Source organism: Pyrgilauda ruficollis, unplaced genomic scaffold (genome assembly GCF_017590135.1).
Source record: "Pyrgilauda ruficollis isolate IOZ18807 unplaced genomic scaffold, ASM1759013v1 scaffold40, whole genome shotgun sequence".
NCBI lineage: Eukaryota > Metazoa > Chordata > Aves > Passeriformes > Passeridae > Pyrgilauda > Pyrgilauda ruficollis.
In genome coordinates this window covers 4,680,893-4,917,806 of record NW_024525490.1, presented here as the reverse complement: position 1 = coordinate 4,917,806, position 236,914 = coordinate 4,680,893, and the positions used below count along the sequence as shown (strand labels likewise).

The 236,914-nt window shown below is 37.5% G+C and overlaps 3 protein-coding genes across 3 annotated transcripts; 1 reads left to right on the top strand and 2 right to left on the bottom strand.

The window, feature by feature from the left end:
- The first annotated feature begins 60,266 nt into the window (after positions 1-60,266).
- HMGCLL1 (3-hydroxymethyl-3-methylglutaryl-CoA lyase like 1) lies at positions 60,267-132,240 on the top strand. The gene is made up of 9 exons (XM_041477449.1): positions 60,267-60,432; positions 80,690-80,767; positions 81,739-81,846; positions 85,214-85,309; positions 87,003-87,151; positions 102,080-102,143; positions 106,545-106,733; positions 129,733-129,858; positions 131,941-132,240. Exons 1-9 carry the CDS (start codon positions 60,328-60,330, stop codon positions 132,052-132,054), a joined length of 1,029 nt encoding a protein of 342 aa, XP_041333383.1. The 5' UTR covers positions 60,267-60,327; the 3' UTR covers positions 132,055-132,240.
- A 7,973-nt stretch (positions 132,241-140,213) lies between these two features.
- Positions 140,214-164,163, bottom strand: GFRAL (GDNF family receptor alpha like). The gene is made up of 10 exons (XM_041477520.1): positions 164,142-164,163; positions 160,872-161,006; positions 155,371-155,523; positions 153,448-153,882; positions 152,691-152,747; positions 151,302-151,629; positions 149,089-149,348; positions 146,360-146,458; positions 141,336-141,417; positions 140,214-140,301 (listed from the first exon to the last, which is right to left on the bottom strand). The coding sequence occupies exons 1-10, from the start codon at positions 164,161-164,163 to the stop codon at positions 140,214-140,216; spliced, it is 1,659 nt and encodes a 552-aa protein (XP_041333454.1).
- A 4,926-nt stretch (positions 164,164-169,089) lies between these two features.
- HCRTR2 (hypocretin receptor 2) lies at positions 169,090-200,901 on the bottom strand. The gene is made up of 8 exons (XM_041477503.1): positions 200,673-200,901; positions 186,993-187,171; positions 185,293-185,536; positions 177,904-178,019; positions 173,316-173,536; positions 171,781-171,902; positions 170,490-170,690; positions 169,090-169,283 (listed from the first exon to the last, which is right to left on the bottom strand). Exons 1-8 carry the CDS (start codon positions 200,899-200,901, stop codon positions 169,090-169,092), a joined length of 1,506 nt encoding a protein of 501 aa, XP_041333437.1.
- Positions 200,902-236,914: the final 36,013 nt, after the last annotated feature.

Below are 236,914 nucleotides of genomic sequence, written 5' to 3'. Positions count from 1 at the left end.
ATTTTGAATTAATTACACTTATTGTCTTGGGGCACCCCTTTGTTTTAGTGCTACAAAAATGGGAAAATTGAAATGTTTTTCTCTCTACTACATGGCTAATTATCACATACACTTTTATCATTAACAGCCTTCATTAAAAATGCTTCCTTTAAACCATTCTCAAAGACTTATTTAAAAAATGGATAGGATTGATAAGTTTCTTCTTAGACAGTCTAATCATGTAAACTCTGACTTCTCTGGTTATTTAAAACATATCTCAGAAAACTCAGATGATTAGAGACTGATAAAATCAGCATGTGTGTGACTGTATGCATGTGAATAGGCAGCTGTTGTTTTTGCAGAAACTAATTTATTTTATCTTGCTATTGGAGTAATACATAAATCCTTTCTATGCATACACTCAATTAAAAAAAAATTAGCAGTTCTGATTTCAGCCTTGGGAACTCTTTCCCCTTAATAGAACAGTTCCATTTTACACTCCTGTCTGTATTTTATACTGTCATTACCTACATATCTAGATTTAGTTGCAGTTCATGCACAAGAATATATAGGAAAAAAGGTCTGCATCTGAATTACCATTTTAGAAAAAATTAAACTCCTCTGTTGTATTCAAAAAATTACTGTTTTTTTTGTATAAATTGGGTAGGTGGATATGCTTTTTTGAACTCATTTTATTCTAAATGGAATTTGATGGACACTAAATTTTGGGTACATTAAGTAATATATTTTTAAATAATGGTGTACCATTTTGAGACTAAGAAGCTGAAGATTATTGTTATATTATTCTTTAAAATATGCCGTTGGAATATATTTCTATATTTTGAGACATAATAAACTTGTAATAATGTTTTCCTCTGCTGTGGCTTTGCTTCTTAGACACAGGACAAAATTATACTGACTTGATGTATCCTTTTAAAAGGAAGAGCAGGAGGTCATCAATGGTTATGGACAGATTTTCTTACAGTCATCTTTAGTACAGACATTTTGAAAAATTACTTTTATTTTGCTGGTTCTTAGACAGCCGACGGTGAACCATCTACACTTCTAAAAAAAATCAGACCTTCAAATCATACCTCCAAGTGCTAGTACTCTACTCAAAACACACTAGAAAGGAAAAAAAAAATATGGTTTATAAAATTCCAAATAAATCCACAACTGGTCATTCCTTTGTTTGCAATGAAGGATAGTGGCACCAAACTTTCTATGTGCTCTGGAGAAGTAAATGTAGGCATGTTTTCATGTAAACCTGCTCAGATAATCTCTTCTTCAGTAGTACCGGCTCATGCAAGACCTTTTGTTCTTTTCCTTCATCTTATCAAATACCTGTTATTTTATATATATTTATGCATAATATATACACACATATTTAATGCAATGTGTACATAATTATATGAAAATTTACCCTTATCTGTAGCTATATCCACTTCTCTAGTTATGAAGACTCTTCCATTATCATTTAGGACACAAGAATTTTGCTCTTTTTCAAGTTGTTTAAGGTTTCAGCATCCTTTACAACTGGAACCTCAAGGGCTGAAGACCCCAAAAAACCCAGAATTAATGTTGCAAAGCTGTCTGGTAGCTGACAACATAGCAATACATTGGACCAGTGCAAAACCCAGCTGGAGAGGTCTCGGGGAGTTGTTGGCGTGGATGTCTTCAAGCAAAACAATGATCATGCTTCTTTCCACTGTGCATCGCTATGAAATGTTGACGTGTCCTCAACGGTGCCATGACTCTTCCTTCTGCAGTGGGTTGTTCAGGTAAATATGCAGTTGTGTGAGTGACTAGATAGGGAGTGCAAATGAAGCCACTCGAGGAGCTTGGCTATCTTCAGGAATAAGCAACCAGTCCTTGCTTGCTGAGCAAGAGAGAGCAGCTGATTGTTTTGCATACTTGGATGTATAAAACTGTGAAAAAATACTTAGTCTTTACATTATGATGTGAGTCAATTGTCAGACCACTTGGGGCCTCATTTTGGTAAATGGTAGATGCATGAGTGGTGTGAGTTACACCTATGCTGTAGACTCTCTTAGGAACAAAGAAAAGTTACTTTTTTGATTGCAATTCAGCTATTTCTCTCCAAAGACTACAGCGTAGGTTTAGGACAGTGACTCTGCTTAGACCTTGTTTGAGCAACTGTAGCCAGTGACAATCCCTGACCTTAAAAATAACATTACATTGTTGAAAAAGTTTTACTCAGATATTTATTTTGTATTTGAAGATTTGAGAAACCTCCTGTTATTATGATGGGATGCTACTTTTGTTTTGTCTACCATTTATTGGGGAAAGGTTTTCATTGTGTACTACTTCTGTTTCGGTTGGTTGTTGTTTTCTGAGCTTTTTTTAAATTCCCCTTTTGGAAAAGATTCTTGATAAATTGAATTTACTCAAAGATTGTTAAAAAAATGGCTTAGGCTTGTACTCATAAGACTCTGAATTGTTTCAGCAATAACAAAAACATTCTAATTACAGGACCTTAAAATTACGTTATTTGCAGTCTCTACAGCTTTTTTGCTCACACATTCAACTGTGTAGAGGGAGAATCTGACATGTGGTGCCTGAATGACAAACCAGCCACATGTGAATTATACAGCATTATCTTTTACTATCTCATCTGAAGTCACAGAACTTGCAAAATGTGATTTACAATGTGTTACTGAATTCTTACTCACAGGGCTTGAGCAAGATCTTGATTAAAAACAAAAGAAAATGAAACTAAAAAATGCAACAAAAAACAGTGAGAGGAGGTTTCTTGCCATCTTAATTCAAATAAATCAGCACCAAACGTGGTATACGAGGGGTCGTGAATCTCATGTGAATTAAAAGGGCCTTTTGTACTCTGTTTTCCACATTTACAACACATGACACAGACACTTCTCCCAACTGCTCTATTTCCAGCTAAATGCTTTCTGTTCTCTTCCTGTACATTTTTGCTTCCAATAAGCACCACCAATTATTCTTATTAATATGAATGAATACTCTCATTGCTTTAGCAGATGTTAATGCTTTGCAATAGAAGTGTGTGTTATTAGTGTTGCTAAACTTTACATGTACAGGAAAGTGATGAGGCTTCACAAAGAGAAGAGGAGATGAGAGACAGGATAGGGAAGACAACCAGGTCTCCAGGATCCCAGTTCCCTAAACCCTGTTGCACACTCTTGGCAAGGGATGCATACACTTGGCATTTCTGTCCAGGCAACTCATAACTTTAAGGAAAGACAGGCAGTCTTAGAGGTTACCTGGACCTATACTTTGCCTTTACAAAATATTTTTCTATTTTCATGGTTATTTGTGTGCAGAATGCAGAATTCCACCACACCTTTTCAATGTGGGAGTGGTGGAATTTAAAAGCTACTTCTAGGGAATCAACAGCTATCTTGCAGCAGATCTTGGAGCACCTTTTCAGCAGGGTCGTAAATCTGTACTGGTGGAGTTGAAGGCAGTGTTACATCCCTCCCTTTTCTTACATTTTCCTCCTCCTCAGTGGGAAGTTCAGCAATGCTTTAAGACTGGGACTGTGTTCATATCTATATAGCAGGGGTTCTCAGGCCAGATGTTGGCTGGAGATGTGAGAGCAACATATTTTCTAGGGAACAGCTCTCAGAGAATAATATTGCAGCAGAGATATGGGAGCTGATCTTCTCTGTAAAACTTGTCCTGGTCTCTTTTGGGTTTCCAGCTGACTTATGAGCAGAAACACTTGTGAAAATGAGAAAGGTCTTTGACTAAATTGTAAGTAGAAAACTTTGTGGGGGATCTTTCTGGCATCTCTGGCCCCATAAATTCTTTGACAGAGAAGTCCAGGCTCGAACCTGGAGCTATTTGACTGCAGAGAGACCAGAATGCAGACAAGACATGGTAGAGAAACACAGTGCATATATCAAACTCCCTAAACTGATCTAATTGGAAAATAAAGCTTTTCATGCCTGGTTATTTTCTTGGTTGCTGAGCTGTTCTGCCACAAGAACATGTGTTCCCTTTTATTTGGGCAAATTTTACATCCACCACTGGGATTCCTTTCCAAAATTAGTGTTTCTCCCTTAACCTCTGCAATGGCTCTTTTCAGCCTTCTCTGCATGTTATCTGTTTTATTATTCAAGACTAACAGCTCCCACCGGGAGTGCTCTTTCCTAGACTGTGCTGCAGGGACAGAACAAAGACAAGACCTGCCAAGTCAGTTACTTGTTTAACCGGGATGTGAAACTTTGAGAAATCTTTTTGCTCATTTTTTCTTTCATTTTTGCATGCATTTGGATTTCTCTTGGTTTGCTATCTTGGTATGAATTCTTGTGGATAAAAATACATATGTAAGTGCATAGGGTTCCATGAAACCTGTCTGTGAAAAGGATCTGTACATTTAGCAAGAAACAAAATTCCCTAATTGGTTTCATCTTTGAAAATTGAATTAGTATAGCTAATTCTATTCCCCATAAAGAGTTTTTAGGAAACTATTGAGCCTGAAACCATTTCATGTTTTGAAATCTACTAATTTAGTGAACATTTAAGAGTTTCTAATTAGCAGGACCTATACTGTGTACCTCAGGACATATATCCAAGGACCAGATCAATATCCTTGGATGTATTGGTGTACATACAAAATCTATCAAAATTAATAGTGCCCTTGAAATACTTTTAAACATATTTCTGATTCTTTCTGTTTACCCATATTGGACAGTGAGGTAATGAGAGTGGTATTCATGCCAGAATACAATTAACTCCTTAATTCTCAGATGTCTTCTCCTTATGGCCTGATGCTTTTACTCTTTTCTCTCGCTCATCTACAACAAAATATGGCTGAAGATAACTTAAAATTATGGAAAATTAATTTCATGCTTCAAAATTGAACTGAATGTGGAAGCTCCCAAACTTAAATTAGTAGTTTTAAAAGCAATCATGAAAGGAGTTTTTAATAAGTTTTTTTAAAAGATCCTCGCAGATCTGCAGAGCTCACAGCAGCTCTGTGTAAGTGGCCCTTGGGGCAGAGAAGCCAGGACTGTGTTGACACCTGGCAGAAGCCCCATCAGCCTGGCAGGGCTGTGGCTGCAGGGCACTGATGAGCTCAGTGAGGAGCCAGCAGCCCACGTTTGTGGAAAGGAGCCTGGAAGCTGCAGGGCTCCCTTCTCCAACACAGTGCAGACACAGGGGCTGTCCGGCAGGGAAACAGAAGAAGTGTCTTGTAGAAAGGTGCACAGTAGAGCCCACTGAAAATGCTTGCATTTAATCAAAAAAGTGCTTAAAGACATGGCTCTATTTCAAAAAAACCAGAAACCTATTCATTGCGAAATTCCCACTCCAGCTAAAATTTCTCCTGACATTTCTGAGTGAAGCTTCACTGACATTTTCACAGAGGTTTGCTCATTTTTGGCAGGAAAGAATTTGACCCCTCTCCTCAATCATGTTACACCCCATTTCCACTGACTGTCTCCTTTCCTATTCTCTTGGTTTTTCCCATGATGTAAATACACACTGCAGCAGAAGCAGCAGAGTTCCTCTGGATTTACTCTAGAATAGCTAGGTAACTAATAATAAAACTAAGAATAGCTAATTGCAAAATATTTCCTTCAATGTTTTCCTCTCATTCCTCTGAATCTTTTCCCTTAGCTGACCTTTGCTGCTGATAAAAGCTGTAAGAAATGAGCCAAATAATAATTGTTAAGGCAGAAATCATGTGAAATGTACATATTTAAATTGTTTTAATTAGGTAACTAAATTAGGTAACTAACATGATATACAGGTGTTATATCGTTCTCCTTACAGTCATTAGTTACAGGGCACTGCCCTGACTCTAAGCACTAAGTAAGGACTATCAGCCTTCCAGGAGAGCAGTCTGCTTGAATTTTCAAGCAATGCCAGGCTGTCAGGCTGTTTCATTTCACAGATGTGATTTTTGAAATTTTTTTAACAGATTGCTCCTCTAGAAGTTTACTCAACACAGTAACCTTCTTCAGAAGGGCTCTGGAGTGCAGCCAGGAATGGTAACCTCTCCCATTAATGTATTTGGATCATGATGAGAACACTTGTACCCACTTTGGTTTTCTTCATGTACGTGTACTTTCATTATATTCTAGATATGAAGAACAGTACTATGGCTTTTCTAGCAAGGAAGAGATCTCTGTCAGACAGTAAAATACATCTGTGGTCATTTCTACTTAGTGGTTCTGCCTTTATAATCTAGTTTTCATGATTGCCCAAAGACTACAGAATCCATATCACTCATCATATCAATTATAACAATTAGCTTTCCTGTGGACTGCTCTAATTTCATGAATTTTTAATCACTTATTTGTTGTAGGTAGTTACTATGCTCATTTACTTGCAACCAAATGTTTTAGTAATTGTATATTTGTTTCCTCATTTTCCCAACGCCAGCTTTTTCTCCTTCACGGTCACAATGCAATCTTTTCACATTGCAGAAGGTTAAGTATTCTGTTTATGAAGAGTTGTGCAACCTCCAATTTTCCCCTTATAAAGACAAAAGGAAGTGCTTTCAAAGCCATTTCTATATGACACAAAACAGTAGTTCTATGTAGATATTTGAGTTAATAATGTTTTAGAGGCTATGAAATTATATTACTGCCTATTTCCAGGTTTTTGCAGTATCAGCACCAACTCAGTCAAAACCCATATATTGACATGGAAACACACTATGTGGGGTAGAAATTAATAAAAATGTAATTTTTTGTCATTTGAGGGTTGAAAAATCTATTTTTTTATCATGTGAGGTCTGACATTATTGAAATGAGTGTGCAAAAGTTTGTGAATGGCAATTTAAAATGTGTTTTCCTGTGTATTTCCCCCTCAACACAAGCAAGCCAAGGTGTAGAATTAAAGGGTGTTCTAGTGAGTACATTTCTGTGAGGAGTATTCAGTGAGATGCAGAACATCAGCTCACATTGAAATCAGCTTTTAATTTACACTTAGGGTTTGCTTTCTCTTGCATTTTCCCACAGAGACTCAGCTGCCTTAAAAGTTCTGTCATAATAGCACCATCTTCTGACTAACATCCTGTCAGGAGTACTTCTGAGCACTTTGTCTTTGGTTCATTGCAGCTGCGAGGGTCCTGCTTCTGTGAAAAAGTGGCTGCTCCCCTGCTTGGTGCAGTGCTCCAGGGATGCAGTGAAGTGGTTAACCATACAGTGCAATCATCTGTGCAGAGCTGGGAATTCCTTAAGTTTGGCAGCCCAGTGTTGAAATGTACACACATTTCCAATGAAAATGTTGAGAGAATGAAATTAAAACAGAAAGTGTTCTGCTGACATTTTTGATGCTGACCCAGTTTTGTATAAGTACGAACCACTGACAGCACTTGCATTCCCAGTCTCTTCCAAGGTCAAGACTGTATGCTAGATATTTTGAAGAGTCTACTACAGTATAAATAAAGCCCAGCTAGTAAAGTTTTAACCTTATTTAAACTTTGCTTATGAGCAAAGATGTAGATCTTCAAATTGCTAGAAATTGTTGGATAGATTTTGCAAGAGGAAATTGTACCATTTTCATATCAGACATGCTAACTCTTGGCTATGTTCTAATACATGTGGGTCTTTTATTCCATTTCTATCCAGACAGTAGAGAAACGACAGGACTGACTGTCAGCTGACTACCAAAGCAATTTAGTCAATTAATTTTGGAAAGTCTAGACACTAATATTTGAAGTCACTTATCCAGTTCATTCCATATAAATTATTAAAACTTCAGATACAGTTTAAAGGGCAAAAAACCAGAGTTAGAGTTTCCTTGGTGCAAGAGCTTGAGATGGGCTTAAAAATTCTGGGTTGGTTCCTTGCTTCTATCATTGATTCACAATGAAACTTTGGAAAACAAGTATCCCATATCTGCATGAATTGGTCATGCATTGGTAAAGGACACGGGAAAGTAATTAGGCTTTGTGAGATCTTTTGACATTCAGATCCATTAAGCAGAGCAAAAATAGTGCTGTTTGTGGCATTAGATGCTGTCGTTGGTTTGTTTCTGAGTTTTTATCTGCCATACCCTTCTTTTTGTGATAAACCAAAATTTTCACAGATTTGTTAGCCTCTTTCAGTTCTCATTTGTAATACAAAAATAACAAAAAGGAAAATTAAGAGGATAAAAACCTTAATATTAATGAGGGGATCAGATAACAGATAGTCCTGTTTGTGCATATTTGTTATTTGCATATACAAATGCAAGTGTGTAAACACATGCCATCTGATATATTTCTTAATTAAAAGAATATTCCTTCCTTAGAAAAATGTACCTTTTTTCTAATTTTCTCACTTCAAGGTACTAAATTTTTTTAATACTAAAGAACTCCTTCAAGCATAAACAAAGAAGATTATTTGCTCAAGCTTTTCTTTTTTTTTTTTTTTTGTTTAGTCCCTTGAAGTGACTTTCTCCAGTCTACAAAATGTTACTGTTCATGATCTCAGAATTTTCTAGATCTTGTGAAAAAGTCTGAAAAACATAATGTGCAGTGCTGATGACTCACTGAATCTGAGAGCAATTTTCTCTAGTTAGTGACTTAGTGGGATGATTCACTGCACTGTAGCAGTCTTTGCAGAATTTTACATGTTAATGCAAGGGCAGAGAGAACAGAAATAAATGCCTAAATAGACATCATAGTTGTGTTGATCTTTATTCCCCTCATGACATAAAAGTGAATAAACCAAACAGAAGTATCTGTCATTGGTTATAGTAATATTCTTTACTGTGTAGCTCCATAGGGATATTCAGTGTCACCAAAAACTGAGTAGTCTGGGGCTTATGCACACTCAGGGCATCTACAATTGTTCACTTCAGAAGCCTTTCTCCAAAGTCGCCGTGAACTCGCTGGATCAGAATACTCCTTGCTGCCATTTCTCCACTTATTTTCAGAACAAAAAGAAAGGTAGATGTAACTGTAGACCTCATCTAAAAGGTCAAGAGAAAGAGAACTATCTGAAAATAGCTTGGAGCAAGACGACAGACTCTGCATTCAATTAAAATATTCGTGAGATGATACCCCCAGATGGATTTAGTTCTTACGTTGGTTTCTAGCTATACATATTTTTTTCATCTTCTGCACAACAAAAAGTAGGGTCAGAGCCCCTCAAGGGAACAAAAACCCTTAGTCAAGAATATAGATGCCCCAAAATTCATAATTATCTTAATTTTCTTCTTTCCTGGCTCTAACCCTCTTTACACTGGTGAACTGTTCTGCATATTGAATCCGCATTCAGTACATTAGTGACTCTACCATACACATCTTTTATATCTAAGCACTTTTCCTCTTCACACACTATCACTGAAAAATGGTTTTAGATGTCTATTTGTTAACATATGTTCTCAACATTTGTATATCTCTGTGTCTTTCCATGTGATATTTGTTTTTCCTGTGCTTTATTTGCATGTATAAATAAAGAAAATGTCTGTTGTTGGGATACAGATTGGTCTTTGGAAAGGATGTTAGCCTTTTTCACTCCATCTGTTTCAAAAAAGCAAAGAATTGCTGAGCAAACAAATTGGTTTATGGACTCAGTATACTGCTGGAAAGACCAGAACACAATGTGATGGTACCAAGCTCTACATTTTGCCTTCATCTTTCTGAATTCCCTGGAAGATAGGTAAAAATCACATGGAAAAAGCCATGTCTCTCTGGGCGATGGGTCTGTGCTTGGCTGATTTGTGGCTTCTCCGGACAGCTGCAGTATGCAGCATAGTGTTCAAGAGTAGAACAAGACTTCTCCCTGAGGAACTGCACATGCAACACATGCTTTAGGGCTCCCCTGTCCTCCTGTGTTCAAGTTTTGCTGTTATTTTGGGATTGCTGAGCACTGGTGTTCGTCCACCTGTATCAGCTCAAATAGGCATTGTTAAAAGGCATCATTGTCTTTGCATGAAAACAGAATTGCTTGGGATTGTACTTTGATACTACTGTATATTGCTTTGCTTATTAATTTTTGGGATGCCATGCATAAGACTAGAAGCTTTGGTCCTCGAGCTAGATCTAAAATTTGTGCATTTTGGAGCAGTGTTACTATGTTTGGCTGGTATCACCTAGAGTTTTGACACTGTCATCTTATTGCAGCAGAGAAAAACGAAGCTTTCCCACATCATACAGCGCTGTGTGCACAGAAAGAAAACCTGGATTCAGCAGCAAGCATTTATCTCAATGATAATTTTTGTATCTTTCCAAACAATGGAAAGATGCAAAAAAACCCAGATTTTAATCCCATGGATTGTGCTGGCAATGGAAGAGTCTTATTTGATTATTGCTTATTATACTCTTGTTGTTTTATGAAAAGCTATGCATGTTGTAAGTTAACAATTTTAATAGGTTTTATAGGTTTTATATTTATAATATAGGATTATTAATATAGGTTTTATAATTATAAAATAGGTAATAGGAAATCTGATCAGAATACCAGTAAAAAATTTTCTTCCTCTTGGTTCCCATGAAATTTTCTGTTTTAATTCTGTTGAAGTAGAGTTTGAGAATTTAGTCTTCCTCTTATTTGTACCTGATATTTAGATTTTTTTTTCTCATTTCTCAGTGATCACAGGACATTCACAGGAAGATATTAATCACAAAATACAATGCATGAAAATGCATAAAGATGTGATCTTCTATTGTCCTTTTGGCTAACAGATTTTTTGCTACAGCTGCTAAAATTGCATTTTAAACTTCTTCACAAAGGTCTGAAGAATAATTAAAAGTATAAGAATAGCAGGCTGTTGGCTTTGCTGCATGCTCTTTAGGGCCTCACTCAGAAAGTGAGAGATATCTAATTAAGGTTTGGATAAAAGTGCCATATGGAGAGTAAGACATTATGGATTGGGGTTTTATGTCTTTCTTAAGAACTGGGTAACAAGATTGTCTGAGGCTAAGTTAACAGAGCAAGTACTGTAAGTTATGTAATTAAAACTTATTCATAGAAATGTATTTTTCAGCCACTTATTCTAGCACTATAGTAATAATAGTTATCAGAAAACAGAATTTACGACACCCAATTACAACATGTCTTTCAAAAAGGCTCTAGCTAAGTACTAGATAACATGGTGCTTAGTAATACATGGCACTTGGAATCAGGAGTTTGTTGTATAACATGGAAATTATTACAGCCTTTACAATTAGCCTTGAATGGTTTGGAAATAGAACCAATAGATTAAGGATTTCCATAACATTTTCAAAAGTACCTTTAAGATAATGAGTTAGAAACCTCAGATTGATATAGTAAACCAAATGTTATTTAAATGCTGCAAAAGCTATCATCCAAACATAAATTCAGATAAATATTAATATAGGCATCACTGAATCCTTAAGTTGCCTGAAGTCTAATTTCTTCTGGTAAAGTTCCATAAAATGCTTAAATACCTCCTCTTGAGAGTTTCTTCAGTACTGGCTACACTTGCTTAGTAGCTGATGCCCTAATTTTTGCAGCAGGCATTCCCTGCCTGTTTCCTTGCTGGCTCAGTGGACTGGTGTGCAATCATAACCTGCCTTAGCTTTTCCAAGACCCACCCTTTGCCAGGGTCCTGACCTCTCCCTTTCTCTGTTTGGCCTTCTCTGTGCTGAATCATTTCAGCATGCAAGTCCGACAGAAAACGCTGGATGTGAAAACAGGTGTTTTTACCCTCAATATGCTGACCAGGATCAACACACCACCAGCCAAATGCTCAGGTGAGTGTAGGAGAAAGGGTGGGAGCAAAGGGTGGGCAAACTATGTGGCTGAGCCTTTCTGCTGTAGAAACCCACCATCGGCAAATGCTGGATTACACCACATGGAAAAAGCAGGAATAAAGGTGTTTTCTTCACCCCAGTGGTTGTGAAGGTTGTTTCCAGTCACTTAAACCATGGAAGATTTGCGCATTCATTTTCCCATCTGCTCTATTTGCCATGAGCAGTTTAAATTGGGCTCTCATTTGGAGGCTAAATCCCCTGACCCTATCACATGGGCTACTGTGCATCCCACATTTTCTCTGTGCTAGCAGGTGACTCAACCCACCGAGCATCCAGCTCCCCACCGAGCATCCAGCCTCACTTACTCCACCTTCTGAAAATCTGGGCAGCCAGTGTCATCTTCCACCCATGGACTGTCCCTGCAGCTCCTCCATGCCTCTCTGCCTTCCCAGGTATGTGCCACACGACATGCCATTCTCAGCTATATGTGCCTTAACTACATATTACAAGTTTACTTTCTCTTCTGAAGGATATTTTGGGATGAAATTGTTTTTGTATTGTCTGACAGAATTGTTCTTTCAGTAGCATACTTAAATCTTCATGTAGGAGAGAAAATATGTTTATGATTGTGAGGATCATTACCTTCATGGCTGAAGAACTCACATGGGATATGTGGGCTGTAATCTCCTCAAGCTGCTCTGAACCCCACATTACCACATCTTGCTCACTAGCATTCAGCTTTTTGGGAAAAAGGGAGCACTGGCACTGGCATGACTACTTTTTACCACCAATAGCACACTTTTTTTTGCCCAAGACTGAAAAATATTAGTTCACAAAGGAGTTCAGTTACACAGGGCCTTCTTTTCTGGCAGATCTTCAAAAATTACTTTAGCAGTATCTGCTCCTTAGCTTAGTCAGTTCTCCTATCAGTAACTGTTCAGAGACAGCAGCTTCAGTCTTGCTGATTACTCTTGGGGATAGTGAGATATGCAAACCCTTGGGGTTATGGTGCTTAGCTTTTTCATGACTATACCCTACATACAGACCAGGGTCCCAGCTGGAAAGGGAGCTTACACCTTTAAGTCCCTCAGAAACTTTTGAAAGTATCATTGCCTGTCATATTAGCTGAAAAATGTTTTATGCAGAATGTGATACTCCCTGCTTGCTTCAGGGTATGTAATCTGGACTCTGAACCCTGTGGTCACTGTGAAGCCTCCCATTCACAGACAAGTTAAAGAGATGTAGACCAAGAAAGCTTATTGCATTTCTCTGGCAAATGTAATGTGAGACCCTTACATAGTAGCTGAACTAATTTTCATCAGACTCAGCTCACTATTTTAGGAGATTTCACTGCAGAAAGTAAAGGAATTGGTTCCATGACTGTATTTCAGCAACCAGCTTAAAAGTACGGGAGCTTTTTCTTCTTGTCCTGCATTGTTAGCTTTAGTTCTGTTCTATGATTCCCAGATAAAATTGTGTTTTCCTTGGGACTGTTTGAGAATTGTCTATAACTAAAAAATTTTAAGACCAAGACCAAGATCTGAAAATGCTCACAGTAATTTTGTCCATTTGCCTCATCTATACACGTGAAATATGTCTCATGAAGCAGAATGGCAATTTTAGTCACTGTAACCCTTTCTGCTCCAGCTTAACGGGGATGGGGCATGGGATCATCTTATTTCTGTGTTCTTCTGCTGTCCATCTCCAAACTGCTGGTTAATAACTGCAGGTTTTTCTCTGGACACAGTTTTGGATCATGCTCGCTGTCTCACAGGCTCAGTTCAGGGATGGTATGTGCTAGGGGACTGCTGCCAACAGGCAGGAAGGGTGAGGCTGTCCTGCATGGGAGACAAATACACAGTGGACAGCCCTGTGGACATCACCCTGCCAAACCATTTGTCCTTGGAGCCACAGGGTGAGACCTCAGTGATTTTACTCATTAATATGGATATACCGAGGGCAACAGACTCAGAATTAAAAAGAACATTCAGCAAGGATAAGACCTTTGTTTCAGGCAGAGAAGATGGATCTGTCCAGACTCCTCAAATAGCAGAGTATAGAAAAAGCAGTCAATTGAACATGATAATTTGCTAAGAGGCCATTTCATTTTTCTCCCTCCAGATTGTATTCCCACTTGATTTCACCCTGATATTTTAAGAGAGCTGGGAGAGGTGACACTGTCAGGTGGAAAAGGTTATGATGAACAAAGGAGCAGCAATCCAGGACTGTCCTGCAGAGACCAGGGAAGACTCAAGACAAAGTAAATAGTTATAAAGAACAGAAAAAAATATTCTGTAAAATTCTTCCCTCATTTAGACATAATTGATAGTTTCTGATTGAATACTACGGATTTCTGAACTAAAAGAAAAAAAAATTAATTATCCAGACCGCTTAGCTTCATGTTTCTTTTCATTTTGATTTGCACATGTTATATTCATATGACATTTGCACATGTTAAATTCATATGACATTTGATCTCAGAACATGGTTTAAAGTTTTGTTTAATATCAGTTGGCTCATTAAACTGGCTTAAAGGTTTTTATATTCCTTTTAGGACATACAGCTATGTTTGTTAATCTTTAATAAATTATATATCAGTAGCCATATAATTGATTGTAATATTCATATTTATTGCAATATTGAATTTCACAAGTTGCTGTTTAAAATATTTCATTTATATGTTGCATTTTTGTTCTCCTTTAAATTTTTCCTTTTTATTGTACCATCAAAAATTATTTGAAATAAATAATTTCCCTAAATGATATTGCTTATTTAATTTTCTTTTTCCTAATGTAGCAAAAATGATGCAATCTTTTACATTATTAAGGAACAAAAAACCCAGAGTACCTAAAAGAGAAATGAAGCGTTGTATTGCACTAAATAGAAGGGAAAACCAGAATCAAACATTAGCACATATGCTTCAAAGAAAAGTCTTCTTTAACTGAAGAAACAAAAGATTTAAGGAGTTCTTTGTCTTCATCAGAAAATACCAGTTTATTGTGGGGGTGGGGGGTGTGGAAAAAAAAGAGTTCCAAGACTTCTCTGAACAGAATAGTCTGGAGCATTTGTGCATGCTAAAGGAAGATTTGAAACATTCTTTCATTAGTTTGGCGCTGAATTTAAAATTTGATAATATATTCCTTGAATCAACTTTTGCTGAAGATGGCAAAAATGTAACTTTTGGAGTGCATTTTCTGCTAATCCAGCTACTTAAGTTTGCACAGCTGGGAGACTTCTATTTTTTCCTGCAGCCTTTTCTCCCCCTCCCCCATTCTGATTTGTTATTGTTTGAAATTCTGAGAATGTTTTACACACATTTTCAGTGTACAACATTTGGATCCTGATAAACGAATGACAAGTATGATATAAAGCCTTGTGGAAGACCCTGCAGGGTCTGCCTAGAGAGAAGAACACATCTGTCTCCAGCTGTGCACTTATTTGGGAGTGAAATTACTTGTCCTGGGTTGGGCAAAGATAGTAATTATTTTTTTTGTTGATGTGAAGATCAAAGGTTATTCTCAGGAAGTAGGGACAAGGACTGTGGTATTTAGCAGGAGAGATTTATCCAGGACATAATTTAGTGCATGTTTTGCACGTTAACCTGGTGTTAATGCATGTAGATGGCAGAGAAATTGTAAACAGGCTGATGTAAGATAAGTTATAATTGCTGAAAAATAAATTAATCTACTGGTCATGAATCTTCCAGTTAGCAGAACCTGGAGCAGCTGCTACATTCCACAGTGACACTTCGGAAAGAAGCTGCTTGATCTGAGGATTTCTTCCTACAATGCAAATAACTTCTTTCTCCTATCACTGTGTAGCTTTCTGTTTACTTATGTATTTATTTATTTATGTATTTTAATAATGTAAACCTGGTTTTAGGAGCAGTATCCAGTTTTAGACTGATATAACTCACAAATTTCTTCCAATAAGAGAGAATCCCTTGGTTTTGTGATTTGCAGTGTGCAAACTGAGAATACCCTCCCCCTCCTTCAAAACCACAGAGGTAGGAGCTTATAAATATGACTTTTCATAACTGGGTGTAGTATGACCTCATGGTCAGAGATGAGATATAATATTTATTTCTCCACAATTTCCTGATGCTGTTTCCATGAAATAGCTTTCTCATGTTTCTCATTTCTAAATTTGACTTATATATGCAAATACATTAACTCTTTTATAAGTTTCTCAGTATAAAAAAATTATACAAATTGTGTGAGAAAAGTGGGAAAAAAAAGCTACACAATGATGATTGAAATCCCTCACAGCAGACTAAGATTTAATTATTATTTATGCACTATTATGACACAAAACATTTTTCAATAGTACTGACATAGGCAGACAGCTTTTTTGTTTAAAAAAGCATGACTCTCACTATCCATAGAACCTCCATGGTTCTCTTTACTAAGTCAGATGCTGCTGAAAGTTGTACTGTTTTAAATAAGGAAAATGCCATGAGCTAAAATGAGATATACTGATATAAATCCAGAATAAATTATCTGAAATTTATGCTTAAGCATAAAATGTTTATGGCCAATTCCCATGACAAAAATAGTCTGCCTAGAAGAGGTTTGGCAAAAAATCAGAGACAGCAAACCAGTTTCATAATTGTAGTTCATTCACAAATATTAATGGAAACGTGTTTTGCCATGTATATTAAAATTCAGTCATTTATCTCCTGAATAATTGCTAGGCTATAGAGAAACAATGAAGAGAATGAAGTTCTAGATTTTCTGTTCTTTCTCTGGCTTTGTTTTCATTTTAATATACTCATGAAAGCTCATCCAAGGGACCAAAACAAATGACTTCTCAAATGCTTTGCTGTGATCCAGTCATCAGATGTCTGAGGGAAACAGGTAGTGGTGGATTGCACAGGGAACACCTAAGCAGGCTTTGACATGATAGAGAAGTTTTCACTGTAAACAGATTTGGTTTTCTAATTTTGTGCAGGTTCTGATAAATCTCTCAGTGTAGACTAATCTGCTGTTACAGCAAGTGCAGCCAAAATCCAGAAATTCTCTGGCTAATTCTGGCTGCAAGTCAAACCTCACTGTTTCCCCACTGTACTGCCCTCCCACAGAATAATATCTTACTGGGTTCCATTAAAATAGCAAATGAACTTTGAATTAACTGAGGAAAAATCAGCTCTAACCAATGAAAGACAGGCTACCAAGTCTTCCTAGGGGTTACTCTTAATTTAACATAAAAAGGCCAAATATAACATATCTTTTATCATCTCAAGAATGTGGATAAATGTTGCATTTCTGTGCATTTAAACCCTTAAGATGGGGTGGGTTGATGGGTCTGCAACAGAAAGTCAGCAACAGCATATCTTGGAAGAGGAGACTCTGTCACTGGGTTCTTTTCAAATACACCAAGCAGAAACCAGCAGGTGCAGTGGGGCTCAAGGTGAGGAGACTAGCAGTCACTACAGGGCTGAGATAATTTAAAGCTGTCATGCTACAGACTTCAGCTCCTGAAACTGTAGCTTCCTTACTGACCTTGGTGATGAAGAGCTTCCATGTTGAAAGATTTCAACGGTGCCAGTGCTCCACAGTGTCAAGTTGCTGGGAAAGGAGCACGGTGAAATCAATAGCAGAGTTTGTGGGCATGCAAAGACCATTGCTGTAGCAAGGCTAGGTCATATCAGGTGCAGTAGCTGCTATGGTATCTCTGGGAGAGAAACAGCCATGTGTGCTTTCTGCCTTTGCTGACAGCAGTTGTGGTATGAAGCCAAAAGTACCATAAATGTAATAAAATTTGGGAAAAGGTTATCCATACTCCCACTGATTAATAGGTAGAGAAAAAGTTTTGTCTACATAACTACCAACAATTAATTAAAAAAAAAAAAACATTAATGTCTTGTATTATCTGTAACTTCCTGGGTTTTTTTTAATATATTTCTTTTCCATTTTCAGAATGTTCTAATGCATGTCTTTTTAATGTTTTTGTTCGATTTTGCACTTATTACTCACTTAACATTGTTTTTAAAATTTCCCTGAGTAAGACTGAAGAAAAGTTGTTTTGTATCATTGTCTATTCCTTGGAAGAAAAACAAAAAAAGACTCCAGGCTTGTCTCCTTCAAATGTTCCATAATGACAAAAGGGCTTCAAAAATATTTTGGAAAAAATTTGCTCACATAATGGACACTTTATACACAAAAGCATGTGGAATAAAAGTATGCATAATTAACCTCTCAAGTATGGGGTGAACATTTGCCATGTATGTTGTGGTTTCCAGGATTAATTATTCTCTGTGATTTTACCTGTGTTTTATATCTTGTGGTAGAAACTCATAAAAGTTAATATAGCACTGTTAGTCACTTAATAATGACCAATAACATTAGTTGGCCTGAGATGGGGAGAGCAATTGAATCAGGTCATGCTACTGACTGAGCCAGATTTCACAACAACTTTCAACAAATATATAGCATGTGAATAAACTCCTTAGAGGACAATTTAATTGTAAAAAAAAAAAAAATAATAAAACAGTGTCATTATAAGTATCCAAATTTTGCCTTGCAAACCTCATAACTTCCTAGTATCACAAAAACATAGTTGTTTCATAATGTCACTGGGGAAAGTGTGGTAAACACATACTTTTATAAAATAAAAAAGCAACCAAAGCATCAGCACATTCAGTGGACCAGAAAAATTTTTGAAAAAATAAAAGCAAAAGAAAAAACACTATTTCCTTCAAGCCACGAAGACTACATTTTTTTTATTTCCAAGACAATTGCTGACAATCTGCCAATGAGGCCTCTTATTATGCAGGAATGTTTATAGTCATTAGTCTTCAGGCAAAGTTCATCAAAAGAATACAGGCAATTACTTTAAAAATACCTATGGCACTTAAAAAAATACCTCAGTGACACTTAAGTCATCCACTTCCAAACTGCAAACTAGTTTTACAGGTTATAAGAGAATTTGACTGCACACAAAGCCATGGTGCATGTTGTAGATCAGCCCTCCAAACCCACGGATCTTCTTCCAACCTGAAAAATCCCATCCATCACCACATTCCTCTCCGTGTGAATCACAGCAAGTCACAGCTGCTAGGTCTGGGTGGATCACCTTGTTCAGCAGAAAGATCAACTGACTGAAATAAAGAAGGAAAAACAGAGTGATTTCCTGCCAGCAACTGGAAAGAAAAGTGACATATGGAAATGTTTCTTCATACCATTCATGGTTAGCTGGTGCAACTCATTGCTGCAAGAGTTCATTTGGACTGGATCTGAGGGAGGCTGGACATCTACCAGTGTATTTCTAATCCTCAAGAATTAGACTAGTAAAGCCCAAATATCCAGATGAGAATGCTAGGAGACATAAAACATCACACATTTCAGGAAATAAGGTGGGATCCAGCTGTTGTCCAGTTGTTAGACAGCAAGCTGTCCATGAGCCAGAGTGTGCCCTTGTTGCTACAAGAGCCAACAAGCTCTGCTGGGAAGAGCATTGCCAGCAGGTCGAGGGAGCTGATCCTGCCCATCTGCTCAGCCCTGGTGAGGTCACATCTGGAGTGCTGTGTCCACTTCTGGGCTCCTCAGTACCAGAGAGACACGGAGCTCCTGGACTGCATCCTGTGGGTGCTACAAAGATGATTAAGAGACTGGACCATTTCTTATGAAGAAAGCCTGAAGGATCTGGGCCTGTTTGCCTCAAGAAGAGACATTTGAAGTGGAACCTCATAAATGTCTATGAGTATTTAAAGGGAGGGTATAAAGAGGATGTTTCCAGGCTCGTCTTAGTGAGGGAACAGGCAGAAACCGATGCACGCTAAATTCCACCTGAATCTGAGGACATCACCACAAATGATCACATCTGGGAATGGATTGACCAGAGATGTTGCGGAGCCTCCCTCGTTGGAGATACTAAAGAACCGTCTGGATGCAATTCCCTGTAATATGCTCTAGGATGGCCCTTCTTGAGCAGGAAAGTTGGACTCATTGTGGTCCCCTCTAACCTCACCCATTCTGGATTCTGTGACTTGCAAGAACATCTTCTGACTGTGCGTATTTATTTCACCAGTATTTGTAAGTGGATTAGAAACAGTGGTTGGACCAAGAATTCAGGTGACTGACAGTGTGATAATTTGACAGCTGCTTACAATACAATTTGGGCCTTACCAAACACTTCTGCAGCCATTTGTATCAAAAGTGAGTTGGTATTGTCACAGAATCTCTCAAGTTAGAAGGGACCTGTAAGGATCAACAAGTCCATCTCCTGACTCCTTGCAGAACTACCTAAAGCTAAACTATATGAGTATGAACCTCATCCAGATGCTCCTTGAACATGCTTGGCGCTGTGACCACTTCCCATCAAGTACATATGCTACCATTTTGAGTCCTAACACAAGTTTTAATGCTACGGTGTTTAACTAGCAAACCATCTTAGTTTTTAGCTTCTGTAAGCAATCTATATTCTTCTCCTTATTGTCACAATACATTTGATCCTGATGATAATCTGACTTGTCTGCTCTGCATGCCTGAAATAAGACCATCAAATGTTAAAAATGGTGGAAATCGTGTGGTGAACTTATATTCTGCTTAATATTGTAGTAAGTAGATCCAGAAAAGTTCGGGGGATAAAAATCTCTTTGTTTAAAATGCAATGCAATGACAATTCACACAGAGGTATTGATCTGTGTGAGAGCAGAGTCTGTCAAGAGAAATCTTTATAGTCACACTGTACTATTCTTGCTGCTTTCTGAAATCTACTGTTCCTTTTATTGTTACTACTTTATTGAATCTGTACCTGTTTGGTGTTTAAAGTAGATTAAACAAATTTCTATCACATTTTCCCTGTAAACACATGATATGTATTACTGAACTCTTATAATTAAGCAACAGCCAAACCATTTGTAGAAGTGAAATTTGACACCTGAAAAAAGCTTTAGTGTCAAGATACCGTTCAGTCTTTGTGGCTACAATATTCACTACACTCAAATATAGCATGGAGTCTTCTCCTGTCCTGGTTTTGTAGTATTGTTGTTGGGAACTCTTTATAATGTTGGGAATAGGCAAAAGAAGCAAGCTCTGCTCTAGATCAGAGCACTACTTGCACCCTTGGGCAGAACATGGTTTGTACAGAAGCACAGAAGTTAGAGGTCCTATATTGCATTTTTTTTTAACTTCTTCCTCCCCACATACAAGGGTCCTTAAACTTCGCATTTTTTAAATTATCCAAATGAGATGTGTCACAGAGGTTTAAGATAATTTTCCGAAGTTTTAAGAAAATAGAAGTATTTTCAATCTTCCTCCAGTATAGCATTTAAATCTTTGTTACAATACCTGAGCACATATAATGGGAGGAAACTTATACATTATTGAAAACCCAGGAATTAGCACTAGAAAAGTTTTTAGGCAGCATTATATCAGTAAACCTAAGCACAAGTTTATTGCTATAAATTCAGTCCCATTGCAGGGGGTTGTCTGGTGGTGCAGCATTCCCTGTTACAGGAGCATGGTAGCAGTAGGAAGTCATATTTAACCCAGCTCACAGTCTCTGACCATAAGACCCTCAGCTGTGCTAATAAATATCTTTGAGTAGCTCTCAATATTTATTTTAAATTTAATAATTTACTTTTTACACATCTTTATTTTCTGTCCATTTTGTACTTTTATATTTTCTTGTAGTTGAGAAAAGAGAAAGCAAGAGTTTTCATGATCTGTTTTTCACATGTGATCTCAGTGATTGTTTGGCAAATATTTCTTGGCTAGAAGGAGAGTAGGAGACAGGGTGTACCATAAAATTTTATGGAAAACTATTTATTGTGAAATCTGTGCATTTGGGTCAATCTTCAGCCTCTGCTGTGCAGTGTAGGGGCATTGTCTGCAAAGCAAGAAACTTTCTTTGGACTAGCACTTCCACTGAACATTAGAAATCCTCTATTTCCCACTACCAGGGAAATGGATTTCCTTGTCCCAGTCTGAGAGCAGAGTACAAACTACACCACACACTCTGGACTGGGCAGCACAGTTTGGCTAAAACCACAGAAGAAGAAAAGACTGACTGATGTGTTAAATTAGAAAGGGAAATTAGAAAGGAAAAAAATTCTTTGGAAATATTCCAAGAAATAATGAAGCACTGTAAAACCCCTAACATTTGTCTACATTATATGGTTTGTATTGCATTTTTATAGTGTGACTCTTGTGCTGCAAAAAAAATGCTTATACAAAATGTTTGAAAAATATTCCTGTATAGTTAATGAATTAACTATTTTTAACTCTAAAAAAATTATTTAGAGGATGAGTCATGTGTATAATTCAGAGTGTAAATACACATTTACTTTGGTGTAGCAGAAGAAATAAAACTTTTCAGGATTAAAATACAGTTTCTCAAGTTTCAATTTTAGAATGAGTTTCCATATATTATATGGATTCAGATTAATCTTAATTTTAAATTGGTTAGAGAGCCCTTCAATATTAATCAACAGATTTTTCCAAATAACATATTTTTTCTACCTTCCTTTCTTGAGTCCTTGAATTTAATAATGTTGGGATTTCCTGCTCCAAAGAGGGATCTGCTAAATAAATTTAAATGAAATAAAACATTTAAAAAAAGAATGAAATGTGTGAAAAATACAGTCTGATAAGATCAAGAGTCTGACTCTACAATCCCCAAAACATGACAATTTGAAATGAAATCTGAATTGATGTGTTCTTGAATTGCTATTCTGAAACATTTACTTCTTTCTTTAAAAAAATGTTTTCCTAAGTCCATAACCTGAACATGAAGTTCATGTAGGAAAATATTCTAGAATAAGGCTATTATTATACAAGCCCCATAACTCCCACGGAATTTCCCTTATGAAAGGGAACTCCAGGCTGGCCAGTTGGCTTTGCAGTCATCGTTGCTGGTAGACGCATTCAGTGGGGTTATTATTGTGGGTAATGCCCCATATGCTTCCTGCATTAAGAAGGTGAGTGGAGATGAACACCTGCCATGACATAAGTCATAATGAAATTCACTTCACAAAGTAGAAAAGTCCTAAAAAATGAGTGGAAAATCTCTATTTCTGAATTTGAAAGTGGAGTTGTAGAGGGGGCTTCCAGCCAAAACCCGATCAGGTTTTGAAATGGATGACGGGGATAGCCTGCATCTTGCATTTGGAAGATTGTGGAAGAGGTTAGAAAAGAAAAAGAGAGAAGCTGTCAGATTTTTAAAACAGAATTGTGAATTCTGGTTTTGGATGGCAGCACTGACAGGTCTCACCACTTCCTTGGTGTTAAGCACCAGGCAAACAGAAATGTTCGACAGTAAAATTACGTTCCCACACGCCCCACCACAGATGTTTTGTAGACATGGCAGAATGAACCAACAATAATATAACTGTACTTAGGAGCAGGTTTTATGGTGTCAAGTACAGCATACGTCTAAGACGCAACTGTAAAAGAAAAAAAAGAGAAAGCACATAACTCATTTCTATGATGAACATGTAAGACAATGCTATGGCAGTAGCTGAGAGGCACGGCAGGAAGGGCAGAGGAATCACTTTTCTCTAAGCAGGCAGATGTAGAGCTTGGACAAATATCTGGTCTGACCCATCTGTGGCTTTCCAGATTTTCAAAAACCAGCAAATAAAAAGGACATGCGAATTGAATCCTCTACTGTTTTAATTTTAGTTGGTTCATCCAGCATTTCAAACTATATGAATGATGCTTTTTTTGAAAACCAGACAATACTTTTACCTCTTAACCTTTTCCAGATTTGATTTCACAGAGTGAAATTAATCCAGTGTGAAAGCCTGAGGTGCCTAGAATGGAAATGCTGACAAACTTTCAGCTATAGAAGTGTTAGCAACCCACCTCAGATGTATTGTCATTAATTAAGCAGATGAAACAGAAAACAGAGAAAAATTAGTTGAAGTTCACTGGTTGCTTGTTGCAAATTTGTAAATGGGGTCTCTACCATAGAGATACGTAAAATAATGCTCCTGTTAAAAGTTATGTGGAAAATAAAGGTTCTCAGCAAGCTAATTTTACTCTGTTAACAAAGCATGGTTTCAAGCTATTCTTGTTAACCATCCACCCACTTTCTTTTCCTTCACCACCTCAGATTTGCAGATAGGAGGTACAATTACAGTCCTTTGTTTCATCCTGAGATCTCTTTACAAAATAAAGTCTGCTTTTATCCTGTTGAAACCTATGTGCTTTCCTTCATTGTGTAAAGCTAAAGGAGCTGATGTCTAACTTTAAAGTAATCCTTTGTGTTGCGTTTTTTTCTCCCTCCCTGCCTCTTTGTTGTATGTATAGCCTAACTGTGTGCCTCCAATTGAACTTTTCCCCTGCCAAATCACACACTTAAAGCAGGAAAAAGGAGGCTGGGGTGAAATCCTGGCCCCGCTGTACTTCATGGGCTTTACTGGGGTTAGGTTTCCACTCTAGTGGCCACTGCTCTTTGAATTGCTCCTTTTAGTCCCGCCTGAGATGTGTTTTACCCCTCCTGTAATGGAACTGTTCTGGTGGACATTTCTGGTGCAGATGGTCTGCTGGAGCGAATGGAAAGCCAGAAATTTGGGGATTTAACTGGCTTTGACATCATAGTGGGATCATGATCCAAGAATTTAAGGACCTCACTCTTAACAAATGTGCGATTTCCGTAATGACCCCAAAAGAATGATGGTAAAGAAACTATATATTTGTAATTATATTTGCATTTTTATTCTTCCAATCGCCTGGTTTTCATCTGTCAGGGCATGTCAGGAAGACTGACTTTTCCAGTGTACCTAAAGGGGTGTTCTGGGCATTTGTAACAGAAGAGGATGCTGAAAAAAAATAAGAAAGGGGTGTAGAAATAAAGTTAGCAAAAAACCACCGCCACCATTAATAATAATACTCATCATCATCATCATCATCATCATCACCATCATCATCATCAAAACAAGGTTGACAACAGTGGTAGGAATCTTGTCCACTTGCCTCTGCAGAAGGAAGGTGTTTGTCTGCAAGATCAGTATAGTGGGGCTACTGGGACACAAAATTTGGAATGCTAATGCTGGGCTGTTTCTCATGGTACACTTCGCTTTTTCTTTTAGGCCTGTGCCACAACTGCTCTCCAAAGGAGCCACAGGAGATGGGATTAATGGCAGGCTTGTCAAAAGAGTGTGTGCCTGAAGACTACTTCCTTCCCCCTTCCTCTGCAAGAAGCTTCAGACTGTGCTGATTTCCAGGCCATCTCCTTAATTTCCATTACATATTTATATTAATACCAGTAAACACACACTGAGCCCTCAAGGCAGCACATGCTTTGTGTTGAATGGAATCCACAGGGATGCAGAGTTTGAAGCAGATATGTTTGATCAAATAGAATGGGCAATTTCACATTTCTGTATCTTTACCTTCATTCCTCAGAGAGACCCGAGATGCACACCATCACAATCCTTGGAGAAACTTCTTCTTCCTTACACAGTACCAGTTTGCTTCTGAAAATGAGGCCCCACCTTTCTGAAATCAGTGCTGTATTAGTGATGTTTAAAAGATACAAGTCTTCATACTGCCTTCAAAGAGATATTCAGGATGCTCTGAACTCGTTCCCAGAAAACTTGCTTCACTGTCCACAGATACAGCCATAATCTTCCTACCATCTATGCTCATCCTCAGCTGAAAAGGATCACTAGTTCCACTATGTTCCACTATAGTATCTTTTGATACTTTGAATTTCCCCCAATATTATTTTTCCTATCCTGTTCTCCTGACATTCTAGGTAGCAGATTTTTAATTTTCAACTTCATCCATGAGATGGATACTAAAAAAACATCATAGACATCTCTGGTGTTTGCATTTTGCATAGGATGTTGAGAAACTGGAGAGTCTGCAACATGATTTGAGAGCTGGAGAAAATGTCTAAACCCCCTCAATCTGCTTAGGTTATCAAAAAGAAGACAAATTTGATTTACTCGTTGTGTTTAAGTACATCTGCTGAAACGTTTTGACCTTGTAAACTCATGCAGAACAGGAGTTTCATGAGGCCTGAAACCACAAGCAAATGTCAATGAATTCAGAGCATAGAGACAAAAGCAGAAAATCTTTTTGTTTTGGGACTTTTAAAGACAAAGCTTATTTCTGCATTTGAAAAGATTTTAATTTAAAGATTTAACTAAGTGAAAAGAGTTAAATAAAAGGCTCTAGCTAATAATTTTATATGGACCCAAACCTTTTGTTTGTTAAAGCAAACACTGGGCTGTCTCATTATGATGATAATAGCTGCTCTAGTGGTACAGCCACCACTGAGTTAATTATTCTAGTGCTGAAGAGAAATCCCCTGGAGTGGGTTTTGTACTTTGAAGCTGATGTAATTAAAAAAATGCAACAAGATTCTGGAACTATCTGAGGATTCTTGAGTACGCAAATAACCACCATCTTCTAGCACTGAGAAAATTAGAGCATGGCCTATCAACATTTTATTCCAATAGTTTTTCTCACATATACTGAAAAGGAGAGGGAAAACCTATTAATATTATTACTATTATTGTTTTTTGGTCTCAGTAATCATTTAAATCTTTCCCATGAGAACCTTCTGATGTAACCAGCAACCTTCAGATGGAGTTTTCTTACACCATCTAATATCTTTTATTTGAAGATGGTCAGCTTCATGAAAAGTATTTGCTAAAATAATCATTTTGAAGATTGCCGCATATTATCCAAAATATTTTAGATCATTTAAACTGTCACATGCAGGGCTGTAGGGAATTCAAGAAAAATAGACATCGGGGCTAGACTGGTGAAGCAATCAGGGAAATGGGCCCCTTAGGGAGACAACCCAAACTTTTTTTTTTTCTGAAAGAGGAATCTCAAGCTTGGGGTCTCGGTGAGAGAAAGAAAAATGTGAAGTGAAGGAATACATTTTCAGAATTCTTATGAAGGAAAGTCTCGATGTGTTTATGCAGCCCTTGTACCTGCACTCAATATTTTGGAGTAATACACTCTCACTCTACAGAATACGAAGTTTAGAGACAATAAGATTAACAGTCTCTAGCAACAGTACTTACATCTGCTCCATAGGCCAGCCAGCAACTCTGGACTCCTCCAAGCTGCTCTGAAAAAGAAAGCATTTGAATAATTGGACAAAGGTGCTTGGTGGAGCTCTAAAATAATCACTACCATCCCTCATCTTTCCCAGCCCTAAATATACACTTGAACTCTATCTTTTAATCCTGTTTTTTGGCAGAACATCTTTAATCTCTTGCCCTCCATTCTTAGAAAAATTCATCCGCATGTGAGTTTAAGTAGAAGTTACTATTTATAGCAGTTTAAAGTGGTTTATATTGTCTAAATTTTTATTGTACTGTCATGATAAATTTGCAGGCTTTTTTCCCAGTGTTTTGCTGTGAATAGAGGCTCAGATGTGTACTCTGCTTACATTGTCCAACTACTGAAGCTGAATCATTTTATTTCTTCCCAAAACAATTACCTTTACCCCTTCATTTGCTTTTCTAAAATACAATTTGAGGTGATTTATTAAAAAGTTGCAAATTTGACTTGCCTTTTTAAAATTGTTGCTGCCAAGTGAAAAAATAAAGACAAAATCTGGTAATGAGAAATTTCCAAATGCTTTCAATCCTATGGTTTTGGTCACAGCAAGTCTAAGGCGCCATTCTTAACTCTTTTGCCACTGTCAGTGCACCCATAGGTAAGCTGCAACATGTTAGCTTGGATGTTTGATTAAAAGATGTCCTACTCAAGCCCTCCATCTTCTTCTCTTTTGAAGTGTTTCAAGCCTCTTCCAGTTGAATGCAGTGTGATGGTTCTCACTGCCACTCTTTGTGAACTCCTGTTTAAACTCTTAAAACAGAAACAATTTGTTAATGTAACTTCGATTAGTGAGAGAGGAAATAAGAATTGCATTGTATGTTCTGGTTCTGTGGTCATATAGAAAAAGCAATTATTTGCACAGCCTGCTACTCACACCCTAAGTATTTGGGTGATGATTTCCTGGATAGACTATGTTGAGCTAATACAGAAATTTAATGCTGTGTTTTGGGTAGGGAAAGGTCTAAAAACTGGCTAGATTAGTCACTGGTCTAAGGACTACTTACTTCTTAGTGACCATTACCATAGGATAACCCAGGGTCTTAATGACTGTTTTATTTTGTTTAAATGTCATGGTTGTTGTGACAGGATGAATTATCAGATGTAGGAAAAAGCCAGCTGGGTTTAATCAATCATTAGCCCCCTCAGCATTTGCTGGGAGCTGTGGCAGGAGTGGGGAGAAGGTTCTGAAACCTCTATAAGATGGACTCAACTCATGTACACAGCAAGAATTTTTCAGGAGTCTCTGAAATATAAAGGAAGGTCTTTCCAATGTAAGATTAGCAGACTGAAGGGCTCATGAAATAATCCTATTCAGATCAAGTCTTGCTGTGCCCAGTTTTGTGCCTCACACTTCAGAAAAAGATGTATTTCAAATAAGGAAGGAAAGCAGAGCGAATTATCTAAGGTCTTGAAGATGTTATTTATCGTGCTAAACTTCAAGAAGTGTGCCTGGTGAGAGGATCTGAAACAGAGGGAGAAAAAAGTTTGATTTCTTGGTCAGTTAAGGACCGGTCAAGAAGTATTAGGCAAAAACCACAGTACGGAAGGTACAAGTTCCCAACAGGAGAACTTTCAGTGATTAAGAAGTAAGGAACATCACATTCCTGGGACAAGTGTACCTCCAAGCAAGCTAGGGTTGAGTCTCCAGCACCATCCTGTCTTCTACCGCCAGGGAAATTCAACTTTTGATCATCCTCTTCAAGATGAATGCTGTAAACCTTAGACCAGTGGTTTCCAATTTGGAAGATAAGGCATGATCACAATGAATACAAATGAGCAATCAAGTGTAAACTAATGAGCTTTGTTTCTGCAGGACAGTGTCAACATTGGTCTTGTGACTGGTCTGCAGGAGGCAGGAGGCTGAGGAGCCAGCCCCAGAAATGCACAGGACAGGGCTGATTGATGTTCCTGACTCAGTAATATGAATTCTGGTTCTAGTTAAGTTATTCACACAACTATTTGTTGCTTGGTTTTCAGTCCCTGACCTAGTGTATAAAACAGCAATGCTTCAACAGAAGACACCACTGGCATCCACAAGGTTTCTAATTTTCTAGCCCTTCTTTAAAGGTAAGGGTTAAAATCCTTCAACGCAGAAAATTCATTGGCTACTGCCCAGATCAGTGCTTTAACCCCTGAACTACGGGATAAAAAAAATAGAGAAAAGTTCTTCACACCAGATATTTTGTGAAAAATTTGGCTTGAAGAAAACCAAATGTAGCTATTGTATATATTCAGCAGGATTTATGGATAGTTTTAGGTGACTGAAATGGAATTTTTCAAGGAAAAAAACCCACACCCCTCTTACCACTAAGATGTTCTTCTAGCACTTTTAATTATTTTAAAGTGTTAACACATTTATTCATACAAAGTTATACTTCATGTTTGGACATTATCTCTTTGAATATACTGTCTTCACTATTTTCTGGAAAGGTATGACCTGACAACAGCTGTTACTCTTACGAGAACAATGTCCTGAGTATTGTTTAGATGTTTACTGCTGTTTTAAATGTCTTCAGGAGACCAGGGAACATTACTTGTCCATAGTTTATTTTAAAAAGGGACAAAAATGTTAACTGTGTCATGATCCTAGAAGATAAAAAAAAAGAAAAAAAAAGAAAAAAAAAGAAAAAAAAAAGAAAAAAATACATGCTGTTTTATAATTAGAGCACAATGTGTGCAAATAATTCTTTTTGACTCTGCCCTCTGATATTAAAATGCAGTACCAATAGCAACAGACTTAACTGTTTATAACACGACAATCTTTTCCATTTTTTGCCCATTTATCAAAGTAACAGAGTATTAGAACAGTCTCTCACACTATTTATAAGAAGAATTATAAAATTATATCTCAATACTATTTGTTTCTTAGCTATTTCAGAGCAACTGTGATACAGTAAAAGTTAAGTACTAGTAAATGGATTATTGGTTCCAACATTTAGAACCTACACATTTCTCAGACAGCCCAAACAAGTACTTAGCTACTTCTTAATCCCACACGGTCCAAAGCAGAGAGCAATTGTTTTCTGAGCCATGAATCTGACTATTGCTCAAAATTGATATTTTCTTTTTTCTTTCCCTTCTCATAGCTATCAGTGACAGCATTGAAAACCATCATGGAGAGAAAGGTGAGCCCACCACTGCAAAAAGAGAACTGAAATAAGCAATATAAGTGCAAGCCAGGAAAAAATAGTATGCAAAATAGAAAAAGAATATTTTTGGTATTTTCTCTTTCTATGTTAGTATGTTTTTACTATTACTTCTCATTTCAAGAAAGAAGTTTTCCCATTATAAGCTACTTTTTTAAATTAAAAGAAAACAAAACTGGCACTAGTAAAGAGCTCTATGTGCAGTTTTTAATGGGGGAAAAAAAGTTGTAAGAATCTCAAGAGTAGATGAAGGGCTGTCGAATCCTATAGCTGTGACAATGCTTGTGGGAAAGTCTGGAACAGCAGGGAGGAAAGTGTGAGCCAAGAAACCTGAAAAATAGTCCAAGCACTTTCATAAAGTCCTTCTTTTAATAATGTGGGTTTAATTGTCATAATATATTACCATTTGGTTTGTTTCTTAGGGACCTGTGTTTATTAGAGAGCATTCCCTGAAGCTGTCAGTCTATGGGAGTTCCCTTAAACTCCCTCAACATGCAGCTTTAGTGGTTTTCCTCTGTTTTGAGAGGGTACATTAATAACCACATACTAGTCTAGGCATTAAATAGGCCACCCACCCTTCAAGAAGTACAGTTCACATTTCTATCCACTCTTAATGGCAGCTAGCCTAATGGGAATGATGTCAAGGGGTGCAATGAAATACCCTGTGTGCCTCTTTACATCTGTCTTTGTGAGGACCTTGTCCTGTTTGACAGCTATTTGCTCAGTCAGGGAATGCTGCAGAAGGGTTGATTTAGTGCTGAGGAGAAAGGAATGGTGTCACACTCATTATTGGCAGAACGGATGTCCAGCTTGTCTTTGGTCATGTCTGCACACACATGACCTGGAAGGCATTCTACGTACTCATAGCTCTCAAGTTTGTCACTAACACACGCTGCACAACCACAGCCTACGAGCAACATCTGCAGAGGTGGGAGCCTCATTTTCTGCCTGACTCTGGATTGTTTATTCTTGCTCTTGTAACTCTCTTCCCATCTGCCTCTGGCCAGCTCTGCTGAGCCTACCTAGGAGCAGATGGAGCAGACACATGGGCACAAATGAGGTTTTTGAGGAAGTGCATGTGTGTGCACTTGTGTACGCAGAATTTTTTAGTACCAGCAGGGCTGGCAGCTCTGTTTATTTGAAGTTGCCTGACACTTTCCACTACAAAATCTAATTTCCAGTTGCCGAAATTGAACTATTTTATCCGACATATTTCAAGTCAACAGCCAACCTCGGATTCAGAAGTCTGTAAGGGGCATGTGTGTATTTATTTGAAGTTATCAGGTAAGCCCCTTCAGTAGTTTCCTGAAAGTTAAGGACACCAATACTTTGTTTTACAAGCAGTACTTTTGCCACATTAAAGAAGCCAGTTCTCCGGTGAGAGCCGATGCCTTCACAGTAGCAGGAGGGTCTGCCAGCTCAGTTGCTGGCATATTGGCAGCTGCTAATCTAGGTGAATACTCTTTCACTGATAATGTGTCCAAATCTGGCTGAGATTTAAGTGAACACATCAGAAATTGCAATCTGCCCTGCAACTGCATCTTTGTTTGCTGTCACTACAGCCACCTGAAGGAACATCAACTGGTTGTAAGCTGCACTCTAGTGTCCCTTAATTGACAGGGCTCCAGATTCTACTGCTGCCAGAGCTCAAGTGGCTGACACCCATCCTACGAGTCCTTAGAACACGCCTCACAAAGCATCATGCATTTGATAGCTCCACATTATGCTTGTGACCAATATTCAGTGATCTAAAAGGGCCAGGAACCACCCTCTAGCTCTGACACCTGATGACTTGGCTGCATCCATACTATATAACACTCAATTCAGTGTCCCCAAATATGTGCAATACATATATGCACCTAAAAATGGTTTTTTTTGTGACATGCTGAAATTACTGCACTGATCTGTTTCTCTCTGACATACTGAATTCACTACTCTTCCAAATCTGCCTGTGCATTGTAGCCATTCCTTTGATGTTTCTCAGCATTCAGTAGCCCAATTAGCTACTTCCCTGACCAGAAAAGCACACAATGGGGTATGGAAATCCCTCCAGGACAAAGATTCTTCGTGGAAGAAAAAAGTAAGAGTATTTATAGCAAAACTCATTCAGTAATCATATTTTCAGACTGATTGGTGAAGAGGCCAAAATCGAGGTGGCTCAGAAGGACCAGAAGGGGTCCATCACAGCAGGCAGTCCTTACTCACCAAAGGCAACCCTTCTCCATCCAGAGCCCAACACTTGTCCCCACTATCACGCTGCTATCAGCAAATGCTAACAATGTGACCTATCCCTTCCAGTGATAATCAACAAAGAGGAAGACCCATCCAAGTGTGATATCAAGTTACTTCATTTGTTCAAGTGGAAGAAACTTTGTCTGCTTTAGTGGGAGATCAAAGGGCTGTTATATCAGGTTTCTCTTTTATCTTATTTATTTATTTAGTTATTTATTAAATTTCCTTTAAAATGAAAAAGCCAGACATTCTTCATACATAATAGTAGTCGAATAGTTTATTCAGACACTCATAATTTAGGAATTTCCAGACCAAACAGCATTTCCACCCTTTTACTATATATTTTGAATACATCATTTTATTTATGGTTTAATAAAATGTAAATATAGAAAATACTGTTTAGTTTGCATTGGTATAAAACACAATCAGATTTTTTTTCACAAGTCTTAATCACATTGTGCATTTTTCTCTGTTTCCTAACATGTAACCTTTTATTACTGTCTGCTTTACAAAATTTTCTTGAACCATTGTTTTTTTAAATTAACTATTAGCTATCTAATATAAATTTCCAATCAACTGCTGGAAAAAAATCCTGCTTAATTGCTCCTTCCTATTAGAATTTCCTTCCATGGATAATGAACCTAATCACTCAGATATTGGAAATACCAGATTAAAAAGCCAATCAATCATTTCTAATAATTTTTAGTGTTGTGAAAGGAAGAAAAGGACTCCTAAAACAGCACACGATATGTTCAAGTAGAGCAGCTTTTAAAAAGCTTTTATCAACAGCAGCTGTCACAGATGGGTTATGTTAGTCAATAAGACTCCAAAACAGGAAAAAAAGCACCCATGCTTATATAAATGAGAAGAATATCAGCTTGATTATAGTACCCTTTCAGTAAGAGAATATGCAATGCTGGGCTCGTCTGTGTTTGCTTAAACATGAGTAAAAAAGTGTAGACCATAAAAATACACTTCAGAGCCTCTTTTCCCATCTAAAAAACTCCCATTAATTCATATGCTCCGTGATTAAACAGAACACCATATATCATTCTGCATATTTTGAGCACTTCATAGAAGCCTGGATGAGAGAAGTGTTAAGAAGATCTTGAAGCCAAACACTGAATTGTTCAGTCAAAGCATAACAATTTATTGCCAAACTTGTTTCTGAACACTATAGATATTTTTATCTTAATGTATTGCGAATTGATGTAGTTACTCATTTTCATTTGAATCTTTACAGAACCTTAATTAAAAAAACCTGTTATCCATAAAATTAGCATAGACCGTCACAAGCCAACAGATATTAATAATCTGAAAATTAATAGAACTTTGTTTGACACGAGCTCACATTTTCTGATTTTAGTCATGTCAATAGAATTAAATGGAGTGTACTCAATGATTCTTGCAATCTGTTAAAACACAGCTCTTCATGAAGTGAAAATGATGATGGTTATATTTATCAAGTTCATTGAAGAAATAATTAGCATCAGAACACTGATTTAAAAAAATATTTCTCTGGCCAAGTCTATCAGCATAATCTAATGACAAATTATATGTTTTAGTCTCTGCTACCAGTATTATTTTTTTATTCTTTCTATGCATGTAAAGCATATAGATAAAAAATGCAAACATGTTCTTGTTCTTATGCACACAGCACTAGTACAATCACAGAGTTGTTTGGGTTGGAGAGAAGCTTAAAATTAATCTAGTTCTAAACCCCCTGCCATGGGCAGGGATATCTTCTGGGTTGCTCAAATTCTCATCCAACCTGGTCTTGAACACTTCCAGGGATGGGACATCCACAACTTCTCTAGACAATATATTCCAGTGTCTCTCTACCCTTATTTGAGTAACATACTTTCTTCAGGTTCCCCAATTTGTGTTCTTGGCAGTCCAGTGGTGCACCTTCAGCAGAACAGTCACTAAAGGGTTTAATTTTCTGAAGAAGATAAGATTCCAAATCACTTCAGGTTAAGGTGGGACCTTGGCTGCATACTATAGGCATCAGAATACGGCTGAACGGTGGTAGTACTACTGTCATCTCTTGTCTGAAGAACAGGCCAACCATTTGCATAAAAAAAAAAAAAGTTAATGCTTTAGAATAACAGTTTCAACATCTGAATCCATATTAAAGAGCAGGTGAAGTATGGATGAGCACTCTCCTTTGGCTGTCCCTCATACTCATGTAGGCTAATGTTATCCACACCTTCCCAAGGAATCTGTCTTTCTCAATTTATTCTATAGGGAATGCAGAATCTTAACTCAGTGTCATGAATTTCATTTCCTAGAGCTGGCACCTGCAAATTGGATGTAGTTAAGCCACATCAACATGCTCTTCTCAGAATGTGCCCAAGCAAGAGAGTATCACTCACACCAAGTGCACATTACAACGGACTGCAGTTTGAATTGCAGAGGTTGTTGCATGCAGAGGATCAGCTGGAGAACAACTCATCTCTGTATTCACTTGTACTTCTTTCCAAACTTCTTTTTGCCCCCTTATACCTGATATTTTGGTATCCTGAATACATTAGAAAGGTTTCTTTATCTACCTGCCTGACATAACCATTGGCTTGCAAGGAGTTGTTGAAGGAAACTTAGGACAAAAGTTGTTCACTGTAATATATAGAACATTCTACATTTCAACTACATTAAAAAAAAAATCCCTAACTCTGAACTACAATCCTTCAGAGAACAGGTTTCCCTAATATGTGTCTTTTGGCTCTTTAAGGACTGCAAACTTTGTAACTTTTCCCGTTGAAGACATCCTCCTTTATTCAAATAGTCTGAACAATATAATTATTTCAGAAGAGTTAAAATCAGTCTGCAATTAATTTGAAGTTTGCTGCCTGCATTTCAGATCAGCCACGTTCTGTGTTTCTGAGTGTATCTGTTATTTCTAACTCCATTGATCTAGCAAATACCAACTCCCCCTAAAATCCTTGCCCTGTATTATTGAAAACCATAGACTAAGGAATCTGTAGGAGATCTATTCTGAGCTTGTCTGTAAGTTCATTTTGGATATCTGCTAAATATACAGACTTTTCTAAACTCTTTTAAAGATAAGACATGGGCAATTCTATGTGGGAACTATCATATAACACATTGTAAAACTTTTAAAAGTTTAAAATGTTTCACTGTATCAAGATGCCAGAAAGATAAGAGAGGAATGTGTTCATTTGCTCTTAATAAAGACAAAAGGACGGGTCAGAAAGTTATGAATAGTAAAGCTGCTAAAGATTAAGAGGTGCAAAATTATAAATAAAATGATAGTACTATTTAACAGGAATTAAATTCTCAGTCAGATTTTGTATATTTTGTTCTTTATGTGCACAGCAGCAATACATTTAATATTAACAGTAATGTTATTTTGATAAAAAAACTATTTTGCAGAATTATAATGTAAGAATAAAGATAATGAAAAAGGTAATTAAAAATAGAACTGTCCTAAATGGGTCATAAATCCAATGTCTAAATAAAACAAAAAAATGTAGTTCAAACTGATGGTAAAATTGAAATTGTTTGAATATGAAGTCTTCAAGTAGTCAATGAACCAGTAAAACTGAACTCACTGCAGCTAAAAGGGGGAGAGACTATCAATGAATTCTGCTTAGGAGTGAATGATGTAAATGGCAAAAAATGTTACTTTACTTACTACAAACAGAAATGTTACTTATTTTTCTTATTCCGTGCTAATCAAACACAGTAAAAATTTGAGATTGCTACTTCTCAAAACATATTCAGAATGAGATACTGAGGCAATCCATCCTTCTGTCTAGCAATTTCTTTCACCTTCTTTCTTGTTTGTACTGCAGAAGGATCTTAGCATAGCTCTTACAGAGTACTAGCCCTGACTATTGTATTCTTTTTCTAATTTAATTCCACTACATTTCCAATCATATAGCTGTAGTGGAAAAGCTTGCATAGAGATAGCAAAGATACCAACCTTTTTGTTCATATTCTATCATGTAATTGCCATTGTTTGGTAAACCAGAGGAAGAAATTCAGGCTGTATGTAATATTTTCACTCAATTTCCTCTTCAAAGTCATTAACTTAGCAGAGTTTTAGTCATTCTGACAAAACACTGTGTATCTTTGGCATTCCCAGATAATGAGACATAGAATATATTCCTGTAGGTATAACTGAATTCTGAATTCTTACTGTAGTATAAAATACACTTGGGCAGCATTTTCATTGCAGCACTTAATCCAGCTGAATTCTGTATGAATGCCTCAGAATTCCTCTGAAGAGTATCATATTTGCAAAATAGATTTGGCAGATGTACAACAGCTCACAAAGTATTTAACAGAGATAACACCTCCAAAACATAATTACTTCCAAAATACAATGAATAAAAAAAGAGGCCTCAGTATAATGAATCTGAAAGCCTACGTATTTTATTGAAGTACCTAAGAGAGACCAAACTTTCCAAGAAAAGTGCTGAACCTTCTTAAAAGGGAAGGTGGAATATCTGCACTCTAAAGAGGGCTTCCAAACTACCAATTTTTAAAGTGACTTTAGGATTTTTAAGACATACATTGGTAGGAGAAGTATTTTAGTTGGGTTTTAAAATTAACTCCTAAGGCTTGTGAAAATTATTCTAATGATTTGTTTTCAAAACCACTACAGTTCATTACAAGAGATAACAAACATTCTGAATAAGTTTAGCTGCCAAACTGGTTTATAAACTAAGGCAAATCTGGAGCCTTTTTTTCCCTGCTATCTTTCTGAGATTTCAAAATTTTGTAAAGCTATACTTAAAGCAATACTTAAAGAGACACTTACTTCCTTTTGATTACTTCAGATGGTATTTCTGTCTTTGCTGAAGAGATTGCAAAATATAGAAAGCATATTTAGGTAAAAAAAATTGTTAAAAAAGGCAGATATATGATAAGATCTTTCATTAAGTATATATTTAAATTACCTTATGTCCAAAAAATAAATATTTAATAGTATATGAAACAGATGTTTTCAAAATGGGAAAATGTAGTCATTTTATGAAATTATCAAAATGAATTATAATGTCCTTTTTCTGTTTATATTTTAATTCAATGCTATGTGTCTGAACTACATAACCACATATAAATGCTCCTTAACTATGTGGTTGGTAAATCTGTTTTCTCTTGTTGCCTAATATCAGGTGCCAGGTGATCAGAATGGAGTATTTGCATTATTGTTATATATTTCTTCTTCAAGAGCCATTAGCTGAAGAGGCTGACCTCTATTCAGTGTGATGTCTTCTGCCCTGAAGTTTTTCAGAAATGTCAAGGCAATTTCTCTGCTCCTCCCCTCTCTTCAGTGCAGGCAGCCACCCTCAACATAACCCAGCACAATGCAACCCAACCCTGCCCAACCCAACTCAGCTCCATAGTCCATAAAAGAAAGAAAATCTCCTTCCCCCCACACCGATCTCTGGGGCAGGTGGAGTCAATGGAAGTTTTGCCACTGACCTCAGTAAGAGCAGTAAGCACTCTCCAATGCTCTTTTATTCCAGCAGGCCAATAAACTTATTTACACAGTGACAGCGACATACTTGGACCACATATTTTTGCTTACAATTAAACTAACTTAATATTGGGAAATGTTATATAGTCATAAATTCTGAAAGCATTTAATGGGTCTTTTAGGTATATAATCTTCTGCAAAACAAGAGATTATGCAGCTGAAACCTGATGTTCACTATGAAAGTGCTATTGAGGTACCATTTTCTTGTATGTAGTATGGTTGTCAGTAGACATATAACATAGTAGACATTTTATATCAGAATAATTAATGAAAACTAGACATTGTTGATTTGTAATATATGCTATTGAGCATCTGAATTAATGAAATGGAATTTATGGATGGATAGCATGCCCAAGGAAGTAGAAAAAAATTACTGCTTATAATTCAACCTCTGACATAAAGAGTGGCTGAGACAGAATTTTGATCTGTTGCTGGTTTTGTTGTCTCTTCCTGAGAAAATGTTGTTTCAGTACTAACTTCAGCTTTAGAGAAGGGAGAGCAAATATCCATGTTATAAGTACAATTAGAAAGGAGAGCAATACAGGCAAAGCTTCTTTCCAGACATCAGTCTACCTCAGTGCAGATGGGAAAGGGTTAGGGTTAGGGTTAGGGTTAAAAAGGGCATCAAAGACTGAGATTCCAGTTGGATGCAGCCTTTTCTGACTGGAGAAAGAGAAAAAGGTAACTGTGATGTAGTTCTGGGGTGACCACATCTGCCCATTAGGGGCTGGACATCCATCTCTCTTTACACAGAGCTACCCAACAGCCATCATTCACATAAAAACTCCCAGTCCATTACCAACAGTTGACCTTGCGACCTTACATTAAATGCTTCACATCCCATTACTTTCCTCCCAAGTCATCTATTTTCCTAATTTTTTACAATAATGCACTTCAGCTTTGTCACACATTTCTGGCTCCAGTTCTGGAAAATGTTTCTGTTCAAGAAAACACTCCACTGTGTGCTTTATTATGCTTATCTCCTGAAATCAAAATGAAGCATGCTGTTACCATTTGCTCTCCATAGAGATAGAAGGAAAACACACTTACAAGGTTCTCTGTCCTGAGCTCTGAATGGTGGCAGTTATTTTTTCCAGTCTGTTTCAAACAGAAGAACTAATGTAATCATAAATGCATTGAAATGAAATCCTAATAAAGGGTCTTCAGAAGAATATTCATGTTTCCACTTAAAAAAAGAGGTTTATTATACTTGTAAAAGATATTTGAAGCATTCTAGCTTTTTAAAGCATTGCAGTACACTTATGCAATAGCTTGCTACCCATTACTGAATAGATTTAATTATACTTGCTCTGTAGTAGAATTACAGTTACAGATGGTTTTTTGCTACTGATTGGAACGTCAGTAATAATTTAATTAGATATTATGACAGTTTCCATGGCTTATATGTTAACACAGTTAAATTCTCTCTGTAAACTAATTTTGAGAACAAATGTTTCTGTTCAAAATCTTTTACAGTGGAAATGTTTCAAAGGTAGAAAAAGTTAATTAGAAGGCTTTTTTTTCCCCTCTTCTAAATCCTCTGAAGGAGCAGGAACATTTTCCACGGAAATATGGTCAGTCACTGAAATGTCAGAGACTCTAACTGAGCAGTATATGGTAAGTATATGAAATTTAAACGATCTCACAACCTAAGTTAAATGGTACTATTTATTTATATAGCTAGAGTGACCCTCAGTGTGCAGAAGATATGCTTTTTACTGTGTGGTTTTCATGGATGCGAGAACATTGAATGGCTGTATTATATTTAATTAAAAGCAATAGTGGGCCTACCCAGATGTTAAAAGGGCTTGATCTGAACAGTGTGTTGACATCAGATGAATAGGAGAGGCCACCTGCTAGCTCCACTTTTGGCTTTGTGGATGATTTGCATTCCTGTGGCCTGTTGCTCTGCGTGATTGCTCTCAGCACTTCACAGCCCCATGAACTGTTTAATATCATGGATACCTTCCAGCCATGCAGGCTATCTCCTTTTGTAACATCACTGCAAAAGAAAGAGTGACCACTTGCATGATTCTGATGGGTAGAGCATGATGTTTTCACTTAGCATATACCACATCAAAGAGGAGGAAATGCTTTTCTATAAACCAGATTAAGATAAAAATTAATCCATTCTTGCCTAAGAGACCATTTTTTTCTTCTTTCTGAAAGACACTCATCATTTGAACCTGAGTACAGTACAGTTCAGACTGTATTCTTGTTTTTTTTCCCATGAGCACAGTGTTTCTTGTCAAAATATGTAAAAGTTAAATAATTCACTAAATATGTGTATTGAACACTAAGAAACCCTTCAGTAGCATAAATGTATTCATGAACACAAAGGCAACTATTAGACTTCATGTGCTTTATCACTATTAGACTGCCAGTGCATTCCTAATTGCTGTTATCTATCAGAAAAACTACAAATATCCTAAAGGGAGAGGCAAGAAAAATGTAACTAAAAAGAGAAAGAAATCATTATACCATTTTCCAGCAGGTAACACTAAAAGACAAAAGAAAAATTTCAGATCCATATTTCTGTGAACTGTCCTTTCTTGAGATTACATGTGCTGCATGGATCTCAGTCCAAGTTTCTTGTAAGTTCCCAACTTGAAGGTTATTGTACCATCATTCAAGGAGTGGAAGGATGCCATTATCTAAAAATAGCCACAGTTATTTTCCAGGTTCCCTTGTATTTCCAATCTATATTTATTTCAGTAGTGATTAGCTGACTTCATTGCAGCAAGCTCTCAGTGACATTTTCTTACAGTTTTATACTTCAGTACTAAATAATAAAATAAGAATACGCTTGCTTTTGTTTTTGTGTTTGATGTTTCTTTTTCCTAGGCAGTATAATGATTCAAGGTACAAGACAGAATGATCAAATGTTAATTCACAACAGATTTATATACAAAATGTGATAATTCACTTCTAACTTGAAGTTAAAAGATTTTGAAGATTTTAAACATTTTAAATCAACTTATTTCTATAACCAGACAATTACCTTCCTGACAAATTATTCAGTTACTTAAGAATTGGGCTAAGGGAGATTAAAGAGGAATTTATATACCCAAATGCCTCTTTACCTCCTTAATGCTAAAGCACAGATTTTCTGACTCCTTACTGAATTAACTGCAGTATATAAAATTCCTATGGATTTAAACTAATGATTTCAAAGTTGTTCTAGTGTCACAAATTGTATTTCTCAGCATATCCACAGACAACTCAGTCCTAAGGTGGAGAGAGAGCAGATATTTAATTTTGAATTCCACAGTAAACAATGCACTTATCACTGTTGAGAAATGTGGTTTCAGTTCCATCCTTTGCCTGAAAGGGTCTGAATCTAACAGTGTTTCTAAACTGCCAGGCTTCAGAGGTTTCAGGGAATAGGAGCTGTCAGTTTCTCCTGCTTAATTAATGTTTTCCACTGCCTGATTAAATGTTTTCTAGTCAGTGGCTGTGATTAAGTAAGTCAGTAACTCCACAGCCTGCTGATTCATATTACCCCTGGAAAAATTACAATGATGGCTAGGGAACTTCTGCAGTTAAATGCAAGTGCTCAGCTCTGCTCAGGCAGGATGTGAATTGCTAACACTGGACTACGGACTAAATAGAAGGTATTTGATCTGGTTTCCTTAAAGGAAAAAAAGAAAACTGCTCTCAGTTTTCAAACTGAAACATCATGAGAGGGAAGTATCTCTCTGATCTGTAATTAAGCACCCCAAACTTTTAAAGGGATGAAGCCAAAGATAATCTCCTATTTATAACATTTTAATTTGAGGTGCTCGGGGATGTCGAAGACATCTGTGGCACGTTTGACAGATGCTACAGAGCCTGCAGGAGACAAGTCCTCTAGATGGGCATCCAGGGGACTACGGCATCTCAAATTTTGTAAGCATCCATGTTAAATTTAGGCAACTGAATCTCAGTAAGGGTATTTAAGCTTGTGTGATAGCAGTTATCTAATCAGCACAGTCTAGAGAGTGATCTCTTTGTCCCTGGAGCTGGGAATGGCTTTTCCATCTCTAAGGACTGCGTTTGCTAGGTTTTTCCTGGCTGCCACTGGAGCTCATGTGCTTAACACAAGGAGAGACATTTGCATGTAGATATATTTTTCTCATATATTATTTTGCATATAAATTCAGGTGTCTTAATCATGCACTGAATCTTATAATTAGTTGTCATATTTTCCACTACTTTCACTGTGATCAGTAAAACTATTAAGATTTAGAGAACATACTGCTACAAAAGAAAATGTTGAAAATCACCAACTCTACGCTGGCCATGGAAGCCAGGTATCGTACATGTGGATTTTCACAAAAATTGCAATTATTTATGCATGTCTTCTCCACAGCATCAGGAAAGTGCAAAGAGAAGAGAACACATTGATATTATTCTCCCAGTGAGCTGTCTAGCAGTGCTGGGTTTGACCAACAGCTAATATAGCTCATGTCCACCACTACTGGAAGGGCCCTCCAGCCTAAAAAAGCGGAAGGACTTGAGATTGGCAGCAAATTAAAGTTTAATATGTACTGCAATTTGTATCTTTTAGAATCCTACATCACTTCCCCATCATAACTGTGTGTTAACTGCCATTACATCCAAGTATATGAAGTAATAAATAGGTCCCAAATGCCAAGTAAATGCTAAAAAAAATCTGAGGCATTTCTTCTCCATGTGGGAACCATCTCAAGTGAACTGTACTTCTGTAAAAGGAAAGTTATTACTGCTGTTCTACAAGTGCTTTCCTTCATTAGAAAGCTGCCATAGAAAATGACAAAGAGTTTACTCTTTTGTTGAGTGCTCTGTAAATGCTGTATGCCTTCTCCAGATACTACTTTGCAGATGGAAATATTTGAGGTGAGGACGAATGCCTTACTGAATTGTGACCTGCTATAATACAAGTTTTCTTCTCAGCCTAATTCTCTCTGGTTTGCACAACTCAGGTGCTGCAAAACAGCTGCTGGATTAGCTGATCTATGCAGGTTTGAATTCCCTTGTGTGCCTAAATCCACATATCATGGGGATAGAAATAGAATGAAAAACTATGAACCAACTGACTTCCAGCCATAAAAAAAGAAGCAGGCTCGCCCTGAAGAGGTGATAGTCCACGGCATTTCTGCACTCCACTGATTCCTGTATCTTTGGCTCTATGCACAGACTTGTGTAATTTTGAAACAGAGCTAACTTCTGCAACAGTCAAAATAGTTTCTGCTGAACCTCAAGAATAGTGAAAGTGACATAAACCCATCTTTCCCACCCATACATGACAGAGGCTTGTGCTTAATCAGCACTTAGTAAGGAATTTAAGTAGAAAAGAATAAGATTATATAAATTTCACTTTTAAAACAAACTAGATTATCATCCCTTTGACCATATCACAGAGACAGCTTAATGATAATATCTCCAAATATATCCAAACATGATAAGGAATTGATAATGGATGTTTTTGTTGTTATAGCAAATGGAGTGGTAAGGCATGATGATAACTGCTGCTATGCATTGCTATTGTATATATAATGATGGGGTTGCTGGGCACCACACTCTTTAGGGCTTATCTTTGTCTATTTTTAAGCAAAGTGTTAATTGAGTGCAAATGTGTCTGATCCTCTGATGTAGAGAACTGTTCTTTGTTGACAGTCCTTAGTCTCTTGATTGTTCTTTTGGTATTGGCCAGCTGTGGTCTTGAGTGATGAAATACCTTAAAATATGAACTGTGCTTTCTTCAAAGTATGTATTTTGCCTTCAATAAGGTGAAGCAATCAAACTCTTACATGTAGCTTACAGGAAGAGAACAACTTTGCTATAATAAGTACTGGGGGCCTCAGTTCAAGGAAGGAGAGGATGCTGAGGAATGTTAAAAGCAGACACTGTTATCACTCCCTTTGAGTACTGACTTTACCTTCACCTATAGTTGCTTCAGCTCTTCCCCCTCTAACCTTGAAGAAAGCCTTTCACAAATATAGTGACATAATTTATGGAAGGTGTAGCACTGGGGAAGCACAGAAAAGAGAATATCTCCATCTTTTCTTCACAGTATTTTTTACAGAAAATGTGTAGGCATCCTTCTGGATTCCATGTAGGTTTTAAAAGCTCTGCCTTCTGATAAAAAGGACAAAAAAGATCTCCCGCTGCTAACTTAGTAGGGGATCAAACCCAGTTTCACTGATGTTCTGACATGAGATACATATCATGAATGGATTCTTTCTTCAGAAAGACACTATTAGTATCATTCTACAATTCAAAATCTTAAAATTTCAGGACCTTCCTGCTTACAAAATAAAGAACTGTCCCCAACCTTGACAACACCCTCTTACTCTCTAAATTCACACCTAGGTGAAAACTGAAAGCCCACTGGTAGAGAAGACATCTCTCCCTCTCTCCCAGTTACAACTTGTTACTTGTATTTTCTCTTTTGCGTATTCCCTGAAGGACCTCACAACATTTCTACTTTGTCCTTGAAAAATGAATGTAATGATCATATTTGTGGCTCATGTCCCTTCCAGTGGAATTTTTGCTTCCTAGCTCTTCTGAAATGCTAATCATCTATTTCCCACTCTCCGACATTCTCTCCTACCTTCATTTCATGTCAGAGGGAGCAATCGAACTCTTCTGTGATTCTCCTGAGAAGCATTTGGTTCCCTTGTTCTCGGACTTGTATTTCTTACCTGTTGAAGGTAAGAAAGTTTTTCTCTTTTGACTTAATCATTTTACCAGCCATCCTTTCTGCAGTCTTTCTTCAACAGAAAGAATTGAAGGCCTCCTGGTCCCATACCTTGCTTATAAGCGCTTTGCAGAGATTCACAAGTGTGGGCAGAGTGAATTTGAATTTGTGTTTCACATCTCAACAGCTGGAAACAGACAGTTATAGGAAGAATCTGGTGCAGTTCTTAACAATCTGAGCTGTGAGAAACAGTTGTTTTAAAAAATAAGTAAATTATGAATCAAAATTTTTGAATCAAAAAGCCACCAGATAATTGCCTTTTTATTTGCAGTGATCATAGGAATTGGTAAACTTTAAGTTGTAAAAATCTTTCACATGCACACAAAGTTTATATACATCTATGAGACTCCATCTTGCACCTGGTAAGATCAACAATAGAGCTAGGAGAGAGTAGTATTTGATACTTTTCCTGGATTTTCTGTAAATCTTTAGTTGTGTTGTAAGTTCAAGACATAACTTAGGTAGTTCCCTTGAGATCTTGGTAACTGATTTGCTTCTGCTGTTGCTGGTGAAACTCAGTAGGAAATACAATAATTCCACAGCCTGGGGAGGCTATACAGAAATTTCTTACAACTGGAGTCTGGAAAAGGGCAAAGAAGGAAGGAAGGAAAAAGAGAAGGGCTTAGAAATGGAGCGTGCTAGTCCTTTTCCTTCCAGTATGAGTTCTGGAAAAATGACTGCTTTCAACCTACAGAAAAGAACCTGGACTACAAAAATGAGGGTGGTTTTTCATCCTTCAACCTCCTGTAATGTTTCTGTGAAACCAACACAGGAGAACATCCACTGAAAAAAAGGAACTAGTATGGAGTTTGAAAGAAAATGAGTTTGAAATGGATTTAAAATTCTGTTATCAAAAAGAAGTGATATTCCTGAACCACTTTATTTTGCTTAATTAGCCAGTAGAAACGTGTAACCTTTGAGGATTTGCTTTTTTTCCCCTCTCTGGTACTTATATGCACATTAGCAGGTATCCTGAATCTGGAATATCTCTTCTTGAAGCATGACTGTAGTTATCTACAGCCCTGAAGCACTGCACTCTTCACAGTTAAGAAGGCAGAGCAAAGGTCAGTGGAAGCTCAGCTCATGACTTTTTACAGTCCAGCTTTCTCTTCAGCACACAGTTTGAGGAAGTCCAAGCAGTGGTGTTTCAGTCTCATGAATGTCTTTTGGCTTTCATGTCAGTTTGTATTTAAGGGTGGATAACTGTTTTAAAGGGCACTTGAATTCAGTGTCCTTTGTAGCACACTGATCAGCATCTGTTTAAGAGGTGTTCCATGTGCTTTTGGCAGATGATATTTCCAGCCATTCTAAAATGCTTAAAGAGGCCAGTTTTCTGAACTGCCTGCTGCTATGCTGTAATTAAAATTTGGGCTTTTGGAGTTATGGATAAATTCAGTATTTTAGATGTACTTTGTTGTGAAAATAGCAATAAAAATAAAATACCTCTTCAAAATATAAATAGAGGAAAAATGTTTAATAGTTTTATAGTTATCTTTTTTAATTTGGAAAATTAAGTTTTTTGGGTGTTTTGACACTGCTGGCACCCAACAAAATCAGTTATCACTGTGGCAATATGGAAGTTTTCAGGCCCAAAATATATAATTGCAAAAGAACAAATCATTAATTCTGGCTGAACAAAAGCACTGGGGATGATTCTCAGAATGAGAAGAACAAAACTTATTGAGATTATATAACAGATTTTGACACTCCCCATTGCCACATGGGAGACATTAAATCAAAAGGACTGATCAAACAGAAAAGCTGTTTGACCTTGCTTTATTATGCAAAACACACAGCAGAATAAGTAAGATGGGGCAATATATATGGATGCCCTTTCTTTCCTTTCTCTTTTGTTCATTAGAAAATAAAACTAGAAGTTGTTGTGACAGAGCATGAGACACAAATGTTTTGTAAACTGCAGTGCTTAAAGATATCAGGCATCCATGCTTATGAACCTGAGTCACTGCCAAACTAATTGTGAAGAAGCCATAAGGGAAGCTGGTCCTTGCAAGTGTTTATAAAGGATGGTTCACTGGTTATGTCTGGTGCTGCTTTCATGGGTAAACAAGTATCCTATATGTAATTTAGATATAGTAAATGTAGATACATCAATATGTGAAAGTTGGTAGAAATATATGTGAATGATGTGCAAGCTCATGTCTCAATATCAACATCATCTTCCAAGTGTGTGTGTGGTGTGTGTGTATGTGCATGCACTTACATGTGCAAATTTTCTCCCCAGAAAACGCGATTGGAAATCCTAATCTAGTACATCTTCACACATATTGAGAAGGAACTATTCCTTTAAACTTAACACACATTATTGATATGCATTATGTATCATCTTCTAACTGACATGCTTATAAAATCCAGTTGGGATCAATAGGTATCTTTCCTATGTACAAATTGCTACATTTATTTTGATTTCCAAATTTTACATTAAACACAGTAGCTAATGCTTTCTAGTGTAACAGCCTTGTTATATAGAACAAAATAATAATAATGAATCTGCTCAGACACTGGAGGTATTGAGGGACTTATGGACCTTAATAGCTTCCATATAGAGTTGGTATATAGGATATATGCACTGTCATTTTGGTTAATGAAACCTGATGGCATATTGAAATGTCTTTCTTTCTGCCTTGCAGAGCTCCTCATTATAAAATATTATGTCTTAAGAGTGCTCAGCACCTCCCAAAGAGAGTCCTTAAGCAGCACAGTCACAAAGTTGCATTTCATTATGTTGATATTAAACATAGACTTTTCAGATTAGGTATCAATTTTATACTGTTCACATGTTTTGGTGGCTTGCTGTTTTCAGGTTTGTTGCCTTTGCTTTACAGTAAGAGGCCGGTTTACAATGTGGCACAACCAGCTGCTCTTTGGTAAAAACAAATATATTGCAGAAATGCTAAACAACCATCCCCAGTACTGCTTTCCTGTTCCACTTTGCTTCTGATTGGCTACACCAGGATTATCACAGACCTGAGCCTGCCAATTTTGCTGAGCTGTCAAATTTGGATGGCAAGTCTCCAAAGCATTCATCTGACATGAGGGAGGTTTCATCCATTCAGAGGCTTTCCCCTAAACAAAATGGGTCAAATGGAAAGTTGTAATTTAGAGCATAACTCATATATTGAATAACACAACTGCAGTCTGCCTGTCATTTTTCATGAAAAAAATGCATAACTGGTATTTTGCTGAAAAATACTTACGTAGACTTTAAATATGAAAGAGAATTGTTGTTTTATTAGAAGACTGGTGCTTCATTTGAGCAAATATACTATATCCCTAAGATTAATGTCTACAGAATTCCAGAATGATTTGAAATAAATTCCATTTGGAGAGTAAGGCCCATCTCAGACTGGTTTACACACTCTGTGACTTGCAGATCAGGGTCTAAAAAGTTTACATCTCAGTGGGATATAGTCCTTTATCTACTTTCACAGCAGGTGAGTCTGTCAAAGGTGAAGAATGATACCAAGAAGATTTCCAGTCCACTTTATCTTTCAGTCTTGTTTTGCTTTACTAAAATTTTAAACAGTTCATCAGGTTAGTCACCAAGCTTTATTCTCTATTATTACACTAATTTTAAAATTATGCTCTTTTGACTGCAGGAATAATGAGAAAAAGTCACTGGGGATCAGCTGTGGATATATTGCCACTCCTTTGCTCATGCTCTCGTGGGGCAGATTAGTCATGTGTGGGTTTAAAACATCCCTACAGGCAATGTCTTATTGCTTAAGGTTCAGAAATACGAATAATAATAAAACTAGACCATAAGCTATTTAGCTTGCTAGAAATTAAATTTAACAGCTTCAGCTCATGAATCCAGCTGTAAAAGTACATACAAAGCATTAAATTAACAGCAACACATGGAAATCTACAGGATCATATTCCAGAGGAACCAAGTTATGTGTTTGTTTTACCCGTTAATCTGGTAAGACTAGACAAAACAGTTTTCCTTTTTTTTATAACATTAAACTTCTTATTCCATTAACAAAATCCTTCTGTGAAGCAACTTGCTGCTGCAAAACAATATTTTCCAACCTAATTGATTCTGTGATTCTATGAATACTTGTTGGGGCAGTGGAAGAGTAGAGCAAAAGTGAACATGTGGCAACTTGTCTTCCTCCAGACCCTAGATGCAACATCTGTAGAAAGGCCAACTACCTTGTCATTACACAGGATTTCAGGATTTACTATTTTGCAAGGGGGAGAAAAGTGCTTTTTCTCCTTTTTGCTCCTTTTCTCCTTTGCCTAGGGGCAAATCCTGCTTCTGAGGCCAAGATAAATCCTTCTACATTGCACTTGTATTTTGGCAGCACAGGGCAGGATGACAGACTTTGAGGGTATGTCTCTGTACAGTGCAGTGTACCAGTGTCTAAGAATGGGAACCAGCCCAATGACCAGCTGCTAGTGAGCTCTCTTCCTTCTGCAGAGTACTGAGTAACACCAAGAGGATGATCTGCTTGCTTATCCCCCAGTCCCCCCAAAAGATGAATCACTATCAAAGTCTTGATTCATATCTCATATAAAGTCAGGTGTCCCCTGTTGCCTGGATATTCTTTACTGCTAGGCAGCATTTTCAGGAGCAAGTTGACTTTATCACAGCCACAGATTCATCAACTTTATTGACTTCTGATGTCATCCCTCACTGTGTTGCTAGGTGAAATCACAACTGAGCAAGTGTTGTTCATGTTATCATGCTTATTGCCTATTCAGGTATTGTACATAATCTTATGCTTTGTAGTGCTACAGAGGAAGGGCTTACTTATGGCACCATAAAAGGGAGGAATCAAGTCTTTAAAATTATGACCTGATTGGTATACATATTAAAAACATGACATTGCATATTGGTGAACATGACGTGTTTTGTTTACATCAGCTGTATGAATTAAGATACCTTTTCTGTCCATATTAAGATACAATTAACACCAGCTGTAAGGCCTAGCTAGGAAGCAACCTGTCTGAGGATCTGGAATCCATTGGTTACTATAGGAAATCAGTAATTTAAATGTGCTTCTAAGGAGAAGTCTCTAATTCCACCTAGTGTCAACTGGGTAAATAATTATTATATTTATAAACTTTTTTTTGTAGCTATCTTTTCATGCAGGTAAACAGTAGTCCTTTTTAGAATTCTGCTGAGCACTTAGCCTCCAAGATATCTTAAGCAAAGAAAATAATCCCTACAAGTTAAGAATTGCCTAAATATGTACTGTAATAAGAACACTGTAATGAGCGTCAAGTGCTCTGCCTGACATGTGATAGATCTTGTTTTGAAGTTTTAAGGCAAAATGTGACACATTCAATTTTAACCTTGGTTAAAAAGTCATAATTTTCTCATTTTTCATGATGATGTATTAGGAATCAAAGAAATCTTTGTTTTCTTAATGGTATGGAAATAAAATGTGCAGCTTGTTTTTAAAAACTGAATCACTGTTTAAGATATTATTCCTAGGAAATACACTTTCAGTATTTTCTCCCCCTTTTCTCTCAGACTAGCAATACAAACTATTTAAGCAAGGCATATTATATTTTATTCACAAAGATTTTTTTCAAACACCTTTTTTTCCAAGTCTCCATGTTTTGTTGGAATATGTAGAATAATAGGCCACTTATGCCCAGTTAATCCTGAATGTGCATCTCATTGATTGTGGACTTCATTCACTTTCACTTTGATTCACAGTTTGGAAAGCCCAAATCACTGGTGTTGCTCATAAAGACCTTTAAGGCTTACTGACAATAAAAATTTATATTTCTTTAATTCTTTAATGATTTATTTCATCCCATGTCTGTATATAGTACCAGCTGCACAATAATTCATGGCTGTACATTTAAGGCTTACTGACAATAAAAAAAATTATATTTCTTTAATTCTTTAATGATTTATTTCATCCCATGTCTGTATATAGTACCAGCTGCACAATAATTCATGGCTGTAATTCAGATAAACCAAATTTTGATTATAATGCAACAATTACAGCCCTAAACAGGTGATTTATATTTCTACAGAATGATCCTAAATCTGTCTGGACAGACTACAGGACTAATGAAAATAATGGTGGTGAATTATTAATCAGGCAGTGCTCATTAATTTAGATGATTGCTGCACATTTTCCAGTAGAAAGGACACTTCAGCTATATTTGCTTTTTCCATACAATTGTTTTCTGGGTGAAGCCTTCATCAAATTTATCCCTTGAAGTAGAAATTTATGCCTGGTTAGAATTTTACCTCCACCTTCAGAGATCCCCACCTATTCCTCTGCTGCTAAAGCTGGCTTTGACCTCTCTTCCCTCTAAGAATGGCTGAATGAACTCCCTTTGTACCATATCACTATTCAAATGCCATAGCAATGATTTGTTCAGATATCTAACTATGGCAAACAAAAATTTTCCTTGGTTTTCTTAAAATGTTTTTAACAATGCAAGCACTTCTTCATAATTACAATGTTAACTCCTTGTCACAGATAAACAGAGAACAGCAAGAGATCCTGTACGCTGTCTACCATATTTTCCTAGCTTTTTCTGTCTAAAATTAACAGGGCTGGTTATATTTTATATTCTTTTGTCAATAATAGGCTTTTAAAAATTGATCTTTTTTCTGATTACCTTTCTCTAACCACATTTCTATTCTCTTTTGATAAATTGGGATAGGAAACATGTTTTATTTGATGTCTGGATACAGTCAATCTCAAGGCAAAGCATGCAAGTGTGGTTATATTTTCATATGTTCACCATTAGCACCTTATACACATTACCTGAATGATCTCTTGCTGGAAATCATTGTTTTAGTAGAAATAAAATAGTCTACAGGTACAACCAAATTCCTTTAGAACTCGCATTTTCTGAATTAGCATCCTATGAACTTTCTATCCATACTATAAAAAACATATGCATCAAAAGTGTAACCTCTGAAGCAGAGAATCCTGTCCGTGATGGTAGCCAGCACCAGATGTTTTACATAAAGGTGCAAAATCCCCCTACAGTAGGCAGATGTTGGATTATTTCTCTATTAAGGAGGTCTCATCCTAAACCCTGATACTTAAAATATTGTCTGAAGCCCAAAAGCATGAAGTTTTATTTTCATTCCAGAACTCCTCTTTAGTGTCTCACTAAGTTTTACTCTTTGAGAGTGTTTGTTGTGGAGCAGTGGCAGGAATTGAGTTATGTGGGTTCCAGATGTAGGTTCAGTATTGTTTCCCATGCTGGAGTAACATGCAAGAGAAAAATCTGCTCAGAGCAACTGGAATATTAAACTGCTTAGCTGTTAGTCTCTGGCAAACATAAAAGAGTAAAACACAGCTAGAAAATCACATTTCTCAACATTTTAGAAATTAAAGTGATATTCACTGAGACAACTGGGGACATGTTCCTGACTCCAGGCTATACCGCTGCTAAACTCCAAATTCTTGCTACAAGACATGGAGATCTCTGTCCTTTTAGAAACAGTTGTACATACTTTTGCAACAGAAGAGTTCTGGCAATTTAAATAGAGTGGTCACTACATCAGGGCCAGATGCATGGGTAAACACCACTGTGTTTACAATGGGAACACAAGGTCACTGTCTCATGAACATATGTGGTGACAACACTATGGGAAGGAGCAGGAAATGGATGCTAATGAGGCTGAAGAGCCAAAGTCTCTCTGGTGCCAATTGTGAAAGAAAGTTAAAGCTCCCCTTCCTGGCTGTCAAGCACTGGAGCAGTCCTACTGCCTCTGTCGCTGCAATGCTGTCTCTCCTGCCTGAGCTGGGTCTTCTGGCACCCCATCGTGACCTGTTTCCCTTTGTGCATGCTTCTCAAAAGACGCACTAAAAGAGAATTATAAAAAGTCATACTACCTCCAATCTCTGTTAGTGCTCTCCTTGAGCTCAGAATAACAAATCTGATTTATAAAAATTGAGGCATTGTGTCAAATGGCGTTCCTTGACAAAGTGCAAAACAACTCAAAAAATTTAACTGAAGTTCTGCATGAGCAGAAAAGAAACAAAAAGTTTTACCAGAAAAAAACCAAAAAACCCAAAAAAACCCACCAACCCAAAAACCCACAAACCAAAACCCAAACAAAAAAACCCCAAACCACAATAGTTTTAAGTCCAGAAGTCTATTTACCTGTTGACCTTCTGTAAAACTATAGATCTTAAAGAATCCCACTGCACTAGGATTTGCAATACATAAAGGTCAAAGAAAAGTCAGAACTAAAAAGAAACAAAAAATTTTACCAGAAAAAAACCAAAAAACTCAAAAAACCCACCAACCCAAAAACCCACAAACCAAAACCCAAACAAAAAAACCCCAAACCACAATAGTTTTAAGTCCAGAAGTCTATTTACCTGTTGACCTTCTGTAAAACTATAGATCTTAAAGAATCCCACTGCACTAGGATTTGCAATACATAAAGGTCAAAGAAAAGTCAGAACTGTAACACTAATATGTTACTATAGAACTAATGAAATACTTTATGCATTGTTTTTTATTTCTTATCACTCAAATTCCTGGTTATACAGTGTCAACCTTTGGTTTGGCATTTAGGATTCTCTCCTAGTAAACTCTCTCCTAGAAATGGGAAGTGTAGGTCCAATGCTCTGAAGGCTTCTCAAACTCGGCCAGGAACTTTGTAACTATTCCTCTGTGCTTGATGTTTCCTACTGGCCAAAATTCAGTGGCTACCTGTTCAATATGTGCACATGATGTGCTGCCTAGAAAACACCAAAGTTTCCTTCATCACACTGGAAAAACAAGTCTGCACCTAAACTGGAGCAAATGCTTCCCTGAGGGTGACGTGGACACCTAGATCCCTCCATTTACTCGAGAAAAGAATGCAGCTCAGCAGCTTAAATCTCTCTAAAAGATTATAAATGTGGCAATGCCTAATTTAAGTGCCTAAAGTAGGAGGTTTGACTAACACTGTCGGTGTCTATTGTTTTCCTCTGCAGTCTCATGCAGATTGGATCTGTTTGTTGTGAGTTAACCTTGGTACACAGTTCACCCCCACACTCACTGACTTCCCCACAGTGGGATGGGGGAGAGAAACAAAAGCACAGAGGTGAGAAAACTTGTGAGTTGAGATAAAGACAGTTTAATAGGTAAAACCAGGCTGTGCATGCAAGCAAGGCAAAATAAGGAATCAACTCAGCACTTCCCATTGGAAGGCAGGTGTTCTGCCATTTGCAGCAAAGCAAGGCTCCATCACATACAGCTGTTACTTGGGAAGACAAATGCTGTAAACCCGAATCTCACCCTGTTTCCTCCTTCCTCAGCTTTTAATAGTATGTTGATCATTTTGCAGTTGGCTGTCCCAGCTGGGTCCCAACTTCTTGCCCTCCCCCAGCCAACCACTGAGAGAAACAGAGAAGGATTTGACAATGATCAGGAATAAAATAATAAAACATGAGTGTCTTATCAACACTGTTTACATCACAATTCCAAAACACAGCACCATACAGGTTGTGATGAAAACAATTAACTCTATCCCAGACAAAGCAAGCACCCTGTTGCACTAGGACCACACTAACACTTCTAAAAGTCATTATTTGCAATGAGAAAGATGAGAAGATTACAAATTTTCCTAAAAAAATTCTAGTTCTTGTGCTGTCAAGTAATTGTGATGCTTAGAGACATGTTTTGGTGATAGACTTGGCAGTGTCGGGTTAATGGCTGAACTCAATGATTCTAAAATTCTTTCCAAACCTAAGCAATTTTATGATTCTCTGATAATTCTATGAACTGACACATAGACCTTAAAGCTCCCAGATGTAGTATGTGAAACAAATCTCTTCTCATCCTGTTATACAAACATCTGCTTTGGAGGTGAACTGTATTTTAAATTGGGGAAAGAAATAATTAAGGCTAGCATGGAATGGTTGATACTGCAAATGGCATTCTTATGAAAAAGAAAACTGTTCTGTTTCACAGAATATTTCTTAAGCAACACTGTGAGTCCTAAATGAAACAGAAGTAAGATGTATTCTGCAATACACAATATGACATTAGCATTTTAATTTAAAGGTATCATAGTTTTTTTCTGCCCAGATGAAGTTTACAGATACATTTTTGTTAGAAATGCTGTGGATTCAAGAATGCGTTTCTTGTTGCAAATGCAACATGAAGTAGTACACATCAATTTTTATGTGCATTAGTGATGAAGACAGCAAAACAAGATGCAAAAAACATGACTTTTTCCAAGTTTTTTCACTTTATAGTGCTGTTGCTACCATTCTGCTAAAAAGGAAATCTCTGAATGTCAATACCATTCCAGTAATTCCTATGTCAGCCCTTCCTCTAGAGTTGCAGCATTCATTTGCCCGGTTCAGTCTTTACTATTGAAGCCAAAAAATACAATTCTTTGTCCTACTTATGCATACTGCTAAAGAGGATTTTAGATCATAGGACTCAGCTGAAAACTTCAATCTGACTCTGAAGTTAAATACAAACAGAAATGGAGAAAAAAAATGATGCACACATCTACTTGATGATCTCAGATGACTTTGCATTATGTTTTTATCCTACACTACACACTATTCTAATTTATTTTTCATTATTCAGTGGTATTTTGTCCAAAAGTTTTTGTTGCGTTGATGATTTAAAAACTGCTTTCAGTTACTGTGGATATATTTTAATTGCACATTGTTTAGGCAAAATTATATGAAGTAAGTTGAAAAACACAAAACTGCCATATTAAACATGAGCAAAACTACCTTGGCAAGCATATCCTTTATGTGCAAACACAAACTTTTCTTTGTCTCTTAAGTAATAACTTGGCCTTTTTTACTGTTTAGTTGCCAAATTAAGCAAGTTTGTACTGCACCAGGAAACTTCTCCATTGGTTTTTTTTTTGTTTTGTTTTGTTTGGTTTTTTTGGTTTTTTTTTTGTTTGCCTTTTTTTAATAATTCTGAGCCAAAACTCTCTTCAAATTTGGCATTGCTGCTTCCATGTGTGATGTGTGTAGATGACTGAGTTGAGTAATGTTGGTGAAAGAAGAAATAGAAAAATTCTAGTGTCAGATTCGTCACTATACTATAATTTAAGCTGTTGCTATTGCTCTGGAATAATTTAATGATGAGACATAGCAATTTGGGACATACTGCAAGTAGTTTTAAAAATTCAGTTATATGGCAAATGCCTCAAAAGACCCTCAAACACTTATTCCTGGTATGCCCACAAAATATGTTTTGCACATTAACTTAGTAATTAGAAGAATAAAATCTAAAAAATAACATTTAAATTTAGTTTTTAGGGTTCGTAGCATCCACATTCATTTGTGCTTTATTGGATAATGCCTAATTAATTTTCAATTGCTGGACAAGTTTGAAATAGAGAAGTTGCATATGGTTTGTAGAAGATGGTTCATTTGAAACTAAAATATAAATCTAAAGCTAATCAGAAGAATTGCTTCCTAAGAGAACAGAAAAGGTTCAGGTCTTTAACTCTTTTTTAATGCTTGGAAAGCACCACTCCCAGAATGCACTGCAGGTACAATTTTCAGGTGGTTATTTTGTCCTGTTTTGACTGAAGTCTGATAAGCGCTCTCTATTTGAGAAGAATGGATATAACATAAAATTGTTCCCAGCATTTATTTATCCAAGAAACATTTTCTAAGAGTAACTTATAGTTTATCCTATATGATGTAAAAGGGTCACTTTTTCTGGAAAACAAGGAAACCGGATTCACTGACAATCAATACTATTTTGTTGTCTCTTAAAAACATAGAGAGGAAGGAAATCAGAGGTTACTGCACATTGCACCTTATAATCCCTATAAGAAATCACAGAGAAGACTAGGTGGAGATGGAGATACTAAGTTCATTGATGTGAAAAAAAGAGATGGAAACAAAGTCTGTATAACAGGAGGCAAAACACTTGCTCTGAAAAGGAAATATATTCTTAAATATTACAGTAGCACCTTGAAAATCCATTCAGAAATTGGCTCATAGTTTCTCCTGATACTGTCAAGTGGTAAGTCAGGTCACTGAGACAAAGAAATCACAGTCTAAATGATGGAGTCAGACAAGGAACACATTTGGTTCAGCAGCATTTCTGTCAGTTATGAAAATATCTCAAATGGAAAATGCTATCCATAAATAAGCACTTTCTGCTACAATTCTCTGCTGTCCTTGATATGTCTCATAACAATTTTAGGTAGCTATGCAGGGCTGGTACTTTGGAGACCACCCAAAGACCCAAGGGCTGCTGAGTACCATTCCTGCCAGTGTAAAAGTAAAATAACACAGCTTATGACACGTCCCCTTTTTAATGACTCTGTGTATGGATGTATAACTACAAAACCAGGTCTGAACTCACAGTATTTCCTTTTTTTTCCTTTTTGATGCTGCATAATAGCACGATAATAAAGTTAAAATGTGTCCCTTTTTGTGATTGCTTGTTTTACATTGTGATCTAGTTGTCATAAATCCTGCCATCTTACCAAATTAGTGAAAGAATAGAAAAGAACAGGCTCCAACATCTGGCAAGACATTAATTTGGACTTTCTTCTTGATTGTGTCTGTTTCAAATGCCAGGTGTCTTATCACCTGGGATATAGTTTTATTTTGGCAAAGTAAATCTATTACTAACTCTCTGAAGAATGCCGTCTCTGAATGATGCTGCAGCTAATGGAATACTGATTTACTGCCACAACTGTAAAGGATATTTTTTAACATTGTGTAACACTTCCCATCAATTTACATCAACCAGACCTACCATATGTGAGAAGTTATCTACATTTTTCTCCAATAAAACTGAAATGATGAAAGCTTTGTTTTCCCTGAGGTATGATCCAGTATTGGTAGCCCCATTGTTTTCTTTTTTAGCCCTCATCTTTGTCAGGGCTGGAGCATATTATTCCTGCAATGCTTGCCAGAATTCTATGGCTTACTTGTTGTTTGAGACTCACCATATGTGTCTTTGATCCCTGCCTAGTAGGCACTTTGGCTGCTTGCCAGTTTGGCACTTATGATTATCATCAGTATGAATAGCTCCCTTGCTTCTGATTCTGTCCTTCTTGCTGTCATCAAATCACTCTTTAAACAACTTTCTTATTTTCTTTTAGATGCTTATAAACGACCAACCTATTTTTACCATGCCTTTCTTGGCCAAGGTTTTGTGTCACACTGCAGGAAATCCAACAGCTTTATGTTTCCACTCCTAATGATCTGACTGCCAACTACCTGTGTCACTGCATGGCAACAATAAGGAGTACAAAAACATCCCCTGTGATAGTGTTTGGAGTTACTCTGCATACTACACAAATATGCCTGTTTTCCCCATCTGGATGGCTTGATGGCATGACTTCTATGAGAGATTATTTATTTTAGTCAAAAGCATTCCTTTTAATAAACGTTTTAAAACCTTTGACCAGAACACAGCGTGAGCCAATGACAATGATAAATTCAGAGGAGTATCAGAATGATAAACAGTTTTAAGAGACAGATGGGAAGCCAAAAGCCAGTTGTGCACAATTTCTACTCACTATCCTGATACAGCACTAAACACATCTGAGCCCTTCCATGTGTTCTAGTAAACTGAAATTGTTCCAAAATGCCATTGTTGAACAAAAGATACGCAAAATCAAAATAAGGAACAGCACAGGGCACATAAAAGTCCAGACCACGAGAGGCCCACATGCTGTTACAGAAAGGTCTGCCAGAAGTGCCCATTATTCCTTACCTGACCTTGCAAACCCTTTGGTCAGTAAATATACGGGTACTATCACAGGACAAGGATATCTGCCTTCATGTTAACTCATAAAGTGGGGTGGAATAGTTTTGTAGCCTCTGCAAGCAAAGAAGAGTATCAAGATGACTGTGTGTGCCTAAAACACAATCCTCTTGGAGCTTCTTTCACTCTGTGCTGTCCCATGTGACTCATGTTAAGCAATAACAATCCATTTTTGCTCTGGAGGTTTTAACACACAGGCCCTTTTTCAATAGAAAGATTATCACACCCCTCTCCCAAGAAACATGCATATTTCAGATGAACGTTTTATTTATATGTCTATTGTTTTTGAAAAAATTCCTTGCATTTAGAAGGACCAGTTGACAAATTCAGTGCAAAATTGGCAAGGGTGAAAAACAAATTCTGATTGCAGGGAGAATAAGAGGTAGAACAGAAAAGAAACAATGAGAAATTGTTGCATTAGAACTCAATTTGGGATTACTTTAGAATGCATCTGTTATATTTTCCTTCTCTGCCTAACAACACGGGAATTCAGATGAATATGTTCTTTTTAGAATATGTGATGGCACTCTGAGTCTTGAAGCAGGTTTGTGATAGTAAACATCCACACTGGATGTAGGCTGGAAGAGGCTACTGAGGTTTTAAGACCTACAAAAACAATCTAGTAACAGACATAAAAACAATACCATTAGAAGGGATTTAATGTGGAGAAAATAGCAGTTTGATATATAAGCTACCTGCAGAGAATTACAATGCAGCTTATTTCAAAGGTATTTGTAAGAAAGATGATTAAAGGCCATGTGAAATTTGACTTTGGAACTGGAGTAACTTGAGATCAGGTGAGGCAGGTAGGAGAGGTACACTTTATTCACAGACATACTCCTAACTTTCTTGTGATTGCAGTCATCCTTTTTCCAGCTGGCTATGAAATGTACAGAAAATTGAAAATGAAATTATTAATCTTAATAAAGTGACTTTCCCTTCACAAATACCTACCACATCATTGATAAACTTTCTCTTACTGCGAGACAAAAAAGGAAGGCATGATATTTTTGCCAGCTTCTCTGTATTTCATCCCTAACTATACAGGTACCAAGACCTAGAGCCAACATTTAAGAAAACCTTAGTGGAATTTTGAACTGTGAAAATAAAAGAATGTTGAATTCACAAATATTTTACTGGGAAAAGGCAGAAGAGATACTAACTGCATCAGATAGTAGTCAGTAAAAAAACTTCCTGGGCACTTTTCAGTGGCCAGATTTGAAATTGCAGAGATGACCACCAGTAATATTTTTAAATTTTTACACTGGATTTTAAATATCTTATTTCTGAAAAGCCATTATTATCCTTAAAAAAAACAAAAGCTTCCCAGCCAATCAATCAGCATCCAGTTTTGGTTTACAATGGGTATGGAAATACAATTTTTAGATGCACAGAACAATAAGGATGAAATGCAAAACTGCACAAGAAAAATGGGGCTTTGAGAGCATCATATCTATCAGTGAACAACAGAAACAGAGACTTGGTGGTAAACCTGATAATCTGTTGCAACAAATGATTGATGGAAAGGTTAATAAATTTAACAAAATATCCCTGATACCCCAGAAATCGAATGATCCAGAAACAAATTTTGCTTGAGAGGAGTTTGGAAAGTTGGTTGACACAATGAAGGTAAGGGAGCAGACAAAATATAACTTGCTGCTGTCGAAACCTAAACAGTATTACATTTGTAAAGCTCTAAGATTTTGCTATCTAAATGGAAAGCAGAAATGCCAGTGTTTGCCCGAAGCCTCGTGTCACCTGGTTGCCCGAGGGAGCACGATCTGGTTTATCTGGTATGGTTTGCAGAGCCCAGGGATGTCGAACATGACACGTAGGTTTCGTCTGGAAGCAGACCTGTCCCTTCCCCTTGCTCCTCTCTTTCCCCCCTGCTGCCTAAAGCCTTGCCAGGTCAGGCTGGGCCCGGTGTCCCGCGGGCGTGCGGGGGCAGGGGCCGTGTGGGGCAGTTCGGCTGCCGTCGCCACGCTCGGCCCTCCGGCTCTCCTCAGCGGTTTCTCCCGCACGCACGCCCCGCGACTGCAGGCTGCTGCGGCGCCGGCCGAATCCGCAGCGAGCCCGGCCACCCACTGCCGCGGCTCCTCGTCAGGGAAGGCCAGGGGGGCAGGAGGCGAGAAGGGGTAGAAGGCGAGGAGGAGCAGGAGGCGAGGGGGCAGGGAGCGAGAGAGGCACGGGGCGAGCCCCGCGGCGTGAGGCGGCGGCCGCCGCAGCCGCGCGGGAGGGGACGCGGCGGCGCTCGCGCTCCGCCAATCGCGGGGCCGCTCGCGCGCGGGACGGGAGGCTGAGCCCACCCTGCGGCGGCGGCTGCCGGGCGAGCCATGGGCACGGTGCCGTCCGCGCTGAAGCACTGCCTCAGCTACCAGCACCTCCTCAAGGAGCAGCTGTGGATCGCGGAGCCGCCCGCGGCCGCGCACCCCGCGCAGGTACCGCCCGGCGCGGGTCAAGGGATGGGACGGGGCCGGCCCTACGGGGCGCGGCCGCCACCAGGGGGAGGACGGGGCGTCGCCGCCCCCTCGCCGCCCCCTCGCCCCTCAGGCACGTCCCCCGCGCCGCTGCTGCCCCTGCCTGCCGGCAGCGCCCGGCTCTCCCCTCTTTCCCATCTCCCCTCTCTCGTCCTGCCCGGAGCAGCGGGGCACGCCCTTACCTACGGCCCCGCACCGCTGGGGTGTGTCTGGTCAGTGTTCCAGCACACGGCCGGTGTTACACCGTGTTCCAGGCAGTGCGAACACAGGTGGGTGGTGCTGGGGCAGCGGTGAGGCAGTGGCAAGCCCACTCAGCAGTGGTTCTCGCCACGCGTGATCACTCCCCGTGTGAAAATGTTAAAATAGCAGGGTAAGACGCATTTGGGCGGCACTGCCCTTGCTCCCCGCAGCTGGCACTGCCGCCACGCGGGCGCGTTTGCTGTCCAGGGAAGGGTCTCTGCAGCCTAGGCTGCGAGGCAGAGGGAGCCGGGGGCTGTCACGGACGGGTGAGTGGAGCTGGCTGCTCACCCTCCGGTCTGTGAGCTGTGAGCAGGCGTGGACAGTGGCTGCAGGGAGTGTAGGTTGGTTGAGGCGCCTGGGCAGGTGCCATATCAACAGTGCAGGCCGTGACTGTCCTAAACGTGGCTTTGTAGGGGAAGAAGCGAAGCGAAGTTACCAGGATATCCTCTCTGAACAGTCATTCAGTCCAACTGTAGCTCCAGTAATCAGTCAATGCTTCAAACCTTTAAAAACATAAGCCAAGCCTAGAACAAAATAGTTTAAATGGTACTTAAATACATTTTTAATTTTTTTTTTTTTAAGAGCAGCTCTTGTTTGTTGTATCCTTCTATTTTCAGATGGATGTTTGTTGCATCTTCTGTTATCATCTTCCATTTTTCTGCACTCTTTGGAGATGAAATTTAATTCCTATATAGCAATGTGACTTCAGAGGTGGAGAGATGGTGAAAAATGTTCTGAGTAGTATGAAAACTGGTATCAGTTCTCTGCTCTGAGCCTCATATCTCAAAAGATGCATGTATGGAATACCCAAAGCAACATTGTTGTGAGCATAGGGCTTTGTAGGTAAGCCCCATACAACTTCCAGCTATCATATTTCCCTGGGAATAGTGTCTATCCAGCATTAAATTTTGGGGGGAAAAAAAACTTTTTTTTTTAAGTGGATTTTTTTAATGGTAAAGAAATAGAATTAATGAACTTTGATATACTAGGCCTGAAGCAAAGCACTATAATTCTGTTCATATGCCCTTGCTACATTTTGGTGCATCATGTCCTTTTAATAGATCTGAACGTTTTTCAAAAGTTTCCTTCAAAATACCTTGATATGCCATTTGATTATGTCATTCTCTCTCCCCATATCAGATGAAGCATTTGAAGAGTCTTGCAACAGCGGTGGGTTTGCAGAGTGGGTTTGCAGTCAAACACAATCATTAACATCTCAGAAAAGAGTAGATGAAAAGAAAAGTTTTCTTTATTGTGATGGATTATTGTACTTAATTTTTGCAATGCTCTTCTTTTATTTTCATCACCATTTTTCTTCATCCAAGGATACAGAGGATGTCCGCAAAGGTTTTCCTTATGTAGGAGTGCATTCCGTACCTATCGCATTCAAGAAAAAAAGTGTTTCTTGTTATGTGATCTATAACTACACTGGCTCAAGTAATGATTGTAAAAGGTTTGTTGGTCTTTTTGTTTTGGTTTTTTTTTTTTTTTTTATGACCAGCATATGCAAGATATGGCAGCACCACTGCAATGATATTTATGAGAGTACACTAAGAAATAAAATAGGAAAGAGGGTTTAGGTACAAGAAGTTTCCCAGAAATAGTGCTTTCATGGCTGATAAAAATAAAGAGTTTATTTACTTGCTGAAATATTTTCAGGAGTTCCTGAGGATTTTTCTTTAACCACCAAGTAAAATGTAAATGTTGCTGCCAGGGCTCTTATAAAAATAAAATCATTCTATTTTGTCTAAAGACCCCAAATATATAATAAATTGGTTATATACTGTGCTGACTAATTTGTAGTCCTGTCCAGGTTTAACCACTTGAAGCTCTACTGGAGGTGAAATAATGGGTTCTAAAGTGAGTAGTGGGATATCTTAGTCTTTGTTTTCCTTTCTTTTTTCTGTTTCATTTAGCCGGCTATTTTTGTGGTATTTTTAGAACAATATTTGACTTTAAAAGATAGACTTGCTTGAGTAGTAAAGTTATTAAAAATGAGAGATGAAAAGTAATAGGTAATTTGGCTAGGTGGCTAAATAAACAGTAAATAGAGTTTTCTACTATGTATTTGTAGAAGTTACTAATACCTATTTCAGTCTTATTTAGACTAGTCTGTATTGCATCAAAAAATTACTGAACACCTGACTGGTCAATGAGACACCACATTCCTGTTGCAGTGTGTTCATCTTTCTCCATATTCTTAATTTCTTAACTGTTTGCTTCAGAACGCTTCCATAATGCTTCATACAAGGAATACAGTTCTGCTTCATTTCCTTAGCATTACCCCACTATATGTATATGGTTTTTATTACCAGGTCTGATTAACTTAATGTTAAAGGTCTGATTTATTTTTACTAAATAAGAGCTATAGTCACACAAGATTTTGTTGAAGACGTGGTTTTGTTTTTTTTAACTGTAAAATGTGCTGGCATCTATGGAGAAAAGAGGTGGCTGTAGATACTGCATTGTTGGTGGTATTTCTGCAGAGATCAAGGTCATTACTAGTGGTCACTCACAGGTGTCACCAGAGTGTGTTTGACCAGAGTGTGTAATTACTTTGTGGTCTGCTTTGTGAAATGCTCAGGCTGAGCAGCAGGGAAGGTGTTAATCTGCTGCTGGTGTCCTGGTTTAGCAGGAACCTTCTTGCTGGAAAAAAGATGGTCTGAGAGTAATTGACATTGGTCTTATACTGCAGACTTAATGTTATATTTTCATGTAGGCTAGAACAGAATTTTGATGCATTAGGAATATGCTAAGAACACAGCAGGGAAGAGCTGGATGGCTGAAGTGTAAAAGACTGGGATGAAATTCAAGGATACAGAATGATTAGATGCTTTGAGACCTATAATCCAAACTAGAAAGTTTGACTTTATTGTTAGAAGAGATTGAAGAAGAACCTTGGAATCCTCACAAATCATAGGATGACAATGAGCTGCCAATATAGCTCAAAAAAAAAATCAAGTTATGTCCTCAGACAGAGTAGATCAAGTATTTTCAGTCAAACAGGGAGATGTTGATGGCATTGCAAAGAAACTGTATCTGTTCTATTTTGGTTAGTCATGTTCAAGAAATTGAATATCCAGCTGGGATAAGTTAGGTCTTGCACCACTGGAATTGGAGCATGATTTGGGAACATTGGTTGGGAAAAGGGAGGTGAAATGTAAAATGACTTGGGTATGTTTGATATCTAGTGTTAAGACCTGGAGGATGTGTGGGCAGGTAGGAAGAAGAGGAATTAGCTGTTTAAAATAAAGGAAGATGTTGCTACCCACAAACACACACTTATATGCAGGCCATATAATAAATATAAAGTAGAAATTTAAAAACAAATTACCCATTGGTAGGATTCTTTAGGAGCTTTTTAATCACAGTAATGAGGATATGATTTAGGTTTACTGAAAGGATTATATGATGTGGTTTCAATAGTAGTGAAAATTATTTGGTCCTTAAGAACTTTTAATGATTATCTAATAAGGAATAGAGGATAGATATGTAAATGTTTTAAAAGAGACAATTCCATGTCCAGTTTTTTTAATTGCTTGGCTTACAGTACTTTGTTAAGGTCAGAGTGTCAACTTCAGCATGAGTATTCATCTGCTTTAAACTGGGGAATTCTGCTCTGCAGTAGGGTAGTGGCTAAACACAACTAAATTATATGCATCTTTTTCTTAAACCATTGCATTTATGTACTACTAGCTAGGGGTACTAAGGGGTATAGTAAAATAAGAATATATAAGGAGTCATGGTTTGGTGAGGGCTACCTACACTTACAACAAATAAAGCAAAAATAAGACAAAAATAAGACTCTAGTGTCTTATTTTGCTGGATGTAGCTGTGACTCTGGGAAGTGTAATCTGTCTAAATAATGCTAACGTGTGCTATGTTATGTTGTAGGATTTCTGTCACAGACTTAGGCTGTCGTATGGAATGCAATATCCAGAATCATTAACAGTTGTTCAGGATATTACCATTGGAAAGTTTTATAACTGGGGGGAACAGAAATGCCAGGTGCTAAATATATAAAATAATGAGCAAAAACTTGGGTCCTCTAATTTAGACAGCTAACTTCTGTTTCAGAGCCTTGATTCCAATGATTTATGTGCTACATGCCTAAATATTCAGACTGAAAATGCACATACTAAGATTCCCTCATCTCCTCACTGCATGACACTCTTGGATCAAGAGATGCGCACAAGTGTCTTACTTTTTCGGTTTTAATGTGCTAATTTAGATTTTGTAACAGATTGTCATGTTTTAAACATATGCTAGAAACCTCTCAAATTTATTTTTAAAGTAACTCAAGAATAACAACAAAACCCACAGTCCATGTGACAATTATATATGTCTTACTCACTTATGTTTGATTCTTGATTCAAATTACAGCATCAAAAATGAGGCATATGGTATTATGCAGTCTGGGAGGAGAGAGCAGATCTCTTTTATTTGAGTCTTTTAGGTACACCTCAGAGCAACTGATTTGAGACATACTGTATTTCACGTTCTTTTTATCACCATGTAATTATATATTCCAGGAATAAATTAACATTTGCAGGCTCTCATCAAATAACTATTTAGGCTATTTTCAGTTTTTAATTTAATTTATCAAGCTAAGAAGTACTATAAAAATTGCTGACAACAATATTGCAAGTTAATTAATTTACTGTGACAATTACCGTACATCAAGGGTAAAACAAAAGGGTATTTTTTATACCCTTTTTTCAATTTTTTTTTTTAAATCTGATGAAAATTGGATGTAAGTAGAGGAAACACAAGGTAGTTTCCTGGACTTTATGTTGCAGTTTTCATTTCTTAACTCTTTCAATGGATGGAATTATTTAAAGATACTTAATGAAATCTTTATAGAGAAAGTATGTTAATTTCATTGGGCAAAGATCTTTTATACCCTCTTCCCTTTGTCCACCATTTTTACCTCATTCTGTGTTTTCATCCTGACCTTGTGTTGTCTTTCATATAACTAAGACCAAATAATTGATCACTAGGAGTGATCACTGAAGTTCCTGGTTTCCAGTCCTACATTTTTCCAGCCCTTTTGTATTCTTCTATATGCAGAGGCCTTGCCAATACAGAACTCATTAAATGGATCTTTTTCTTAGTGAATACATTACAAGAATGTCCTAAGAATGGGACTTTTTTTTTTTGCTTTGTTGCAGATTCCAAGGAACATTTATTTTCTTAGTCTTTATAATATTTAAAGCATACAAAGTTATTAAATAGAAATAATATATTTATATATTATACATTAATACAATTATTAAATATATATAATAAAATAGAGTAATGAAGTGGAAGAGATTATAATTTAAATTATAGCAATCTATTAAGTTTGTATCTGCATGCTGTTTTTTTCTTGTTGGATTTGGAAATGACAAATGACGTGATACAAGCTGACACTGAAGATAGTAAATAAAACACCCTCCCACTGAATTGAACTGGAGTGCAATGCTGAGCTCTTTCTAAAATGTTCTTTGAAGTCAAGAGGAGTTTCCCCTTCATAAGATCAAGTCACTAGACTCATGCCAACTTTTTCAGTCAGGTATTTTATATGCTGCAGAGTAAGCTCTCAAGAGCATTGCAGAGAGTAAGTCTGAAAAGACTGAGTAGTTGGTTGGTTAGGGGTACCAAAGGTGATAAAGTGTAGGTTTGACCTAAGCTGAGTCACTGACTTTCAGTTTTTTTGTACCATTGGCCTGTAAATACTGGACAGATAACAGGAACTTTTTAGTTGATAGAGATCTATGATATACTGGGATTACTAAGTGAATTAAACAATTTATAATGAAGGTGGAAATACTGTAAAGGATTTGCTTTGCAAATTTGGGAACTAAAAGAATGCACAGGAAGTTTTTGCTCAGACCCTATGTCTGCTTTTTGCTGAGATCCCATTTATGACTTTTCCCACCTGCATCTCCTTCAAAGCCTAAATATGGGCACAGTGATGTTCATTTCCTCTCATGCCAGCTCAAGGAGGAGGATTGATATAAGATGCCCCACATATCAAATAATAATTTTAAAATTCATGCAGCTTGAGATAAGTCTTTTCTCATTGCTTTGGCTGGGAGTGAAGATAAATGAATTGCCGAAGATCACTCAGATCCCAGTTTAATTCCCACTGAAATAAATTAGAATATCTTTTAATAAGACTCTTACTTACAATTTGTGGATCTTCTGTCTTTTAGTTCAGGTAAGGAAATCTCACCTTAGAAGATTGCTGTACCAGCTGGTCAGACATAGAAATTTTCATAAAGCAAAACATTTACTGCTCCTAATTAATCAAATTTTCTGGTTTCTAACTTTCTGATATGCTGACTAATAAACAGTGTTAACTGTTGTCTCTATAGTGGCTTTTAGGTTGGTTTTTTTCCACTTAGAAGGAATCCTGAGTACCTGGAATGCGTAAGGATGGAATGCTGAGTACCCAGGATGAAGTTACTTGTTTTCTCTACATTTTAATGATAGGACTATGTTTTGGTGCTTCTGAGGAAAAAGGGAGCTTTTTTCTTGCAGCACCTGTGTTGAAAGATTCACATGTTTATGGAAGCATGTGTTTGAATTTCAGTTTATAGGTGAATAGCATGCAGTAAGAAACTGGTGCAGTGTAGGTATAATCCAGATATAAAGCTGAGTTCTTGTCAACCTTACTTCTTTCACTACATAGATATTTGAGGTGTTTAAACAAGGTGATGGTTCTCTGAAATTTTAGGAACTGAAGGCTATTGAGAATCTTTAATATGTCATATATGAAAGAAGTTATGTTTAAAGAAACTGGAGAGTTTCAGAAAAGTAATTATTTAGTACTTCAGGCTGTGTTGAATTCTCTTCTATTGTTTAGCCCTCTCATTCATTTAACAAAGGTATAAGATTTTCTGTAGCATCCTTCTTTTCCCCCAAATGTATATTTTAAAAGATAGATGAAGAGATGATGTTGTGTGGCATTGTGAACTTGCTGGGAAAAATGTTCCACCCTAAAAGTTTGCTGGTGCACATGATAATGCAGATGTGGACCTTGACATACAATGTTATGAAGTACTATGCACTCAGTAAGACTCATCAATTAATTGAGCCTCAGAAAATGCTAGAACAGAAAAATAATAATTTTATGTGTGGGAATAAAAGTAACGCAGAAATTTGTAGGAAAAGGTTCTCTCTGTCTATCTAATCCATCTATCTTCTGTCACTTAGGAAAACTCATTAGAATTCTGAGAGAAGTTGCTTTCTTGATTGATCAGAAATTTCTGAGATAAGAGCATGATCAAAATAGACTTTCATACTGTGCTAAACACCCGTAAAACAAATTCAGCATTTTTGCTTTTCAGAGAAAGGGAAATATTACTGCTGTGTTAATGTACGCTTGTATAGCCCTTCTGGGGTAGAAATGTCACAATGGTGCGCACGCTTTAAAATTAAGCAGTGCAGTAGAGATGAAGGATTTTTTATATTTCATAATATGTTGCTAGGGACATAATATGCAATGAATAATAAAAACTTTATTATATAAGGTATTATTAATCAGACACATTTTATTATCTGGTCTTTTAAGCTGTCACTTCAGAGGAAAACTGCTGAATGCATGGTTTACATTTCAGAAAATTATTTCCATGGACAGTTTTAAGGTTTGCCTTTCAAACTTAAGTTAATACAGTTAGAAGTAATCAGCTCATAGCATTTTTTCCCTAACTTTTATAAGTTAACTGGGTAAAGTACCATGTCAGTGGTGAAGATTTTGATTAACATTTGGGAGAAAGGTCTAATATTGCAGAAGATGGGAAAGATATTGCACGTGATAAGAAGGAAATTATATTTACTGTTGGAATGTTTTTATAGCCGATATTATTTTTAGATAATTCCCTTGTTAAATGGAGATTTATTTTACAGTTTGGTGTAAATGAATGAAAGTTACTCCAGTTGTGGCATTATATTTGAATTTATTTGGATTAAATGTTCTTATGAGAGTCATTCTCAGCAGTTCTTGTGACAAAAACACAGATTTATTATATGCAGAAACTGCTAAAAGGTGCACTGGTGAAGAAACTGTGCTGGGTAGACATTTCTTCTTTGTTTGAGTGGGGTTTTTTTTTGTCCACAGATGTTAGCTGTTTTGTATGGGAATAAAGGTGTTAGTTTATGAGTTTCTTGGAAAAAGAAGTTTAAAGGCTTTGAATGGATGAGATGTGTGGACTGAAGCGCCAGAGGACATTGCCGGAATGTTAGGTGAAACCCATAGGGAAATAATTCAACAGCAGCATCTGGAAAGGAACTGTATGTGGCTTTAGGGCTTACTTTTAATGCAAGTAGTTAAGATGAGATTAAATATAGGTGTTAGTATGTGAGAAATGGAGGAACAAGGTAAGTGATGAAGGTATATCATGTGGAACACTGGGATTAGGGAAAAGATTTAACAGAATCTGCAGCTGATCACAGCTGAATTTTTAAAACCCTGGAAACATAATTTGAATTGAACTATATACTAGCTTCATAGAAAGTAAAGCAGTGTACATGAATATTTTATTGGGGAAAGAGAAGACAGGGTATAGGCCAGTTCAGTGGCCTTGGCACATCACTTTTGCCCAAATGGGATGAGTGAAGATGGTGGAAAGTTAAGCTACTAAGCCAGCTGGCTGTTGGCTGTGCAGAGAGGAATCAACTGGTGACTGAGAATTTTCTCTTGTCTCCTTCCCATTTTTTGATATCCATTACTTGATTCAATTTCCTAAGCACTCTTGTCTGGTGCCGTGTGAGATGCCCTGAGGTAGCTGAGATGGCTTATAGGATTGGCAGGTATTGAACAGGATTTACTGCAGACTCGTGCCTTCTGGCTCAGTGGCTAGAGGTCAAGTCAGATGCATCCCAAATGCACAAGGGTGCCTGCACTTAGCCACCTGACATGTGCCCCTACTGTTTGCTGTGTTGTTGGATAAGCTTTTGGCCATTGCTGACAGTGCTGAGAAGTGCCTTCATTCAGTTGGCCATGTTTCATTCTTGGCACCATGTAAGACGCCCTATAGTATCCTCCTTTATGTCCAGCTTCCAAAAAGCCCAGGCCCTGTGTCCTGCATGCTGTGTTGAGGGACTTAAGACATTTCATGTGAATATATACATTGACTGCGCAGGGATACCTAGGACACCTGTAGACATAACTGTGTAGATAGTTAAGGATTTTTAAAGTCCAGTTGAGTCCTATCATTAAGAACATTTCAGGACATTTTGAGCTTAATGAGTGGTCTGCCTGCATTGCCATTTAGTCCATAACTAGTATTATCTGTTGTCAGTCACTGGAAAAATCCCTCAGTTAAGTTTATGTGTCACAGTAAAATGAAAGTACAGCTAACATTAGTACTATTAGATATTTTTTTCCTTTTTTTTGTCCTTACTTAATACTGGTCTTATTACTAATTCTACAGCTACATAAATTTGTTTCTCATCAGTTGAGCACTTAATTATTTAGAATCTGGAGGCTTAAAAATTCTTAAATGTGCAAAGTCTAGAAGTGAAAGCAATAAAATTTGGGAAATATCATCAGTCATTTTTCCATGAAAACCCTTAATCTTCTCAAAGAGTCTGAAGTGATATATTCCCAATTTGATTTTGTCTTTGTCATAGTTCCTCCAGTACCAATGTATTTTCTTCTACTTGTTCCACTTCAATGTTTTAATGTTTCCATGATATATTTTTTGTATTTCATATAAGGAAATTTTTTAACGCCCCTAATTATTTTCAGCTAAATAGGAAGAAAACTATATTCTTGAAAAATGCTCACATTTGACTAATTTAATAGTGAAAATGGAAGATTTTTAAAACATAATGAATGGCGTAGTGCTAAAGTTATAATTTCCTTACCATTATTGGGAAATTATTCTGGTAATCCTTTGCAGATGTTATTTTTCAATCTCAGATTCTCCTGAAGGATGATTTGCCAACAGTGAGGAAATAAAAAGCCATAAAAATACTGTCATTTTAATCTGTACCTTTTGGAAAGAGAGCTATGGAAAACAGTGGTGGGCCACCTGCACTTAAGTTCATGATTTACTTGATCTTTTGGGCCCAGCCTTTGGACACAGAAGATGATTTTGATTGTAATTGTAATGGAGAATAGTTGATTTACTTTCAGCTTTTAATTTTAATTATTAAAGATCTATGCATAACTCACTTTTATTGACAATGAGTTATTTAGAGAGACTTACCTGATAGGGTGGGTGGGCAGTATATTCATTTTCCCCCCACTGATATCCCCAAGTATTTTAAAGAGCAAATTACTTGCACATGTTGGATTTGTAATGATGATCATGCCTCTGCTTTTTCAATGTGTGTGGAAAAACACCACTCTTTCTCCCTTCTAGAATTCTGTTTTTAGTCTTGCCTGTAAAACACCGTACACACCATAATACTATTACCATAAATAATAGTAAAGGAAAGTGTGGGAGGTTTTGGCTCCAGTGTCATCAGTATGCTGTTGATCTCTGTTCTCTGTATCCTTTTCATCCAGCCCAGATGGCAGAGTATAATTGCTTTTCCAGGCTTTGACCAAGATAGGGATATGGATGAAAGTGAGTTGGCTGTAAATCAGTTTGGTCAATGGAGAAATGCTGCTTGTTAGCCAAAGGAAGCATTTAGGGAAATAGAAAAAGGTAATGTATACACCATGTCCTGAAAATACATTTTTAATTTTTCCTGAAATGACTGGCTGTGTTGGCCTCCTGTTAATAATAGAGGTCTCTAGTACCATTTATTATTGATTTCATTGTAACACAAGTCTAACTGTGGTTGTCTATGCCTCTGCTACCACCTGATGCTACTAATAGATTCCTTGATCATTATTTTTCAAATTATCAAAAATTGTCTGTGACTAGAGCACATCTTTGTGATTTTTATGTTGCATGACCTGTTGACTGTAATTTGGGTATTCAGATCTCTGCTATTCCACGTACTCTGCATTTGCTGAAAACAGCATAAAATGTTTTTTAGAAGGTGTCAAGTCATCAGTGATAATTCAGAAAGTTCAGTCTCATGCAGGAGACCATTATTTGACAAATGTGGTCTGTCATTTTTGTTGTCAGGTTATGAATGAATTTTTGTAAAATATAGGCATGAATATTAAAGAAGGTATTTTTTTGTTTTCAAAGGTAGTGAATAATCTTTGGGCTTGATTTTATCTTTCTGTTTGTCCTGTAATGCTGCTTCTTTTTTTTTTTTTTTTTTTAAGAGCATCCAGCATCATAGCAGGAGAACTGGACATGTCTGTTAGACACTCAGTCTCCAGTTCCTGATTTTCTTCTTTGAAGAGCTGTCAGAACAGTAGTTTTGTTAGCCTGCCATATGCCTGTGGAATTTTCTGACCCACTGAGTTTGCATTAGGTAAATTTTAAGCCATGACCACAGGAGATATCTGTGTGACTCTATACTGACATGTAGTAAGTTGTCCTTGGCTGCATAGTTGGAATGTAGCATGGACTCTCATGATTTTGATGATCAATTTAAAATGTGTAATGTATATAATTCAATGTATATAATGCACGTTTCTTCCCTTTGCTTACTAAAGGGAAAAACTTTTCGGGGTCTGTAACTATCTTCACATCAAAATTGCTTCATAGATATTTTCCAGTAAACTTTCACTTGCTTTGTTTCTGTTGAGTTATAAAAATAACAATGAAATGTCTTAATTAATAATAAATCTTAAATGTTGATCATTATATGCTTATATTTCCCCATATTTATTTATATTATTTGAAATACTACTAGTAATTGTATTTTATGCAAAACTTATGTTTCTTTGTGAATGTTTATATTAATAGATTTTGCTCATGACTGTTATATAAAGTGGGAAATACTGCTTTATTGATTTTCTATCCATCATAGTCTTTACTGCGTCCCTGAGATAGCACCACCAGCTAGGTTGTGTGCTATAATTTCGCCAGATCTATGCTTTGTACAGTTTTGGGGGTTGAAAGTGATATATGAAAACTTACAAAGCAAGGATTTAATCAGGAATAAAGCTAAAGAATATGGGCTAACAATTCATGTCTTTATATCCTGCTACTCAGAAAAACACTTGCCTGGCATAGTAGTTCAGTGTAGCTCATCAGTTTTGAAAGAAACACTGTTACATTTTGTGGAATGGAGAGATGAAGAAGAAAATCTAGTTTATGAAGAAACTGAGAAAGTCATAAAGAAATATAGAACAACATTGTTGCAAAATCAGTATGGTAACACATGTCATTTGTTTGACTAAAAGTAGTAGTTTCTGAATGCATTCCAAACCCACGACACGCTAAAAAAAACCAGTGAGGAATCTTTAAGCTTGTTTACTACTTCTGAACTCTGCATTTCCTCATGGAAGGGGAAAATTAGTAATATCCTAAGAAGGACCTTGAGTTTAGTCTGCCCTGTGATATGAAAAGTACAACAGAAAATAACTTTCACCCTCTTATACATTTAAAAATGTAATATTATTACATTTTATTCTTATGTTTTTAAAATAAAAGTGAAAGTAGATACCTCCAAACAGTATTCAAATATATGACTGCACTCTCAAGTAAACAAAACAGACAGTTCCAGGCTTTCAGTTTATGTGTGTTCATAGATCAAGCTGAGTTCACTTCAATTGGTTATATGAGGTAAATTGTGTACTGGAGGCAGCTGCAGGTTCTGGTTTCCCATCCATTAAGAGCATTCAGTGTAAGCAAGAGAGTAAACTTCAAGTCATAGAAAATAATCAACAGGTGTTTCATCCAAAGTATGTGAGAGTTGATCTCTTCTGATCTGATAAAAAGGAAAATAGTCTGGGAAGTGAGGAATTCCTCCTGTTCCCTCTCTCAGACTCTGTAGACAGAGATTATATTGATTTATTAACTCTGTAGCTCTTTAGAAAAATGTGCTATTTTGTGTTTTTCTGAAATAAATGTTTTTTCTTATAGAAAGGAGTTCCTTATTTGTTTTGCTACATCTCATTGCATTTTGCTAAGACCAGGGAAGTACTGTGCTGTGAAATTGGTTTGCAAACTTAGTACCTCTGTGGCAATTGTCTATGTGATAGGTGATTTAGCACAATTGCATATTATGCTCAAGTTTTCTCTTTTATAAACATGATTCTGTTTGTGTATCAGGCAGAGCTCTTTTACTACTAGATGAATTTTGGTGTATTTTTTCTTATGAAACCCTTGTTTGTTGCTTGAATAAAACATTATTCTTTGGGATTACTGTCATAGCATCCAATAGCTGTAGCCTCCAGCAGGTAAGGAGATAAATCAGAGAGAGTTAATACTCAAAACACTAATGTTCAGATGTATTTTATGAGTGCTGCTACTCTAATCTGAGAAGTGTGATATTTCTGGCCTTCATCAACAAAGCTTATCCTTAGGTGCTAAGCATTAGCAACTACTATGCTTTTGTTTTAGGTGCAACTGATAGAAAGGGTCAAAGAAAGGGAAAAATAGGCTCCATTCTAATCCCAGCCTGTTTGACTTGGGTTAAAGAAGTACTCAAGGAGTATATCTCTGAATTGGATGTTAAGGAACAAGGTTCAGATATTACAGGGAACTCTAGAATAAGAAATTTCTCTGTCAGAGAGTAGGGAGGGCCCTGAGGCTGGTAACAGGCAGTTCTGCAGGAGCCAAGTGGGGTGAGAAGTGTAGGCCTAGAGGTGGTATCCTAGAGGATAGGCCTAGAAGGGGTTCAAGCACAAGTCCAGGACATTGGGTGAGTTTGTGGTGTTAAGGGAGGTCCCAAGTTCAACACCAAGTTTCAGCTGGGAGCTTGGGTCAGTGAGTCATAGTCAGGCTTTAGTCCATTGGTGGTAAACAGAGTTGGCCATGCAACCCTGTGCCCGTCAGGCAGGTCCATAGTGATAAGAGGGATCCAAGATCAAGCTGCAAAGTCCGTCTGTAGGTCTAGGTCTGTATTGAAGTGAACACTCTGTTTACAGGGGAGTCATGGGAAAACAAGGAGGCAAGAATTAAATTGGTCTGATTTGCTTCTAGGCTGTAGTTTGGGCAGAATAGAGATTATGCCAGTTGCTCCAAAGAGATGCTCTGATATGACTTAGTATCCTCTTCGTTGGGTTGATGCTAGCTGGTTTCTTAACCTTGATCTCAATACCTTTGCTAGATCTGCTGTGGCTTTGGAAGACCTATTGTAAAGGATTTTCAAAAGGAATTGTGATTTGTAGGTGGTGTTTTGATTTTTGAAGTTTGTAACTATGTCTATGAGTAGTGTAGCTGAGTGTGACTTCAATGTTCTAGTTTCGTGTAAGAATAGTATTCTTAACACAGCAACTGGGTTTTTTCAGTCTTTTGGGCATTCCTTAGTAATGTCATTTGTTGCCTTTTGATTTGCCAGCTCATCAGAATACTTGACAGAATTATTTTTTCCCAAATCTTAATTTCTATTTTCTAAATAAAAGTAATAGTTTTTTCTTTGTTTATTAGTTAATATTATTTGTACTTTATCACTTTTGCCTTTACTGTTAAAATAATCTTTGTAAACAGGATTGGATCAAACAACTGGGCACTCCAGCAATGGGAGCGTAAGTCTCATAATTCAGTTAAATTCACTTTTGTTTAAAATCATATTTCTTACATTTTCATATGAATGACTTCTTTTGTAAACAACCCTGCAACAATAAGAAGTAGTATACTAGTAGATTATATTGGAATTTAAAAGTTAATGTAAATGACAGTAGAAATATTAGGGCTATAATTTTACCATAGAAATCCTTACAGTGAATTCTCTCCCACTTCAGACAATCTCTTGATGTATATAAGTCATTACTCTTTCATGAGCTCAAACAAATCTTCTGACCTCAACAATTATTTGGTTTATTCCAGGTGAGTTAACTCTGCACTTAACTAATTTTATTCTGTAATTATTTACTTGGATTTTATATTTTGCCATCCAATGAACAATCTCCAGTTGATTGAGTTGTTTTTTGAAGCAGGAAGTCCCAATATTTCTACTCATTAAGTGTCAGGCTACTGTTTTATTTATGACATCCTAGTTTATAGCCCAGGATCAGTTTTGTCATTTCACTTTCTTACATCATCAGCATCAAAAACGATATGGAGAGTCCTAAGTGTTATCTTACACATTGCTTTTATTGAGATTCATTTGTGATTTCAATGGAATTTTGTACTCTGCTGTAGCTGCTTTGGTTTTGGAATGTCTGTGTTAACATTCAGTCATGAATATGGAGTGATATAATACGAAAACTTCACGTGATGAAAGATTCTCAGGGGTTGAAGGTTTTTGCTGGTCATGATCCATTCATGGCTACTCTTCTCCCAGTGGTCGTGTCATCAGCTTGCAGCAGAAGTTCTAGAATGAATACTTGGTTTATCTTTACTGAGGGATATTCCTCAGGTGTGTCCCACTGTTTTTTGAATCTTCTCCAATTTTTCTCTAGTTAAGCTGGGAATTAATATGTTTTATATCTACCTTCTAGTAGTGTGAACTATGTGAACAAGAATTTTAATTTCTTCCTGTTTATTTCCTCTATGTCTTGTAAAGTTTAGAGACATCTATATCTTCAGAAGATTGACAAGTTTTCTTTGTTCTCCTTCCAGCAATCATGTTATTTATCTTAGCGCCTTCTCCCTGGTTTTGGGCATTTTTCCATGTCACTACAGGTATACATTATGGAATTACGATGCCACCTCCCTGCTGATTCTTGTTGAAAACTGCTTTCCTGAGTAATTCTTTGTACAGGATGGACCTACCATTGTTCAGTTGTCCTCTGTGCCAGAACACCACCTTGTGGAAAAGGAAAGCAGAGCTTTATCTCAGAAGGATTGAAAAGACCTGAACCTCCAGATCCTTCTCTCTTTTGTGTTTTTCAGTTACTTTTGAGAAGCTCTGGGTAATTGTAGGAATGACCTTCATGGAATAAAAATCAGAAGGCTAAAAGAACCTCAGCACCTTAAGTAGAAGTAGTGAAGTAGTGACAGAGCTTAAAAAGTGTGTTTATTTAATCTTTTTACATTTATTGTTACATTAGGGAGATTATACTGCTTTAATTAAAAGTTACTAGGGTTTTCTGTAATGAACCTAAATTTGCAGCTATTTATAGCTGAGAGAAAATGTTTCCATACAGAAATTTGGCATTCAATGTCTCAAGCTAAATGGTTTGGTTTTCCTTTTTCTATTTCTTTTAAAAATACTCTTTGGCTGCATTCTGTTTTGAGAGAGGCAATTTTTTTGTGGTTTTATATGCTTTTTGTGCTCCCTTGGCAAGGCTTGATACATGGAAAAACAAATTTTCCAGGCTTTTAGCCTTTTATGTCAGCTATTTCCTTTTTGATATTTAAAACATGATACTTTGGTGGTCATTACTTTTTAACAGAGACCCTGTATTATTCAATAAGCAGTCTCCCCTAAGTATTTGCCATTACTGCTTTTCATATATTGTTACATAAAAATCGTTCATATAGTTCAATCTAGTAAATATTTTTTCTGAAACAAAATTGTATACCTGACAAGTTTAGCGGTACTAAAGTTGGTACTTTTGTATTTCTGCAAAGTTCACCATTTCTCATTCATTTAAAATATGAAAACTTGTTTGCATTTTTCTGTTTATCTATTTTCTAATTATTATCTGCAGGGCATTTAATGCCATACTTAAAGATGCTGAAATGCTCTAAGTTGGTCTCGTTGGTTCTGAAAATCATTCCTTTTACCCAAGGGTGTGGTGTACATTTGAAATGCTCCAGTCAGAGTTTGGGGAAATGAGTCCTTCAATTTATGAAGCCCAAGTCCTGGTTGAGATCTGATGCCATCCAGGTAGTAAACAGAGAAGTGTTTAAACTCTGCCTAAGTTCTTACAGACTTCAGTGTGTTCTGTGCACTTGAAGCTTGACTAGTGAGTGCAGATGGCATTGAGCCTGGTACAGAATATGACCCATGGCTCAGGTGAATTCTTTAGATGTTATTTAAGTAATGTCCTGCAAGCGTGGCACTGTGATTAGAAAACTTCCTAGAAATTGGAGCCTCCTTTTTCTTCCCAATAGCTTTGCCAAGTACATATTTCTTTCTCTCTTGGAAGAATGTCCCAACAGCTAGTTACTGAGTATTCATTCACAGGATGGGTGAGATTCCATTACTCCTTGGATTCAACTTGGGCCACAGCACAGAAAAATGCTAGAGTCACTTTAGCAGAAGATGGTACCCATACTCTAAATATATATTATTCCAATTTGTTTCTGTGTTCTATCCAGCAGAAAGGGACTTCAAAGTGTATAAATAGTATACAGGGACCTGAAACTAAGTATTCTGCCTGTCTTTGACTTGCTTGTTGTCCAAGCTTCAGCAATGCAGCATAAGAGAAATTATTAGTTATGCTGGGGAGAAGGATGATCAGAACAGAATGTGTGAGGTGAATAAGGAACTGGCTGAGGAGGAAATAGGAGATAATGTTGAAAGCAGATTTATTAGACTGGAAAGATATTGCTGATGGAATTCCTCTTTCTTCTTAACATCTTTCTTCTATAGCACTACTCTAATTTTTTTGGAGATAATACATGTTAGTACTAAAATAAGGTAATGATAGTCCAAAAGTTTTCACAGGAAAGTATGAAGGTACTAATATCTGCAGATAATCGTAGGACAGGAGACATTTTCAGTACAACACTGGATGCCATACAGGAGAGACTGAGTGACATTGAAGATAGGAGCGATCAATGTACCAGAAATAAAATGAGATGAAATATGATGCAAAGCAAGACTCCTCTGGACTCAGAGCCAAGAAGTTTACTCTTAAGCTGTTAGTTCATCAGCTTGAAGAGTGTACAGATTTGTTTATAGTACTGCCTTGAGTTTCCAGTATGTGGGAGTCATTCCCTATGTGGTTCTCAGTGTTGTTCTCACTCCATGAACAATGAATTCAAGTTGAGATTGACTAGTGAACAGGAAGGTTGTAGAGAAAATCAGGGGCTGAGAGGCCTGGACTGTGGTTCAAAGAGATTGTACATCTGTAATATCACAGATAGAAAATAAAAACCAATACTTGAATGCCTTTCTGTAATATCCCTTCCAAACTTCTGACCCCTATGAACTCCAAGGGCTGTGGACATCACCTGATGGGGCTGTGTGAACTGATCTGAAAAGACAAGTACAGCTCTTGATTTCCACAAATTTTTGCCACAGTAGGCACTAAATAGGATTTACAAGATTTGGCCTAGAAAATGAACGCTTTTGCTCTCAAAGTTTTATGGACATTTTTCATGCTCTAAATTATGCTTTGGTTCACATAATCTATTTTAGCTCTCTTTTTATTTTCCAGTCACAGCTTCACTCATAACACAGCTGTGGCATTTGTCTTGCAACAAGAAGGATCTGATAATCATGAAATAACCCAGATTTATGCCTATAGTGCTGAAGCAGTGCCATATTTGTGAAAATAACTTAAGAGGAACAATATGCAGCAGATGTGAAGGTTTTACCTTCACATTTAAGTAGGTTTATACTGTCAGTGAGTGTGGGCTTAGCAGGGCCTGACAGAGTTTCAACTTACCAGATGTTCCATGTGATCAAATAGATGCTATACAGCTGTTTCCTATTCTTTTTACTGGGCTCAGATAAATACACAGTAAATGGTCTGAAATATATTTATTGTATTTTGGCAAGTCCTGCAGAGAACTGCCCACAGGCACCAAGAATGCAGGGAGAAACCAAGGGTGCTCATTGGCATGCTCATTTTCCATTACTGAGGAGAAATTAGCAGCTGTTTGGTTTAAACAGCTCCGGTGATACTACTCAGGGAGGAATAAAATATGGGGTTTTCCTTTGTTTGTGGATGTTCTGAGATTAGTGGCTGTATTTACAGAACATCTCCATTCTGGGGGAGCTGTTACTCCCATGGGCAGGAGCTGTCCCCCTGTGCTGACAGTGTCACCCTTCCAGTGGTGTTAAACTCCCGGGAGAAGTGGTGGGGACTGGAGCAGCTGTCCTGCAGGTAGCTCATGCTAGTCCCAGCTCAGGCTTTCAGCACTGGAATGGAGAACTGGTTTCGCTTCTGTCCTTAGTGCAATACAGAAAACAGGGTATTTCCAGAGCTCCTGGCAGAGCTGCCTGTATCTCTCCTGTCCACTCCTGAGCGTGGACAGCATGCCCCAAATTAGCCTTGGGGTGTGTTTTTAAGGGCACACAGTTTTTGGTTCAATCCAGCCAACTGCTCTGAACTGCTCCAGGACTCATAGGCCCAGTTTACATTAGCTGCCACACATGTCAACTTGATTCAATCACAGAGCAGCTAAATAATAAAAAAGGAAGTTTCATTTCCCTTCACCTGCTTTCCTGTTCTCATTTCTCCTTCGTCCCCCTCCAGTTCCCCATGCTCTCCTTAGCCCTTTGACCTTACTGCTGCCTTCCTTCCCTCCTGTCCCTGTCAGCTTCCTGCCTTTCCAAAGCTGCTCTTACATTTGAAAAATTCTCCTTCTTATCTACTAGAGGCTTTCCTTTTGCCTTTAAATCCTTTTTTAAAACCTTCATCTTCAGTCAGAGAAATAATTTTCATTTTTCATTAATAATCTCTTTAACATTTCTTGACTGCTATGTTCTTTTCCGATTTATAGCCAGGTCTTGCAAACATTTAGAGAGAAGTACCTGTTAAGTTAAATTGAGAACATTCAGTTATAAGTTTGGAGGGCTGGATTGTTCATTGGAAAGATTTTTGAAAGATTTTGAAATGGAAATATTTCTCACTGTAAAACTCAATGTTCATTTATGGACATTTTTAATAAACTTTTGTGACCTCAAAGGAGCAGTGGAACATTCACTAACTTCTGGTTTTAACTTTTATTCCTTAGGTCAAGGTGTGGAACATGTTCTCACAGATTTTTAAATGTGCTGAGCAAACTTAATGTTGACAATATGACTTTATACCCAGAATCATATGAAAGGACAAGTACAAGCTGTATCTTTTGATCTTTTTGTTGATCTTAATTGTTTTATTTTTCAGTATTGATTTTTATTTCAGGAACCTCAAGCATCTGGACTGCCTGAGTACATAAAGATTGTAGAAGTTGGGCCAAGGGATGGATTACAAAATGAGAAGGTAACTTTTCTCTTTTTTTTGTGTGTGTGTGCTTTGACATGGGTGTTAGTGTTATTTTCATTGAGTAGAACATGTACATCCTGCTAATTATGTTTCTTTCATTTTGTATTATTAAATATATCTATTTTCATATTGATAACTTACCTTTATATTAGAATGAAAGTGGATTCCTATTTACTCAGCTTTTATATCATATAATTTCTTTCTATACTTGGCTAACTAGCCTTTCTGTTACTCAGCATTTCATTTTACTGGAATTTGTCTTGTCAGTCAATAACATTCTGTAATGACATTATTGGCAAACACTATGAAACACTGACTATCTTTGTAACTTTTGTTTCTGCTTCAAGTGTTAATGCAGAAGGAATAGTAAAATAAGTTTTTTCATGTTTCCTGATGAAGAGACATGGGAGAAAAATATTACTCTTTTGATAGCATTATTTGCCTGAAGGGTGGTAGGGAAGCATAGAAGAAGATTGAAAGAGATTATATGGTACACGTTTAGAAACAGTCATCTACTTCCACAAACAGAAGGATAAGCTCACATGTGTCATTGTTACTGATACCAGAGATGTTAGTGGTATTAGCACAACAGAGTTACTCTGCCACAGCCATGAAGCTTTTTTCCTCCCATTTTTCACTGGTCACACTGTTAGTATTTCCTTTGTCAGTTCTTGCTAGTTTGGTGTTTGATTAATAACAAATAATGAGGCCAGATCTATAACCAGTTACACAGAAGTGCTTCCTTTTGTGATGGATAGAAAATGGAGTATGATCATGTATACTGCCTAGTACCTTCCTTATACCTTCCGTGTACTTCCTGCTGTCAGGAAACAGAAGAGTTATGGTAAAATGTGTAAGAGTAGTTCATTATTTTATAAAAGAGTATTGCTTATATACAGGGAACATTTCACTTTAAAAAGTTTCTTATGTATAAAATACTTTGCTAAAGTATGTCTCCATATCTATAGGTGATAGTCCCAACTGATATAAAAATTGAGTTAATCAACCAGCTTTCCAAAACAGGCCTGCCTGCAATAGAAGTGACCAGTTTTGTTTCATCCAAATGGGTGCCTCAGGTATGTAAAATCAGCTCTATTCATAACTATTTAAATTTAAATGTCATTCTATTTATTTATGTAGCATTCAATTTGTAATGGTGACACATCATTAATATAATATAATGTTGTTCCTACTTCTTTTCTACTTTACTAAAACTAGTAGTCATTGATGTAAAAAAGAAAACTAGTATATGTTATTTTCTTTTTCTCTAAATGCAATTTAATTTTCCACATTTGCAAATGTGTTTGGAAGATCTAAATTTGGGACTTCTGTATATGTAGTAGTAGTTAGGCACATTACTTATTTTGGAGTTCTAACACTCTATCAGGAACTTCACTTAAATTTTGATGAATCATAAAAATTTGCTTATTATTTTTCCAGAATTAATTTTTACATTTGGTAGAATTCAGCAGAAACCTAGCCTTTCTGGAACTGGCATCAAAACTGCATTGGCATTAGAGTGCCACATTTCCATTTGAGATTTAACGCTGCAAATTCAGGCTTACTATTAGCACCTCTTTGTGCAAATTAATTATTTCCTGCAAACATGGAAATAAGTCAGTACTTGTCTGTATAATTTAAACTATTTTTCAAGAAATTGCACACTTGTTTGCATAGAAGCATTTGAATGCTTTATATGTGACAGGGAGCATAAAAGTTATTTACAAATAACAAGTTATTTACAAATATTCACAAATTTACATTAATTAACAAGAAGTTAATGAATTTGAGAAAATACTTCAGTTTTAACTATGTCTATTGCATGTTGCACATCTGACAAAATGTACATAAAGTTTGTCCATTTTAAACTGAGAATACATCCTGGGCCTGGACTGTATTCTAGGCTTTTCTCTGAGAAAAACATAGTACAGCCATGCTTATTCAAGAGTTAACAAAGCAAATTGTACAGTACTCTGAGGGACTCCTTTGCTTTATTTCAGTGTTCTCAGGGTCACCAGAGAAGAGTCTAGAAGAAGGGTAATAGGGTAGGTGAAGAGAAGAGTGACAATGCAGAATTTCTTTGGCATCAGTGCAGGGGCAATGGTCTCTTGTCTGCTAAAAGGGAATAGGTTAAGTTTTTCTAAGTGCCATCACACTTTGTCAGTTACTACAACAGGGAATAATATTGTCAAATGTTAGAAGAAAATGTCTAAAGCAAAAGTGTATTTCTTCCTTTCTTGTTTAATTATTTCCTTTTCCTGTCAGCCATTGTGAGTACCAAATTTAGCACAAGTTTGTCAGTTTAGAAAAAATGAGTAATCCCTTCTTATCTCAAATTCATTCACTGAATACTTTGTTTTAATGGCTTAATTAGTGGTTTTTTTATTTAAAAGATATGATTGTGTTGCTTTGACAGTGCAGTCTTGACTTTGTCTTTGCTTCTTTCTCTTTTTCATAGGTCATGGGAATAGAATTTACAGTTATCTTTAGATCACTCATTCACTTATTTCTGTTTCAGTATGTTAAATTTTTTATGGTTTCCCATCCAATGTTGTTTTTGGCAAAGATATTTTTTTACTGAAAAATCTAAAAGAAAAATTTCCACAGTAGCAAGGTGCCATATAAAACAGGATCCCACACCTATAACATAAACTGCCAAAAATTATAAATATCTACTATTAGGAAGCTTATTTTTAAAGAAATTGGGAAAAGAAGTATTTTATTACAATTTAAAATCTTACAACATGCAGTATGTGCAAAGATGGGATTTTACTTACAGGAAAAATAGCAATGGGACAGATTTAATATTTATAATATTATTTGGATCTGGCAGGTTTATACTGGTTGAAAAAGTGTCATTTTGGTTTTCCAGTATATTTTAAGACAGGCTATAATTGTGGAGAGTAAATTTAGTTCCAACATTTGCCATTTAATTTATCATTTGTTTTCAGACATTCTTTTTTGCCCTGAGAAATGTAGCTACTAATATTAAATTAAGGAATGAAAAATTGTTCTTAAATAACTAAGGTGTTGACAGAGGTTTTTTGTGAGGTTATCAGACCAATTTACTTCACATAGAAGCAAATACAAAAAGTTTTGTTTTATCACTTAATTCCTGATAAGAAGAGAGTTGTGTCTGGCTATAGAATACCTTTTGTACCATATATCCACTTCCTTATAGATACATATTGGGCTTATATTTGAAGAGGAGTACATAGTTTTTTCTGATATTTTTAATCCATTCATTTTCACAGAAGGAAGCTGGTGACAGGAAGATTCCAGGCTACAAGCAGTATTCTTAGTTAATAGTGTGGTATAATTTAATACCATGTATTTAGAATTGTGGTACTGCATAGCTATCAAGAAGGCACCTGCTGAAAGTAAGGAGTAATGAAAGCTCTGTAGTTCATATATCTTTTTACATGATACTTCTCAAAATACTTTTCACCAGTGTGGAAAGAAACAGAAATCCAACTTAATAGTGTTTGCTTGAGAGATTTGCTTTTATGAGAACTCATTTAAAAAGCATTTAATGTGCACTATTCTTTTTTTAAAACTCAGAATCTTTAAGACATTAAATAAGAGGGATATGTTTTATTTTGTGTTGTTTTCAGGTGTGCACACCATTGAAAAATACTTGTTTTCAACCCACATATTTTAAGAAAATGTGTTTCTCTAAAGAATCTGCCTTTTATGAAGTGAATAAGTGTTTCATTCATCTTCTTCATCAGTATAGGGAGTATATTTAATCTTGAATGTCTGAGTAAAAATGTAAGAGTATCTTAAAAAGGCAGCTTTTCTTTTGTGAGGGGAGAGTAAGGAAAAAAAGTACTCTGATCTTTGCTATAATAAAGAAGTTTCAGAAAGAAACTTGTGAATATATTAAAACATTCCACTATGCAGACATCTGGATTTTGCTGTCTCTTTAAGAATAGATGTGTTTAGTCTTGAAATGTTCTGATTACAGTGTTGAGTAATTCAAGTTCAGTTATGCTTAACATTGTGAAGTTGCATTTATCAGAGTGCTGAAGTTTTCAAGATTTCTATGTTTCTTAAATCTCAGTTATTCTGTTAATTCCACCTATTAAGGCCAGTGAAGCAAAGTTCAAGTTGCTGTAACACTTCATGAACAGCATGATTATAAGTCTGTCAGTTTATGATGCAAATTATATTTTTACACATACACACAAAGGAACACTGTTGAAGTCTTAGCCCCAGTTCTGTATTCACATAGATCTAAAATTACAACACAAATAGTCATAAGTTAAGAAATTACAAAAGAGTATTTGTACAAAATCAGTTTAACCCCCTTGTTGTTAGACTTTTCATATGAACTGTAATAGTAATGAAGGCAAAAACACAGTCTAAAACAATTTCTATTTAGCTATATAAAATTAGAAAATAACTGCTGATCAATACAAATTATTTATTTATTTATTTTAGATGGCTGATCACAAAGAAGTAATGAGGGGCATTGATCGGCATCCTGGAGTCCAGTATCCTGTTCTCACTCCTAATCTTCAAGGTTTTCATTCTGCTGTAAGTGCTTTTATAGGTGCTGTCCACATTTACCTCTTTTATGTTTCAGACACTTTCAGTTCAGTACCAGAACCTAGCTATTTAATGTCAGAAATAAGATACAGTTTTTTCACTGAAAACTCCCAATTTTCTTTATGAAAAATGGGGAATTCACAGAGTGATGTTAAGCTCATATTTTAGTGGAGCCATTGACCAGGAACTTTGTAAATTCCTTGTATATAAAGGGCAAGACAGTTCTTTCTCTTTGACTTGTTGGCCCTAGAAAAGTTTCTGAAGAGGGTCTTGGTGGAAAACACTGAAGAACAATGAGGAAAGATTCATTTAAATGAAAAAGCTTTATAGCAATTCTGGATTTCATTTTGGTTGGTTTGAAAGTTTAAATTATTTCAGTTCTTCCAAAATAGTCAAAATTATAGACTTGAAGTGTGTAAAGGAGTGAAAATGGAACGGTTCAGTCTTCTTAAAATATACACATTGTTAGTCTAATCTTTGCACTTCTTTTGTTTTTTGAAAATTTTTAGTGCTTCTGCTTTTGTCCTGATGGAGGACAGGCTGTATTTGGAAAGCATACTGCTTGATGGGCATTTGTGGTCTAGTCTGTCATTCAGTTCCTATACTGAAATACCTGTTAAAACAGAATCCTGTGCATAGTTGACTTAGCTGTCAACAGTCCGATTATAGTGCTGTAAATTTGTCTCAATGGTAGCTTGTATGAGTTTAACTAATAGTGTTTTATCTCTATGCTGTATTTAGTGATATAATGAAGGGAAAACAATGAAAAAATATTTGTAGATGATTTCTACATTCTTCCTTGCTGATGGTTTTTTCCCTCTGTTTGAAAGAATATTTGTCCCTGTATGCGTTGCTGAATTTTAGACATTATCCTGCAGAAGCAGAGAGTAAAGGCAAAAGCTCCATACTTTTCTATTGAACAAGAGTATTATTCTGACTGGAGAGTTAGTTAACTATTCTAACTATTAAGCTAAAATGTTTTCTTCTCCTATCCGCTGCCTTTCAGCCTTCTAGTTTGCCTCATGTTAGTTGATTTACTGAGGTATGGAATACAAGCTCAGGCTAGTTGCCCCTTCAGTGAAGTCACCATATTTACAAATTTTCTAGACTGGTGTTTGCTAAGATTTCTCTCAGCAGACTCTCATGTACACATTTTCCATATTATCCTTGTCGACTGTGGCACCAAGACCAATGGAGCCCTTGATTCTAGAGTTGGCTCTAACAAAGAAATCCCTGCTGGTTATTGTTGCTGCTCTAGGCATATGCACACAGAAAGCTTTCCCAAGCATGAGAGAGACTTTGGTATTCAGGAGGAACAGACAGTGTGACAGTTGTTGTATGATCCTTTCATTTTCTGAAAAAATATATACAAGTATTAATAACTGATTTTGTATAGCTGGTTCATGTGAATTCCTACATCTTATTCCTTTTATCATTCATCACTTTAAACACATGTTTAACTAATTGCTAAGAAGAGGCAGAAAATATGCCATAGTGAATGATCTCAATATTTGATTCAATCTATCTGTATGTTATAGCTTAAAAAAATTTGAATTAAAGTTATATTTTAGATATGGATGATATACTTAATGTACTTTAAAATTTTAGAATGTTGTACAGAATTAAATGCTCAATCTAATACTTTAATATAGTATTATGATTCTTGAAATGTTTTTTTCAGATTGCAGCAGGAGCTACAGAAGTCTCGGTATTTGGCGCAGCATCTGAATCTTTTAGCAAAATGAATATTAATTGTTCAATTGAAGAAAGCATAGAAAGGTTTGAAGAAGTCACTAAATCTGCAAGGAATATGAATATTCCAGTGCGTGGGTAAATATACAGATTCTAAAGTAATACAGAGATACTGAAGTCATTGTTACAGGGGTTATTTGGTTCCAGTGGAAAGGTTTATTACCACATTTTTACATTCTAGATGAATTGTAATAATAATCTTTACTTTAGGATTACTTTAGGATAACTTGAATATATTTAGTTATTTTTGCATTTTTAACTGCTGATGGTAACTTTTGCTGTGGAAATTGAAAAAATAAAGGAGTATTTATGAGAGTCTATTATAAAATTAATTTGTACTGTCACAGATGGCAGAATAAAATTTCATTTGTGCTGTTGAGAATTTGTAACACTAGCACCTTAAAAAATGCCCTACAAATTTTTATTTTATTGTAGAATTCATAATATATCACTATATACATTGCAGCATTAAAGTATGAAAGTGAGAAAAATTTACTCCTAAGAAAAAACTTACTCTGTATATAAGTTATCCTGAAAACCCAAGCATTGAAATTTTTGAGTCTCCGTTGCATGAAACTCAAGAATTACCCAGCATTTATTTTTCAACTTAAAATTGTCCTGAATGGTACTCACTGTTGAACAGTATAGATTTTCATTTCCATTTTCTTTGCAGCACAGGTAAGAGCTACTTACCTAAGATTATTTGTGAAGGTTCTTGTGAATGCAGAAGGGCTCACATAGATTCAAGGAGAAACTCAGCAGTGGGATTCCCTGAGGATTATTAGTAGTGTAAACTACATCATGCTCAAAAATTACCTGGACTTGAAAATAGGTAGAAGTATATACTTCAGAGACTAAGTATGTGGAAACCAGTCTGGGAATAAATACTGGTTTCTCTCTTTGCTCCAGAAATAGTGATGAATTGATGCTACTGCACACGTTTTTTCACAACAGTTTGTGGATGTTTGGGCATTTGTTTGGAGAAAGGGAAATCTGACTTCTAGTTATAGCTGTGTTCCAGAGGATCACCGAACAGCAGTATGGTTTAGGTTGAGAGAGAGCTCTGGAGATCATCTTGTCCAACCCAAGGATTTGTGGGTTTTGGTTGGCAAAAAACTCAACCTGAGCCAGCTGTGTGTGCTCCCAGCCCTGAAAGCCAATAGTGTCCTGGCTGCATCAAAAGCAGCACGGCCAGCAGGGCAGGGGAGGGGGTTCTGCCCCTCTACTCTGCTCTGATGAGATGCCACCTAGAGTGCTGCATAGAGTTGTGGTTCCCCAGCATACGAAGGACATGGAACTGTTGGAGCAAGTCCAGCAGAGGCACTGGAGCATGTCACTAACAAGGTCAGGCTGAGAAAGTTGACTCTGTTCACCCTGGGGAAGACAAGGTTTTATGGAGACCTCATAGGGATCAAGGGGAAGCCAGAGAGGGACTCTTCATCAGGAACTGTAATGACAGAACAAGGAGGAAAAGCTTCAAGATGAAAGAGTAGGTTTCAATTAGATACTAGGAAGACATTCTTTACTGTGAGTATCTTGAGGCACTAGCACAGGTTGCCCAGAGAAGATGTGGATGCTGCATCCCTGGAGGTGTTGTTCAAGGCCAGGTTGGATGGAGCTCTGAGCAGCCTGATCTATTGCAAGGAGGTGTCCCTGCCCATTTCAGAGGTGTTGGAACTAGGTGATCTTAAAGGTCCCTTTCGACCCAAACCATATTGTGTTTCTATGATTTTCAAATGCACACATGGGCCAACCAAAGATAGCTCATAAATGCTCAGATTCCTTTTCCTTAGCCTGGGTATATTTCAGGAGAAAAATCACCAAATAGAGAAGTAGGGATGTTCACTTTATTAAAGAATAGTAACTTGTACCAGAGTTTAAATACTTTTTCCAGTTGCTAATCTGCCAGTAGAGTCATGATTTGCCTCCCTTAGCCACTTTTCATATAAAAGGTCTGTTATTTAAAAGCTGGCTGCCACCAATGTTCATCACATTTTATCTAAAACTAAATTCTGAGCTGAGAACATAACTAGCAATTTGAATTCTCCAGGAAGATTAACCTCAGGGATGCCTGAACTTTAGGTCCCCAGACAAGTGTGGTTAAGGGAACTCAGACAAAACAGCAAGTGTATAACAACAAATCTTATCCACTTGTGAACACTTTTACACTAAACTTCTGTTTTCTGTTTTTTTTCAGATGTCTAGGCATGTCAGGAGATATTTTCTGTTTTATATACCTGTGTTTAACTAAAAAAATTCAACTAAATGCTACAATATAAGCAAAAGACCATCCTCAAAGCCTATGTATTGTATAAGTTTTTGGATAATTATGGAGGATGTCAAAAAAGGGACTTTGCAACTTGTCTATAAGATGTAAATTGTAGGTGATGAAGGAGCCCCTGTGGTATACTGTAGATTGATTTTCTGCTTAAAATATTAACTTATCTTCTGTGCACTAGTTTTCATACATTTAAAAAAGTGGCAGCATGGTGCTTTCCCCTCCCGTCCCCAGATTATGTCTATTGCATTTGTAACATACCAGAAGCAATTATTATGGCACCAATACACTGATGTGATGGAAGTAACTGTTCCCATGACAGGATTCTATAACATTCCCAAACATTTATTATCTACTATCTGAAAAACCATGTGGCTTTTATTTTTCTTCACTCAGAAAAAGAAAGAAAATAAAAGGAAAAAAAAAAGAAGAGAGAGGAGGCAGAAAAGCTAAAACAGAACAACACAGAAAAAAAAAGGTAATAATTTAAAGAACAAAAACAAGGCAAAGAGATAAAAGGGAGGAATATCAAGAACCAGGTGGTGAAGCAAACAGAACAGTACAGAGATGAAGAAAAAGGGTATAATTGAACTGAGGGAAAATACAATCAGATTATATTTTGAAGGTGCTTACTTTGTGTATCCAGTAGAGATATCTCTAATTTCAGTGCAATATGCAAACATAAGATAAACTTCATACAGTATATGCAGGAAAATTTTATTGAGTCTGTCATGCCAGGTGCAGTATGTTACAGAATACTTCAACAGAGAAATGCTTAATATCAGATATGCTGCAAAGTGAGCAGATTCAAAGTTGTGAATGAAAATCATGTAAGTGCACTCCAGCTTTCTTCCTTAGGCTTACAGGAAAAGTGAATTATTCAGAGTCAAATAGCCATTAACAGAATAATTTAATTTTGGTGATTATTTGTGGTGATGCCTTTCCCTGGTCTTAGAAAATTGAGAGCCATAGTTAGACATAGTTAAGGGATAAGGGGTTTTACCTTGGTATTTTAATAAGGATCCTTCCTTATTGGTGCACCACTTCACCAAGGTGGAATGTGCCACAATGCACACACACAATAAATCCGTGTATAGTTTTATAGACTTTGCAAACTAGCATATCTAACAAGGATGTCCCAATGGGAGGCTTGGATGAATGTTGTGATATTCCCCCATTCGTGAAATTCCCCCCTGGATGGACAAATCTTTAGTTTACAGGATGTGTTCTAGAGAGTTACTAGGTTTGGGATCTTGGTTTCCCAAGATAGCATGGGGTTTTCTGGCCTCCTACTATGAGGCCTTTAGGATGTTTGGTCTCCTGGCCTAACAAAATACTAGGGCTATGATAAATTATTAGATTCAAGGAATTACAAGTATGCATGCCAAGAATACTGAGTGTACATTAAAGTTGTATAAAAGGTACATAAAAGAAAAGGCAGAAAATCATTTGGCATCAGTGGGATTGTAATGATGTAAAGGATCTAGATAGAGAAGATACATATATTGAAAAGAAGCTACATTTATGTGAATGTTTCGTGTATCTTCATCACATTGTATTAGTTTGCATATTAATTTGTCCAGTAAAAAATAGAAGTTGAGGCATAAGAGGTAAGATGATGGACTAATGACACACTTCGACAAATCCAAAAGTTGAAGAGAGAATTGCTGGTATTTTTCCAGGTCATCTACTATAACTCAATTAAAAAGTAGACAATCTACTAAAAAACCTGCTGAGAATCTAAACTGCAGAATATGGAGCCTTATTTCATAGCAAAAAGCCTTTTCTGAGGCAATAAGTCTCAGTATCCACTAAATATGAATTTCAGTATAAGTATTGGAAAGAAGGTTTTGAGCACTATATGTTAGCAGATAAAAGAGAACTGGTTAACCCCATACATTTGGATTTTAAAAAATCCATCCTGGCAGGATTTTGAGGAGTCAAAGTAGTAATTAATGAGAAATAAAATAGTACTATGGATCAGACTCTAGACAAATATGTTTTAAAGAGAATATTTGCAAAGTATTGTGATACTGTGACTTGTGTCCCTTCCTATTCATACTCATTCAGATGCAGTCCTCATGGGTTGCAGTTACAAGAGCCTATGGAAAGCATTGAGACAGAATGATTGCTCAGAAGCAATAATCAAAAGGGATTGTTTAGTGTCCATTTACTTCACTACTTTCTTTAAAGCTCCAGTGGATTTTCTTGAGTAGAATTCTGAAGACCAGAAAAAAACAGCAGAAGCCTGAATATGGAAATAGAGGATTCACAAGGACTTTTTTTTTTAATAGTAGATCTCCCAGCAGTTGAAAAAAAGGTCTAAAAGGTGGACTTAAAACTTTCAATTAGTAAAAAAATTTAAAAATGCCCTTAAAGAAGAATCATCAGTTTTGAGTACCCAATCCAGGAAGCAAGTAAATCTGTTTACAACATTTCAGGTGCTTGTGAGGAGGGAGGTTATGGAAGCAGTCTGACATTTCAGACTTAATTCTAGAAAATTAAACTATGATTTTCTCTGGTAGAAAAGCCTGCACTACTATAGGGAATTGATTAGTACTTGTGAGAAAGTAGTTCATTAGTTCCCAAATATTGCAGTACATTTGGAAGACTTCTGAAGTTTTTAATTGTATTTAATGAGATAAAACTCTGTGTTTCTCTTCCTCAATGAAAAGAATTAAAAGATAATCAGAACATAAAAGTTAAACAGATTTCACAGAAATATTCAGTGCAATCCAGGTGACTTTTACTTGGAAATGAATCAGAAAAGAATTAGCTATTAAACTCTGTGATTTTTGATCCCATCTTTAGCTGTTGCTAAGGAAGCTGCTTTTAGTGACAGATACAATAAACAGCATTTTGGTATCCTGATTCCATGCAGTTTTTTTTAAATGCTGAGACAGTCAAGGGTTTGTGACAAGTTTTTTTTGAAATTCAGTATTTTGAATAGGTGCTCATGGTTTGCCTGGTTGTTACTCAATGAAGAAGATTAGTTTCAGGTTTTTTGTTGTGTAGAAATTATTTACTGGCAATAATTATATATTGTTTTTCACTATTGTTGTAACATGAGGCACATCTGAGCATGACCACACAACAAGCCTGAGTTTGTCATCCTAAATTTTCTAGTAGTTACTAGAGGGAATTAGGCAACCTTCTTGCTGTGGTCTAATGTATGTGCTTTTTAAAAGTACCTGCCACAGGATAAGATGAAACACTGTCTGGATGATCCATCCTTTTGGTTGCAAAGGCGTTTAGGTCCAACTGGTGTTGGTCATTCTGTACGTGGCCTGTCTAAGGCTAGGCTGTGGATGACTGTCTCTGATATCAGGAATAAGAACAAGTGAATCCCATTCTACTTCCGCATAGGCAAAGGATTAGAACCTTGTGTTTTGTGTAAATTACAAGGAATAGAAGAAATGTAACAATAGGCTTTGTGCTGCAAGGTATCACAAGATGAAGCTGTTGACTATACAGAGAAAGATTTTTACTCAGTGGACTTAGTTTTTAATCACCCTTTTAGACATTGGTTGATTTAAAGAAACATCACCAAAACCCACAGCCGTTTCTCAAGCAAGCTCCCAGGACTACACATTTTAAATTCTAATATAAATTTTGTAGGCTAAATATTTTGCTACATTTACTAAAGTAATAAAAATAACAATATGCATAAACTGTATTTGTGTTCATTTCAATACAGAGATTGTTTTTTTTCTAAAGCACTATTATTGTTTAAAGTGTTATTTATTTGCAGGAAATGGATAATTTAGTACCTTGCCCTAACTCCTTATTTGAGCAGTAGAAAAATACTTCCAAAAATAATTTTAAGGGGTTCAAATTGTATTTCCTATTTTTACTGGCAATTTACAATTTATGTAGTGGGCATAAATCATTGGCAATACTTGAATCTTATGAAAAATGCACTCAAACAGGTGAAACTAAATTTGAGCTTTTGCATGTCTTACTGTTACTACAGCTGCACTAACATTGACTCCATCATCATTCAGAAAATTTATGTTGTAAGCTGTCACATTTAAAATCTGTAGCACAGTCCGCAGTTTTCTAAATGTTTACTGAATCAGTTCAAATGTTTATGAAGAGTTGAAATGTTGCATATGGTTTTAGAAGTTTGACCATTTATTAGCATCATAAAGGGGCGGGGTTCTGTTGGTTTTTGTTTGGGGTTTTGAGTTAGTTTGGGAGTTTTTTAATACATGCATAAAAACTTTACAATAACATCTGGGACACACTCTGTGAAGACACTCAGCCAAATCAGTTATGAACTGTATGGTCAGCTAATTACTGCTATGTGTGTTTTACATGTAAAATGACACAAAATAGTGCTGGTTTTAAATTTGCACCTTGCAACGCATGATTCAAGTACTATTAAAGATATCACAACTTTAGTGATCAAAAATTAAGTCTTAACAGTCAAGATTAATAAAAATTGTGGGAAATGGTAATTGAAGTAGTCACTTGGGTTGTCCTTTAATTTGTGTGTCATGAATATAGGTATGAAGAAAATGTTAAGTAAACTCTGAATAAGCTAGTTTCTTCCAAGTTAATGTATTCCATTAAGCTAGATTCTTTGAAGTTTATGAATTCCAAAATTAAAAAAACCCCAGGAATGAATTGCAATTAGTAAGATAGAACAGTAAAGGAAGCAAGGACTGGTGTTTTTCTCTCTTTTCCAAAAATGGTGCTTTGGGTCCTTCCCATGACATAAAATCAGACTATCTCACTCTGAAACATTCAATACTATATAGGACTTCCTTATTCCTAACAAAAAATGAACCAGGGATGTAAGCCTGAAAGGTTGTACTTTTCTTCCTTTACTAAAAAAACACTTCTCCATGGTCAGCAATTAAAAGCTGTATTTATGTTCCAGACCTGAAAAATGTTTATGTGAACAGCCCTTTTAAGGCCATTTGTTCAAATGTGAATGTGCGTGCAAATATTTAGAGATTCAGTGTTAAAAAAACAGATGCAAATGATTGCTGTAGAATACCTCAGAGGTCTTTCCTTACAAAGCTGCTGCTTCATAAATTAAAGTACATGCAATCACACATTAATTCTAAACTGCTCTATGTAATTTCTTTGTTTATGTCCTGTGCCTTTTAAGAATAAGTTGTATGGTGCAGTTCACAGTACATAAAAGCATTTTGAAATGTATCACTATTTGGCTTACATCTGTGTTTGTCCATAATTCTAATACTGGTTTATATACTTGAAATATAGAAATATTTTTTTCCTTGACAAATAGATAAACAAACAATGTTGTGTATTATTATTATTATTATTATTATTATTATTATTATTATTACCACCTTTTATATTATGCTATAATAAAGCTTACAGGTTCCAACATTCTTCTTTGTTGATTATAGGAAATAATTATTGGTTCATTTTGATGCTAATATATATTAAACAAAATGTAACCAAGACTTAAAGAATTTATTTTAGTTATCTTTGTCTTGTGTTAATGATATTAGGATTTCTTTTGGAAAAGAAAGATGTGGAAGAATAAATTCTTTTTGTTTTAATGTACTTGCAACAATTGTTTTTAGAAACTAATAGTGAAGCCTGTTTTGTTTATAAAGATTATCCTGATTATCCTGATTATCTAAAACTCCTGTTTATCAAGATAATCAGATTTTTATAATTCAGTTCAACAATGTTCTTTTTTTCTTCTTGTATTACAGTCCATCCCAAGTAACTTAAGTTGAGATATTTGGATGGCCTTATACTAGCAGATCTTTTAGATGTAATTAGAAATACCATAAGATAAACACAATAATTCGGTTTTGCACAAATCATACAGTTCGAAGCTGTGTGTGCCTTACAAATACAGCCAGAAACTCAGAGCTCATATTTTCTGTTATTCTGGAATACTTAGGGCTCAAATGCATGTTTTTTCGCATTGCTTTGGACTGCCTATTGTAAAGACTACACTGCGAAGTTCAGCATGCTCACAGTTATTTTGAGAATATTGTGATTTATACTATTACCACTTTTCTAAATAGTAAAACCAGTGTAACACCTTCATGTCACTATAAGTGAGCCTATAGTTGGGGTTATAGAAACAACAAAATGTAGATGAGTGTTTAATAGACTTGAAAGGAACACGATTTTGTATGTGAATGGTAAACAAATCTGCAGGCTTACACAGTATTAAGCCAGCTGGAATCAGTGCCCTGGAGAAGTTTAAGCCAGAGATTGCTGGGATAAGGGATTTAGTGAATTTCTCTTACTGGGAACAGCTGAAGAAAAGGCTCTTGGAGCCATTGTACTGACTCTGTCATACTGGATGATTGCACTATGTGAAGGTTTTCCTGAGGAATAAATTTCTACCAACTTTTAGCCATTGTTTTGTACCTACAGAGAAAAAATATTAATAGCGTGCCAGAAGAGCTGCTTTTTAAAAAAAAGAAGGAAAAAAAAAGAGGGATCTCTGTGGGAAGTAAAAATTATCCCCATGTCTTCCTAAAGGGTAGGGTAAATCAGAAGTGAAATGTTAATATGAAATTGTGATGTGCTTGATACTATATTACTGATAGCTCCATAGGTAACTACAGAGAGTTATTGAAAGTTAAACAGTTTAGTGGCCCTTCATTATTGTAGCAGTTTGGTTAGTTTTTAGAGAAGTAACTATTTTGTAGAACGTAGTTCAGTATTTTATCATAGTTCATAATTTAATAGTGTTTTTTTGGCATTTAAAAATATTAACAAATATTTTTTCTGTATATTCACTGTGAAAAGGATGTGTATTACTTGTAACTGGGCACTAAATACATGGAGAGATTGTTTCCTTTTTTCTTTTTCGGGGGTGGGTAGGAGGGAGGGTGTTTGGGGGGGTTTTTAGTTGTTTTTAAAATCAAATGTGGAAAAAAGATCCTGGCTTTATTTATACATTTTGGACTTGCCTTGGAGAATCTATTTCTGGAGGAATCTCCTTTCTCTCTCTCTTCACTTCTTTGTGTTTTTTTCTCTCCCTACAGTAAAGACTCCCTGTTTTTAATAAATGGTTTTCTTTGGAAAGAGACAGAATAGATCAACCTTAATATGAATTCATCAAATGATAGGCATGTACATTTTAGCACAAACATCCAATAAAAATAAATACATCTGCAGTGAACATGGTAAATTATATGCAAACTTACACTATAATAATAAACAGGAAACAGCAGCATCTGAGTCTGCAACTGGCTTCTCAGGAGGCTTCATGCTTCCAGCTGTGGTAGCAGCTGTGGATCTGGCTCTGGGACTCCTGCTGAAACAAGTTGACAAAGGGCTGATTACAACATGGAGTTCAGTTTCTGCTTGGATTCATTTTCCTTTTAACACACTTTGGTTGAGAAATGTTTGCTCATATACCCTGTTTGTGGTTTATATCCTTCGCTTCACAGGCACTGGGCTGATGTGATTATCACCATTCCTAGTGGCCTTGATCATGGGGACCTTGTACATGGGGACCTTGTGGAACACTGAAATTTGGTTTTGGCATACTGGAAGAAATGGAAAACTCTCTTCCTCTTCCTTCTCCCTCCCCATCTCCAGAGGCTGTTCAGCATTTTTGTTCAAAATATTACACAGTCAAGTTGTTGTGTGTTTTTTTTTGGTTTTGTTTTTGTTTTATATGCATAGGAAACAATTTAGTAGAAGACTGAATGATACTGATCTGCAGTGAAATCTGCAGACAGATGAGAGACTGGGTAAACTCTGCCAGGTGAAACAAGTAGAAAACTTTTTATCACTTTTTCTTAAAGAGAAGGATTCTGATTTCTCAAAACCTGAGTGAGCAAAACAGCATATACTTGTGTGTTGGTAAAGCATCATGTATCAATGTGTTCACTTGCAATATGCTCACTTCCTTCTTTCCATCTCTGGCTTCATGGGCTGTTTTCTTTTTTTGTGTGCTGAAGACTTAGTTAAAGCTACATCTGGCCTTGATTCAACAAAGATTTAAGCACATACTTAGAATTAAACACTTCCATTGCAGATTCCACTTTGTGAACTCCTAGATATTTGCTTCTGCTCTCATACTGTGGAGTGTCTCTGGTGAATATTCTGAGACCGGAACAGTCTCTTTCATTATGGTATATTTTTTAGTTTCAGTCCTGCTGTCTTTTTAGAAAGCAGCTGTATTCTCCAACTTAATTGAATTCACAAATTAAATCCCAGTTGCCTCTGTAATTCATTGCTCAAACTCTTCTCTTTCCTCTGCTGCTTTTCTTCACATAGGATCTTGCTTTTTCTCCTAAGAGAAATAGATACCGTATCCTCTTCTTTCGGTCCTTTCTCCTCCACTGTCAGAGCAGCAGAAGTTTCTTGTCTACTTTCCATCTGTACCCCCTCCACTTGCCCCAGTGACCCCATGTTCTGTTCTTCCTCTTATTTCTTCCCTCCCTTATTCTCTTTCTTAACCTCTCACTGTCCTCTGGCTCTTTTCCACTTGCAATATAAGCAAGCATTTGCCTCTTAAAAATTGCACCTTTGACCCTACTTGGTTCTTCATATCATATCTCATCGCCTATCTCTTCTTCATTCCTAACTCATTGAAGGCGCTGTTTATAATTACTGTCTAGAGACCCTCTTCTGTGATTCCCTCCTTTAACTCCTACACTTTGGCTTCTGTTCCTTGCTTGCAACTGCAACAACTCTCACCAAACTCCCTGATGACAAGATCTCGGAAACAGTAGTCTCTCCTCATTCTTCTTGATTTGTCAGTAGTGTTTGCCACAGTTGACCAGACTATTCCTTTAACTTGTGTCTTCTGCTGTTCTCTGTGGCTCTGTTTTGGTAATTTTCTTCTTTCCAAGCAGTTCTGCAGAATGCCCTTCAAAGTTGTTTCCCATGTTGGAGTCGAGTCATGTGGGTGGAGGTCATGGGGCTCTGTATTCTCTTGTGATTTTAATGCCCTTTGGGTTCTTTCATACCCAAAAATAAAAGAAAAATGTAACAGACAAATTTATGTGTAGATAACAGATCTGCCTTTGTATTGAAACATATTTCCTCACACATGCACTTAATGGTTTGGAAACACACAAATGCAATTACGAAACATCCCACACAGCACTGCCTTAATTCTAGATTTCCTGGCAAATACTCAGACCAGACACATGATTATTTTCTCTCTTTCACACAGACATCGTGTTTTCACATGCTAGGCACTCTGTACACCCACTAGCAGTACTCAGTGCTTGCCTGCCTATGTTCCAGCTTGCATGTAGTTTTCTGCAACTGACTCAAATTGTATTTCATTTCCTGTAAGAATACAGCAAGACCTTTTCAAAAAGAGTTCCACAGGGCTTCATCTTAGGTCCTGTGTTCTTCAGCATTTTCATAAATGACTTGGACACAGGACTGGAAGGGATACTAAGCAAGCTTGCAAATGATACGAAACTGTGAGGAGCTGTCAACTCCCTCGAAAGCAGGGAGGCCCTGTAGAGAGACAGTGACAAATTAGAGGGCTGGGCAATCACCAACCATATGAAGGGAATGTCCCACATTCTGCCCCTGCGATGGGGCAAGCCTGGATGTATGGACAGACTGGGGAATGAGATGCTGGAAAGCAGTGCCCAGAAAGGGACCTGGGGGTCCTGGTCAATGGCAGGTTGAACATGAGTCAGCAGTGCTCTGGCAGCCAGGAGGGCCAACCCTGTCCTGAGGGCATCAGGCCCTGCATTGACAGCCAGGCAAGGGAGGGGATTGTCCTGCTCTGCTCTGCACTGGGGTGACCTCAGTTGTCTGCGGTTTTGGGTGCCACAATACAAGAAAGATTTTTGTGAGCATTCAAAGAAGGGAAACAAAGATGGCAAAGGGCCTGGAGGGGGAAGTTGTATGAGGAGCAGCTGAGGTCATTTGGTCTGTTCAGCCTGGAGGAGACTGCAGGGAGAGCTCACTGCAGTTACAGCTTTCTCATGAGGGCAAGAGGAGGGGCAGGCACTGATCTATTGTCTGTGGTGATCTGTGGCAGGACCTGAGGGAATGGCCTGAAGTTGTGCCAGGGGAGATTTAGGTTGGATATCAGAAAAAGGTTCTTCACCCAGAGAGTGGCTGGGCACTGGAACAGCTCCCCAGGGCAGTGGTCACAGCACCAGCCTGACAGAGTTTGAGAAGCATTTCAACAATGCTCTCCGGCACATGGTGTGACTCTTGGGGATGGTCCTATGCAGGGTCCAGGAGCTGGACTCAATGATCCTTGTGGGTCTCTTCCAGCTCAGCTTATTTGGTGATTCTGCTATTTTATGTCCTCTATTAAAAATGCTTATTGTGATGTATGTCTGAAGTGCACTTTGCTCTTTTATAGCTGAAGTTTAAGTATTTTGCTTTCAAATTTAATGTTATTGTCACATCTCTACTTTTTATTCCAACTTATTAGGTGAAAATATTAGATAAAATTCTGCCAAGCTCATTCTTGATGAACTCTACTGAAAATTTGTTTTTTCATTCTTCACAGGACTTTGTTGTCTCTCTGGTAGGAAGAGAATTTTCCTGTCAAATTCTTTTAGTAATCCCTGTTTTCTCCAGTTTAATATTAAATATCAGATGCCCAGATAGATTATATCTATCATATTTTCCTTGTTTAAAATGTCAGTCTAGTTGCAATGGTGTAAGTATGCAGAGAGTTCATAATCTCAAACAGATTTGTGTATTGTAGCAGGCGGATTCCTCAGGTCACCACATACTTTCTATACCCCAGCAGGCCCAGCTGAATTATGTGAGCTCAGGCAAGTTTCTGCTCTCTGGTGTGAACCACAGGGAGTATTCTGTTGTTCTCTAGATACCTTTTGGCCTGCTTTTACTTTTGTTTGCCCTACTCCATCCCAGATGTCGTTCATGCCACATTATCACTACCAAATGCATGTCTTCTTGATCTAACATATGCAGCCATTAGGAACCTGTGAAGATATGTAAGTAAAGGGAACATGTGCACATATGTACTATATGTTTTGCATTTACTTAGTATTTAGTACTGTTCTTAATCACTTCATAAAAAGTGCTGTGGCTGATATTGAAAATAATTTCAGTAGGTGTATGCAGTCACTAGCTCTAGGCACTGTAGTGTTATGTAAAAAGCAATCCCTTGGGTCTGAAATTCTTCACGCTTAGTTTCATTTGAAAAACTGTGTGCATAAAAAAAATTAAGGAAATTATCCTGAATTGCTTTCAGTTCTGTGTCACTGAAAATCAGGACAGTGTTTAACTGTTAACAGTAGCTACATTATCTTTAATGTAGATATGAAAATTCAGAATTTTGGAATTTAAACAGAGGCATCTAAATTGGGGCTGTGGCCAAGTTTCAAAAACCTGGTTTTCATAATGACATATAGATAATTGAAATCATGCCTAGTAGGCATCTGGATTAAAATTATGAGCAGGATGTAATGGACCCAACCACTTTTGTGGAAACAAAATTCATTTCCATTTCTTTGTCAGAGCTAATCAAGCTCTTTTTAGATTTAAGGTTGGCTTCATTCTTACTGTTACTTCTAGTAACATGCCTTCATATAAGGGATGGAATATGCTCTATGCATTAAAATATGGACATTTTTTTCACAATTTGTTTTTGCCTGTTACTGATCCTAATTTCACATTCTATCAATCAGTTTCTCCTTCAACTGCAAAGAAACAATACATCCTTTACCCCATGGACCTTGACTACATACAAACTGGCATCTGTTCAATCCCTTTTGCATTATACAGTGTATAATTTTACATTATATCCTTCAGTGTTGAGCGAAAGGGAATGATGGGAGATCGATGAAGGCTCTTGTTCTCCTATTAAGCAGTTGAGCAACCTCCCACTGGGACTGGGGCTCTGCAGGCCTCTGAATATGTTGTAAATCTTTTAAAGTCACACTTTTTATTTTGACTGGATGTTTCTGGTTAGTTTAATCATATTCCTGATAAATTTAAGATAAACAATTAGAAGTTTAATTAGAATTTCATGGGTCTTAATTGTCATTAAAAAGAGGATATTTAAACTGAATTCTATGCTAATAGAGCATTAGGGCTGAACAATGGAAGTTTGGTTGTGGCTTTCAGTTTTTGTTCTTTGTGGAGCCAATAGCTGCTGAGGGACACAGTTTGGCTTCTCAGTTTCTTCTTGTCCCAAGGCATGCCTAAATTACAGCTTGCAATGGAGCTATAATTCTTCTGGGGCACTGGGAGAGAAATGCCAGTACAGAGAGAGCGTGAAAGCTTCCCCATTCACCACAGTTCTGATGACTTATGTCCTCATTACAGTTCTGATGAGATGGTGGGGTTGTCAGAAGTATTCTGTGTCCATGGTTGCTCACTATGACGTGGATAGTAGTACAAGCAAGAAAGTGATATCTTTCTCTGAATACTTCGTGAGGGCAAGGCAAGGCCAAGTTTCAGCTGACTCTTGCAACTTCAGCTGGAAATACCAAGAAAAACCAAGTCTCCTGCAACATTGTAAACTTGGCCACCTTGGCAGTTCTTTACAACTTGTAACATATATTGAGCATAAATAAAGATTTGCATTGCTGTTCTGTGATCTGAAAGGAAAATTGATAAACCTTCTGTTGTCATCTGATGTAATTTTAACTTTTCATTCAAATCTTTATTGTACATTGATTGGTTTATGTGTTCAAAATTATATTTAATCTATTTTTTAATGTAGTGTGGATGAAAATATATATATTTATATACACACATATATATATACATATAAACCAGAACGTTGTGTGTTCTTTTTGTTATAGGTATGTGTCCTGTGCCTTGGGATGCCCATATGAAGGAAACATTGTACCAGATAAAGTGGCAGAAGTAAGAATTAATTTCTGGCTTGTCTTTTTAATGAATCAAAAATACATTTAAAAATGTCTATAAGTAATTCTCTCTACTTAACCATAAAAAGATCTTTAATGGATAAAATTTAAGGAAAACAAGCAAAAAACCTAATACTAAAACTTGGTGCATAACCTCACTTAACCATATACAGTCAAATGTGAGAAAAATAGCATATTTTGATTGTTATCAGTCATGAGAAAAAATATTATGCACTATTTCATCTAACAAGAAGGTAAGAAATTACTTAAGAAAATAGACTCAAGTACATATGTCAGTGGACTATGTTGTACAAGAGGGTTTTCTGCTCAGCTTTTTGCTTTTTAAATTCATTTTATACGGGAATAAGCACACTGTGTTGTCATTGTGCTTCTAGTGAGGGTCATGTGATTGACATGAACCAAAACTCACCCCCACTACGATTTCTTAAATTGCTCTAGTGCCATGATGGAGTAAGTTGCACCTTCCCTCCTTGCCCCTGTTCTCCCTTTAGAATATAGGATAAGGGGGAAGATATCTTAGTCCAGCCCTTTTTCCAGAAGAGAGATGAGTGAAACAGAAGTGTTAAAATTTTGCAGGAGGGCAGAGAAGGCATCAAAGCTTAAATGGACTGGAAAAAAAAGAAAGTGGAGTAAAAATTCCAGGACATTCTTAAGACAGAACGTGCTGGCCTTCCACCTAGAGACAGACTTGTCTTCTCTGTTACACTTAATCACCTGTTTTTGTTGATCTAGCAGAATATGCAAACCATTATTTTTTAATTTGTGGCACTAGCAAATAGTCAACATTTGTATGATATATTATGTTCTTTGTGGGTGGTTTTCGGGTCCTATTCTCCTGCATCTTCTTCTAGTATACACTCTAGATGAAATTTGTGATAATACTTCTCCCACAGCATCCACACATACTCAGACTCTGAAAAAAAAAAAAAAAAAGCTAATTTGGAAGATAGTGTTTCCAAATGGATTTATTTTAATATGAAGTGAAGGTTAGAAATGACACAGCTTTAGTTAGAGCAGTGATGACATACTGCTTACCATGTTCCCCAACAGGCTTCTTTCCATTGCCTGTTTTTTACTGACTCTCCTTGCACAGAAGAGCTCTTTCTCAGTTTGCCAGTGGGATTGCTATTTAATCTTCTAGACCTGCAAACTTTTGCTCACACAGCTATTTTATTTTCTATCTTCATCCTAATAAATGTCTTCTTGCACACCTGTATACCACTGTGTATGTGTTCATGAATAAAAACTACCACATTAAATTTATTAATTCCATCTCTGATTCAGCTATCACTGCTGTATATATAGAAGCATCTGATAACTTTTATATAGATACATGCACAGAATCAGCATTACAAAAATTACTACACTCTTTGAGTTGCTAAACTCTTTCAGAAAGCTGCTGCTCTGGTCATCATCTTTTTGGGATGGGAGCATTTTGACTCCTTTGACTGTGTATTGCAATCAGCAGCTATGATTGAAAGGTTTAGACAGTTTCTCCTGCAGTCAGTAACAGTGACCGTTTTCATTTTTTTTTAAGCAAAATATTTTTTAACTGAAGCAAAAACAATCATAAGAGGTGGATTATTTCAGACTACATGCATTATTACAGATTGTTGCAGACTACATTAATTTCTGGAATACTAGATACGTAACTGCTTTACACAAAGTTATTGAGTGAGTGCAAAATTCAGTTGCCTTCAGACTTCTGGAATCTATCAGGTATATTTGTATGGTTCGTTATTTAAAACAAACAAACAGTTTTCATATCCTAAAATAAATTGCCTAGTCTTATCTTATTGCTCTGCTGATTCTTGAAAGGAAGTCACTGCTTAACCATTTATCATTTTGTGGTTTGAGTATTTCAACTTTAGGCAGATAAAGCTTGAAAGTTTTCAGAAACACTGTATAACATCCTTGAAGCCAGTTGTATAATCCATTATCATATAATTCCATCATATACTTGGCTGGTTTTGTCTTTGTGTCTGCTTATTTCTTTCCTTAGCTTCCTTTTAACCTAAAGCAGTGAATTCATTAAATTAAATATTGTCCAGGACACATTCTGATCAAACTATAGGAAACGTATCTACTGTTGTTTGAATATTATTGGATCATTAAAGTTTCCCTTACAGCACAAGAACTGCAGGGGTTTTTTTTGATTGTTAGTTGCTTAAAATAATTATAACTCAATTATTGACTTTTGTGTTCAATATAGGAGTATAGTGTTCGATATTATTTCCAGGAGTAGGACTGTTCACGTGCCTAAGAGGTTGCAGTGCTGGTTCCCCAATTCCCATTTGATCAATGCTTGGTGTCAAGCAGCGTTTCCAAAGGGAGCAGCACAAGACTCATATGCATAGCAAAACTGCTCAGTGGAGCAGCACACAACCCTGTTCAATCAACAAAGCTGAAAGCTCATAATCACATCCTGATTACATAGAAAAAACAGTGTGTTCTCTTCTCCCACACTCTGCTCCCAAAAATCCACTTAGAAAACTTACAAAGCTATAACTAACAAGCTGCCTTCTACTATGGTATAATAGAAAATTCAGTACAAAAACTCCCATTCAGCTTCCAAGCTATAAATTAAATATAAATCTCTTTTTCAGTTTAGATCGTGACGAGTCAGTGGTGATGCTCAGCTTCTTCTATCCTCTCTTCTTCCATCTTTCAGAACTCTGCATTAAGGAAAGACCTAAGGACTGAGTATGAAAAAGAAGTGAATGCAATATGATTTCTAGCAATTTATATAGTCCAAGTTATGACTAAAATGCTTACCTAGAAAAACTTTGACTCATGCATTAAAAAGAAGAGAGGGGAAAATGCAGTACATTTCTTTGCCCTGATCTTGAAGAAACACTAAGTTTTGGGATTTAACTGAACGTAATCCACTGCTAACTGCAGATGATCTTTTTTCTTTCTTACAACAGTAGTCTAGTTAAAATGCTTGCCATGTGCTGATGATATAAAAATATGCTGTGAGATGAATCCCTTTTGCATTCCAGTGAATGTCCGTGTCTTAAAATGTATGTTGAATTTATGTGTGTATAAACCAGGGAATCTGACTTTAAAGCACAGTTTTACAACATTTGCCATAGTCATAGCACTTCCAAGCCTTAAACAGGGTGATTCAGACTATTTCTTTTTTTCAGCTGTTCTTTTTCAGCTGTTCTTTGAATTAAGTGAACAGCAATATTAATCCAGCACTTCCGAGACTGCTGGTGCAGCACTTTGTCCGCTTCCTCAGACATGCTCACAGCAATCCCACTGATGGAGTCCTGGAATTGTTTTAACAGCAGACTGCAGTGTGACTTAAGATGTCTTTTTGGAAGAGGGTTGTATTTTTTCATCTCTAAACAGTTAGTTTCTAAACTGGGATTCTGTTCCAGTGGAGTGGTCTTTTGGGATCTTTCATACACAGTGGGGAATGCTAAAGGGGACAAACATATTGAGCAGCTGAAAATAAGGTGGAATCTTTCCAAATGAATCCAACAAAAATAAGATGGAAAGCTCCTGCATTCAATTCCTGAAGCAATATTTTCAATGAAAATATGATTTTGTGCTTCTGAATGTGTTTCTCTCCATGCAAAAATTATGGAGCCAGACCTCAGTTTTCACTCATGCAAAGAGCTCCTTGAAGATGTAATTCCAGAAGTATTTAGGGCTCTGCTTACATAACTAAGACCTATTTGTATATGGTTTTGTTTGATATTAAGAAAATTTTTAAAACTTAAGGACTAGAATGTTAATTAAGTTGCAGTTTTACTTTGTTATTGTTTTAATGTTTGATTTCATGAAAAGCAAGCAAAATTAATATTGCAAAATTAATGTTGACTGCAGCACGTTAAAATTTCAGTTTTCATTGATTTTTTAAGTGCCAAGAGAAAGAAAAATGAGGCTTTTTGTTAATTATTTATTATCTTTGTTGTCTTCATGTAATATGCAAACAAAAGCACAGGTCTTTGCTCTGCACAACTTGTAAGCTGAAAAGTACATGGAGAAAACCAAACAGCTGGGAAGTCCCCAGAGAGAAGAAAATGTTAGGAAAGGGCTTGACAGAAACTTCATTCATAATATTAAAATTTTGCTTGTTTGGATTCTGTAGGAGAGTCAGAAAGCAAGTTTTTGATGGATTTGAATTCTTTAGCTATTCCACATACAGATTGTAGCAGAACTACAATTTTAAAATAAGAGAATCTGTGGGATATTCTTCTTCTATGGCAGTTTTCAAGAATGAATATAGGTTGTCTGATAAATAGATCCACCTCAGTAGGTCAAACCCCAAAATCTGTACAGAAGTATGTCCTTTCTAGTGTATGTTCTTGACCCTGTTTTGTACTTTTTCATCTTGACCTCTTGGTGTTTTTCTGTTTCCAATCAGGTATCTAAGCGGCTGTACAGCATGGGCTGTTATGAAATCTCTCTGGGAGATACAATTGGTGTGGGGACGCCTGGAAGTATGAAAAAAATGCTGGAAGCTGTTATGAAAGAAATTCCTTTGAGTGCTCTTGCTGTTCACTGTCATGACACTTATGGCCAGGCCTTAGCCAATATCCTCACAGCCATGCAGGTGACTTGATTTTTCCTTTTATAATATGCAGTAATAGTATTCTTATTTTAATTCAGTGTGCAATGTTAAAAAATCCTGCTATTAAAGAAATCATTAGAAGAGCAAAAAGGCACTCACTAAACTTTCAGAAAATATTCCTCACGCATCAGATTGTCTACTGGTATTAATTGCTGCTGCTTTTACCAGGAAATGTCAAACCTTTTATATTAATTACCTTCAATTCCATACAAAATAACTAAGAAACAGTTATGATTATTACATTTTATTGACATTAGATGAAGAAGGGACATTAAATATTTTTTTTCTGGTATCTCAAGTTCCAGTTTTCTTAGGAACAGCTGTATGTTTGTTTTCCACTAAACTAAAATTTCTGCTTTGTGGGTGTGTCTAAAAATAAAATGGAATAATGCATAATTACATCTTGATTTCAGATGGATGAATCTAAAAGTTTGGTAGTTATGTACACAGAATAGTCTAGATAATTTTATCACTATTCATATGCCTTCATTATTCTTTTTTGTTTATCAGTTATGCCTTCCAAGAAAGATTAGAAACAACTTTATATCTTATTTAATCAGCTTTCAAATCTGTGCCTAAATTATCAGAGTTAATTTCCATAAGAGTTTCAGAATAGGACACAATGCAGAAAACGGACTGCAAGTTCTAATGTAGTTTTTTCTAATGTAGTCAAGATACAGTCTTGAAAAATTGCTTAAAATGCATATGCTTTGCTAAGGAGACCTACTTTTACTAAGGGTTACAGAGTCATTGGCTATTTACAAATTGTGGGCCTTTAATGTTCTACTTTATACTTAATGGTGTCTTCTGTTTGCATGCAATTCAGGCAGTCATTTTGAAGGTCAAAGTTTCCTTTGTCTGACTTGTTATTTTGGCAGAGCTCATATTACGTTTTTTAGCTACAATTGTGTTAACAGTGTTAGTGGCATATGCCACAAGAAGGAACAAGGAAAGTTTCCATGTGGGAATCCACAGGTATTTGATTAAATAGGGAATGACAAAATCTGGTTTTCTTAAGAAAGGTTCTAACTTTTACTCACAGTATTCACTATTCACCCTTACTCACTTTTACTGTTACAAATGTAACATGTATGTACCATGGGATAAATAAATTGCTAATTTCACAGTTAGCTTCAGTTGCAGATGCAATAGCTAAAAGCATATAAACCCCTGAGCATGGGAGGAGTTGGCCATAAAAATACTTGAAGCATTGTTTTTCAAATCCTTCTTTTAAATAATTGCTGTCATGGTGCCTACTAAACACTGAACAATGGCTTTGCTTTGTTAACTCCAGCATTTGTTGGAAGTGATTCTTGTCTCATGTTTACCTCTTGCTATCTTTCCGTTTAGTTCTTAAACCAACTCTGTAAGAGCTAAAGGAAAAAAAAAATCTCTTAGGTACCTAATGTGCAGTTTAGGATAATTAACATGCAAATTCAAGAGAGCAAAAGACTTAAATTCTTATGCAACCTTCTCAGATTTCTGGGAAGGCAAGGGTGCCTGAGACCTACCAGAAAACTTCCCTCTGTTGTCAAGGTCTCCTAAAGTAGATGTCTAAAGGTGCAGTGGTTTTGGCTGAGCTGAACTTGTCATAGAGTCTGCCAAAAGTCCTTGATGAAGCAGGCATTACACAGTCTCTCTGACTGGCTTTGTGCAAGCAGCTCCTTGGCTCACGTAGAAGAAGGTCCCCAGGCTTTTGTATCCTCAAACAGATCCTGCACTTCACAGCATCCTCTCTTGTCTCTGGTCAAAACCCCAAGGCAGTTAGTAGTGAATTATAACTCCTTCTAAAGCAATACTCCTTCTGAAAGAGGGACTCCTAAATTGCAGGTCAGCTGTGTGGTGAAGTGCTAATCAGAGTGCCCAGGTCACTTCTAGTCCCTGCTGTCAACCCTGCCTGTGCTTTCCTTTCTGCCAAGATACAGGAATGGCAGAACACTGGAATAAAAGCCCTTGTCTTCAACTCAGCTGCTGTTTCCTAAACCAAACTCTTCTCAGACACAATTCCTTTCCCTTCCCCATTTATGGGTCTGCGTGACCGACACAATATTTCAGCAAGAGTGAAATGTGTTTGGGGGGTCATAGAAATAATAGGCTACAGTTATTGTTTGAAAACACATTTAAAGAACATTCAGCAGACAAATTACACTCTTCCTAAGACATTGCTGAACAACCCCAGGCTGAGTACTGTTGTATTGTATATTGTGTTTCCTAAGAATTAATGAATGACAGCTGGAAAGCCACAAATCACTCTGCACTAATTCAGGCATTGCTTCGCTGGGAGATCTCCTAGGAGTGGAAAGAGTTGCTAGTAATTCAGTAAGTGATTTTTTATACAGATCACATGGTTTCATGCAGGATTATACTACCCAGAATATTTTCTTTCATTTGGGGCTGATCCAAAGTCATCTAGAACTGACAGGCCGTATCTGTATAAGAAATTAGGAGGGCAGTAGTCTTGCAATTTTAGTATTCAGTTTTATATGTGTTGTTTTAGCAAAAGGATAGGTAGTGAAAGATGGGAGAGAGATTAGCCAACTTTTAAAGTATAAGTAATTTTTTTAATTGCCGAAGCAAATGATACAGATAGAAAGGAAATTCACTTCATTTTATGAAAATAATCTGTGTAAAAATGTGAGTAACATGAAGTGATGCTTCAAAAGAAACCAGTAAACATTTAAAGTAGAAACATGACTGGCTCTTGGTTACATGGCTTAATATAAAACTACCAGAGTATAGAATTTACTAAAAAGACAATTCAGAAGATGGAAAATGATGTAAAGATCTAGTTAGAGGTTATGGTATTTTGAGTAAAATTACTGTATAGAATTTACTAAAAAGACTAAAATTCAGAAGATGGGAAATGATGTAAAGATCTAGTTAGAGGTTATGGTATTTTGAGTAAAATTACATGTGTGCATTAGATAATGTGACAAACACATAGTGTAGCTAACATAAATAGTAAAACATTTATAGGAAATTGTTACAGACCTCCAAGGAAGGCTAAAAAGATGGGTCAGGAAACTTCTTTCAGGAGAGGCCCTGCTAAGGTGGGCCTTACCTTATTTAAGATCGAAGGAGATTTGAGTTTCATTGACAATTGACTTCTGTTGTGTGTACAGAAGGGGTGTGGAAAGGAAAGTGTTTAATGGAAGTGTTAAAGAACTCTTTTCCTGTAAAACTTGTGTCGTTACCAGACATAGATTTGTCTGTCTTTATAACATATATTCAAACAAGAGAAAGAGTATGCTAAGAGGCAAAGAGGATATTTGTCTGGCTGTGATACCTGAATAAAGGAAACAACCACATGATTGTCCCATAGAATTTTATCAAATACAAATTGCTATTCTAATTCATTAAAATGAACTGATCCCTACACTATGAGGATCAAATTCTAACTTAAAGAAAACACTTATAAAACCCTAATGACTTAGAAAGACCAAGGATTTTTATCACCTCGTGTAATCATGTTCACCCCATTGGACACAGAGAGATGAATGAGATTGATTACATGCTAAATGAAACTTCATTTTATGAGTTCTGTCTTTTTCCAGAAAAAGGATTTTTTAATGTAAAATCCCCACTTTGGTACCAAAACCAGAATTTATCAAGCCTTTAATTAAACTTTCAAGGTTCAGACTGCAAGATCCAGATTTGAGAGTACACAAGTTTTTATTACAAACGTAATATTCCCCCTTTTAGAGAGCTTACAATATTTAATAACATTTTATTAATTTCTTTAAGATCCTTGCATTTTAAAGATGAAATAAACTTAAGAGAAAAGTAAATCCAAATAAAAATGGCTGACTGCTGACCTTTTCCCTTCATCACTTAACTAAATTGATTCTAGTCTCTTGCTGTATGCTAGAGACCCTAACTAAACTGCATATTTTTGTGCATCCAGTTTCCTTGTGTTGTAAAATCATCTAGGTTCACTCAAAGGTGCTCAGTATTGGCCTGGCTGTTTTAACTGCCAGAGACAGGAGAGGAATCTGAAAGTAGGTGCTGAAGTTCATGGTTTATTAATTTACAAGGACCATTTTTTACAGGAATAGAGCTTACAACAGCCAGCAGCATGAAATGGTAGAGCCTAAGTTAAGCAGCTAAAAAAGCCCTGTGTTTAAAATTCCCTCTTCCCTGATTTACATGAACTTCCATGCAAAACAGTGGATGAGTTTAATTTTCCACTTAAAATGGTCTCCTGGATGTATCTGTCCATCTTGTCCTTTTTTCTTTTTTTTTTTTTTTTTTCAAATGTAGGACTTGTTTTTTATAGCTGTTGAGCTTGCTTGAAGTCACAAGCTGTCATGGCCCCCTTCAGGTGCAGGTTAGAGGCCAACTTGCTGCTGAGATCTCCTGTCCAGGAGCAGCTTGCTGCTGAGGATCCTCAGTGCAGGCTCCCTCTCCATCTGGCAGTGGCATTAAACCTGAAGCTCTGGTGCTTGGCCCTTGCCCGAGCTACTCTGCAGCAGCATTGCAATTGCACTTGTGCCATCTGGTACCTCCCTGATTCTCATCCTCATCCTCACCTGCTGGCTTGACTTACTGGCTTACCCTCAGACCTGGCTGATCTCATCTGATCCTGGTTATTGTGTCCAGACCTGATTCCAGTTTTGAATCTCTGATTTGGCCTCATGGCTTTGGTTTTCTGGTGATGTTGCTGCCACTGCCTTCTTGGCTATGACTCTGGACTCCTTGCTTGCCTTCTTCTATGGAGTCATCTGTCCTTGCTGCTTTTTAGGACAGACAAGTCTTCAGAGAAGGGATTGGCAACCAATACCTTGAGCTTTAAGGATGGCTTTTAATGGCAGGTGGTGCTGAGTGGGTGCTGAGAGTTGGCAGGTCTCATGTGCTTTGGTCTTGGAGCTGAGCTGGAGGCTTTGTCTTGCAGAGGCAAGACACTCCTACTCAGTTAAATTCAGAAAGCATTTCCTGGTGTCTGGGTATACTCAAATCCCTAACAGTTCTCTACTTGGAGCTCTGTTGGTAAAAAAAACAGACTCAAGAAAGCCTGAGAAACTGTTGTTGGTGTCTGACAGCACTCAAACATCTCTGTCGGGTGCCAGATTATGTTTGCTGACATTTTCTTCTTATGTTTTCAGATCTGAATTTCTGTGACTGACATAAGAGAATGAACCTGTAATGTCCATAGTGATGCATTTCCAAATAAATACATCACATGTAAGAACACTTCTGTACTAGAAAATTCATGGAACATTTGCATCCTGCAGTCAGTTCTATCACCTTGCATTTGTCTGGCATATTTTAGTAGACATGTACAAGGATAAGGGCTCATCCTAGCTTATCCCAGTGAACGACTAGTAGTTATAGCTAGAAGCAAGCAAGTTAGATAACTGAATAGAGGAGTGGTAAAATAAAATAATGGTAAAATGGCATGAAAATATGGATAGAAGTGGTGGAAGGCTATATGGGAAAAAGGCAAATGCAGTATATATAGTAGTTCCAGATAAATTGTTTCAGGGTTTCTGTTGGTTATTTATTACCTTTTTACTGAATTATACATACAAACTTACACCAGTTAATCTCTTGATTTAAAAAGAAGCAACAGGATAATTTTCTTCAAATATAGTTTTATGAAACTATGTTGTAAAAAGTTATAAGCACAATACCTTTAATTTAGTTTTCTTGAGTTTTATGTACTGATCGAGAAAGAAAAAAAGAAAACCCAAACCAATATCTTATCATTCTTCATTGGTAAGCAACATCATGTTTTTATTTTCCAGAAAAGCACAATCATCCAGAGCTATAGTGCAATACAATGAATTGACACTTCTGTTTTAAGGCAGAGAAAATAGACAAGTAACTGTGAAAAAGTGTGAAGTCTTGCATGTACTCATTGTGCTAGGAATTTCTCCTGTATCAGTGAATATGCACTTTTTAGCTGAGGAAGCTGCTCCAGCCAGATTTGTCTGTTGCTACACACATCAAAAAATACTGGTTTTGGGGAGTTCTATAGTAACTGACAAAATGAACTTGTATTGACCTGCCAAAATTCTTGCTTCAATAATGCATTAAATAATACTAGTATTTGGGGTTTTTTTTCGGCAATGTGCTGCGGCACTCACTACCTGGCAATTAAATTACTTATACCTGAACTAAATTTTAGCAGAGCAAAAAATAATCATGACAGTTCAGTTAAAATTTCAACACTGTCTTACAGGCTGTTTTTCTAAGCTAATAGGGAGCTAATACTGTGTGGAATTAAGGAGGTACAGGAGACAGGAACCATAACATGTGTCTTGGCTTGGTCCTTTCCTAATTTGACATGTCACTGTACTCACGGCTTTTTCTTACTTTTTTTTAAAATTTGTAAAACTGAAATAAGGCTTATCTCTTTAACTTTGTGAAGTGCTAGGAAAAAAAAAAAAACCAGAGGAAGATCATCAGACAAGTACAGATAGTTTTTATGAAGATTTAAAACTTAATTATTGAAATTGAAATTTAAAAACATAATAGGTTTCAAGTTTTGTGTAGAATGTACTTTTTAGGTTAAAAAAACTAAGGTATATGAGTGAGCAAATGATCAAAATACATATATGCCTAATCAAATTATCTGAGCCCCATAACCTTCCATTTCTTTTATCCTGCACAACCTGGCACTCTAAAGACAATATGAGCATAGGAGAGACTTGCCATATGAAGTATCCACATATTTGGAGACATTGAAAAAAAATTTAATATGCTTGCATTCCTATTTTGAGGAAAGCATAGAAATGGAAAGGCTTCAGCAGACCTCACAAGTTTGCTTTCCTCTGCTGTTTACAAATATATGCTAGGAAACTGCAGAAGACTTAACAGAGATCTCCAGAAACTAATTTCAAGGTTCAGATACGGAGACATTACAAAAAAATTCAGCTTGACTGAGGGTAGCTGTACAGAATTCAGGAAGGGCTGGTCATGCTTCAGTATTTTGCTGGAATTCTTCAAGGCAATCACTGCCAAAGAAGACAAAGGATGTACAATGGCCATCATATGCTTTGATTTTTTAGAAAACAATTTACAGTGCTCTGCACTGGAAGTTCATATTAAGGTGTGGAGGCATGTAATAAGTGGAAAGTTGGCTAAATGGCAGGAAACGAATGGAATTATGAAACGGAACTTCTTTAAGCTGGAAAGCACCCATCAGCAGAGTTGTGGATATATTGGCTTGTGGATCCTAGGCTTTCCTGCTTAAATGAATAATTTGCAATACTGTAATGCTCATGTTAAGGGTAATTGTTCTAACTTGTAGAATTTTTTTTTTCAAATTTTAGATTTCAATTGTGAGAAATAGCTAGCACAATTTTTTAGCAGAAATCTGTGTAATATTCTAAAACATGCAAAAGAAAATGTTTGAGATCAAACATAAGAGAATGGGAATACACAAAATTTTAGGTAAAGCAAGAGACTTTACTGCAACATGCCTGGTTTTTTAAATAAGGGTATTCCCAGATTTCTACTTTTGGATTTTTTTAAGAATTAAGTTATCCAGGGCACTTACTGGGTATTTTCTGGGTCTGAAAGTATAAACAGTACTTTTGAATTGTTAGCAAGCTAGGCAAAATGCTGTCAGTAAAATAAAACTCTTTAGAAAACATCAATTTGCCTTTTTTTTTTTTTTCTGTTTCCTTTCATTCCCCCTTCCCTGTGGGAACAACATAGCACTTAGCTAAAGCTAGCAATTAAAAAAGCAGATGTTGGAGACAAAGAAGTACATGATATTAGGGAAGCATGAGAGTAGAATTGTTTGAGATTGAAAGCTAACAAGAAATGGAATTTCCACAAATACAGTCCTACACAACTGGCTCATCTCAGAACCCATCCTTGCAGGCCCATCCCATTCTCCCTTCTCAGCACCCCTGCCACAGCATGCATTTCTTCCTCAATTGCTATCTCATCAGCTGCCGTGGGAATTTTAGATGAATAAGACTCTATTTGAACGCAAAGAAGTTAGGTGGAAAATGATAGGTGCGTTATGCAAAGGTAGCAGGTTGCAAAATATTCATTTTCTTTCTCTGAAGAAAACTTAAAAAGAGGGTGTCTACTTTGAGAAAGTAGGAAAAAAACCTTGTATTCTATCAAATAATATTGCTACTGTGAGCAGTCAGCTAGTTAGTATTGTAAATGAAAAACATACTGCACAAATGGATAAATCAGACCTACATATGGGAAGAAAATGAAAACATAGGCATTCATGCTCAAAATCTGACAGATGTATTTTGTCTTTTGTCTTTTTTCTTTCTTTTTGTGCTGGTTTTATGTTTTTGCCTGTAATATCAGCAAAATAAAGAATTAAACAAATGAACAGGCAGCACCACTCCTGCTCTTTTCTCAGATCAGTACAAAAGAATTAGCAACCCTAGTTTTAGATCAGTATAAAAGAATTAGTAACTGTATTTTTATTGCTTTCTGCTGATTTTTTGCAGAATGTGCACAGTGTGCAATTTCTGAGGAACTGTAAGTTTTTGACCCCTATCCTTATGCTTCAGAAAAACTTGATAGTCTGAGAGTCCACAAATAAATTATTACTATTATTATAACTGTTACGGTATAATTGGGGAAAAACCTAAATGGTAGACTTTGTTTCAAGGTTCCTGTTGTTTGAACATTTTAGGATAGGAAGAGGAATATATTTGTTATTGTGTATTGAAATAGCAGTGAAAGTTCCTGAGGCAAAGATTTGTTTACATGCATATACCAATAGGTAACCTGTATGTATGGTTTTGTGGGTTTTGGTTTTTATTTGAAATTAAACTTAGCTTACTATAAAGGATTAGTGAATAATAGAAATGTACGTTGTTTAGCTGCCTATGCTAATATGCTGTAATATTGGATTTCAGAAGCTTTCAGACCTAGTTACTGAACCAGCAAACCTCAAGTCTAAGTCTGTTTCAGGATACTAAGAAAAGAGAGCCTTCATCAGGTATAGATTATTCTCATCTTCAAATTACTCACTAGAGCTGACTTGCAACAGTAGACATTACTTTCCTTTGGCTTAAAATCAAACCTCAACTATCTTCTAAACTATTTTTAAACATTTGATTTTTACATGCAAATCTATGCATTCTTTATGTCTCTGCAAATTCATACGTATCACTCTATGTCTAAATGGAATATAAATGGAAAATCATTGCAGCAACTATACAAATAAAATCTGAAGTGGTTTTAGTTTTCTGTCTTAAAAGCAAAGATCATTTCTATACAAATAGTATTGAAGCTGTGTATTTATCAAAAAAAATAATTTGCCCCAAATATTCTTTTTCTGTGACTTTGTCTTTTTCTTGGAATGCTGTTTTATTGTATCTTGCCTAATCACGGCTTGAGTGCTTTAATTTCTGAGTTCCCCATCCCGTAAGTGGCATTCATTTGCACATTTCTTTCTGCCGTGTCAGTGGTACATTCCAATTTAAGCTTTATGATAATTTTATGATTCATTAAATCTAGAAACATTAAGGTCATACTAATTTGGTTGATCAGTACTTAAAATACATTTCTAATATTGCTTTCATTACTGTGCATCTTTGTCCTCTTGTGAATGCACTTCTTTCTATGCAAAAATAAGCCGATTCAGAGAATTTACTTTAAATGGTTCCCTGGTCTTCATCAGATTCTTTTTTGCTGCATCTTTAGTTGTCATATCTGGAACTATAGTTTGAAAAAGGGAAAGGAACTAGTATTAATAAGATATGATAAGACAATTCTGTTTTTTTCACCTTTTTCTAGATTATAAGAACTTGCACATAGAACTTGCAAAAAAGGCTCACACAAAATTGCATAGAATATAATTTAGAAACAAAATTAACCGTTGCTTTTTAGGGTAATACTCCACACAGCCTGTTAGTGTCTAAGTCCCCTTCACTTTGTTGCCCTTTGTAATTCCTTTTTGCCATTCTTGGCCTCTGTCAGTGCTTCAGCAGAGTAAATATCCTGCTGGCAGCTCACTGGCAAGAGAAAAGAATGATGTGAACAGATACCGTGCTCCTGCATTCACCTAACCCCAATGTTTTCCCTGGTACTTATGTTAATTTTTTTTCTCTCTTTCACTGTTTTCCTAGTCATTGTTTGGTAGATTGAAGTCCACATAGCCAGAGCAGCAGTCTCTTTACAGACCCTCTTTTATCATCCCAAGCGTGTCTTGTTTAACTTGACTATTTAAATGGCTAAAAGTCAGCATCATCCAGTTCTGAAGTGGATTGGGCAGCAATCCAGCTCTTTTTGTTAGAGACAGACATTCATTTTTTGGACTAGAAACAAATTACTTCCAAATGCTGGAAATGTAAGAAGGTTAAAAAAAAAAAAAAAAGTTTTCAGGTGTTTATAGAACAAATTAGTATAAAATAGGTTTCAAAATGCTAAGCCACATTTAAAATAAATATTTAGTATTTTCAGAAGCTGTGAAAATACATCCCTAAAAACCTGAAATCACTGATCTTTAGCATGCATAAAATGTATGGTGAGGGCACACTGGTGTCAAATTCCCCATGCGTATTTCTGTTGTGCCTTGGATTGCATGCATAAAAGGTAGTATTTTGAGGTGGTTTTTTGCATGATTGATAGGGACTGGCTTAGGTTTAATGAGATGACTGCCTGTAGCCATCAGAAATTGTACTGATAACTGTTATTTTACAACAGTGTTTGATTCAATTCCTAAAGTGAAAGTCTTGAGTATCTAGATGACTGAAAAATAAAGAATTTTCATTGATCTGAAGATTGTTTCTTGTGCCTTATTCAGCATTACATAAGCACTCTGTCACCCACAGAAAGACCAGCTAGGTCTCCACAATTGTTACTTGTCCCTTTTAGTTTTGTGGTGTCTTGCTTGTCTCTCCCACACTTTCCAACTTCCACAACAAATGAAACAGGATTTCCACAAATACAGTCCTACACAACTGGCTCATCTCAGAACCCATCCTTGCAGGCCCATCCCATTCTCCCTTCTCAGCACCCCTGCCACAACACACATTTCTTCCTCAATTGCTATCTCATCAGCTGCCTTGGGAATTTTGGAGATGAGGTTGTATGACCCCACAGGGTTTGTGTTCCTACAGTTGCTGTGTCATTCCTTTAAAGGGTTGCCATGCTCTGCAGATCCTGGCCTCTCTGGCACTGTGGCCAATTGCTATGTAAAGCTTGCATCCTGAAAACAAAAAATCCAGACTGACAGCTATGGATGGTCCCTAAAGGGTGCCAGTTCCCAGACTATGCCAGAAATTGCTTGGTGGAGCTCTGTCTGCCCCAGGGCAAAGCTGTGCCAAGGACTATGCAAGAGTTACACACAGTGGACAATGGAATTGAATTCCAGTCCTGATGCCATTCTGGTTTTTGGTCATATACATGGCTACAAAAGAGCACAACTTCCTGTGCATTAGCTACACAAAAGAGAGGTTTTTGCTGTCATTCCTACTAGCATTTGTGGCATTCCACAAATGGCATTCCATAATGACATCTAAGGATGTCTCTGGAGATGAGATTTCAGAGGTTCTGGTCAGCTCTGAGTGTGCTGCTAATGTCTCTGGGGATTTGAGCTTTATGCTGGACACTAAAAAGGTATGTAGGCAATGACATAAATAAAATACAATATTTCAACATAATTTAAAAAAGAATTGTGAAAGAAGATTTTCAAAAGTTTGGTCAAGATGCAATTAAGTACCTTTAAAACCATTTTTCAGAATTTAATTCCTCATTTAATTTGTATTCTTTTTTGAAAATAAATTTTTTCTGTAAGTGTTGCTTGACTTATTTTTAGACGTTCTCCCCATAATCATATGGAACTTTAATCTGAATACATCAGCTAGAAGAAGATAAATGGCTTTTAAAAAAAAAAAGGACTGAATCACTTCAATGCTTCCCTCTTGGAAATTACTGTTTTCATGACCTTTCATTATTTGAGTGTGTGAATTCTAGTTTTTGCTGGAAAAAGAGGCCATGCATAGAACCTGAATTTCAGATCTAAGCAAGGGTCAGAGGAGTTTGCCATGGCTGGAACAGACATGGGAAATGACAAATCCCAGGGTCTGAAGTAGGGAACTGTAGTGTTTACAGGATGCTGCTTCCTTCCTTTTTGGGCAGCTCTACAGACAGCTGTGCTGAGGGGGCGGAACTAAACCTCTGGCCATTCTTGCATATTTACAGCTCCTCAGAAGGAATTTTATTATCATCTAGCAAGCAATGAAGGAGGGAGACTTACTTCCTATTTTGAGATGTATCAAGTGGCTTTAAACAAGATCTTAGGGTGTTTTCTAAGGTGAATTAAATGGCAGAAAATCTGTAGATAACTGTAACCAGAAGGCTGGAGTTCTGAATTCACTCCAAATGAGTGTTGGGTGGATCTTTGTAGCTTGGGAGAACAAGTTAGCATTTGCATAAGTGGAATAAGTTGAAGATGACTCTTCAGCTAAGACAGAAACCAAAACTGATGTAGTACCTAAAGTATGACAATAATATTTTTTCATTCTGTGCTGTGCAGAAGCAACACAAAACAGTCTCCTGAGTCAAATAATATGTCACTTATATTTTTTTTTCTTTTGAAATACTGCACTATGAATTGAAACAGCCAGGCATTCAGAAATAAAAATGTTTTTATGATTTTTAAACATAAATGAATGGTAGTGTTATACACTCCAGCTTGCCTGTTTACCTTTTTCTTCTTTGTTGCTTAGTGCAAATGATATGTGGTAAGATTGCCAGGGACAAATGATGCGATATGCTTAACGGAGGCTATTCAAATGCATAAAGTAAACACTTACAGAAAGAAAGATTTGTTTTTCTCCAATGTTCATAGAAGCTAAATTTTGCTTGCACTAAGAGCTGCAACAATAGGAAATAATTTTTTAGTTGGTGGAGTATTTTTTCCTCTAAAGAATAAATCAAGTAAACAAAATAAAAGTCGATTTAGCAGAGCAATATAACATGCATCTACAGCAAAATACAAGGTGCTAAGTTGAATACCTTTTTAAGCAAAATAAGTATTCTGTCTGTACTGATGGCAGATGCATTGGATGGACAATTAAAGATGTCTTTTTATAAAAATGAGCTTCCATCAGAATAAGAGAAAAATATTTTCAAGACATTTTACATTTTTTGGCTCCCCCACCTTAATGCTACCACTTAATTAATCAAGGTATTTGAAGGGGAGGCAGTGTAATGTGCTAGGGTACTGTGATGTGATGAACATTATGAAGTTGATCCAATTATGATGGAACAGTAGAAGATGAGAAACTATCACACTTTAAAAAAAAAAGTTTCTCACATTATAATGAAAATTGTGATAAAAATTTTATTTGAAATAAAAATTCTCTCTGCCTAGGGTGGCCAAAAATTGCCCTATTTGATTGTATCTTCTTTGCCCATGTTACTGTAGTTATTGTTACTGGAATTATTCCCATCCTGGAATTCTGCTCAAGACAGTGTATTTTTTGCACAAAATATAAAGTGCTACTTCCTTGAAATTATACAGATGAATGACTAAAACATATTTTCCATAGCTCTTAAAGGGAGATTGTTCCTTAGTTCTGAATTTTTGCAGTAGATTTTCTTACAAGACCTTAGTGGTCCCATTTGTTAAGTACATTTGTCTGAGTCTTGAATCAAATAAGGATGTGCACAGCCATTTGCAAGTTCACAGGCTATTTAGCAAGAATGAATTTTAAGAAAAAAATGCCAATAGAAGTTTTTTTTCCTTGTTTAAAAAAATACAAAGGGAATAATCAAATTGCAAGCAAACAGAAATATCTGGTACTTTATGTTTAATGTAATATTGCCATGATTTTTGCTTAACTAGTTGGGAAACTAGTCTTTAGTCACTCTAGAGAATGAGGTGCACAAGAATGAATACATTTGGTTTCGAGTTTTGTTTTATGGCATTTGATGGAGTTGTTTACTCCATTTGATGGAGTTTTTACTCTTGCAATGATTTTCAAAACACAAATAGCAGTGAAGAAGGAAAAAAAGAAGCAGGATAGTTGCTGTAAATATTTTGTAAAATGTCCATCTGAAGCCCCTCAACCTCTGGTAATTAGAAGCCGTACTGTGGAGATTGACAGGGTAAATTACCAGTTAATGTTTACACAACAAAACATATGCTCAGTACAATATCCTACACTGATGTTACTGAAACCAGAGTCCGGAAATGTACAGTGGAAACAAGACGTGGTACTTTTCTTGTGCCAACACAAACAGCAATTACAGCACAGTGTGAGAGAAGTCATAAGAAATACTACTGCATATCAGTAGTTCAACAAAGTCAGCACTTTTGTGTAATTGCAGGGGAAAAGGGCTGAAAAACATTACAGATCTCAGCAAGAAATGGGCCCTTTATACTTTTAAACTGATCCTTGATAAAACAATGCCGGGGTCATGAGAAGGCTACTCTGCCAATTTTGCTTCACTGTGGGATCCATTGACATCTGGCTGAGCTGCGGAAGCTGGAAAACTTCTTTAATATTCTCTTGACAGTAAAGTGGACATGTGGAAAACATTCTAATCTGTTAATCTTTGGTGCTCCTGAAGAAAAAGGACATTTGGCTTTGTACTTTGTGATGATAAATATTGTCTCCAGTCTAGCTGTAAATAAGTTTAAAGCATTTAAATGGAGGATGCAGTACTTATTTTCCATATATGGGAGAAGATGGATGTGCACCTGTGCAATCCAGAAGATGTAACGAATGCCAGGAGTTTTATCTAAGGTCAGTTTACCATACATCTTGGAAATCCACCTTTCTTTATGCTCAGTGTGGTTTGTCAATGAATACTGGTGAGCAGAGTCTCTGAACCTCCGTACATCCTACATACTAAAGTAGAATTAAGTATTGTTTCACTCAGGGGATTCTGAAAATAGAACTAAGAGACATTTGAAATAGTAGTTAAGTCTGAATCAAAAGTGCAGGTTTTACTTGACAGCATTGACTGTACCAATTATTTTTGGTTGACTTGAAATCTAATATGGAGTAATAGTGAATGATGGAGATACATATTTGTTCAGCTTGAGTAGGATGTACTATTGTTCATTTCTGTTGTGAGATTTATCTCCAGAAATGAGAAAAGGAATCTCTTGCATTAGAAAATAACTGCTTTAAAAATATATTATGTATTCTAAGTATAAAGCATCTATTATGCATTAATACAAAATGCGAAAGATACTATGGATTATGTAAAGATCAAACTAGGATTCAAAATTCTACATATCCTTGTAGTACATTCTAAAATAATATGAAAAATTGTAACAATGCATGAAGGCTCAGGCTGAATTGAAGTCAGATGGCATTTTAAATGCTGTGGTCTTTTAGATACCCTGATGATGATATACAATAGTGGTACTAATGAAACTAGTTCTGCTCTACTTTCCCTGTGTTTTTATAAATGCTGTTACTGCTGCAAATTTATTTTAAAACAATAGATGTTTTCTGTCATCAATCTATTTTGTTTGCTCACATTGGTACAAGGTAGTGTCCACTGCCACTTAGTGCATAATGCTGCAAGTGTTCTGGTTATAAAAAGCGAGGGAAATTTCACCTCCAGGAACAATTTGGTCACCCAGCTTAAACTGAAGAGTGGCTCAACACAAGTTGGTCTTCCAGTAACTAGAAGGGTTGGGAGTTGGCAGAAGCTAGCGAGGACAAAAAAACAAGATCAAAAGAATTTGTAGTTTCTTTCTAAGGTACAGATACAGTAAGAGGGGTACACATGATAGATTAACTTCATTATATGCTCCCCGAATGTAGGAAAAATGCTTGGGTCAGATTTGTATTTTCATTGATTGATTCACATGTTCACATGCCATTTTCATTGATAGAGTCACATTTGCCACATGTACTTCAAATACTAGACTTTTCTAATCAGTGCCTTTCCCTGATTCTTCATAGTAGTCCTCTGCCCTTTTCAGTGTTGTGGGTCACAGAGAAGGGCACTGCCTGCAGCCTGCATCTCAAACATCGATTTTTACCTGTTCTGTCCTTCATTCAACTCATTCTCAGCTGATGCCCCATATTATGATAATTAAGCCATTTTACTTTAGTGGGTATGTGTCTACTCAGCTTATCCTCTGTGAGCCACCCATGGAAGTAAGTGGATTTTGGTTTTATTTCGTCATTGGACCATAACAGCCAACAAGCATTCTTTGTCCAGTCCCAGCTTAATTTTCCTCTCCCAAAGGCACCCTCAGTAACTTTACCATGGAGTTAAGTAATAATTTATCTCACCTGTCCATTCAAAGCCCTCTGTTTATTTGTTTATTTTCTAGTTTATTTTTATTAATTTACAGTGGTGTGTAGCATATGAGAAAGACCTTGTAGTTACCTTGTTGATGATATGTAGGGCACAGGCAACCTGGCACAGCTTTTGCATCTCTGGACTGGACAGTTGTATCTCAGCCTACCCCAAAGCTCCCCTTTGCCTTTTCTGTCTAGTTCCCCCTTTCCCTCCAGACCCCAAGATTATTATCTTCTCTTTCCTACATATTTCATTGTTCTCCTGTGTTCAAACTTTTGTCTATAGAACAAATACCTTGTGTTTATAGATCAGGTTATTTCATGACATAGGAAGCAAATAAATTGTTAAACCATCACAGGTTTGCTTGAGAGCAGCAACTTCTGCTGAAAAGTATCTGGAGCAGTAGCTACTCCACTTTGAGTCAGCAGCAGCATCTGGCAATGCCCTGGCTTGCCTGGGGAGGGAAGGAAGGGAGACTGGAAAGTCACTTAATATTTTGATGATCATTGCATCTTCAGGGGTTCCAACAAGACCTTGGCGTGCCTCCTGCTCCCCCTGCAGCTTTGTGATCCTTAGCAAGGGAGAGCTGGAGTTGAGCACAGCCCCACACCAGCAAACCCCAGTGTTTTTAAATATAAGAGTGCACATATTCATAAAAGGCGCACAATCAACCTGCATAGGCAATAAAAATAATGATTTGTGAACATCTGCTTCATTAATTGTGTTATGGCATAGGATTTTTATTAGCACTCCAAAATCTCAAAACCAGTCTCATTTTGAATGGAATTGATTCCCCCTAAACATCCATGAATGTTTTCTGAAGAACCAGATCTGCAACACAGAGCTCACTGCTCAGGCTTTTTGTGCAGGTGATGCATTGTCAGTCAGGGACACAGATTTTCCAACTCAGTCTCAGAGAAATTGCTTCACAATTCTTTGTTGAGGTTAGGACAAAAATCATGGTCAGCTGCTGCTCTCTTGACCCTTGGGCATTTTAACTCCCAAACTGACCAGTTCCTGACAAGGTGGTAAATAAAGTGGAACTTCAATAAGCTTGTAACTAAGTCCAGACTGGGATCTCTTAAGATCAGTATCCCTTCTATGCCAAACTTGAGACTGCAAAGCTACAAAAATATCTCCAAGAAACTCATGTAAAACTTATTGAATATTAATGTAACAGAGTGTTTTTCTTCCCCAAAACTTGTTCCCGGAAGTGGCCAAGCCCATTTTTCACTGAAACTTTCAAAACAATCAAGTCTGAGGCAGAGACAAGGTATGGAAAATATAAGTTCCAGCAGTTAAAGGCTGACAAAGTAATAAACAACTGAAAGTGAGGCCTTATGACGGAAAGTGTTAGGGAACTTTAACTCTAGATGTCATTTTCAGCTTTGCTTATAATAAATGTGTCAGTAGCAATATGAAAAGATGTGTACAATGAGTTAAAGGAATGCAGTATTAACCTATTTTATGTGGCACGTCTGCCCACAAATTGCTTGCATCTCAATATGTTTTGGAAGAAAAGGATTTTTTTCCCCCTGATGAATGTATTAATTTTCAAACGACGTGAACTGCGAAATTAGGTATTTTAATGTTACAGTGACACCCTGTGGTCAGTAGGGATGGTGTTAACTCAAAAGCAGTTTTGTGATGTGTTAACGTTTAGCAAAAGCAGAGAAAAAAAGAAGCAGGAAGGAAATGCAGATAACTTTCACAGATTTCCACAGAGAGATGTTATCCCATTTTATTGTCTTATACGTGAGAAAATTATGATTTTAATTTATTGAATACCAAAATAATATTTATTTGCATACATTTATTATATTGAAATACAGGAGAACGGCAAGCTTTGATTTTAGACAATTTGCCAATGTAAATCAGGCAAGGGTCTTTGTACTGACTGAACCTTACAAAGCATTGCTGGCATGGTCATTTCTGTGTCTGGCTAATTCTCTGTCTCTCTGCAGGAGAGGGTGTTTCTGCCAGTGGCATGCCCTGCAGTGGTGGGTAGCAGGCTGGTGCCAGAGAGACATGGCAGTAACATGGCAGAAGCACGCTACTCCAAGAGTGCCAGCTAGGCACTGACTGGGCTGCAGGATTAAATAGCATTAGTCTTGTACTGCCTTTTGTGTGGGCAGCCTTTGACCTGACATACCTTACTTCTTCCTCCCTGCCTGCTCCCTTCCTTGAACAAAAGCTGAACGAATGCAGCCACCCTTTGCAGTATCTACATGCCCCTGTCTTTAAGGCACTGGGCACTGAACTTCACAGTGCCGTGGCCCCATTGTGGCACAAATCTTTTCCTCTTTAATCCATACTTTGTGTCCTTGATATTATGCTTTCAAAATCTCATCATTTAGAAGAAGCCTAATTTATGAAAGATCTGATTTATAGCTTCTGATTTATACCACATACTTTCCTGGAGTTGCTGATGCTGACCTTGCCATTTTTAAGAGAGAAACAAAGTTAAACTTCTGCCAGACAAACCAGGTTTAAAGATCAGTGAGGAAGGAGACTGACTGTCCCAACAAGAAGTTATGGGGAGCTAGTAAAGCAAACTGAGAAACATGAAACATTTATTATTCACTGGCAATAATGGTTTCCTGTTAAAATTGGCTGTTTGACAAAGGTGATGAATTTAATTCCTTGCTTTCTCATTGGGGAATTAGGAAGTTAGCATGGGACAGGAGCAAAAAAATCCTCTGCCTTCTCTAGAGAGTAAGCTAAAGCTAGCCAAAGCTAAAGTTTGGAAGGTGTTCAGGAACCACTGTCAGGAATTTTGTGATTGTCAAAAAGTGTCAAAAAATATTGAAGTACTGTAGTTGTCCTGGAAGCCAAGCCATTGTTCACCCCCACGCATGTCCACGTGGAAGCAGCTCAGTGAGTGCTCATTTAGGACATATCCTATGAAATAGCTGCAGTACAACTTCTCATGAGTGTCAGCACAATTTAGTGCCTGTCAGGACGTGACAGTGAGACTGTGGACTTTTTAAATGTCATATTGGCAGTGAATTTTTTGCAAGCTTGGATTGCTAAAAGGATTGAAACTCATTATCTCCTGTAAAAGTCTGACAAATATGGAAGATGTGATGAAGGAAAACACCTTGTTTTACATATTTTGTCATTTTTAGGTTTAACTTTAGAGCTCCTTGTGCTTTTAATGGCTGCAAAAGCAAAACAGCTTCATAGCTGCTCAAAGGTGCAGAGGAGTTATTTACAAGGTGCTATTTCAGACTCTGTGCTTGGACAGGCTGGGCTGTAATATCAACCTCCAAATTAGTTAGTAGCACTGCTGAGGGATGTTTTCCAACATCTGTTTTTAGCACTGCTAGATTGGAGCTTAGAGTATGGATTATTTAAGGATTTTTTTTTGAATGGGGCCACACTGAAGATGAACTGGAGTGATTCTGCACTTGAGTCAGCAAACACATTATAACTGTCTGTACAACATGCAAGAGCAGACAGATGCAGCTGACCCTGTTGCTGAAATAGTAGTACATTGCAGTAGATATCCTTTCAAAAGCATTGTGAAGAGAACTTTAAAAGACATTATCTTAAAGGAGAGACACCGGCTCACTGCATATTAAGACCACTGATTTGAACAACTGTCAGATTTGGAGGTCAATCAGGGTTGCTGTATTATATATGCCATGTTTCGACCTTGTCTACCAGTGGCTTAATGGTCAAACAGCAAATATATCCTGATAGAGATACTGATAGAATTTTAGAGACTTTGTGTTTATGCACTGTTTCTGGGAAGTAATGGATTAAGTGTCCTGTACTAGGGTTAAAGCCATCCCCACAAGGATGCTACCAATGTAAAGGTGCTATTAGACCTTCTCCTTTTTTATATTTAGCCAAAATAGTCTATGATTTAGAAGACAGAGCAATTGTCACTGTCTGTCATGTGGAAATTACTGCTCCCACAGCTTAGTCAGCAGAAGGCATCAGGTTTTTATATGCTCTTGCATCTACAGTAAGATAAATTGTCTGAGCTTATTCCAGCTTCGAGTGAGGATGCTTTGAATAACTCAGACAAGGCTGCCTCAGAATGCAATTGTGTGGCTAGACACAGATAGGTGTTTCATATTACCTTCAAGTCGCTGTGATATCCTGTAGTCACCCCTGTAGTCACCAACACTTTCAACAAACAATTATAAGCCACCTGTACCCCACTGCTGCGAGATTTGCACTGCAAATTCAGAATTACAGTGCCATCACTAGTGTTTGTACAAGAATAATCAAGATATCAAGAATTAATATGTGTCAATTCAATGTCTTTAGAAAACATGCCCTTTTAATGCTGGAGGATATTGTTTTTGGTTTTGCTTACAGTGAGTGACCTGTGAAGGACTGGAGCAGACTACTGACATTTTTGGCTGTTTTTTACCAAATACTATTTAGTTGGTACTTTTTTCCTGTTTGTGCAAAAGGACAAGAATTTATTGAGATATTTTTTTGGGATTAGAAAGTGACTGTTTATTTGCTACTGAAGCTGTTTGAGTTTGCTGATATTCCTTGTGAATTTAACAGCATTGATTTACCTCACCACATTATTTGCCTATAGTTTTATCCCCATGTAAAAGTTATTGCAAATGAGTGCATGAAGAAGAATGCTCTAGCAGTTATGACAGATTGGGAAAACCTCCATGAAAGACACTTTCTTTTATCTTTTCCTCTCTGAAACAATAATTTCTGACGGAAATCTTAAAATCAAACTGAGAGAGCAGGCACAGTAGTGGGATCATGCTTGTGTCAACCTGTACATCCACCTGTTAGACACCCTTTTCTGCAGACCTCCACCATACCCTAAATCTTTCCAGTAAGAAGCCTTGTGTGTGTGTCTGCATGGACACTTGCGAGCTGAGAGCTGCCACTGTGGAGCTTGGGCCAATGAGTTCTACAGTAAATGTATGAATCTTAGCAGCTTGTGCAAAAAGAGACAGAATTTCCAGCTGTTGTGAATGCCTATCCTCTGTGTACTGGACACAGGTGTGTCATATAGCACATTTTCTGACTGGTGGCCTACACAAACAAAGAGTGTGACAAGTGACTGAAATATGAAACGTGCATTTTGGTGATTCTCTCCATAAGTCGCAAATTATTGTGCTTTGAAGTACAGTATCTCTTTTTAGAGACTCTTATTATGTGAGCAATATTCAATAGTACTCTCTTGCCTGTCACAGTTGTGCACCTCATCTCCTTTGAGGTCTTTATTACAGGCTTTGAGCAGCTACCTAGATCAAGATAATATTCTCTGTCCAAGAATAGGACCTGGGAAAACACTTCCTTTATTATTGATCTCCAGAGATGTTGGAAGTTCAGTCTGTAAGGCCAATGATAAAACTAGTTAAAACTAGAAACAAGTACAAAAAACCCCTAAAAAAAAACCAAACAAAAAAAGAAAACAACAACAAAAAAAACAACCACATTAGGGTAGTTTATTTCAGAACTAAAAAAACAATACTAGGTATATTTGGAAATGAGACTTAGCAACTGCAACGTGCAGGATGTATCACTTGCCGACCTTGCGAGCTAGATGTATGCATGTCTGGGAAGGAGAAGCTCAGTCTCCCAGAGCAGCCTGCAGGGGCAGGAGGTTCCTCAGAAGGGGGATCAGCAATCTGTGCAGTCAGACCTCTAAACCAAACTTCCTGACCTGCATTTGTAGGTAAAAAGCATGGCTTAACCTCTGAATCTCTCTGTACCCAGACAGGGTTTTGAAAATTTATCTCTGCACAGGAACTCCTGTCCTGAATTTCAGTCTGCCTGACCTGTCTTAACAGTTTTGGTGTATGTCTGTCTAAATTATTCCTGTGGGGAAGGGAACCCTCTAGTGCTCTTAAGGCAGAGAGGAGCTTGTTCTTTGAAGACCTAATAATTGTTCTGCCTAATTCCCTTGCCTGCTTCTGATTATCTGTAGAGCCTGAATGCCTCCAGAGGCAGGGGAAGACTGAAGAGCCTTCTCTGACAAGGGAGACCCAGTATCCTGGATCACATACCTAACATATTGTGACAGAAAACTATTGCGTTCCAGTTTCAGCTTTATTTTAAAAATCAAATCATAGAAAGAAGAGGGTGCAAAAGCTCCCTAAAATTATCAATGGAAGTCACTGGCTCAGTTTTTTGCCCACTCCCTTATCAGTCTCCTAGGGAAGACTTTATCCCATAGGAAATGTAATATTATCTCCTGGGTGGAGCTGGTAACTGGTTTACTACTTTTTATCATGAATATGCTGAGTGGATCAGAAGAGAGAAAACATTTGAATGCAGCAGGAAGAAAATAAAAAGCAAACAATTATGAATTTACCACAGCTGCGTATTTTTTCAAGTCTTAAGTCTAGTTTAAATGAGAAAGCTTAACACTATGCACCAAGTATTCTCTTATAAATATCCCAAGCTCAACCTGTATATATGTATGAAGAACTTCCATTGATTGTTTTTTTGCATAAAAACCTTCTGTGCTAGATGCAGGTTATTTAAAAGCACCAAGTTGAAAGATAAAGAGAGAAAATACTTTAAAACTCTTTCTATAAAACAGCAATCATCTTATCTGCCAAAATCACATGTAATGGGCCATTAGTTCTTTGTTCCATATCCTGTGTTTGAAAAGTCTTACCTTATAAAGATGTCAGGACTAAAACCATCATAAGAAATTTCCTCCAAGGAACACATCCATTTGTGGAGAAATGTGTATTTTATGCATGGTAACTAATACATATGGCCTGCCATTTATGAAAATGTGCTGATGCTTCATTTTTGTGTTGTTATTTTTCAGATGGGAGTTGCTGTGGTGGATTCATCTGTTGCAGGACTTGGTGGTTGTCCCTATGCAAAAGGTGCTACTGGAAATGTAGCCACAGAAGATGTGATCTACATGTTGAATGGTCTTGGGATCAACACAGTAAGATATTTTTACTTTCTACTTAAGATTTTAAGGGAAAAAAAATTATAGGAAACATACAATACGTACCTCACAATACCTTGTGCTGTACAATAAAATATTCAGACCCCATAGTAGTTTTTGCAAACTCAGTGCTTTAATATGGCTTGACACATAACAGGAATGATGTTGTCTTCATCAGCAATTTAGACTAGAAATGGTTTATGTATTTAACATAATTTGAATAATCCACTTCTTCCTACCTGGAGCTATGAGGAACTTAGTGTCAGCTGCTTTGTGTCATTGCTCTGCCTCAGTAACCACAAAAAATTCAGTACTGTAGATATTGTTACAGAAGGCTGATCATCTCAATAGCGGAAAGACTGAGCAGAGCTCAGCTTTTGTCACAGTTTTGGATTTGGCTCATAGTGCTTATTAATTTGTTGTCAATTTTTCTGACTTCAAACTTGAAAAAAACTGTGGTGTTTGGCACCCAGGCACAGGACATTGTTATTTCTCAGGTATCTACTTAATATATTCCAAAATTGTACAGAACCTGTTACAGGCTAGGAGGCTTCACAGTCATTTTTATTATCAGTCCTGTTCTTGGAGGAGAGGGCAGAGCAGCTTATATGCCCTGAGCTGTGCTTTAATGAACCTTACCAGTGAGCATCCACACCTCAAGAGCACTCATTTAGTATCCCTGGCTGGTTGGCATGTTAATTATTCTGTGTTCCTAGGACTCATTTACTGCCTTCTTCAATAAATGTGCTCTTTGGTCTTCCTGTCGGTCCCCATTTATCTGGATATGTGGCATAATGAGTTCGTGCTACCTCAGGCATTGCCATTACTTTATGTTTAATTTCCACATGGACATGGAGAGTCAAGTTCAAAGGAGAACATATAAAGAACAGCCAAAACTACGAAGTGCGTTGTTTGCACTTAAACTACCACAAAAAGAAATCCAAATGCCTGATATCTGAAATCAGAAAATTTGAGTTATTGAGGAGCTCATTGGAACTTATCACTTGTTTGTAGGCTGCAGTTCCGTGTGGTGTACAGGCCAATGGACTTCTTGACATGAAAGGATTGCAGAACTTGTTTCTGAATTGCACTTTCCCTGGGTACTGTTAAAGCATATTTAGTTCCTTACAGAGTTCACTGTAAGCATTTATCTGCTCTCATTTTCTTTTTAGGGAGTTAGGGTAGATATCAGAAAATGTTCAGTCATAAGTGTCCACTGTACAGGTGGACTCTGTTTTGAACTATTTGTGCACACTTTGGGGTAGCTTTTCTTCATGAAGTGTTTATTCTTTTGAAACAATACAATTTGAAATAAGGGGGAGAAATCATGCATTTCACTTTACATTGTTGTGCACTTTAGACTTATGCTTTCAGTATATCTTTGCTTGGGCAAAATACTCATTGACCTTTCCAACTGACTCATAGCAAAAGGAAGCAATTAAGTAAAAATAGTTGGATTATATGAAATATACCATGTCCCAGGCTTCTTGATAAGATTGATTAATCTGTTAAAAATCTGGTGGCCAAGCAAGAATATGTCTTGTCCTAAAGGTTGGTACCAAATCCCATGGAGACAATCTCACCATCAAATGCTTATTTCTTTTGTTTGGTTTGATGGTGATTCTATTTAGGTTTTGTTTAATTTTAAATTTTAGATTATGCAATAGCAAAACACAAGTCTTTGCTTTTTGAATCCTTTTTCATGGTTTTTGCATGAAGTTTTGTAGTGTTGGATAATAAATAAGTATAGCACATATTTAGACTATATTTTTTTTCTAACTTCTAGTTGTGATTCCAGCTCTTTATTCCAGATTCTTTTGAGGTTGAAAGATATTACTCCAGTATTTGGTCCACTGCTGATGGGGCAAGAAATCACTCTCAAAGTAGTAGAACCTTTCAAACGACTAGAGGCCGTAACTATCTGTAAATCACTGTAGCTTTACTGATCCCCATTACTGACCTATAACATGAATCAGGCCTTTTGTTTGCAAAAATTAGACCCTGGAGCAAAAAACTTGGAGTCTAAGCATTTTCAACATGTGCATTTATTATTCTTAGCATTTTTCACCTCTTTTTTAGGGAGTAAATCTTTGTGCCGTGATGGAAGCTGGAAACTTCATCTGCAGAGCTTTGAACAAGAAAACAAACTCAAAAGTTGCACAAGCTTCCTTCAGTACTGGAACTATCAATTAAATGGATTTTTCTTTTTGCAGCTTGATTACATTTTCCATTTACCTTGACCAAGAACATTTGCTTTAGGAAAAGAAACAAGAAAACCATTGCATCAAAGAAACAAAATAGAACCAATATATAATTTTTTTTTTTTTTTAAAGGGAAAAGTTATTGTACTGTACTGTCTTGTCAGGAATTGTCTGATTTGTAATCTGTAGTGCAGAACCCTGTACTTCGTACTTCTACAGATGAGGAAAATGTATAAACACCAGGAAATTTTACCATCTTTTAAATTGAATTTTTAGTTCTTTTCAGGAAAAATGGGTAGAAACAGTGAGTACATAGTTAAATTTCAATCAAGATGTCTTTCAGAACAGTACAAATATTTTCAGTAGTTTATGAGATCTCACACTGTGTGTGGCCTTTCTATTATGTATTTTATTTATCTGAGTTCTCACTTTTCATTTGTCAAGTCACTGTGTTATGAACACAGAGCCAAATCTGAATTCACTGTAAGAATTTTTTAGCAATAGAACTTCTTTTAAATTTTGTTTAACATCTGCTAAATTATGGATGACTTTATCTTGTTCCAAGACATTGTGGTGAATGGCACTCTGCCAGATCCTTCCAATCCTCCAGCAAATTTCCTTATTTGTTACATATGTTAAATTTGTTGTACTTGCATTTTTTGGTCAACTTATTAAAACCTAATTATATGAAGCAAATAAAAATTGGCGAGGTTTTCAACATCATTCAGGTTCATACTGGTGTAGAAGGGGCTACATTTGCTTTCATCAGAAAATTAGATTTTGGATTTCATCCAAGCTTTCATCAAAAAATTAGATTTTTCATTCTGTAGTCTATGAATTGATATTCTCATTCAGAAATCACAGGTTTTTAGGATAATAGTATTTTGCTGGACTAGCTTACACAAAGGAGACCACTTAGAATTTTTTTTTGTGCTCTACTGATAATGATACTGTTCTTTTAAACGCCTTAGTTCAACAAGATACCAATGAACTGCACTCTTCAATAATCAATAGATTAGATCAATGATGAACAAATAGACAAATTCAAAGAGCCTTATCCTATATATAAATGTTCAAGCGTGCCATGAAAGTACTGTCATGTTTTTCATCCTGAAACTTCAATACTCTTACTGGTTGGTTGTGTAGGACCTGTCTGTACTTCTCTGTGTACTTAACTTTGATCTATATTTTTTCTGAACATGGCCTGTTGACATGAAAATCCAAAACCCTGGACTGTGGTCTTCATCCATATTCCCAGTTTTCCTCAAAAATGTGAAATCTTTTCAAAAAGTAAGATGAAAGAAAGTGGAAGATAACACATAAAAAAAGCTGAATAATTTTTTGCCTGCAACTCAAGTCTGCCAAGTCACAGCTGAGTCATGGTTTGCCTTTGAAATCCCAAAGTGAATTTTTCTGAGATCGTTTAGCCAGTTGTGTAATTTAGAATTGGCATCATTTAAGAAAGTCAGTCTTTGCATTCCAGGCAACACAAAGCTGTAAATTTGATATAATACCCCTATTCTGTTTATGTTGTAATGATAGTCAAAATTAATATAAGCTACTTTGTTTCACTCTTCTCCTGGTATAAGTCAAAGGATAAAAAAAGAAATGTGTTCAGGCAAGGCAAGAAATATCTTGCTTATCATTCCAAAATACTAAATCTTTCCTGCAGAGTCTAGTAAGAAGACTTTCAAGTACTCCTGAAAGTATGAACATCCTGATTTTCTTGACCTGCCCTGGATGCATGGTTGGATCACCACAAAAAACTCTTTCCTCTTTTTCCTCATGTTTCAGCTGGGACTTTGCTATTTAGCAGCCGCTATAGCTCATATATCAAAACATGAACTTAAATAAAACCAGGTCTTGAACTATTCACAGTCTTAAAAATTCTGTAATGGATTAGACCCAATGAAGAGGTAAGGAAACTACAGCAGTACAGTTAAGCCTAAAAGTGGTGCCAGAATTGACATCTTAAAAACTCCCTAATTTATGTGTCATTTACCCCTGAAGGTGACTAACCTTTCTGTAATACTTTCCTATTTAATAATAATTTTTCCTGTTTAGTTTTCTCTGTAGGTACAGAATTGGCTCATTTTGAGGTGAACTATGCAGTTTTCATGTAGGTCCTGATGAATTTTGTTCCACCCAAGACCCTCTGAGCAAGCATGTTTAATTAACATAAACAATATTGAGCTTCTCAAAGACTGAAAGTGAAGTCAGCCCTTGGAAAAAAAGCAGTTGTGATGCAAACCTGAATGTGAGACTAAACAACTGAAGTGAGACTGAACTTGCTGCTCAGCCTGGGGAGATTAAATACACACCCATGACAGGACCCGAGGGAATGGTCTGAAGTTGTATTGGGGAGCTTTAGGTTGGATATTACAGAAGTGTTCTTCACCCTGAGGGTGGCTGGGCACTGGAACAGCTCCCCAGGGCAGTGGTCACAGCACCAGCCTGACAGAGTTTGAGAAGTGTTTGGACAATGCTCTCAGGTACATGGTGTGACTCTTGGGGATTGTCCTGTGCAGGGTCCAGGAGCTGGACTCAGTGATCCTCGTGGGTCCCTTCCAGCTCAGCTAATCCTGTGATTATGAACTGAAAAAGGACACACTTTCTCATAAATCTGGATGAATTTGTGCCACTGGGTAGAATGGAATTAAAAATTCCTAAGCCCCGAAAAATCCCAAGAAAAGAATGTCAGTGCCTCTGCAACAGATGGCAGCGTTCTTTTTCTTGAAGGTGGTGGTGAGGCCTTCAATTATCAGCCAAGTAAGGAACTGGACAGATAGTGTCCATTTTTATGCCTGTGTGCACAGTGCATCCTAGGCTTCTCAGCATCTGGACTGTCTGGTTTGCAGACAGTTGGCTCTTGATTCAAGGCTCTTGATTCTCCCCATGCAGTGAAACAGGGTACCTATTAAATCATGTGGATGAACAACCTAAAATGCCTCAGTTCTTTATTGGGTCTGTTTTAGAAACTACTTGGAAACTTGTGGAGAGCCTTAATTGCAGGTCTGTTATTCTGTAATGATGTGAGCATTGGAAAAGATGAGCAGTCACATCTGGAGCCTGTACTTTACCCACATGTTCAGCTTCAACCACATCGTGAGTTATCGTAATCCAGGGTGGAGGTCACAGACAAATAGATTGTTTGTCAGGATTGTTATGAGAGAAAGAAACATAGAGCCAGAACAAAAAAAAGCAAACCCCAACCCAGTGTTTATGTGCCAAAATTGCCACCTGGGATGAATTTAGGTCTGTGGCTCCAGGGGAGCAGTCCCTATAAAATCCTTGTTTAGTTGTAGTATGATTGAGAATCTTGAGACATGTTATGTTCTGCTTACTGACATTTTTTGGGTTTGTAAAATGCTGCTGCTCTGCTTTCCTGGGCTGGCATCATTTTGACTATGCAGAACATTTTGACACCTAATCTCTAGCTTCAAAAAGTAAGCATGAAATTGATTTTAATAGCAAAGGCTAATCCAACAGCCATGCCACGAGTGTGCATCACTCACATTGGCAGCATTGAATTCAGCACGTAGTAAAACAGCTGAGACTATACCCCTTCAAAAACATACCAAGGCATGGGATGAGGCTCTCCAGTGCTTCTGACTTCCTAAACCTTTATGCTTATATTCAGAGTGATCCATCACTAGTGATGTCTGCTCTTTTATTCCCTGTCACTGTCCCCAGCTGAATACATTGCTGTCACTTCACCCTGAAGTAGCCCCCTGGCTCTGGAGGGCTTGCATCCAGGTGTTTGGCTTCCATGGGCAGGTGTTCTTATCACAGTGTCATTATAAAAATTATAAGTCAAGATATTGCATTGTTGAAGGCATGACTTCCACAACGTCATGTGCTTTGTCGTGTGCTTTGTTGGAGAAAAAGTTGATCAGTTCCAGTAGTATGGGCATAATCATTCTTCAGTGCCTTCCAGAACACAGCAATGACATAGATCCCATACAGTTCTAATGTCTTCCAGCAGCAGCTCGCTTTGTAGTTTAAACTTTTATGTATTAGGGCAACTTGGCTCTGGACCAGCACTTTAATGGCTCATTTTTGTGTATAACCAGAGCTTATGAAATAAGAACTAAATATTCTAGTGTTGTGAATAAGTCCAGAGAGGCTTTGGCTAATTTTCCTCTCTTAATAGTGTCATTTGAGTTCATAAAACTTTTATTATTGTATTAAGGAGTCACCAAATGAAGACTACAAGTCTGTGAGACAAAATTCTTATGTTTGGGATCGGTGTTGTTGAAATGAAATAATGCTTATCCAAAGAGTTAGTGTGAATATATAAGATCTGCCCATTTTTTTCACTGAGTTTGTTTTAAGGGGTAGAAATATTGTTTAGTTACTGTGATATCAGAAAATCAGTACTTTCTGCCACTGAATTTTTCTGTGATTTCTGACACTGCCTTCAGTTTGCTTCACTGATTGTGAAGTATCCAGAAAAGTAGCTAAACAGGTATAAGAGTAGTAAGAAGTAAATGAATTCCAGTTCTTGACTTGCTGATCAAAATTAATCAGCTTTTCTTTTGTTATATTTTTGAAGATTATTTTTCTCTACAGTCCTGCTGTAATGCAGTGTTGAGCTTCATTGCTGCAATAACACAGCAGGCAGGACTACAGCCAAAGTCAATTTAGTCCTTTGAAACCAATGTCAAAGAGATGATATGTTTGTCAAGGAATTGTCATGTATCCACCTGGTTAAATGCATTTGTGATTTTGCAATATGTGGTGTTACAGCTGAAATAAAATCTGTCTCTCTGTTTATTGAAACTGATGTGCTCATGTATTATGCCAGATTCAGCAGCTCTGACTAACCAGCTCATGCATACAACATTAGCAAACATAAGCTGTCACTGACGTGTATGCCTCTGTTGACTTTGTTACCTTATAATCCATTTTGAGTGCTTTTTCTTAGGATTACCTTTTAATCTGATGTTCCTGTGTGTTTTTATAGCAGACAAATCTCTTTTAAGTTACTGGGGAAATATTTCTTTCCTCCATCAACTAAACATTAAAAGCTACAGGCAGGAATGGGCATAGGAGTTAAAAAAACTCAATGAGGCATTATCTAACTTCTGATGTTCCAATGCAGGATAGAAATCTGTGCTGTCTAAGTGATGTCTAAGATTCCCTACACACTTCATGGGAGACTGAATGACTTCAGCATGTGGTCTGAAACATCAAAATGCTGATGAGGGAACTTTCTTGGCAAAATCAACAGCAAAATTCCCTACCCCATGCTATTCTTGAAGGGCCTCAACATGACCTGCAATTAGTTATCTTCACTATCTTGAACATAAGGGTTAGTACTTTCCTTGGTGGAAATACAGCCACAGTCATTTTCAAAAAGAACTGAATGATGTTCTCTGTTTTACGGCACCATCTTCTGGTGTTGGTGCTTCCACCTTCTGCATTCCAGGTTTGGTCTGATGTCTAGCCCAGAGCACTGGGAAGTGATTCCCACAACAGCCTCAAAAGGCTGAGCCCATGCCTATCCAAGGAGCTCATTCTTTTGACCAGACAAGCAGGGGAGACAGCCAGGGAAAAATGTTCCTTTTGAAGAATTCAAGACTCACTGTGTCATGACAGAAGCAGAAACTTGGGCTTTGCAGCCTTGTATCTTCACATAAGGAAGAGCTAGTCCTGTGTACTTGTCCCAAAAAATCATCACACATTTAATTTGAAAAAAAAATTGTTAGATAAAATGCATAAACAATTTTCAAAGAAAATACTGGAACCCAGCATTCTCCCTTTCAGATGAGAGTGCTGTAAAGGCAAAAATTTATGAGCCTTCATTTCTTCACTTTATGATGGAAAATTCTTCACTCCAGTGGAAAGAGGAATGAATGCTACAAAATGACATGGGTCCTGGGAATCTTGTCATCAACAGACTTAACTTTCTTCATATGGTATTGGATGCAGATGTCATACTTCAGGGGAAAATATTTCAATAATGAAGCTCTTACAAAATACTGCTTCCATCATGGTCGGACTCAAAGGTCTTAAAGATCTTTCCCAAACTAACTGATTCTATGATTCTCTGTTCAAAAAACTGTGAACTAGAGTATAATCAGAATCACAGGAATACAGATCATTCCAGCAGAAATTCCTTTATTAATAACTAACACCTAGATACAATTGACAGACTACTTTGTAACATGGAGTGGAGGGAATGTACTTTTCTCATTAAGCATCTAAGTCATCTCTTAGGAGAGAACCTGTAAAATTGCAGAACAACACAATAGCCACTAAATATCTTGCTGTCTCTCAGAGTGTGTGTCTAAGCACATATTTGAGTTGCGTTTCTAGTGTCTAAATGTAAGATAGTTATAAAAAAAGTTTGTAAGACAGAAGGTAATTTTTTTTGTTGTTTATGATTGAGGTTTAGTAAAATCTGAATTTACATGTATCTCCTCAAATTTTATGACATGGAGGATTCACTGGTTTTTGAAGTCAGTCTGAAAACCAGCACAGGTTTCATGTCAGAAGTACATTTCCTGTATAATGAAATGTTTTTATCCAGCATATCCTCAACAGTATTTTCATTTTGAAATCTTCCCACTTCACAGTTTTAAAATGAAGAATATTAATATACATCTTTGGTGAGATTTACGCCAGATGCTGCAAATTGCTGGACTGCTAAAGGGGATCTTCTTGATTAACAAACAAACTTCACTTCTCTGTTTCCATATTTTTGTCCAAATGCTGATTTAGTAATGACAAAACATTTGATTGCAAAACAAAAAGGACTTTCTTTGGTTTATGCAGATAATAAAGACAGAGAAAATCCATGTTGTAATAACTGTTTAAGATTTCTAAGTCTCTCTCCAACAGAACTGCACACTTAAGATTTTGCTCTACAGTAATAACTTTGCAAGCTACCAAAGCCAGAAGCAAGAGTCACATAGAAGAGCAGAGATTCTTGCTTTTCTGATCACATTAATTTATAGTCCTAGATCTGTCATCCAGCACTAGATGTGGCCCTAGACCATTGGTCTCATGGTCAAAACTGGAGGTAAGTTACATTTAGTGATAATTCAAACAAAATTAAAACTAATCACATACAAAATAAAGTTAATTAATCAAATGCTGTTATAACAAGACCATACATGTGCTATTCCTGGTAACAGCTGAATAAGAAACAGCAGTCCATTATTTTGTGCTCACCAGAACCAGATTGCTACAAATATTTAACAAAGACAACTCACTGGTAATAAATAGAAGCTTAAATCTAGCAAAACAACTCATCTATAGAGAGAAATCCAGAGCTCATAGCCACAAAGTGGGATCCAGGATGGTGTTTAGGGACCATGGCTCCCAGGACAGTGCAAGGGGACAATTAGGCACTTCGTGTCTTGCCTAGAGACAATGAATAGGAAACACAGATGATGAGATGGGTCACAGCTTCTCTCTTGAGAAGCAGGCACTTCAGCCCCAAACGAGTGACTTTCTCCACTGGGCATTCAGACAAAAAAATACTTTCTAAAGTTATTGTATTCAAAGTGGCAAACCACACTTGTCTCTTTTAGAAGCATACTGGGGGAGAAATTAAAAACATTTTCAGCAACTGCATTTTGGAGTCAAAGCATTATTCCAGAGAGTCATTTTAGTTCTTAAGGGGGTTGTAATCCTGATCTCTTCCTACCCTGCAAGTGCTCTACCATCAAACTACAGACAGCTTTGCTGTGACTGCTGCTTCAGGTACTTGGTACCTGGGAGCCAGGTACACAAAACTGCCACATATGTGCTCTTTATCAGCTCTCTAAAATGTTTCTGAGTGGATGTTTTTTATTTCTTCCAGATGAGTTGAGATCAGAAAGGATGGACTTCAAAGATTGTCATTGTTGATACAGCATTTATACCACTGTCATGTGCATCTAAAAATGTAGGAAATGTACAGCTCAGGACAGATCTGTGAATCTACACAAATAAGAGAGAACACAGCTTTACCATTTTTACCCCGTTTTTTCAGCTTTTGAAAGGCTAAAAATAAGCTAATAAATATAAAAAATATTTTGTATGTTTAACTACAAAATTTCATAATTTGTAATAGTTTTTCTAATATATATTTTATTATCACATATGTATAACAGGCTGGCTTTCAGGAATAGCCTTAAAAAGCATAAGCAACAGAGTAGTTCATCTGTGACTTTTATAATGGGCCATAAATGTTTCAGAAGAATGGTCTGGCGAGGGACTTCTTGACTCATATTTTGTTCTGCAGGCTCTGAAAACAAAGAATGTGCATGTATTTAACAATAAACTGTACAGCTTTTGGTTTGAACTTTGGCTTAATTGAAATCAGTGGCAAAATTCTTCTCTTTTTATGATGAAAATTGTGGCATAAAATAATCCCATTCATTGTTATTAATGCATTGTTCTTTCTTCCATTTTCTGTATTCTTTAAATCTGAATTTTCTTTATATGCTGATATTCCTGTAACTGCAAACCTAAAGAGAAAACCTCTGTTCCCATATATCCTTGACTTGCCTTTTGCATTTTTCTACAATTCCTCTTTGATCTGCCTTGGAATTTAATAATGAAATTTGACTCAATATCCCTCCCACTATACATAGCTCCTGCTACATCATGTTCTGTTACCTATCATCTGACAGTGTAATTCCTGAAATCTGGCCATTTAATTTGGTCCAAGAAAATGTATCATTTAAGAAAAGGCCATGTTCATTTAACTAAGTGAATGCACATTTCTGTTTTCTTACCAAGCATTGGTGTATGGGCAGTTTCTCATACGGAGGGAGGGAGGGAGGGAGGGAGGGAACAAGAGAGGGGAGAAAAGGAAAGGATGGCAGGGATGGTGGGAGTTGTTTACAGACTCCTGTGAGCAAAAATGGCATTTGGCAAGAATATTAGCTACAATAGCAGCATTCACAATTTGGTTTCAAAATATGTTATAATGCTGAATATTCTCATTTCCTTTTTGCATTACCCCTGCCTGCTATGGGGCTAGGAATGTAGTCTCACAGAATTTTTGAATTCAGATTTCACCTTCCCCTGCCATGGGACAGGAAATGAAAGCTCCCAAAGCCTGGGATCTCTGCATGAATGGAGGGCATTGTAGATACATATCATATTTCACTCTTCCCTGCTGACACCCGCAATGTCAGTTCTTTCCATCACTGGGGCACGCTGGACTGTTTTTAAAGACAATCACTAATGTCTGCCTTTTAACCAAGTCAAAACATTTTATTTTCTGTTTTTTTAATTTCCTAGAACCAGTGATAAATATCCCTATCAAATTACCTGATCTTTAGGAGAGTCAACAGGACTATTCCTAGGATGAGAGCTATGCAGGAGGAGTAAGCAATAATGTAGATAGTTTCACCTAAAAATAAAAACAGAAAACAGAAATGAAAAATTTGCTTTCTTAGTAATAAGAATCAGATTTGAGATCTGTATTGGAAATCATACATATGTGAAATAAATAATAAGCTATCAATTTTGACAAAAGTAATTAAAAGGAGGGAAAAGACCTAGATGTATGTCAGTGGTAGGAATAACTCTACCTTTGCCATTTGATCCAATGCAATTTTCAGAGTTCTTTTCATAAATACCAGCTCCAATAGCACTTCACATGTATAGCAGTATCTTTCACTCTGCTGCAGGGGAACAGTTTGTTACTATGATTTTTATTTTGGAATATTCTCCATTTTGATTTTAAAATATTAATTTTATTTTGTGTATCAGAGCAGACTTGGCTTTTACTTATCAACTAGACTTATTTTTCTTTTTCACATATTACTGTAATTACAGTGTGGAGCAATACTCCACCTAGAATCAAATTAACCTAAAATGGGATCTAACACCATTTTTCTGGGCCCCATTCCCACGGAGTTTCCTTTTTCTGTTAGGCTTCTCACCAAAAAGTCACTTAGGTGGCTTATGTGCTAAAAATTCCAACTGTTGAAAAACTGGGGGCTGTTACAAATTTTATTTTCCAAAGGAAGAGTATCTCTTTTTTCCCTGACGTAATGAATCCATTGGTTTTGATCAAATATCTGAAGGAAACATTTCAGTTGGGAGTGCAGCATAAGCCCTGGACACAGGATGGAGAGGTGTGACAAGTGGCCACAACTGCAGAGCCACAAGCAAAAAACATAAGACCTTTCTGTGACTTTCCTGTTGCACTGATTCTGTTGTCTTTGTACACTCAGGTAAGTTTTGTTTACAGGGGAATTCAAATGCAGAGGGCCCAAATGCTGTTCCTGAGCTTCTCTGTCCTACATAGCCAGGGAAACATTCACTAAGGAAGGGATGGATCCTGGACTCAGCACTGAACCTCTTATCTGGGCTGTGAGAAAGCCATATTTGGGTCTCTGAATAAATTATCAGTTATATGTTCACACACAAACCCTAAATGGGGCATTTCTGTGTGCACTGCATACATGCAGCAGGAGTAGTGTATCATATAATCCAAGCACAGGTGGTATGGATGCTGGAGCAGCCTGGGAAGAGAGAGTGAATGTGTTTTCCACAGCAAGGAAAACAAGGAGCTGAGCAGGGTGTTGGACAGTCATTGTAGGATTGTGCTCACTTTTTCTCAAAAAACTACCCCAAGTTCAAGTTTTCCAATGTAAGGAAATGAAAGCAGTGATCAAACTGACACAATTTGCACAAAGGGAGAGAACATTCCATTTAATCCAGTAACCTACTGGAAGATACTTAATATGGTGAATTTTTGAAGAAAGAGGGGTGAGGTCTATCTTAGTCGTACCTTAGGACTGTTAATAATGCACATTAAAAACTACATCAGCAACTGGCCTAGCTCTCGAGTTACAGCACTTGTTTAAGATGATGGGTTTTAGAAAAAGAGTAATTTGTAGGCCTTTTGTTCAGTTTCTGAGTCTGAATTGTACATGCAGCTATTTTTGAAAACTTTTTATAAGTGTAGGAGCAGTTGTGGGGCAAGAGTTTCTTACTTTTTTGAAGTGGAAAGTGACTTTCACACATATTTTAGGCAAACTGAAACTTTAAAATATGTCACCACAAAAATTATTATGTCTAACAGATTATATATTGTACAGTCGTAATGGCTAAAAAAAGGGTTAATAAATTTTCAACAAAACATTGTGATCTTTTCCTTATAAAATTTGTAAAAGGTGCTTCATTTCAATCAAACAAAACACCAAAGTGACCAACTTATTTTTTTTTCTATTTTTTTTACAAAATCTGAAAAAATGCTATGTTTTTGATGAATTGCTGGTAAAAGAGATGTTGATTCCATTCTATCAGGAACAAAGAGGGATTTTGGTAAATCTTACTCTATTGTGGATCCACCTGCTTAGGTACAGCTAGTGCATATTCATCGAACAGATTGACACCAGCCTCTGCTCAGAGGTTTCTTGGCTACCTGTAGCTTGTCATGGGAAGCTTTTTCCTACATTTATAAAACTGTCAGCCTGACAATGTTTGATACCTTACACATTAAAGTCACTGGAGCTGCACTAATCTCAGTTCCCACAGCAGCTGGTATACTTACAGATAAACCCTGCCAATTACTTGTTTATCTAAATACTCTACTCCTCAGTAGGAAATATATGATAACACTACAATTTAAGATGAAATTTCAACAGTTTTGGATCAAGTCCAATTTTATTGTATCTCACAAGAACAGGGTAAGTGTTCTGTATTTCTAGCTTCCTCTTCCATAAACACACAACTTAGACTCAAAGCTCCATGGTGATGAAAATAAATCCTTATCTTCCCACATGAAACACTTTTCAAACCAAAGTGCAGGAAGTAATCTTTTAAATTATTTGGATCTGTAAAGTCATTGATGTCATTTGCATAGGAAAAACCCAAAACCAGGTTAAAGATGCATAATTAGGTAGGCACATTAGAAGTTTAGGGAAATTTTATTTGATTTATAACTTTTTGATATTGTTTCCAAAATGAGATCAAATTCAGGCTTACAGGAAAAGTCTCATTAACTTTTATATGGTTCTGACTCTGCCCACATCACATCTTGCTAACACAGTTGCACCAGCCCAAAGATGACTCTGTTGACCTGCTCCCTCCCGAGAATGTGAATGTGTTTAAATACAGCCAAGATTTTCACATAATCCTGGTATCACATTTTTACACCAAACCTGGAATAATAATTTTTCAACTTCCATGGTTCTATAAATTTACAAATATATTTGAACATATGTATATATGCTTAGATTTCTTACTTATTGTAAAAGACTCCTTCTATTAAAACAATCTTATCCAATGGGATGATTTGCAATGCTGCTGAATTAAATAGAGAAATCTAACTGGTTTTTTGAACAGTAAGCTATATTTTAAAGTATAAACCTAAGAAAAAGCTGAAGACATACTGAGTTTCTTCTGAGCATGTTTATCTGTAGATGGCCATTCCTTTCATCTGGTGGAAGAGCTCCTTGTATCTTTCAATGACAAACTTAGTAAAGGACTCTTCTGAGATTTTTTATGTGGAGACATCAGCAGATTTTATCTCTTGTTTTTCAAGCAGAAAATAGCCAAGAAGCAAATGTCTTTGAAAACCTTCACACACATGAAAGGCCATATTTGACAACTTAATTGTTTTGCCTCTGCGCCCTCAATTCTTTTTGGGATTTTATTTCATTAAAGATAAATATTTTGTAAAGATAATAATTCCCTTTGCAGCCTGAGTAATGCACATTTATTAGTATTTGAATCTAGGACACTGAGTTAGATTTTTGGCAGTGGGATTTATGAAACAATTTGCAGTATGGTTTTTACCATCAGGCAGATATCCTGAATCAAATTCTTCTTCTTGACCTGTCTTCCTATGAGACTTTTATGGCTTAAAGTTCCCATCTCACGTACATGACAGCTACAATAGAAAGAATATTTTACTATATGGTTTAGGCTGGTCAGCATTTTTTATTTTTCTAAAGCTATCCAAAGTTCTGTTAAGACTTCAAGGAAAGGTTTTTGGAAAGTATTCATTCTCCAATGTGAACAGAATTAACTGGGTGCAGGCTGCTTCTTACAAATATTTATCTGAATCTCTGGGTGAAATGTAAAATGCATTTTACCCACTGAAAGGGTCTGCAGTTAGAACTAGTCACAGGGGTGCAATATCTCACATTTTGCATTTTCTCACTTAGTGCAGTATTTCTTGTATCATGACTTGCACTATTTAACCTCTGGAGTCTCGTTCCAGCTAGGGATTCAGGCTCCCTCTGCAACTGGCAAGGAGAAGTCAATACTCAGCAAATGCAGTCCAAAAAGATTGGACTACTCTTTGAGGGTCCCTGACTTTCTTCTCTGGCAACACAGAGCACTTGGATGACATGCATGATTCTTAAGTAACTTTAATGCTAATGCTACAACCAAATGCTTAATTATGCACACACAGGTCTCAGGAATCCCATTCCCTTCATCCATTTTTATGTTCTTTATATCCCCTATCCACGTTGCCCGCTTCAGCAACACTTGAACGATGGAGAGGTTAGAAGTCACTTCATTTTCTACTGCATGCGGAGATTGAATTATTTTTTTTCACAGTCAAAAATGTTCTGTAGGAACAGTTCTGGGAACTAATTTGTAGTATTAGTCTGGAGAATTGCAATCTGCCCTGCACAAGGTAGAACAGGTCATTCTCATTAGAGGTGATATTTGTGCATTAAGCTCTTTAGAGTTCTCCCTCCGTAATTGGGCCCGTCAAAAGGAAATACAAAATAATATTATTTCAGCAATGAAAACATTTGTATATTAATTCAATATCCTTTAGCTTTATGTTGTTTAATTTCTTACTGTAAATGCATGGAAATAAAAGCAGCAGCTCTAATAAAATAAATGAAAGGAAATAAAAGTTGCAGCTTTTCAGCCCATGGGATACTGTGTGCCCTCCTGTTGTGGAAGAAGGTAGAGTCTGATGGAGGGTAACACAAGCCCCTCCTCAGACCACTTACTGTGGCTTCTGATTTTGTTGCTGTAACTACTACAGAAAGTCAAGAGAGATAGAAGTAGGTGTGACATCAAAGATAATAATTTGTGTTACACATTATGACTACTACTCTCTAATGACTGTACAGAGTCAGGCTCTGGCAGGCTTAATAGCTTAATTTCCTCCAATTATAATACAGTGACTGTGAGACATCTATTTCAAAACCATTTGTCAGAGTAATTGGTTCAGTCTGATTATTTTGTGGATATATAAGCTAAACAGGTAGGGAGATTTCCAGACCAAATGAAGGAGCAACAGGTCGAGCTCACTTGCCTGAACCCACCCATGGAGAGCAGTGCTGTGGAAAGAGTGACTTGCCCAAACTCACCATTAATTGCAGAAGAATGGAGCTGTGCTCCAGAAATCTTTTCCTCTGGCATTTCTGTATTTACCCAGTGAAAACCCTTCTTTTGAATAGAAATTTGACCTGGATATTGGAAAGAAAATGTCCATTTAAAATATGACTTTTAGATAATATGTAAGTGAATATTCTTTGATATTTTGCTAACAGCCACATCATTTTAAAAGGGAGCTATTTAAAAATACTGTTTACTGATATTTGATGAACAAATTGAATGAGTTCATAATAGTTCTTCCTGTTCCAGCTCAGTTTTTCTTATGGATGACAAGCATGTTTTGAAAATATTCTCTGCCACAAAAGAGCTTAAATTCTCTTTTCACATAAACTGTTTTAAAAATAGGCCCACTAAAAGAATTGGGTCCACCCAACCAATACAGAAGTGGTGAGAAGGGGGTAGCAGTCTGAAGTAATTTCCACAAGGCAGAGTTTATTCTCCAGCTGTGTTGCTAGACCTCAACAAATTTTTTCAGGAAGGCCTGTCCTCTCAGTGGGCATAATTTCATGAACATATCTGAAAAGACATCTCTGGTTGAAATGAAAAATAGGAGGTTTATTTAAGTAGTATAGTTTACAGAGTAGAAGGCTAAAACATACAAGTATACATCTGCTCACTCACAGGAGCAGCAAGCTGAGAAATTTTTGTAATACAAGAAAGGCACACATTTGCAGCCTGGAACACTGTCCAAATAACAATGGACTAAACCTACCTGTAATTTGGTTTTTTTTCTGTGAGATCCAAAAGTACAACCCAGACTTAAAATATTTTGGAAACCTAATTTTTTTCTTTCCCTCACTGACATATTTTCTTATTCCTGTTGAGACACTGATCCTACATTGGCAATGATCCACCCTGTGCTTCTGCTTCACACAGCAGCAGTCAGTCACAATTCTTGCCTTTTACTGAGCCTGAAGAAAATGCGGTCCTGTGAGCACAGCCTTGAGAGCAAACACTTGTAGCAAAGGCAGTGCCATGCAAGGGTGGGAAGATGAGATGGTGTCAATACCACTCGTGGGTCTGTTCACACCAGTTCTAGAGGCAAAGATCCTCTTCTCAAACCCTGGGTATTTGCCTGTCCAGAAATGTTTCAGAGTTACAGATCATTGCCATTGTAAGACTGAAAGTGAGCCAAAGATCACCCCCAGGCCAGAGGAATAAGTCAGCACGTGGGGTTGGGTGGGCACGGCACAGTGGTCACTTCACATTTCAGTACTGCCATGCAGAGAATGGCATTAAAAACATGCTTTATAATAAAACCTATAATCATCACCACCATCAGTTTAGCTGCATCACAACTAGACATCTAGAAAAAAAAAATAAAAAGGCAAGAACAAAAATAAGCTGGAAGTAGTCTGTAGCGTTGGTACTGGTCCACCAAAGGCTCTGGATCCCCAAATTCTTTTGTTTAACTTCCAGGAAATTGTTGCACAACACAAGAAACATAAGCTTCCATTCTTCAGTCCCAATTAGGTTAGGGAAGTTTCAATCACAAAAACCCTCAAACCATTTTATCCTGAGACTGCTTCGGGGAATGGCAAAAGCTTGTCAGCAATTATTTGATTATTCAGACATGAGAATAATTTTTTTGCTTTGTAGGTTAAGAAATAACTAACATGATGATGTGCTCACTCATTTGGACTGTGAAATTCAGCCCTAAAGCAAGCAAGTAAATAATATTCATCAGCAAAATCACTGCTAGAAGTCTCAAATCTAAGTGTGTTACATTATCACTTTTCCAGGGGGAGTTGTAAGATTTTTAGTATTTTCTCAGAGTCTGGATTTGAGTAATGATTAACTGAACTAAAAACAATGTTTCAGCAACTTGATTTTAATTTTTGGGTAGCCTTTGAGCGACACAAAAAAAAAGCCACCCTTATCAGTGGTACCATTTTGGTTTCTAGAACTAAAAGAGTAGCTACTTCATTCAATGAAATGCATGCACGCAATCCATAGATGTTTTCAAAACACTGTCCATCAGGTAAAACTATGAAAGAACCATTTCTTTTCATTGAAATCTTTAGGTATCATTACCTCTCCTGAGTTAGTTTAAGAATGTATATAATTTTGGAGTATACATGTAGAAGATAGCTGGCACAGGGCATGATGCCCTAGAGAGAAATATATCCTAAGAGGATCTATATTGTAAAATAGTTGGTGTGATAAATCAGAGATTTGAGAAGAGAATACTTAGGTCTTTGATCTGGTTGATGGACCAGATGTCTGCATGCAGCTGAAGCACTGCAGAGGCTGCAGATGAACCTTCAGGTTCAGTTTATACTGTGGGAGACCAGGAATCACCCTATGATAGAGAACCACCCTGTGATGTGACCCAGACACAATATGTGGGGATAAAGAGGAGCTTTGCTTTGAAAGCACTTTGCAGATTCAGACTAAAACATTAATATTTGTTCCTATATTTCCATTTATTGCATTAACAATTCTCTAAACCCAAGGCTTGGCAAGGACATGTATATTTAACACGAAAGTCATTACTGGATCTCAGAAAGTACCTATATTTCATTTCAATTACACCCAGTGTTTTTACTGAATTTTTGTTTTGATTTGTGTTTTAAAAAACCCACAGCTACAGATCTTGCTGAAACCAGTGGTAGCAAAGATATAGCAAAGACTTGATGTAAATTAGGGTTTTAATTCTCTTTAAAACTAATTATTCTGTAAAGTTGTAGGTGTTACTCACGTAAGTCACTGAAGCAGGATTTGCTGTGCAGCATGTGGTGGAAGAGCTCACACAAAGGCTGCTCCATGGGAGGCAGATTTTGGCAGATGCACTCGGTGTGCAGCATCGTGCCCCAGTTGCTGACGTAGGCTGCTCTGCAGTCAGCGGTGGCAGAACAGGGCATGTCATCCTTGAGCAAAGTTTCAAGACAGGCTTCGTCATTATAACATTTTTTTGTCACATGTCTCCAACACTTTGACCGAAAAGTTGTGTATTTTTTCCTGGTAGGGAAAAAAAAAAAAAAAAAAAAAAAAGGAAAACAAAGAAGTGTACAATGGCACTTTAGCAAATGTTATTTCATAAAAAGGACATTTAATGAACGCTACTAAAGGGAGTGCATTTCCAAGGTACCACTTAAGCCTTAAAAATTGCAATGTTCAGTGATAGCTGACATAAATTCTGCTCTGATTTTGAGAAAAAGCAACTGCACTTCTAATCAGCGCCTGCTTCCCAGAGTCCAGAAAATACAGTGTGAATTATAGAAGCCTCAGATACTCAGAGAAGAAATGTGAATACAGGAATTAGACTGGTTATCCCAATGAAACCACACCAGGTGCTGTTGTAGTGGTTCCATTTTTGAGCAGTGTGAAGGAGGAATAAACATTCAACTTATTTTGCATTAAATAATCTACATCCAATGTCAACCCCTTGGCTCCCCAGCTGTTAACACAATACAAAATGTTAAAGCCTCAGGAAAAAGTACAATTCAGTGAACTTAAAGATAAATTGATAGTAGAGAAAATGACACGAAGAACTAACTTGTAACCCAGTTCAGTAATCTCAAATTATTTCCATTTATTGCTGGAATAAATCCTGTTAGGATGGAATAAAATTGGCCTTTAATGCACTGTATATGACAATAGAAAATATCCATTATATATTAACTAAAAAATATGTAGGTAATAGTTAAAAACAAATCTATCATATTAAATTTTAGGGGATGATAAAGGTAAAGTCTAGTATATTGTACATGCAGTTATTAAAATATTGATATATGTTATTATGTTATAACATAATATGTGTTATATATGTTTTTAATTTGCTGTTGATATTGTGTAGTAGCCACAAGCATGTCACATGGAAAAGCATGGACTGTTGCAATACTGGCTAAAAAATTTTTGTCAATATTTTTATTACACAATAAAAGATCTCAAAGCAGATGCCACCTCTGTTCTAATGGAATTATTTTCATTCACCTCCTGATTTATGGATGTGACTAGCCATAATTCACAGACTAATTTTGCTAATTATATGCATTTATTGTCAGTGCCAGGAAACATTAATGTTCCCAAAATGATGGGGAATTCAGCCATAATGACATTACATGTCTATAGATGTACAGACATACATTTACAGCCCTTTGGCTGTTCTCACTATATCAATCTGAATAATCTGCACAAAACCAAAACCATCTCTTGGCCTCCTGGTTTATTGACTGAAGGTTAATTTGAGCACAACTTTGAGGTAAAATTCAACTCTAATCCACAAGGTGACCACACTGAAAAACAAAGTGGGCCAATTGACTGTCCATAAAAGGAGGCAAATAGGTTGAATACAAATATGGGTAATCCTGTTTTAAAAATATAAAATGAAACTTTGAAAAGGCATTATCCTTCATGAGTTTGGTGGTCTGTGCACGTTTCAGGCCAGATTTTTGAAAGCTTTTTGCGAGTATTCTTGAGAAGAAGAGAATAAGATAAAAGATTTTTGAACAGGCCAAGCTGGTTGCATGGCTGTCAGGTACAAAGGGTCAGACTCTGCCCTTGAAAGGTAATTACTTTTACCAAACAAATTCTGTCTGGTCTGCTGCACAACTTGGGCAAATTGCTGGAGGGCAAAGGTGCAGACAGGCAGGTGTTTTCTGAAGAAAGGGGTAATGAAAATATGCAATAGCATAGTTTGTCCAGCAGAAATGGTGTTAAGTGTCATGATACAGGCAGAAGACAAGCCCACATTAGATTCCAAACCTTTCTGAAAATTAATAATTTCAGTTTACTTGTGGAATTACTTCTGGAATTACCACAGTTGATCCAAACATCTGTGAAGATGTCAAACACAGCAGATACACTGCAGAAAATAATTTTGTTATAGCTGGGATATATAGAGTATAATAAAGACGGTTTGACAGAACCATTACTAAAAAGCACTTTAGTGGGAAAAATACTTCTACTCACCTGCACAATTCATTCTCTTCACACATCTGGATTACATTCAGACATGATGGGGGTGGAACTACAGTAACTGCACAGGGCTTGCCATGGAGAAGTTCTTTGGCTCTGTGGCAGGATTCATCATGTTGGATGCAGTCACAAAATATCATCATTTGGGCAACTTCTAAAGGCATGTTTCGATAGAAGAACCTTATGGCTGCTTGACATCCTTCCATGCTGCACTTCTTATTTACTGAGCAAACTTTTAGGTACAGGGACAACTGTTTGTTACACACTTCATCTTCAACACACTCCCTGTTCACATCCAAACAGCTCCTGTTTGTTGTGTGCACTAAAATGAATAACAGTTTTAAAAATAAAATCTCAAGAAAATTTTTCTCAGGTGATGACTGGTAGGTGTCCTGTCTACATAATTCCAGTAAATAAAGCTTGATTCCCAAAACTTTGATCCAGCTCTTCCTTCTTTTTTGCTTCTTTTAAGCCTATTGAGTAACTTAATACTTCTTTCTTGCCCTGCTCTCAAGCAACCCTCCTGAAACATCTGAAATCCCCAGGTGTGCAGTCTTATGCTGGGTATTGTAAATGCAGGGCCACCAATGAAGGCAGGAATGATGATGAGGACTCCGTCTTACCAGAAGGCTAATTTGTTACTTTATTGTACTCTATTATATTAAAGAATACTATACTAAACTAAAGAATACAGAAAAGGTACTTACTGAATGCTAAAAAGATAATAATGAAAACTCATGAGTCTCTCCAGACTCCTGACACAGCTTGGCCCCAACTGGCCAATGAGTCAAAACAACTCACACCGGAGCCCAGTCATGTGATGACCTTGGGTAAACAATCTCCAAATTCATTCCACATTAGCACAACACAGGAAAAGCAAATGAGGTAAGAATTGTTTTTCTTTTCTCTGCGGCCTCACTGCCTTTCAGCTTCCCAGCAGAAAAACTCTGGATGAAGGAATCATGGTCAGAGAATGTGAATGCCACAGCTAGGCTAAGTAATAAGTAATGAAGAAGAGACTATATATGGCATTTTTGTGCTTTTAACATCAGTTTAGGTATTTCAAGACTGTGAAATAAACCTTCCAAAGATTTCTAGAAAATTCTAGCCCCTAAAATGTTTACAGGATAAGATTTGCCTCTGTAAGTTTGACAGAATCATAATTGTTACCTGATTTCCATTTACATTACTTGACTGTTACCTGTTACATTTTTGTAACAGGTACTCTACCCTGTACCTCAACTGAAGATATATTGGGTCTGTTAGCACCCTGCTCATCCATTTCAATGAAAAGCATTAATTTTAATCTGAAGGTATGTTGTACACTGTCTGAAAATTGACCTAAAATTATTTATTAGGATTCATAAGTAAATTCAGACTTACCTTGTTTGGAGAGAGCAGATAAACCCCACTGTAATTTTGTTTCCATACTAATATTGTCTATAAGAAAAAGATACAGGTACAGGCATAAATTGCAAATAACATCTTAGCTTTTTAACTTTAAAGTATTGGCTGTCTTGCAAGCATAGTGCCAGGAATAAAAATAAACAAGAATAAAACAAATTCTTTTGACCAAATAGAACCCACTAACAAATTTTAAATTCACTATTACATATATTCATAAGTTTTGGGGTCAAAGCACAGTTTATCAAAGGCTGCTCATAGCAGTTTTTACATAATTAAAGATCATGTGGACTCAAGAAGAGTTTTTTAGAGCTTTTCAGTTCATTATAAAGTCAGATTTCTTATGAATACATAAAAGCCAGGAGTCTTAATATGTTTATCAGTGGACCAGTTTTCAAGTTCAACTAACTGCTTGTCATGAGCTATAGTCAAGGCTAGCAGACAATTCTTGCTATTAGTAAATTATTTTTGTTGGTCTTATACTGCTTCTAGTTATAGTGAAAAACTGAAACTGACTGATTTAGAACAGGTTGTATCAAATTAACACATTGAAGAACAACAGTATTTGCACTCAAGCTACCAGTTTGTATCAGATTCTGAATTTATTTATAAATAAACCTCCTAAAATGATCATGTTTCCAATGTTGAATTGCAAATGGACAAAAAAACCTTTTTCGTAGACTGTGGACACTACTGCTATGTATGAAAGCATTCAGGCTGCTGGGAGAGCACTAACTTGTGTCAGTGACCAGATTTTTCTCACCATCAATATCAGCATTATAGTCATCATCACTGCCATCATTTTCACTAGCTCCTGAGGCTTGGCTCTCCTGAGAGTACTGTAAACAGGGGTTGTTAAATATTCCCTCCCAGATTTTAACGCATCTCGTCTGAAGCGGCTCTGAGCACGTGCACCTTCCCAGAGCCGTTTTCCTCAGCTCTCTCCAGGCTAAGGAGCACTTTGCAGGCCCGGGGAAGCTGCAGGTGTCTGCAGCTGCCTGGCAGGCCCGCTGGAAGCTCCTGTGCACGGCAGAGCAGCGAGGCTCCTCCCGGCAGCGCCGCTTCGCCAGGCTGCAGCTCTCCGGCTCCGCAGAGCGCCCACCGTCTTCGCGGTTCCTGGGTTGCCTGACACCCAGTTCAGTGGCTGACCTTGAGGGATACTCCAAATAGTCTGCAGAAATAGGTACAAACAGAGTTATAAATTGAATGGATGATGGATCATCATCACAGCACAAAAACTCAGGAAAAGGGTACTTGTCTTAATGCGTTACAGTGAGTGAAACAGCCCCAGCTTAATTCTGAGCTGTGTGTAAACACATCATAATTCCAGTCTTACAAACTAATGAATCTTCCTCATGTTTACTGTGTGCTGTTAGCGGTATAGCACAGTCCACTCTAACAGGTCAGCTGCAAAACAGTAGTAAAAAATCCTCACTAAAATTACAGCATAAAGAGTTTAATTGCACGTAATTTTAACCACCTACAGCTTGGACATATCATGGATTATCATCTTAAGCTTATGCATAATTTTTAAAGAGAGAATGACAATTCCAGAAGATGGTTGATTCATTACCTAAAATAGCAATTTAAGTTAGACAGGGAGAATTACTCCTGAAAGTGCCTAGCAACACCATATGCTGTCCCTTGTAGGTAAACTCAACACTACTGTAAGTCCATCCAAACTTGTTTCTATAGTGGTGAGAGATGTAATCTCAATTGGCAAAAAAATATAACATTATGCTATTTTGCTAGAAGCAAAAGCAACTGTTCCAATGTCATCAACATTAGGTTTCAGATATCCATCCTTCTTGTTTGAGGCAAGGAGTTTGGGGCAGATCAGGATGTTATTATTCCCTCTACGATAAGGCTATATTCTAGTACTATAGAATGTCCAGTCTAGTACTGTGATGAATGCTGTGTGATGCCAGTAGGGTGTGATGGATCAGTGCCAGGAATCACTTTGAAACTCACTTTGCAGACTCTCATTCACTGGCTGATTTTATCTCTCTTGTGTCAGCTTTGCTAATTATTATGCCAGGAGACTTTGGACCAGAAACTGCAACTTCTTCATGTACTAAGCAATTCTCAATTACAGAGATAGACTTTCTGCAGGGAGAAGAGTTCTCAGAAAAATCAAAATAAATTGAGGGGAGCTCGGCCCATTGAGTACGATAGAATTTTTAAAAGATGCACTCTATATATTATGTACAGCTTTATGCAGGTGACTGTGTTTCACACATCCAGTAGCCTCTCCTAGGTGTAGTGAAGATCCTCCTGCAGCACAGTGTGACACAACTGCACCCCTGTGTCATCATTCACTCATCCTCCCATTCAGAAGTTACTGAATGTGTCTATATACACAACCTAGATGCAGTGGCTCTCAAATTTCCCTGGACATTGAGTAAGCCTCAACACACACTGTGTATTCACTCTTGCTTTCCAGTGGATTCAACAAGAGTTTTAGAAGCCATTTGAATTTCTCACATGAATTTTACTGCTTGGTTTGTGATTCATATGCATGCTGGAGCATGAATATCACTGAAAAGACAAGATTAATTTTTTGGGGGCATTTGTTAGACTTTAGAATATGCAAAGAAAGTTGAATCTACTTAAAATTACTGGGTTTGGTCTTCATAATTCCAGCTTTATGTTCAGTTACCTTTATTAATGCTGCACAGTTTCCCAAGCAAAGTTGTGATGCTACAGATATCATCTGTAGTGCAGACACAGTTTCTAAATTCTGGGTATTCGTCAGCCAGGACCTGGATTATTCTATTACATCCAACAGTGTCTTCTGCCTTGCATCTATTACCTAGAACTCACCATTAAAATTATAATTTCATTAATGCTTATGAATGCTTAAGGGATATGGTTACATAAAACAATTCAATTGAAGAACAAAAATAATATGCTTTGCCAAGGGAAGATGGTTTGTCATATTTTACAAATTTTAAATAATATTCTAAGTATTATAATAAAGCCGTGGATACAATATTTACTTCTTTTATTTGATCTAATCCATTGCCTGAAAATCTGCTCTCCTTATTTTAGGCAGGTAAGTCACTGAGAGCAAGCTAAAAAGGTGCCTAGGAGTGGAAGGGACATACCCTGAACTGAGAGACTTATTTTGGTCCTGTGTAGTAGAAATGAGGTGCCAGGGACAGGAATACACAGTGCAGGCTTGAGGCATCGCTGTGTGATGGAGTGAGAGGCAGGATACAGAGGGCAGATCCAGCCCCATGATAATGGGGATGAGAACCCCAGCTGAGGAGATGCTTGCTCTGGGTCAGATTCTCTCGCATGTGAGGATGGTGCAGGCCTACAAATGATATTCTCTTGTACTCCTACCCCACAGAACAACTTCACTGCCTAAGTTTAAGAATGACAACAAATTTAAAGTAGCCCAAGAATAGCCTGATTTTTAGGATTTTTAGAATAAAAATGAGGGAGAAGTTAACATAAAAAAAAATGTGCAGAAACTTTAGTTTGCTGGCCCAGTTTCAAGTCTGCTTGCATGTGCACTTGGACTCAATGGTAAAGACACTCACACAGGATGTCAGGTCATATTTTCCATGTATGTGTGGTGGAAATAAAGAGCATGCACTAGTTTGTGGTACAAAGGTAAATCAATCAACCCTTTATTACCTAAAAGCTTTTCAAAAATATTATTATTATGATGATAGTGGGATTGAGTGCATCCTCAGCAAATTTGCTGATGACACCAACCTGTGTGGTGCAGTTGGCACGTTGGAGGGAAGGGATGCCCCTGGAGGGACCCTGGCAGGCTTGAGAAGTGGGCCAATGCAAACCTTATGATGTTCAATGAAGCAAAGTGCAAGGTCCTGCACCTGGGTCATGGCAATCCCAGACACACCTGCAGGCTGGGCAGAGAAGGGATTGAGAGCAGCTCTGCAGAATAAGACTTGGGTGCAAAGGCTGATGAAAAGCCCGTCGTGAGCCGGCAGCGAGTGCTCACTCAAAGCCACACATTCCCTGGGCTGCATCAAAAGCAGCATGGCCAGCAGGTGGAAGGAGGTGATTCTACACCTCTACTCTGCTCTCAGGAGACCCCACCTGGAGTGCTGCATCCAGCTCTGGTGTTCCCAGCATAAGGACATGGAACTGTGGGAGCAAGTCCAGACAAAGGCCAGGAAGTTGATAACAGGACTGGAGCTCTTCCCCTACAAGGACAGGCTGAGAAAGTTCAGCCTGGAGAAGAGAAAGTTGTGTGGAGACCTCCCAACAACCTTCCATTATCTGAAGGGGCCTAAGGGAAGCCAGAGAGGGACTCTTGTTCAGGAACTATAGTGACAGGACAAGGAGTAATGGGCACAAACTGAAAGAAGAGAAATTTAGGTTAGATTTTAGGAAGAAATTTTTTACTGTGAGGATGATGAGACATCAGAAGAGGCTGCCCAGAGAGGCTGTAAAGGCCCCATCCCTGGCAATGCTCAAAGCCAGGTTGATAAGGCCTTGAGCAACCTGGTCTAGTGGGAGATGTCCCTGCCCATGGCAGGGGAAGTTGGGATTAGATGGTCTCTATGGTCCCTTCAACCCTTAACATTGTTATGATTCTATGATTTATTATTGCTTAACAAAGTTACACATTACTTAAGAATGTTACAAGTGAATTTATTTACAATTTAATTTAATTTAGATAGGTTTTTTTCTGTGAAAGCCGTGATCTGCCTTGTCAAAACAGATCCCCAAAATGTAGATCCCCAAACCAGCACATTTCCTCTCTTTACCTCATAGATATTTAATGTCTCCCAATATGGAAGAGAAGCAGTATGTGGTTCATGAGATCCAGCCAGGTCACAGGGCAGCACGAGGATTGGTTTCAGTCTACTGAGCACACAGGCTGATGTCTCTGCCCTGCAAATGGTGCTGCTTGCTTCCTGCCTTGCTGCTTCCCCACAGGTGTGGAGAGCAAAGACTCTGCACTCAGTAAAACTGCAAAGAAGTCCTGTGTCACCAGCACCATGGGTAAGCTTGGATGTGAGCAGAGTTTTAAAGTCACTTATATGCTGTTGACACAAATAGCAGCGGAAGGCAGTGGAGGCAAAACTCTGTAGGAGGAAACAGTGCATTTTGCCACTGCCTGAAGTAATGAGAATCAGCTATTCCTGACTTCACATCCCTGTCCTGATCCCCTTTTTCCTAACATCTCTGCATTGCCCTTTCTCCAGTTATTGACTAAGGAGGGTTTGGGGGATATATCAAATAATTACTAGAGGGGAATGTCCCAGGCCAGCAAGAGCTGCAGGTCCCAGCCTCTGCTCCCACTCCACCTCTTGCTTCAGCAAAGAAGGAGATGATGGTGGCTAGGATTGCCTGTACCTCCAACCCCATCTTCAACTGTCTTTCTGATTTTTCAGAAGTAGATCATGACCCTTGATCCTTAGCTCTCACAGTTCCAGAAGTCAAGGAACTCAGGAGATTTATTGAAGATAACAGACACAGGATACTCCCTGACCATAAAAATGGGATGGAAAGGATGTGGTGACATGGCCCATGAAGATGAGTGTGTGGATATTCTACTCTGTATTTTATCAACTAAGTAAGGGACAATAAAATAATTTCAGGAAAATATATTCCAGTAGAAAGAGAGCAATAAACACCAGGAGGGGCTTGTGTAAAAATTAGCTTGTTCACAAAATTTATGACTGTCTTTTTCAAGGTCCAGAGTAGACTTCAAGGGTGAAGGTGAGTAGAGCTAGAAGAATAAACCCCCATACCCCAGTATATTTTGCACAGCACCCCAGCCTCACTCAGCTCACCTCTCTTCATGACACTGACGAGTGGTGGCCGGGAGTCAGGGGCTGTGTTCAGTGGCCCCCTGCTCTGCGATCTCACTGTGCTGAGTCAGCACCCGATGGCTGGGGCTGGGGGAGAGGCTGTGGGGCTACCAACATGCAAAGGGCACAGACAGAGGCAGGAAGCACATCAGATTTATGGGGCTCCCTTGCATGACTTCTTGAAAACTGTGTAGAAATAACCTATTATCAGTATTGCTCTGTTTGTACATGGTATTGATTCAGCTGTGATGAACAGCAGAAAATATTTTATTACTGGTTTTCAATTATTGTTGTTTTACCAGGGATTAGTTCTAGGTAATATATTTTATCTTATACATATGCTTCTAAGGCATTTACAAAAATAAATGCTCTCTCAACCTAATATTTGGCAGCCATTATGCATAATTTGATTTATTTATAGGTACATAATTCATGTACACAGGACCACAGACAGAAGCATGACAGATTAGAAGCTGACACTCCCAGAGCGATAATCTCTGCTTTTGCTTAATCAGCTCTTCAGTCATCTCAGTGGGAATTGAATTTGAAGACTAGAGGGGAAAGTGTGAGGTTTTCCTCTCTAGCACTGGTGAGACCACAGTTTGGATAGATCTCCAATTATAACACGTTTAACTTTGAGGTTACAGTCTGATGGACTGAGTTATTTAACTTCTACCTCAAAGGAATTTAATTATAATTTGTAGTTATGTTTTGCATAAAGAAGCTAACAAAACAAATATTTACCCCATTGTCTACTGCCTCCAAGAAACATGCTTTTGCTCAAAGGACATTTTCTGTTCCTACAGGAAAGTTTGTGAAGTTTCTAGTCTTGCACATGACAGAATAATGTTATTCTTACTAATGATGCTGCTGGTAGGTAGTCTGTCACTGTTTCTGTGGGCTGTCTGAGAGGTACCATCAGCTGTCTGACTGGATTTACATGCCCTGGGATCATGGCACCTAATGAGCACATTTAGTATAATTTGTCCTAGACCCAACACAATATCTGAGTGCTCTGCAATGCTGGAGAGTCCTTGCCAAAAGCTATTATCCTAAGGAAACGTACAGATGCAAATCCAAACAAGCAATCACAAGAATGATTATTTCTGGAAGGTTTCTCTGGCCCAGTTACAAATGTCATTAATATCAGTGAATAAGTACATAGGACAGTAAGAGAGAGAAATATCATATTATGGGGCAATGTTGTACATCCACAGAAGTAATCACGCTGGCCCACTTCATCTGCAGGCTGCAGGGTATCAAGATTAACAGGCTACAGCACAAATGTATATCTTTGTGGCAAGTAGTCCTGGTGCTAATGTGTTTGTGAGTGATGTGAGAGAAACAAACTCAGCTTGTTCTGTTTTGGTTCTAGAGAGCTCATCTTTAGGGCACTCGAGCCAGAAAGTACTGCCTATTCCATTTCTTTTTTTTTTTTCTAAACAGCAGCCATATCTTTTGAAACTGTTTCATTTCACATGAAATATTCAACAGATCAATAGAACGTAGGCTGAAGCCTAGCTGCTTTGGGAACTCTTCTAACTGTTATATTACCCTGTACTTTTCATTTACTTCATCTGTTTTTAAAAGTATTCAGCCATTCTATGCAAAGTAGATGAGTATCTGGAAAAGGACACAATAAGAAAGACCCCTAAGAGAATTTTCTACTCTGATTATTTTAAATATTGTCTTGTGACATGGGACATTTGGGACATCAAATGCATGCAACAGATCAGACAGACAGAGGCATTCATTCAGGTAGCTCACAGTAGAGGTGAATGTTTTATCTGTTTCTTATTCTAGTACAATAATTAAAATTACTCTAACTAGCTACTACATTGTTTTGGGTTTTGTGTTAGATTAGAGAACCATAGAATGTTTAGATTGGAACGGGTCTTCAACCCCTCTGCCACTGGCAGGGTCGTCTTCCACTAGAACAGGTTCCTCAAAGCCCCATCCAACCTGGCCTTGAACACTGCCAGGGAGGGGGCAGATCAACTCCTCCCAACTGGGTAAAACAAATTGGAATTTCTTTTCCAGTTGCACACAAGCTTTATTTAGCAGGATCCCACAAGAGCCTAATTTCTGCTGAATTCAGATTTCTTGTGTTGATTCAGGCTCTGGCTTTATTCATAGTACAGAAAATTCATTTGTCACTTTCTTGAAGAGATAGTGTGACTGTCACTAAAAATAGCATTGGCCATTGTAAAGGATTTCAAAAACTGATGGTCTTTTGCCGTAATGTTTCTCTTTGAAATCTTACTGACTTAATTTAGTTACTCCAGCAATATTGTAATAAAGTATGAATATGCAATTGCATATAGCAATTCAAAATTAAGGTGTGTACACCATACAGAATTACCTGAAATATTGCAGACATCTTCAACCACATTCCAGACTCTCTCACATCCATTTCCAGCATTAATACATTGCTCCCTCAAGTGCAGACAGTCAGTAGTCTGGACAGTAGATATACATGTGAAGTAAATGAACAACACTGTAAAAACAGAATATAATGACTATTTAAAGAAGTAGACACTGTACTGACCCTTTTCCTTTAAACACAGATTTTAAAAATACATTTACTATAGTTTTTCTATATATTCAAATTTGCCATCAAATTAAATTTTAGCAGAACAAAGCTTTTCCTCCGTTTTCCAACTGGAAAATTAAATTTAAATGTTCAAAGTTTCAGTGTGGCATATTTTGCATTGGTTTTACCCCAGTATTATAACAGTAACCATAGTTATATATGACATCAGTGCATGGATATATAGAAATTCATGCAGTTCTGAGATCCATAATAAATTACAGAAAGGAAGACAGTATAAAATTCAGAAGAAACAGTACTTTATTCACATGAAATCTCACCAAGCTAAGCTGTTTAGGAATTCTTATGAATAGAGTGTGTGAAAGAGATGTGACAACTACACAACTATTAGATAATAAATGTGATTTTATTTTATAAATACAGTACTCTTCACCCTCTTTATTTTTACTTCACAGATGCATCACTTCTTGAAAGCAACCCTCATATATATGTATTAATCTGCTTTCCTGAGTGCATTGAGCCTGCTAATTACATAAAAAAGTCCTGGAGGTTTCAAGGTAAAAAATTTTGAAGCAGCACTGCCTGTGACTTATCAGTAGAAAATTAAATTGCCTTGTTAAGAAAGGATCAGCTGGAGTTTAGCTCTTTCATTAACATTCCCGTGGTAAGACAACCTCTAATTTGTAATCATGTGCTTTATTTTCAATAAAATTAAGTTTCAGTCACTGATTTCAGGCCTTATCAAACTACCTGCTGAACACCTGATGTGCTTTCTTTAGTTGTTGAAGAACACAGCATCTCTCTGACAAAATAACTCTTTTTCCCCCCACCTCATGTTCAGGTAAGTTCATGTGGAATTTAAGTGGATTCCAGCATTGTTTAATCCCTTAAACACCATTTGCAAGAGGCATGAAATATTGCTTCAGGATTTGTTCAGACCCTATCAGAAGAAATTAACTTTTTTCAATTATACATTTTAGAATAAAAAATTATATATAAAATATCCCTCTTGATAGCCTTGAAGAGCCACTACTGTTTAGAGGTGATGCCATCCCTTCTGGAAATTATTTACCAGTGATATAATAATGCTGCTGTAGGGAACAATTTTCAGATGCACGTCAACAAAAATGAAGCAACATTTAATACATAATAATTGACAGGTGCAACAGCATCTAGTGTGCCTATGAGACAACAGAGGCTACATGTGCTTATTATAGCTGGTGCTAATCCTTCCTCAGTTGTGCATATTCCTGGCAGTTCTCAGATCCGTGCAGGACTGGTGGTGATTTCCAGCCTGAAACACTCCTAGGCTGTGTCTGTCCATCAGCCTTGAAGACATATTGATAGGAACAGCTCCTACATCCTGACCTTGAGGAATGTGCAGCTGGCCCATCCATAGGGACAATTATGGCTTATTATGACAACATTTTAGTCCTAGGACTGTCTCCAAAATGTCTAACTTATTTTGAAATTACTCACTATTTATTCAGATGACAGAAAAAAAAAAGTTTCCAAATACTTTACAGGGCAAAATGACTGCATATATAAAACAAAACAAAATTATAAACCCACAGATTTATTAAGAAAAGGTATTTTGCTGGATGACCATTTATCTATTTTTTAGGTTCTTACACAAGAGAAAATTTACTCATCTGACTAGGATTCACAGCACAAAGTCTCTGTGCTCTCTTCCTCATGTTCAGTTTTCAAGGACCAGTGGCTGAGACAGTCAAAAGAGGACTGATTGCACAGCCTTCCTGCTGCTTTTTCGGGATTATTTCACACTGCTGCTCATTTTGAACCTACTTGGAAAGTGGCCCCAAAATAGGAGGTGATGTTTTTGCAAAATAAAGAGGTGAGTAGCATAATCTGTGATTTAAGGCATTTCAGCTGAAGGGCTTCTTTAGGTGTAATGATATATTATGGATGAGTCTTTGATTCCTCAGGAGTACAGAGTGGGGTACACTGCCAGAAACCTACATGAAACAAACTATCCTATGTTATTTTAGAGTCCAGGGCACTGTAGCTTATGCAGTTCCTTAAACTGACAGATATTACTTTAGTTGTTCTCTGCTTATTTACTCTAGTATTTGGAATACTGCATGATTCTGCATAGAAGAGTTGAGGGTATCTAAGAGTTAGTTTGCAGCTACAAGTTTCGGAGGGATCCGTATTGACAAGAAGACACACATTTAAGTATTTACAGATTTATTTTGTATTTTTATGCAAAGGTCTATTTATTCACTAGGTAGGTGTAACAGTTCTGTTTTCTGTAGAATTTGGTGCCTAAAGTTAAAAGGAGGGAGAAAAAGAAACATTTTAGCACCTTCATTTTGCAGATTGGGAACTGAGGAATGGAGGAACTACACTTTCCAATTCAGCAATCCTAAAATAATGCAAATAAGTAATAATTAATATTGGGAAACCAAACTGTGGTTTCTATCCAATGGCAAGAGGAGTGGGATAACAAGCTCTGAAGGCAAAATGGCAAACTACAGCTGAATATACTTTGAATATACTCGAAAAGTGATAAAAGTCAACTTTATTTTAACAAAACCTGGGGCAGAACTACCTAAGGAATACTTTTAACACAGAAATATAAGTTTAGAGTAGTGGGTGTTAAAAAGAAGCAGCATGTATACAGTATATAGTGAGGAGAAAAGGAGAATAACAAAAATTAACATACAACATACTTGTCTCATCATATTCTCCTGTACCAAATCTTTCTGTACCAGCTTTGTTGATTTCCCCTTTTTCTCCACTCAAACCCAAAGGAAGTGTCGGCAGCCCTGTATTAGCCCAGCGCTCCCCAGGCAGCGAACCAGCCGCTGTCCATTCAGTCCGACTGTCCCCGCCGGGCTGTCCCCGCCGCTGCGCTCCTTCCCGCCGCCCTGCCCCAGCCCCGCCGCCGAGCGCTCCGGGGCTCCCCCGCCGTGGGGCCGAGCTGCCGCCGCCAACCGCCGGGCCCCGCTCCCGCCTGGAGACCGCGGGACAAGGAGCCGTGCGGAGGGAAGGGACAACAGGGGCCGCGGGGCGAGGCGTGGGTCCCGAGCTGCCCGCCCGCCCGCCCGCCGCACTTACCGGGGCCGAGGAGCGCGGCCATGGCGGCGCTGCCGCTGCCGCCCGGCGGGGCCGCAGGTACCGGAGCGGGGCCGCAGGTACCGGAGCGGGGCCGCCTCTTCAGCACCGGCCGGGGGACAGCGCCCGCCGGCCCCGCCCGCCGCTCCGGGCGGCTCCGAGCGCGGCACGGGCGGGGGCAGCGCTGACAGCCGCCGTGCCTCTGCCTCTGCCCACCTCCTGCGGCCAGGGGCAGGGAATGGAGCTTCCCACCTCCGGGAGCGGCCTCGTCACACCCTCTGCTTACATTTCTTCTCTCGCCACAAACGCTGAGCCCGACCGCGTCCAGATGACACGCAGGAGTTTTTCGGCATCTTCCACGGGATCTGGCACTCTCTGCGCACTTAGTTCTCATTTGATCCGAAGAGAAACTAACAGGAGCAGGTCTTTGGCTGCTGCCTATAATCTCCTTGAAAAATCCCTGTTGCTATGTCCTATCACCTTCTGTAAGCACTTTTCAACCCGTTTTAGAAGTGAATTTGTTTTCATCTCAGGTGTGGAATACAATCTTGATTGGTTAAGGAGAGAGAAGACCTTTGGAATACGTTGGATGGCAGACCAGGAGGACAAATAATTAATCTATAGTCTAGTCCCCGACTGGACTATGAGTGTAACCTCAGGTGTTTCACTGAAATACCTCAAAAACCAGTTTGCCATACAAGTCAGCAGCTGACTTGGTACTTAACAATGAAGCAGTCAACCATAAAGGATGCAATCATACACCTGCTGCTCCAGTGTGTGTGTGCTTTGCTTTTGCAGTGGAAGAAGGAGGAAGCAACAGATCCCTACTGATTTCCCCATGCTATTCATGAATCTTATTTTCACAAATATTTAACTGTATTTGGTCCTTAAATGCCTAAACAAAAAGATGTCATAAAATTTTCAGCTCAGCTATCAGACAGACAGATATAGTGGTTGAAATCCTGTCCCTACTGACAAAGCAAAACTTGACCAAAAGTCCAGATTTCGGTTATTTTTCTTAGCTCAGGAAAAATCGATCTTGCCTGTAATTTCTCTTTTTATTCTATTTTACAGAGATATTTAGCTAGTTTTTTAACATTATTTGTGTAAGCTCTTATTTTTTGCATTATTTGTGTAAGCTCTTAATGACAAAATTACTAAATATTTGTTTGTGGCTTTTTAATTGCTCAATAAATAATATATTACTTCACCCAATATATCCAACAGCCACAGGAAAACCTAATTGTCAAGTAGAAACAATGGCTTGACAGATTAATGTAATTTTAGCTGTGAGAAAAATTCTAGGCTGGAAAGCTAAATTTGCCTTTGCCTTGAACCATTGTAATATGCAGCAGTAGGTTGTGATACGTCATTGAGTGAGGTCTGACTTAAAGAAATGTTTGGTGTATTCTCCATCCTCTAAAACACTCTCCAGGTTAATAACACATATCAGTTTTGCTAAAATCAGAGAATGAGATGGTTCTCTCTATTTAGTCCAGAAGAAAAAGAAAAACATTGTGGTTTTGGAGGTGGAGACAGGGAGATATTATCTTGCATTCATTGTGACTGCAAGGCACAAGCTTATCACTACAGTGACAACAGTAAAGGAGAAACAGGTGAGAATATCAGACCTTCAAGACTGTGAAATATGTTGAGAGGCAAAGCACCAGAATGATGGTGGCACAAGAACTTATATCTGCAGGAACAAATACGCTGTGATTTAAACCCTATGTTTAATGCCGCTGTGGACAAGCAGAAACAATGGCATGAGAACTCCGTTTCTCCATGTATCTCCATTTCAATAGTGGAAATATTAGAATAACAAAGCAACTAGAGGTAGCAAAGCCCAGTGATGGCTCAGATTTTAGATAACATTCAGTATCTATATGCTGTATAAGAAATGTTCATTCATTATACACTCTCTTCTCACAGCTATTTCTATCTCCATTGCCGGCTACTGCTCACTGTTGGGTTTATTTCTCCCTGTGATTATTTTAATTAAAAAAGGGTATTTCTTGACTTTTGTAAAACTAAAGAAATAAAAGCATAGGAATATTTTCATAAAAAAGTATTTATTTTTGAATGAAAAATCTTTTCATAAAAATAACCAGATATTTATCTTGATAACCATATTTCACCAATATTTAGCTTGATGGCCACAGTCTCTGGCAAACATTAGTTAATGCTCTCTAGCTATCCTTAGAATTTCAAATCTGATATAACATCTGATTGTATAATTTGTGTCTGAAAGATATGCTGTTTACTCAATAGAAATTGTCCAGAGAAAACCCAGAATCATTTGCTAATGAATGTCTCATATTTTATTTATCTTTTCCACACAAAAAGTACTGCTAAGTTAAAGTTGTGGTTAAAAGAAATTCCTAGAACTGTTGCAACACTTTAATTCTGGACATCTAGGTGAAAATAAGAAAGGATAAAAAAGAGAACCAAGATATGCTTTCTCTTACAAAGACAAAATTAAGGCCAGAAGCTCCCCTTCTAACACAGCACAGAACACCTCCAAAAACTGCCATTGACCTTTAGTGATGTTGTTGCCTCAGAACGAAGTCAGCTAACACAATTTATCCCCCTGGCATTAAGGTAGCAGCAAAAAGAATACAAATTGTGTCAGCAGATGGTATTCACCTCCTCTTTAGAAAGATGCCAATTAGGATTTGTCCATGAGCATCACTAACATCGATATTTTAGTTCTTTCTTTGCTGGCCCAGGTAGGAATACTGAACCCTTTTCCTCTGTTTTTCTCACAGGGATCTGGGAAACACACCTGGCAAGGCATAGAAATTTTGCTGGCCTTCCACACTGACCCATGACCTTCTATGTTTGAAAAGTATATATTCTCCCCTCTTATGCTCTCCAAGTTTTCTTAAATAACCTTTGCTTTCTACGTTGTCTTTATTCAAGGATAATCTAAAAATTACATTTTACATTTTCTGAAATAAAAATATAGCTTTCCCAAATTTGGGCATAACAGACATTTTTCAGCCATGGACTGAGATACTTTATGTTTCAAATAAATGATTATTGATAATTATTTTGCAGCTGGGTTGCTATACTAGTTCTTAACTTTATTACTATTTATTTGCTTATAACTAAACAAAAGAAAAGCTTAGAGGATTTTTAAAATTCCATTTTCCCATATCTGTAATGTTTTAATTCAGCAGGTGTTTGTTCAATCATTTCAAATTATATAGAAAAAATATATATCTTGGTCAACACTCTTTAACAATTCTGTATTTGCCATGGTTGAAGAACAAAAATAGCCTTCTTATGGCAAAGGAATTGCAATAGCTATGAAATCAAATCCTGCTGTGCTTCCCACAGTTATTTACATTTTATTTTTCTTAGAAGAGATGAAGCAAAATAATTTCTTAAAATAATATTGATATAATATCTATACTTAAAAATGAAGCTTACACATAGGAATATTGAAAATCCTATTATTTTATTTGATATTTAAACATTCTTTCCATTTAGATATTTTTCTTTATTCTTTTTTAATTAAAAAAAGAGTATTCTCCATTTTCTCTTTAAATAGAAAACTTTAATATCCAAATGAATGCAAATCCCTTTCTCTCACTTAACACCAATGTAAACTAGGAGGAATTGCAACAATGTCAAGTAAAACAGCTGTTGGGAAAGGCTAAAGCATAAAGTGACATAGCACTCCATAAAACTATAGTTGCCATGATAGATAACACATTGCATGACATTAGGTAAAAGATTTTTAGAAAAAATATTTACAAAAGGTAATCAAATAACACCTGCTCGATTAATAATTGGCTTTATAGAAATATTTGAATACATGAGACTCTCTTCTTCCTACACCAAACCCTTTTTAATAAAAACATCCTCCCTCTCATCTTACCTATTCTTTTGAAAAATCTGGACTGAAATGCAAGAATAGTGCCACAGGGAACTTGTATCTCAGGTTCTGATAATTAGACTTTTTCTAACCAATAGACCACATTCTTCTAGAAGACTAAGTCTCCACTGATGCACCATGTTCATCCTTTAAGGAGAAAAATACAATACATAGTGGGAAGCTCCAGGCCAGAGAGATTATCCCATAAATAGATATATAGATTTGTAAATTGATTGTATCTTTAGTATTAAATGGCAGTTGAGAGAGAAGTCATAAAAATGAAAGACAGCTAATGTTTCCTACGTTAAAGATTTTCAGAGATCTTCTGGAGCAACACTTACACATTATGGACTAAAATGAGCTACCAAAGTTAAAATGTCCAGTCCTTCAGAGGTGCTGACACTTGTTATTCCTATTGGCCTGAGCAGGAAATTTGAGCCTATAGCACCTTTGAGCATCACATAAGTTTTATTTAAATGGTTACTTTTTAGGCACTCAAATCTGAAAAAAATAAAAGGCTGTTTAAGTGTAATCTTATGAAAATATGTGACTTTCAGCACTTTGGATTCACATCTTAGAAGCAGGTCTGTACTTAGAAAAGTAACGTGAACTCTCCCCAAATCAGTCTGAAGTGAAAGTTCCATAATAAACATAGAACTTACTACAAGTGGATTTGCAGAAAAGAAGTGCAAATTAATATCACTAGTGCATAAGTAAGCATTCTTTGTACATGAGTCAATCATTTATAGAAAGAGGATATAAATAAATGATGTTTGAGCCTTCTTTCAAATACTTAGATTTCTTTATATGATACATTTTATAACATTTCACAGCATCTAAAATGTATAAAAATAAATATCTACAATATTTACAAAGAATGATACAATCCAATCTTTAAAAAGAATTGTAAAGACATGTTCTTTAGCTCATACTGAGGTAAGTAGGTTTCTGACTGAGAAAAAAGAGGATAGGCAGTTATTTTGAAGGAACCCCTTTGTCCAGTTGTAGTCTGTACCACAGCTAAAAGCATGTGACACTCTGTGGCAGTTGTAGTGCATTGAGCCAAAGTCATCCTTGCTGTAACTCCATCGAAGTAAGTTTAGTTATGCTAGGGACAAATTTATCCCACTCTGCATTCTCTGGTTTGACAGTGTCTTCTGCAGAAACCCTCATGGCTTCATCTATATTTGAAGTCATGTTCATCCCAGGTATGTGGAGATGCCGTTCTGCTGACTTCAATGGGCTGAGCATAGCTGGGATATCTGTAAATAAAATAAAGATTTTAAGATCATTTCACTGCTTGTATCAGGTGACTGGATAACTGACTCTCTGATTATCTCTCTCTGAACACTATGCAGTGATAACCTATTAATAAAATGGTCTTCCAGAAAATGTTTCAAATTGCATTTGAAAATTTGAAATGAAAGCTTCTTGACTGAAGACTAAGGGCTTTTCTGATGCATAAATCTTGATTTTTTAACTTTTCAACATTTTCATGTGTTCTACTACTTATTAATAGGCACGATTTTGTAAATTGCCCTGTGGTTCCTTATCAGACCAGCAGAGCACCACAGCTTCCTGTTTGTAAGTCAGTCATGGAATCACTGATAGTTTGGGTTTGAAGAGACATTTAAAGACCATCTAGTCTAACTCCCCTGCCATGAACAGAGGACACAGAGAAGAGAATAAATGAGAAACAAAGGGTAAAACATAATTTACAGCCACACTGTCATATGAATTTCATATTTGTAACTTTGCTTGTGCCGTACATAACGGAATGGCGATATTACTGAATTCAGGTGAAAAACCCCACTTCTTCTACATTAAGTGAAAAGTGGCTTCCCAGCTGCTCCTGAACACGTGCAATACCCTACCTAACATGAAAAAGAACAAAAAATTTTGGAAAATAAATTAATATGAATTTCTTATTTGATCAGCCTAACTCACACCAGAATGCATGCCAAGTGGATAATTTGAAATAATAAAGGACATTACGGTTGTTCAATCTCTACAGCCAATTTTGATTAAAACATTTGTTATAAAATATACCACAACTTCAGCTAATTAGATGAGAGTAGAATACAGCTGTTCATAAACACAGTCCAATGATAGGGAAAATAATTTTCATACTTTCAGGTACTTGTTCTGTATTTAGTTAGGAGTCTAAAAGAAGTAGGTATCCAAAGAAAATATTTGTATAAAATATGACTACTTTTTTCCTTAGCTATCTGCAACACAACTTGAAATAAATGAGAAATTTTCTTCCCTCATTATATAATCAAAGTTATGGCATATTCTATAAAATATTTCTTTTAATTTTCTTTTCTTACAGTTAGTTCTTAATTTTAAACACCCTTCTCTCTTTGTGCTCAGATCCCAATATTGATGGATGCAGAACTAGAATTTACTTCTCTGGGATCAAAAGGCATAGGGACCAGTATACTAAGAGTGGGTAATAGATGCAGTACCATTTGATGGAATTGTGTTTATGTTGGTCAATACAACGTGTTCTGAAAGTTTTGAAACGTTATCAAAATTGCTGATCTGGGTGGTCAAGGATTTCCGACTCTCTGTACTGGCACGACCTCTGTTGAACCGTTCGTCACGGTGGCTGCGAATGCCAAAGATGCAACAGGAAAATGCTGCTTTAAATTCTTCTCTAAATTTCCCTGTCAACCACAAAAATGACTCATGAAAAAATTGTACTATAAACGCATTTCATCAAACTTTATAGATTCGGATATAAAGGTGTTATCTAAAGCAAAATTAATGTGAACCACCCAGATGCTCTTCTAATGCAGAAGCAGAAAATCACAGTTTAACCAACTTGGAGAAAGACAGAAAAAAGACAACCTTTCTAAGAAGACTTGTGAGGTGTGATGTGAAGACAGAATTATTCTTGGCTAGACAGAATAGACAAACTAGAAAGATTAAAGAAACCATCTCATAGATAGTCTGCTGATTATTTACATATGTAACAAAAAATAACTGAGCAAATATAGGCTTGAATGATTGAATCCTTACTTAATATGTGAAATGAGAGAGCAGGGCTAATCTATGTTTTATCATTAATAGATTTTAAAAGAAGATTTACAATGTTTGACAATCCCATGCTTTTGGGGCTCAGAGGAAATTGTTCAGATCATTGTCATACTACACACCACAAAAAACTACAGTGGGCCGATATGTAGTGAGGATCAATAGAGGTTTGCCTCCCTGTATTTAGCAGCAATACTACCAGGTCAGGTCCTGATTCTGCTCTACAAGCCAAATGACACAAATATAAACTAAGACAAATCTATAGTAGTAAGTAAACAGCATCCTGGCTGGTTCTTTGAAGCTGACCCTACTTGGCACTGTCTGGCCATGCAGGTACTATTAAAGACTCACAGCCTCCAAATCCCAATACTTGAATGTAGCACGCCAGCTGGGGACAGCCCCCGGACTGTGCTACCTGCCAGAGAGCACCCAGGACTCTTTAGAGGAATGGTAATTCTTTCAGATCAAAGTCATGCCAGGAACTTCACTAACACATTAATGTCACACTCTAGCACTTGGACTTGAGGCCCTGGCACACTCTAGCTTACTTATTGGTAGACAGCCTGAGGGTAATGGGATACTTCAGGCAACTTCTTCTAGGAAGAGGATCTAGCTCCCACTGGAGGAGCTGAGCTGAAGTTACACGGTTATTAATTTTTGCTATGGTTCATTACATTCAAATTATACATTAAACTTGAATTCCAGGTAACAGTAACTTACCACTGAGGAAGTTATAAATAATCGGATTGGCTGCACTGTTTGCGTACACAAGCCAGTGTGAGAATGTGAACCAGGCATATACAGTTTCTCTGTCATCAGCATGATTAAACATCCCCAAAACCCTACAGAAAGAGAAAAGCAAACCTGAAAAATGGCAAAAGTAGAATTCATTTAAAAACATTTTACAACTTCTAGACTGGTTTTGTCTCTGATGATCTATTTGCAGTACCACAAAAAGGCTGATTCAGCAGTGCTCTCTTACTTTAGAGGAAGAAATCCTCTCCCAAGCCCTCAGCCTCCTGTCTTGGTGGTTTGGCACAACTGAGACTTTACTATGGTGAACTTTTCTGCCAAGCAACTAAGGTCATCTGGTGTCACATAAGCCAAGGAAAGCAGGACAAGCTGCTTTTGATGTACTTATGTCACTGAGCTTCCTGGCTGTCGGCCCACTTTCAAGACACTCTCTAGGCCACTCTCCAAATATCTCTGGAACTGAAAAGGCATTGAACTGGCTCCAAACCTGAGGCTACCGTAGCAGCTTCTGTCCTCCAGGGAAATCTGCATTTCCCAGACTCTTTACATGTTACTTCTGACATTTAAATGAAAATCTAACTCTGGGCCTACTCTGTTATTGTTGAGGCAGCCCGTGTATTTCCTCTGTTTCATGTTGTAGGTGGCGTGAACCATCTTCTGGAAATAGTTTTCTCTCTAAATTTTCTACAAAGGGACTTGAGAATGAAAAGTATTTCAATTAGGCCTCAAGGAAGGGCCAGAATTGAGTGGGATGTATTTAAACTTTGAAACTATCCCTTAAAAACTAAAATGTTCCAATAACACTCCAATTAAAAAAGCACCAATAACATGCTCATTATTGTTAGGATATTCAAATCTTCTGCTATGTGCCATTATTTATTGGTATTCCAGAGGGCTCATGAGGTGCAACTTTACCAAAGCCTCAGTTTTTCAGGCACTGTACAAAAACCAAAAGTGTACACAATTACATACGAAATGCACGGAGAGAAAAAGATGAAAAATTAAAATACAGCTTCATAGGACCAATGGAAAGGTTAGTCTAAGGTCTCAAAACTGTACATGAGTAGCTTAGGTTTGAACTCAGCATTTCACAGTCCTTGGGGCCAAGCCACAACACTGCACTCTGCTGCTAACCTTCAGCTGCTGCTTTAGGTGACTGCACTTCCATGGGGGCATTTACAGCAAACAAGCTGTAATGCCACGTACATGATGAGGTTTAATGAGGAGATAGGTTAGATCATTTTCATGAGGAAGATCTTGTTAATAAGAGTTCCACAATCTGACCTCTAGTTTAAGTACTATAGATAGGTTATATATATACATATATATATTATATATAATATTTTCTTGCAATGGTATGCTTATTTTCCACTTCTTTATGATGCAATAAGTAAGCTTATCCTTCAAAAGTATCTGTCAGAATAAAAGGAATCTTGTAACAGAGAATTCTGTTTTTAGACAGAAAGCTTTACCAAGTGTTTATATTTTGAGATAAACTTTACCTTTTCAAGACATTAAGGATGCTAATTGGTAGGTAGCAAAGTGCAAAAACCAGAAGGACAACCATTAGCATACGTGCTGTTTTCCTTCTTGCACGAATCTGTTTTATTTCAGCTGCCACAGCGCTAATCTTTGACTTTGTTGATTGTCCCAGCCCTCGGGGCTGTGCTGAAGGCTGCTGAGGCTTCCATTTCTTCTGAACAACAGAAGAAGTTCCTGGGATCTAAGGCAAACAAAATAAGGGGCATTTTGAAAAACATTTAAAAAACCTGATTCTGTCTGCAGATATAACAAGAAAAATAGACACCTTAACATACACAATGTAAGCTCACAGGGATAAAAAGGATTTTTTAATTAATTTAATTGATGTAGCTGCAGGAAACAAATTGAATTTCAGACACACAAGAGGGACTGCATAAAAAATTGTGTTTTATACACAGATATCAACTGATGTCCTCAAATTTTCTTTACTTCCCACATACCTTGCCTTGCCATTGTCTTCAGACTATCAAAATTATCAACCCTATTGCTGCAATTACATTGCTATAAAGTTCTTCATTAAATGTTTTGTTGTATAGCAGAATAGTTTTTCCCATTAATATGCTGCTATACTAAACAGTTTTTCAGCACTGGAAAACAGGGATTTAAAGCCTGCATAGCTTTAAGTGCCATAAAACTTCCATACATGCAACCTATATGACAGTGAAGTAGCTGAAGAAATAATCACAGCTGAAGTGTGAATCTCTCTGCAAAGTTCTTCTAAACTGAGGGAAATAATGGAAAAGTGCCACGACACAGGAAGAATTAGATTAGTCAAAGACATGTTGCAATGAGTTGCATGTAGGACCATGCTATTAAAAAAAAAAAAAAAAGGTTTTTTGTTTTCTGTGCCCTCACATAAGACAAGCCAAGTAAAACAGTTTTGCTTCAGTTCTTCTAAATTGCTTCCTGCCTGCAGAAAAATGTGAAAGACTGCAGATGTCAAGGACTTTCACAGTGAACTCTATTACAATTACATTTATAATATTTTCAATGTCATACAGTGTGAAAACCTTTTGGCTAGCAATACAGTTTTATTTATGTGTAGTACAATTGTGTGTAGGGTGACTAATCTCATGAGAAATATTTCAACTTCAAAAGTATCAGAAAAGTTCACATTGTCTATTGTAACTTTTTTTTTTTTTTAAACAGGGCTTATCCAGACAAACTGACCAGAAAATTATGAAAATTTTGTATTTATTTAAGAAAGATAAAAGTAAGCTAAAAAGCATGCACATTCAGAATAGTTCTAGAAAACCTACTATGTTGGGGTTTTGTTGGGGTTTTGTGGGCTTGGGTGGGGGTTTCTTGTTGGTTTTTGATTTTGGTCTATTTACTTATTTGTTGGCTGGGGATGGGGGGTGTGTGTATGAATATCTTCAGACAAGCCCTTAGTTCAGCATTTATGTACACACCAGACATGATTTACAACTATTGGAACATTTTGGGAAAGTTGCCATGTAATGAGCAGGAAATCCAAGAAGAAAAATTTGGGATAAGTTATATAACATTTAGTCTTTTCTAATGTATCCATGGATTTAAAACAACTCAGCCCCTTGCATGAAATCAGCAATTACCAGCTTGACAATTGCACATCAGTACTATTGCAGGGGATTTACCCTACTTGGCTGTGGGGTGTAGCAGAGAAGTGACAGAATGAGAGCAAATGGTCTCAAGTTAAGCCAGGGGAGGTTTAGATTGGATTTAAGGAAAAATTTCTTCACATAAAAGGTAGCCAAGCCTTGGAACAGGTTGCCTAGGAAGCGGTTGAGCCACCACTCCTGAAGATATTTAAAAGATAAGTAGAGGTGGCACTTAGGGACATGGTTTAGTGGTGGACTTGGCAGTGTTGTGGTTGTTACGGTTGACTTCAATGTCCTTAAAGGCCTTTTTCAAGATAAATGTTTCTATGATTCTGTGATTCTGTATGTACAAGTAGACACAAGTGTACACATGGGAGCATAATGCATATATTTGCTTATGAGTAATTAATCAGTCAGAGAGATAATTTTGAAGCATTTGTGTAATTCCAACGTTTTATGAAAAGCCTATTAGCTGTGAATAAACAAGTACTTTTGCTTTCTTATGCAACTTTTCTCTGCCCCCTCAGATAGTTATCAAGGAGCTTATAACCAAAGAAAATCTCTCAAAGGTAGTATCAACTTGCAAAGATTGGAAGGGTATATTTCAACTGCCAAAAAGAAAATGGATAAAGTTCCTAATTATTAATACAAATGTGCTTTAGTGTCAACGCATTTGGATATCAGAAAATTGAAGCATACTAGGAAATTGATACTACAAATTGTGTATCAACATTTTCATCATATTCAGTTCCTTCAGTTCTACCTGTACAGAAGCTGTTTTCAATCTTCCTAAAATCCACACAAGAACATAGACTTCCAAATTACTATTTCCTTACTAATAATTAAAATTAATGGCTCAAAATTTCTAGTATTTTTTGCAAGATTGTGCTTGTCTTTATAAAGGTAAATCGTTAATTCAAAGATCTGCTTGATTTATACAATCAGAAATTTTAAGAGCTATTACACAAAGTAGGGCAACAATAACTTGTAATACAGTCTTCTATGTTTCATCTGAAAATTTTCATGCACAACACATTACATTTAAAAAAAAAACTTTAGAAAAAATGTAGGGCATTGAAAGCATCTGCTGTTAGTTGTGTTTCTTCTATCATGCACATCTGAAAGGCTCATTGTACCTTGCAAAAAGATCACCATATTTAACTGAATTTCTGGTAAACAGCATGATTTTTTATTGAAACTGTTACCAAAGAATACATTTAGAGCACTTCATTCATTTGTGCTACATGACTGATTAGAGCACACCTGCTGTACTTAGAAAAGTGCCTGATGCCTGCAGCCAAGTCACCGTTGATAATAGATGTGCAGTGGTTTTAATTTCACTTAGTGCTGCCTCTTATACATAGTGCTATCATCTAGGCCAGGCAGAGACAGCTGTAATTTGGCACCACTGATAGCACTAAGCCTGTAGTAGATTTTCTCTTTTTGTCACTGAAAAACAAAGGATCATCCTCACCTTGCCAGCGTGCAAGATGAATAGGGAGAAGAAACATCGTGAAGAACCAATAGACCAGCTAAAACAACTGGGGAGTGGAGGTGGGGGGAGCCCAAAAAAAAGGGTTGGTTTTCAGTCATTCAACTTCTGCTCTGCATCTGAGCCAGCAATTTCAACTACGTGCAAGTTAAGAACAATTGCTTTGCATTACCTTAGTTAATGAAGAACTTGAGAGGGTAGGTAGATTGTAAAGAAGGTATAGAAGAGAAGGTTGAGAAGGATTATGGTGATAAAATCATTGGGTAACACAGGACAGAGTCAGCAAGGCAGAGCATATTAGAACTATGTTTAGACTGAACTTAATAACAAAACTAAGCAAGAAATCCTTTGCTCTGGAGAAGAGTCCCCTCAAACTGTAAAGGTTAAATTTTATCTCCAAGCCATCTTGTTATTTAATCTTATCAACCTAAGAAATTAAAAGCAAAAATAATAATTTAAAGCTGACAAGCAGGATAAACAGAAATTCTGGTTTAACCTAATCTGATTAGAAGTGACAAAAATTGCTCTTATGACTTATGGACGATAACAAAAAGCCTTAAAGTGGATTTGATATTTCCTGTTTATGAGCTACTTGTGATAGATATGTTCTGTCAGTATAAGATTTGATTTTTAATCATATGCATATTTAGAAATACAAAGTCTATTTGTGATTTCTCTGATGAATCATTGTGAGCTGCATGAAAAATGTTCCTGATGGGGCAGGTATTTTCCCCTGCCCAGGACAACCTCAGAATTGGATGGTATCAAACATGCTGGTGAGAGAGAAGTGATTCATGCCCATATGTTGATGAAAATATGAACTATGTTAGAGCCACTTGAGAAGGAATATCTTGCATTATTTCTTGATTTCTTGCCTGTATTTTCTATCTGAATCTTGGAAAAAAAAAAAAGATGTTCACATTAGAAATTGTGTCAATTATTTGTCATCAATTCACAACAAATGTTATTGGTAACAGCCAGCTTCACATCAGGCAATTCCAGTCTCCCAGTACTGATAGCTGGACCTTCTAGTTTACATTTCGTTCAGATTGGACCTGCCATCAACTGAGTAAGAAAAGTAAAAATAAAACTAACAACATTAGAAGGTCAATCTTAAATTTTGACTGCTACAGGAGATTTTAGCAGTATAAATAAAATCACCTAAGGTATTTTGGCAAACATTTCAGATACAGTGAGAGAGATTTTCCTTCTACCGATAATCAATTTTTCTGATGCCTTTTGCTTTCTTTCTCTCCAAGAGAAAGCCCTTCACAGACAGGAAAAAGCTGTTCACTTTCTGACTGCCTTCATTTTTCAGTACATCTCAATGCCTATCCAAGGTGGCTGTATACCTGCATGGATATAAAAAGCAAAGTCCTAAGTGACAAAATGGAGTTTATAAAGGAAGAGGCTGTACATGGGAGTCTGCACAAAGCTGCAAGAGCAATTAAACAGAGCCAGTGCTAAGTGACTTACCTGGCGACACCACAGCTTCCGGAATATTTGCAAATAGGCCAACACCATAAGACACAGTGGTGCCATGTATGTCACCAGAAAAAAACACGTGTGATACATTTTGGGGTAAACCTCAGCTGGAAAGAGAATTCAAATAGGAAAGGTGCATTTAAATATATACACATTTCAAAATCACCTTAAGAAAAAAATTGTTCATATAGATATGCATGTATTTTTCAAGATAACAGGAAGATGTACCAAATAATATTATGGTCAAGATTGTTTTTTTCATCACTTCTAGATACATTCTATTAGAAACATGTTTTTTTATCTCAAGGATCTCCTATATCACATTACTGATTTCTTATCATCTTATTACTCTATGTACAGAGTCTTAAGAAGTTTTACTTTTTGTTAAAACAGTGATGGATTAATTTTGTTATCTAAAAATGCAAAATTTTGCTATCTAAAAATAGGTAAGTAATCAGCCAACCTACCTCGTCCTTGGCATATTGAAAAGTTGTGTAAGCGTCATTAGTTTTAATTCTGCAAAGGCTACTATGTATCCCTGAGTAAACTGCACAATCCCTCTCCTACAAAGACTGCAACTGCAAACTACAGCACACAGGACACTGATGGGAGGAGGAGAGAACGCATTCATAAATCACTCACTGGTGGCAGAATATATCTGATTAAGAAGCAGTAATTAATTATTATTATTAAGTTTTTAAAATAGAATCAATCCATTTGAATGCTTCAAACCTAGGAAAACGCCGAGATGTTTTTAAACTCAGATTAAACAATGAGTTTGGTAGTGTTGTGTTCTAATTTCCCATGTATATATTTTTAAAAGACAACTTATGAATGTTATTTGCTTAGAGAAAACATCTTAGAAGTGCTGTGAGTGTATTGATTTTTAAGAATGTTGTATTTTAAGCTCCATTAGTAGTTTACACCAGAATGTGCAGTGCCTTGTCTTCTATTTTGTAACATTAAATATAATTTGCTATTACCAATTGTTGGTATTAATTACAACTTAACATCTGTGGATGGCCTCAGACAATGAATGAACATTTTGGACATAGTAGAAGAGAAACTGCACCCCATGAGCAGTTAAATTGCAAGGTAATCCTAAACATTGCATCTTGGATAAAGAAGAAAATTTTGTGTCAATTTCCGGAATTCACAAATGTTTCAGGATGATAAAATCTGCAAGTGAAATCCTGTATTGATTTATTTTTAATTTAAAAAAAAAAGAAAATTAAAAAAAGAAAAAAGAGGGGGAAAAATAAAAGGAAGAAAAAAAAAAGAGTTGCATGAGATCAAAACTTTGGTGCATCAAAATTATTTTCTGCTTATTAAAGTGATTGAGACTGTGTACCCTATCAAAGAAGAGCACGTCAGGAGAATTTCAGAGCTTGTTCAGACAAAGATATAGAAAGACTTGCTCCACAATCCTCATAGCAGGGAGAGCACCATAAGGTAAATTCCAGGATCACTCTCAAATGCAGACTCAAGTAATCTCACACTTGCCATTGGACCTGAAAGTGCCTGATGGTACTCCCAGAAAACCTTCAGTATCAAGGAGATGGAAACCTGCTACAGCAAAATCCAGCTGATGTTCATTCCCAGCAAAGGTAATAGAGATGCTGCCACTGACATTTGATAGTTTTGATAGATCAGGGTTCAAAAAATTCAGATGAGTAGTATTTGACTTCTTACTTGCTCCAAGATCCTGTAGCAAACCTGTTTGCCAGCTCCTAACTAGCAGCTGCAGCTACTAACTCTTGTCAATGTCCCTGGGGGAGCCAGACCATTTGGGGCAGGTTTTATAGATCGTTAACCTGAGATTATATGTTGATTGATGATCTCAAACTTGCTTTTGCATTCCAGAAAATGCAGCCTCACAACAGTCCTGCTAGCCAGGGAAGTATTGACATGCATGCTTCACAGGTGGAGAGATTACGGAGAAACTGGAGCAACGTGACTTACTGGGATCACAGGAGGTCAGAACTGAAAGTACATTCTTTGTGCTCAGGAGGAGGTGCCACCTGCCTCATCAATGCTCTGCCGGCAGCCGGGCCCCTTTCAGGTAGAAGGACGGTACATATTTAAAAGGCCATCTGGAGTTTATGACTTCCAGTTTAGCATTCCAAGTAAAGTAAAGCATTAAATGAGCCTAGCTATCTACAAAGAACTGGGGACCAGGTTGGAGGAAGATCCTAACACTTGCCTTTGAAGTTTAGCCACCTGGAAAGTGCCAGCTGCTAAACATCAAAGGAAACCTGTCCCTCCTCCACCCAGGGCAAAGCCCTTTGCAGAACTTTTCCCTAAGAAACATGACTCTGTTTAGCTTCTCGAGCCAAAGAAAAGCTTTAAAGCTGTTTGACAATCACAGCAGCAAGAAGGAGGAGGGCTGGCTAAGGATACTATTCATTTATCAAGTGAGTTCCAGGCTCCTTGAATGCAAACATCAATCAGTCTGTGGTCCTGCCTGACTGAAACTCTGACTGCCAAGCAGAAGAGGAGAAAAGTCTTCTTGCCTTCTATGGTCATGTAATGGACTTCAGGACAGGGGAAGATTGTTCTTAGCTGGAGTAGCCACCTCTTTAAGAATAAAACAATGACTCTCATGTCTCTGGCTGCTATTCTATTGAAAAGAGAGAATAAAACATAAAGCAAACAGGTGGTCATAGGGGTTGGACTGGATTCAGATCAGCATTCCTACTCATCTTCATTCATACACTGTAATTACCCTACCTGATAAAGGATCAGTTTGGTAAAACAAGCTTTCATCTGTCTACTGCAGGGATTATTAAACACATTTTAAAATTTTCTAAAGCTTCCCTCTCCATATGGTCTTCCAGTACCAGCCTGAAATTGGTAGATTGAAACTACGGCTTCTGGATTTTTGCCAAAATTTTACTATATTTGTGTAAATACATATATACATACAAGTATACATATGCATATTTAATCGAATTGAAATAAACACTCAAAACGTTTTGATATGTCTAGCAAATGAAACAGTCCCTCTAGCCATAGTGCTCAACGAAATTGGTACTCCTGACAGCTTCCTCAAGACTAAGGAAAAACAGGACTATCAAGTCCTGTTTTGTTGAGCATCAGTAGTGTTCCCAAGTTCCCTACTCTCAGGAAAATACCTGTGAGGTTCTGGAGTTACCAACATAGAGAAGCAATGCAACTAAAAGTGTATATTTTAAAATAAAGCTTAATAATTAGGGATGTTATAAAGTGGGTGCCTAGAGGACAAAAAAAATCAAACACATAATGCAGTGCTTCCAAGCTAAGTTCCTATGTCAAGGCATTTAGGGTTAGCTAATACTAAAATTACAATTTGAAACCTAATATATTGTGCTTGAGTTATCAACTTATAATAATACTCAGCATACTTTTAGTATTAGAAATATTCTGACTTCCTTCTACATTAAAATATCCCACGAGTTTTTCATTAAATTCTGAACACTTTGATAAACAGGATGTATAAATCTTCTTGTAGTACTGCAATTTCCAGCTATTTGTTTTCCAGAATTAAGACAATGTGGTTTTGTACTATTGTATGAATAGTCTAAGAGGAAAAGGAACACAACATCTTCCCTTTGTTTCCATTGAGCCATGCAGTTTTGGGAAAGAATTATCTCCATATTCTTTTTATCATTTGCAAAGGGCTTGGCTAATGCACTTTGGCTAACACTCTCTTCCTGAACAGCTCTAAGACAATGTACTTAGCTGACTTGGACACATGGTGAACTCATTTTAATATACATTTCTTTTATTTTGGCACTTTATCATCAAATTCAGCACAGCAATTACAGACTATTATAAAGCTGTGGCCAACTCTGGCTCCTTAAGTGAGCCTGCATAGGTCACATGTTGGATCCTTCTGCATTCCCAAATAAAATATTGTTATTAGACAGTACTCAAGATGAAAAACCCTCAGCCTAGAATTGGCAATGAATTTTACATTCAGGAATGCCAGAAGCAATTATAAAGAAACTGAGCCCTGTTTTAGGCTGAACTATTGCTCCATTTGCAGTCACTGGCAGCTTTCCAACAGCATGCTCAAATCTTATTAGTCAGGGTGGCGACTATTTGTTCACCATTGAGGAGCCCAAGTGTCACAGTGCTGATCAGACCTTCCCTCCAGACACCCATCAGACTTTTGTGGTCTCCAGCAGCTGGTCCTAAGTCTGTGTAGGGTACAGTGTTGTCCTCTGCTTTGGCATCTCTGACATCTTCCTGAGCATGGCTTCCAGTTACTCTTCCACAGCCCCTCATGCTTCAATGGCCCTGGGGTCCCAGAATTACAACAGACTTCCAAAGCACTTTGGAAAGTGTTATTAAGCATTCTCTTTTTCCAGTCCCAGTCTTTAACATTCACAGTTTAACATCCTCAGAACATATGATGTGCATTATATTCTGCAAAGATTTTATCAGATGTACTGTAATTTTAGACAACATTAATTGTATGCAGTTCTAAACAAAGCAATAAACACCCAAAATGCAATCCCTTTCTCGAATTTGACTTTCCTATAGGACTTTCTCAGGGTCTCTTGAGTGTATGCAACATCTACATCTCCACTTTCTCTTTGCAAATATAGGTTATTTGTAGCAGCATTAATTTCTTTCTCCTTCAACATCCTCTTAGATAGCTCTTTCTTTGACCTTCTATATTTGCATAATCAAAAGAGGAAAAACAAAATCCAACAAAAACGTAGCTATTTTCTTTAAAAATCTTAGTTTTTAATTTCTTCTTCCAGCTTTAAGGCTCACCACTCTTTTCAAACCACTGCCTTACCCTTTTCTTCTGTTCTTCTTTTGGTGGACCTTCATGATTTCCAACCCTATTTTTCAGTAGAAAAACTGCATATTCTATGCTTTGAACTAAATCAGAGCCCTTAGAAAATTTCAACAGAATTGAAATTATTTTTAAATTACACTCTATTCACTACAGTCTGAAAGGGATATATAGATAGATAGATAGATAGATAGATAGATAGATAGATAGATAGATAGATAGATAAAATCCTCATTGAGAAAATACAGTTAGCTCTACTTTTACTAGGCAATTCCACAATTTTGAGAAATCTGCTCATAGTTTAATGCATATAAAGATTCTTCTTTCAAGTTACTATGATAAGCTATTATTAGAACATGGAGATTTTTTAAAGGATATCTGAAATGTAGCAGCAGAATAACAAGTAATGATGGTGTATTGCCATTAGAAGAATTATTCATTAAAACGGCAGCAAGATAAGAATAGGATTCTTATCTTTCAGTGAAGTAAAAAGCTTCCCATTTCAGAAAACTTTTAAATATAAAATTATTTTCATGCTCAATATAAATAATAATTTTAAAAAATTGTAGTGTTTGTATTCCCTTTCTGAAGCCAGACACAAAAAACCTGATTCTACACAGACATTCCATTCCTCCGTCTCTCCAAACATCCAAGTGAAGGCTCACATCATCACCCGAAGACCAGTAGATTTAAATTTAGACAAATACACTCCATAGGAGTAGAGGCTTGCAAGCACATGGGAGTTTGGGTTGGTTGTTTCTTGTTGGGGATTTTTTGTATAGTGGGTGCTTCACTCCAGGCTGCAACTACTTCAGCACAACTGAACAAGAAGCACTCTTTAAAATAGTTCTAAACCTACTACAGACTCTGTAGTTCAAAAGCAGCACTTTTCCATTGGGAATCGAAAAGTGGCCAATACAGATCTGGAAATTCTGAGATTACATTCCCTGATGAAATGCTCTCTTGACTTCCTAATTAATTAACCACATCATTTCCTAGGCTGAGATTAAAAGAATCTTTGCTGCAGAGTTAACCCTGAAGTGATGAAGGCATGAATAATTGCTTCTGCGCCAAAATGAGTGGACAAAAATTCTACTTGGAATGAATGCTGTGAAAGAAAATAGTCACATAACTACTGCAGTATCCTGCAGCAGAAGGGGATACAAAATTTTTCACAGATGAAGGAAGAATACCAGAAGTAAAGAGCAGATTTGCGCTCTCCAATGAGACATTAAGTACAATACGGCTTAACAGAGGCTTCCTCTCAGCTACAAACTTAGAGCACACCTTTGTCAGCAGTGAGTACCAGTGAGCTGGTGGCCACCTCTGCCCCTTGCCTTGTCCCAGAGGACTAACTGGGATGAAGGAGATAAAGAACAGGGAATGTGATACCAAGTGTCTTCTCATTAATCCTCTGGTGGCTCTGTGAAAGCCGTTAGCAGGAAAGGAACTTCCATAATAGCACATGGAACAGCCCCCAGCAGTTCAGGCTGTTTAAGCTAATTTATCATGATAATTAAGCACAGGTGAGCCAGTTGTATTTTATCACAACTGTTGACAGGACTGGAATCTTCTTCTACAGAGACAGCTCTGGGAGAATATCTGATTGTGTTTCAGCCGGACTCAAGGCTATTAAACAGGCACCTCTTAGTTATGTGTTTTGGCAAACTTGGCTTTATTTTCCTGTGTGTGAAGAATGGTATTACTGATGGCCATTATATCCAGTGTCAGAGTCACAGCGTGTAACTCATGCACTCTGTTAGCACTGGAGGTGTGCCAAGGCCCACCAGAGTCGAGCCCCAACCATTCGGGTGGGTGGCTCACACCACTTGCTGTGAACGAAGACAAAATAGAAGTAGTTACTCCTTGGCAATCCTTACAGCCTCTCACAGCTTCAGTCAGACACAGAACATAGATTCAAAGTTAATCTGGAATGGCACGGTTACACTTGTGTAAATTAATTTGTAACTGATTACTTTCAGAAAGTTATTTAAATTATTTTGTCCATGACAAATTTCAAATTTTAATTTAACTCACTACCCTATATCGATGACATCTCCATAAATTCTGCAATGACATGTAATTTGCATTGAACTCCCAGGAGACACCTATAAACACTAGTCAAATGCCAGCAATTAGCAAAATATCAGGTAAACAGAAAAATCTGTTCTTGCATAGTTACTTCTTAAGGCTAAGTACTGAAAGTACTAAGTACTGAAGTCTTTGTCAACCTTCAATGTACATCAGTCACGGAATTATATAAGCATAAGCATTGAAGGGTGGGAACATTTCTACCCTCTGGAAAGCATTAACATGGTCAAGACACTAGTCAGCCTCATTCATTTAAACTTAATTTAAAATGTATTTTAAGCCTTAACAACACAAAAGAAATTCACAGAAATTTCACAAAATCTGAAAAATGATAGTTCCAGGAAAGCTTATATAATCAAGAACATTTTGTGTTATGTTTATATGACTTGACTTCATATTAACATCTCCTGATATTTTGATTACTTTATTTAACACCTCCTGATATTTTGATTACTTTATAGCAGTACAAAGTCAGCTTGTATGGGCAATGACAGACTCACCTCCCCAGTGCTCATCACACACTGTGAACAAGGTGGTTTTATTGGCTAATCCTGGGAACACACTGCTGCACTCCATAACAATAGCCTGAGGAATCATTATGATGCAGGACACAATCCAGATAATTATAATGCTGTTCCTTGCTCGCTTGGCTGTGCTTTTAAACATCAAAGGGTGACAAATTGCATACCATCGATCCAAAGCAATGCAGCTGAGTGTTAGGACAGACACAGACACTGAAACTGTCTAAAGAAAAAGGAATATAATATAAATGTAAATGTAGGGTTTTTACCTAGAGTTTGAAAATTTATTTATCATACTTTCCCCCCAGTGTTTTAAAAATTATTTCTATTTTCAGCATAGTTAGTTCTTTATCTGCAACTGTTAAACAGACTCCCAGAACAAAGACTCTTTTTAAAATAACTTCTTACAGAATTACAACAGATATCCTCATCTGCTGTACTCCTACTAGAATCCACAAGACAGTTCACACATTAAGATGCTAACTAAAGAGAATAGGTGTTGCAAAATCAAATTTTGAAATAGAAAAATTAATCAACTGGGAATGTATAAAACTTCATCTGAAAAAAGCTTTTAAAACATTAGACAGTGAATTTTATCTTTTTTTCTTTGTCAAAAAAAATATTTGTTGGTTTCTGTGTTATATTGGCATACCAGAGCCATCATTTTGCTTTTTATTTTTACAAGAACATTGAAACTCAGGATCTCATTCAAAAGTCCTTGACAACAATCAGCTTAAAGCAGACTAAGACATTTTACCTTTCATTCAGTAAAGGAAATAACCTATCACTTCAGTTTTATTGTTTCAATTTGTATGCTTGGTGATCACTCAGTCTTCAGATTTTCTTTCACTAGAATGGAGGTTTTGAAAAAAAAAAAAAAAGTTGTGATTTTGATTGTATCAAGTAGAGCTCATAGCTGCTGGAGAACTTTGCCTTTGGCAATATGATTCTTTGGCCATTGAGGTATCTTCTGCAAATATAAATTGTGCTGGAGGCACAGAGCTGATGATCTGCACACACTCTGAGCACTGCTTAATTCTTCTGAATTTTAATGACTACAAAGCCAAGCACTTGTCATTCTAGTTTACCCAGTCAGTTCATCCATACACCTATTCTTAGAAAAGGTATTTATCAATCATTTTGATGCAAATTATTTCAAAACTAGTTAAGTCCAAGGATAAATGAGAACCAATTATTGCTTAAGGCAGACAATCTGAACAAGTCCCAGTGAACCTGGATACTTTGACACAAACTCAGTAAACATAAAAAAAGCCCATACTGCCTTCAGAAGTTCAGAAGTTGGATTCTATGTCCTGGACATTGTATAGCTGTTCAGATCCACACAGAGAGAATATTAATGACTTTATTTCTATTTATAGACATTTTTATTGCTTTACATCTCTTCTGAATCATTAAAAATATCACAAAATTAATGACCATCTGAAAAATATCCCAAAAGGTGTATTGCCAAAGTCCAGCAATGAGATGGATGAAAACCAGTCTTTATTATGCATAAACATATTCCCAAGTGGAACAGCCTTTTAGGCCTCAGCATGTACTCTGAGCTACCTACTCAGTATCAGGTGGACTTCCATTGGATTAGAAGTCTTAGGAAGACGCTATTGTCATTTCTGGTTTTCATAAGATGGAAAATGTGTACACAAACAGAAAAATAATACCTGTAAGTAGGGAATCACTTTACAGAGGGTCTGCCCAAAGAACCACGTTTCTGTGATGTCCACAACTAAAGTTGCTGGAAGACAAGTAATTGTGACCAGAATGTCAGCCAGAGAAAGATTCACGATGAAATAGTTGGTAACGGTCCGCATGTGATGATTCTTCCACACTGCAAGGCAAACTGAATTTGGAAAGACAAGTTAGTGAGATGGAAATGACTTAGAAATGCTTTAAGAGGAAAACATTTGACTTTGTGGAATTAAGGAAATGTTTGTGTCCTTTGTTTAACACAGAATATCTGAATATGGGGTTCAGTGCAAGAACCATGTGTTTTCTTTTAGAGTGGAAACAAGAGACTACATGTAGAGAGATTCTTGATACACAAAGAATAGCTTTTCACAGACTGCAGTGTGGGAAATAATCCAATATATAAAGCATCTTACTTCTCTGCTAATTAGTCTTCACTAACTACTCATACAACTTTCTTCATTTCTCTTTCAAGCCATTGGCTCTAGTCTACAATACACATCTATACCTGGAAAAGTTAATCTATTTTCTTATGATAGCATGATGCTTAAATGAAATTACTACAACACAGAATCTTGTAAGCTGTACAAATATAATTTTATAAAATATTTTGCTGGATTTAATATATCTATTGCATCTGCAGAGAATCTGTAACAATTTTCTGGGTGACTGTGATTTGAATTAAGTTAATAAAAGTAATTTTTGCTGCATTAAATGTTACATTTTTGATGGTGATAAAAAGCAGCATGTAGCAGACACTTTATAAGATGTGCCATTAAAGCTTATTTTGTATATTTCATGTCATTCTTTTTCAAACTGAAAGACTTTTAGAAATGAGAAAAATCAATCTTTAAAATCACTACAGTACATTCATAAACTGCTGAATTAAAAATGCCATAATTAAGTCTAAGAAAGTAGCAGAAAAGTAAGTTTAAAAATAATTTTGGAAGTCAAACTCTGAGTGACTGGTACAATCAAAAGCTTTTGAATTATTTAGATTTTTTAATTCATTCACCCAAAGGTCTTTAAAAACTGATGCCCAAAATTTTCCAGAAACACCACAATACTTTTTTTAAGACAAGAATACAGTTCATTGTACATCAAAGGGTCTTCCCTGCAAACAATTATTCATCCATCATGCACATCTAGATGAAGATTCAAAGTCTCCTAATCTGTCAGGATATAGCACAGTGCATAATTTAGATATGCTAAACAGATCAGAGAATGTTAAAAAAATGAGCTAAAAAGGTCCTCAAGAGGCTGCCCAAATCTAAAATGGAATCTGCCAGAGTTAAGCCACTCTCTTATAGTCATTAAACTATTTAAAACAGCTGGAAAAAAATACACATACTTTAAGGCACATAAGCTCTTGAGATCAGAAGCTTCTTTAGATCCTAAGAAGGATGATGTGCCTGAAAGCTTCTGTCTATCTTCCAGCTGTATCAGTTGATCTCATAAAATATATTACTTTATTCCACAAATCTTGTCTTATGTCTCTAGAGGAACAGAACTACAGCAAGACTACAACTAAGCAACTGTTGGCAAGTTTACATTTGAAAATGTGTTATATTTGAAGATACCACACATCTCTTAAATGTGTTGCACTGTTTCATTATCTTCCCTAGGAAAAAAAAATTCTTCTCATGTCTAATCTACTATTATTTTGCTGCTATTTATATACTTTTTTTCTGCACATAGGCAGGAATGAGGAAGAACTTTTTTCCTGCAGCAATGCTTCACATATGTAAGGATTTTTGTTATATATTTCCTCAGAATTTCAGAGCTCCTTATCTTTTACTTTCAGTCATTCCTAGAACTTCTGCAACCATCCTTGTTGCTGCTCTCTGGACACTTTCAGATGGAATTTAACCTTTTTGGTGAGAATGCAGTGACCAAAACTGGCAGAATACACTTTCAAGATCTTACCAGGGCAGTGTCAGGAGCTGAGATTGCAGTACTTCTTCATGGGGGCTATGTTTACACACTTAGACTAGGACACAGAGAAAGGGAGAGGCTAGGTGGCCTTCAGTTTCTCTAAGACCAGGTGATTTTATAAGCTATCTAAAGATATAGGCTTCCAAGGTTCATCTAAAACCTCTGTTGTGATTCAACATATGCTCTTCATATATTTTAATGTGTTGCAGAGATAGGTCTGGATTGTGTTGCTTGTATAAATTCAATTTTTGCTACATATGTATCATGCTGTCATAAATGCAAATGAAAACCTCTCAACAAAGATCTTCACTGTTCTTGCACTGGTTTTGAAAAGAATACAGTGTACATTTCTTCTACTGTTTTCTTCCTGAATACAGAATGTCAGGTTTTCTTAGTTTTGGCCTCAGATACCTAAAAGGCAAGGCTTATAAATTAAAGGCTTAAAGGAAACATCATATTGATTGTATTTTCTTCCCAACTGGCAAATTTAAAGTACCTACCACAGTAAATATTTATACAGAATTGCATGATAATTACAACATAACAAATCAGAGCTCTATCACTGTTGTTTGTGCATGGGATTACCACAGTTATAGTCTGATAGTACAGAGGCAGCACCTACTAGGGAAGTAATACATTGCTGCCCCCTCTGGAATGTTGTTTGGGTTGGAAATGCAATGCTGGGGGGAAAAAATGCAAAAACCATTTCACTTTCGATAATTTTAATATTTAACTGTAAAAATTTGAAGATCTGGACTCTTACTTATGGCTGGTTCTTTGTCTTAAGTGCAATTCATATTGAAAGTATGGTCCTGTCTTTTAGTTGGTCAAAAGTTGATATTAAGTGGCAATGTTTTTCTGTACTTCTTATTCTTTTTATCAACAGGCAAAAATTAAATAAAAAGTTGTTTAAAAGTTCAGAGTTTAGCTACTTTTTTCTTATATTATGGTTTCAACAGTCCTGTGTTCTACCCAGTTCAGACAAGTACATCATTTACAGCCATGGATGTCAGTGCCTAAAGGTGCAAGGTTTAAGCAGATATGTTTAGTCTTTGACCAGGCCTATTCCCATTCCTGTGCTGGTCCATGTGAAAAAGACCTGAACATAAACATTATTTCTGGTAAAACAAATCCATTAAATTGACAAATATGAGGTCAATCTCACGGGCAGCCAGCTGTATCAGAAATCAATTCATGCCATTCTGCATATTGTTCAAGGCTGTAGGAGCAAATGAAACCTTGTGAGACACCAGAGACCTAAGAATTACTACCATTTTCATCTCTGACACAAAGAAAGCGAAGTGCAGAACAGAAGTTGTTAAAGGCCCTACAGTAAATCAGACACAGAATGAGAAACTTGGACTCCTAATTCCCTGTCGTGTACTAAACCTTCCAGATCCCACTGGCCTAACACAGATGGAATTCGGATGAACTTCAGTACTTGCTGTTCCTCAGAGTAACATAAAAGACTGTGCCTCTTGCTGCTCAGGGTGTAGCAGTGTTCAGGAAAGGCAAGGCACAGAAACTACCCCTGAATTCCATTGAATTCTAATCCATAGGGATAGGCACCTGGAAGATGAAAAAGCCCAATAGTTTACAAGCATAGAAATGCAAGAGAATTTGTTACTTTATATTTCTCTGCTTATGCTTGTATTTTTCCCCTTTTGACTTCTTCTCTTTTGTGCAGCATAAAATATTTCCCATTCTTTTTATGGCACATAGCACAAGAGAACCTTAATCAGCTTTAAGTTTACGTAAATATTTATATACTACCACAGCAATTAAATATCCCAGAAACTCATTCCATTAATGTATTTAAAAAAAAGAAAAATAAAAAAGAAAAAAAAAAAAAGAGAGAGAGCTTGTGGAAAAAAAAAAGCCTCTGAAGAGGAAGTATTTTAAAACAAACTCAGCTTTCTCTGCTCTGCCCTTATTGCCCTCTACTGTTTGCAGTCCTGTTTTCAACCTGCCACAGGCATTGGTAATATTTTCATTCAGTGCAATGCTAAAAAGCTGTGGGGATCTGCTACGAGTTATTTGAATAGGACAGAAAGATAAAAAGTCATAAATAAGTCCTAAATGACACAAGGTTAGTTGAATACATTCCTTCCAGACTCACTTTTTCTGAGTTTACTACAGTCCAAGGTTCCTCAGTAGTCTTGGACAACAGCTTCATTGATAATGTTCTAGCAGCTCATCAATAAAAACTCTCTAGCCTGTGCTCAAAACCTGCTATTTTATAGGCATCAAAAATAGTTTGACTATGCCACTGAATATTGTGTAGCTAGTTAAGTGTCAGAACAAAAGAATTTCATATACTCTCCACTCTGTACACTCCTTTGATTACACATTTTCATCCCAGGCAGTTTTACAGAGAAGCACTCAGCTCACATAGCAACACTCAAGGAACATGTCAAAGAAAGAAAGTTCCATGGAGGTGAAATGTGAAATGCCATCTGCCTACCCAAACAGAAATACCAGAGAGCTGTGAATGTCCACTTATCTTGAAGAACAGAAGAAAGGATAAGAAAGGTAGTAAAGATTCTCAATTGGAAGTGTATTTTACCAAAAAGTTCTTCAAAATCTTAGAAGAGGAGATGAGGCCAGCAGCAGCCTTCCTAAAAAGCTTGGGAGATACCACAGTGTTAGCAGGATGCCTGTTTAGTTGGAGCACAGGAGAGTGGGCCAAACTAGGCTCTGTAGACCTCCACCAAAACATCTGTGAAATAGTAAAAATAATTTAATAAAACTTCATTTCAATATTATGTGCAAAGCTTTTATGCAGCCTTTGATGTTCCTAGCTATAAACAGGACTGAGAAAGAAAGTGGGGAAAGTGGTGTTAACACAGACACTGAAGAAAAGAGGAGAGAAATGTAAAAAAGTGTTTCTGAAACATGCTTCTCCTGTGCATGATCTTCCCTACTGCTAATGGAACCTAATTACCTGTCCAATCTATTGTATTATTTTCCATATTTTTGCTTTTATTTTACAAAACCAGTCAGAGTTAGAGCTATTCCTGCAAGTGCAAACAAGCAGGCCAGGTTTCACAAGGAGCAGCTGTTTTTCTAATGGCTGTTAGATCCTTCATCTCACCAGGGTCCCTTTACTTTTTTCAGACTTCAGCAGAGCTTTAAAAAGCGAAGCACTTGTTGTTCCCACCTCTTCCACACAGGGTCAGTAAAGGCTCGGAAACCAGCTAGAGTCGCCAGGCTGAAAGCATTGGGAAAAATTTGTGGAGGCTCTTCATAAGCCTGGACAGTTCTGTGATAACGGAGCTGCTTTCTGGAGCCATCCCCCAAACACTGATGATCTCCCACTCCCCAAAAAAATCTCACAGGAAAGTCCCAAAAGGACAAAAAAATAAAAGGTTAAAATCTAAGTTAAAATTTAAGATGGATTGCTGTTAGAAATCCATCAAGAAAGCTTCACCTCATATTCTTGAAGAAAAAAACCTTCTCTAATATGACAATATAGTGAGATTGGTATTTTGCACGTACAAATTTAGTCCCTGTGGTTTAGTGTCCTGAGGCATTTTAATTAGAGGCTGTAATGGTGTTTAATCAATTAGCACAGCTCATTGTATCTCAAGCTGAATGGAATATGAAAACAATAAAAAGGCTCCATCTGGTATAAAGTGCAGCTGCTTGCCTCCTGGAAGATTTATGCTGTCTTGAGCATATTAAACACTGTGCTGCAGTCCTTCCACTGGTGGACTCCTGGGTCAGCTGTCAATTTGTTTTCTACATGTCAACCCTAAATCATTTCCCTTACACTCCAGAAGTCTTGTCAATCTCTTATTCAGTGGGTCATCTTTCAGTGCAACTTCCTGGCCAAAATAGAAATGTAATTTCCATAACCAGCAATACCTGACATTTTCATGTATAAAGGAATGACTTTATCTCTTATCTAATTTTTGATGAATAATAAATCCCAGATGGAAGTAAACAAAGAATTATCATATTTCATTCTAAACTACAATGATTTTATTTTACTTTGGTAATTCAGTCTCACAACTGTTTGACTGAAATATCATAATATAGTCATCCAGGAGTTACTTGGAATTGATGCCTGTGATTATAAGACCTGGTAATCAACATCTCCAAATGCATTAGGCAGAAAGCTTCTAAAAAACTTTACTCTTTCACAGTATTTTACAACGAGTGACAAAACGGGATAAATAGTTTTGAATTATACATTATTTATTCTCTATCTCCTAACCCACCCACTCCCAATTGTTTTCTCCTCACAATTAATTGGTTCTCTATGTGGAATTCTTCATCTTCTTCTCTTTAGGTGATATTACCCCCGGCAAATCAAGATCTGAGTGGTGGGGTGTCAAGCAACACAAGGTTGAAAGGAAGGCTAAGTAGGTATGTTACCAAAGGGAATTCTGGAGAGCTAGAGCCCCTGTGAAAACACAGAATGTATACTGCTGGAAGAAAAAATGTTGTCTTTAAAACTACCTTCATTATGAACAACTCCTGATTAGGGATTCTTCTGCTTTGACTTAGAAGTCTAAAAATTGGGTGCTTAAGACTAAGCTTATTTAAGGAAGGCTTTTCATGAGTCTTTCAATAATTTTCATTGATGATCTTGATTAAGGGGAAAGAAGCATTTTAAATTGCAGAGGATATTTAATTAGGAGTTTTTGAAAACAGCAAAGAGAACAAAAGATCTAAAACAAAGCAATATCTTCTGTGAATAGGGAGCTATCTAATCCTTAGGCTGTCCATCTCTTACCCACCATTAAGCTCTAAACTCACACATTACTTCATTTTTACATAACTAATCTTATCTGAAAGAAAGGAGACCAACATGAGACCAGGCTTAAATTGAAAAGTAATAGAAAGAATGGCACAAAGAAAATACACTGTTTTGTACAATGTTTATTATAAAGGAAATACTGGGAAAAAAAAATCCTGTGTCTGGTAACAATGCCTGGCAGATAAGGACTGTCCTTGAATACATGATGTGATAGCTAAAAAGACAGACAATACTGTGAGCAAAGGAATTATATGGCCTACCAGTGAGGTAATAGCTCCTCAATAGTTCCTTCAACAGGAAACACCAGATGTGCTCAAACATGTGTGAAGAAATTCTTAGAAACAAAAGGAGCAAGTGGCTAGGTCATGCTCCCTATGTATCACATATAAACAAGTGTGCATATGTAGGTTCCATCACACAGGAAAAATACCCAAACTGTAACAAATGTATTTGAATAACATAGAACACATGAAATCCCAAAGTATTTTGTTGAATATCAGCTTCACTGGAATGTACTAATGGGGAACTGTCACCCACAAAATACAGCAAGGATCTACATGAATAAAAAAAACAGATAACAGCAACTAATTTGCTTGCAGCAATATGTTTTCTGAGGTTTTCTACCTACCACACGTTCTATTGTACCAGAGAGTTAAGAGTTGTGGGTTTTGGGTTACTCATGTGCTCCAGCAAACTTCTACATCTTAAGAACTGGCTTATCAAGGCATTAGAGGAGAAAACAAGAACTGAATTCTGTGTAGTGGAAGCTTGCTTCTATGGATCACCACTGGGAGTAAAAGCACAACCATCTAACTGGCACTGGAATAATTTTCTAACTCGGCCACATTACATAATCTTAGGCGTTCAACAATCCAATGGAAATGGAAGTTATTAGCAGAGGATCAGCTATGCTACAAAAACAGATTGGCCAAAATGCCTGGTTTGGTCAGGTCTAGAGGAAGCAAAAGGTTCCATCACAGAGTTTTTCTAATTTAACTGTATTGATTGAGACAGACAGATTGGTTTAAAATATCCACCCACCACGTCCCCAAATCATTACCAGCATTCATGGGCAAACCCAGTAATCTCTGCAGAGCTGACTATACTGATTGACTAGATGTTTAATAATAGTTGATATTATTAAAAATAAAACCCACAAAATCTTTATTCACACTTCCTATTACAGGTGGAAGAGTCAGAAATTTAGATGTCATACTTTATATGACACTATGATAAAAAGATTTCACACTTGGCTGAATCAGTTTAAAGCTGCATGACATTAAAATGAAGGTGTGTTTCACAGCTGAAATGCTGTGCAACTTTGAAAAAATATGCTTCAAAAAGCATCCATCAGTCACTGCAACATGAGCTGGACTAGGACAAACCTTTCCATGTCCACATCTGTTTCTACTGGAGATGTAAGACTTAGTGCCTTGTCTGCAGGATATACAAAGAAAATACAATTCACTATGCTAGTGACATGTTCCAGCAAATATCTTGCATATTATAAAACTTCTGAATCTGTATCACACATCCTCATTGTCAATATAACAAACTGGCTAAAATACTTGCAGTCCTACTGCGCTAAGAACCAGGAGAAAGAGCACAGTTCTGTCAGAGCTGAGTGCACCCCCAGGCTCTGCAACCTGTGCCCCTGCACAGGAGCTGGCTGTCCATGCTGGAGGCCAGCACTGGTATGGGGCAGCATGCAAGCTGGGACCAGGCTTCTGGGAACAGAGCTTTTGGAGTTTGGAGTACTCTTTTGGGAGTCAGCCTTCAATGCCCCAGAGCTGCATTTAAGCTCAGGCTCTCACATTAAGCTCAGGCAAAGACCAGGTTGCAAGTATGCTTTTGCCTCGCTGAATTAGATTGTAAAACTCATCCACAGACTTGATTTTCTGGCTTAACCTCAGACCTGTTTCATCACAATAGATTTGTCTGGTGATTGCTGGGAGGTGACTGAAAGCTGGTAAACATCCCCAGACCTACCAAGCTCTCAGTCTCTGTGGGACTGTGCTGGTGAGTTCACTGCCCTGTGAGTCTTGCTGCTGCCCTCAACTCTTGGCACCCCTTCCCCTGGGGAACAGTCCATCACAGTTCTCTTCTGACACATTCCACTTGTGAGACAGGCAGTAAGTCAGCTGTTTATGTCCAAGAAAACAAAGAAAGTTTCACTTGATATGCAACACAAAAAATAAAATATGCTTTATAAACAAACAAACAAACAAATAAAAATCCCAAACCCTTCAAAATTTTTTTTGTTTTGAAAAATGGTGAGTAATCCCTATATTATCCAAATAGCAATATACTTCAGCTGATACTCAAACTCTTCTATAAACTGAGTTCATACTTTCTCTATTTTAGGTAGAAAAAAAATATACATATTGTCTCATTTCCTATGTGCTGTCTTCTTAACAGTGATAAAGCCATTCTAGTTATTCATCCAACAGATAAAGGTGACTCTCATGCTGATATTACAAACAAAGTCGTTTCAGTGCCAGGTTCCCCAAGGAATCTGAAAAAAATGAAATGTAATAATTTAAAATGCAATTAAATGAAATATGCCTCATCTACAGAAATAAAATAGGATTCATGAAGATCATTTAAGAGAATACATGACTCATCCAATTCTACCAACATAGGCATGTATGCCTAGACCTCAGTATTCAGTGGATATCTTTAAAATTACAACAGAGCAGCATCTGAGAGTTGCCTATTCATAGGCATTGAGCAGGACTCTGGTATTAGAACCATACACTGATTTTTTCTGCTCTAGCCCTAGCAAAATAAAATGGAGGCTGTTGAACTCTATGAGTCAGACTATGAACTCTTTGAAGAAAGGAGCATAGTTGGGTTCTTACAGATCTCAGCAAAACTAGCAGTTACTGTAAAACAGATAATAAATAATACATCTATCCAGAGAGGGATAAGTCTCTCCCAATCTCTTTCTGAGTTGGAATGAAAAACAAGTATCACCAAACTGTGTGAGTAAATAAAGTTTCTGAGACTTCTCACTGATGTACTGCATGGTCTCTTACCCTTGGAAGCCAGCAGTGTTGAGGACTTTCAAGCTGGGCACTGGCAGGCTGTATGTGCTAAAGATTGCAGCTCCTGCCAGCGCTGAGGAGGCCTGCCAAGAGGCCCAGCAGCCCAGCTGGTGGCATGCCACAAGGTTGCTTGTTTTGCCTTCAGTCTTTGATCAAACCAAGTGATCTCTGCTGCACATTTTCATTTTGATTAATGCATGTTCCCTGAGAGAAACCATTTCATTAGAAAAATCCTGACCCACGTGAATGAGTAACTTCAAGAAGGGTCATTTGCGTTCTTCATATGTATAAACAGAGTTAAATATATGTAGCTGTACACTGCCTTTCAATCCCTTGTAGTCTTACTGCAGTTATTAACTACTGCAACTGATCAGCCTGGAATGGCATCAGTAACCAGAGCCTCCAGAAAATACCTTTTCTTCTTTAATTATCTAGTTTCCTATTTTCAAGCAATGTTTTTAATGAACTGTTTTCAAATAAAGAAGAAAAAGGTCTTTACAGTCAACATACATTCTGCATTAAGAAGTTCTATGTTTTGCACTAGATGTGCAAAGAAATTGCAAGAGTTTCATTGATCTGCAGTAGTAAAGAAAATTTTTGGTTTTATTTGCAAAACAGAAAATCCTTACCCTCTACACTTGTTCTGCTTCTAGCGATAAATAATGACCAAATGAAGAAGAAAATAGGATAAATCATCATACTGATATTGCCATCTAGATTTCAGATTCCCTTAATGTTCATATAAATATGTCATAAAATCATCTTAAAATCTGTTTCTTTTCCTTGACTTACACTGAAATACCTGGTGAGCAGCCAACCCAGGCACACAAGAGAATCACTGACATGAAGCACTGTGTGCAATACTGAAACCTGCATTCAAACACAGCGACTTGCTGTTTTTCACATTATCTGGTTTGTGCAGCAGCTCGGACAGTTTGTGTCAACTCTCCTAATTAAACTGAAAGCTAAATAGCAATGCAGCCCTTGTTATATGCTATTATTAGTGGAATTCCTGCTGTGTCTCTCACTCAAGAACCCAATACACGTCAATCAAAGTTCAAGCTTCTGATTCTACCCTCGGTTGTTAATTAACTGCCAGAGTGCTTCAATCCAGTTTATTACTAATATCTAAGGAATGTGCTGTGCCTTCCACTTGCACAGATACAATTTCTGAGACACTCCTTATCCCATATGAGTGCACAAACCAAAATAAGAAGCAGAAATGTAATTTTCAGCACCACATAGGAAAAGGGAGGGTTTTCCCCAGTTGCTTGTTATTTGAATAGGATGTGTAAAAATAGAACCAAAGCAATGACTCCACACGCCACGAGCTCTGCAACACTGGGCAAATGTAAGCAAAGGAACTCAATGCATCATTAAGGATGATACTATAAAGCACTACGGATGATACTGTAAAGCACTAGTAGCCCCTAAAACATTCTTTAGAAGCACTCCTGCTCTTTGAGAAACCCCATGACTAAATCCCAAATTAAGCCTGAATATGGATTTTCAAGCAGCAGAAATCAGTTTCTCAGAGATATCAACATGTGCACTGTTCTACCTCAGATTTCACTGAGGTAGTAAAAAAGTTCCTCAAAAATGTCTTTGTAAAGAGCATTAGATCACATCCATTTCTCTCCTCATAATCACATGAGCCTGCAATCAGTGCAGTGTGAGCTTCCTTGAATAAAGATGAGACAGTATTCAGCTACCAAGCACCTGCAGAGACCACAAACAATTCACCCATGAACAGAACCAGCAATATGGAGCAAACAGCTTGAGAAGGATCACAGAATCATTTGGGTTGGAAAAGACCTTTAAGATCATTGAGTCCAGCTGTAAAGCTGAATGACCTGTTGTAGGATTTAGAGTGGATAGAAAGGTGCTCTGCTTCTCTGTCCATTTTAAGACAGAGATTTGTTACCATGTACTACAACTTGGAGACAGATTTCAGAGGACAAACGGTGCACATTCTATCCAGTAAAAGATGGAATCCAGGTGAGTGCAGAGCCAGATGCCAGTTTCCACCCCAAGCAAAGAGTTAATGTACTAACATGCAAGGAAAGAACAGCTGCACATCTGCAGTGGAATAATCTCTATTTGTGAGTGCACAGAGAGGAAAGCTTTTCTCCTCGTGGCTTCAGAGGGGAAAAGTGTAAACAGGGCGAAAGCTCCTATAGCTGAAGATTTGACCTTGAATTTTTACAGGTGAGAGGACAGCTTGTCTACAGTATCTGTGGAGGATAATAGGTAAGTACAGGTGGTACTCCTAAAAGTTTTTTTTCTGAAAATCATGAAAAAGGATAGCTTTTATCCTAGTTTAAAATAAAGCCTCTTTGCCAGGGCTGTTATCTTTACACTGTCGATCAAGCTGGCTGCCGAGCAATGGACTGAGCGAACGTGCACACAGGCACTCAACGCTACAGAATTACTAAAAAAGAACCCAAACACCATCATCAGTCTGTTGAAATTTTAAAAAATGCCTTTAAAATATTGCCTTTGGCTGCAGTCTCATTTGCATGCCGCTTCGGGAAGCCTGTAGAGTTTGCAGCGACAGCCCTAACACGCACAATTCCTTCTCAAAAACATGAATGAAGGACCCGTATGGCGGGGCGGGGCCCAGCGCGCTCCGTTCGCGGCGGTATCCCAGGGAGGGACGCAGGGAACGCCAATGGGCGCGACCGCAGCCCAGGGGGTCCGCCTGGCGGAGCCGGCTGCCGGCTCACACCGCGTCCATTCATAAACGCAGAGCTGCTGAGGGCAGCGCCTGCTCCGCTCCCCCGGCCACCCGCAGCCCGGGAGGGGACACGGCCGCCTTGGGACGGGGGCAGGGCCGCCTTGGGACCGGGGCACGGCCGCCTTGGGACCAGGGCACGGCCGCCTTGGGACGGGGGCAGGGCCGCCTTGGGACCGGGGCACGGCCGCCGTGGGACGGGGGCACGGCCGGCCCGGGCGGGGGTGTACACTTGCGTGGCCGCCCTCCCACAGGCGCCTGTTCCCACAGCCCGGCCAGAGCCCTCGCCGTGGGCGGCAGCGGGCTCGGGGGAGCGGAGAGGAGAGGTGGGGAGCGAAGAGGAGCGGTGGGGGCAGCGGGACGGCTGCTGACGGCCAGACCCCTCTGCCACTCCGGCCCGCCGCCCAGCCCACCCGTGCCCTCCCTCCCTTCACTATCCTCAGCTCTCCGCCACACTCCAGCGCCCCTACCGCCCCCTTCGAGGAGGCCGCCGAGCAGCCCCGACGCCCCCGCCACCTCCTTCAAGGATGAATGGAAGCGGGAGGAGGCGGGCTCCAGGAGAGGCGCCGCCCCGCCTCGCTCCCTCAATGAGCGCCCGGGAGGGGCCCTCTCGCCCCCGCCCCACGTCCCCGCTCCGCTCCGCTCCGAGCGCGGGGGACGGAGCGCGGCCGCTCCGAGCCGGAGAAGGAGCCGCGCGTTCCGCGCCCGCCGGCAGCTGAGGGGACCCCGCCGGCCGCCCTCACGGGCCGGAATCCGTCCCGGAGCCCCTGTCTCTGTTCGGGAGAATCACCCCGCCCTCGATATCCCCAGCGCCGGGCCGGAGCTGCGCGAGGGAGAGGCATCCTCCCGAGCGGGCTGCGAGGCGGAGCCGCCGCCGTGCCGGGAGGGTTCAGCACCTCGGCCCGGGGGACAGGGCCGGCAGCCGCGGCTGTGCGCTCCACCAGCGCGCTCCCCGTGCCCGGCCCTGGGCGCCAGCGACCTCCGCCGCAGCCCCTCGCCCGCGTAGGGGGAGCGGTTTTTATGGCCCCTTCCGCGCAGCCCGGACTTTCCCCCTCGGCTGGGCACTGCCGCCTTTCCAGCGGGGAGTGCCAAACCCACCCCGGCTTCCAGCCACCCTCCGTGCAAAACCCATCTCGGGAAGGGAGAACGGGAAGTTTTGGGGAGCTCGACTCACCCAAGACGTTCCCAACGAGAGCCACAATGAAGACGACGATGTAGCCGGCGATCAGCGCCCATTCATATTCCTTGGGATGCAAATACTCCTTCCAGAGATATCGCAGGAACTCCTCATCATCGTAGTCGGAGGAAGGGGTTAAAAGAGCCTCCCGCGTTTCATTTAGTTCCGACCCACTCGTCCAATTCCTGTACGGAGGGGAACCATCCTCTGGTTGAATCCCGGACATCCCTAGTGGTTGTTCCGGAGGCTGGGAAAAAAAAAAACCACAACCAACAAACCCAAATCTAGACCCTCTCAGAGCATCCGAGCTTTCTCCCGCCCGTCCATCGAGGCTTGTGGTTGCCAGTGCGAAAAGCGGGGTGTGGGGAGAAAAATGACGCGGGAACTTACGGGAACCAATGCGGGAACAGGCTGGGGATCCGCGTCGGTCCCCAACCCGCCCTGACGAGCCTTTTCCCCGACCGGGCAAGGGGTGCAGCCTCCGCGGGGGAGGCTTCACCCCCTGCACCGTCGTGGAAAAGGCTGGTCGGGGTAGGCTGCATGCCTCAGGTGCCGGAGTGCACCCGCCCCCGGCGGAAAAGTCACGTCCGGTTCAGACGATGTAGATTTTTGTTCCCCAAACCATGCACACGCACCCTCACACACCCCCGCATCTCTGCATGCCTCCCCCCCTCTTCATCCCCCCGCTTCAGCTCATCCCCAGCTCCTCACCTCTCCCCAACCCTATTTCCAGCTTGCCCATCCCTCTTCTGACTCTGCTTCTCCTCGGTTTCTCACCCTCTCTTACACAAGCACTTCCCTTAGACATTTCTACATTAGATTCCAGATATATTCAAGATATTTGTAAATTAAAGGCTGTGGAAGGCTGCGGTGGGAGGAAGGGCAGGGTTAAAGGAGCCATTAAAAACCAGTGGCTAATGAGGCTGCCTCATTTCTGTGCAGCTTTGAAAGTTAGGCTAAAGCAGGAACACTGTGGGTTTCCCAGCACTGGTGGGAAAATCCCTAAGAGAGCTGAGTAAATAAACGGGAGGTTTCATTGGATTTGAAGATTGTGAGACCTCACTGTAGCTTGAGTTTAGCCTGCATTCACTGCGCTGAGGATGTTTCAAAAATCCAGCTTGGGATCTCGATACAGCAACTGCCCCTCAGCCATTCTGAAAGGGGCTCGGCTGGCAGAAAGCAGTTCAAGAGAACCTAGAAGTGCTGGTTAAACAGCATGATAGGTTTCCTGGCTTCTGGTCAGTACTTCTTAAAATATTTTCACACTTTGCTAAATGTACAATCTCTGAAGGAGAAGGGGCAGGTCTGAACTTGTCCCTCCATGACTGATAAAATCCCCTCTTATTCAGGCCATCTGTTCACTTCATATCTGAATAATTTAATGAATCTGATAAAAGTGCCATTTCTATTGGGACATGGCACAACTAGCTCAGTTAAGCATTTCAGTGCAGGGTCTGCACCTCTATAGAAATGGAGAAAGTGTTGTGATGCCACTTCCAACACAAGCATAATAGGGAGGCAGATATTCATTCATTAACACTGTGCATAGAGTGCTTATCTCTAGACAGTACTTTAGGCTACCCAATTGTTTTTTATCAGTGTTTAGCCTTCTCTACTGCCTCCAAAGTTCAATGCAGCATACTTACTTTGCTTTAGTTCCTTGTAAAACAAAGAAAAAATTTCTTTCCTATTCCACAGGGAACCTGAGTGAACCTTTTAGCCTAAATATGTTATAGAGTGAAATATACTCAGTTATACAGGGGGGATCAGCATCTATCTTATGTAAATTAGAAGGGTAGAGTTTGAAAACACCATAAAGAAAGATTAGTCTGCAGCTAATGAAAACACCTAAGGTTATATTGGTTGAGGCATGAATACTGAGAAGTGATTTAGACTCTCCTGACAACGTGGGAATGCAGGATTACTTGGTACACAAAAAGAGCCCTATTTAAGGAGCTTGTCATGGTCTTTACTAGTGGTGAAGTGATTTAGAGAATGACCATTTGGTAATCAATAACAGACAATCACACTCATGCTCCAGCTTGTTTCCTCTGCTAAAATGTTGGTAATTCCACTATTTGATTCCAAGTTTCCAAAAAAATCAAGTAATGTCTTTTTTGACGTAATGTTTCTTCCTCTGTCACCAGCAGTGACTCCATCTGCAGTGCTGCATGCAGCTCTGAGGTCCCCAGCACAAGAAGGACATTGACCTTTGGAACTAGTCTAGAGAAGGGCCATCAAGGTGATCAGAGGGATGAAGCACCTCTCCCACCAGGAAAGGTTAAAAGAATTGGGATTGGTCAGACTAGAAAAGAGATGGCTTAGGGATGACTTAACTGTAGTTTCCCAGTACCTGAAGAGAAAGACGGAGAGGGACTTTTTACAAAAGTATGCAGTGATAAGACAAGGTGGGGGATGGATTTAAGCTGAAAGAGAGTAAGTTTATACTAGACATCAGGAATAAATTGTTTACTGTGAGGGTGGTGGGGAACTGAAACAGGCTGCCCAGAGAAGTCATGGATATCCCATCCCTGGAAGTCTTCAAGGCCAGGTTGGATGGAGCTTTGAGCAACTTTGCCTGCTGGAAGGTTCCTTGCCTATAGTAAAGAGGTTGGGACTAGATGATCTTTAAGGTCGCTTCCATTCCAGCCCAAGCCATTCTATGATTCCTATGAAGAGTAAGGAATTGAATTAAAAAGGCATAAATATTTGGAAAAAAACATGAATTTGTGAAAAACTTGTCATGAGACTCATTCTTTTTTTCAACAAGATTACAAATTTGATTGATAAATATATAAATAATAGATTATGCAGATTAATTAGCTGCCTAGATTCAGTATTCCTAGAGAATAGGAAGACTTTGTTTTGATTGATACCACACATTCTGATCAGGGAGCAGGCTAGTAAAAGAAAATCAATGTAGCACACATTATAAAGATGAAAAATGGGTTAGCTAACAGATCCCAGGATGAAAAGTAGACAAAGAATCATTGCTGAGCCTATGAATTCCTACTGTCAGTTCTTGGTTCTGTTATACTCATTCCTCAGTGACCTTGAAGAAGCTGGCAGGTGATGCAAAGATCAGCTAAACACACATCCTCATCACGAAATGAGCCAGAAAGCTTCATTTGATCCCTGGTTGTATACATGAGTATACCTGTGAAAACATAGTAAATTTTAAAGTATAAGTGAATCTTAACTTAGTGAAAATGTTCACCATGTACAAAATCTCTGCTACTGAGGAAATGGTTTTCAAATGCAGCCATTTTTGCTATGCATTTCAAAATCAAGATCAAATGTATTTCTAAAAGATAAGTGCTAGATGAGATGAGAATTAATTCAGAAAAATCACATGACAAAGAATGCAAGAAGTCAGACTGGATGATTATGGTTGTCCCCCTCTGGCTTTCTAATTTGTGAAAGTGTGTTAGCTAAATTAATGATGAATTTTGGTTCTGATTTATCTTTTCTTTTAATTATACTATCTGCATCAAGCTTGGTGCAACAATTTAAATCTGTTCCTTTCATATGGAAGTGTACAGCAAAAGTTCAAAATTATGTAAGTCTTATTTTAACTGGTCGTTTGTTGGTTTGTTGGGTTTTTTTCAGTTCAAAGCCTGCTTAACTTATGGTTTTGCAAACTTCTATAACTAAAGAATATACTGGTGACACAGCACTTAAAAGAAGCTTAAATCCAAGGCCATATCTATTAACCTTCTTATCTCAGGAGAGTACTTTCTGGTACTTTATTTATCTAAAAGGTTCACATACATTGATATCTAATCCATAACTTTCCATCACTAATCCAAAAATACTGAAATTAAATTACCAGCCCTAGAAGATATGTCTTGTGGCTTTCAGTATCACTTATTATATGATATTAGACCATGTGAATATAAATCAAACAGAATTTTATGCTTTATTGCATCTGATAGCTCACAGGAACTGACATTCATAGAGAATAAACAAACCTTACTTCAGCATCCAAGTTTATCACTTCGTCAAACACATTTCCCTCTCCACAACAATAATTTTATTGCAGACATACATTTTTATCAATCACACAAATAGACAGCATTTTTCTGTTCTGTCAGAGACTAGCCCTTTCATTTTAAAATTTATTTGATTCAGAGGATTAGTTCCATACTAGTCAAATACCATATTAAATTAGGAGCCTTTTTCTCAGGCCAGAATTAATTTTGAATTTTTTGCAACTTGGTTTAAGAGGCAGCTCAGCTGTGGAGTTTCTGTTCTGCCTTTGTTGAACATTTTAGCAGGTGATTTTGTTGTTGGAAAGCAAACCACATGAACACAAGCACTTAAGAGAAACAGACTGCTGTGCTGGCAGTAGAGACAGACTGTATGAATGTCTTCCTTCCTTCCTTCCTTCCTTCCTTCCTTCCTTCCTTCCTTCCTTCCTTCCTTCCTTTCCCTCCCTCCCTCCCTCCCTCCCTCCCTCCCTCTGTTCTCATGTAACAAATTTTTTCTGTTCTTTTGTCTTTCTCATGAAATATGCCCCCAAGAGTAGAAAAGCACCTGCTTTAATGTTTATTTATTTGCATCATCCTGGTCAAATTCCAGATTTTGCGCATGAAGATCCTCTGGTATCTTTCCTCCTATAATGGCATTTCAAGGTGGAAGTGCTGCTCCCTGGCAGCAGTTCTAAGTAGTTTCTGAGAAGAGATGGGCTATTATCAACTAAATAGTGAAGACGATAAATGAGCAAGCAGAAACAAGGTAATAGCAAGAAAGGAAGACGGAAAGAAAAAGCCAGGGTTAGAAATCTATAGAGCCATACATTTCATTGGGGTGATGGATAGTGGCCATCAGATAGTGAGGTAAAAAGGACCACAAAAGAAAAATTGATATTTTACTGCACTTTTTTGAATGAATTAACCAGTTACCCTTATAAGTAAACAATGATGTTCCATCACACAATGCATTTCCAACATCATGTTTCCTTTAGATCTGTTCTTGTCTTAGCATTGGTTCAGTGATGAATTGTAGGTTGAAGATTCAAAACTAATTTTAACATTAGAAATAGTCCTCAAACCTGCTGCTAAGTTTTTTTGAACTGGGGATATGAGAAGCATCCAGCAATTACCCGTGTTTAGGCAACCTCTGGCATTTTTCTCTTTGAATGTAGAAAGCAGGATCCTGTTAAGCAGGATCTGGTTTTAAACAATTAAAAAAACTTGCAAAGGTATTACTACCCCAATATAATAAGAGTATGAGCAACACTCTATTGATTTATTAGCTGACTAGCACCATTAAAATAAGTCAAAGCTAAGATAATTTGCTGTGTTTCTAGTAGTGATCAGATAAGAAAAATTAGCTGTTGGTTAGCTCATGCCATTTTCATTATTAATATCCACCAATGCAGAACATATTTGGAGTGAAAAATTCTGATTCTAGTCTCATTCACTCTACTGTAAATTAGAAGTATCTTCATTCATGTCAGTAGAGTTATGCTGCTGTAATAAAAATTAGAATAATAGAATGCATTGTTGTTTAAATTCATATGAACTGAAAGCAATATTGAAACTCTTGATGAAAACTGTTGTCCAGCTGGGAACAGAATTGCCTAACATCATTCCTATTTGTTAAAGATATCATTTCCAAGGGTGTGCAATGCAAATATATAAAAAAGTACACTGCTGTACCATGCTTTTCTTGGTCCATGTGCTTATAAACAGCCAATATTAAAAGGCGTTTTAAAACTTCTTTTTATTTATTTTACAAAAAAAGAAAAAAAAAAGGCTTTGATATATGAAAATGAATGTGTACCATCTGCAGTATTCTTTCCTCCACCAAGTCTACAAATATTTAAAAGCAAACACATTTAATGATCAGGGCGCAAATCCAAACATAGATAGAACAAATTACAAGATGCCTTTCCTGAAAATGTCTCTGTACTGTATATAGAAGCTGAAAAAGAGATGTCTGTTTACTCTTTTTTGTTGTTGTTGTTGTTAAGTCAAGGCATGTCCAATATTAATTTCAGTCAGCAAGTTTAAATATATATAAAAAAAATCTCTTCCTCATAAATACGAGCACTGAAAGTCATTATTGCAGAAGGTAAGACAAATTTATTACAAGTCCATAAAAGCTGTTAAATTAAGCAGTTTGAATGCTACTTTGCAGTCAAGAGCTCTGAAGCCAGAGAAAATATAATTTCCAATAGAACCTTTTTCTTAAAATTATTTTACCTGGAATGTTCTTCTGACCCATTTGGAAATATCAGAGCATCTGTGGTGTGACCTGAGACTGGATAGATGCTTTCGTATGTCTTTTGAGGAACAAAAAGGAAGAGGAGCACAGCTTTTTCAAATAAATACTTTGGTTATTTTAAAGGAAATAAAGACCTTTCAAATGAATTCAGCACAAAAAATGTATGATTTATTGCAATGTTTTCGTAGTGATTAGAGCATTGGATCTGCCCTTTAGCAACGTAGACATTTTAAGCAGATGATACAGATTAGGAATGGGAAGTGAGCAGTGACAAAATGGCTTTAAGGGACTTATCACTTCCAGTGTTATCAAAGCTAAATGACACCAACATGTATTAGAGGCCTGTGACCTGTACTTTTCTATTTGGGCTCACTGGCCTCCCGACAGAAGACCAGAATAAGAGAACTGCATCGTGCTATTGCTTTCATCAAACTGGTTCTTACTTTGCTCTCTAAGCCCTCCTGTTGCATAAGGCCAGCGAACCCTCCAGTCACGGTTACATCTCTGCCAGTGGCCAGGAATAGATGAGCAGAGAAGAACACAAGGGTAAGGCAAGTTTGCAATGATACTTCCCAACTTTCCCTTTTTGAGCAAGCTGACAGTTAGCAGCTTCCTGAGGCAAGTCATTATGTCTGGCTAACAAATAGTTCTTTACGTGTTTTTCCCAACAATTTTGCTTAAATGTTTCCTGAGCCCATCTGAACCTCTGACTTCCTCTGAAACTAGAAGCAATGACTTCTACAGTTTGTTACAGTGCTCCTCCTTTTCTACTTTTAAAAGAGTTCCTAAATAATTTTATTATATTTGTTTTGTTGCTCATACAGTGTAAAAATTGAGTGTTTCCCTTTCCAGTTTTTCCATACCATTTGTGATGCACTTTTCTTCTGTCAAGTTCCCCTTGAAACTATCTGCATTTCAACAATCATTTAATTTTTGCTAATTAGCTTAGCGTAACTGAAAGCTTTGTTACCTTTTATATTCATGCCCTGAATCATCTCTGATCTGTTTAAATAAGGTCCAGTTAACTCAGTAGTGGTTTTTTTCTGTCACTTGTTTGAATTTTGTTTGGTTTTTTCTAAACGCTATGCTTCATTTGAATACAACATTCTGTAACTTCACTACCAGATGAATCATCTCAAATGGCACACTTTTTGGAACATTGGCTTTCTGATAGTAAGTTTAAAAACTTACCCTTTTTTATTTAAAGGGTATTTAACTTACTTTATTTAAAGTTTCATCAATGGATTTCTTTTTCCTTGGATAGACTGTGTGCCTAACATCAGTTCGATCTTTTATTGAAGTTTCCCCGTTCTTAACAAACTGACTCTGCTCTTTATGCTGTTTCTCAGTCAAAATGACACTGCACTGTGTCTTACCCTGTTCATGGTACTGAGAACACTTCTCAGGTCATCTTTATTCAAAGATTTTCTATAACCTGTTGCTACTATTCTACAATATGACCTCTTGAGATTTCTATTTTAAAGTTAAGTTTTCAGAGAACAAAAGACAAGTATTTTGTCACCAGGAAAGCATCAAAAGCATTTGTTTTCATGTAGTGTTTCACCCCTTGCTATTTTGTTTCTTAAGGTGTGATTTCTTATTCTGTTTAGGTATGTCTATTTTCACATGGCATTGAAAGATTTTAGTGCTGCCTTGGTAGTTTATTCCATACCTGCTTTCTTTTTTTTGTTCCTAGACCAATAAAATATTTCATTTAAGTAACAGGGAAGAGCTTAATTTCCTCCTATTCTCAATGAACTGTTGCAGGAATATTTTTCTCATTCATTCTATGAGCTTGTAGGTGGCTACACATTACTTTGGACTGCAACATGCAGAACTTTGCAATAATTCCCCTTATTGTTACAAGGTTTCTTGTGATAGAAAAACATGTTTTGCGCATCAGAAATTGAAGCCATAACAGCATTCAATTCCAAAAGAAAAACATAGAATTTCTTATACATTTTGTCATAGAATCATAGAATTGTTAAGGTTTGAGGGGACCTCCAAGATAATCAAACCCAACCATTAAACCAGCACTGCCAAGTCCACCACAACACCATGTCCCAAGCACCACATCTGCATGTTTCTTGAGCATGTTTCTTGATGGTGACTCCACCACTTCTCTGGGCAGCCTGTTCCAATTCTTCTCATCCTTTCAGTGAAGACAGTTTTCCTAATATCAAATCAAAACATCCCCTGGCAGAACTTGAGACCCTTTCCTCTTGTCCTATCACTCGTTACCTGGGAGAAGAAACCAGCTCCACCAGCCTACAGTGTCCTTTCAGTTACTTGTGAAGAGCAGTAACATCCCTCATGAACCGCCTTTTGTCTGGACTAAACAAGCCCAGTTGCCACAGCTGCTCCTCATTAGTCTTGTCCTCCAAGATCTTTCAGCCTATGGGGCCAAAGTGCACCGTTTCGCCTGCCCTGATTTGTTTCTCTGCTACACTTTGCTACTGCATTTATAAAATGTATATTTACAAGAGATATTGTTAGAGAGAAGTCGGAAACTCAACACCAAGTCAGTGTGAAGAACTTGATTGTTCGGGCTGTAAAATATGCTGGGCCAAAAAAAAAAAAAAAAAAAAAAAAAAAAATAAAAGAAGTTGCCTGTGCTACAGAATTACTAAAACTAAAACTTTAGTGGTCTTCTCCAGCTCCTCAAAAATTGGTCATTGCTTTCTTTTTTTATCTCTTACTCTTAGTTGCATGATTCAGTAAGTCTTACCTTGACTGGTTGTGCTTTAAAGAATATTATTATTACCCAATGTCCTATTAGACAGTGGCTGGCTCAGTTTTTTTGGTCTCCTAAACACTGTAAGCCAACAATTCAGCTTGAAAAAATGAGGAAATAAAATGCCCCAAAATGCCTAAAAGGAAAGGAAATGTTAAAATTTCTAGATACAAATCAACATTGTACTGCAGAAATTAGCTTAGCCTGAATATCAGATGAGCCTTTTAGTGAATTAAACCCGTGTTTTTTCATCTCAGTCAAGTCACCTTGCATTTTAGAAGTCAAATCTAGCTTCAGTTCTCATGCCTGAGAATACCACTACTTATAATTATGGGCAGATTGTTATTTTCCCTTTGCCGCTTGACAGTATTTGAGCCTCAGATAATTGTAGTTCTGCCTTTCCTACTGTAAAGATGTGTGTATGCTTTGCAGGAGGAGCCTATTATCTATGGAGGGGTGAAGGAAGAAGTCACTTAGGGACCATCTTTGTGGCTGGTAAAGGCAATTTTGGAAGAACCAGCCCTGTGACCAAGCCTATGCAGACTTATCCACCTATTGTGCAGCACTACATTGGGGCCTGAATGGGCTCAGATGTGTGACAATACACACATCACTGTTGATTAGGGCCATCAGATAGAAACCCATCAGCACAGGAACTTTCCTTGCTTTTCCTTGTATTTATAAGCAAGCTGCCAGCTCAGAGACATATTATTAAAACTATTGTAATCTCTCACAATACTGTTACAAATTGAGGTGCCAACACTGAAAAGGAGAAAGACCTATTTTCCTGTGAAGTTAAAAATGTGAGGCAGTGCCTTGTATGCTTTGAGTGATGAGTATGAACCAGGAGATTGTAGCAGACCTGCACCTTTAAGTTCCTCTCAGCAAGGCTTTGGGGGTGAGGATGTCTCAGTCTCTGCAATTCTTCCAGTGATTGTGAAGATAAATAATACACTTCTGTGGGATTCAAGGCTATAAACAAGACTGAGTCTGTGATACTTTTCATTCTTTCCTCTTCTAAAATGTAATTATATTGGCTGCACATTTTTCATTTACTGCTATAGAACAGCTCATAAACAAGGCATCCTTGTCTCAGTTTAATTTCATCTGGATCAGATTAACCAAGATACTCAAATAAAGATCTAAACATCTTATGGCAAAGCATGAGCAGAGCTTGGAAAAGTATCATTTGAAAAAGTACTATTCACTTTTTTTCTCCCAGGTTTGCTTGCTGTTTAAATGCTTAGACCTTCTCAGATGTTTTTCACTGTTTCTTTAGTGACTTTTTCTTCTGACTACTTCAGAACTTTAGGTGTGAAAACCATTTCTTGTGAAGCACACCTGAACTCTCAGCATTTTCAACTTTATGAAGATTCTTTATGTTTATGCACATCATTTGTCTGTTGCTTGCAATCATCTGTAGAAAACTCTGTCATCCTTTAACCCCATCTTCTGGTTACTCATCTACAAACTGAGTTCACAGAATTTCCTTAGTGTAAATGCCTGTAAAAACATAAATTTTAGGTGCTATAAGTGAAGAGGGTGAAGGATGGCAAGTTTAACACCTAAATTTATGCATAAATAAAGTTACATAAATCCTGATACTTGTGCACTGAAAATATGCAGACTGAGTTCATTAAGTCCAAATATGTCAAAGTTCATTAAGTCCAAATATGTCCAAATATGTGAGAAATCTGTCCCTTCCTTTAGCCATTTTGTTTCCTTTCTGTAAAATTGCTTAGTCATTCAATTTGTGTAAAAATCCCCACAAATTTTTTCTGGCTTCAGTATATCTACTCACATCTACAATTACCTAAAAGGAGTTGATTTATAACCTGTGTAAATATTTATGTATTTTTTTAACAGGACTTATAAACTGCTCCTTCATTTTCCATTGTTCTTCCCAGAGGAAAAGATCTGGATCATGAGATGGAGAATCTACACTGAAAAATGAGCTGTTGTAAATGCACCCCAAATTATTTGTTACTTTGTTGTTGTTATTTGTTGTTAAAGTTTACTAAAGGTCTCTAATTAATATGTATATGGGAGAAAGGACAATTAGGGAAAAAAATACAAGAGTATGGTATAATTACACAGATCAGTGTTGTCCCATCAGTAATACTGTCAGGAGTGCTAGTGAATCTGCCACTCAAAGAGCACATTGTAGGTCTGAAGATCTTTGTAAAAAAGTGGCGAGATAAATACCACGAAAATTTCTTTACAAAATTGTAATATTTTACCATAGGAAACAAATCAGAAAGGTCAAAAATGAACAGAAATGTCAAAAATGAACAGAAGGATGAAAGTAAACTACGTGTTTCTGCTCTAACTCATGGCAAAAGAAGGAATCGAAGAATGAAAATAGTTGTGGGAAATAAAGGATAGACCCAACAGCTTTTCTTCCAACAAGTAAAAATAGACTATAAAATTAATTAAGGTAAAAAATTTAACTACCTTTTAGAAGGTCTCATAATCAGTATATACAACAAGAAAATCCAGGCTTGTCACTGCTAATTATAACTAAAGGTTTGGCTTAGCTTTCCTGTGTTAGAAATTAGGTGAGATTTCTGAAGTTTCCTGTGGAAATCCTGTTGCTCATGAATTAACACACTATGGAACCCACTAATAATGTAATAAGATGCATCTTCAAATAAGCTATATTTCTTTTCTCCACAAATCCAGCTTACTGTAAGTAAGCCAATTATACCCAGATAAACTATACATCTCCTGTTGTCACAAAATCACAGTAAACATAGATGATTACAGCTGAACTGAGTGTTTTTCAATTTACATTATTATCTTCAAAATAATCTAAGAAAAATATATTCCATCTTGAATATAAAATTGCAGTATCTGGGAATAATTAAGAAAACAGGCTTCACTTTTGGTTAAAGACAAAAAATGTACACATCAGAATGATGCCAAAACATTTTTGCTTTTTTGATATTTTTAATATATGTGTAGCTCTGTATACTATTATTGTATAATTATACAGTTTCTTAGCTAACTCCAATACTTTTCCTACCCTGTTAGGCAAACATATTCCTGGAATCCTATTCTTGCTTCTTCAGTGAACCAAGGTCATTTCACTTTCCCATTTATTTAGACATAAACAATGTAGGGCTAGAAGTAAAGGGGAGGCCTCAGTAGGGGGCTGAACTAAGAGGGGAATTACTACAATAACAGTACTTCAAATTGAGGATTCTTGTCAATTATGCTAATTTGCTAAACTTATAAATGCGTTGAAGCCCTGTATCATGTGCTCATTTTATCATCTTAATCTTGTTTGGCTCTTAATTTTAGGGGCTATCAAGCAACAAGAACATAAAAATTTCAATTTAGATATGCAGATTAACCCCCATCCCCCAAGATTTGCACCTGTGTGATAGGCAAAATAACCTCACAAGACTGTAGTAATCATATATTCTTGAAGTCTGTACTTGGGTCTTACTCAGCTCTCCTTCTACAGAGAATATGAGAGGCTAGCATAAATTACCTGGAGGCTGTCCTATATTGCTCTTCAGCAATTCAAGGTATTTGCACAGGAAAAAGTTTCCTCCTCCTAGACCCATTGACAGAGCTTAATATTGTAGGCTGAGAACACACTGCATAGAAAGAAAAAGGGTTCACACTGCCTCCTGTATATCAATCCATCTCCTAGGAAACTAGTATTTAATTCATTACCCAGAAACTGTTCCCTCACTCTGCTAGACACAGCATAGCCAGATAATATTTCTCCACTCTGTGGAGTGGGAATATAATTTTTGAAAAACTTACAGTTATCTCTGCTGACTTCTGTTTGTATTTTTATTTTAAAGCAAACATTTTTAAAGCAGTAGTAAATCAAACATGAGTTATTAAAGATTAAGAAAGTACTCAGAACTGCAGTACTCAAATAATCATATATTCATTTTAGAATTAATGGTCTGAATAGACATCTGGAAAATACATCGAACACATAGGGATGTACCACAGATCAAAGGCAGCCCCTTTCACTTGGTCCCCTCTGCTCCACATGTTCTGCTAAATAGCTGTTAACCAGTCTGAGAAAAATTCTGCTGTTTAGAGTAGAAGCTGACTTCAGGTGAGCAAATCATTTACAGCCTGCTTGTCTATGTGCTTGCCCCTGTAGTTCCTATGCATGCATTTAGCTAATAAGTGAAGCAATGAATGCATTTATAATTTATCTAAATGGGGCCAGGGGCTGTTCTCTGATCCTGAGTGAGTGGGTCACAGGCTAGATAAGTCAGCATTACTTTGCTCTCAGCTTTGGGTCTTTTGTCAGCCTCTCTGCTGGTATCTATAGATACTGGCTCTATCTATACAATAAACTAAGCAAAACCTTTGCAGTGGTGAGTACAGCATGGAGGTTAAACTAGGGAAGGAGCCATTTCCAACATACAGTTTTCAGGGCACCACACATTTTCCAAACTCTGCTGACATGAGCCACTGCAGGTTTTTGGCTTGTGTATTTGTCCCTAGATCTTCTTTGTTGCGCTTCTTGAAGGTGTAACATTTTTGATTTTTACACTCAGTAGAAATCTTTCTTGATTGTCATGACTTTTTTAAGATGATAGAGAAATGAAATTTGCCAGTCAATGTCAATGACATTAGGTGGTTCATTTAGCATTACTGGATTCATCCCATCTCAAATAATTGAATTTTTTAAAGATTTCCTTAAGGTGTAGCTCCCTCTGGTGTAAATAGTGTCATTTTCACACCCTCTCCAACTGGACTCAAAAGACCTGAGAGCAGACCTTGCCAGAAAAGACTATGAGAAAAACGTAATTGAATATTTTTGCCTTTTCTGTGTCCTTTGCCATTAGATGAGCACACTGAGCAGCAAACACATTTTTCTTAGTTTTACTTCTGCTGTACATAAAGAAACTCTTATTTTCATTCATGGACTTCACCAGCTTCAGCTCCAGCTAACATCTGACTTTGCTAACTCCAGCCCTAGATGTTTAGGCAATATCTCTATAGTTCCTCAAGTAGCCCATCCCAATTTTCACCTTCTTTGTATTTCCTTCTTCTTTGGCTCAACACAATGCTAAAACTGCTTCCAGAACTGGACATGACAAAAATGTTCACAGTCACCCAATGTGAAAAGCTCAACCTGCACAAACACTTAAACTTCAAATATGCTTGTAATTTTTGAGGAGTTTTAAGTTAGGTCAGACATCATCCATTTTTCAGAGCTAGCATAAAACATTAATAAATAACCCACTACACTGAATCACAGAATCATCAGCACTGCCTTCGTGTCCTTATTTTTCATCTCTGTAAGCTGGTACTGCCAGGTGACCCAGCAGCACTCAGATCTTGTGTGGATAATGGTTGAGCCATGGCCTACAAGGACCTGAGAGGTGAGCAGGGAGCTGCTGGTTGCCTCTGCTGTCGATTCCAGCTGCCCGTCCTGTCATCCATATGACACGTTGCTATGTCAATATTTATTTCCTGCTGGAATACACACTGTTTACTTAGTTAGGATGGATTTTACTTGGAAGAGAAGTGCCTTTGATGTTTTCTGTGACAAGTACTACATGCATTGTGTTTGGACTGTGTTTTCAGTTAAATGAAATTAGGCGGTGCAGGTAATAAATCATAGACCTTGAACATTAGAACAAACTGCCTTGTTCTTATTCCAAAATGCAGCCCTTAAAAGAAAACCACAGTAGCCTAGAAAACATTAAAAAAAACAGAATTAAAAGAAAACTAGTCATCTCTGAAGAAGTTATTATGGGAAGAGACACAGAAGAAAAATGTGGGAGGGCAAGCAGGAAAATAGAGATGTGCAGACCTATCTAGTGACCCAGAGTCACTCACACTGTTGGAAATCAAACTCACGTCTCCCAGTATTTTATACATCAGACCTTTGCATCTCAGAACTACAGGACTGTGACCAGTGTGGCAATGTGGTCCATAAAAAAAAAGAGGCATTCACAAGCCTGAGCATTTTAATATATTCTTTTCTTTGGAAAGTATATTCTTTCCTTGAAGTAGTGGATCACATCAGAGCTATGACTGTGTGTGCCATGTTATTTCAGCTGCTAATCAAAGCCTCCATTCCCTGTACTGGATACCTGTTGAGGGTTACACACAGGGGAGGCTGCTGGAAAGGCTTGAACAGATGCTGCTCTTAATCAGCACCTATTAAGTTTTCTCCTGAGCTCAGTTTGGCTCCCTGGAACATGGAGGAGTCACTTAGCTATGTCTAGGTCAGGTGCTCACAGGGGTGATGTTTAATGTAAGACATCATAAGTGCTGGTACAGAAAACCACTGTGCTTCGAGGCAGGCAGCCAAGTACCATCGCCAGCAGCTCACAGCCCTTTGTGGGAGCTTCCATCTGAGTAAACAAGTGGTATTTATCATGAAAGTGAGGCTATGCCTATACTAACAAATTAGTATTCCAGACACAATTCTCCAGAAATTGCATTGACACTATTGAACTATTTTACTCTTCAAATCAGGACACTATGTCCAAACTGTATTTCAATTCACTAATATAGCCCAGGTATAGTCTGGATGTGTACAGCTTCTGTCAGTTAGAGGTCCCTGGAAGTTTGATGTAATTTTGAGTGAAACACAAAGAATCATTTGTGTTTGAAGACAGGTGTGTGGTGCAGCATCACATGAATATTTCCATCAGTGCATGAGCATGACTAGACAGATCAACTATTATAACTCAAGGATTTCTGTTATAGAGGTTCAACAAGGTTCTTAGAGCAAGAGACAACTTAAGGCCATTTTAAATTCTTCCACTTGCTCCTGGCCTCAAGGCTTGTTCAATATCAGAAACTAATTGCAGGAACGTGTCAGTGGGTCTAGTAAAGCCTAAGGAATTGCCATTTAAAAAATCAGAAACATGCTCAATGTTTTGACTTAAAGCCAGTTGTTTTTTGTTCCCATCCAAGTATCCTGGAAATTTTTCTTCAGTGACACAAGACATGGCACAAAGTTCCTAAGGAGCAACTTGGAAAAAATTATTTAGTCTGTACCTTCAACTATAAGGAAGGAGTATTATAATCTGTGTTATAATCCACATTTTCCTCACATTTATATTGCTCCCAGGAAGCCAAGGACTGTTATCAAATTCTTTGAAGGATTATAACTTCTTACAAAGATGTGAGTTTAGTAAACCAGCCATGGGAGGTCTCACCTTATCAAATACTGGCAAAGATGGGGATGGTGCCAATTCCTTCTGGGATATAAAACTTCAGGCAATAAAATTGATAGGGAATGCCTTACAGGAAAAAAAAGCAAACCTCATCAAAATCCCCAATAATTCTTCACTTCTAGAAAGGCATCAGAGTTGAGAGTCACATAAAACAGATAGCTCTAGGCATAGAAGGGTGTACATACTACATTTAGCACACTAAGATTTATTTCCCCTCCCCTCACTCTCTCTGAAGGATTAGCCAGTAAAACCTTAAAAAATGAGCAAACTTGCATGGGTGCAAGTGACAAGCCTATATTATCTGGAGTGAATAAGAAAACAAACCCTCTGATTTTCTGTTTATTTTATGAATGATTATGTATAAAAGAGGCAACAGAGAAAACCATAAAGGGCAAGGAATCCAAAGGGATTATGTATTGGGCTGACAGCAAAAATTCACAGCCTACAGAGTTTTTTGTGTTAGGCAATAACACACAAGGCAATAATGTCTCCTGGGTCATAAATGCTCAGGCAGAGTACAGAGGAAGATTGAAGGAAGTACCATCAACTCATGGGAAGCTTACAACATGTTTCTATTTGTGAAGAATTTGAAAGGTTTCCAGCATGCTGATGGCAGACATATTTCAGACTCAGCATTACTCCATTTAATTTGAAAATAAAAGCCTATTTATACATTAGGTTACAGGCTTAGAAGAGCAAACTGTTGGTTAAAAAATTGAAGAAAGATCTCACCAAAGCTATCCATGACAAAACCTATTCAGACAGTTCTCTATGCCAATGTCTGAGTCCAATGTCTGAGTCCAATGTCTGGAACTTCAATATCCACAATTCAAAATTGTTAAAATAGTTCTGGAACTGGTTTTTACTCAGTAGTTCCTCCGCTAAAAAATTCTAGGGAATTATTCAGCAGGTAGCACAGGCAAAGAAATATTCCCAATAGAGTCTATGAATAAAGAAACCTCCTGTCCTGCAGACAGCTTAACTATACTAAGGCAGCCTAATCCTGTCACTTCTCTTTGGGACTGGAAAATGAACCTGGACATTGTTGCTTTGCTGACACAGATGCAACCTGACAAAATTTTGAACATATCACCAAGGTAGATTTATTTTATACCTTTCCATCTAGGAACTGGCCCTGTCTTCCATTTTGTACTGATACACAGAAAAATTACTTTTCAGATCTGTGAATATGTAAGTAACATGTGAAAATAATAGTTACAGTTGCTGATAGTTAAGATGCTTTCCTCTGTTGGAGGAAAAAAGATCTCCTGATCTCAAGGGATCTAACTTTATCATTAGGATAATGTCATTTAAGTATGATTTAAAGCAACCCTTGTAATTCTCCCAACTTCAGCACAGTTATATTTCAAAAATAAGGTTCAAACTGTAGCATGTTTGATAGTATGTGATAAATAATTTGCTTTTTCCACTGACTGACAGTCACCTACTTTCACTGAATTATTTCCTAGACAACCTAGTGAGAGTTCTGTGATTTCCATTATTCATTACTTTTTTGAGCTGATAGTAGACAGGAACTCCCATGGCTGTCTTCATTTTGAGAATAAATGAATTTTGGATTTTTCTTTGTCCTATGCAAAAAGCCTGTTTTCCCTCAGTACAAGAGGGAAAGGATGTTTCTTTTAGTTTCTCTGGTCATCTTCTCAGTCAGTTTTGCACCCATAGAGCACCCTTCTTTGAACCAGGTGCATGACTGCCTTTCACGCTTTTTTTCCTCATGGGTGTGCATTCCTCCAAGAGTCTTGAAGCCTCTTCAGTTCTACCCAGTCAGAGGGAAACCTCTCACAAAGTGTAACTCATCTTTGTCCTGGCTCTGATATTTGGATGATTTTTTTGGCAGTTGTTAATTTTTATAGCTGTCAACTTATAAAGAAGGCTGAACTAGACATGTTTTGTTTAAACTGAGTTTTTTATTGTATGTTGACCCATTCACAGAAATCAGTAACACCTTTCAGCACAATAAATATATATACTGATCTCATTACTTTCTGGGATTATTTATGGTGCAAGAAAACCATTGCAAGTTTGATAGTTAAATTCAATCCTGCCTGCTGGAATTCCAACGTAGCAGTTCTGCTGGTATCGCTGACACTTGACCCAAACTTGAAAACTCCATCATTTTGTAGTTGCTATGCCAACAAATCATTGACTATGAACCAGCTTCCCAAACTCAGCAGAAAAGCCTTGGGAAACCTGTGTGACCCTGAAGGCCGTGTAGGCACCTGCCACTGGGGAAGTAAGAATAAGAACCTGGAGCATGCATGGAGATTGGAAGAGTTCATTACCATGAATTTCTATTTGCCTTAATCTCCTGATTTCTATTTGCCTTAAAAGTTAATAATACTAGCATTACCTTTAATCAGAAATTGAATTGCTCAATGCTCACACAGGCACAACTTTGGAAGGATTAACAGGAGCACTCTGGGCAAATAGGTCAGCCAGCCCTTTGGCTCCACTGGAATTCCACTGGAATTCCATTCCATTGAATGCACAACAGCTGCAGGAAGTTTTCAAAGTGTGGCTGAATGGGATTTGCCTCTGAAGATAGAACACAGATACCAGATTCTGTTTAATAGAGGGCATTCTCTTGGCATATGCTTTATCTATGGCATAACAAAATAATTTAGATGCTGAACTGGAATATCCAAGTCAGGATTGTCATCCTCCTAGAGTCAGAGTGGAGAGAGAAAGCAAGGCAGAAAAGTCTCGAGAAAGCTGAAATCTTAGACTTGTCTGGAAGCCTCTTCTGACCACAGAAGGAACTTGAAGAACCTGTATTTTGAACTTTATTGTCTTTGTCAACTGGTTAAAATAGGCAGAAAGGTTTTACCCGAGTATAAGGCTTGAATAGGTGCCGAGTAAGAATAAAGGATTGTCGTGTGCCTTCTACCTGGAGCTTGTAGAGCTGTAAGCATTAGACCCCAACCTGAACTTGACACACATAACTCAGATGACTCTCAGAAATAAAGGTGGAACTTTCTAATGTTAGCTAGAAAATTCTTACTAACATCTGGAAGAGAATGTACCTCGGAATCCACTTTAGAAATATCTTGTTTTTCTATCCTGAGCAGAAAGCTGTATTCCCTTCAGTTTAATCTAGAGACACCAATGTAAGATTTCCCTTTTTCTTCTGTTAATTCTTTATGTTTAAAAGATTTTCCTTTTATGTAAGTCTGTTTGTGCAGTTTGGATATTTGAGTTAAAGAGCTACAAGCTGAAAATTAAATATAATTGAACACAAATTTAATCTTTGAAACTTTTATATTTTTAAACTGAGATTCTGAACTACTTACAGCAAATATCTTGTTCTCCTAACTTTTTCATTCTACTGTGGCTCACATTTTTAATTTGGCCAGTTACAGCTGATAAAATAACTTTAGACATTTTTGTTTATTGCAAGACTATTCTGCTTTTTAGATGTGGTAAAGTCTGCTATTTCAGACAATTTTAATTAGCATGCAAGACAAAATATTGTACAAGATAAGTGGATGTCTTATCAGTAATAAACCAACTTAATAGAATGTGATGATATTACATCAATTAATTCTTCAAAATGCAAAATAATGTGTACAGCATACTCCTGTCTGGTAACTTCTTTCTTGAATTTCCATTGTTAATAAATGGATGCTAAAAATTGTTTTGATAGGTTATAAGGTATTTCATGGTCTTACTTCCTGATTAGTTTACTGCTATTTTTAATATTAGTGTAAGAATCTACAGTATGTTCTTCTCAGTATTTTGTCTAGGTTTTATTTATCAAACAGTTTACCAAAAAATTTAATTGATAGAAAAGAAATGGCAGTTGAGCAACCTAAGTGCAGGACTACTCAGAACAAATACAGAAGTATCAACATCTGAGAGATTTGCATCATTATTGTTTACTTGCCTATAGTTAACTTGTATTAATTCTGAATCATAAGATCACTTTCACCATAAGCAGATGAGGAAAATGGTCAATAATATGAATGTGTTGTACAAATTCAAACATATCTATAACTGATAATACATTTGATAGGTTTTGTGATCTGCCAATTCCCTGAAGGCAAAGCATTGTCTACAATGAAAAATTCTCCCTTAAAAAATTTAAATGCATGGAAAAGAAAATAAAATAGGTGCAAAATGATTAGTTGGGTAAATATTAGGAAAATTACATGCCTGCATGTACATTACAAACCATTGATTATTTCTATTATTTGCATATCTGCTTGGCTTATCAGTAGACATAACGATTTAGCCATGCAGACTTTCATCTCAAGAAACAGATGCTGTTCAAACTGGTGTTAAAAATAACTGGTTCTGTGCTGTTTGTTTTGGGGTTACTTCCCAAAAGTATGTCATTAACACAGTGACTTAAAGATAACCCCCATTATTATGGGAATTATGCCCATATAATGTAAAAGTAAAACAAAAAAACTCCACAACAGCAACAAAAAAAAAAACTCCCAAAAATTAATACCATCAATATATATACATTTTCCTTCTTTGTTGTTCTCAGAAGTAGGGTATATAATACAAACTTAGTAAATATGTGACATTTTCTGAGAACTAACCAACATTCTCTGACACATACTATGCTATTTAAAACTTCTTAAAGTGGCTAAGTGTATGTTTTATGAAACCAAAAGAGAAAGTCTATCACTGTCTCTCTTTCCCTTTTAATTTTCCTGGGTTTTTTTCATATATAAAAGGTATTTTTATGCAAGTGCCTCTATTATATTCATGTTTAGCCTGAAGTCTTATCCATGTTTGTAATACATCAGCCCTACTTAGGGTAAAATCTGTTTCTGTGATTGTGATAATTCTATGGTGTGTAGAACTTGGACTTTGTGCTTGTCTTTTATGGTATAATATCTCAAAGAGCACAGATGTAGAACCCAACTCACAACATGCAAGCAAGAATTAAGTTCTGTTTTCTTTTACATCCAGACACCCCAGGAAAGCCAGCAGAATTAATTACATGAGTGAAATTTTATCAGTATCAAATTGCTTTGGGATGGCATTCTGACCTCACTGGATTACAGCTGGTCCCTCCTTGGACGCAGCTAACACTGATGGATCATCTAAGCTCTTAGTCAACAGAACTCATGGATGTTCTGAAGTTCCAGAGCTGATCCCTGCAGGCAGCAGCAGGTACAAAGTGCCCTTACATTGTCTGTACCCTACATTATGTTTGTGTGGCTCAGCGCCACACCAGGCTCTACACAGCACAGTGGAAGCCAGGCAGCAGTGCTGAGGCAAGGGCCCCCAGGCGTGGTGCTCTTCCTCAGCTGCTGACAGCCCAGGAAAGGTACAAACATATAATGGTACTTCTCACACATAAAATCCCAGCTTCTAGTGATTCCTGAGCTAGGTTATTGGTATTCAATAGCACATTGGGTTTTGTTCCATGATATTGTAATTTAATCCTATTGTGTTTTCAATATGCACTGTCTGCTTTGAGAAGGATTTCCTTTCTTTACAGCTATACTATACAATTGTTGAAGTTACTCTGTGAAAGATTGTGTGTAAATGCTCCATTGATATCCTGTTTAGGTCTATCAGATGTCCTTGTGTGTAGAGAGATGTAAGTGGGAACAGAGCAGCCATGTCTATGAAAGTTCCTGTCTGTATTAACTTACAGGAATGCTGTCAGTGCTGCCTTGTAGAAGATATACAGTGTGACTGCCAAAGATATCAAAATCTGTCAGTAACAGCTATTACTAAGGATGACATTAAATAAAATTTGAGAATATGTAGAAATGTATGATATGGACACTTACTACTAATTTCTTTAATGTTTGTCTCACGTATCCCTAATGAAATCAATTGCTGCATTTAATGTCATAAAAACAGGAATAAGAAACAGCAAAGAAATAGCCCATACATTAAAAACAGTGATCTGCATATAAAAAAATACGATGTTTGTAAATACTGTGGTTTCTCTGAAGAAATTTAAGAGTTGTCATTTCTGGCATTCAGTATTTTAACCTTTAGTTTTAAAAATACTTTTATTTTAGAAAATAAAGGAATGGATGATCAGCATATCTGGCATATGCATTAGGTAAAAAAGGAAATTTGACTAACAGATTATTTCATAGAAAGCTCTTTGACTAAACTAGACTACTTTGTAGAAGGCTTTTTCTATACATTAAAAAGAAAGCGTGGTTTAAGAGGAAAAGCAGTTAGAGGTCTATTGAACCTTGACTATTCAATGCTGGCACAGTATCAAACACACATCATTACAGTTTAGCACATGCTTATTCTAGCATTATTGCTAGTGAACTGCTTTGAATTATCTTGTGAAACACATTATATGGTCAGCTATCGTTAGATAAAAATAATTTGATATAGTAACTGCTTCAAAGTCCTTTTTAGACATCTAAGGTTTGCCAAACTAGGCTGAAATGAATGATCGGAGAGATTATAGGAGTTCCAGGGGAATTTAGATATTGAACAATGAGACAGAAATATATTCCATGTCTGAAAACTTTGACATTACTCAATGTTTTCTTATCTCAATATATTCAGTAGCTCTGATGGTTTTTTTTCCTACATATCCCTGAGCAGCCCACAGTGAGCATTTGATGCTTACTATTTTAAAACCAAACTCTGTGTTTAACACTACAAATTACATTTTATATCCTTGCTGTATAATTTTAATGTAGGCTGTAGAAGTTCATATCCAAAAAAATCAACCTAGAAATCTTGCAGTTCATGGCTCCTCACCTTCACTTGGCACATTCCCAGTCAGCCAGTTTTCTTAAAGGATCAAAATTAGCTACCAGTGCATGCTCAGAAATACAGTGGGGTAGAGAACCAGTTATTTCTCTCACCTTTAACCTTTTGTGTGACTAGTTGAAAAGTGTTCAGAAAAAGGCTTAATAGCTCCAGAAGCCTGAAATCTAAAATACTGAAAAACAAACCAACAGGCACAAGCAAAAACTCACAATATTTAGAAAGTGTTTTTTAACTTCAAACAAGTGCAGGATAATGGGCTCTGAGCCATTGTCCCAGAGGACAGTAATCATAGCCAACATGTTTAAAGCTTTGAAATATTGTTTAGCCTATCTCTTTTAAGTGATTCTTTTTTACTTGTCTCTTCTGAAGATTGCTTAAATCTTTACTGTGGTCACACTTTCTCTTTTTTCTACTGAGCAGTTTTTGGTTTATGAGCATTTTGTGCTATTGATTTTTTTTCCTCTTACTCCTCAATTAGCTACATTGGCCTTCCATGCCCTTTCCTCCTTAAACCCTTGTTGGGATCAATTTCAATTAAAGATGGGTTCATGACATAGAATACTGGTCAGGATCTTGAGTAGGCAAATTTAAGAGTTTGTGTTCAGTTTTGTGGCTCAGGGACTTGTTTAACTATATCTGCTGAAGCTTGTCCCTCCTTTAAACCTTGATCTAAAAACTTGACAATGGATGAATGTGCCTTATAATTTGTTTCTGCATCATAAATTCCAGAATTAGTGACTTAATAAATTATTAGCTGGAGAGTATTAGTTTCACTTGATTATTTTTTTCAAGGTTGAGAGATTAAAGAATGCAGTACTCTTGTGTTTTCACCTCAAAATCAGTATTTCTATTTCTGTAGCCTTATTCCCAGTTACAGACCAATACTTAAAAAAAGACCAACATTTCTGAAAATAAATAAAATATTCCTTTGTTGAAGCATCATACTGGATTACCTTCCTCATTCTTAGTGTAGGATCAATTCTACTTCTTTCTTGTTTGATTTGTTTTTTATGGGTTTTGAATGAACATTTTGTGGTTCACTGCAGTTTGCCACATGTTGGTCAGCTGTCTTCACTACATTCTATTTTCTCCTTAGCTCTTTTACGTTGTTATTTATTCCCAATATTCTGTACAAAATGACACTTTTTTTTTTTGTGGAGACATGGAGCCTCAATGTGCTTTCCTCTTGACACAAGCTGCAAGCACCACAAAGTTTTATATTCAGCTTAAAAGAAATTCCCTATGCCAGGTTACAGCTAAGCCTCTAATCAATGACCCCAGCTGACTTCAGTGAGTCTTCTAACAACAAGAAAAAGATTATTTTTTTAATAGTGTCATTTTACAAATCCAGTTTAAAGCAAAATAAATTACCAGCTTAGAGGCACAAGGAATGGTATCTCCAATTTCTCTGAAGAGGTGAAGATGTAAGGGACAGAAGCCAATAACTGAAGGTAGGAAAAGGAAGGATGCAGCTTAAAGCTCTTTATAAGTTCTTAAAGGTTCATAACATAGACTCAAACTACAGGTTCCTTGTTGGGAAAAAAAGCTTTAGCTTTCTGGTTTTTTGTTTTCCATTGAATTGAATCAGCTTGTGATGACACAATTTAGGTTTAGTGTCTATAATCAAATCATCTCTGAAGCTCTGATGACTTTCTAAGAAGGAAGTCTGAGGGAGGATTCCACCCCCCCTCCCAAATCATTCTGCTCCCCCAGCCTCCTCACTGCTGGGCATGGAAGCAGATTATTTAGGAACTCCCTGGAAGTAGATTTGTGTTCAGATATGTAGACTTGAACTTCCTTGGGACATACAGAAACTGGAAACAAGTTTCTATCTTTGCCAGCCTATCCTCCTACCCTCCAGCCCCACTTACAGATTTCAGGAGCACAGGAAACTACCTGTCCTACAATCTGCTTTACAGCTGGTCAAACCCACATTGCCACCAATGTCAGGAGTCAAAAGAGCTGGATTTTTAAAATTATAAAAATTTATTATGCTCTTTGAGATTTTGTCATATATAGATACAGATTGCCTTTAGAAAACAACATTTTTGTGATCTCTGGCTGGGTCACATGTAGAGCGAAGTTCATGGTCACACAGGCGAATTGTGAAGTCTTCCATTTAAACAGCCGAAAAACCCACCAAAAAAATATATCTATATAACTTTTTGATTCTGTATTTACTCTCAATATTACAGCCATTCTTTAGGATAACTAGCACTACCAAGTTTGGAACATATTGAATGTATAGACCTACCATCAGTTCTCAGAACAGAAAGGGTGTTTGAATCAGGCTACTACATTAGCCTGATTCATGTGATGCATCTATAATCCATGTTTATTCTAACAGTTTTCAGTCAGCTGGCAAACTTCCAAAACATTTCCAGGGAGATGGAGATTTTTCAGCATCAGCAATTTTAGACTGTAATTGTAGCTCACACAATTTGGGAACAAATTGTGCATCCCTGCAAACCTGTGAAAATCAGTGTTGTAGGTCATGTCAAGCTGGAATAGATTCAGATGTTTTGGCAGTGAGGATCAAAATTTAAAATAACTTCAACAAAAGAAAGATGTGACACAAAATAAATAAGATAAAATTCAGTGAAGTTAAATGACAGAAAAGGAATAATAAAAAGCACACTGACTAGGCCTCAGGTCTTGAAAACAAGGCCTGGAATTTATGCATAAAAAATAAATAAATGCACTAACCCTACAGTGAGAAAAGGCAAAATTTTAGCCTAGTATTACAAACACAAGCAACATGAAAAATAATTGACTTGTTCCATTAGTTATTGGCAAGATTCCAGCTGGAGACGTTTAAGAAACAGTGGATCAGCTTGGGAAGAGCCAAAGAAGAACCACAAGCAATTAAAAGGGTTAGAATATGTGACCTCTGAAGGAAGATTGAATAAGTTATTTTTGCTGAAAAAAAGTAGATTAGAGAAAACTTTGTAACAGCATTCAAGTACACAAAAATCTATGGCAAGGAAAAGAAAAACATCTATTTTTCTGCTCTTTCTACACTCAGGATAGAACAAGGAAAAAATGACCTTGAGTTATAGCCCAGAAGATTCAGATACAGGGAATGTTCTTACAGTAAGGCTAGACAAGCACTGGAATAGATATTTTAATAGGGTATGAAATCTCCATCTCAGAATGCTTATTAAAAAAGATTAACAACCTTATCTGAGCAGGATGGATGAGGGGGTAATAGAACATGGAGAGTATTGGATCAGGCAATCTCTGAAGATCCCTTACAGTCCTATTTTATATTCTTCTCTGTATGCAAAATTTTATCAATTAGAAGTATGTGACTAAAACCTGAAAAATAAAGCATCTCATCTGATAACAAAACTTACTCAGTGGAGGGATACACATGTGCTGTTTGCTGACACTGCCACTTCAGAACTGCTTTGAAAATCCACATCACACTTGGGATCACAGAATCACAGAATGAACGAGGTCAGAAAAGACCTTTGAGATCATCAAGCCCAGCCTATGACCTAACACCTCCTCATCAACTAAACTGAGAGCCACATCCACTCTTTCTTTAAACACTTCCAGGGACAGTGACTCCACCACCTCCATGGGCAGAGGATTCCAGTGTTCAATCACTCTTTCAGTGAAAAATGATGTCTAACCTAAAGTTCCCGTGGCACAGCTTAAGACTGTGTCCTCTCGTTCTGTCAGTGGCTGCCTGGAAGAAGAGGCCAACCCTCACCTGGATAAAACCACTTTCAGGTACTTGTAGAGAGGGGTAAGGTCACTGTAAACACCATTCTGTGAGACTTAGTTTAATTTGACTGAATAAAACTCAATTCCCTCTCACACAGCAATATATTCAAAAATAAGAGGGAAAGAAAATTACTGCAATGTGGTATTTTCACTAATTTTTGGCTGTGATTCATAAGATGTGCATTTCTTTTGCACAGAGGTAAGTTAAAAAGCCCAGTGTAACATAACTGACGAAACTGCAGAGAAAGGACAGGACTTCCTTCCATCTACCTTTCTCTTTCCCTTCACCTTGTGACAAGGTTATTTTCTTTTTAAAAACAGTTTTTGATCTGATATTTCCACAAAGAAACATTCATGTTTACATGTTCAAGGTATTGTTTTGAGACTTGTCTAGAATAATGAAGACCTACATTGCTCCTTGGCATACCAGTCATATTGTATCTTTGGTAGATAAGCACACAGTTTGATAGAAAATAGTGAAAATATACCAAAGAAAATGTATCTCTGCAGGAACAAATATGCATCCTTGTGATGAGTGGAAGACTAAATGATAAGTATTATTTATCTATCATAAGGACATGAGACCCTGAACACTGGCAACATTGGCAAGTATTCTACAATACAAACAGGGTGTTTGTGGATGCTGTATTTAGGAAGGCTTTTGGTTTCTTTTTAGCTTTCAGAATGTCTTAACATCTCCCACTCCCTACTCCTCCAGTGCATCATTGGCACAGGGAAGTTTTAAAATGCACATGGTAGCTGTTTTATTGTTCCAAACATCGATCTCACAATTGATCAATTAGTACACTCAGTATTCTTGCATTGTTGTGGAGCAACTGTGTTTCAGAAACAGGACTGGGCAAATGCTCTTTGTCAACTTTTTCTCCAAATTAACTGAGAATTAGAAGTGTATTTCCAAATCTTAGGAGAATTCTACATTCAGAAGAAATATAAAGTCTCTGTTTTGCTGCAGTCATGAGCATTTAAATCACTTTGTATGAGTCTGGAGAATTTTAATGGGGCTGCCTACACCCCCATTAAAAAATATCCTGGGAAGGCATGTTCTTGCTCCACAGAGAAGACTGAAGCCTTTTAAAAATTACGAACAAAATAGTGAGGTGCCCTTACATTGGTTGTTTCACTAGGACTATAAATGTCACAACAGGGAAATGGGAAGGCAATGGGATTTAGGACACCATAGGAACTCTTTCTGACCTTGTAGCCTTCAGGGCACGTGCTTTGTGAACTTCAGTATCTCTTAGACTGTAATTCAGTAATGGCATATTCTCACTTCTGCACTGGCAGCAGGCAAAGTTGATTAGAGAAAAGGATCTCAAGGGTAAGATGAGGTAAACCAAGTTTGAGAGAGACAAAACATGACACATCAAAGTCAATGGTACAACAGTGGGCAAAAAGGTATGAGCTTTTTTTCAAGCTACCTCTCCTTCACAGGCTTCAAAATTAATTCCATACTGAAGCAACTGCAAATTTTATTTGAATTAAACATTAAATTTAGCATATTTATGCATTGCAGATGCATTAAGCATATTAAATCTCCATGGATTTTTTCCTAATGCTAAAAGAAGGAAGGCTCTGCCTTTTCCCAGGTGAGGATGGGCAAGAAACTCCTGCTCTGAAAGAAGTATCAAGAGAAGGAAGAAAATTGCATCCCAAGTTGTCTCCCACGAGTGGGAACTGAGTTTGGAAAAGCCTGAGATCTCTTATTTGGGCTTGGATGTGGAAGCAGTACACACGAAGCTTAAGCCAGAAACTGAGTAACAGTGTTCAGTGGCAACTACTTTATTCTCATCAGACTACTACAGGAAATGAAGGAAGAGCCATGATAGAGGTGGCAGTAGTTGGAAAAGGATGTCAAAAAGTCAAATGCACTTGGAAAGGAGTAGCTCCATGAAGCTCTCTTGTGGCAAAGCAAGCCAGTGGCATGCTAACTATGTTAGGAAGACTGCTACCATTAGTTCTAGGGAGACAATTCTAGCCCTCTGCTCAGATCTGGAGTGTTATTTCCAGTCCTAGGATTCCCACTACTGGACAGAATGGGCACAATGCTGTGGGTTGAGTGAGTGATACAAATATGTCCAAGGGATTGAGGGATTGGAGCATCTGTTATACAAGAAAAGGCAGAGAGAGGTGGGATTGTTAAAGACTGGAGATTTATACACATGTATCAATGTGTCAGTCAGCAGTAATAAACAAGTTGGAGCCAGCTTTCTCAGTGGTATCAAGGGAAAGAACAGGAGGCAAGGAACATAAATTCAAATACAGGAAATTCCACTGAAACATAATTTTTTTTTTTTTTTTTTTGGTGTAATCAACTGAGAGTTATCAAACAGTGGAACAAAACTGGCTGCCCAAAGACATTTTGAAGTCTCCATTCTTGACATTGAAATCCTAGTTGGATATGGTTCCAGGTAACCTGCTCTACCTGACCCTGCTTTGAGCAGAGGACGGGACTAGATGAACTCCAGAGGTCTCTTGCAGCCTCAGCAATTTTGTGCCCCTGTAATTTGTCCTTCTTGGCCCCAGGGAAATGGAGATGTCTTATGTCTTCAGTGCTGCAGAACTGTCCTTGCAGTTATGCCAACATGGTAGGCTGCCAGTAGGAATTTAATCAGATTTTAATGCTGAATAATCAAAGAACACATTTGTCATTCTAAATATTGGATTATTTAGATTGTTCAAATTATGAGGAAGATTGATGAATTCAAAGGCTGAAACTCAGACCTCAGTTTAATACATGTGGATATGCATGACAGCATGATTTTGCATTTTAGAAAACAACTAACACATTAACCAACTTAGCAACTGAAAAACTGTAAACACAATTCTGATCTAATATAAAAATCAATGAAAAATATATAGTGCTTTTTCAAATATATTGTACTGGACTTATTGCTGTGATGTATTTATAAGGGAAATGGAAAAACCAGTATTAAAAATTACAGATCTGAAGAAAACAAAAAAGGATTTATATTTTTCAATGATTCAATGATCTATAAATCAGAAATGTTGAAATGTTACTATTTGCAGGTAGAGTTTGCCACATCAGCAAAAATTATCTGATAGTTATTAGTGGTTTAAAGGAGGCTGCAGAACTCAGGAATATCCACTGTTATACTCTGCAAGTCTTCTTCCAGCCCAAATCTGGCTCCTGTTTGAGAATGGGAAGTGCATTTCATTACAGGTATCAAACTTTGGAAACTTGGTTAAAACTGACTTTTTAGATATTCATTTTACAAAATTCTGCATCCAGCATAATTACAAAGATTTATTTGTGTTAAGAACATTACAGCTGACTTGAGATTGGACTTTGTGTCTTTAGTGGTAAAATGGCATTGAATTTTAAACTACTGGTGATTAAATAAATGATTGTGCAGTATGTGTAGGTGGAACACCATAAAAAGAATTATTTTTTATATACTAATACACATACATACAGATAGATGTAGATATAGATAGATGGGCATAGATTATATAGATATAGATGTAGATGTAGCTGTATATATAGATAGATATAGATTAGATATAGATATAGATATAGATAGATAGATATACATAGGCATACATAAATATAGCAGGGGGGACATTTCCTGGTGGTAGAAATTTATAATTAAAATGTAGAAAGAACATGTGTAAAGAATTAAAGACTTCCTTGAAAGAGAATTCTTTAGGGGAAAATTCTTTTTTCATGATGGTTTGTTATTTCATCTTTAATGAAGTCATTCAAGTTGGATAAGATCTTGAAGATTGTTGAGTACTACCATTAACACAGCACTGCCAAGTGCACCACAAAATCATGTCCCTGCGTGATACATCAACATGTCTTTTGAACACTTCCAGGAATGGTGAATCAACCACTTCCCTGGGCACTCCGTTCCAGTACCTGACAACACTTTTCTTGAAGATGTTTTTCCTAATATCCAACCTAAACCTTCTCTGGTAAAGTTTGAAGTCATTTTCTTTTGTCCTGTTGTTTGTCGCTTGTAAGATGAGGCTGACTTGCACTTCTCACAACCTCCTTTCAGGTAGTTGTAGAGGGCAATAAGGTCTCCCTTCAGCTTTGTGTTCTCCAGACTAACCCAGTTCCCTCAGTCCCTCCTCCTACCACTTGTGCTGCAGACCCTTCACCAGCTCCGTTTCCCTTCTCTGCACACTCTCCAGCCCCTCAATGACTTTCCTTTCGTGAGGGGCCTGAACTGGACTCAGCACTTGAGGAGTACCCTCACCAGCGCCAAGCACAACCACTGTCCTGCTCCTCCTGGCCACACTATTGCTGATCCAGCCTGTCCAGATGCCTCTGCAGAGCCTTCAGACCCCCAGCAGGTCAACACTCACACATGACTTGGTGTCATCTGCAAACTGACTGAGGCTGCACTTGATCACCTCATCCAGATCATCAATAAAGATGTGAAACAGGACTGGACCCAACAGTGAGCCCTGGGGAACAGCACTCAGAATTGGCCACAGGATTTATCACCACTCTCTGTGCCTGGCCATCCACACAGTTTTTACCCAGCAACCATGTCCCAGTCCCAGCCATGACCAGCCGGTTTCTCCAGGAGAATGCTCTGGTGTCCAAAGGTTATGAAGGTATAGAAATCCAATGTACCAACAGATAGGAGAGGAAATCAGTCATTTAATTTGTGAGTTTTACAGATCAGGTTTATGTAACAAAAAGAGAATATAATCCAATTGCTTAAAAGGTAACTTCTCAAATTGACTAATTGACTCCTCAAATTATTAGTGAATGAAAATTGACATAGAAATTTTTGTGGTTTTGCTTTGTATATTTAGTCAGTGTATATAGAAGTCCATGCTAAATTACAAATATTTAGGAGTTAGACCTTTTGAAGTCATCTTTCATTAATGTAACATGATTGGAAAAATCAGAGAAATGGTCTAGATTTTCCTTTTGGTTTAATATCAAAATAAGTACAGGGGAGAAGCCTCTGAACAAGAAAGCAATGAGACAACAGATGGATGAATCATTGCAGAGGCTCTGATAAAAATACACTGACCTCATTCAGACATGCAATCAAAAACCCAATCTTTTGTTGTTTGTATAAAGTTTTCTTCAAAATGTGGCAATTAAAAATAAACCAACAGATTGAATGTTATGTGGGTTTCTTAATATCTCAGTTAAACTGATTTGTTGTCTTACCTATTAGTATATGAATTTACAGAAAAATAATTTACACTTTTTTTTTTGAGTCTATGCAATATATTTATAAATTATTTTGAATAGCATTTAAGAGTCCTCCTGTGCTACTGAGATCAACTAGGAAATCTATTTATCTATCAGTTCTAGAAATCTATATTATACATTTTAAGGAGTCATGATTTGAATTCTAAGCCCATCACAATAAACCTGAAGTTCAAAGCTCCACTTCTGTGCCCCTGGATAGCTTATAAAAAATCACACTCAAACTGAGGAGGTGCCTACAGCTAGTGAAGAAGAAACTCACTGAAATGAAAGGGTTTTAAAACCCACCCCTCTTAGAATTTTGACAATTGGGCCAGAAGTTATTTTTGATCTGTCTACATTGCAACTAGTGAATTCTGCTTTCCTCAACAAGAAAAACAGTTGGTGCTGAGGATCTGACATCCACACTAGAAATTTCAGAGGGCTTTTTCTAGAAACAGGCTGGCTTAGTCCCTGCTAAGGAAGAACAGTCTAGATTCTTTGAAGAGTTGTTGAAGAGCTGCATGGATGGTGGTGGTGATAAAGGGCATGGTTTCCATATCTTAGATGACAGGAAGCAGTAGGCTACATCATCGTGCTCCTCTGATCATCTCACCTGCTCTTTTGCTCTCTGAAACAAAAGATATGAGTTATTTTGCCACAGTGGCCCTGCTTTACTGTGGATGAAAAAAAAAAAAAAAATCCTTCTCTAATCAAAATATCCTGGCAAAAAAGAAGCTCAGAATTATAAACTTTCTTTCTAAAGAAGTCAAAAGCTCCTAATTCCTTGGTGAGTAAAAGCAGTTCCTCAGTCCCAACTGAAAAGAAAATATCTCTTCAGTTCTTCAGAAGAGGAAATTTATCATTATTTATTATTTCCAGAGAAGCTGGACCCTGTGAACACGTATTAAGGAATATTTGTTGCATGCCATATGAATTCCCTCTGTAGATACAAGCTCTCATTCACTATTTTTTCAGATGGGTCCTCACAGAAAAGTGACACCAAGTGTCTAAAATTGAAAAAAACTAGCAGGATGCCCCAGCTTGAACAAACTAGACACTTACACAACCAAAGTAGCAGAGGATCCTGAGGTACTGTCAGGTTTGGGTACTCTAAGCAACAGCTTGTACTTTAATTTTGATTGTAGACACAGAAACTTAAAGGCTGATTCTGAAAGGAGTTTGTCATTTAAATGTGTAGCAATATTCCTTGTGAGAATGAATGACAAGTACAAAAAACCCAAAACATTAATTTATAACAAGCAATATACTTTCCTTGATATTAGAACTTTTATTGACAAATATATCAGGGAGGTATAATTGATTTTTTCACTAACATTCTTTACCAGCAGCATATGCAGACATGTATAACTTCTGTAGCTCAACTATCTGTTCTCCTTAAACCTGAGGTTTAATTCCTGAAGTATCATCAGAAGTGTGAATTATTTCAAGACTTCAGGACTGACTGAGAGCAAATGCTGCAGAATCAACAGTATGTTGAATATGACCTCATAACCACACCAGAACATGTGCTTTAAAAAAGTCAAATAGAAAGTATATTTTTATTTAGATTTTGAAGGGCAGCTTTCATGCTGCCAGACTGTATTTTAGGAAACTTCTTGAGGAGATTAGTCATATTAAGTTTACCACCTAGTGAAGAGGGAGATTCCCTCTGAGACTGAGTGAAGGTATGTGTGAATGGGAAGACCGAGATTACCCCCATGTTGTGTCTCTGCTGATTAGAGTGAAGCATGCACAAGTATGCTTCATTTTCCTAATCCTGCTTCCCTCAGGACAGAAACCAGGCCATGGAGACTGACAGATTTGGAAGTATCTGCTGATGAAGACTCTAGCTAGGGTTATGTGAGGATGCATGGTTTACAGTCAGTCTAAATAGACCTTTTCTGAACCCAGATTGGGTCCCTGGTACTCTTTGCAGTTTTTGGTGCCTCAAACACTGGGCATAGTCTCTATTACTTCCATTTAACTTCTCTTTCCTCTTTCTCACCTTCCTTGTGGTGCATTGTTTAACCCTTCATATCCAGCTATTTTTTCCAAAGGTGACTGACACTGGTCTGGTAGTTTTGACAACATCTCTTGGAAGGTTAATGTTACAAGGCTCTTTCTCCAGAAAGAGAAAGGACTTCCCATGGGGGAGATAAGAGTAAGTCTGAAAAGCTTTATAAAGGCACTTCTTCATTCACTGAGGATAGAATGCCCCTGGAAAGATTAACTCCACTTCATTGAAGTGAGCCTTTCTTCTAATTACCTTCTACCTAAATAACATAAACTCTTCAAGTCAAGGGCTTTCTTTCATGTCTATAAATGCCCAAACCACTAGGCAGTAGTAGGTTAAATATATATTTGGATATTATAATTAATATGATATTAAACTCTCAGAATTAAACTCTAACTCAATAGTCTGAACTCTTCCCTGTAGAAGCCTTAAGGAACAGACATGTGATCCAGCCAACCCATGGAATAAACTTCAAGTATGTATGGGAAGAGAGAACATCTTCTCTCTTAAGGATGTGTGGTCAAGGACCTTTTCAATGCAAAAAAGGCACAATAAGAATAGATGGAAGACATAAACAAGAAGATGCAGAGACAAACCTGGCAGACAAGCATAATGGAGACAAAGACAAGAAACAAACCTGTCCCGTAGTTTGTGGGCTATCAAGAAGCTGCAAGTAAAGCCTGACTTTGCAAACCTGAGGGTGAGTGAAGATGGAAGGTGGTCAATGGAGCTACGCACGCTGATGAGGGAATATGCACGGGAAGGGGGAACAGGGAGGAATGAAGGGGGAAACGGATAGAAAAGGGTATAAAAGGGGCTGGTTGCATGTAAAAAGGAGCCATTAACACACTTGTCTGATGGAGCCCTGCAGCTGATCATCACAATTCATCCTACTGTTTTATTACCTACTGTAGCTCTGCATGCTCTCACCCTCTGCTCCACATGGGTGAGGGCAAGGTCTGAGTGCTGCCAGTTCTGGTCTGGGTGAGACACTGGCTCAGCAGGGGCAGCTGAAGCAGGACCATGGCTCACAGCTCACATGCCTGGCACCAGTTTGGTGGTGAGGGGGGCAAGTGCCTGTATCATCTCAAGATGGGCGTGCATGGGGCGTGCATCTGTCATTCAACAGCAAACTCCTGGCTGGACTCAGCAGCAGTCGGATGCCCCATGTTGGACCACGAATATCAGGCAGGTAGAGTCCGTGGGGATGGGGGGCTTTGGGGTGCCTGTGCAAGGACAATGGGAGTCTGCATGTCAGTTTGCAGCAAGCCCTGAGCTAGACCAGCTGGCAAATCAAGGACCCAAGGGGTGGGTAGGCAGGTCTGAAGTCATGGCAGGGGCATCAAATGGATGGAAGGGTGATGCTGTACTCAGGGAATCTGTGGCTGTGTGTGTGCTAGTGAGCCTGGACACTGATGTGTGTGTGCCCACACAGGAGACCTGCTGTCTCTGCCAGCCCCGGGGAGGAGGGCATGGTGCTCTCTGTGCTTCCCTGACGTGATGTGAGTCCTGTGTATGTGCAGCATCGTGGTGCAGCCAGCCATGTCCATGTCCTGGAAGTGTCCTGCGTGTCTGGGACAAGTGTTCAGCTTCCCTAGGGGATGAACCTGAGAAGGAAAAGGGGCAGCCATATCTCAGAGCCTGGGCAGAAACCCCAGGTCTCTGTGGCACCAGGTTGGGCTCCAGAGGTCAGGCAGGAGAAAGTCTTGTGACAGACCTGCAGGAGGTGGGAGCTGCCACTAACAACTCTTAGCAATAACCACAGTCAATTTTACAATAATCAATAGTCAATAGTCAATGATACAAATTTTTGATCTTTCTGTTAGTCTATGAGGAATAATTACCCTCTTTTTGGAAGTTATTTGAGAAAAAAAATCAATATTAAGGTACTCTCTAACTTATGCATATCCAAAATGATTTTTGGAAAAGGTCCATTTAACATTTCCAAGAAACATTAGTTCACATAATTTTTATATTTAGGAATAATTATACAGTTCCACCTACGTAAGAAAAAGGAAAAGTAATTATTTCTACAATAGATCTAATTACAGAAAGGTTTTGTGGAAAATGGAAATGTCAACTTTCAATTAAGTTCATGTTGGACTCAAATTCCAAAACGCTTGTTTAATCAAAAATAAATATTCCCTCAATATAGTGTATACTGAATAGTTATAGTAAGAAATTATCACCAAACCAGAATAGAAAAAGGTAAGTTCCTACATTTTATGATATCCATTCACTGTTTCATTGTTTCTGGTTTCATTAATATATTCCTGCAAGGAATCATTATATAGATTGAATGATCACACAGAAACATACTTTTTACTCTTTCTCATTCACTTCTATTTTAATATCAGAGAAATATTTTCCAGTCATCCAGATGCAATACACCAGAAAAAACACCCTAACAGG

Coding starts and splice junctions, on each gene's coding strand:
- HCRTR2 (XM_041477503.1), bottom strand. CDS start 200,901: ATGTCCGGGATTCAACCAGAGGATGGTTCCCCTCCGTACAGGAATTGG. Junction 187,172..200,672: donor TCTCGTTGGGAACGTCTTGG/GTGAGTCGAGCT, acceptor TTCCAAATTCAG/TTTGCCTTGCAGTGTGGAAG. Junction 178,020..185,292: donor GTGTGATGAGCACTGGGGAG/GTGAGTCTGTCA, acceptor TTCTCTTTCCAG/CTGAGGTTTACCCCAAAATG.
- GFRAL (XM_041477520.1), bottom strand. CDS start 164,163: ATGGCCGCGCTCCTCGGCCCCG. Junction 151,630..152,690: donor ATCTGCTCTCTCCAAACAAG/GTAAGTCTGAAT, acceptor TATTCATTTTAG/TGCACACAACAAACAGGAGC. Junction 140,302..141,335: donor TTGACTCTCCTAAAGATCAG/GTAATTTGATAG, acceptor CTTTGTTTTCAG/AGCCTGCAGAACAAAATATG.
- HMGCLL1 (XM_041477449.1), top strand. CDS start 60,328: ATGGGCACGGTGCCGTCCGCGCTGAAGCACTGCCTCAGCTACCAGCAC. Junction 81,847..85,213: donor CATCCAAATGGGTGCCTCAG/GTATGTAAAATC, acceptor TATTTATTTTAG/ATGGCTGATCACAAAGAAGT. Junction 85,310..87,002: donor TTCAAGGTTTTCATTCTGCT/GTAAGTGCTTTT, acceptor TGTTTTTTTCAG/ATTGCAGCAGGAGCTACAGA.